Source organism: Podarcis muralis, chromosome 6 (assembly GCF_964188315.1).
Source record: "Podarcis muralis chromosome 6, rPodMur119.hap1.1, whole genome shotgun sequence".
NCBI lineage: Eukaryota > Metazoa > Chordata > Lepidosauria > Squamata > Lacertidae > Podarcis > Podarcis muralis.
The window spans coordinates 53,868,556-54,115,200 of record NC_135660.1 but is presented as its reverse complement, the minus strand read 5'-3'; the positions used below and the strand labels follow the sequence as shown (position 1 = coordinate 54,115,200).

At 41.5% G+C, this 246,645-nt stretch overlaps 1 protein-coding gene across 8 annotated transcripts; it reads left to right on the top strand.

The window, feature by feature from the left end:
• The first annotated feature begins 4,138 nt into the window (after window positions 1–4,138).
• Window positions 4,139–147,908, top strand: FGFR2 (fibroblast growth factor receptor 2). Of its 8 annotated transcripts, none has more exons than XM_077930292.1 (18): window positions 4,139–4,158; window positions 42,243–42,506; window positions 66,015–66,281; window positions 68,203–68,277; window positions 76,093–76,262; window positions 91,094–91,217; window positions 109,923–110,113; window positions 112,753–112,897; window positions 115,458–115,661; window positions 125,321–125,471; window positions 128,816–128,937; window positions 130,476–130,586; window positions 132,593–132,783; window positions 137,276–137,398; window positions 138,813–138,883; window positions 140,501–140,638; window positions 142,830–142,935; window positions 146,045–147,908. In XM_077930292.1, the coding sequence occupies exons 2-18, from the start codon at window positions 42,332–42,334 to the stop codon at window positions 146,207–146,209; spliced, it is 2,529 nt and encodes an 842-aa protein (XP_077786418.1). In that variant the 5' UTR covers window positions 4,139–4,158; window positions 42,243–42,331; the 3' UTR covers window positions 146,210–147,908. The 8 variants fall into 8 exon arrangements, with proteins under 8 accessions (XP_077786418.1, XP_077786416.1, XP_028585903.2 ...); XM_077930290.1 differs by lacking the exon at window positions 4,139–4,158 and adding an exon at window positions 33,711–34,348; XM_028730070.2 differs by lacking the exons at window positions 4,139–4,158; window positions 112,753–112,897 and adding exons at window positions 33,711–34,348; window positions 110,960–111,104 and having other exon boundaries at window positions 115,458–115,654; window positions 125,320–125,471.
• The last annotated feature ends 98,737 nt before the right edge of the window (window positions 147,909–246,645 follow it).

The window sequence follows — 246,645 nt, the reverse complement described above, 5'->3', positions numbered from 1 at the left end:
TTTGGAAGACAAACATCAGAACCTAGACAAAGAAAGAGCAACAAGATACTAGCAGAATTAATCATGATTGGCATCAGCACCTGCCATCCTTGGACAGCTACCAGAGCCCACCGCTGACATTACTCTCCCATTATTATTGTTTTTAAATAAAGGTTAAAATCTGGAGTGAATTTTCCACAATGCACCTGATGCAGTATCATTCCTGGACATTGAGTTGCTTCTTGTGTCATTGCTCAGAGCACAGCTACCTGCTACCAACCAGGTAAGCTGAAGGGGAATATGCCAACAGAAGAAAAGGCCCACCTGAAGCCCTACTTTGCCCAGGACTCCTTTAAACCTGAAACCAGCCTTGGGAAGAGAATTCCAAAGAGAATGGCTAATAGCAGAGAGGTGGTCAGCAGGAGGAAAAGCAGATGTGAATTGCACAAGAAGAATGGAAGTAAACATACAATTTCCAATTAATACAGGAGATGAGCAGGAGCTAATGAAGTTCATGACAAAAATGGAGTGCCATGTTCAAAAGAGATAACAACAGAAAATTAACAAGAAATTAACATTTTTAGAAAGCAGAGGTGAAGGGAATCCACCCAACAGATTCTCAGATTGAATGGGTGGGCCCCAAACTGGCCATGCTTATGGGCGTAGCTAAGATTTTTGTTGGGGGTGCAGGCCTTTTGTTGGGGGGGGGGCGTAAACAGAACCTCAGTTAGCTATGTATTTAATTGATTTTTATTGATGGGGGGGCAGCTGCCCCTCCCTCCCCCTACTTGGCTATACCCATGGCCATGCTTAGTGCAATTTTTTGGGGGGGGGGAGGTGTGAGGACTCCAAGACACTTCCATAAGTTTGAAGTCTCACTTTTGAAAATGCAAGGACCCCTCCAGACTGGTGGTTTTTTGGGTTTGTTTGTTTTTTGCAGGTGTATTCATACCATTGATGCACCAAAAGGACATTGGTAGTGGATTTATATTGGACCATCGGCACATCATTTCAGTTTATTATTTCTGTGATGCTTCCCCAATGTGATTGCTGTTTGAAGGAGCAGCCTTGCGCTATAGCACAACACGAGTAGGATGCAAAAAGGGCATTCACTGTATAAAAAGCTACAGAATTTTGGCAGGAAGCTACAGAACACGCACCAGTCGAAAACAAAGCTGCATGTCTGCCCTGAAAGTTGCAGGCACAAACAGTGCTGAAGGTGGGACCCCGTATAACTAACCCCATAGTATCATGAACACACATCATCATGAAGTAACAATAAAAAGGACATCTGGAGTGGGTAGAAAATGGCTGATGCCCTTTGTCTTGGTAATGTGACTGTGGTGAATTAATAATGTAGAGTGGGGTTCCTGGGAATTTTTCTGCTGGGCTCAAATCTTGCTCATATCTGACCATTTTTACACTTGACACTTTACAGAAGAATGCACTTTATTGCCACTTTCTTTGTGCTTTTTCAAAGCATGACGTGTAATGTTGGAAGCCACCTTCCCATATCCATCCCATCAGCCCCTTCCATATGCATTTCTCGGCTTTCCTGGTCAGCCCCTGAGCTCCAGTTGAGTAATGAGGCGCCACTGTCTTTGAGCCAATCTGGATAAGTACTACCCATGTTTTATTAGCGCTCCGAATAGCAGAGATAGTGAATGCAGAGAGGGAAGCCGTCTTCTCCTACCCTGAGATCCTCTGAACGTACACTTAAAAGAACAAAAGAACAATAAGAAGCATCCCAAGTTGCTGTCGGAGAAAGACGTCAGATTAATATTCTTTTCACGTGGCTGCAGGAAGAAAGAACAGAGACTCCTGAGAAAAGAACTGCCTGCAAATTCTTCCCCCCCTTTTTTTTGTTTAAAAGAATTTGCTCGAAGCCGCAATCCATTTTGGAAGGCAATGGGATAATATTTCAGTCTTGGAGTTCTGACACATGTTGTGACAGCCTGTGGCAGACATGCCAAGAGCTTCATTCCATAAATCACATATTGAAAAAAGGAGGCCTCTGTGCTCAGTAGTTGTTGTGGTAGTAGTAGTAGCACAGGCAGAAGCAGCCGTTGTTCCTTCTTTTTCTTGGCTGCCTCGCTTGGATGGGGTAGAGAGAGACTTAACCTTCAATCAGGAGGACCTACGGAAAAAGAACAGTGCATGTGAGAGCTCCAGCTCTTGCCTTGTTAAATGAAATGCAATCCATGTAAAGACCTCCACAATAGATACTGTACATATATTCTGGTAGCACTGGAAATGTGGGAGACGATGTGTTATTCTATTGTTTAGTTTTCTGGAATCTTTTTAAATGTTTTGTACCTCTCAGACCAAGCAAATCACTGAAGATGGAAATAACAATATAAAGGGGGGGGGCATGACAAGAGAGTATTTACTTACTAGGCTGTTTTAGCAGGTGGGCTTCTCTGCTTTGAGCTTTGTTTGTTTGTTTGTCTAGTATTTCTGCAAAATCTAGGATTCCCTAATGCAGCCTGTTGATACCTCCCTCTTGTGAGTAGCTGGTGCCACTAAATAAGCTGCTTCCTTTTAAAAAAAGTGAAATATAAAGAATCATATCTAATAGGAGTTTTTCTGGAAGTGTTTTATTAGATATGCAGATAATAATGTATTCATTGGTGTTTCTTTTCATGCTGAGTGATGTTACTCCCATTTAAAATATTTCGGACATTTCAATCGTTCTTCGATGGGCCAGAACTTTTTGTCTGTGTGGAAGGATTAAGTCTCTGACAAAACTCTTTTAAAGGAAGAGAAAATGGATAGGGTGGTCATTTGTGTATTGGCAGAAGAAAAGAAAAAGGAGGTAGATATGCATACAAACAAATAAATGAGGAGAAATGGGATAATTTAAGAAGCTATAAGCCATTTGATACATTTTGGAATGGCAACCTTCATGAGAAGATAGTCAATGAAATTTAACATTAGTAGAGTTAACGTCTAACTCAGCTGGCAAAATTTTGTTGAATTATTTTTATTTCCTTGGGTCTACAGTGTTAAGTGTAAGCAACAAAGGATATCACCCAGTGACATTACAAAAATAATGATTTGTGCATAGGGTTGTATTTTATGCATAATATATTTTAGACACGTGTGTGTGTGTGTGTGTGTGTGTGTGTGCGCGCGCGTGCGTTCTCTGGCCATGACAAATATTGTGGTGGCAAATAATGTGGCCAGTGTGGTAGGGCAGAGATGCAGAGCCCCCTGTGCACTTGCCAGCATCCCTGCCAGGGCAGGGGAGGAGCACAATTTGGGCTGTGTGGGTGGCCTGGAAGCAGCGCTAGTTGATCCGTGCATCCCCACCCATGCACTTGCCCTGTGCCTCACCCCCATTCAAGTAAGTTTTGGTGAAAGCAGTGTTGTGAGGCTGACTCCATAGCTCTGCCCCACTACACGGACTGCTACTCGAAATGCCAAATGTCAGAGAAGCTGTGCTCTGGCAGGGTGAGATCAGAGTTGCTATTCCCTTAATACCCACTTCATAATTTTCTTACAGTGGAGAGGAGCAGGTAAATGAAAAAATGAGTGAAATAAGTTTATCTGCATGGGTGGAAAATGGAGTTGCTGCTGTTGGTTTAAAAAGAACTGGGTCAGGTTTCCTCCACAAGTTTCATTCAGCAAGGGAACACCCAAAATCTAACACTTTCTTAAAACAAAACAAAACAGAAAGAATGTAGATAATGGCATGCCTGTCTTCAGGCAGTTTTCAATAGCTGCCAGTGACATTTGTACAAGTGCACAGCAATCACAACAGTGTTGCTGAGCAAGTTGTGCTTTCCGCAGTATTGTTTGTCGACTGCTTAGAAAATGCAACCTGCCTGCACCCGAAGCAGCCTCTTCTTTAGCGAAGGCGCCTGGATCCCACGCACAAAATAAGTAGCAATTGTGCAGTTGCTGTCAGCAAGAGAAGACTGTCTTGTTCTGTGACGTGCATTTGCTCTCTGCCTCTTAAGGCACCCAGTGAGTTAACTTGGCCTTGTGATATCATTTTTCAGAGTTGCAAAGTCTCTGCTTCTTTGTAAGAATGCCACCCACATGACAGAAGAGAGCTGTCAAGCTGCAACATGCAGGAGCTACTTCGACACACCTATTCAAGCACCACTTTGTCTGCCCTCGTAGTGCCTCGTGCTTCTCAAGCCTCTGCGTACTGAATGGAGAAACAGAGACCAGGTAAAGTGACATTTATTTTTGAACTGTACTTAAATGGGCTCTGGGCTGCCGTGTACTAAGGTCCCTAGGCAGAGCCTCTTGATGGCACATTTCTGTGCATTTTCTTCACGGCATTTGGAGGCGGGGAAATCGTATATGCATCAGGATGGAAACAGCTGCTGGCCACAGTACGCTGCTGCCTGCCTTTGTATTTTGACTCTGTTCTCGATGTAGAATTGCTTCTTCTGCTGCTTATTTGATTTTGTTTACTAAAGCGTGGGTCATGCAGGGACCATGTGGAGGTCTTACTGAGCTGGCTGGGCAGGATGCAGAGGAAACGATCTTGTGGTTGACTTACAGTGGTTTGGACTGAGAACCAGAGACTCCCTAGTTCTCATCATGCCTTGCTTTGTGCTTCTTCTTGAATATGTCATTCTTCTAAAACAGTGGTGAGCATCCCTTCTCATTCAGGCATCTCTCCCTATCCAGGCAAGCAAGAGGCAGCATTGCACTGGCAAAAAAAATCCAGATAGGCAAGGGGAACATTTGTTCTTCGAGCTGTTGCTGGACTACAACTCCCATCATCCCTCACCATTGGCCATGCTGGTTGGGGCTGTTGAGAGTTGGAACCCAATAACAGCTGGGCAGCTACAGATTCCCTATTCCTGCACTATGGCCTGCTTCTCTGTATCTCATAATGTTATGTGAGGAAATATGGATGGATATCCCAAGGGATTTGGGAAATTCTGCAAGGCAAAACCAGTTCAGGTAACATTAGGCGAGTGGTTGCCAACCTGTCATGCTCCGAAGGCTAGCCATCTAATTTGACTCAAGAGTCATGGAGTTGATTTGACCTTTTAAAGTCTTGGCTCACATAAATGTTTCCTTGCTGATGAGAATGTTAAGTGAAAATGAAACATGCTTCTTTTATGAGATGGTATTTCCTGCCTTGCAACTTATCATTTCTCACAGAGCTTATTACAGTGGGCTTGTTGTTCGCTGACTAGACCGAACACAGGTATAAGCTGTCTCTGTACATGTACAGGTGTTTGTGTGAAAGGCTGTCCATTGGTTGATTAGTACAGCTCAGTTGCCGTGTAAATAAGTGCACAGGTACATAGAGTGTACACTCACTGACTGTAACCTGCAGTGCTGTATCCATGTTTATGTTCAGGTTTTCCAAAAAATGGAACAGGTGTTAAAACACATGAATTGCATGGGGATGGTATTCCAGGGTTAACCACCAGCATCTGTAGTAGCAGAGCTTGGAGATATCTTTACCTGATACCAGTGCTTTTTTTCTGGGGGGATGCAGGGGGACACATACCCCTAAACATTTTGTGAATCGAATGGGAGAAAAAACTAAAAAAATAAAACATTTAGTTTCTTCTCTAGCACGGTGAATCGCCAGTTTCATTGCTATCCCTGATGGCGGCCTCATTTCCTGTCACGGTGTTTCCTGAGTCTCAGACGGAAGCGAGCGTTCAATGTGTGAAGCAGTGTGGCATGTGGATGTGTGGTGTTTTACTGATGAAACTTTGGCATCATTGAGGGGCAGTATTTCAATATGAGTAATGCATGTTCTTTGTACTTTTGTCCATTTACTGTATTTATTTTCCCCGATTTGAACTATAAAATGTTGATTTTCTTGAGTCAAAATGAGAGTACCCTTAAAAAAAATTTTAAGAAAAAAAACACTGCCTTATACCATGGGGACTTGTTTCCACTCTGAGGTGACTAAACTTGAATCATCTAAATCATCTAAGTACAACCAATATAATTAAGGCTCTGGTAACCTCTGGCTTTTGAGTACAGTGGTACCTCTGGTTACGAACTTAATTCATTCTGAAGGTCCGTTCTTAACTTGAAACCGTTCTTAACCTGAGGCACGCTTTTGCTAATGGGGCCTCCCGCTGCCGCTGCGCCTCAACTTTCGCTCACATCCCAGGGCAAAGTTTGCTACCAGGAGCACCTATTTCCGGCCTAGCAGAGTTCGTAACCCAAAGCGTGCATAAGGAGGACGGTATGTAACCCGAGGTTCCACTGTACTGTAGTGTATTGGTCGTGGGGTGGCCTTTGAAGACTGTTAGAAACTGTAGTTCAAAATACAGCTACCACGTTCTTGACTGAGATCTTGGTAGGAATATATCTTACCACTGGTTTCTGGTCCATATGTGAGCTTCATGAATGTTTAGGGAATAGGATTTGAACTCATATCACTCTTGCTCCAAACCGCTTCCTAATTGGTTTTCTATTGTGATCTGAAGGCCTTTGGTCTGATTTCTGTGTCCGTTTTTGTTTTCTCCTTCTGAAATACAGACCTTTTGTTTATTTGCCACCCAGTCTTTCCTATGAGCAGAAGTTCCAACATTTGGGGCTTTTCATTTCAAGAAAATGTGAATAATAAGTGACACGATAAAAGTGTATAGAAAGGATGACTGGCGTGGAAAAGTGGCTAGAGAAAGGGCTTTCCCCTCTTTCTCGTAACACTAGAGCTCATGGTCATCCAATGAATCTGAATGTTGGAAGGTTCAGGGCAGATAAAAGAAAGTACTTCTTCACACTGCGCATAATTATGGTATGGAAGTCACTCACACAAGAGACAGGGATGACCAGCAACTTGGATGGTTTTGAAAGAGGGTTGGACAAATAAGGCTATCCTTATCCTTAAGAGCCATAATGGCTAAGCTCTGCCTCCTTAGGTGGAGGCTGCATGCTTCTGAATATCAATTGCTGGAAACTGCAAGAGGAAAGAATGCTGTTCTGCTCAGATCCTGCTTGTGGGCAGAGTAGATGGGCCACTGGCCTGATCCAGCAGGCTCTTCCTAGGTTTATCTTACCGTGTTTTTTAATGGTTATGTTAATTATATGGTATGCTTTTATTTTAAGTTGCTGATGTTATCTGCCTGGAAAACTTCACTTTGGAATGGAGGGGTGGGGTGAAAAAATACTGAAAGAAATAGTGTGGCTGAGGTGATTAACAAGGCAGGCAGGGAAATCACGAGGCTTAGAGGTTCCCCCTCACAGGGCTGCAATTTCCAGCCCTCTTAAACTACGGTACCCAGGATTCCTTGGGAAGAAGTCACAGCCTTTAAATGTGTGTTGGATGCACTTTAAATATATGATGTGGATATACAGGGACTATATGCCTTGGAGAGAACTTCCCTCCAAGCATTTCACTTGAAGAAAAGACATCTTGGCCCACTGGTGACTGGAGAGCTCACCGTACCGAGCCAAGAACAGAAGGGTCAGATGGCTGAGGCAACCTTTAGCGAAGACTTGTAATGCATTGTTTCCTCTGAGACTCCCTGAGCCTTTATTGCTCCTTTAAAATGGAATTTGCAGCCCTGAAAGGCAGAGGGATTTATTTTATTGTGAACATACTTTCCTACTGAAAACGGTCCATATGTTTAAGTATTTGATGAATGCTGCAGTACTTAATAATACTATTTACTACAAATATAGATAGGGAGTAAGCAGGCAGTGTGTGTGTGTGTGTGTGTGTGTGTGTGTGTGTGTGTGTGTGTCATCCACACGCAAGCTTTCCAGTGTCCAGATGTTCATGCTCATTGTGATTCCTCCCATGTAAACATTTCCCCTGCAGACAAGCAACCTCTTAATGGTGACAGGAAGCAATGAATTGTTGCTGCTAATTGTGAACTTCATTGGTTCTTGGAGAAGATTTGAAGATTTGGGGTAGAGAATAAGGCTGAAACAAGGAAAGCCATTAAATGGACGCTTTTCTGATGGCAAAATCTATGATACAAATTACTTAGGAAAGTACTTTTGAGTGGGTTGTAATTCTGCCACCACCAGAGCCATGAGTGGGCAGTCAAAAGTCTGAGATGAAGCGTCATCTATTTCCTTTTGTCTAGTGATGGGTTTGCAGGGGGCAAGGGTCTCCTACCATTTCTGTGTGCTAGTATCCCCATAATTTATGAAATTAGGAAAAGGATTTAGCAAGGCCTAAAATTTTTTAAGTCAAGCCAGCTTCCTCAGGAGCTTGGTTAGAGAGGTGCTGTCAAAGAGCAAAGGCAGGTGATGACAAAGTAATTGCCCTGACAAAAGGTGAGACATTCAGCATCAGAAAAGAAAGAAGAAGGCTACCAGGATTACAGGGGGTGAGATGTCACTGCCTTTGAGACGAAGGTTGCCAGGGTGACAGGGGATGGATGCTGGAAGCAGAAGGGGAGGAGTTTTCTTGCAATGACTATTGGGAAGAAGCAGGTGGAAGTAGGCAGGGACTGAAGGCAGGAACTGAAGGGCAGCAGCCATGCTGGCTGGTTGGAGCAGGCTGTTACAGAGAGATGGGGCTTAGGATGCCTCTGAATCCAATGCTGGGCTGCTAGGAAAGGATGAGCCCCCCTTGGGATTTAAATGCTGTGAACTCTCTCTCCACTTAAACAGGTTGTAGATATGTGCTGTCAAAGAACAAAGGCAGGTGATGACAAAGTCATTATCCTGACAAACCATATCTGTCAATCATATTTACCCTGCTAAACCATATTTCATAAAGATGACAGTCTCCATTGTGTATTGATTTTCCAACAGAAACACAATCCTAGTTAAGTACCAAGACCACTGGAATTTTGCTACTGCTCACAGAGATTGGGCTGGCCTGTAACACCTTTACCCCATTCGGTAGAGTATGCCTTACTGAAAGGGTCCCTTCCGGACATTACCATACTGGCCAGGTCCACTGTACCAGTGTCTACAATGCCATCTTGCAGATTTCATTATCCTTAACCATATCTCCTATTGAACATCAGTTAGCTCTTTGCATGCGTGAGAGCCAGTGTGGTGTAGTGGTTAAGAGCAGTAGACTCGTAATCTGGGGAACCGGGTTCGCGTCCCCGCTCCTCCACATGCAGCTGCTGGGTGACGTTGGGCTAGTCACACTTCTTGAAGTCTCTCAGCCCCACTTACCTCACAGAGTGTTTGTTGTGGGGGAGGAAGGGAAAGGAGAATGTTAGCCGCTTTGAGACTCCTTAAAAGGGAGTGAAAGGCGGGATATCAAATCCAAACTACTACTACTCTTCTTCTTCTTCTTCTTCTTCTTCTTCTTCTTCTTCTTCTTCTTCTTCTTCTTCTTCTTCTAGGTTTCCTTGATGATTGCTGGTCTCCACATTTGCAAATCTGACATTGTTGCATTGAACTGGGAGCAACCCTTGGGGTGGGGAAGCATTTCATATAGATCCTGTTTCTAACTACTTATCAAGATAAATCATGCAGGGGAATGCCCTTCATAACAGATCAAGAATAGGGATCTTGCTCCCAGACCACTGCCTAAGGCAGATGATCCTGTCCATGAGTCCAACAGGATTGCTTCGAATACTGCCTTTAAACCACCAAGCCTCTTGGGCTTGCCAATTGTAATTATAGCAGTTTGAATCCATGTGATGGAGTGAGCTCCCGTTGCTCTGTCCCAGCTCCTGCCAACCTAGCAGTTCGAAAGCATACCAGTGCGAGTAGATAAATAGGTACCGCTGCGGTGGGAAGGTAAATGGAGTTTCTGTGCACTCTGGCTTCTGTCACGGTGTCCCATTGTGCCAGAAGCGGTTTAGTCTTGCTGGCCACATAACCCAGAAAGTTTTCTACGGACAAACACCTGCTCCTTCGGCCTGAAAGTGGAGATGAGCACCACACCCCATAGTCAAATTTGACTGGACTTAAACTTTACCTACTGTGAATAACTTTATTTAAGTTTGATATAAATGTTGTGCTCACCTCTATTTTGTACAACTATATTTTAGTACATTTATTTATGCATCAAGACTGACCATGAAAAGGAGGCAGTTGACAGAGGTGGAATCTACACACATATAAAAAACGTTCTGAAAATGTCTTTTTTAAAAAATATTGAATTTCCATAAATTCACTATAGCCATCTAGTGCCACATTGTATATTGCACTTAAAACACACTTAAAACATTTTATTTGCAGCGGTATAGCTTAGTCCTGAGTGAGTTGGCTGTTGCAGCTTTTATTAATGGTGGTACTGATTGAAAGCCCACCTGAGCCATAACTTGTCAAACTTAATTGGGCTATGTGTATAAAGTATAAAGTTGACTGCTTTATACCTAATTGGCAAATAAGTTGCTTTTTGCATTGTTAGTGTCGTTAGTGGCATTCCAGTTTCTCCCCCATTTCATTGCTTGTTTCATTAACCAGCAAAGAAATTGCCCCCCTAAATGCTAAATTCTCTAGCTCTCCTTCATTCCCGATGTGATTTAAATGAATTACCAAGTACATTATAGCTATTAATCCGTAAAGTTTTATAGGCATGAACATTAAAATTTTGGCTTATGATTTGTTTGAAGGAGAGCCAAAGTAGGAGTTGCCTATGGAACTATCCAAAAACAGTGTTCTGGATGACGACGATGACGATTTACTCACCCTTCAGCCTAAGGTCCCTGGGCAAGTTTCCACATTCAAACACAACATTAAAAACAGTTTTTTAAAAAAACTTACACTCACAAAAATAATGTTTGTCCTTAAAATATACACCTCAAGTGTCAAAAACCAGTGTAAAGAGATGTGTCTTCAACATTTGCCAGAAACAGTATAATGAAGGTGTCAGAAGTACCAGCGTGCTTTATGGAATTAAGACGATATGAATAAGAACATAAACATTTGATTTTTGAAAATCAAGACAGCATTCATTAAAAGCAGCAGAAAATTGAAATTAAGGGAGCAATTCTATGTTTTGGGGGGGCAGATTTGAGGCTATTGGATGCTGTGGGCTTCCTTCTCTGCTGGTGGCAAAGGAGGTTCATGGGATAAGCAGTAGAGACTGGTCCATGCAGGCATATGCCCCACCATTCTGTCCTCAGCCAGCACCTACCTGCCTGGCTTCTAACAACCAGCTGAGGTGGTAGCACTGGCTTCCTCTCCTCCTCCTCCTCCTAAGTATCAGTGTTGCCCTTGTAGAACCTGCAAGGAGGAGGATGGGGGACAAAACTAGAATCAGCTGACTTTGCCTGCCATTGGCCATCTACTGTTAGAAGCCTCCTGTTGCAGCAGCAGAAAGCTCCACCGCCATAGCTGAACCGCCAAATGTTCATCTCTGTTTTATATAGTTGAACATTTTAGCAAGTGAGGAATAAGTGGAGTGGCTCTGCCAGTTTCTTGGAAATATTGGATTAGCCTTTATTAGAGTGAGGATCAGTAAAGTTGTTTTGGAAATGTGCTGATGAGTGGACCCTTCTGGCTTTCCTGCTGAGAGGAATCTCAAAGGGGTTATTTATTTTACCCATGGCATGCATGGGATAGATTAAGTCACTTAATTCTATTGGAGAGCTGGCTTTACTCCAAAGACAAGGAAGATGTGGGTTTTATTAGTCTCTGGTTTGAGATTCTACTGTTTAAAAATGGTTTAGTGGATCTGATTTCTGTATCTTAGTATTATCAATGGCCATTGTTTGTCTGTGAAATAAGAGCACCCAAGTTTGCTCGGTGACATCAGGAGGCTTTCAGCACAGCCTAAATGTAAGGTGAGGCTGGGGAGAGGAAGCTAAAGATCTCTCTAAGGGATTTTCAATTGCTGGTCTGATCATGTACTCAGTTTGGTTTAAGCTCCATCAAACTCTTTGAGACAAAAGTGTGGCAAGCTGTACTTAGGAACTGCAACTCGGGTTTCTAACCCTTGAAATTGGTTTAAATCATTGGTAATTTAAGTACTTCTAAGGTAGCATTCATACAAGCGGGGCAGAATTTCAAGGGACCACTGTGAACAAAACATGCTGGAACATTTGGTTTGTGCATGGGTGTTCTTGCAGAACTCCCGTATCCTAAATGATTATTGGTACTAGCATGAGTGTAAGCTGGACCACGTTGAATTATATTGTGATGGCACACATTTAAATTCTGCAGCCTGCTCTATATGGTCCTCTCTTAGTTTTAATTAAGACTCAAACCACCAGATTCTGCTAACGTACGGCATATCTGCCATTTTGGATATGCTCCAATGCTATCTGGCTTGTGGTGTCTGCATAGGCTGCTCAGGCAGTTTCTGGCAAGATATGTGATGCAGACACCTTGTTGAAGCTAAGCAGGTCTGGGTCTGGACAGTGCCTGGAGGACAGACTACCAGGTGACTCTCCCCTCCCCGCCAGCAAACTCCCTTGAGTTCTATGATGGAAGAAAGGTGAGATATAAATATATTTTTTTTAAATCATTTAGAAATAGTGGGGAGTAGTAAACATGGTTTCAGAGCAGGAGTTATTTTCCTGCTACCGTCCCTGCCATGCAGCCCATTATCTGGCCTGATTGTTTGTGCATAATTTAACCATGATTGAGCTTCAATGTATCTTTGTCCTCACTTGAGGAGGGGTGTTAGATGCTCAGCCAGCCATTGCTGCTTCACCTGCGGGGCAGGAATCCTGGAACGAAATCAATGCAAATAACAAATGACTGAATGAGCTACACTTAACATGCAGCTCCTCCTTGGGCTTCCCTTCCATGCAGCTAGCTGCTGGCTACCCGGGGCAGCATGGAGAGAAAGTGGCGGTCCCACTGTGCAAGGGCAATAAGACTGACTAGCTTCTAGAGATTCTGATGTTTCCACAAAGAATATTTGATGTACCATCAAAAAATAGGTCTGAATGCCAGTGCCATGTTCTCTCTTCACTTCTCTCATGTTTTGAGGCTTAGGCAGGAACATACAGACCTGGATATGCTTGTGTGACAGGCAGCAAGGAACAGCGCTATTGCAGACATCAATGTGCTCATGCAGATGTTGCAAATTTGGGAATGTGTCGTTTCCCTCCCTCTTGAAAAATCATAGCAAGTCATTTTTGACTGGCGAGAATGTTGGCTGTTAATACCACCTAGAGCTGATTTTCCAAGTCAAATATTTCAAATAGACAATATAGAATCATAGAGTTGGAATAGACCACAAGGGCCATCGAGTCCAACCAATATGCAATCGGTTCGAATGCTTTCCTGTTTTCTACTTCCAGTTGCAAACTTGAACTAGCTTCAGAGTGACACTGAATAGTGAGTAATCACATTCTCTCCCCCCCCCCTTCTAGTAACATACATTACAATGGGTTTTGTTGATTTTTTTCCAGGATCAGAGCCTTCCTTGTTTAGTTTGGCTGAATAGAGCAAAACAATAGGTTAAATTCTCATTCAGCGTTCGAGCAATAAGTTAGCTTTTTGTCCACTTCTTTGCTTTGTGACCTGAAATGCCACTAACATAATGGAATGGAATTTGGTTCCCATGTTCATATCACAACTCTGGGTTACACCAGCTCTATCCTAACACTTCCATAGTATATGCCCATTCATAGCTGAGATGCCACTGGGCCATAAAATCTTTCCTACCTCCCCCCTATTTTCAAAGTTGTGAGAAAAATGCAACCCCTTACAATGTGTAAGTTTTGCACATTCAGTTTTGCACATTCTGCATTTCTAGCATAAACTCCAGAGACAGTCTCACCACCCACTTTCAGGGAAGGAATAACGCAAAGGCATTACGATGCAACATCCCATGAAGATTGAGAAATCGTGATAAAATGTTGCATGGTGTAATTCCTGTTTGAAGTTCAAACACTTGCTTAACCCCGTACACCGACCTTCTAATCTAAGGTGTCTCTACATATTATTTTACAATATTGAAATGTGTTACATGCCTCTGAGATAGATGGCGCAACCGGGGGAGGCACGTGGGATCTATCATCGGGATCGGGTGTGAGTTTTTTAAAACTCAAAAGAGCAGCCACTATGATGAGGAGATAGTTTTTGACCCATTTCCCCATGCTGCTTTCATGATCTAATTGGAACACCACCTGCCAAAGCTGCTATTTGTGATGGAGGCGGGGAAGGGGAAAAACACACAACAAACACAACCTACCAAACATTTGAAGCACATTTAAAGTATAGAGATTCTCCTAAAGAATCGTGGGAGTTCTCATTTGTTAAGGGTATTGGGAATTGTAGCTGTGTGTGGGTAAACTACCATTCCCAGGACTGGGGGGGGGGGAACATGTGGTTTTAATGTGGGGTGGATTTGACCACAGGTGCCATGTGGTACCTATATATTTTCTCCCATGAGACAAAAGGCAGGTAGTTTGGAGTTGAAACTGCTTTCTCCCAGTGCAGCCAGATGGAATTTCCCCCCTGCATTTCCCTGACCATTCTCCATACTTTTCTCAAATAATAAAAGAAATTGTGTTTGAAAAAAGATCAGAGAAATTCAAAGAAAAAGATCAGAGAAAATGCTATTGGGGGGGCACAGGTTTTTTTGTTGCACTTACCTTACCTTTGAGGTAGCCAAGGGGTGTTTGTGAATATTGTTTTGTTGGTTTTGTAAGTAATCCAGTGATTTGCCCTCTGCAACCCCATTGTCTGAGGTTTCCTGTAAGTGCAGGAAGGCAGCACGACTCCCTGACAGCTGCTCCTGCTTTTCAGAAATTTTAAAAATAAAAACAAATCCTTCCCTTAAAACACACCAACTTCAGGTGCTAGGAAGTAGTCCTTTTGGATTACAGCTCCCATCATCCTTCACCATCAGTGGGCTGGGGTCATTGAGGGTTATAGTCCATAAAACATGAAGGGATCCAGGTTGCGGAATAGGGCATATTTGATAAATGGCCTATAGGGAACCAGCACACTGTCTGCATCTTCGACTGGACTGTGCAACCATTGCATATGCCAACTCTTTTCGGTGCTTCTGTGGCGATTAGTGATTTGCTATACTAGCAGGCCAAAAGAATTTTTGTCCTTGTAGCTATCTGTGGCCTGATATTGGGAAAGGTGATATCATTTACCACCCAAGCGGTCCTTTGCCTCAGTGTTTGAGATGGAGTCAAATATCACACTTTGTCAAAATGTTTAATTGCGCATTCCTAACTCGTGCAGCCTTGGGCTCCCCCCAAGGCAAGGATGCTAATCTAATTGCTATCTAAACCACCACCATAAGATCCTCCCCCACACACTTGCTGCACGTTTGTTTCAGTCTGGTTTGGCAATCCCTTTGAAGCCTTAGAAGAGGTTATCTATGTTCTCTCCAGCAAACACAGGCAGGGTGTGTCACTGCGAAGGTGCATGTGATAGCAGAATGAGTTATACAGGAATTTCTCCCAGAGGCCATGGTTGCCTCTCTGTTTGGTCTAAGTGATCATTGGATAAGTATCCAAAATGCAATTACAGAAGTTTTGAGACAAGGGGCTGCCAATGACACAATTGAAAGCAAGCATTCTCCGGCTGCAATCTTAAGCACCCTTACAAAAGAGTAAAGCCCCACCAAACATTGTGGGACGTTTTTCAGACTAAACACATGTAAGATTGCACTGTCAGGCTTTTTGGTAAGTGTGAAGTGTGCATCTTCTCAGTCTTATCTTCCTTTGTACGCTCATGCTGAACTCCTCTATCTATAGGTATCTGCATAGAGGGAAGGCTTTGATGGCTCGCGCTTATGATTTGCAGGGAGGGGAAATCAACATACAGAATTTGTCTAAAAAGGGACCAGAAAGCGCTCCAAAAGGACCTCTCCAAACTGAGTGAATGGATGGTGAAATGGCAAATGCAATTCAATATAAACAAATGTCAACTGAAGCATGTCATGACAAAAATAAAATAAAATAAAATCTTAATTTCACATATACACTAAAGGGTTTGAAGTGGCGGGGACTAACCAGGAACGAGACCATGGGGTTGTAGTGGATAGCTCGATGAAGTTGTCAACCCAGTGTGTGGCAGCTGTGTAAAAAGCAAATTCCATGTTACGGATCATTAGAAAAGGAATTGATAATAAAAGTGCCGGTATCATACCGCCATTATACAAATCTATTGTGCATCCACATATGGAATACGATGTACAGTTCTGACCACCTCACCACAAAAAAATGATATTGTAGAGTTGGAATGGTTCAGAAACAAGCCACCGAAATGATCAAGGAGACAGAGCAACTCCCCACGAAGAAAGGTTGCACCGTTTAGGACTTTTTAGTTTACACAGAAAAGGTGAGTATGGAACAGCATTATCGAAGGTTACGCATGGCATAGAGAAAGTGGATAGAGAAAAGTTTTTCTTCTATCACACACATAACACTGGACCTTATAGACACCCAATGAATCTGAATGATGGAAGAGTCAGGGCAGACAGAAGAACTTCACACAGCGCATTGCTAAACTGTGGGTTTTGCTCCCCCAGGAGCCAGTGATGGTCCCCAACTTGGATGGTTTAAAAAAGGGAATGGACAAGTTCACAGAAAAGAAGGCTATCAATGGCTACTAGCTATGCCCTGCTTCCATGGTCTTATAGAAATGTATGTCTATAATTAGTAGCAGTTAATAATACTAATGTTCAGAGGCAGTAATGCTTCTGAATGCCAGTTGGTAGAAACCGCAGAAGGGCAGAGGGCTCTTATGCCCGGGTCCTGCTTACAGGTTTTCCATAGTCATCTGAATACCCACTGTCCATTGGCCTGATCCAGGAGACTTGGCATAAGTCCCGTGGTAAGCAGAAGGTGGTGGTGGCTGTCTCTCTAATGTTGTGGTATGCCACACCGCCATGTAATCCCACCCCCATGAAATTCATTTTTGAGACTGGCACCCCAGCCTGCTCTCAAAATTTTAAATGCACCCCCCACCCCACTCCAGGAATGTTGATGACTCGAGCTTACTGGAACCATGCGACCATGTTAGCTCCTAGAAGGATATTGCAGTGCCATTGCTCCTCCCTTGTCCTTTTAACACAGCATGGGATGAGAGCTAAGCAAATATTTGGCTTAGTAATATGTCATCAGAACCCAGGATCATTAGACCAATGATTCACCTATTGCCACTCTTCTTTGTAGCCTTTCCCATCCTAGTGTCTTGTGGACGTTGTTGCAATACAATTCCCATCAGCCCTGAACATTGGGTGTGCTGACCACAAGTGCATCAGTTTGGGAAAGGCTGGCATACTTGGTGAACGAGTCCTCTGAAACTATTGTTGAAAGTGTGTGTGTGTGTGTGTGTGTGTGTGTGTGTGTGTGTGTGTGTGTTGCTAGGAGGTTTGGAGTGGTCATGTTTGTGACAAACAATTCAGATGGTCCACAAAATGGGATGGGGGAAGATTGTAGCCCCATGAAAAATGGAGCCTTGAATTTCTGGCACAGCTGCCCTGTAGAGTTTTGCTTCATTGCATTTTCACACCATAGCATTGGAAGCTCAAGCTATCAGATGGACAGGAGAGAAAGATCCTGGGAAAGTGTTCAAAAGCTTTTAAACATGCCATTCATCCACTGGAAGTGAGGGAGGGAGAGTCAACAGCATTGGGAAGTTTTTTGGCAAACCACCTGCGGTCTGCAGATCACAGGGTGAGAACCAATAATTTAGAGCAAACAAATAAACAGATCAACCACAGGTTCACCACAGAAACCTCTCCCACATCCTCTGGAGGTAATCAAAATGTGTGTAGCTTTTTTTAAAAAAGAAATTTATTTCTGTGTTGTTGTTTTTAAAAAATACAATCCTACTGCAGTGACCCAAACAGCTTGCTATCATTCAATATCGTAATAGACCTACATAGAAACAAAAGAAAAAGAAAACGGAATCTTTTGGGTATGTTGAGATGACTAAAGTAGTGTAATTTCTGGGGATCATTGAAATTTTAAGAACATTTTTGTATCAAATAATTAAAAAGCAATGTGAAGTTATGGGAGGGGATAGGAATGTCCACAGCAATGTGACTAGAAGCTTGATTGTAGAGGAATCTTCCTGCCATGTGATCCTGGAGATAATCGCCATAGGAATTGTTATGTACTGAAGTTCTCACCCTGGGCCAGCAGGGGAATACTGTAGATAGTTTTTACTCAGGTCCGCATATGCAAATAAGGGATCGAAAGTGACGTTCAGTGATTGGATAGTTACAGAAAGTTGTTACAGTTACGTTGTACTGGAGCTCTATATAAGCAGGCTGACTGAACCCTTCAGTTCAGTTCTGTTCTGGCCTGTGAATAAACAAGAGCTGTTTGGAGAATCGCTGTGTCGTCTGATATGTTCACCCACAACTTAACAGGAATGATTTGTGAAAGTTCCATGGATTGACTTCTGATTGTCCAAGGGAGCTTCCCCTCCCTCTCCTCTCTCCGTTTGGCTTTTGAAACTGCTCCCTCGTCTGTTCTGGGGTTTCCTCCATCTACCTGGATCAGTTTTAGCGGAGGGGTGTTCCTGTAAGGAGGTGAGGGAGAGGAAGTTGTTGGATTCAATCAAATGTCATCATTTACATCTTTCTGGTTTAATACATGATAAAAAGGATTTCACCTGACCCCTTTTTCTCTGAGCTGGAGAGCCTTTCTCTTCACCGAACTTTATCACATAGTTCATCCACTTTAGCTTATGAAGAAGGCCAGACAACATTTGAATCAATAAACAGATTTTGTTGTAAGATTCACCCCTATGTGATGGTCATCTTCTAGATTATTCAAAATTCAAGTTAGGGGCTAAATTTTTATCTCTATACCTTTTATTTGGAAAGTAATCTCAGCTGCCTAAAATGACCTTTACGGTGATGACACTAAAACTTTGGGATTTCCTATGTTAGGGAGGTCCCAGCACCCCCCACCCCATCAGCAAGTGAAGACTTTTATCTTCTGGTCAAAATTTGACCTAGCAGGCTGTTCTGTTTTAATTCTTCTTAGCTTGCTAGCTTTGGGGAAATTATCCGCCATCATTTTGTATTGCTTTATTGTGTTATTGGTTGGTTTTTAATGTTTTAAGGATGTTGCAAGTAGCCTTGGGTATATTTCAAAGCCTTTATTGAATAGCATAGGAAGCAGCTGCAACAGTTATACATTACAAAGTGGATTCCATCTTTCTTTGCTTACCTGGCTGGATTTCTCTTCCCTGGCACCCTCACTTGTTGGCATGGTTGTTACATTTGGCTATTTGTGTCTGGAGTCCTCAGGTAAGGTATCTGTTAGGGATCTAGGCAGATACTGCTGGACTCCTACTCCTACCATACTTGACTATTGACCATGCTGGCTAGGGCTGATGGAGTTGAAGTCCAACAAGATCTGAAGAGCACCATTTTGGCTACCCCTGGGCATGGTTGCACCATGCTGCACAGCATACCATCTGAACTATGGTCTCCCTGTGTGAGGTTCATATCATCATGTGTTTTGGGGGTTAGTCTGGATTACATCTGAACAGGCCCTGATTAGTGGGTTGTGCCCAACTGGTTGCACCAGTAGAACTGCCAGAGACAATCACAGTGGCTCCGACTGCTTCCCTTGTTACAGAGATTACTCCCTACCTGGATTCCTTGGAGGGAGAATGGGAGAAGAGGGCTTAATCCTTTCTCTCCCCTTCCCTATAAGGAATGTGCTAATTTGGTCCTTATAAAATGAGAACAAAAGAGACTAGCTAAGAAGCTTCAGCTGTAAGACAAAATCAGAACTAAGCTAGGAGCACCTTTAGGGCACAGAGGAATCTTGAAGTCTTAACAGGTAAGAAGAAGAATCTGTTGGGAGTGTTAATACTGTGAACCTTCCACTTATGCTCAAGCCTCCTGAGACCACCTTTGAAAGGAAACTGAACTATGAATGAATGCTGTCCCAATCCCCACAGCTGGGCTGTGTTTGGGAGCTGTACCATTCTCCATCATGGTAATATGGGCGACGTAGAGGTGTCAAATTTTGTGAGGGAAATTCTGGGTATTGGGCCTGTGGCTGATGTAAAGCTATGCTGTCTATGGGGATGTGGCTGTCAACTGAAGTGGTATAGGATCTGGCATGAATGTATTCCTTGCTTGTGCCACCTACATCCTGCCCATTTAGCTTGTCTGCCTGTATAGCTTTGCTAGTGAAATGGCTCATTTATGAAAGCATTCCACCAGTGTATCTGAGGTGCTTCACTGGGGTGAATCTGTTATGATGGCAGTGGGACTATTTCAATGGTCTGTTGGGGCTTCCACCAGTTTCTAATAATGACTCTTGTTTGCCTGGATGGAAGCTACAGAAGAGTGTGTGAGTGTGTGGAGAAATTTGCCTACTGTACAATGATAAGATTTATATCCACTGCTCCCCCCACTCACTTTTGTCTCTGGCCTTGTCCACCAGTGGCTTGTGGTCCCTGGCAGGCTACCCAAAGGGGAATGTGGCCCTTGGGAGCAAAAGATTGCTCACTCCTTCTAGCTTCTGAATGCCCTACATAAAAATTACTGGTTGAGTTCTGTAAAGTCTGGCAATGCAAATTGATTTATCATATGATTTCCAAACTTCCACTTTAACCTTTGACAGTAATGGGATGATATGATCCTTATTTTGTGACAAGTGAACATGAAAAGAGATGGAGATGCTTAGGGGAGAAAAAGAACAGTTAAAACAAATCAAAGAATAAGCCAATTTTTTTTGTAAATACGGCCAGTAACTTGTGCAGTCTGAACCTAATATCCACTCTTGTCTAGATTTGTGCTCTGTTCAGGGGTGCTAGGGAAGCATTGCAGCATTATATGAAATACTTATCAAACAATTAACCTTTAGCTGATTACCCAGATATTGCTTAGTATTAATGACACTTTCGTTTGGGCAAAGGTTTTGTGACACCTTTGCATTGCTTGCGCCCCGTTACCTTCTCCCAACTTCATCAGGTTTAAACTTCTGAAGGATGGGGTGAGAATAGAAAGCTTTAGGTTCGTTCACAAAATACGGATCACACAGCCAGCTGCAAACTGCTTCCTCTCGCCCTTGCTGAAATAATTTAATTCTGACCTTCACTGGATAACTCTATCCATTTTCACAGCTGGGAGTCACAGTTGTCCATATTCCATAAACACATCTGAAAAGTCCACATGGATTGCTTATTGTTACGTTATTCTTGCCATTTCTTTTGCTTCTTTAGATTCCAGGTATAAAAAGAGAAAGGGCGTAGTCTTCTGTTTGGCTGACTCTCTGACTTGAGCCTTAACCATTCTGCTTGTCTCTTGACATTCCTCTTCTATTTTTCATTTTTCAATTATACCGTCCCTTTTAAGGAATTTGTCATCCTCATTCCTCCCTACTCGCTTGGAGAATGCAGCCATTTCTGTTCAAGATGTGTCAGCTTCTCTGTTTTCCAGAATGTAATTGGCAGCTTGTTTCTACATGCTGAGTAGGTGGGAAAACAGATTGCTGAATGTAAGGCTTTAGGGAATATAACTCACAAGCGAGAAATTGTCCTTTTCTGTGCTGCAGCTTTTTAAATTGCATAAATGGTTAGTGTGAACCTGCATATTCTTTTTTTCTCTGAAGAGCTAGATCGGTGAATAATGATATCGTGTGTGTACCAGCTTGGTGTTTATCATTTTTTGGTGCATTCCTATATTTTAAATTACATTCTTTAAATTTTTTATTTAAAAGGCATAGCAACTATTTTGGATCCTGCTGGCATTTTTATTATTGAGAAATGGCTTTAAGTTTATTGTGAATGTATTTTAAAACACTGCATGGTATTTAGAAATGACAAGCTATTTAGAAATGCAGTCATAGTTTTTCTAGCAGATTTGATATTTACTTACGGTCCAAGAGCTTCCCTCTTTATTGCTTTTCAGAGCAAAATATTTTGAAAACTAGTGCATTGCTTGAAATTGCCCTCTATCCCAACCTCAATCATTCATTACAACTTAACAATGAAATCATACCCTCCAGTGAAAATAAAGGTAAAGGTAAAGGTACCCCTGCCCGTTCGGGCCAGTCTTGCCAGACTCTAGGGTTGTGCGCTCATCTCACTCTAGAGGCCGGGGGCCAGCGCTGTCCGGAGACACTTCCGGGTCACGTGGCCAGCGTGACAAGCTGTATCTGGCAAGCCAGCGCAGCACACGGAATGCCGTTTACCTTCCCGCTGGTAAGCGGTCCCTATTTATCTACTTGCACCCGGAGGTGCTTTCGAACTGCTAGGTTGGCAGGCGCTGGGACCGAATGACGGGAGCGCACCCCGCCGCGGGGATTCGAACCGCCGACCTTGCGATCGGCAAGTCCTAGGCGCTGAGGTTTTACCCACAGCGCCACCCGCGTCCCATCCAGTGAAAATAGGTATGTCCTATTCCTTACCCTCCAACATTTCTCTGATGAAGATAGGGACGCCCTAAGGAAAAGCGGACATTCCGGGATTAAATCAGAAACTGGGATGGCTTCTGTAAATCTGGGACTGTCCGTGGAAAATAGGGACACTTGGAGGGTCTGTGAAGTAAATGCTCTGAGCGTAGAATTTACAGCACACAACAGCCATACATTTATTAGAGGTTATGGCTGCGTACGCACCATACATTGAAAGTGCATTGAAAACACAATGTTTTCCCCAATAAATCTTGAGAAATGTACTTTACCTTTCCCAGAATTACAATCCCCAGTACTCTTAACAAACTACATTTTCCCGGATTCTTTTTGTGCTTTAATTGCATGGTGTGAATGCAGCCTATGCCCAGAATCCCTGGGACTTTCCCCTTTCGTTTCTTTGAGTGGCAGATTGCCATGTCATGTTGCAAGGTACTTTGGGAAGATGTTATCTGTTCTGTATTCAGTGGTCTGCGTTTGCCTGAGCTTGAGTCTGGACTAAGAATTCTGAGCTCCTGTGTTCTGATTCAATACATGATATCCAATCATAGAACATTTCAGGATTTGGGCCTCTGCCATTGGCCCTTCAACTCTGAGTCATGATTCGCAGCTTGGAAGTTTAGACAGCCAATCACGTTGAGAGTGGGAGTGGCTCAGGCCTTCAGAGATGTATATAAGCAGTTGCTTTGCCACTGTTATTCAGTTCTGTAGTTCAATATAGGTTATTGCTGTTATCACTGTGCCTTGCCTTGTGGGAACCCACCTACACTTCATTCTCTATTCCAAAATAGAAGTGGTAAGTGGCATGAGGGGTTGTGGCATAAGAAATACTAGTCTAAAGTTCCTATAGGCATGTGGAACTAGGTGTGTGATTCTTTGGATCCAGGGCCACTAAAATTTCCACTATGTCTTAAAAATAAAAGGACAGGTAAGAAGAAATGAGTTCTACAATGTCCTATTTAAAGAGCTGGTATTCTATAGGTTACTGTTGGAAATTCCTTGGATTTATAATTTTATCCACAGTTTCAAACATCTGTATATATATTTTTTTATTCTGTAAAATTTAGGAGAAGAGTTTTTTCTTTCCCAAAAGGAAATCAACAGACCATTCTATTGTAGTATCGCTTGATGATGCATTGGCTTACCAAGATGGACAGCTTGTTGTGCATACTCCATAAAACCTTCTGAAGCCTGCCAGGTTTCTTTTTTCCCCTTTCAAAATATACATGCAGAACAAAAAAACTAAGCACAGCAAACAACAACACATTCTTGATCACTCAGGTTGTGATGGGGCGATGTTGTGATTTTTCAAAATGGATTGTAGGTTGCTTAGGAGCAGTGCTATTTTTCTAGAAAAAGAGAACACCCTTGTTCTCTTATAATGGCAATGGTGCCCACCTGAGAGGTGCCGGAACTGAGTTCTGGTGAGTTCCAACTGAAAAAGCCCTGCCTATGAGCAATATGAGGACTCTACCAGAAGACCTGCTCATATCACAGTATGTCATGGCTGATCCTGCTGTGGAGCCATTGTAGTGGTACACATCCAATCACAATGGGATGATATCCACCATAAGCAATCTTCAATTTGGGTGGTGGAGGAAATTTGGCTCACAATAATCACACTGTTGGGTGATTTGGCCTCTAACGCAGGCATGGGGAACCTCCAGATGTTCCTAGACTACAACTCCCATCGTTCCTGGCTATTAGCCATGCTGGCTGGGACTGATAGAAGTTGTGATGCTCCAGCTGTTGTTAGACTCCCAAGTTTCCCCTCCCTGTTTGTGCACTTATATTATGCAGAGCTTGGAAATTTAGTACTCTTGCCCACAATCTCCTTTTAATCCTCTCTTATTTCTGGCCAGTGGCAAAGATCCAAATAAACAGTTTCGCCATATTGATCACATTGATCTTATCCGTTGACTACTGTTGCTGGATTCAGTGCTGGGCATTTTGCCACCAGCAGCCAGTGGGAATGAAAAAAATGCATGTAAATTGATGTAAACGTTTTGCATGACCCACAAATCTATTGTACAATCAGCACTTGTCTCTTTCTTAGGACTTGGCAGGATTTTATATAGGTTACTGCTGGGAATTCCTTAGAGCTGACAGAGACTCTGAGGGGAAGAAACTATAGAAGTTGGATTGATTTCCAAAATTTACAGTACAAAGCATTTTCTTTCTTTTTGCTGATTAATATTACACACACACACACACACACACACACACACACGTATCTGAAAGACTTTCTTGCTTTGGTTACCATACACTTTGACTCTAAACAACGCTGTAGTCCTTCGATGGAGGCCTGGTGGTTACAGAAACTGTTTTCTGATAAACAGGTCAATAAATGTCTACACACATGAGCAGATCTGGCATATCCCTTCCACTAGAGGGCCATGTGAAGTGCTCTTATTAACAGATGGGTAGTGCAAAGACATGAACACATCCAACCATTTAATTCTGAGGCCAGTTAGTTTCTAGGCCCAGCACCAGGTTCGGGTGCTTAGCTTTAAACTCCTTCAAGGTCCGGGACCAACATCTATTAGAAACACGCCATCCCTATCTAAGCCCTTATGCCATGCGCATTCAGCACAGACAAGGCTGTGTCCATGAGCTTTACTCTGTGCAAAGGGAAAGCATCAGCCGCAAGGAGAAGATTCTTTCCTATAATTGCCCTGAGACTGTGGAATTCCAGCCCTAGTGAAGTTTGCACAGGGGTGTAGCGTGGGGAGGACTGATTGGAAGGGTGTGTGCTTGCCTATTGCATCCTCCGCATGTCATCCTTCCAACCTGCACTATATATGTTTGACTGGGACAACCCAGTCAGATGGGCAGGGTATGTATGTATGTATGTATGTATGTATGTATGTATGTATGTATATATGTATGTATGTAAAGGTAAAGGGACCCCTGACCGTTAGGTCCAGTCGCAGACGACTCTGGGGTTGCGGTGCTCATCTCGCTTTACTGGCCGAGGGAGCCGGTGTACAACATGCGGGTCATGTGGCCAGCATGACTAAGCCGCTTCTGGCGAACCAGAGCAGCGCACGGAAATGCTGTTTATCTTCCTGCTGGAGCAGTACCTATTTATCTACTTGCACTGCGTGCTTTTGAACTGCTAGGTTGGCAGGAGCAGGGACCAAGCAACAGGAGCTCACCCCATCACGGGGATTCGAACCGCCGACCTTCTGATCGGCAACCCCTAGGCTCTTTGGTTTAACCCACAGCGCCACCCATATCCCTATGTACGTACGTACAAACAAACAAACAAACAAATAAATATTGAATAGGATGGCCCTATTTTAATCAGAGAAAAGTTGGAGGGTATGTTTATGTATTAAATCTGATACATAAATAGTGACCAAATAGACAGACAGACTAACCATGGACAAAGTGAATCCATGGATCTGGAATGCCAGCTCCCTCCCCCTTTTTCATTTCTCTCTCCCCCCCGCATCCCTTTCTCACTTAGTCCATATGCTGAGAGGCAGCACTATTCCTTCTTTTGAAAGTTGTGGTGCAGAGGGGTAGTGGGGTCCTAATTTTCCTTATTCCCTCTTGATGTATCATTACCAGAATGAAAAAGGACGTCTCAAGAGCTTTTTTTAAACAGCGACTACTCGAGGCATTTTATAAAGGGGGAAGAAACAGCAAGATAATAGGGTTCGGTTGGGGGTAGCAAGTTTCTGAATGGGCGCCTTGTCTGCCTTTTCTTTGGCTTGAAACCTGGAGCTGTTGTTCCTATTTCAGTTCAAACTGTCACCTTTAGCTCTTGATGGCTTTACTGCCCTTGCTGCTGAACCTCGACAGATTGGGGCTTATTTACCTATTCACACTCCGCTGTGGAACCTCATTAATAGGCTTATTAGCCACACTATTCACGTGCAGCAGAATTGACAAAAAGGATTCTGGCCACTTTGAGAAGAAGAGGGGCATGGTGATGATAATAATAATATATAAAAAAAAAACCCGTAAAGAGATTATTCCTTCATTCAGCATCCTAACTAGTGTGAAAAGCTTCCTGGGCTTTCTGAGATCACTTGAAGCCTAAATATGATGACAGCATTGATTTTTTTTTTTAACTGCCAAACATGTTTCTGCCTTTCTTCAACTGAGAGGGTTGTTGTGACCAAGCTTGAAAATTGGCTCATTTAGATGAAGAGGGTGCTATTGATAAATTGTTGTCTTTTCATCACCCGAAAGAATAAATTCTGAAAACTGCTTCCAGACATAAAAATTAAGTGTCTATATGTTGTCATCTTTGGGGGAGCTTTTTCTTTTTTTAGAGGAAGCCAACTTATTGATGAATGGAGTAAAGCTATTGCTACTTCCTGTGCTTGCCGGTAATTTATGTGAGAATGTGTTAACAATGTTTTCAATGGGAGAGAGACACACTTGGAGCTGTGAAATCTGTACCATGCTTGTGACATGTTAATTTCTGAATTAGAAAACTCAAAACTTGTACCAAGACGTGTGGTGATTAAAAAATAAATAAAATAAAGGTGCAATTCAGCAAAAGCTTTTTGTGCAACAGGGGCATAAAGTTGCAGGAGTGGAATTCTGGAAATTTGTAAGGAAATTTGTGATATCTGCAAGAATGCAAGTATAGAGATGGAGGATCTTAGTCTTACTAAATTTAGTAGGAATCTGCATTGGCTTTATTTCAGTTGAGAGAACCAATAAAGTTGCAGTATAGATTTGGATTGCATACTAAGATTATTCCTGATGGAGCGTTTCTTTTTAGACAACTGTCTATCTTGGCTTAATAAGATATGCAATTTGTTTCTGGCATCGTAAATATTTTTGTTACTTCCCAAGATGTTTATAATTTATATTGGTGATGACATTATAATATATGCTATTATATACACTCATTTCTATCTCTTGACCAAAGTACAGTGTTTTAGAATGTTAGACCTGGTAAAGATACAGATTCCAGAGTCATGGGTCATAAGGACATAACTGTGGAGGTAGAACATAGCCATCATGGCTAATAGCCACTGATCAACGTCTTTGCCATGAATTTGTCTAATCCTCCAAAATGTTGACCATCACCTCATCTTCTGGGATCAGATACCATAGTTACGTATGCCCTGTTTAACCGAGTTGTTCAACACTGCTGAGCAGTTGTTAAGGATCCAGGACCTAAGGAGAACTAAGCCCTAAGCCCTGGCTTGCTTGTAGCCATTAGATAGTGGCCCTGTGATGAGGAGGTGTTGGGTTCAGTTGAGGAAGTCCCTTCACCTCCTGGGCACCACCTTGGCGTCCACTCTTAATATCACCTGTGGGTGCTGGGATGCTGCAGGCCAACTTGGTGACCGGTGGGGAACTTGGAAGCCTTGGCCAGTGGTGAGGGGGCTGCAGGCACCCGATCAACTTCAAAACATGGCTGGGATCAGTTGGCAGGCAAGGTGGGTGGGTGACAAATGGCTGAGTCAGGGAGAGACAGAAGAGGACAGGTGAACAAAACGAAAGGAGGAGAGAGAGAGAGAGCAGGAGGGACAGCCAGGGTGGATGGAGGTGAGGAAAGGGAAGCTTTCCACAGGATGGAAGGAAGAGCCACAGAGACAGGAAAGGGAAAGACAGCAGGAGGATTAGACAGCTGCAGTTTCCTGTAATTTAGTGTATACGATACGATACAATACGATAATCTTTGTTGTCATTGTCCCATACAGAACAACGAAATTGGGGGGGGGGGGGAATCTACATAAGACATTCAAAACCAACAAGCCTGCTATCCCAACCTGGTTAGCCCCATAAAAACTCTGATACCCCATTTTTAAAATACAGTATACTCCCATAGAGACTCCTTACACTGCGTTTAAACCAAAATCGCATTTGGATAGAAACTGTTCACATTACTGCTTACTCCACATCTAGTATTCCCCCATTCCATTTTTTGAAATTGCATTTGCACAACATTAGCCACAATACATATCAGCCCTTGACAAATGCTGCTGTTTGATCCCCACCCCTCATCAGACCAGCTTCAACCTGATTAGAAAACTGGATGTGGAGTAAGTGTTAATGTGAGCATATATAGCCTAACAGCCAGCACACAGATGAGCACCCAAGTGCAGATGATAGTTAGGTGGTGAAGGACTCTCCTCCATTGGAGGTTCTTGAACAGAGGCTGGCTGCCCATCTGTCAGAGTTTCTTCCGCTGTAATTCCTGCATTGCAAGATGACCCTTGGGATCCCATCCAGCCCTACAATTCAATCATTCTAATGAATAGTAGTTCTAGGTGGGTTTCAGGGGCTGGGAAACAAAAAAGGTCATGTGCGTCTGGTGAAGACATCCCTGCCTCCCTCGCTGATGTGAACAGCTCCGTGCAATACTGACTGCATGCAGATGGGGGCAAGAAGCTCACTGCATTTTAGATCCCTGGCACTGCTTAGTTCATCTTAGCGAAGTTGGCTCACTGTTGTTGTTTTTTGCTTATTTTTATATGCCTGAATTCATATCTCATTCTGTTTCCCCTGAATAAGTGTTCACCCTTTAAGGCAAATCTGGGGAACCAAATGCTTTTGAACTACAGCTCCTGTTATCTTGGACCATTGACCACACTGGCTGGGGCTGATGGAAGTTGGAGTCCAATAATGTCTAGAGAGCCACAGATTCACCATCTTTGCTTTAGGCTTAAGGCAAGCCAATTTTGTCATCAGTTACTCATCAGCTCTGCCCTGAACTCACCGCTGATGCCACCTGGATAATTTTCATAAAGTTTAGGGGATAGATAGTGGAATTGGAAAGCCTCTATTTGAGTTGAAAGAGGTAACACAGACTTTATAGAAACGTGATTCCTGTTTGCTTTAACCTGTTATCGTTAACTACAGTATCTGAACATAAATATGGGCCAAAGCAGTGCAAGTTATTCCGAGTCAACGTGAAAGCAGTTTAAGTTGCTTTTCCTCCCCTGTTATTGCAGAGCTGAGTCTGAATTTGAGAAGGTTGTTGGCTCTGTTAAAATGGTATGCACTTTTGTGACCGTGTTTTATAAAGAAGTAAGAACAGCAGAATATGATGGCTACCTTTAAATAATGTTGTAAGCACAAATGTCAAATCATTATTAGAAATATGTGTTGCTTTAATAGTGGGCTTCTGACTACCCAAGATAGCATTGCTGGTGAGGGTTTTAGAGGAAACTAATTCATATGTTATATCAATGCTGGGTATGTGCTTTTCCCCAATAAAGAAACTTATTGCCTTCCTTGTCTGGTATATTTATATGTGGAAGGCTATTTCTCTGCACACGGATGAGTGAATATTTCAGTCAAAATTAAATAGATTTATTTCAGAACAGTCCATCTTAAATGTTCACACTGGACTCTGATACTCTTCTTGTTGAATTATAATTCATGAGCATGTGTAAACTGACACGATCTAACAATGCAGTCTTATGGACTAACTCTCACATAAATGTGTGGCTAAACTTCTCCATTTTTGTATTTAAATCATGCCAAACACTTATCTGAAACTATAAGAATTAGATTTAAAAGAACAATTCTGAAATCCTCATGGTATCATTAAGGATTTGATCTAAAATTGAATATCCACCATTAACTCATGAAAGCAAACACTTTCTCAGGCTTTGTTTATCTTTTAGTGATGGTAATAAGGTTGTAGAAATAATTTAATTGAGATTGTTTAGTTAAAATCATTTCAAAATAGGTCATAAATAAAGAGGAGTTTAAAAATGAATAAAATGTGGTTTTGATTTGCTGTGGTATGGGCAGATTTTATTTTTCCTCCTTGAAAATGTGTTTTTGCCAACTGACTTCCAAAATGCACATGTTCTGCTTTGAAAAGAAAAGTGGCTAACAGTGAAAGAATATGTAAAGGTTGGAAATAAAGAAAGATTAAACCAAAATATTGAAAATAATTTAAAATGAAAAATTCTCCTCAAATGGCACAAAATAAACATCATTTTATTTATTTATTTATTAAATTCTCCACCTCAGCAATCATTTTTGTGCTGTTAAGTGACAAAAAATAAAATAAAAAACAATGGGGGACTGGCAATAAACTGTCTTATTTTGGCCCTGGCCTTTTCTTGCTGCACCTATTCCCTATATTTGAAAACAGGGTACTTTCTATCCAAGGTGAATGTTTGGATTGTCTCCCAAAGACAATGTATTGTTTTACTGGTGAATATTCTCTAAGAAATGCTGTCAGCAGTTCAACAGTGAAAAGATTTTGTAAAAATCTTGAGCATGTTACAAAAGGGACAGTGATCTTTCCATATCTAGTAACAATCATCCCTTTATTCACACTTAAAATATTCCCTGAGCAATATTGGCACATGTGTGTCAAATTGCCTCCATCAAAACTGATTATGCATTTGGCACTCTGGAGAGCTATTCTTGGTAAAAAAGAATTACCATCATCTCACTGTCATGTAGACATATTATATGTCCTTGCAATACTCTCAATAAACATACTGATGTGTCTAACATTCTTTCTTATTTCACTTTTTAAAAAATGCATCTGCATTTACCTTATTTGTTACCTCTACACACCCACACCCACACACCAATTTTGCTATGTTTTGTGCGTATTATATTTTCCTGCCATTTCAAAACATATATGTTTTCTGGGTGTAAGCAACCTACTGTTTTGCCCCAATTTATTGTACAAAGTTTCTATAACCTGATAAGTATGTAACACAAACCAAAAGCCACCTTGAATCCCAGACTGGGAGAAAGGTGGGATCTAAATAAACAAATAAAAAAATCCTAAATAAATAGATGTAATAGTAATAATAAATCATGGTTGAGCAAGAATGTGTGGATTCCAGAAGAAGAGATTAAGCTGCTTTGCTCTACCTCTGGTCCTGCTGCGGCTGCGCTGGGGTGAGGTAATCCATTGCTTAGCTCAGCATGGCACCCAAGTCCAGATGTATAGTTTGTTTTGCCCCAGATAAAGCATAAGCTGTAACCATGGTTTGTTCAGAGGACACCTTAAGACAAACCATGGCTTAGCACACAGCAGGAATAGTAGTAGTAAAGTGTTCAGGGGTTCACACACTTGCACTATGATAGTAATATCTACTTTGTGTGACAACAGTTTCAGTCTATTTGAGAAATGTTCCTTCTTCCTATTCTTGTTGCCTTTCAAGTACAGTGGTTTTATCAGTATGCAGTGTCATAATTTTGCTCTCCCTCTCTCTCTTCCTTCCCCTATGGATGGCCAACTATCTCCTATCAGTTTCCTCCTAAATTCTTTCTACTCAGTCTCAGAAATTGGCCTGTGGTCCCATGGGTAACCCTCATTTTCCCCACCTCTCTTTCTCCAACAGCTCTCCATTGTTAGCTGCATTTTTCAGACCAACTATCTTTTTCTACTGTATTTGTATTTCCCAGCTATCAATAGCCTCCCTCCCATCCTCTCCTTATCATCACTTCATGACAGTTTCTATCTTTTTGTCCCAAGGAAAGGAATTTGCTCATATATAGCCCTTGTTGTGGAGGTTCTTTGGGTGTCTCTCCCTCTCCCTCCCTCTGACACACACACACACACACACACACAGAGAGAGAGAGAGAGAGAGAGAGCGCGCAAATTCTCCATACCCTTGAATACGCATAAATCCCTGTGTTGTGGGTGGCTGCTTCATTGCCCTACTAGTGCCTGCTGAGCCACCAAGGTTGATATTAGAGGGACTGGAGACTGAGAGTTTGGGGCATGGTTACAACGTGATTAATGCTTTCATAATATAATAAAGAAAGTTAAGCAATTGTGCAAGTTCTCATGATGTACCCCTCAGGTTACTGGCTTACTCAGGAGTACTTGCAGTCTGCAGGATCATGGCAGCAATTCAATGTAGAGTTATAGACACTTAAGTCCATTGCTTTAAGTAGGTTTAAGCACACCTAATTCTGTGATGGATTGTGTTAGGTTTAATAGATGGTGACAATGAATGAATATGATATGGTCATTTAGTGTTGCAACTTGGATTTAGAAGTGTCTGTTTCCATATGTATTATTTGTCCCGTCCCCCCCAGTGTTTTCATGTAGGAAACCTAAAATCTAAACTAGTCTTTCTCCAACTTGGCACCCTCCAGATGTTTTACCCAACGAACCTCAGCCCTAACCATTGTCCTTGCTGGCTAGGGCGACTGGGAGTTGTAATCCAAAACATCTGGAGGGCACCAGCTTGGGGAAAGCTGATCTAAGGCTGTTCTGACTTCTGTGCAAAATCCATCTGGAAGTTTTCCTTTAAACATTGAGATTGAAATGAACAGAAACAGACTAATTTCAACAGACACATGAGAATTTTCCAATAGATTATGGACACATGGAACATACTGGGATAGCTCAGTCGGTGGAGCATGAGACTCTCATAATCTCAGGGCTGTGGGTTCAAGCCCCACATTGGTCAAAGATTCCTGCATCGCAAGGGGGTGGGCTAGATGACCCTCATGGTCCCTTCCAACTCTACGAATCTGTGGTCGGTGTGCCAATATTTTGGAAAAATTTGTTGGGGTGGGTGGGTGGGTGGGAGGCAGGGAGAGAGTTATCTTTTCAAATCTGATTTTTTCCTCTCCCCTGGGGAGCCCTTTCCCCCTGTTCTCTATTTTCTCCTTAACCTCCTCACATCTTGGCTTCTACAAGATGTTACAGTGATACCTCGGGTTATATATGCATCAGGTTACAGACGCTTCAGGTTACAGACTCCACTAACCCAGAAATAGTACCTCAGGTTAAGAACTTTGCTTCAGGATGAGAACAGAAATCGTGCTCCGGCGGCGCGGCAGCAGCGGGAGGCCCCATTAGCTAAAGTGGTGCTTCAGGTTAAGAACAGTTTCTGGTTAAGAACGGACCTCCGGAACGAATTAAGTACGTAACCAGAGGTACCACTGTACTAGCAGACTGCTGCATCCATTTCAGTTTTTGTTCTATGACCATTTATGCCCAGTGCTGCTTCAACAAGGAATTAATTATGGATTAGTCATCTTCCCAAAACGTTAAGATATGTCCCTGCGGACTGGACAAAAGTGATCTTTGCTGCCACACAAAACAGCTCTCTTTGGTCTTGATGTGCATGTGTTTGTGTGTTGACATCTTCAGCGGGTCATCCTGCGCCCACCAGGTGGTGGAGATTCCAGGGGCAAAAAGTGATCACTCAATTATCTGAAATCTCTTCTTTTTAAAGCATCTACAGCCCAGCATAAGATGCTGGGCTCCAACATCATTTCCAAACTCCAGTCAAGGCTGTGAATATCAGCAATACATCAGGAGGCTCTCTCTCTCTCTCTGTGTGTGTGCAGAGATGACATTTTATTTTACTTCTTTGCTTGCTGGTTTTGTGGTGCCGCTTGGAGGCGTTTTCCCCCTGAGTGCTTTCTATGAGGTTGCGGGAGAGAGAGGCAGAGAGAAAGAGAGAAAGAAAGAAAGAGAAAGAGAGCCCTATTCTCCTTAATGCATCTCCAGTGCGAGGGGAAGAGCCTACGGAGTTCAACTATTGCTGAACTGCTGTGATTGGCAGAGGAACTGTCCAGGAAATGGCTCAGGTTTCAACTTCGGGGGAGTGACCAGAGGAAGGAGGGGGAAGAAAGAGAGAGAGGGAGAGGGAGAGAGAGAAAGGGCTTGTAGACCTGATAAAGTTTTCGAGTTTGCTTGCAACAGGGATTCTGAATGGACTGGATCTGGACTTAAAGGCAGCTGTGCTTTTTCCTTTTACTGAGCAACGACAACTTTTGGGAAAGTTCTCCCTAAACCTGGATCTTTAGAGAAGTGGAGAAGAGCAACAGAAAAAGAAAAATCGCGACACACTGCTTGCCTCCTTTTTCTCAACCCTGTTAGTTTTTCCTTCTCTAAATAAAAAGAGCAAACGCAGCCCCGTTCTGCTGCTCCGTCCAGCTTTTTTTGATTTTTGGAGAGGTTTGGGGGCGCCGGAAAAGAAGGCAGCGTTTGGCTCGCCAGCGGTGATGGGGGCGACGGTGGCCCAGTCTCCCCGCGCGGGTCCGGGGCTTCGCAGCGACGGGTTGGAGCGGCTGCGCGCGGAGTAAAGGCGGAGAGGCGAGATCGTGGGGCTTTTATTTTATTTTTTTACGGAGAGGTGCTCCTCTCCTTCTCCTCCTCTCCCCGCTGCGGGGAAAAAGAAGGCTGCGGGCGCCGCCGGGCTTCATCCCGCACACACGCCTGCTGCAAAGGAAGAGCGGATCGCTTACGCGGAGCCTTTTCATACCAGGTAATTGGACCGGGCTTGGCTTGCAGTGGAGAGGAGAGGAGAGGGGGGCCGGGGAGGAAAGGAAAGGGGGGCGATCGGGGAAGTGTGAGAGAGGAATCCTCAGGATCTCCAGGAGTGAGGCTCCCTGGGCCACCTCCGTGCGATCGCTTTGTGCATTTGTGAAGCAACGTGTGTGCCGCTTGCGCGATCGAAATTCGCAAGAGCTTTCCCCCTGCAAAGCCGGGGCATCTCCCGGAGCCGCGACGTTGCGCAGCCTGGCATTTGGGATGTTTGCGCCGAGCGACCTGTGGCAACTGCCGAGGCGTAGTAAGCGCACGCCCTCCATATTTTGCGTGGGTCTGATCGGTGCCCCCCACAGGTGGCGTGGGGCCTGGCGCGGGTTTGGATCCACCCGAAGGGCTGGGAGCGCGGGAGCTCCTTTCCGAATGGGCGCCCGCAAGAATCCTTCCCGCTCCTCTTGCAGTTGACAGTTTGCACCCCTCTCTTCCTCCGTCGTCAGCCTCTACTTTTTAGCCCTTCGCGAGCGGCGCTTTTCGCTCAGAGGTCTTCCGTAGTGATGTGGTTTAGATGGCATGGCAGGCGAGGCTGCGGTTTAACACATGGATTTGGAAGTGCGTAAATTCCAAGGGTTCCTGGGGGCTTTGCGCCCAGGTGGAAGTGCTTAGGGTGGCAAAGGTGGTGACAAGGTTGTTGTTTCCTTTCAAGAAGCAGGCGAAGTTCAGAACCACTTCTCCTCTTCTTCTTCTCCACAGTAAAAAAAGGTTAAATAGTATTGTTATGCATATTTCATCCTCGTCTGGCGTGTTAGCCTATTGAGTTCAATAATCTGAGCAAAGGTGTACCAGCTTAAAAAACTGTTGCCAGGGCTTGGGACATTGGAAAGATGACAAGATGAACTATTGAGCATGTGCAGAGTGCCTCCCCATGCTGGCTGAGCTGCCATAAAGGACAGTTGTTCCTAGGTCAGAGGTTTTCACTTGGCAGCTGATTTTTTTAAGGCTCTAAACCCCCGCTGAGCCCCCATCCCTGTTTATATTTCCAGATAAGACGATATGCAGAATGTATTCCATAAAGAAAAGGAATCATTGTGGATTTTTTACGGTTGTAACAGGACCCAAATTGTAGAGCTATGATTTAATTGGCGTGGCATTAAAGGGCTTTTGTTTGAAGGGGGGGGGGGAATTGGGAGGGGATCTAGTTTATTCAGTTGCAGGAAGAAGGGGAACCGGGCTTTAGCGATGCTGAACACATCAAAACCTGTAGCCTGTGCAGATTCTTTCGCCTATAGTGCTGTGGAAGGACCTAGTTAGGGGGGGGGGAACCCTCACCCCCCCTCCCAAAAAACACCACATGGAATCCTTTAGTGACTGTTGCAACAATCTGTGCATATGGAGAGAAGTGATTTACATGGAGCTTAGTGGAAACGTGATGTACAAGTAACACAAACCAAAAGAACAGGAGGTCCTTTTCGTGGGGAGGTTGTGTGTGTGTGAGTGATGCGATCCATAATTTTCCTTCCTCTAAAAAAAGGGAAAAGACGAGACCCCATATATATATATATATATATATATATTCTGTGTATAAAAGTGCCTTTCAAACAGGGGCCCATTATGTGGCTGGTGTGAAGCGCCATCAACATTTCAAACCCCATTGTCTCTTTTGTACCAAATCCCTGTAAATCTTCTACTTGCCTTTACTCATTTTCATCTGAAAAGCCTGTTTGGTTTGAATAGACTGCAATAAGCGGCCTCTGGACCTCTGTGGAATGTCAATTAAAATGCAGATTTCCCCCTCTCTCTTTCTGATCCGTAGAAGACTTGGAGAAAAACAGGCTAGTCCCCAAGAAAAGTGAATGAAGGAAGTTCAGACAAAGCAAAACTATTGATGCTGCCAGGCTGTTTTCCCCGAATAACCGTCCAGAATTAATGTTTAATAGCCGATCCCTTTGAAGATGGCAGTGTGAAGGGGTTAGTGGGGCTTCACTCTCCTCCTGCGATCAGACCCAGTCTACTGTCACTTAATTGCTATACAGCTAATTTTCTATAAGCTGGTGGAGGACATTGATCCACACTTGCACAGATTTTTTTTTTTTTTTTTGGCTGTACTCTAAATGCCTAGGGAGGATACACAGGTCAGAGTATTGATTTGGATGACATACTCTCTGCAAATTACAACCTCCCTGGGGAGTGATAAACACTGCCCACATAACAATGGAGCTAGATTAAAATGAATACTTAGGCTTGGATTTAATTACTGCCTCTCTAGAACAAGCACAACTTGTTTGCGTGCGCATTAAAAAAAAAAAAGTAAATAAATGTGGCAGCTTGAAGGAATTTGGTAGGGCTCCAACCCCAGGCTGTTTTTTCCCATGCTTGTCAGTTTGGCAAAGACATTTGGGCAGGTATGTGACTGAGGTGAAAATTGACTTGATGAGCGGGTGGCCAGGCAAGCCATCAATCATGGGTGGCTGACAACTCCTTCCCCAGTATAGGGCAGTATAGAAGAGAGAAAAGAGTTCCCTTTCAAGGGGAAAAATAAACACTACGTGTGGCTTTCACTGAGCCTGAGACTCCAGGAGGGATTATGCTATTGTAGTCAGGAAGCCAGAATTGTGAAGGCCAAGAAGCATGCTGGGACTGTGTGCCAAACATTGAGATAGGTACATAATTACCCCAGGGTAGGAGGTCTCCCTATAAAACCATCTAGCAGCGACTATAGCAAGTAAGATAAGGGAAAGAACTGGAGTCTGGGTCCCCGCCCCTTCCACCTTCTAGAGAGGCCCATATGCTTGGAGAGGTGGAAGTGGGACTCCGTAATTGGGGAGACTAATGTTCCCTGTGGAAATGATGTAGTGAGAATTATGTAATTCAAAGGCTTGTTGACGTGTAAGGGCTATATTGCTTCCAATGTCTTATAGGGAAAGAGTGTTCCTTGCCTGGTAGTTTTGTTGAAGCTAAGTGTGTTGTAAGATGTTAGTCTCACTTTTGTTACAGCTTCATAGAATAAACTCTTCTGTCTCCTCTTCTCCCACTGCTCCCCCCCGAAAGCCTCATGTTATATCCCTTTTTAAAATTCTGACAGTCTATATTTCCATTAAGATAGAGTTATGGGTAACTTGTATACTCTTAGAGAGACTATGAATCCTGTAATAAGGCATCAGTAGTCTGGTGAGGGACTGATGAGTTTGAGAGAAGCACTTTACAGGGTTTGTAGGAGCAGAACAAATGGGTCTCCGTGGTTGGCTATAACCATTATGCAACTATAGAAATTAAATTTATTTAAAAGGATTGCATGCTTTTAAGCCTCCCATGCCCTTTATTGATAATATATTTCACCAGTTTCTTTAATATGTCATGTGAGGTTGACTCAGTCCCATTTTCTAGCTTTAAGTATCAAATCAACAGTGACCTTTCAAGAAAATATTGTGCACTGAAGGGTTTATTTCACCAAAGATCTTACTGGTAAAAGTTTTAAGGAATTGCATGTGCTGTTTCTGAAGCATGATGTACCTCGGGTTAAGAACTTAATTCGTTCTGGACGTCTGTTCTTAACCTGAAACTGTTCTTAACCTGAAGCACCACTTTAGCTAATGGGGCCTCCTGCTGCCGCCGCGCTGCTAGAGCACGATTTCTGTTCTCATCCTGAAGCAAAGTTCTTAACTCGAAGTAATATTTCTGGGTTAGCGGAGTCTGTAACCTGAAGCGTATGTAACCTGAAGCGTATGTAACCTGAAGCGTACCCGAGGTACCACTGTAATACGTTAGAAAACCTAGATTGCATTTTCTCTATTGGGCAGCATACATTGTCTCAATAATTGTCCAGTTTTGGCAATTTTATGTCAGATATTGAGCTGGAAGGATTTTGCCCATAATTACTTTTCCCTGATATACCTTGAGATAACTAGTGTGGGCAGCATGATAACATACTACTTCTAGATCTTTGAATGAGCAAAGCTCTTTACATTTGCATCTTACCCCTATAGAGTCACAGTATGTGATGTAGGTTAGGTTGAGAGAAAGAAAGAGCACAGGCTAAACAAAGAGTAGTAACTGGAATTTGGGTCTCCCGCATCCAAAGGGAACAAAGGTTCTTGAGTTATTGCTGTGCTCAGAGTGTAAGAGGGTAGCGCAGGAATGAGAGCAGAATAGGTAAAATGAGAATAGCTTTATCTATTGTTCTTTCACAGTTGACAGATAACCTCTGGAAATCCATCACTGACCATATCGCACAGAAGAGCATAATTGCCATGGCTGCTTGATTTATTTGCCTCCTAAAGTCTGGGTGCTGTGTTTGTGTGAGGGAACAAAAGAGGTTTTTGTTTGGTCCAGTTACTAAGGTGCTTCATAAATGTTGTTCTCATCCAGACCAACAGAGTTTTCGTGGGAGCTGTCGCCTTGGCTGAATTGTGTATCTCATTGGCCCTCTGATTTATCAGATTGCAGCTACTTCTCTCACACTCTGGTGCATTGAATGTGGGTGTGCACAACCCCTTCTCTTTCACAGCGCTTCTCCTTTCAAAGCACTTTGCATACGTTATCTCAATCAATCCTTACAAGGTCAGTTGGTTGGAGTGGGTGCTCCAAGGTCGCAGGTTCGATCCTTGAATGGCACAATTGCATATTCCTGCATTAAAGGGGCTTGGACTAGATGATTCTCAGGGTCACTTCTAACTCTGCAACTCTATGATTCTCTAAGTGTCCTGCTAAGTTGGTGGAGGTACACTGGTAGCGCTGTGGGTTAAACCACAAAGCCTAGGACTTTCCGATCAGAAGGTCGGTGGTTCGAATCCCCGCGACAGGGTGAGCTCCCGTTGCTCAGTCCCTTCTCCTGCCAACCTAGCAGTTCGAAAGCACACCAGTGCAAGTAGATAAATAGGTACCGCTCCGGTGGGAAGGTAAACAGTGTTTCCGTGTGCAGCTCTGGTTCGCCAGAAGTGGCTTAGTCATGCTGTTCACATGACCTGGAAGCTGTACGCCGGCTCCCTCGGCCAACAAAGCGAGATGAGCGCCGCAACCCCAGAGTCGGTCACGACTGGACCTAATGGTCAGGGGTCCCTTTACCTTTAAGTTGGTGGAAGCACTGTTATGTCCATACTGCAGGTAGGGGAGTGGGGATGAAAGCATGGTGAATTGCTTGAGACCAAGGACTGAGTTTCATGGGTGAGGTGCAGGTGCTCCAATAGATGCGAAAAGGAATCATGGGTAAAATTAACTCATGTTACCTGCTTCTCCTTTGGCACCTGGCTCTCCTTTACTCCATTTCCACAGCATCACTTCTTCCCGGCTTCCCCTTGCCTGGTTTAGCTTGCAAGCCTCCTGGACTGGGACTCTATCCCTTGTATGGTCTGCGCCATATGAGTGTTGAGCAATAACAGTAACAGATGTCAGCAAGATGAATCCAGAGTTCCCGATTTCAGGACAACTGCTTTTATAGACAAATGCGCATTTCAGCCCACAAATCACATACTCCAGAATGTTCAGTCTTGTAATCACTTGCTCCAGAACAGAATGCTCTGGAGTTGAATGTTTGGAAGATTTCAGACTTAATTGCATGAAAGGGCACTTTATTGTACACTTCCAAACCATGTAAGGCTAGCTCTCCCTGAACAGAGCTTCGAGTTGCTCTATCTTTATCTTGCATTGTCTGGCCGTGTGTACCTTGATAAAGAGAGAGAGAGAGAGTCTGCTCTAATTGATTCTTGGCCTTCTGCCATGCAAATTCATGGAAGGATTTGCACAGCGCAAAAATAGAATGTGGTAATTTTGTAAAACGAAACATGATGGGCCTGCACATGTATACAATTATGTTATTTGCTTAAAACAAACTTCATAGATATTTTTTGATTAAAGTAGCTCCCTTAAGCAATGTGCTGGCATCTGAAAACTCCTCAGCCCAAGAGCACGAAGAAATATTCATGTATCCTGAAGACATGGGTCCCATTAATACTTCTTTTCCTCCTCCCCAAAGGAGCAACTCCTTCCCTGTCTTTGCTGCTGCATCTCTCCAGGCAAGAGGGACAACCACACTGTTGCTTTTTCCTTCCTCTTCTTCTTAGAAACAGAGGGTGCTGCCTTCATGCTTCATAACAGATAGTCATACAACAGGTACATAGGCACATAGGAAGCTGCCTTTAACCCAGTGGCGTCCAAACTTTTTTTAAAGAGGGCCAGGTTTGATGAAGTGAAGGGCCAACCAAAGTTGTTGGTGGGCTGGATTAGGTCTCTGAAACAGACTTTATACTGTCTTTATACTGTTTAGGATAGGATGGTTATAAATAGCTTTTCTTAAGTTTTTTTTAAAAACTGGGATACAATGAACAAAACATGGAACTATGCAAATGTTCATGGAATGGCACAGTGCAATTACCTTCTGTGCTTTACTAGTTCAATAAAGCTGCAGACCTAAACACACTGAGGAATAAGCCCCATTCAGCATAGTGGGACTTACTTCCTAGCAAATGTGCAAGATTGCTTTGCATGTATAGAATGAGTATTTTCAAATGTCAGGTGTATCTGTTCAAAACTGAAAATGGGCTCCTTGTTTTAAATCCTAAAGAATATTGCATGGTTATTTGGGCCTTGAGCTGGTAATCTGCATTTTCAGGTTTAGAACTCTGCATTGTTGATGACTTAATACTGGAGGCAGTGACCATTTCACATGGGGTTCCATTCCTGGCTCCTGTGCTCCCCACCCGTGTTCCACCCCGTTCTGCTCCCGTTCTCCCGTGTTGGTGACTGGATGTCAGTTGGATACACCTAAAATGGTTACTGTCAGTACTTAATATTTGACTTTGGCTTTTAGAATGAAAACTGGAATATGTTATATAATTTAAGCAGGGGGAAAGTATACTAAGCCATAGTGTTAGGAGTGTTTGAAGGTTAGATTGGTAGTAGCGTATTGCTGTTCCTTCTTGCTTATATCATGTTAAGTGCACTTTATTTTGTTTTCCCTTTGGAACAACCCTGGAGGCAGGTTCACAGACTGAGACCTGAGGCTGAGCGAGAGATTTTAGTTTATTGTCTGTTGCTATGATATAAAAGAGGGAGAAACAAAAGCAATATGGCACATACGTAGTAAAACTCTTCCTTGATTATATCAGTTCAGGGTGCACGTGGTTGATTGCATGTTCTATCACTTCTAGGCAACACAACTATCTCCCTGAATACAGTAAACGAGCCCATCAGGGGAAAATGATGAAATGGTATTATTTTCAGTGGCACACACACTTTTCTGTGTGAGGGGAATTCTTTAGGTGTTGAAATATTCAGGCATGGAGGTCATCTGCCTGCAGTAAAGTAGTAACATCCAGTAAGGTGCAATGTGTTATTTCTGTAGCTTTAAATTGGCTCAGTGAGTCAGTAGATGTAGAACTTGAATACAAATGTTCCAGAGCCTACTGAAACTTATGTAGGCTTTGCCAAAAGAATGGTCTTAGTATTTGACCGCTATGACTATATTTCTTCAGCCTCAGATGATCCGTTTGAAAATGAAGCTAAAGCTTAATGATGTGCAATTTGTAGCAGTTTCTGATAGAGTGAAGGATTTCCAACAGAAGAGAAAGTTTGTCAGCAAACACCCAGGCAATCCTGCTCTGAGCTTCCTTGTAATCCTTTCTGTGCTTCTTTAGCCTTTTTGCATCACATAGGCTTGCACCCGGTTTCCTACCCAACCTGTTGCTTATGTTACTTCTCCCTCCAACTCAGTTCGGGAATCCAGGGAACCTCCTGTGTTGGAGTCCTCCAATAATAATAATAATAATAAATAAAAAATGGAGCAGGTCCTGGATTTGTCTGAACCATTGATGAAAACGGAGGCATGATTGGGGATTTTGCAATTTAAATGCAGAAATTCTGGTTTCCTTAACTCACCAAATGTCCTTCTTCTTTTCCCTTAGGAGAACCAGCAGCAATCGGGAGTAAGAAGGTACTTATTATCAAGGCTTAAGGTGCTCCTTTCAGCCCATGCTTGCGTAGAGGAGCTCAGATGGGAGTAAAGTCCACATGGAGGTATGGAAGAGGATCAGGGACTGGCATTGAGAAGATGGTCAGTTGGAATTCATGTTGCCTTATCTGCCTGGTGGTGATCACCATGGCTGGATTTTCGTTGGCTCGGCCATCATACAATTTAGTTGGTGAAGACACCACTTTGGAACCTGAAGGTGAGTCACTGTTGTTGTTGTTTGTTTGTTTGTTTTAAGTTTTTTTTTAAAATGGGGTCATTAATTTCCGAGGAAGTTCAGGCTCTGTATAAATAACCATGTACCACCAGCACCAAGGTGATCTCATCACTTGTGTGACTTGTGGAAACTCTTCCACACAGGAACTTAGTTTTCTGTCACCTGTGTTGTTACCATTGATACTGCTCTATTGGACCCAACAGAAGAATGATGCTGTGGCTAATTCCAGGTATGACTATTTTAGCTACAGTGCTAAGGGAGAAAATGTGGCTATGGACAAAATACAGGAGGATGTATTGGTAACATATATGTAACTACCATGTTGGTTATAGTGTGAGCCCCTAGAACAAGTATTTTCAAAGCTTTCCTCCTTAGAACTCTCAAGTAAGCTACTACTATTTTAAGAAAGTTAAGATTGCAATTCTGTACACATTTAACTGGGAGAAAAGCCACTGAAAACTGGGATTTACTGCTGAATAGACATTTATAGGTTTGCACTGTTTCTTGGTTGGTTAAGGAGATGTGTACATCTTTGCAAAATAGGGAGCTTAATTCATTGTTTGACAACTTAAGCCTACAAATAACGTCATGAATTTTGTTTGAGCTAAGCTTTGATTTCTGAAAGGTCATCATCTCCTGTACTAAGTCTTGAAACATGACATCAGTAACATGAAAAAAGACTGTAAGGGGCTCCCACTGGGGTATCCATCGTCAAATAAGGCTTTAGTCATTTCTCAAGAGGAATAAGGCCTTCTAAACCATAGTATTTAACAGCAGTCTGTTGGGATTCAGTCCAAAATTTCATGCTGAGCTATTTCAGAGCAAAAAAGGCAACATTGTGCATAAAGATTGCTTCTCTTGTTTGAAAAAACAACAATCCCTTTCTGTTTGTTCATTGTAATTTTGTCCACAGGTAGTCTATTGAAAAGAGATGCATAGCTCAAAAATGGCCACAAAAGCCATTTTATTACCACTTATCATTAATTGGGGGTGACCTTTAGCTGTCTCATGAACCACATGCAGCACAATTAATGTTTATATATCTTAATTTACTTGACAGAGCAATGCCATGTTTATTGGACTCATAGATGTCTACATCACTAGATTTGCATTAGCATTTATTACTATCTACGCACCTGCTAAGGATTTCTCTGTTGCATTTCCTTTCATCCCAAGTCCCCTATTCCAATTATTATTAGCTCATGAAGGTGTAGTACTGGCATCTTTTGTGTCATTGGGTGTGTGTGTGTGTGGAGAATCTGTGGATACCATCCCCATATAGATGCAGTGTCTAAAGGTAGGTTTTAGGGCTGTGGAGGTACTGCCAAAAGGTGCACCCCAGAATTTGGGAAGCTGTCCTAAAGACTTGTGAATATTCAAAGATGGCAACTCTTGGATAGCACCGAGTTGATAAATGGTGCATATGAAGGGAATCCTTGGTGGGCCCCGAAAACAGACATATGGAGCCACATTTAGTCCATGAGTAGCGTGTTGTGTTGGGCTGTTAATGGAAAAATGGACCCTTTTTTGTGGGTATGTTTGGTTCTTGCTAGCTTTCTAGCGAATTTTCCCCTTATTGTTTCTAAGCCGCAGAAAAATCCTGCGGTGCAAACGCTACAGGGGGTGTTCTGAAATCCAAACAAAATCTGCATGCCGGTGCATGCCAAAGAAAACACAGAAGAATGACAACACTTCAAATTGCTATTGTGTCTTGTACAAATGAGGGTTTTTGCAGCCGTAATCGTTTGGAACTCTCCTCTGGAGCTGATATTCGTTTAGGGACATCCAGACTCCCAAGTTCCTCAAACTGTGGTATTTTTGGAATTTTAAGATGATGTTTTTGATTACAGCGTATGTATTGGGAGTAAGAAAGTTTGCATTATGCTGAATGGAATAGAGGGGCCCTGTGCTCTATCCCCCCCACCTTCTGGGCCTCACAGTAAGGAGCCTAGTGCATTCTTAATATAGTTGCTGTTATCTTGTAATACAATGAGCTAACACATTTATATTAACTGAACTGTCAAAACAATCTCATCAGTCTAATGTTCATGAAACGTGTCCTCTCCCAGATGCTTTGTTGAGGCGATTTGGCCTCTGCATATCATATAAGACTAGGGCTTGCTTCCTCCCTCTCCCACCCCTCTCCTCCATCTGTTGGAATGCATAATTGATTCTGTTTCTTTTTGCTTACTCATTTGTATATGAAATTATGCCTTCCTAGAGATACCCAGAAATTGAGAATCAATTCATAGAGTTTATTTACATTGGTGATCCGGTTGAATTATGCATTTCTAGGAGAAAAAAAAATCTTAATGAAGTGTAGTGATAGTGCAGCCTGTCTTCAGCCGAGCCCACTAGAGATGGCTTTTTGGATTGGGTGAGATTAAAAGAGGCAGGACTCGTGACATGTTTAAGGCATGCACCTGCGGCTTGCTTGCTTGCTGCCTTGGGAATGCATCCAACTAAAGCCCTGCTGTTTTAAGGGCAGCTGAATATCTTATTGGTCCTCTATTCCCTCCACAGAGGCCTTCCAGACCTTGTTGGACTCCAACTCCCATCAGCCCCAGCATAATATGAAGAACAACTTATCCTGTGTCCTGATGTTACTATGCTGTTTATTTTCCCTCCTCCACTACAGGCATTCGCTGCTGCCATCAGTATAGACTAGAATAGCGGAGGGGGGAAAGTTGGAATGAAAAGGTGTCTAGCAATATTAAGAGGTCGTTTTGGGAGAAGGTGCTGGGAGGGTAGAAACAGGATGGAAAAACAATGCATTTTCCATCTTGCTTCTGATAAATCACCAACATGTGTTCAAGATTTTCTCTGCAACCATGAGGGCTAGCAGCCTGCTATACTTGTTTTCCAAAGAAAGTTTAAGGTTTTGTGTGCTTCTTGGTTTATGTTCAGTAATTTGCTTTGCTGGCTGTTTCCTATTCTAAGCCCCCTGATCATAGGCTTAAAGTAGCAGGGATGTTTCTACAGCACAGCGCAGAATGTTGTAGTAAAGGAAGAATCCACTCTTTGGTAGTGGTAGTTATTTGTTCATAGTAGTTATTTGTTCTTTCTAGGGGCAGGGGTTATCTTCTGATTAGCTCTTTGAAGGGAGTGTGCATTTTAAAAGCATCTTGCTTCTGGACTAGATATTCACTGTTCAGAATCTGGATCTTATCAGCATGTGGCATTATTGAAAAACAACCAGTGTTTTTTTCCTGCGGCAGAAATGTCGTTTACATATATGAAACAATTTCAGATGTGAGAACACTGGAGAATTACTAGCAGAGAGAAAACAGGCTTCCAAACCTAATGGCATAATAAGAACTTTCATGTGGCAGAAGAGATGCAGGAGTGTGGGATGATAATGGAATTCAAACGCCATAATTTGCTCAGCTCCTTTTGCAAACACTACTTTTTTACGCTGTTGTCGTTTTTTTCAATGGTACATTCTGCAGAGAAAAAAGCCATGCTTATTCTCTGGGGAGGTCTAAAGACCCCATAGCATCCCCCCTAAGCCTTACTACTTGAGTCAAGAATAGAATGTAAGACACTTCGTGTGACTGTAAAGGAATTATTTAGTGAATTGGGTTAACATCAGAATCCAGCACATACTTACTTAGAAGCAACTCCCACCGTGTAAAATGGGGCTTACTCCCAGGAAAGTTTGCCTGGGACTTCTTCTAAAAATGTGAGTGTAAGATTGGATTAAATTTGGATTAACCTCATCTAACAAAATTATTATAAAATGATTTTTAAACTACAAATAAATTGAACATATTATCTTATTTAAAGAGAAAGTTCTCAGAACACCACATAAATATTATAGCATCTTAATACTTAACTGGTGAGCACACAGTCATATCCTCTGAGCATCTCTACTCCAAAGTAAGACCCATTGAGTTCAGTGAGATGAGGCTTACTCCCAAGGAAGGGGGTATAGTAGCTTTTCTCCCCTTCGTTTACTACACTTGGGTCCCATCCATATCATACATTTAAAGCACATTTATACCACCCTAACAGCCAAAAGAATGCTGGGAACTGTAGTTTGTTACGGGTGCTGAGGGTTGTGAGGTTGTTAAGGGTGCTGAGAGTTGTTAGGGGACTCCTCACAGAGCTACAATTTCTAGGACCCTTAAAGAACTACAGTTCCCAGGATTCTTTCAGGGATGCCTGTACAGTGTGGTTGTGAATACAGTGCGCCTCATTTACAGAATATTTATGAAGTCCTAAAGCTATTACAACAATTGAACATTAACACATTTCAGGGACTCTTTGGTGTTTGTGGTACTACAGTACTCCTGGAAGAGCATCTTTGAGGTGCACCTTCATGTAGGCTGCCTTCTTATTTCAGATATTTCTCCTAAAATTCAAGGACAGACTTCTATGAACTTCCAAGCATGGATTTTTAAATGAAGCAACACCATTTATGAAAGAATATACCTAGCAGACTCTCGTGAGTCCCGTTGGGTCTTCCGTCTTGGCACATCTTCAGGGACGCTTGGCATTTAGAGTATCTGATTGAATATGTGCTTTCATTCAAGAATGATGAATTACTAACAATTCAGTTAATTTGATTAGTAAGGTAAAGGTAAAGGTACCCCTGCCCGTACGGGCCAGTCTTGACAGACTCTAGGGTTGTGCGCCCATCTCACTTAAGAGGCCGAGGGCCAGCGCTGTCCGGAGAACACTTCCGGGTCATGTGGCCAGCGTGACAAAGCTGCATCTGGCAAGCCAGCGCAGCACACGGAAACGCCGTTTACCTTCCCGCCAGTAAGCGGTCCCTATTTATCTACTTGCACCCGAGGGTGCTTTCGAACTGCTAGGTTGGCAGGCGCTGGGACCGAGCAACGGGAGCGCACCCCGCCGCGGGGATTCGAACTGCCGACCTTTCAATCGGCAAGCCCTAGGCACTGAGGCTTTTACCCACAGTGCCACCAAACCCACTATATGGCATTATTTTGATGGGAACATTTTCAAGGTGGTTAAGTAACTTTTACATGTGTCAATGATCAGTTCTTTGCTTGGCAGTGTCTCATAATGTTGTCTTAATTGCTGTTTGCATAGTAATGGATGAGACCCCAGTCTGGAGAGCAGCCTTCAGGCACTGCTGTTGTGCAAATAATAAACCATATTTGTACACCGGAATATGTTTGCTGTAAGCACGCCATTGCACCTTGTGGTATCAAGTTTGCTGCCAAGCATAGTCACGAAGACAACACAGTATTACCAGCGCAGCCCCAGATGACTAAAACAACTGCATTCTGTTGTGAAGTGCTGTAAAGTAGCATGAGTAACTGCAGAGCTAGGCTGCACGTAGTTAAGAAACACCAGCATGTAGCTCCCAGTTTTGGGGGCCTGTTATTAGAATCCCAAGCATCTAATCTCATCTAGATAATATTAAAAATTGCCATCTGTGCTAGAATTTCTTCCAGGTGTAACAAGGCATGGAATGCTATGGAATTTCTGTACGCGAACTGAGCAAATGCCATTGCTGGAAAATTTAGATGGGCAAAATGTATGCAAATTTAAAAATAATAATCCTGGCTCAACAACCCAAAAGTATGCCACTGTGGTCTTTGCTATTGTGCAAGCAGCCCATGGCTGAACACTGAGGGTCTTCTGGTAGATTGTAACTGGGCATAAGCTCTTCCTGGCCATTGCCTTCAAAATCCTAGCATCAGCTCTTTCTCCAACAGATGAGACTACAAAGTACCGTACTAACTGCTGTGTTGTATCCTGTGGTCCTGTCAGCTGATAAAGGTAAAGGTACCCCTGCCCGTACGGGCCAGTCTTGACAGACTCTGGGGTTGTGCGCCCATCTCACTCAAGAGGCCAGGGGCCAGCGCTGTCCGGAGACACTTCTGGGTCATGTGGCCAGCGTGACATCGCTGCTCTGGCAAGCCAGAGCCGCACACGGAAACGCCGTTTACCTTCCCGCTAGTAAGCGGTCCCTATTTATCTACTTGCACCCGGAGGTGCTTTCGAACTGCTAGGTTGGCAGGCGCTGGGACCGAGCAACGGGAGCGCACCCTGCCGCGGGGATTCGAACCGCCGACCTTTCGATCGGCAAGCCCTAGGCGCTGAGGCTTTTACCCACAGCGCCACCCGCGTCCCCCTGTCAGCTGATATAAGGCATTTTTCAGCAGAACAATGAGGGAAGCAATTTTGGTGATTCCCACAGCACTACCACAGCCCCTGCATCCTTCTTAAATCTGCTCTGGAGGGTCTCTGAACCCACTGGAGCATATTAGGAGTGGGGGCTGCAGGGGAGAGGGGACAAAGGGAAACAGCAGAAACCGCTCCTCCCCCCCATGATGGAAGCCTTATCCATCAGTAGGGTAACACTGTTAGATACAAACTAGCAGGGGTTCTTTTTATTTGATCTAAAACAGGCTTCCTCAACCTCAGCCCTTCAGATGTTTTGAGACTACAATTCCCATCATCCCTGACCACTGGTTCTGCTAGCTAGGGATCATGGGAGTTGTAGACCAAAAACATCTGAAGGGCCGAGGTTGAGGAAGCCTCATCTAAAACATAATTAATTCCCACCGCTTTTCCTTACAGCAACATGAGTTCTAATAATTGTTACTCTCGTGGTAGAATGCATACAACTGAACGCGTGGCACTTTTGCTGGGCTGGGAGATGGTGCTTGAATCAGAGGGGACAAGGTTTTTAATTTTTTAAAAATCCTAGACACAATCATGATTTCAGATTCTTATATGCAGTTGCTTTTTTGAGCACAGGTTTGGCACATGGAGGGTTTTCCCAAGCCCCATGTTTGCAGTATAGCCACATATTAAATACAGACAACTGACGATGTACTGGTGCTTTTCTTACATTGTACCCTTTTGTACACATGCATTGTGTCAATAAAAGGAAAGAGAGTAGGCTTAGCGAAATATTATTTATTTTCTTTATTTATTGCATTTGTATTCCACCTTTCCTCCAACGAGCTCAAGGTGGCGTTCATAGTTCCCTCCCCACCATATTATCTTAACAACAACCCTGTGAGGTAGGTTAGGCTGAGTGGGAAACCCAAGGTCACCCTTAGAGCTTCATGGCTAAGTAGTACCATTCTACTTCCCCCCATTTTCTTTTTATGACTTAGAATGGAAGCTAAGAGGTTAATTTTTTTGTATGTAAGTTTTCTTCTGCACAGATATTTTTGAACATCTGTAAAATTTTACTTTCTGGGAAATGCGGTAAATCTTGATCGGTCTACATGAGGCTGTATTCTAAGGAATCTCCAACATGTCAATCATAGGGTAAATCACCCTGGAGCGACTCTTCCTGATAAAAAGTGAGACTTGAGCTGCAGTTTGCCTCCTACAGTTGCTCTTTGCTAGTTCCTTTAAAGCAGGAAATCTGTATTAATTCTGCATTGTGTAAGTGGAATGCCTTGTGTCTTGAGAGAGGCTTTTAAACCTGATCAACATTCTTGTCACAGAGTGAACGCTAATGAAGTTAACCCTTAAGGATGGGAGGTTTGACCGCACATACTGGTTGAAAGACAACTTCGTTGAATTGAATAATTAGTTTAGACATGTATTTGATAAATAGCAAGCTCACTCTTGACCTTCTCTCACTCACGTTGTCTGTTGAGAAACCTGCTGGGCTAGTTAATTTGGTCTCTCTTTGGCATTTAAATCCCTTTTCAGCTGGTGTACAGACAAACTGTCACTGGGTTTTTAAATAAAACCATTGCTAAGTTAAACTTCTCTCTCATTTTTGAAAACAAAAGTATTTACAATCTTCCCAAGGTACAGTTTTTAAGCCAGGGACACCTTTTTGGCTCAAGGGCACCGCAAACTGTCATGGGGGCCTCAGAGGATCCATTTCACTGAAGAAAACTGGTGATGCTTAGAATTCCATCTTCAAACAAGCCCCGCCCCCAATAAAACAGATGCAAAAAAAAAAAAAAAAAGTAGATGGCATCTCCCTTACAAAACAGGCAAAGTGCCCCTACTAAGCAAAAAGAAAAACTGGGCAAAACACCCCAGTCTTAAAGAACAGACAAAAAACTTAAAAGCATGCAAAACCCACATCTATGCAGGGGCCAAAGGCTTTATTGGGAAAGAGAGGGTTAGGATTAGAGTTAGGGTTAAGGTGGAGTGTTTGGATGACTGCTTTTCATTCTAGCCACTTAGGACCACCCTTGGTAAAAGCTCAGGGTCTTTTTTCCATTAAAAATTAGGGGGTCTTCACAGATGCCATGGTAATGTGTATCTGCGGGCATTATGCCCCTATTGGTGCCACATCATGGACCCCAAGCTTAAGCTCCTGTCTTGGTTGCCTCCAAACTTCCATTTTGTTTTTCAAAGAGGTTTATACTGTGAGCATTCAGATGTTCACAGATTATGATCTTGTGAGTTTCCTCTCATGGATCTTACTAGGGAATGCTGTAGAAGTGAACAAGAGCAAAGGGCTTTTATTAATTGCCATATGTTAGAAGCAAAACTATTTGTGTGAAACCATTTTCTTTTCTTTTTTTTGAAATTTCAAAGTTTTGAACTTTACAATTCCTGCAGAGATTGGTAATTTTGGACCAAATTTCAGGATTTTGTGGAATGAGGTGTGCATGCATTCAGACCAGTGGCGTAGCGTGGGGGGTGCACGGGGGGCCGGCCGCACCGGGCGCAACATCTGGGGTTAGGGCAAATCCACAGGTTAGGGGGCGCAAATCCACGGGTTAGGGGGCGCAAATTACTTGCCTTGCCCCGGGTGCTGACAACCCACGCTACGCCACTGATTCAGACACCTGAGTTCCTGCATACAGCCCTAGATTTTAATATAAGCCTTGCATTTCAGATTGAGCAGTTGTGCTTTTCATTTAAAATTGTACGTTGAATTCAGGAACTTAGTTACATTTACTAATTTTGGAGAGATATATTTCAGATCTAACTCGCTGTCTCACTTTTAGAGAATATGTTTTGTATGCAGGAGTGATTAGATTCAATCTCTTGCATTTCTAAGTAGGCATGGAAAACATCCTTGTCTGAAAACTCAGAGTGTCGCTGTGAGTCAATATGGAGACGGTCCTGAGGTAGATGGACCAATGATTTTTGTCTGTAGAGGGCAACTTCTTCTGTTTAAGGGAAGATAACCACCTCCTGTAGGGGAGAGTTGGGATCCATGATGTGGGTTGTCTCCACCCACTGGCAGGAAGTCTTAAAAAAAGCTTTGAGGGATACTTCAGGGGAGAGACAACCCACTTGGTCCAGTTCCATTTCCTGCCTTTGCAGGTAGGAGTTTTCTTGCCTGCTCTAGGCATATCAAAAAGAAAAATTTGGTGCCTTCTAGAGGTTGCTGAACTCCCAGTATCCCCAGGCAGCATGGGCAATGGTTAGAGATAATAGGGAGCTAATGGGAAAAGGATGCGAGTGGTCTAAACCACTGAGCCTAGGGCTTGCCGATCAGAAGGTTGGCGGTTCAAATCCCCGCGACAGGGTGAGCTCCCGTTGCTCAGTCCCTGCTCCTGTCAACCTAGCAGTTCGAAAGCACGTCAAAGTGCAAGTAGATAAATAGATACTGCTCCGACGGGAAGGTAAACGGTGTTTCTGTGCACTGCTCTGATTCACCAGAAGCGGCTTAGTCATGCTGGCCACATGACCCGGAAGCTGGACGCCAGCTCCCTCAGCCAGTAAAGGGAGATGAGCGCTGCAACCCCAGAGTCGTTCACGACTGGTCCTAATGGTCAGGGGTCCCTTTACCTTTAGAGATAATGGGAAGGGCACCAGGTTGGGGAAGCTACTTCATGGAACCCACACATGGCATCCTACACCCAGCATCCTACATAGCCTCCTTAGAACCCTTCACTCTTAGTTATTTTCCATAGACCGATGATTAAAATGGGAAATGGCCAAATTTTAAAATAGTTTATTGTGGCCTGAGAATTTGTAATTACATTTTACAAGCGACAAGAGAGTTTACCATGAAAATGCTGACAGGACCAGAGTTCTTAAGGGAAGCCATGGTTTTATAATGGATGAGGCAACAAACAGTCAATCCGCGCCCGTAATAAGTGCAGCGTGACACTTAATATTTTGTAGATCCCCTTTTCCAACTTTGCTAGAAACATTTTAATCTCCTTACTTTTAGTACCTCATTTAACCAGATATTTAATTCCTGCTTAAAGTAAATATTTTATTTGGAAATAGATTTATAAAGAAAAGGACTGTGTAATTTAAGTACTGTATAGGTAATAGAGCAAGATATCTGGAAATTGCTGCTTTGAAAATGGTGAAGGCCGTAGGAAAGGTTTCTTTCTTTCTAAGTCTGAAACGATGCTGGAATACTGGCTGAGTGGCCAGAGAAAGTCAGCAAAATTATAACGAGGCCAGTGAATTAAAATCAGTTCATTGGAAGTGAGAGTTTCAAGTTACAGTACTTGAGAGAGCAATCCTATGTACACTTATGTGTGAGTAAACCCCATTGAACTTCCAAGTAAATACACATAGGATTGTACTGGACTAGTTCATGCTTCAACCCATTGTGTGTGTTTTTTTGCTCCCAAATGTGAGGTAGGCCACCTCAATAAGGAAGGGTGGCCTTGTTTAATTATGACAATGTCTTCTCTTTATAATACTTAGGCTACAATGCTCAGATCACTTTCTGTGTTGTTGACGTTACTAAGTGGTTTGCGGGCTGCAGGCTTAGTTTGAGTCACATACACCATTCACAGGCATACAGTCAACAGAGCCTACATAGTTTTTAAGCTTTTAAAAGACAAATGGCTCTAAAATGGTTTCCGGGGATGGAGGGAAAGCACAGTCCTGGGAAGGTTCCATTTCAACTTCCCTCACTTCAGCCTATGCTGCATTTTTAATTCCTTCTTGCTCTGTTCTTTGTAGGCACTCAGCAGCAACTGAACCTAAAACAAAAGGCTGCTCTTTTGTGACTAGTTTGGTCCTCAGCACAGAATATTAATCGGTTTTTAAAAGGCCAATAAAGGTTTTATGTTTTGCGTGGGTCCCACTGTGCAGCTAAGTTGTGATTAATGTTGTGTGCACACATTTTCAGGTTCTCTTGTCACAAAGCAGGCCAAGGCAGAGATGATACCTTTGGGTTTAAAAACACTCAAAGCCATGCACCTCCATGTCAGCTAATTATCTTTAAATAAAGAGGCAAGACACTATAGTCATGTCTCTGTCATTTAGCTTTATGATGCCCTTCAATCTCAGTGTGTGTGTGTGTGTGTAAGGTAATAGCTAGTCAGGCTCTCCTAATAGCAAGCGTGCTTAAGCAGTTTAAATGGCTAAGGTAGCTGAGTGTGTCTATCCTGGGGAAAATGAGAGACCTCATGGGTGCCTACCACTGATGGGGCAAATCTTGTCAAAATCGTAATGGAATAGTGAGTGATTAATAGGTGTGAGTGATTAGCTCTGACTTTTGTGGAGCAATTGTCCTGTCTGGCCACAACTTGCCACCCAAGTGCAATATTCTTTTCATATGACAGCATAGAAGAAAGTCATTGAAAGGCTTTAGTTCGGTTGAATGCGGGCTGCTTTTCACAATGTGAAAATACCGTGACTTGATACTCTTGAGTTAAGAGCAGTATGGTGCAGTATTGTTTTATTTTTATTGGAACTGGGCTTAGCTGGTTAAATTATTCAATGAAATTCACACCTTCTGAGTGAAATATTGTATTTTTCTATGCATGTTCATGCTTTGGCAACTAGGTTTGTTTCTGCTGCATCCATTTTGGCCCTGCAGTAAAGCTGGTGACAAGGTAATGGTAGACTTCCGCATGTTGGGGCCAAGATCATTGCCATATAGTCCTGTGGAGTAATTTCCTGCTACACTGCATTTTAGAACTGGGTCCTCTGTTTTGTCACTTTTTGTTCTTTGGATGGAATACTTGGATCTTGGTTGGTTTCTCTTGTTGATTCCCCTTGTTGGTTCCCTGGGGTGGGGGGTGGGGAGAGACTCCTGTCATACAGAGTTCATTTATTTATTTACTTAGCAGATTTATACCCTGCTTTTTGACTAGGTTTCTTAAAGTGGCTAACATCGTTTGTAAAACACAACAGATACACCAAGAACCACACACTCACAAAAGCAAACAACAGGCAAAGAAACAAGAGCCAACACCACATGTCCTTTCCTACAGGGCAGATGGTGCCAGCTGGCCCTGTAGTGAGGAGGGGACAGCCTGTCTGGAGCAGACCCTGGTGGTGTATTTGTTTGTTTTCCCTTCTCTCTTCATCCTTCACACAGGGCAGATGGTATCAGTATAAATGTCATACTTAGTATTCGTATGGCACTTTTGAATATTCAAAGCACTGAAGTGTGTGAGTAGTAGTGTAGTGTTTAGAGCAGGGCTTGCCAACCCTTTTAGGCCAGTGGACACATTTGGAATTTCAAGAAAGGGCAGTGAACATCAGTCAGAAAATGGCTACTGTGGTGGCATGGCACAAGACAACATGGCTGGCAGATTTAAATCAGGTGAAAAAGAGGTGGGATCCCAAAATCATGTAAGGCAGGCATATTCTTCCTCATCAGCTGCCCCATATACAGTGGTACCTCAGGTTACATACGCTTCAGGTTACAGACTCCGCTAACCCAGAAATAGTGCTTCAGGTTAAGAACTTTGCTTCAGGATAAGAACAGAAATTGTGCTCTGGTGGTGCAGCAGCAGCAGGAGGCCCCATTAGCTAAAGTGGTGCTTCAGGTTAAGAACAGACCTCTGGAACAAATTAAGTACTTAACCCGAGGTACCACTGTCTAGGAAAACACCTGTATTAGCTACCGCCACCCTTACTCACAATGAAGCTTTTCACATTTCTCCTCTGCCCAGAATGGAGGGTGGGTGTCTTGGCTTGGCATCCAGTAAAATGTGGGCATATCTAAGGGTAAGAGAGCCAAGCCAGTGCAGACATTTCCTGAGCAGGAAAGGCAATCGGTCTCTTGCACATTGTGCATGCTTGAACTATATTTACGGAGACCTTCCCTGGGCACAATAGTGCATGTTGGTTTAGAGTGCTGAAATAGGACCTTGGAGACTTCAGATCCCCTCGCTGAACTACAGTTCTGATGGTGGTTTAACCAGCAATCCGTCTTTCCAGGGAACTCTGGGAATTGCAGCTCTGTGAGGGGAATAGGGGGGCTCCTAACAACTCTCAGAGCACTAAGCAGCTCCCAGAATTCTTTGGGGGAAGCCTTGGCTGTTTAAAATGGTGTCATAATGCTTTAAATGTGTGATGTAAATGTGACCTAAGATGCAAGCACAGTTCATGCTGCAGTGAACTGTTACCCTGCTAGTTATATGGTTCGGAGTCTGAAACACAGGATCCCTCACCTATAGCAGAGTAGCGTGTCTGGTGAGGGAGCTCATTCCAGCTGACTCCAAAGGGGCCAGTTTCCCCTTTCCGGTCATGAGTAGTCAGTTCTGTTTTTCAGGCACACTATAACTTGAACCAGTTTTTACTGTGTTTGCTGCTTCGCATTATCTTTTTCCCTTCTGAAAACTCCTCAGCCATAACTTGAGCCTTGAAAGTCTGTGTGGCTGTAAATGGAAGCAGAGTCTCCATTTTCCCTTTTGCATTTATCTTAAATATCAGTAATAACGGAACAGCAGATTTCTTAAGTCTCAGTTTTGCATTTCCAGATTTAGGAGTCCTCCTATAAAAGTGTTGGAAAATGTGCTCTTTGTTTTGGATATATCTGCCTCAGAGTACAATGAGAGAAACAGCTCTCCGCCCCCCCCTCCCATGCACAAACAACAATCTCATATTTATCACACTTTCCTGCTTGTATATTATAATTAAAGTTCCCAGCGTATGAGTTTGGTAGTTTGTCAAAGAGTTCGAAAATTCAGCCAAATTCCTTTCCTTTGCATTGTTCTGCTACTGAAGTCTTTTTTTGTATTTAGAGGAGGGGGGGGGAGGACTCACTGCCTTTTTGTAGGGCTGTCCTTGGCAGAGGAGGACTTTCATCGTCCAAGAGGATGTTTATGATGGGCTTACTGAATATTCATCAGCACAGCTGGAAAAGTTGATAGTTGCACAGAAAACCCCACATATGGACAATGTGGTTTCAAAGCTTTTTAATGCTGAGACCAGTTTGCTGAGCGGTGCACAGAAGTTTAGCGGGGGGTGGGGAATTGTCCATGGCTGTTTTTGATTTGATGTAATTTATTATTTATGATTTTTTCATTATTTAAAAAATGGTTAATCACACTGAGATATTTTCATGGGAAGCAATCCATAAATTCAATAAATAATAAAAAAGGATAATAGTTATATAGTGGACGCTTGGGTTGCGAATGTGATCTGTGCGGGATGCACGTTCGCAACCTGCAGTATTCACAACCCGCAGTGGCGCATCTGCGCATGCATGGGTTGCGATTCGGCGCTTCTGAGCATGGACGACCCCCGAAACCCAGAAGTAACCCGTTCCAGTACTTCTGGGTTTCGGCGGGTCCGTAACCTGAAAAAACGCAACCTGAAGCGTCTGTAACCCAAGGTATGACTATATTTTAAACTTATAAAGGTATGTGTGCCTGTTCATACAGGGGGAAACCTCCAACTCCTCCTCCCATCATTCATGACCACTTGCTCTAGGTAAGGATGATGGGAGTTGTAGTCCAATAACAGCTGGGGACCCAAGTTTGAGAAGCACAGTGTCTAACTCCTGCCCTGTCTCTCCCTTACACCAGACTAGCCCACATGCTCTGTCTTCTTTCTCCTAGATCTGGTTGCACCCCATCATCTTGCCTGCTAATAGGACAGGCAGCTGTCTGAAGTCAACAAAAAAATATACTCCTCCTTCCCCTGCCCCCCAAAATCTGATCAACAGAATGTACTCTAGGCTGGCAGAAAACTGGGTTCATGGACGTTCTCTTTCATAATGTTGCTGCTTCATTTACTGCAGCATCGTTTTTTAATCTCTCTCTTCAACACAGTAAAATTCGGAATCTAAGGAATCCTGTGTTTCTCACCGATACCAAAAGAAAAAGTTGGTGCATGCACAGTGGCAAAGTTTCTATGGAACTCTGTGGTTTTATGCTAAGGTATAGGGACGCGGGTGGCGCTGTGGATAAATCCTCAGCGCCTAGGGCTTGCCGATCGCATGGTCGGCGGTTCGAATCCCCGCGGCAGGGTGAGCTCCCGTCTACGGTCCCAGCTCCTGCCCACCTAGCAGTTCGAAAGCACCCCTAAAGTGCAAGTAGATAAATAGGTACCGCTTTCTAGCGGGAAGGTAAACGGTGTTTCCGTGTGCTGCGCTGGTGCTGGCTCGCCAGAGCAGCTTCGTCACACTGGCCACATGACCCGGAAGTGTCTCCGGACAGCGCTGGCTCCCGGCCTCTAGAGTGAGATGGGCTGTCAAAACTGGCCCGTACGGGCAGGGGTACCTTTACCTATGGAATACTGACCATGGGGCATCTTTGCCTGAGTAACATGAATTTTAGCTCTGAGTAAGGGGGGAAGGGGCACAGGTAGAAGATAAAGGCACAGATAAGCGCTTAGGCAAGCTTAATGATTTGTGACTTGCACAGAAGTGGTTTGACCTATTCATTTATCAGGGCCGGTTCTACCATTAGGTAGAATGAAGCTGCCACCTCTGTCAGCTGATCTTGATGTCACAAAAAGGCAACAAATTGTTAGATTTACTGAATTTCTTATTGCTTTGATTTTACTCCTGGGCAGGTGGAAGAGACACTGGATTTTCTTTCTCAGGTGATAGAATAGCTTTGTAGGCCTTGGGAACTGTGCACTTTGCCTGAGGTGAGGTGAGTACCACCTGTTGCGCTTGCGCCTCAGGTAGGAAAATACCTTGGCTGGCCCTGACATTAATGTAAAAATCTGTGCTATTTTTCTTGTTGTTGCTCAAATTACTAACAGGACAACATGAGAACAATGGCATTTATTTATTAAAATAAAATACTCCCCCCCCCCCGTAACTCTGCTCAGCATATTAAGTGCAGTGTCTAGGTCCCAATCCATTATTTAAAAACAAGAACAAAACCAAAAGAAGATATGTTGATATCAAACCATAGAGCAACCTAAATGAATATTTTATTTATTTACTTCAAGAATTTTATAGGCTGCCCTCAAGAGTCATGCTCACTCCAGGTGACTTATACAAAATACAAATGATAATAGTGATACAATAAAATATAATAATTAATTTTCTGATTTCACAATAGTCTTTATGCTATTAAAATGTTGTAAGTCACTTGGAGACTAGTTATTCATCTAATAAATAGAATAAATAATTTTAAGATAATAAACATGAACAATATTTCACAACGTTGAAAAAATATTTTTTTAAAAATACATATCCCTCCTCTGCCCCCCTTCCAAACCAGCCAACCAACAATCTGGCAGGTAAATCCATACAAAAGAAGTTCAAGCTTGGTTTTCTCCTGCTCTGGAGAGTAGGACCCAAACCAATGGCTTCAAGTTATGAGAAAGGAGATTCCAACTAAACACAAGGAATAACTTTCTGAGGAATAACAGTGGAACGGACTCCCTCAGAAGGTGGCGGACTCTCCTTCACTGGTGGTTTCAAAGCACAGTTTGGACGGCTTTAGTTGAGATTCCTGCATTGCAGGGAGTTGGACTAGATGACCCTTAGGGTCCCTTCCACCTCTACAATTCTACAGTGCAGTATAGGAAATCCCTCTTGAGTAGACTACTGGAAACAAGCGGGCTTCAAAGCTTTCCCGAAGGAGGAGCGACCATTTAAAAATGTGTAGTACTTCATTATAGGGCTTTTGTTAGGCCTGCAGTGTTAATATTTGAAGGATGAGAAGTTGTCTAGTAGTATGTCAGTTGGCAGCAGCATCTATTCAGGGCCGATCTTTTATGGTTGCTGCTTCTGCATGCTCAAGCCAAGCCCCATGCCAAACCAATAAATGTTTGACATGGGGAGGCTCTATGGTTTGGGAGGCATGGGAGTCCTAGAGTGGGAGCAGTTCCCTCCCCTGAGTAACCATAATTCCTACCTTCTCAGCTTTCCTTGTTGTTTTTTAGCATTTGTAGAACCTGAGATGTGAGGCAACACGTACAGGCATTACATTTATCATGTGTGTGTGTGTGTGTGTGTGTGTGTGTGTGTGTGTGTGAGAGAGAGAGAGAGAGAGAGAGAGAGAGAGAGAGAGAGAAACAAGCCTGCTCACCACTTTGAGTGTTTTTACTTTGCCTCACTCTGCAACAAATGCCTGTAGATGCCCAACTTGGGAGAGCAGGATAAATGATTTCCCATGTCAGTGCCATTGGCTCTGGAAAGGTGTCCTTTGATGGATGTAGCCACTTCATCCACTCATCCTGCACAGCCTTCTCATTTCCCATGGTATCAGTACAGGGTAAGGCTCAGCTATGCCAGAGAAGCTAAGCAGGAACTGGCCATTACTTGATCCAAGATGGAGAGAGATAACTTCAGAGGTTTACAATCCACTTTGCACAAGGCTAAAAAGAGATACATTTTTAAAATGGGGAAGCATTTACCATACGTATAAGGCAAGAATGATACTTTAGGTGGGTTTTTTTTTAATTGATGGTGTTTGCCTAATATTTGTAGCCTGTGTTTACAAAACCCGTTTCGTTAGATTCCATGGATGGATGATAAATAAGGAAGCAGCTGTGAGCTAGTTGGGTGATTTTGTATTTTTATTATTATTTAAAAGGCAGTCAGTGGTAGACTATTTCTGAGGATGGTATTTTAATAGAAGCCATGTTCTTTGATCCAAAGCACTTGTGTAATTGTCTCTTAAAGCATGTTGCCGGGGTGGGGTGGGGTGGGCTTTTTATACTTTCTGTAGGACTTTTCGTATGACAAACACGGTTAAGTCTATACTTTGATTAGCAGCTCGTCTAAAGCTCAGCATCCTCTTAATTTTATTTTAGAGACATCTTGCAGTGGGAAACAATCTGTCTGTTGTAGGGTTGCCATATTTCAAACAGTGAAAATCCAGACAAAAAAGTTGTTGAGCTTTTTGGGCAAAAGCACAAAAATAAATGCCGCTTTTGAGCTATTTTTATGGGGAAAATGGCACTGCTGCCATGGGCTGCCATATGTCCGGATTTTCCTGGACATTTTCCGGATTTCCGCCCAGACACTACTGCCAACTGGAAAATCTGAATGTATGGCAACCCTAGTTGGTTACAACATTTGGGGGGCGGGCAATAGCACATTCTTAGACTGGTCCATGAGAATTTTGCAATAACAACCCAGAAGTTAGCTCCAATTTTCTTTTTTACTTCAGCCCCTTTTTATGGCACCAGTAAAAGACATGGGAAAGATCTGCAACATCCTGCTGAATTTATTTATTTTTTTGACCTTCAATACCTGCTTCTTAGAACAAGCATGTAATATTTCTTGGTTGTAAAAAACTGGAATATGTTTTCATATTTCCTTAAAGAGAAGAACAGACTTTGAAAAAGGGCCCAAGGTTTGATCAGGAAACTAGGTTTGTGCCTGTGTCACTGCTTTTTCATCCAAGTTTTGAATGGGATAAAGGGATAAATTATCTATAACGGGCAGCAGAACAAGCTTCCCATTGCTTCCAGGGTTCCACCTCCTCGGCAGAAAGAGATGAGCTCAGCCTCCTACAGTTCTAGGAGACACACTTGGCTACTTTTGAGTTTCTCCTACTGATGGGCAGTTCATATAGTAGAAAGAACTTAGTAAGCTGCATGTCTCTAGCCCTATTCAGGCGTTGAAATCCACATGCTCTTCATCAAGTGAAAGATTTGTGGGGATGTGTTCTTTGTGGCCACTGGCTCTCAACCTAGCTCTGCAGTGCTCCAGACAATGCAGTGTGACTGTTTGCAGAAGGGAGCCTTCTGTACTAGCTCAGGGGTTCTGAGTCATATGGAGAGCCTACACAAGGTTTTCCAAAATAAATTTCCCCTCCAGAAAAAATACCAGTGCCGTATTTTCCCGTGGAAATTTTTCCATTTCGTGAGTTCATTAGCAAAAAGTAAATGGATGCCAGTTGCAAATAAAATATCAGGCAAGCACGGCAACTTCAAGATGTTGGCCTTGCTATACAAGTAATATAAACATGTTATATCAGTTTGCTATACAAGTAATATAAACAGTTATATCACTTTCTAAGACATCAGAAAATTGCTTTTCATTAATTAAAAAATCAGTGGATGGGCTGTTTGGAATACTACAGAGGGGGCAGAGACATTGAGTTCATCTCCATGAAATGAACCTTAAACACCTGAGTAGGACTTCTCATATCCTGCTGAGGGAATTTTTTGCCAAATATTAGCATCTGATCAGAAATCTGGTGAGCTGCGGTCTGGCGATATTTATTTATCACAGCAATTGGCAAGGCATTGCAGGTAACCAGTTCACCAAACTTGTTATGCAGCAGATATAAAAAAAACCAAGAGGAACGAGTAGCTTCTCTTAGTTCTTTCTATTCCAGCCAGCTCTGAATAATTAGTTGCAGGTTAGACTGGGAAATTGAGGTTTAAAGGTAAAGGTAAAGGTACCCCTGCTCGTACGGGCCAGTCATGTCCGACTCTAGGGTTGCGTGCTCATCTCGCTCTAGAGGCCGTGAGCCGGCGCCGTCCGAAGACACTTCCGGGTCACGTGGCCAGCGTGACGAAGCTGCAGCTGGCGAGCCAGTACCAGCGCAGCACACGGAAACGCTGTTTACCTTCCCGCTATAAAGCGGTACCTATTTATCTACTTGCACTTAAGAGTGCTTTCGAACTGCTAGGTGGGCAGGAGCTGGGACCGAACGACGGGAGCTCACCCCGCCGCGGGGATTCGAACCGCCGACCATATGATCGGCAAGTCCTAGCACTGAGGTTTTACCGACAGCGCCACCTGCGTCCCAAATTGAGGCTTACTTTGCTGCTTAAGGAATAAAGATGTTATCTCCTTGGCTAGCACTAAGGGCCAAGCTATCTTGCTTGCTGTAGTGTTAAACTTGGAACAAGGGAGGCATCCCTTGGGAAGCAAGGTCTCTCTCCTTTAGGAGCTGGAGAATTGCACAGACTCCAATGGCAGCTGCCAGTCAAGTCATGTGATGGGCTGAAAGACCCTACGGGGGTCTGAACTTCCTTTCTTCAGTCTTCACCCATAGGACGCGTAAAGCAATGAGTTCAAAATTTTGTTGTAAGTCAGTGCAGGAGCTTATCTTTCATAGTTTTTTTGTGTGTTAAGCTCCATGTAAGTGTAATAAGTATTTTTACAAGCTTGGCGGAGAGCACTACAGTGGGAGATGGGTTAATTCTGCAGAGCAGAGCAGTTTCCATGTTGGCTGGAACTCCTTAAGTGCTTAAACCTGTAGGACTTTTCACATGAAAGAATTGGACAGCACAATGCTGTAGTATCCCACCTGTTCTCTGTTTGCTTTTGGGCACATCGTCAAAAACTGTGCTGGGAGAGTTTATAGGCAAACATTATAAAAAGTGACAGTCTTTAAGTGCTGTTAGATTTGAATTTGGCAGAACAAAAAGCTTACCTGAAATAGATATTGATTTCCAAACTAATTTATATGTCATGAGGATTCTTGATATCCTATGTTTGCCACGGCATTCTTAGTCACAGGAGGAGCATCAGTTCCTTTTAATTTTGAAGTTCAAGGATGATGCTCATGTAGTTCATGTAATGGCAGCACCACTCTGGGGTGGCGGCGGCATTCTCCAAGGTTAGCAGAAGTACAAACAAATCTTTAACGAAAAAGAACACCAAGGGGAGGAAACCTCAGCCCAATGTGGACTAAGCATGCTCAGTTGCCACAGAATTGGTTGGGCTGAAAAAGTGGAAAACTTGGTGGGAATAAGAATACTGTATTAAGGAGTATCCTGAAATTGCATTATACTGTAGATTATATGCCCAGTGCACATCCCAAGAGAACTTTTCTTTTTCTGAATCATTAGCAATTTCTTTCCTAACTATGGTCAAATTTAACTTTTACCATCTCTTGAAAGTGGACTCAGTGGATGCTTATTAAAAAACAAAGTAAAAAAGAGTGGGGTTTTTTAGCACGCAAGTGCTGCCAGAATAGTGGATGGAGACATTCAGGCCTTTTCAACTGAAATGTTCCCAGATTCTTTAATTATGGTTTAGGAAGCTGGGAATGAGAGCTGTGCCTGCTTATTCCTCACCTCTCCCTTCACACACTGCCTTGGGCGCCGCAGTCCTGATCTCTTTAGACTAACTTCCCATTTTGTCCAAACTAAGGAGCTCTGGTAGAATGGTTGTTTACTGACCAGGAAATTAAACCATGATTTGATCCTGGTTAGTAAATAAACATTAAGCCACAGTTTTATGTTTCAGTTCTAACATGGGGCTGTATTTTAAAGTAGCCTTCGCTAAATTGGTTCTCACCAGATGCTTTGGACTGCAGCTTCCATCAAATCCATTTCTAGTCCAAAACATCTGAAGAACATACGATCAGTGAAGGCTGCATCTGAATGGTCTAGGATCTCACAGTATGAAAGCTGGTGTGCAATGGGAGGCAGGAAACATGAAGACCCAATGCTTCTTCCTGGCTTTATAATCACTGGATTATTAAATGGGGAATTTAACATCAACCTGCCATGTTGTGGCTACATGTTCCATTTCTAGCCTTTTGGGGTGGGTTTTTTTTTTTTTAAAAAAAATAGTTGGTAAAGTCCCTCACTGGGTTATTTAGACACTGGACAAAATTGGTATCTTAATAAAGTGATCTACATAAAGTGGTACCTTGGGTTAAGAACCTAATTCGTTCTGGAGGTCGGTTCTTAACATGAAATTGTTCTTAACCTGAGGTACCACTTTAGCTAATGGGGCCTCCCGCTGCTGCTGTGCCACCACTGCACGATTTTTGTTCTCATCCTGAAGCAAAGTTCTTAACCCGAGGCACTATTTCTGGGTTAGTGGAGTCTGTAACCTGAAGCATCTGTAACCTGAAGCATCTGTAACTTGAGGTACCACTGTATATACACTCTTTTTGAAGGTCAATTTCAAAGACTCCTGGGAAATGCTGGCCACAACTAAGCTCAGTAAAACAAATTTACTACACCAGATAGAATGAGCTGCAGTGGTTACGGAGAACAGTGAATGCAATTCTATAAAGTAAACCAGTCTTGCTTGTTCTGAAGTGTCAGCAAACCTAAAATCAATCATTCGTTCTGTGACATTTTTGCTACATTTCTTGGATTTAACCTTTTACTGATATAAAATATATATGCAGAAAACAGCTCATTCTCCATCTGGATAATGACCCCGACCCCCCCGCTCTCCTAACAACCCTCGGTTGGTGCAAATTGTAACACCTGTATAATGGATTGATGGAATCCATAATTACCTCATCAAGTTTGTAAAAAAGAAGTGTAAAATTGTACGAGAGTTCATAGAATACTTGCTTGCCAAATAATTCGATCTGTTGAACATTTTGAGACCCAGTTGTAAAATCTAAACATGTAAAATGTTAACATTTGTATAAAAATATTGTTTAGGCCTCAGTTTCAGTATGTATAGCAGTCACACAATCTTATTCTGTGAAAATGAAGAATTGCTTTTCCTTGATGGTGCAAATTGGAGAAGAGGCTGTGAGGGGAACATTTTTTTATGTGGAAAAATAATCAGTGGTTCTGCAGAGCTAATTTACGGAAGGATTAGTCACTGTCCTCATGTGCGAAATTCTACCGACAGAGAAACAGGATGTAGCTCAAATCACACCTCTGATTTTGGTGAAGGTTACATGCTACTTAGCTTGTCCAGTTCAGGACATTGCAAGGACAATAAAAGTGTGAGAAGGCTACCTACCTTGCGCTTGGGTTTGTAAATTGCCAACACTTGCTCCCCCAAAGTGGGTATAAATTGTGAACACTGTTCCAAGAAATGAACATCTCTCACTTAAATGTATTCATAATTGTGTTGTATATGGCCTTCCCTCTAGAACAGAGTTGAGAACCTGTGACTCACTGGACTCTCAATTCACATCATCCTTGACTATTGGCCCTGCTGGCCAGGGCTGATGAATGCTGGGAGTCCCACAACATCTGAATGGCCACATGTTCCAAGTCCCTTTTCTAGAGCTAGAAGTGATTAGCTGTAATACTGAGAATTTGTTCATACACCCCTCTCCTTGCATGCACTCCACAGCATGGGAGGCTGTAAATTATTAGCAAAGAAGACAGAGTGTCACTTGGCACTTAAAAAAACTAATTTATTGCAACTTGAGCTTGCATAAGCTCTGGGCTTACTTCATCAGATGCGGTTATCAAGTTACTAGGATTCTTGTGTTGTAGCGTATAGTCAGACTGCACACTTCCCGGCCTAAGCATCGCCACCTTCCTCGAACTTGTGGTTTTCTTATCCAAAGCCATGCCTTCTACTTTTTATACTCTGTCCTGTAAGCTTGCAGCACATCGTGGATGAAGCTGCTTCATCAGTTTTGCTTGCCTTTCCCCAATTTTATGAAAAATTCACACATTTTCAAAGAGGGCCTTCACTGACAATTGTTGGAAATTTTCTCTCCCCACCCTTTGTCCCTTCTCCACCCTTCTTCTGTGCCCACCTACTTTCCACTTTTGCAGAGCCACCAACCAAATATCAAATCTCTCAGCCTGATGTATACTCTATACTTCCGGGAGACTCTTTGATGTTGCACTGTCAACTGAAAGATGCAATCAAGATCACTTGGACTAAAGATGGGGTCCATTTAATGCCCAGCAATCGAACAATCATGACTGGGGAATACTTGCGGATTAAAGATAGTTCGCCCAAAGATTCAGGCCTTTATGCTTGCACTGCTGTTAGGGCTGTAGACAGTGAGACCCTCTACTTCATTATAAATATTACAGGTGAGTTTGCTTTTTTACTACATGCAAATAGCTGTAACCTAAATTTATTATATGCGTATGTATAGCCAGTTTCTGCTCAAGCATTAAAGAGACATTCTGGTCGTATATAATATTCTTTATTTTGCCAGCTTGCTCATGCTCTTAGATCATTTCCCCTGTTGGATGGTAAAGTGGGTGGCATTTTTAGCTGTGGTACCCGGCAATTCACCCTCTCAGGTGGCTCTATTACCGTAGGTGCCAGGGGGAAAAGCTTGTTCTTCTTTCAAGCACCTAATGTGTGTGTGTGTGTGTGTGTGTGTGTGTGTGTGTGTGTGTGAGAGAGAGAGAGAGAGAGAGAGAGATGTGTGTGTGTGTGTGTGTGTGTGTGTGTGTGCGCACGCTATGGACTGCTATATATAAATGCTATGGACTGTTTAGCAAAGTTTTTAATGTTTGATGTGTCACTGTGTTTTTAATATTCTGTTGGGAGCCACCCAGAGTAGCTGGGAAACCCCAGCCAGATGGGTGGGGTAATAACAACAACAACAACAACAACAACAACAACAACAACAATAATAATAATAATGTGGAATATCTTATTTGTTGCTTTATGAAATATATATATTTAAATACATTTTTCAAACATTTTCACAATAACCTTCAAATCAAATAATTACATTGTTTCACTAGTTGACTTCCCACCCTCACCTCCACAATGTTTTTACTCATACTTTTTCTGCTGCATTATATCATTATCTATTGCAAAAAAGTTTCTCTATTACAATTATTTTATCACTTTTCTTCCTGCCCGTGATTTGACTATAATATTTTTTTTAATAGTCCACAGAAGTCCTCCATTCTATTAAAAAAATTCACCATTTCACTGTCAGTTTTGCCATTTCTGCATAGTCCCATTATTTTCAAAAGCCACCCCATGCATTTGTATTAATAAAGCCACCTTGGAGTCAGCTTTGATGAAGGGTGGTAGAATAATGTTTCAATGAAATAATATAAAAGAAGTTTATAGTGATGTCAGTTTAAGAAAACTTCTGTTTGATAGTTCTACCCTCCCACTCTGGTACATACAGCCACAAACTTTATACAGCAGGGATGGGGAACCTTTCTTCAGCTTAAGAGCTGCATTTCCTTCTGCATTTCCTTCCCCACCACTTGTATATAACCTAAAATCTGATTCATTGACAAAGAGATAATTTTTTTAAAAAACCTTAATTTGGTTCAAATGACTGGTAATTTATGTGGGCCTGTTTAGATGTATACTTGGGACTGGGGCAGAGTGTGTATGGATAATTAAGAGAACTGGGTAACGAATGTGGAGACAATACTTGGTTCTACTGCACAATCATGTTAGAAAATAACAACACCCATCATTTGAAATTGTTCTCCAAATCTTCTCCATGATCAACTATACCAGAACTTCATTTTTTTAAAGTATCGAAACCTTCAAAGACACACACACACACACACACACACACACACACACACACCCTGTAAACCACATGCACTTGTTCAGAAACAAGTAAATAATCTTTTCTTGTTGTCATTTTTTTGTGTTTAATTTTCAAAGGGAGAAAATAGCAGCAGCCCTTTAGAATAAGAAACTTTGCTTGGAAACATCTATGGCCATGACCCAACTAGACTATATGTACATGCAGGGATGAACGGTGCACTCAGTTGGAGGTTCCTTAGCAGCAGATACTTCAAAGAAGCCTCTGGCTGTGTACGCAGTTTTTGCCTACATAAACATATAGGTTCAGTGGATCATGGGCAATATATATATATATGCCATAAAGTGTGTGATGCTGCTTCTCTTAAAGAAGATCTGTTCCAGATGTGACATAAAAGAAACAACATGAGTCCAGAAAATAGGTGTGCTTGCTTGCAATGTGTAGTAGGTGAACAATGTTAAATTTTTAAACTTCAGATGTTCTTTCATCTGGAGATGATGAAGATGACAACGATGGCTCTGAGGATTTTGTGAATGACAACAACCAAATCAGTAAGTAACTCTCTGACTGCTGAAGGTGCCTGGCAGAATCCATATGGAAATATTTCCCCCACCTAATCTTCTGTACTCTCTTCAAGCACTTTCTTGGCTGTTAAACGCATGAGCAATCTATTTGCTGTAGATTTCAACTGGCTTGTTTCCTCTTTGTTTTTGTGTATTTCTGGTCTTCTGAAACATGGAAATAAACTATTATCATATTCTTGCCTGCTTGTTTATTCTTTCTTGTCTTAGTTGCCATTAACCTTTTAGCAATTCTTCTTTTTTAACTCAACATGTTCTGTACTGACACCTCCTCTTTCTTCATTTCTGGATCAGAGTTGTAATTTCCTGTAATGACAATATTCAAGTGATGGTTATGAAATTGAATTGTAATTAATTTTGTAGTGAAAAGAAAAATCTATGAAAAGAGAATGTAATGACCCTTTCCAACTTCAGGTTTCCTAATGATGGTATGGTCTAGTCCCAAAGAATATACTCTACAGTGGTGCCTCGCAAGACAAAATTAATTTGTTCCGCGAGTTTTGTTGTCTTGCGATTTTTTTCGTCTTGCGAAGCACGGTGCTGGGAAAGTTTTGGAAAAGCTTCAAAAATCACCAAAGTCTTTAAAAACCTCAAAAAAGGCTACCACACCGCGTTCTATGAGTTGCTCCTCGAAGTCAAGTCGCAACTGTATTAACGGTGTTAAGAAAAAGGAAACAAACTTGCAAGACGTTTCCGTCTTGCGAAGCAAGCCCATAGGGAAAATCGTCTTGCGAAGCAGCTCAAAAAACAAAAAACCCTTTCGCCTAGCAAGTTTTTTGTCTTGCGAGGCATTCGTCTTGTGAGGTACCACTGTACTTGGTTAGCTGTCTAGGCAGACGCTTATATGTTGTTCCTACATTAGTAATGTGGGTTCGAAGAATTTGAAACCAAATGTTTCCTTTAGCATTCTATACCTTAATATGTAGTTTTTATTAGGCCTACCAAATGTTTAAAACTGGTCTAGTTTTACACATGCAGCAGAAGGAGGTGAGAATTTCTGTAAGGGAAGGCTCATAGCTTGGTGGGTACAATACATGTTTTGCAAATAGAAAGTCTTAAGGTTCAAGGCCCAGCAAGCTCATTGACATGGTCCTAGGTAAGAATTCACAAATCCTCCAAAGTACTAGATCAGCATTTGGAGAAATAGTTTGATTCATCTCTGATCCTAACAGGAGCACCACCCACCCCAGGACCACTCACCCACAACAGTGTTGCTGCAATATATTTTGCCCAACATAGTATAAAATACTGTGGATTGAAGCTCAACGCTCAAAAGACCAGCTCAACTGCTCAGCAGCCCCCAACCAAGACATTTTTGCTGCTTGAAACAAAGGATGAGATCTTTCTGCCCCCTTCATTCCATATATTGAAAGATGGTGGGAAGGACAGCTGAATCTAATTTCAATCCTGGTATCTTCCACTGCTTTTGACCAGCAGGCAGGCTTAAGGGCTGCCGGGCAGGCTCTGTGGGGCAGCCACAGCCCTCTCCTCTAGCACCTCAACACCACACTCCTTCCCTCATCATCTGCCACATCGAGGCAGCTGCCCCACTCTGCTTAATGGTACTGCTGGCCCTGAATAGGTAGGGGATGGAACCTCTGCCTAGGTTGATGCTTCTGGAGGTTCTTTTTAAGAAACCAGAGTCCCATAGAGGCAAATACCTGCTGTGGCTAGAGTATTGAAAACGTTTTGTGGAAGGAAAAGTCAACGAGTGTTTGTAAAGAACCCTGGTTGTGAAGAAGCTTTAACTTGGGGACAATTCATTTCCAATAAGCCATGGTGTTAAATTATACAAAGTACCCTCTAGCCTGAACATTTAGAACAGTGGTTGCTTACCTGCGACCCTCCAGATGTAGGAGTGCCTCTCCCTGGAACACTGAGCATCAGCAATGCTGGCAGGTGTTGAGGCAAGTTGATGTTCAGCAACACCTGGATGTCCACAGGCTCCCCATCCCTGATTTAGAACCTTTCATCTCCAGATGCTGAATTATTATGAGTTTTCTGGGAGGGGTGAGTATATTTTCGGGTAATGCTAGTGTGGGCTTATGTGATTTGTAGGTGGGCTTATTTGACTTGCAAATTAGAGCCGTGTTTATTCACAGGCGTAGGTTGTTTATAGCTTTAGGGGCAAGCCCAGCTACGTGTGTGAGCTTTTAGATAGGCTTAGATGGCACTTCTTGTAATGATCAGTGATAACAGGAGTGTTAGATTTATAATGTGAAAAGTAAGGAAAAGCTTTGCAGCTTGTTGCTTTAGGAGGAGACTCTGAACTTTACGTATATGTGTGTGGGTCATTTTCATTTGTCATTTTATGCCATGTTTATTTCTACTGCAACTTTGTGATGGAGACACACACTTATTAATATATATTGTATATATAAATTCTTACCTCATCTGTGGGCAGATATCCTAACTGTGAGAAAACAATAGGTTAGATTAAATCCAAGCAGTATACTGAATGTGCTTTATATTACTTCCACCTATTGTTGGAATGTTATTTTTTTACCATGAGGGGCAAACATAGCAGCAGCAAAAAATGCAGATCTCTGGCCATAAAGCAGAGGAAAAAACTGATTAAATAGATAAATATTTTCTGGGTCAAGCTAGTGGCTCACCTAGTCCATCATGCTGTTAATACGTTAGTGAACCAGATGCTCATGGGAAGCCTGCAAGTAATATTACAATGCAACAAGCTGAATGGGAATGCTTGCTATAATAATAATAATAATAATAATAATAATAATAATAATAATAATATACCACTCTTCATCTGAAGATCCCAGGGCTATTAACAACAGAGAAATTCAAAACAAGAATACAAAACACAAAAATCTATACCAACACTACTAATTAGTGTTAATTTAAAGGAAGCGTTCTTTAAATCAACCTATCACGAAAACATATTCTTTTGGAGGTGTAAGTGGATCAGATCTGATTCTATGCATGTTTTTTGCAGCTGCGCGCACACACACACACACACACACACACACACACACAACCCCAATTTGTGGCCACAGTATTGGATATAAAACAGGAAATTGCTGAGTACGTATTATCCAGGAACTTGAAAACAATACTCCTGCATGTTACAATCAGAAGTGTAGTTCTGCAGTTGGAAACAGGCTTATTGACCGGTGCTAAACCTTGCATCGCTCAACACTGAAGAAATAAAAACACTCCGGCTGTAACAGACTAATGGGGTGGGGTAGGGGGACACTCTATCATTAGAATTAACATACAGTGGTGCCCCGCAAGACGAATGCCTCGCAAGACGAAAAACTCACTAGACGAAAGGGTTTTCCATTTTTTGAGTCGTTCCGCAAGACGAATTTCCCTATGGGCTTGCTTCGCAAGATGAAACGTCTTGCGAGTTCTTGCGAGTTTGTTTCCTTTTTCTTAAAGCCGCTAAGCCGCTAATAGCCGTGCTTCGCAAGACGAAAAAACCGCAAGACGAATAGACTCGCGGAACGGATTAATTTCGTCTTGCGAGGCACCACTGTACAAAAGGAAAGCTTCAAGCAGTAACCAGTAAAGTAGATTTAACAAGAGATGGCCCTTGACCATCCAATATTGGAATTCAAAAGCAACAGATAACCGTTCCCTATGAAACTCTTTCTCCTTAATATAGTACTCTATACCATGATGTAAATTTCCCTCTCCCACTTCATTTCCACACTTTCCCGTTATTATCCTGTTCCATTTCTTATTGTAAAAAGTATAAAAACATTAATAACCATTAATGTTACAGTATTACGTAGCTGCCAATGTAATGGATCCCGCAAGATCCAAGACTACAGAGAGGTTAATAGGGGTTTATGTAACACCTGGCCTAAAGGCACCTTTGTATGGTCCTTAAACGCTGTTGATGAATACAGCGTAATAAATAAATAGACCCAAGATTGGCTGTGTTTCATCGATCTGCAACCTAATAGCAATAATGAAACTATCAGAAAATGCTATCGAAACAGTGCAGCATACAAAATGTTTCAGATCATATTAGTAATATGTACAATAAACCAGAGAGTAGGTGACCATAGTAAAAAGGGAGTCTCACCCTGAGAGACATTGCTTTGCCCAGGGCCAGCTTATGTGCTTCTTACTCTGCTTGTTCTCAGATTTATAATCATCATGGTGGTGGGAAATGATGAGAAACCAAGATGGCAGTGTGATGGAAAGGCCCAGTAACTAGAAATCGGGTAACCATTGTGCTCTTGCCAAAGTGCTTGTCACTGATAACGGAGTTCACAGCACTGAAAGAATCATCGCATCTGTTGGGTTCTTGTGATTATAGCAGCGCCGGCTGACTCCTGTGCTCTTTAGCACCAATCTTGTTCATGTGCCGTTTGGATTAACTTTATCAGGAATTTGGGATTTGTTCCAGCAGGGTTATTTGTCTGATGAAAAGAAACTGCTTTGTGGAACGTGCTAGCACTAGAACAAAAAAAGAAAAATGTACTCATGTATCGGTACTTAATAACATTCATGTTAGATGAACCCCCTTTTTTGTTGTGATCCTCGACTTAACTGCTTTATTTCCACATTCCCCTGTAGTGTTGTTGCCATTTTGTATCTAACAAATCATTTTAATGGCGCTTTCTCCTATGTATCTTTTGGAATAATTAAAATTTTGTTGGTTGTGCAGTTTAATTTTAAATATTTATAACTTTCCTGGTGTTATGCTTGCAACTGCATGTTCCAAATATCCATTGATTTTTCCACTTAATTAAATTTTAAAGCTTCAGGCTAAAATGAAATAGTCAAGTATCATTTCTAGAATAATTTTAATGCTTAAATTTGAATATATTTTTTCAGTGAGGAGGCTTGTTAAGGACTGTTGCTGTATTCTTCTCCAGCTGTATTTTTATTTTGGTTTGTTGAGGGAAGTGGAGTGGAGGAATTCTATGTGTGCTGATTTCAAGAACTGCCATAAACGTTTGACGAACGGAAGGGTTTGTTTGTTATGGAGCGGTCGCTTGTAATAAAGGAAATGAATTAAGGCTGAGAGAGGAATGGTTATGTTTCTGGACCCCTCTGGTCCTAAAAATGTCCATAGTAAATGGATTTATTTCAGGAAGGATCTGTTGTAAAATAATTAAAAGTCCTTACCGTTAAATAGATTTCCATCCTTAATTTTTAAACAGGTAAATGAGTGAACTGAATTAAGCACAGTCATTATATAACTGTGCAGTTAATCAGATTTCTTGTTATCTGCAGTGGAGGGCTCAGGTCACTACTGTACAGCAGGAGAATTATGGATAGATACGGAAAACCTATTGTAGTAATTTCAGCTAAGCCAATGCAGTTCTTACGCTTTCAGATTTGTTTTCAGTTTTGTTAGTAATGATCCTGCTTTTGGGAGGAGGGGGCTTAGCTACGGTGCCCCTTTAAAAGCATTTATTTACCTTTGAAAATTCAGTCTTCTGCTGTTCATCACTGATGTGTTGACATCCAGTAACATCATTTTTTTGTCAAAATGTAACTTACCAGTGGGTGTTTTGTGGGGACTGCGGGTGGCGCTGTGGGTTAAACCACAGAGCCTAGGACTTGCCAATCAGTAGGTCGGCGGTTCGAATCCCTACGACGGGGTGAGCTCCCATTTCTCAGTCCCTGCTCCTGCCAACCTAGCAGTTCGAATGCACATCAAAGTGCAAGTAGATAAATAGGTACCTCTCCAGCGGGAAGGTAAACGGCGTTTCCGTGCGCTGCTCTGGTTCGCCAGAAACCGCTTAGTCATGCTGGCCACATGACCCGGAAGCTGTACTCCGGCTCCCTCGGCCAATAAAGCGAGATGAACACCGCAACCCCAGAGTCGGCCACGACTGGACCTAATGGTCAGGGGTCCCTTTACCTTTATTTTAACTTACCAGTGGGTGTTTTGTAGTGTCTATTGGCCAACAGAGATGTCCAGATGGCATATGTTATATAATGTGGCTCCGCCCAATGAGCTGGGGCTCATGGCTATGAGAAAGAGAGAGCCTTTTCAGTGGTGGTGCCACAGTTGTAGAACACCCTTCCCAGAGAGACTCTCTTGGCTCCCCCATTGTGATCCCTTTGGTGCCAGCTGAAGTCCTTGTTTATTTTTCCATTTAGTGGTTTACAGATCTTTGCTTATTCTTGGAGTTTAAAGATGTATCAGATCTGTGAGCTCTGTTTGTCTCATTTTCTGCTGTATTGCATTTTATAGTTTTAAGACAGGACTGGAGAACTTGTGGCTCTCCAGATGTCATTGGACTCTGAATCCCATCAGCTCCAGCCAGCATGGCCAATGGCCAAGGGTGATGGAAGTTGTAGTCCACAAACATCGAGAGGGGGACACAGGTTTACCAGTCATTTCTAAACAGCTTGTTTTGTATTTATTTTATTTTTTCTTGGAGACTACTGAGAGGATTTATTCTATTGGGGATAAACAAATATGTTATGTAACATTTGTTTTCTTCATAGTATCGGATTGGCTGCATAAACCCACATAATATTATTAATGGGCATCGTTACCAAACTCTGGATGTCAAAGGAGCTATGGGGGGGCCAAGATTGTTTAGGGTACTGCTTTGAAAAAATTCTGCACTCAGAAACGCCGATTTCAAAATGAAAATAAAACATTGCTAATGTTGGGGATGGTCATTTTGTAGGTTCTTAGCTAGGTGTTCTAATCCACCTGTTACAAGAATCTTCCTTGTTTTTTCCTTTGATTTTATACTTAGGCTGATTTTTCCTGGTATGTAAGATCAGTAAACATGGGACAGAGTTGATCACTTGGCGTGGATTAGTACAAATATCTGGAACAGGCACATCTGTCTTCATGCCATCGTTATCTGTATTAACCAAATCTACATATAACTTTCACAAAACTTTTTGGACAGGAGAGATTAGAAATAGTGTTCCTTTTCTATTGAAGTTAGCGCACTGTTTTGGTGGTGGTTTTTTGTTTTGTTTTATTTTTGGAGAGGGAACATCAGGAATATTCCCCTGGGTATGGAATAGCTTTTGAGTAGCTAGTTAGAGTGAGTGTCTGTTTTTCCTAGAATTAAACCATGGTGTTTTAACAAGCACTCTGGTCAGAGATTTGTTTGCTTCCCATCCAAACTCTGACATTGAATTTCATACCATGTTGTACTGCAAGTTGAGAGATCAGCAGCAGAGAGAGGACCTTGTTTTGCTGTTGGGTTGGGTTGGGTTGCGTTGGGGAAAATGCCAGATCCTTGTATGAAACAATTCCAGTGATTTTGTTCATTGTCATAGTTGTTCTCTCCTTTTTTAAAACAGCAGTTCTAAACACACACAGACACGCATGTTATCTGAAAGGCAGTCATTGATTATTATAGTCCAAGCCAAAGGAAAATAAGGCCAACATTTCAAATGAAGGCTCTGATTCTCTCTCACACAGGCAAACTTTCAAAGTTTCAAACATTCTGCATTTTAGTACAATTTTTATTTCTGCATTTTAAAATGGTTACCTCAAGCCTAAAGGCTATGGCAAGGTGACAGGTGTCATTTTATTTTTATTGCTCTCTCTTTCTTGAAATAACTTTTCCTTACTTGCTGTAAGGCATGAATCACAAGCAATAACTCTAGCTGAAGCAGGGTAGATCTTTGTCTTTAGGTACACACTGAAATTTCTAAGGTACTTGAGTGTCTTGTATGCTTTGCCAAAGGCGACATAAATCAACAACGTAGAACTTCAGTGCTCCCCCTAAAGTATGTTGTGTCATACTGGAAATCATGCAAATGACAAGTGATTACATTCTTCTTCTTCTCTCTCTTTCTCTCTTTCATTTTTGGAAACAGAAGGACCTAAATGGACACAAACTGATAAAATGGAAAAGCGGTTACATGCAGTTCCAGCAGCTAACACTGTCAAGTTCCGTTGTCCAGCTACAGGAAACCCCCTACCAACCATGAGGTGGCTAAAAAATGGCAAAGAATTTAAGCAAGAGCATCGCATTGGTGGATACAAGGTAAGACACACCTTCCTTCCTCCACATGCCAAGTGGAGTTGGTGTATTATATGTAGGAATGCCAATAAGATTTAGATGCAGCATGCCCTTATATCATGCTCATAACAGCCATGTAAAGCAATATGTGGCATCCCATATGTTGTTGGACTACAACTCCCATCAGCCCCAGTCAGCATGGCCAGTGCTTGGGAGTGGCAGCAGTTGTAGTCTAATCAATGTCTGGAGGGCCACATGTTCCCCATGACTGTTGCAGAGGTATCACAGGATGTGGCTATTCTATAGGAAAGTTATATTTCCATGTCATGTTGGTTTATGTCAGTAGTTTATTTTCTCCAACCTATTGAGTAACATGTGAATAGGGATTTTTTGAGGGATGGGGAGCCTGAAACTTCAGTCAGTATGGAGAATACAGAGCTAGATGGACCAGTGGTCTGGCTTTGTACAATGTGGGTTCCTATGTTCCTATTCACTGTGTTTATAATTAAACTCAGATTTGAAGCTCTGATATGCCCAGAAGCCTGCCTCTGCTGGACAATGCTGGCCCTAACTATAGTAAATTTCTGTAGAGTTTTGAGTAAATGGTAAAAGCACATGCAGTACCTTTAAAGGATTCTGGTTCTGGCTCTCTTCATCTTCCCTAGAGCTTTTTTTCCTTTTTCTTATTTTCTGTTTGTAAGGTCAAGTTATCAAAAGATCAGACATTGTGAATAGAGCTCTTACGGAGTAAGGGGTTAGTGGTGAAACAACAAGGGGGAAAAACACTCTACGAAAACATTGTTTGTAGAAGTGTTCTTAACAGTCTGTGCTTTTGTGCTACGACAGCCTAGAATATTCCAACTTGCAGACATATAGTAAAACAAAGCAAAACAAAAATCTTATGGCTTGGTGACTGCACACTTAATGAGCAGGAAGACTATTTTTATGGATTTTATGGTCTGTGAAATAGATGCAGAAAGCAGTGTTTTGAGGGCAAGTAATTGCAATTACTTAAAATGGTTTGCTTGAATTGAAAGTAGCATCGGATTAGTTGTTTCCATTCAAACTGTGAGTTACTGATTAGAAAGGACATCTAGAGAGGTTAGCTAGAGTGCCAAGTTAGAGTTAATATTAAACCTTTAGGTACCTACTGGGGTCAGGGAGGGAAAAAACACTAGGATTTGATAATTTTGCTTTTATTTGGTTATTTAAGCTGACACATCTTTATGTATGTAAAAACAAAACAAAACACCTCCACAAAATAACCCTCATCAACTACGAAAAACAAAAACCCTCACACGAAAAGAGTCATCATTAAAGAAACCTTTACTGTGAATAAAATATGCACAAAATCTAGTTGGACTTTTATGTACACCATTAGGCATGTTGAACTCTCCAAAAAAACACTGTCCCCTGCTTGTGGCAGCTCAGCCAATGGGAAAAGTGTAAGTGGCAGGAAATGTATGCTGGGCACCATGCATGATGGGGTGAGAAGGATACAAAGTGCAAATGGTTCCCGCCTTTTGTATTTTGCAAAACGGGCAATTAGTGTTAGAAGTGGGACTTGCTACAAAATGTTGCAGATGCGCTCATGAGGGTGTAATTTTGATAATGCACCTACAAATATCATAGCAGCTTTGTAGACCTGGAGAGGGAGCTTCAAATTGAGCCATGAAACTCAAGCTCTCATAAGTATGGATGCAGTTTGTATATGCAAAAAAGAAGAAAGTGGCCTGGAAAATAAAAAAGGGACCAATCATGTCTAACTGGCCTAATCAGAGGAAACCGGGTGTGCTTTGAGATGAAATTATAATGGGGCAGATGAAGACTTAGCTGTGGCAGCTACATGGGTCTCAGGGGATGCCAAGGTGCCCTCAAGGATGGTTGGTGAGGGCTATAGCATTAATACCCCTTAATGGCCTGTAAGGACTTTCTTAAAGCATCCAGTTAAGTGGTTTTTCATTATATGAATTCTGCAAATATGAATTCATATATTTGTTCAAGGGCGCAAATGCCTAACTTAAGTTTGTAAATCTACAATGGCCAATTTGTTCCAGCCCTTTACTGCTCTCCATGGTTTTCTTACCAGGATAGGTTATAAGTTTTACCACAATGTGTGAATAACCTCTGAAAATATGCCCGCTGCAAATGCTAAAGAAGACAGGCTTTAAAATCTTTTCCCCCCCCCCCTATTCTAGCCAGATTTCCTATAGAAAGTGTCAGTTTTTCCAGAGATGGAGGCATGCTAATGTTCCAGATGAACATTAATTAATGAAGTAGACTTTTCTAACTACATTTGCTTACCTCATAAAATATAAAGGTGCACCTGGCAACACCTCCTTGCTTTTCGTAATACCAAAACGCATAAATGAATTGGCTACCATTCAACGTTACACACTTGTCTTGGGGATGATAGAGTGAAATGAAGCCAATTAAGAAAGTCAGTCTAGTCTTGGAGCACAAGAGAAACTTTGTTCCAATCCTAATGAGTGTTCTGCCTTTTAGGGGGAAAAGGTGTGCAGCTGTTTGTTTCAAAGAATAACAAACACATAAAACTGTAAGCTGATGTTCACTGATTAGAGTCACTTAGCCTACTTCTAAAATGGAGGGCACTTGGAAAGCAGTCTGAAGAGCAGATGCTCCCACTCCCTGCAATATTGCAAGGGGGGGGAAATCCCACTTGGCTTGCCCAAGAAAAGTGTGCACGTACCTGTAGTAGTGCTCTCTGGATTGTGGCCATTCACTAGCAGAAAGTCACAGGCTTATGCAATTCTTTGACTTGGGTCACCACTGTAGAGCATTTCCAGATTCAAGATTTTGGTAGGAAGGCAATGGACCTCCAAAATAGCTTTTCTAATGCCAGAATGGTCTAGGACAAACAACCGCTAAAGAGCTAAAATAATAAAAAATAAGCCTCCAGACTTTACCTAGAGTCTTTAACTGGGTTGGTTTGCAGGTGTGAAACTGACAAGGGGCTACTTCAGAGGTTGCCAGTTCATCTTGGCAGCAAGCCCCACCAGAAGAAGGTAGCTATTGGAGGAGGTTGTCGGCTGGTCTTGTCATCAAGGTGAACATGCAAGCCGTTTCTCCAGAATTTGCCTTGAGAATGTCTCACCTTGATCAAGAGAGCACAGCCTCAGCAATTATAAAAATTAGAAATTGAGCAACTCTGTTTCCCCTGCCAACACATACATGGTAGTGGGAGAGAGAGAGAATGTCATACCTGGGATAAGGACAACACATTTCAGTAGCAAAAGACTGGAGTAAATGTTGAGAAAATGTGACACCCCCTTACCAGAAGCACACGCTTGAAGGGTCCGTGTGTGAATTGTCTGCCATAAATTAGAAGCAGGGGTATATTTGTTTGCTTTATGCAAAGTGTGTGTGTGTGTGGGGGGGGTTAGATAATATATTTACCAAATTTAACGAGTACAGTCCACAGACATCCATTAGGTGTAGCAAAAGGTTCTCCTGTTTCTCACTGCACTTCTATCATTTTAAATGGTCATTTTTGTGAGCCTTTAAATGTGCATATACAGCCTCTTCGGTTGTCACTGGACTCTCACCAACCCCAGCCAAATAGCTAGCCAGGGTTTATAGGAGTTGTAGTTCAACAGCATCTGGAGGGTATCGGGTTGGGGAAGCCTAAACTGCAGAGCCCCCAAATGGCATGCTAAAAGTTCCATGAGTTTTTTCTCCCCATAATTATTACATGAGACCAATGGGTTTCATGGTTACCATTCCTTTCTGTTAAACTCTTCTGACCTCCATGGGTTGCTGTAGCAGAATAATGATAAAAAAAACTGAACAGGTCTGGGGTTTATTAGAGTCATTATAGGATCAGAACCAGTTATTTCAGGGAACCACTGTGAAGTCAATGGTTTTGCTTTAGCAGAATTATGAAGTCGGGGGAGGGGGAAGACCCCTTGGTATTGGCTAATCTGTGCTTTAGGTTCCTCATGCTATCTCTCTGTATGGATAGGCATAAAAAAAAAAGGTAAACCATTGAGCTGCATTCAGCAAAACATGCCAAAGGATTAGGTTTTTGTAAATCAGATTTGTAGGAAATGGCTCTGATTTTATAGGTATAATATTTCCAACAGACATATTCATAATCCAGATCACCACTAGAAGATAGAAGACACTTTGTGTTACAGTGGAATATTGATATCTGCAACTGCAGTTGACCTCACATACACAGACTTTTGCATTATTGGGGGATGGAAATACAGCTTCTTTTTCTAGACGAAGGAAAACCTGACATTCCTTATGGCTCCTTGGTTCATCTTAGGGCTTATCCACACTGCTGTTTGCCCAACACTTCCCCCTGGGGAAACCCGATCTTTCGCACTGAATCAGAACAAGAAGCAAGTAGGTTTTCTGTAGATTGCAGTTTGTTCCGATTTAGCGCTAAGGAGCAGGTTTTCAATGGGCAAAGGCATAACCGCTTGGATCCATGCCCAGAAGACTCAAATCAAGTGAATAACTGCTGAGACCTTTGCTTTCTAGGCACTGGACAAGCAGAAGAGTGTGGACAAGCCCTTTGTTATCATTTTCCTTGTTGAACAGAAAGTGTGATACCCTTTAAAATAAACACACACCCCCAATGGCCGTGTGTTTAGCAGTTTGTCCTTTTGTTCGATGAATGTACCATTTCACTTTTTTATTCAGGATGGAAGTGCACAAATGTTACCAGTTCTCTAGGAAACTACAACTCAGAAGTTGATTCTTCTGTTGTGAGTGACTCTGTTTTTCAAACATTTGGAAACACTTGGGTTTTCCAAGATACACAGAGGTCATATTTCAAAGAGCTGTTGGCTTCTTGTGTGTGGTTCTTCCAACTACCATCACCATCTCCTCCTCACACACATGGCTGTGGGTCTTTGGAAGAATCCCTGTATAATCTCCCCCTCCCCAAATGGGGAGCCTGTATGGACCGTAGCAAGATAGTGCATGCCAATAAGAATGAACAAGGCTCTTTACTTTCTTTTTCACCTCCCAGAAAGTAAATCGAGTCCTATCAGTTTTTACTGCTTTAAGTATTAAAAGGGGTGTTTGTTTCCACAGCTGTGTTTTGATAAGCTACGTTTACCACGGCCCTTTTTACACACTGTAGCTCAGCTTGGGTAAATATATGATAGTTTTCAATATATGGATGCAAATCTATAGGAGCCACGTAACCATTTGCCTTGTTTTGTGGAGATTGTGCAGAGTGCTGCACTTCATTCCTTTCTTTGCTGCTCAATTCATGATTTCAGTTTCTGATAACAGAACAGAAATCCATTGTGATTCAGAGGAGTTAAGAGGTATACAAAGTGTTGCCATCCTATAGCCATTTTTTATTGTGAAAACACAAGAAGAGAATCATAGAACTGTGGAGTAGGAAGGTACCACAAAGGTCATCTAGTCCAAGCTCATGTAATGCAGATATCTTTCGCCCAACATGGGGCTCGAACCCACAGCCCTGAGATTAAGAGTCTCATGCTCTGCCAACTGAGCTATTCCCACTGTGTACAGAAAATAATTAATACTAAGTGGTGGAGGGAGAGATTACCGTGCATCTCATTGAACTCACTGAGATGTATCCTGGCAAGGGGAAGGGGAAGAAATGGAGGCAGTGAGAGATTTTGCTTTCTTGGGTTCCATGATCACTGCAGATGGTGACAGCAGCCACGAAATTAAAAGACGCCTGCTCCTTGGGAGAAAGGTGATGGCAAACCTAGACAGCATCTTAAAAAGCAGAGACATCACCTTGCCAACAAAGGTCCATATAGTTAAAGCCATGGTTTTCCCAGTAGTGATGTATGGAAGTGAGAGCTGGACCATAAAGAAGGCTGATTGCTGAAGAATTGATGCTTTTGAATTATGGTGCTGGAGGAGACTCTTGAGAGTCCCATGGACTGCAAGAAGATCAAACCTCTCCATTCTTAAAGAAATCAGCCCTGAGTGCTTTCTGGAAGGACAGGTCGTGAAGCTGAGGCTCCAATACGTTGGTCACTTCATGAGAAGACTCCTTGGAAAAGACCCTGATGTTGGGAAAGATGGAGGGCACAAGGAGAAGGGGACGATGGAGGATGAGGTGGTTGGACAATGTTCTTGAAGCATGAGTTTGACCAAACTGCAGGAGGCAGTGGAAGACAGGAGTGCCTGGCGTGCTCTGGTCCATGGGGTCCTGAAGAGCCGGACATGACTAAACAAGAACAAGTGGTGGAGGGAAACATGGATAGGATCAGGCTGTGAATATGTAGCAGTATTGTGTTCCCTGTTATAGCATGGCTGAGAACATCTCTTTGTGTAGGTTGGATGTGTCAGCCCTATCCTGTGTGTATTCTATCCCAGAGATCAAAATGCAGTTACTTCTTTTCTGTCACATAGAGAAGGTTAGTGACTCTCTTCCTCATTTGCATGCCTGGAGGAACTCGTGGAGATTTCACCATTACTATGGGGACTATGGTACCAAACTGGAAAAGGAAATGCCATGGATACCTCCATACTGGCATCATAAATTGGCTCCCACTGTTGTTTCTATATGCTGTAACAGAGGAAGATCTCAGAACAAGTCAGCTGAAGACAGGTGGGATTCAAAGCAACTGATCACTGCTTAAAAACCTGTTCACGTACTAGATCAGCAAGGCAAGTGAAAGGTGGCAGCTTGCATGTGACAGCCTGTTTTCCTAACTGTCACTGCATTTAAAAAAACTTACTTTGGAGGCTCAAAGCTCTCGAAACATATGATCAGCAAAATCTATAGCTATAGCCATTGGCCTGGATCCTTAAAAAAGCTAACTAACAAACAAAAACCCGTCTAACAAAATGGAGTACAAAAGTTCTAGTGTATATTGACTCTTTTTGTTCTTTTTTTTTAAATAAGGAAGCTAAATAACATGAAATGCACTCATCTAGAAGCATTCTGATTGGCTGTTACTATCCATTAGTTGGGTCATGAGTTTTCCCCGAGACAAATGAAGGCAAGTAAGATACAATAAATCTAGGAGGAGATATCAAAAGACTCTGTTTCAAATGCAGAACCCATTGTAACAGTTGGCAGCGCAGATATTGTCTGCAAGTTGGGGGATGCGGAATCCATTAGCTGAGGTTTCTAGTTCTCGAACAACCTTGCTCAGTGAATTGTCATTTTTAGCCCTGAGAAGGATGGTGTTTGTCAAAGCTTGTCAAAGCCTGCTTAGAGAAGCCAGGGTATTTTTTCCCCTACCCTTGCTTCTTTTTAATTAGAACAACATTTGTCTGTTATCCCAGTCTGGCAGGCATAGGCCAAATGTCATGCTTCAGAACCATACGAAGGTTGGCTTTGTAAATAGGTTAATTGTGCTGTCCCTGCTCATGGTCTTCTTCCCGTCCACTCATGCTCGTCACCCAGTCTAAAATTTAAGAGATTCCTCTTATTTCTTTGGAGCCCAGTAGCTTCGCTTTCCTGGTACTTAGTTTTGCTCCAGCACACAGCTTTCTGGGACTATTCTTACTGTATTCCAGCAAGTGGATTCTCAAGGTTCCTCAGGCGGAACTGGTGCCCCTCGCTGAAGAAGCTTGAATGTCTACCAAGCATAATTGTGCATATTTGATATGGCACTCTCTGAACTTCCATTAGACGGGTTTGGCGAAGGTAGGATGTTGGAGTCCAAAACAGGATGCCTATAAAGCCAGCAGTTGGGTTGTTTATGCGATACTTCAAAGGGCTGTACCGGGATCTTTTTGTTAGTGGTTTTGCATAGTAAACATAACTGAACTCTAGTGACTTCTAAAAGCACAATTTCCATCTTTTTTGGCTGTCTCTTATGTGGAATAACATTCTGTGACAGAACATAGGTTTTCATATTATGGTATGTGCTGATACATAAATGGCTTGCCTAATGTAAAGAAGAGGTTGCCCACATGTCTTATCTGAGGACTGTTTATTCCACTAGAAAGTCTCAGCTTCAGCCAGTTGTGTTCATACTTTGCATGAGCTAAATCTTCATTGAGTAGTGCAGAAGACTTACAAAATTTTGCTCCTCAGAACTAGTTTCACAAAGAGGAGAGAGGGACTCTAAAAAAAGAAATACGTGCTGTCTACCTTAACAGTCTGCCCAGACTTTGTGAACTGATGAGGATTGATTAGCTGGTTAACAGCTTGATTCAGTAATCTCCCAACAGCCAACAGCCTCTTCAGCAAAGAAAAAGATAGATCTTGTTAGGTTTTTGCCTTGTCAACAAGATGAATAACTTGAGCCATTATAAATGTAGTTTCTTGACACGGTGTCATAAACACTTTGTGCAACTAAAGTGATTATTTGGTATGACGTAGGTAGGCTTAAAAGTTGTGGGCTTAAAAGTAGACACAGTATCAATCTCACTTAGAATATTAGATGAATATTGTCAGTGTAGCAGGTTCTCCCCCCAGCCCTACCCACAAACCTGGCAATATCTTCATGTTCATATTATATGCAATGTAACTGATGGTGTTATCTTCCCAAATTAGACATTGGAATGGCTGTAGTCTCAGACAGTCTGCTTTTCATATTTTCAAACCAGATAGGGTAAAGAGAGCAGGTTTATGTTGGCTAACTATAAAAAAATTGTGTGTGCACTCATATGTGTGTGCATGCGCACGCACACACACCCTTACAAAAAGCAGAGCATATGAAGGTATTTCTCTTTTGTTGTAAAATGATGATGAGGAACTAGGTGTGTAAAATGTGAAGCAGCTGAGATGCAGGGGAATGTCATTCCTAAAACATTTTTGGACCTGGTTCCAAGCTTCTACTTGGGCAAATCTGAGGAGAATCTCTGCTTAGTCTAAGGAAAATAATTGACTGTGTTTGTATGATCATATCTCTGCTTAATAAGCCAAGATATAAGTGAGCCTTTTCACTCAGCATACAGGACATCTAAAAGATTGTCTCACCCATTATAATATGCAGCTGATCACAGCATTCTGCCAGATGGGGTCTCCTAAAGGTACCATCTCGTCAAGAGGTCTGTTCCATATGATGTAGGAATTGGGACTTTAGTGGGAACAGTTAACCTTTGGAATTCCTTCCTGTTGTGTATCAGACAGGTGCTGTCTTTATTTTATTCTCCATGTCTGTTGAAGACCATCCTCTTTCAACGAGGCTTATAAGTGGAAATCTTTGCCCCAATCTGTATCCCTCTTGGATTTGAAATTGTTTTTATGTTGTTGTTTTTTAAATTGTTAAATCACTTCATGATTTAACAGATTACAAGTCCACCGCTCTTAACCACTACACCACACTGGCTCTATTAATTTGAATTAATTTGAAATTTCCTGGTTAGTTTGCCCGCTTATCTGAAGGAAGAAGCAAAGGAGCTGTGCATGTCACCAAAGGTCTCATTCATATATTATCTAATATTCATATATTATTTATTAAGCTGAGATAATCTGGACTCACCCAGGACTCTTTCACGAGAGACTAGCGAAAGGGTAAGCACAAGTAAGGCTGCACTCCTAGGCTTGCATACTTGGGAGTATACGCCACAGAGCTCAGTGGGACTTCCTTCTGGGTTAACAAACATAGGATTATACCACAAGTCATATTTTTGCTTTGAAATGCAAAGAGGAACATCATACCTTCATCATGTGTGAGAGATGCATGGGATCCAGATGTGGATCAGCTCATGCACATCCCACAGTTTACACAATATTATTTTTTTTACCACTTTCAGAAATACGAAAGAACCTTCATCTTCAATTCTTCATTAGTAAATGAGGGAAATAATAGGGGTTCTACATTAGAGTGATTGTAAGGACATGTGAGATAAAGCCTTTAAGTACATTGTAGATTAACAGTGCTATAGTAATTACTTCTATTGGTTACAATTACAGAATCATATTTTTTTAATCTTTAGCTGCAGATATTGTAAAAGCTATTTACACACAGAGAGAAACAGAGTGCTTGCAAAAGTGTGAAATATGGTAAAGCAGTTCATAGCTATATAATAAATCAGTGCAAGAAGGAAAATATCTCTGATAAAGACATGGGGCATGCCTGTTAATTCCCATAAGGTAGCACACACTCTGTTTGCAAGTTGAAGAGTCCTGCAGCGGAGCTTAGAATGAAGAGGTCATTAAGGAATCTTCCATGGAAAGAAGTAGATATTCTACATTACTTTAAATTGTATGAGTTTGAGATCAGCCTATAGCTAGGGATTGAGAAGACTTAAATATAAAGGTAAGGACATTGGAGCTTGATAGGTGGAGTGCTGTGGAAATTGTACAGAGTTTTGGAAAGAAGTGATAAGATGGTGCTGGTAGGATTTTAGCAGACGCTGTCCAGATTCAATGAATGCCACTGAACTATAATGTAAGTGTTTTCTGTGTGCTGGAGAACTGAATGAATTATCTGTGTTAGCTAATTCACTTAATCAGATTGATGTGTTGTGGGCTTTGGGTTGAAATGGTCTTTGCCATGTGCAAAACGTTCACTGAAACAGTAATGATTGTTTCAGAAGGTGCCCAGCTTACAACTCAGCCTTCATGCACCACACAAAGGGGCTGAAAGTGAGTCAAGCAATAGCACAATATGTGGATGATGATGATGATGATAATAGTAATAATAATAATAATAATAATAATAATAATAATAATAATAATAATTTATTTATACCCCGTCCATCTGGCTGAGTTTTCCCCAGCCACTCTGGACGGCTCCCAATCAAGAGTTAAAAACAATACAGCATTAAATATTAAAAGCTTCCCTGAACAGGGCTGCGTTCAGATGTATTTTAAATTAAATGTATTTTAATTTTTGGGCATTGAATTACAAGAGGATCTGTCCTGGAGTGTCAACACAAGGGGGCTTTTGAAGAAGGCGCAGCAGAGACTGTACTTTTTGAGAATTCTAAGGAAAAACCATCTTCCGCAGAAACTGCTGCTTGCCTTCTATCACTGTGCCATTGAGAGCGTGCTCACTTATGGCTTATGTGTGTGGTACGGAAGCTGTACTACCCAGGACAGGATGGGGTTGTGCAGAGTTGTTAAGGCAGCAGAGAGCATTGTTGGCTGCCCACTCTCCACCTTAGAGCAGATTTATGCCACAAGGTGCCATAGGAAGGCACTGGACATAGTAAAAGATCCATCGCATCCTGGTCACTGTCTCTTCGAGCTCCTGCCGTCGGGACGGAGATACAGGACGATGAAGACAAGAACAAGCCGTCTTAAGAACAGCTTCTTCTCCAGAGCGATCTCGGCCCTGAATGGGAAGCCTGGACTTTGAAAGTCATCTAATCTTCCTTGCTGTATTATACTGTATTGTTTTAATTAGTGTTTTTATAGTGTTTTTATAGTGTTTTGATTTTGTGTGGAGTGCCCTACCTGGGTGGATGGAGCAGCCAAGTAATTTCGTTGTCCCCGAGAGGGGGCAATGACAATAAAGATATTATTATTATTATTATTATTATTATTATTATTATTATTATTATTATTATTAAAGATAGGATAGCTGCTTATTTCCTTCACATCTGAAGGGAGGGTGTTCCACAGGGTGGGTGCCACTACCGAGAAGGCCCTCTGCCTGGTTCCCTGTAACCTCACTTCTCGTAATGAGGGAACTGCCAGAAGACCCTCGGCGCTGGATCTCAGTGTCCAGGCTGAATGATGGGGGTGGAGACGCTCCTTCAGGTGACTGAGTGCTTGTCAAATTCATTAAAAAAACCTGCTTCATTCAGTGCTGACTGCTGCATGCACCTATGCCATCCACATTCACAACCCACTAAGTTTAATCGGGAGAACTGCTCCAAACAGTTGCTGTGTAGGATGTGGGAACTGCTTTGGTTTCAAGTTCCTGCAGGGGCAAAGATGTATGCATTTTGGGTTCCCAGTATACATCAGTAAACATCTTTTATCCTTTCAGTTGCACCCTATAGTTAGCCCTCTTTTATATAACTGCTCTTTATAATTCTCTACCTATGTTGAGCTACTCCAGCCTGAGTCACAGTGTGGACGGGGAATGGGACATTGCAGGAGCAGGGATTGTTAAGACCGAAACTTTGGCTCCTCGCAGACTGTTTCCTGGTGTGTAATAGCTAACTGAATGTACAAAGCACACCCAAATTTTCATTCTGGAATTGATGCTTATCTTATATCACATTCCTGACCAGGAGGTCAGCATTGGGCTCATAAATGTGAAAAAGCAAGAGTTGAAAAGGGAAAAAAAATGCAGGCACAGAAAATCTTTTTTCTGATGCTTTAAAGTTCAAAGCCTGCATTCATAACATAGCAGTACCGGTGCCTTGCTGCCTAATGAGACTCTTAGGAAATAAAAGAGATTTTATGTTAACTATGGCCAGTAACCAAATAAGGGCACAAAAGTGCATTACTTGTGTGCGGCAGGATCTTTGCTGAGCTGAGAAGCTGCTCTTTTCAAAAGTGGGGATATCCCTTTGGTGATGAAAGTTACTGCAGTGGAAATGGAAAGCTGCAACTGAAGTTCAGTACACGGTTCTCTCCTGAACGTTTTTGTCCTGACCTAAGTACTACGGACTTTGTGTACTTGAAAGAGAACCATGACAGTGGTGACTTTGCCTTAGTATAAGGCGTTTCTGTTCTTTCAAGCCAGGACACCCATCCATTTATTTATTTATTTATTTATTTATACATACATACATACATACATACATACATACATACATACATACCAATCTCTCCTATCCATGAAAAGCCTCCCCTCCCGAAGCTGATTCAGAGGTCTGGAGGGTGAGGATCCTGCTGATCAGAGTTGGAAATGGTTTTAGGCATTCCTGCATGGGGGGGGGGGGGGCGGGGAATGGGCAAAAATTCTGTGCCCTGACTTGTGCAAGCAGAAGCATTTCCCCCTAAGAGTCACCGCTGAATAAAAGCCCATCACTTTTCACAAACAGCAGATGTGGAGGAACACCTGTTTCTAGGTGACATCATGCGTACCTGCAGGCTGAAACACACACAATGAAGTATTCCTCTGTCGAAACCACAGCAAAATGCTAAAATCCTGTACATAGATAACCCAGTGTTGGGGCCACCCCTTTGCCTGACATGCTGGTTTTCTCTGTACAAAGCTGTTGAGTAGTTGTTTTTGTATAAAGGAGCATATAATCTATCTGATCTTCACCCTTTACATTCCTCCTCACAACATAATAAGAACAGAATTCATTATGATGTAATTACAGTCCATAGAACTACAATCTATGAAACACTAAAATATCTTTTTTTTTTATTATACCAGCAACAACTGAAACAGGATCAGCAGGGCATAAAATGAGGCAGCTAAAAAATGGAAAGGTTAAAAAAGCAGCAGCAGTTAAATATGAAGCACTAAAATGCTAATTAAAAGCTGCTTGGATATATAAGAATGAATGTTTAATTATTAAGATACAAAAATACAACCTCAATAATAAAGTTAGAAATTAACAACAAGGAAGTCACACACGAGTGGAGGGAAGACACATGGCAAGAAATAAGAAATCGATAATTTTTGGTACATAATGAAATGTGAAAATGTGAATTTACAAATTAATGTATATGTATTATTATGTAAAGATTTCATATATGTATTGTAACATTAATAAAAAATAAAATAAAAGCTGCTTGGAATAGAAAAGTCTTCAGTGCCTTTAAGGCTGACAGTATACTGGCCACACATGCCTTCTTAAGAAGAAAGTTCATGAACATGGAGCTACCACCCAAAAGGCCTTGCTTATGATTCCTTCCCCTTTAATATTTCTCATGATATTTCCCCTTTAATATTTCTCATGAGCAGAGCCTCAGAGGCTGTTCTTAAGGATTGGTCAGGTTTATGCAGAGGTAGGCACTCCTTACCATAACTAGGTCCCAAGCTTAAAAGGGCAGCCACCAGCACTTATGACACAAAGCTCTGCGGATGTTAAACATCTGTTGTTGTTTTAGGAACTCTGTCCCCACAGATAGTGTTCACATATTGTAGTCAATTAAAAGAATGAAAAAAGTTCCTAGCCTCTCTTCCACATCTCTATATAAAATCTCTGGTGTGCTATCAGGGATTTGCCAGAGAACAGACTATGTTGTTGTCCTTGAAATGGGAAAGGATCTGTGTGAATTTCAATGTGTAGCATTTCTTAGCACTAAAGAATATGGACTAGGACTAGGTCATGTTTATTCAGAACTCCATGATCTATGTAGGGCTTTGGATTGCAGCTGTACCTCTTAAAATCTCAATAAACAACGGGAGCCATAGGTAGAGCGTTTAGTCATCTGGAAGTATGTCCTCTGTGCTCATCACTGCTCTCCATCTCCTGTGACTTTTCATAACTCTTGTGAGCCAGTGTGGTGTAGTGGTTAGAGTATTGGCTGGAATCAGTGCCCTCACTTTGCCACAAAACCCACTGGGCAACCTGGGCTCACAGGGTGATCCACCCCACAGGGTTGTGAAGGTAAAATGCAGATGGGGAAAATCATGTATGCCTCCTTGAGGTGCTTGAAAGAAAGTGTGACATAGATCAATAAAAAGTAACTAAATAAATACCTCAATTTCTGTTCTGTTCTTTCAGTTCAGAAAACCACAGATGTCGGCACTTAGAATGAATTTGACTAGATAATTACATCCATGCAGAATTGCTAATTTTGTATCATTTGGGTTTTTGTTCCTGCTGTATTTGGAGTTTTGTGACGCTTCCACCACAGTGTTATGTCTGCCTTGCTGACATAGTGATGTGGGTTATTCCGCTATGGGTTTCTGAGCATCTGACTACTTTTCAGGGGTACCACAGCCATTGTGGTCAGTTAGAGTAGAAAAACAATGAATTATTTGAAGGGTTAAAATGCATCATCTTTGTGAGCCCATGATGAGGGTTGGTGTCAGCTACTTAAAACACTTTTGAAATTCTCTTAGGTCCGAAATCAGCATTGGAGTCTTATAATGGAGAGCGTGGTCCCATCGGACAAAGGAAATTATACCTGTATTGTGGAGAATATTCATGGATCCATCAACCACACATACCACCTTGATGTTGTTGGTGAGTAAACTCTCAGTGGCTAAATGTTTTTTCTTTCTTTCTTTAAGTGATGACTTAGATTTATTTTCCTCCTAATTATCTTTTTTTAAAAAAGGTGAAAATAACTAAACGTAAAACTTAAAATGGACTTAGAATGGAGCGTACATGAAGCAGAATAGGCCATACCATGAAGCAGTGACCATTAGTTGCTTCAGATCAGGCCCTGTTTTTCTGTTAGTTTGAATTCCTGTTTTTATATTCTTTTCTGTTACTGTTGTGTTTTTGTTTTAATGATCATTATTGTTCCTGCTTAGAGATTTTAAAATACTAAATTGTTTATAAGTGCTTTTAAGTACAGTAAATTAACAAATGGAATGATGGGTTTTTTAAATTTAAAAATTTAAAAAGGTCCTTGACATAATTCAGGGTTAATCTTAATCACTTTGATAGGTTTAATTTGTGGTGTGTGGCCTGATTCCTTAAGACCCAAAGAAACTTAGGAAACTTGGAGAACTATATATATCTCTCTTCCCCCTCCCCACAGCAAAATCTCCTTATTCAGCTGAGGTGAACTAACCTGGAGACTAAACCATTTTTTTTGTTTGAACACTTGTTTAAACAATGTTTATTGAAGGTGCAGCTCCAACGGCTGCCAGGAATGGTAGTAAATTGCGTTCCACATGACTCCATCCTGTACAGACCAGCTGCTGAAAGGGTGCAGCTGAATTATGTTCCCTCACCAGGGAGTGGGTGTGTCCACAATATCTAGCAAAGGAGGAAACCAAGGGAATATATGCACTTCTCTCCTAAGAGTATTTTCTCCTTTCCTGGACAGTACTTCAAAGAATTATGTTGCAGAAAAGAAGTAGGGGAGTCTAGAAGGAAAAAACTTCTTTTAAAATACCAGGAATGAAGCTTTCTGAAAAGGACACTGTCTTGAAATCCCCACAGTGTGTGCAGTTTTACTTTTTTGGGAAATTTTCTTTTGTTTTCTGAAAGTTAGGCAAATATTTCTCAGAAGCCCCTAGCCTCTTCTTCCTCTTTAAGCTTTTCAATGCCTTACATTCAAGAATATTCTGCAGTTTATTTTTCCTGGCAGAAAATATTGGTGACTTGCATGAATGAATGGAATGGTAATGAGAGTTATGTCATTTATTGCTATGTCTGCTACTTTCATAGAGAGAATCATAAAAGTAAACAGTAAGGCCAAGATTTTCCATCGTGATTAGGGGTTTCTGAATGTGCTCAGTTGCCATCATGGGGTCTCGTTTCTTCTTCTGAGGGTCTAGAAATGCACTTTTTCTGAAAGCATGTACCTCCCTTTCTTAAAGGAAATCTATAGTATTTACAAACCCATTTTGGAAAATGTAGTGTTTGTCTGTTAATTCTCTTTATTTGGCAATGGCATGTTAGAATTTGGTTACATTTTTAAACATTTGGTGCTGTTTTCAGTACTTGTTGGTCTCAGCTGCAACCATGGTAAGCTCTGTTTCACCGGGTTTGGGAAATGATCCAGAATTTGAAATTTAGCGCAGAGTAAGAGGAAGCAGCACTGGTAATGATGGGAAAGGAACCCCGGGTTTCTTTATCCTTTGGTTTCTAACCTGCAGAAGTAAGAGGATTTTTCTGAGCTCAACACATTTAGGACTGTCCTATTTAGGGCTGGCATCAGTACCTAGCATATTTGGGAAGCTGCCTGGGCCTTCCTTTAAATGTCCCTTCCCCACCACCCCAGTTCAGTGCTCTTGCAGTTCTGGTTGGCTGGGTCTAGCCGCCATTTTGTTTTCTCACAATACGCCATAGTGATGCGGTATCAGAAGCATTGTGGAAAATAAAAATGGTAGCTAGATTCAGGTGCCCAGTGCTGAAGTGTTAGACTCCACAGGGGACTCTTCCACTTGACTGTTTGGGTTTCAGTTTCTCCCACAGAGGTGGTTCTTTGGTCACTAGTCATATTCCATTCATCTGTAAGAGCCAGAAAGGTACACTGTGAAGATTCTTGTCCCTTTAGTTAGGTGATTGCTGTAGCATAGAGTTGAATTATGTGGTAATGCAGAATATAATTTAGAAACCTGCAATAGCTATTTCCCTTGAATTCCCTAGTGTGTGGGTCTCTTCCTTCCCAAGATAAATAATATAGGTGAATAATATTTTAAAAAGTTTCCTTCTGTTACCCCAACACTGTATTCCTCATACTTCCCATTGCTAAACACAGCTCAGAATGGAACTGATTTGGTGCTACATTCGTTAACCAAACAGAGCAATCACATACTTAGATGGTGGTTAGATGACAGATCCAGGAAAAAGTGTGTAGAACTCTGCAGAGCAATGTCCCTTCATATTTAATACACAACTGACCACAGTCGGTTGCCCTGTGGTGAACCCATTTTGCTAAAACACATTGGCCCTCAATTAAATTTGAAACAATTGAGTAAATTGTGGAATAGAAACCAGATTTAAATTGGGCAGTATAAAATGAATTTCTCTTTGCTTGTTTTAGTTGTTTGCCCTTCTACATAAACTAATCTGCTGGGATTTATGTTTATTATTATTATTATTATTACTACTACTATTACTATTATTTTTACTCTTTTCTTCACCGATGAGAGATTAACAGATTTTGAGTCAGGATTTTAGTTTGATGTGAAGCTCATATTAATGATCATTTTACCACACATCGTACCATAGATTTGCACATTATGTGTAGTAAAATCTTCCTTAATACTTGGCTAGGATAATGCAGAGGACCAATCTTTTATAGAGCTGGAGAGTAATTTACCCAATGGTAATTTGACCAGGGAGGAGGAGAAGGAAAGAGTAGCAGAGGCAAATTATGAAGCATGTCTCTTACTGCTCCAGCCCTGGTGAAGCTGATGCCTAACATGAAATACATAGAGAAGATGAATTGGGTGTAGGAAAGAGAAGTAGAAGTAATCAGGAAAGTTAATTAAATCTTCAAAAAAAAAAATATGTTCATGAATAATCCAGTTACAGTGTGTGGATTTGTGATAAAAGTTCAGAGCATTAACCCAGAAATCTAAACTCTTTCCCCTTTATTACTCTTTCATCTCTTCTTGTACTTGCTCTTTTTATGTTCCAGGGATGAAGAGGAGGAAAAGCAGTATTAATAGTTGAGCTTCATGTGATACACAGGCATAGATTAGTGTAGGGAAGGAAGCCTCTCAGACATTATTCGTTCCTTGTGCTTTCAGCTAAGCTAACCTGTGGGCTCCCTTCTTTTCTCTCTCTTTTCCATGGGTTCAGCTGATTTCAGAGCAGACCTGTTTGATATTAATGGTAATGAATAGTGTTAAAACATGGCAGTACATTATACTAATGTGTCTGTGTGACACGTTGTAGTGTAACCTCTTATTACCTCACAGATTTTGGAGTTTTCTCAGCAAGCCTGTTGCCAAATGGTGACACAATGCTAAATTGGGAATAGCCATTATTAACTCGCCTGTAATAACTTTTGAAAGCCTGAATCTTTCGCCGTGCATGCACTAATAGCTAGCAGAATGTGAAGGGTTTCATTTGAAGTGCATATGCTAAATATTCTCAGCTGTTAGCTCAGATTTGTGAACGTAGGAAGTACATCACCATCTGATATTTTGCTGCAAATGTGAGAAGAACATTCAGCTGTAAGCAGAATTTTCTTAGTAGTCCAGTTAGCTTCTGGCTGCGCAATAGAACTTGTCTGGAGACTCGGAAGTAAAACAGACACTGCCTTAGGTGGACATTTTGATGATTGGTAATGTTCTCTACTTTTCGTGTTTCTTGTACTGAAATTATGACTTTGATTATTTGCAACAGAATGCTGTGTGCTTGTGTATGTGTCTGGTTTCCACACTGAGGAGCCAGAAAAGCTATAGAAGGGTGAAGTGATCCAAACTGGAAATAAGCCTATTCCTTCCCTGGCATCCTGATAGCGCACTCTTACCTTGCTCATGTTATGCGCTTGGCATGACCCTGTAGAGCGGCAACTGCTGCAAACCCTAGATAGGAACATTGTTGATAGCAGAGAAAATGGAATAGAATTTGGGTACTAATCGGAAAGGCAGTCGTACAGTTTGGGGGCTGCAGATTACGGGGAAAGGCAGAGAACATTTTATTCTATTTTTTAGAGGGTAGAAATGTAAGATCCTTCTAGCTCAGCATCTTGGCTTCAGTGGTACATATATGGCTTTGATGAAATCAGCAATTAAATAAGCTGCAAGTATTTTTCACTCTTGAGTTGTAAGTTACTGAAGGCTACCACATGCATTAAGGGTTTCTGCCTTGGCTATTTTAGCAATAGATGCTGAGCTCTACTGAAAATGACTGGCTCTGTCTAAACTCAGTAACTCTGTTGCCCATCATGTTCTTTTCAGTTCAACAGCATAATGTTGTGTAAAAAAACAAAACCTGGTCTGTTTAAAGTCTCACTTGATCTTAATATGTCAGATAGCTACAGTTCTGGTGCTGTGAAAAAGGACAAACAACTGTTCCCTATTTACTTTTGCCAGTTCATTACATGTTTTATGTATCTGTTATTCAGCAAATGTCCTTGGCGTTGTCCCGTTTTCAAGATGGGGCTCTTGCTTAGTAGCTACGACATGCCAGTGTTTACATTTCGGCTTGTATAGTCTCTACTGAAGGAGAGAAGATGACATGTTTTTAAAGCATCTATAGTACAGTTTGCCACTTCTGTTTTTCTCTGAGTACATCTTCATCCCCCATATAAATTGGCAACTTGACCAGTAATGACCTGCCTGCTCCGCATTCATGTAAGCCTCTCCCAACCCCTTTCTTTTAATTAGAATTTCAGGAATTTCAATATTGGTCAATTTTTTAAATGATCATATTCCAGGTATAAGATTATTGCCTTAATGCATATCCTTAAAACAGGGCCATAGTGGGTGTAATGTGGTTGGGAACCTAAAAGGGTGAGCAGACTCTGAGTAATATGTGTCTGTATTTTATGATTATGGCAATAAAAACATGAGTCTTAGCCTGTGGAAATAATCCTTTCCCCACAAGAATTGAACCATATAAACTAAGCTTGTTGTTCAGACCTTATATCGGGAGACGTTTGTCACGCTTATTATAAACTAGTACCTTACAAAAGAGTTATGGACCATTTCACTCAACATGAATTTTCTGTATGATATCACTTCTGAGTTTGGTACTGTGAATGCCATCATGTGCAGTGAAGAGAAGTAGTTATTTTACTGAATCCCCTGCATGCTTCTTGCTGTGCATAAGTTTGTTACATGCAACATTGCATGCATGCATTGGGAGTAACTGATTTCATAAATGGTAGTGACATATGCGTAGGAAACTGATCGTGTGTGAAGAGTAGAAAACAGGCTCCATCAATCTAACGCCCTGTAGATGTTTTGGGCTACAATTACAGGCAGCATGGCAAGTGGTAAAGAATGATGGGAGTTGTAGTCTAATGACTACACATTAAGCAAGTCTGGTCTACAGCCATGTACAGTGGTACCTCAGGTTAAGTACTTAATTCGTTCCAGAGGTCCGTACTTAACCTGAAACTGTTCTTAACCCGAAGCACCACTTTAGCTCATGGGGCCTCCTGCTGCCGCCGCACCGCTGGAGCCCGATTTCTGTTCTCATCCTGAAGCAAAGTTCTTAACCTGAAGCACTATTTCTGGGTTACTGGAGTCTGTAACCTGAAGCATATGTAACCTGAGGTACCACTGTATTAATTTGGATAAGACACTCATACTAGGTGTGTGACTCATACTAGGTGTCGAGGCCAAACTATGGTTTGGGTGTTGGGAACATGCTGTACACTTTGCACATGTAGATTCTGTCCCGCATGTCCCACTGAGTGTAAGTTTGTGAAAGGATTGAACAGAGAGTGAAAATGAGTCACTTATTTGGCCTTTGACATAAAGTATGGTTGATGATAGCCATAATTTAAAATGTTATGGTGTTACAACCAAGCAACAGGGTTTGTGTGTAATTATTGCAGCAGTCAGAGGAAGGGTAAGTTACAAGTCTGCAATGGTGAGCCTATGTCAGTCTGGAAGAAGCACCGTGAACTTGTGCATTATAGCTCAATTGAGTCTATGTATGGCTGTTCTGAGGCAGAATGGAATTTATGAACATAGGGAACAGCAGCCATATATTATGTCTGCGTAATAAATGGGTATTTGCAGTGGGCTTATGTAAGATTATTGTTGGGTAGGTTGTACTGCTGGAGTCCAAACACAAAACACAATAAAGGGTGTGAGAGTAATTGTCATGTACCTATCTGCAGGTATTAGCAGAACTCTTTCTGCAAAGCAGTAGTGAGATATTACTAAAAATAAAACATAATAAAACATTTCATTTGTTTTCAGGAATTAATTAAGGGTAGCCTTCAGGCCTTCCCAAATGACTGTTCAAGCTCATGTTGATCTTTGTACAATATTCCACAACACCTTTGACAATAGTGTTATATCCTTTGTGTAGTTGATGAGGGTGTAGGGAGAGCCTTTTTATCACAGGGGATATTCAAGTTGGTGTCCTTACAAGGTTTAGTTGAACCTTATTCTGCCACAGCAGTAGAGAAAACTCCATCCTTAATACAAACGTTCAAGTGCTGCTTAATTAATTTCCAGCAAGAGTTAAATGTATATAGTCTACCCAAGTCACAACTTGCTTTCTGGCAGCGAGGTTTGCAGTTGTTGACTAACTCTTTACAGGAGCAAGGATAAGCCTGACATACTTACCTGAGCACTTGAGGGCTGGGACGTGCTGAGACAGGGGCAGAGGCAGGCAGGAATCTACACTGGTGCTTGCCTCTAGGTATTTGGATAAACTAAGAAGGAAGAAACTTTCTTTCAAAGCAAGAGAAAAGCCTGACTGTGGACTTTACACCTGGCATGGGCTTTTGGCAACACTTGAGCAACTAGCTCAGAGAGGGGGAGAGGAAAGAAACCCTACACAAATTGTTTAGAGCTAGAGGCTGTGTGCTTTGCTCTTAGCGAATGTCATAGCTTATCAAAGGGTTTAAGAAAAAATATCCAGGTGCTGTTACTCACTGGATCTGTCATACTTGCATTGCGCCTTTTGGATCACACAGCCCTCACTTAACTTACTTCCTTGCCACTACATGCCCATATGCTCACCATCTATTTGCTCTGTCCTTCTTAATGCTGTGCCAAAAATATATTATGCAATTTTGATAACCATTCTTCATGAATTAATGAGAAAATAAATTCTTATCAAAGTGGAGAGAAAATTTTCATGTAATTCTCATGAGTGGGGTGCAGGATATTCAGGGAGGCTGCAGAACTTTGGAGAAATGGAAAGAAAAGCACAGAGCTCTTTTGCAGGGGAAGAACATTTTTAAGGAAAATCGAGAACAGGTTTCAGAGTATAGAACTACCCCTTTACTACCCCTTTTCTACCAGAGTATAGAACTACCCCTTTTCTACCAGTTCTTACATATGCAATGCAGGGCACATACACACCTACACACACCTTTTGTTTCTCTCTCAAGTCCAAAGTTGATGAGAACTCTGGAGTAGAATTCTTGCACTTTAAAGAATATCATCATTTTTAAATTTTGTAACCTTTCTCTAGGGCTGGAAACCAAATTGAGACATTTCTGGAGCAGGCAGCCTTCTAGCCCTGTGTTTTATTGAAAGGTCAATTGCTTTGTAATCAACATTACTAATTAGGACATATTGACATCTCATACTGCAGAGAAGCACTGTTGATCAGTGGAGGCTGCATGGTTGGCATGCAAAAGGTCCCTGGTCAATCCCTGCCAGGTACAACCGACAGAGATCTGTATCTGAAACTCTGGAGAGCTTCTGCCACTCTGTACATGCAATACTGATCTAGATGCACTCAGGCTCTGGCTGCTTTTGACTTAAGTCAGGTTCCTATGTTCTTATCCTGTAGCAATGAAACAACATTCAGCTGCATTCTCTCTCCCTACAAAGTGTGTAGTTCATTACCATGCTTTCCTAGTGATGCTTTTAGTTGTATGTGCATTACAGTGGTAAGGACACGACATAAAAATGACTATGGCTTATACTCAGACAGCACTTCATTCCATTTCCCTGATGTTTCCTTACCTGATAATTTCTGCATGATACACACTCTTTCACATGACATAAAAGCCCCTTTTGCAAACCAAGTGGAATCAACCAGAAGTTTGGTGTTCATTTCTGTGTTAAATGCTTCCAGAAAAAAAATCTGTTTGCAACCCTGTTAACTCAGAGAACTGCAGGAATTTTGTGCTGTACTTTCCCAACCCTTTTCATGGATGCCAGAATTTGGGAAGGTAATCTTTATTCCATTTTCTTGGGTGAAAACAAGCATTCATGTGCATAAAGGATGGCAACATGTCCAATGACATCTGCACTTGTGTCACAACATGGCTGCTGGTGTAAATGAAATTTAGCACGACATAGTGTTATATCAATAACCCCCCCCCCAATAGTTATAACACAATTGGTAATTCAGTGTAAAAGGAATGTTGGAAACAGGGGCAGAATGTTAGCATTACAGCCAGGAAAACGAATGCAATAATCCCAACATCTGAATGTACCCAGTGAACCAACCATTTATGTATCATATCCTGGATGGAATGTGGCTGGGGCCATAATGATAGCACAGTCCACCTACCCTTCCCTTTTACTCTGTATCAAATTTGGCATTTCAGTGTTATATTTCCAACCCCAATTACCAACCTCATGCAGCAGTACCATCGCAAGGCTGTATTGTGATGGGGCTGACATAAATGATTTTCATCTCCAAGCATTCCTAACTGCTATCGAGCTCCAAAAAAATCTGATGATATATTGCCAAGAGATTCTAGAAGTGTCTCCCATTTGGCTGGTTCTATGTTTCAGCCATGTGGGGGAGAAATTACGTCTTGCATTTCACATTCCAGAGTAGTTCTGCTTTATTCTTTTCCAATCCAAAAATGTTTTTTTATATATATAACAAAGTAAAAAAAAAACAAAAATCCTTCAGTCACACTATTTCATTGTTATGCTTTCCATATTTTCCCTCACCCAAGCAAAGCTGTTCTTGGTAGTTCAGATGTTCTAAAGCTCTGGCTTTTGCCTGGTTAACTCCAAGATTAGCAGGGTAGACACGACAGCCTCTTCCTCTGGGGAATCCTAACAATGGGTTTCTCCGCATGAAGAGCGGACTGGTATTAAGACCATTAGCCAGCGATGACAACTGAACATTTTAAAACAAGAACATTCATGTTGCGCACTGCAATTTCTGAGTGGCTGGTGGTGCATTGTATCACTTAAACCTTTGTAACGGATACATTTTCAAAGAGCATAGTTTGATTCTCGTGTGGTAAAACTGGGTGCATAATTAGCAGAGAACATAAAGGAGAGAAAAAATGGTTCTTCCTTACCCATTAAGATATTGGGTGAGGATGGCTAAGTGAAGCTACTTTGTCTGACACACACACACCCAATAGCTTTACCAAATTAGAATTATGTTTGTTGAAAACTCTGCTCAGTTTCCCCTGTAAGGAAAAGAAACAGCAGCATCTGTTGCCTTGACATCCATTGCTTTGACTTCCTACCAGCTGAGTGCACATGTTCAGTATTTGTGAAGCCTTTATTGCCAAGTGATGCCAGGTTTCCTATGGAGAATATGTGGGGAACCTTTGGTTCTTCAGATGTTGCTGAAGTACAACTCCCATCAGCCCAAAGAAGCATGGATGTTAGGGGTTGTTGTTCAGAAACATCTGGGGAACCAGAAGTTCCCCACACCTCCTAATGAGTCTGACCATCCACGAAGATATCTGGAGAATCTTGTCTGCAGTTTCAAGAACTGTGGTATCTGGAGCTGCATGGATGTGTGCCTAATTGAAATCATGAGTTCAAAAAAATCAGTTTGGAGGGGTTCTGTAGTAGCAACTGTTGAGAACAGAAAATTAAAAACATTGTAGTAGGCATAAGGATCATACATGGACCTCTGGATCACAGCCATAGTCAACATACCTGAGAGTTTTGCAAAGATACAGATTCCTGAACACTGCTAAGGATTAAATCAGTGATGAAAACATAGACAGAGGTACGAGTTGAACTTGGCAGCAAATTTCTTTAAAGATTAAACAATGCTGTCTTTTTTCAGACTGTCCTAGATAAGAATACTTTGATGTTGAGGAACCAGGCTTCAGATAGGCGAAGGAATAAAAATTGTAAATGTTTTATTGTGCACATACACAACACTACATGTACTTCTGAACTGTGGCTCATCTGATTATTGTTGAATCTGCCAATGAATCTGCCAATGTTTCTTTATGATTCTAAAACTGGCTATTATCTAGTAATCTCTTTCTGCAGCATTTCAACAATACATTGTTTCCCTAATAGTATTGTTTCACTGTTTCTTGTAAGTGCACATGACTGCTAATTTGTAAAGGAGCTTAAACAGTGAGAATACCTTTTGTCTACTGATTATTCAGTCAAATATGCTCCTAGTTGCAGTGAATAATCTAGGGTCTACAGTAACTGCCCTCACACTAACTCCAGCCACTGAAAGTCTTATTGGAATTGTACCATTAGGTGTCCCTGTTCACAAAAAGAGCCGAAATGCAGAACAGTATGTGCTTCATTTCCATATAGGATTTGAAGCACATCTAAATGTGGATTTTTTTTTTGCAGTTAATGGCCACAATCCTCTTGCCATTTGCGCAAAGTCCATGGATATTGTTGGGGATTTTCCAGAGACTCATGCCGGAAAGGGGGAGGGGAGCAACCCTCTCCTATCAGAAATTCACACTGTAAGAAAGCTAATGGTCCACTGTGGGTCAGTGCACACTTGCACTTTGCCTCGATAAGAACATAGAAAAGCCCCCATGCATGAAAATCCATCCACAGTCTTGTAGCCAACATATAGCTCATTTTATCCTTTCTCATGGCAGCCTGCAAGTGAAAGAGGTGTGGTATGAAGAGATGTGAATCTTGCTCTATAAATCATTTTGCTCTTGAGCTTCATCTCACATATAAAACAGCTATGTAGCAATGTTCCTCACAGTTACAGCAGTATCTTGAGTGAATGCTTAAACACATGAGCCAAGTGTTGGAACTAGGCTGACCCCAGATAACATTCATTCAACACTTTCCACGTTCTTTATCTGGCCTTGCCCACAGCCAAAGATGCTGTACTTGATGTCTCAATAGATGAAATTATTGGATCATGAGCGTTCTTGTAGATGACGTGCTGAGTCACCTGATACTCTGGTATGTCAGCTGTCCATCACAGAGATTTTATCTAAAATTTCTTAACTTTCCAAGAATTTTTCGTAACTTCCCTATAAACTTTGAACTCTAGTGATAGTGGAACTGTTTTACTTGCCTGTGTAGCAAGGGCAGTGTTTTAAGGATGTACATTGACTGTGTGGTTAATGTAGCATTTTTACTTTGTCCGCAAACTCACTACATGACCTTAGGCAAACCACTGTTCTCTTGGTCTGCTTATTCGATGAACATACTGACCTCCCATACAAGGATTTTATAAGGATTACAGCGGTACCTCGGGTTAAGTACTTAATTCGTTCCGGAGGTCCATTCTTAACCTGAAACTGTTCTTAACCTGAAGCACCACTTTAGCTAATGGGGCCTCCTGCTGCCGCCACGCCGCCAGAGCACGATTTCTGTTCTTATCCTGAAGCAACGTTCTTAACCCGAGGTACTATTTCTGGGTTAGCGGAGTCTGTAACCTGAAGCGTATGTAGCCTGAAGCGTATGTAACCCGAGATACCACTGTACTAGAATAATGTTTGCAGATTTTCAGAACTTGAATTGCACCATGTCTTATTAAACACATTTTAGAAGGTGACTTCTTTGCAATTTGCAACCAGATCAGAAACATTCACTTGCTTATTTTCCAGACACTGATACAGCTATTTTCTAGGTGAAGCGATACCTACCACCCTTTGCTTACAGTTCCCCTCCCCCATGGAATTGTTGGCATGAATTGCATTACTAGGAGTAATTTCCCCCATTGAATCCTGAACTGAACTCAGGGTAACCGAACTCCATAGGATTTTGTTTAATATATATGAGTGCATATTTATTCTTTGAAAGATTATCAGTGACACTGTAGATTGAAGTGTCCAGGAACTTCCCCCCTTGTATGTAAAGGCCCCTTAAATAAAAATTACAGGAATAGGTGTTGGCATGCTTTATACAACCCAACCATCTACATGTTCAAAATGGATACTTTTGAAGTTTCAATTAGCAAAGATTTATTTCCCATGTGCCTATTTGACCTTTTTGTGCATGAGTAAATAAGAGAATACATATACTGAATACTGATGGATTTATAGCACTGGGAAAGCAAAGGCTCTGAAGTTGTGTGTGTGTGTTTTAAAATTTAACATTTATAGTTTGGAATGAAGAATTAATAAAGTTTTACTTTAACTGTTTTCAGATGTAGAACAAAATATAATTGGTCTCCAAAAGGCCAATATATTTATTTAGCATACTTTAGCAGTACTTTGTATTTTAGAGCTAGCCTTTGTCTTTAAGATATTTTCATAAACACAGCTTTTATTCTTCTTCAGGAATGTGTCATAGTCTCTTATCGCCCCTGCTACTTGCCCATATACCAACAGCTGCCTAACAATGTAATGTTTAATGTTTTAAATTACCATATTTAGTCAGAATGCACAGGCACGATCTGGATACCTGACAAACGAACTGCAGCAGATTTTATGTTTTAATACACTGCTTCATGCAGGCGTGGTGAAAAGGCTTTGGTAAAAAAAAACACCACAGAGCTATCAAATTAAAAGAGAACAATATGGTAACATTTGCCCACTTTTCCTCTCACCCTTATTTTGTCGCAATTGTGCATACTTTGCATATAATGATTATTAAATGCACCACTTCCCCAGCTCCAGCCAGCATGGCCAATGGTAAGGAATGATGGGAATTGTGGTCCAAAACATCTGGAAAACATGTAAGGCTGAGCTTAGTAAATAGCTGGAGCCGCTCCATCAGTGGTGAGACTGCAGAGTCACTTAAATGAAAGAGAGAACAAGGAAAGGGAACCTGATATAAATTTGGGTCATACTACAGGTGTGGAATGCCAGCTTCTCACGTAAAGCAGTCATTCCCCATGTATGTCTATCAAATATTTCATATTGCTTGGGAACAGGGTCACAGTTTAAAGCCACTAGACTTGCATTAGATAGACTTACAGCATATCTAAAAACATAAAACATCAAGCGTTGAAAACTTCCCGATTCAGGGCTGCCTTCAGTGTCTTCTAAAAGTTGTGCAGTTCTTTATCTCGTTGATAACTGAAGGAAGGGTGTTCCACAGGGAGGGTGCCACTACCAAGAAGGACCTCTGCCTGGTTCCCTGTAACTTCACTTCTTGCAGTGAGGGAACCAGCAGAAGACCCTCAGTGGAGGACCTCAGTGTCTGGGCTGAGCGATGGGGGTGGAGATGCTCCTTCAGGTATACAGGGCCATGGCTGTTTAGGGCTTTAAAGGTCAGCACCAGCGCTTTGAATTGTGCTCAGAAATGTACTGGGAGCCAGTGAAGATCCTTTAGAACTGGTGTTGTATGGTCCTGATGGCCACTCCCAGTCACCAGTCTAGCTGCCACATTCTGGGTTAGTTGTAGTTTCTAAGTCACCTCAAAGGTAGCCCCGCATAGAGTGCAGTGTGTGTGTGTGTTTGTGTGATATCACTGAAAATTCAGCAGTTTCTAAGGCAGAGCTTTCTAAACTGTGTGTCGCGACATGTTAGTGTGTCGGCTGCAGTGTTTAGGTGTGTCGTGCAAATGCTCCATGCGCTTCTCCTGGGCTGGAAAGGGGTTAGTTTAACATCCAGTTTTCTAGTAAAACTGAATTACTGTGCCGCGAAATGATGCAAAACTGAATTACTGTTTTGCGAAATGACACATGTCTAAAAAATGTGTCACCAACATGAAGAGTTTGGAAAGCTCTGTTCTAAGGCAGTTAGATAGATGCCTGGATCTCTTTAGGCCAGATTACATGCTTGCTTTGTTACCTTGAAACAGCATCCTTCACTGTACCATTGTTGCTACCAGCCAGCATACTCTGTATGATTGGTAACCTGTATGTGACAGCTTTATGCAGAATGCCGGATTCTTTCAGTGACAGTTGCTGCACTCAATTGGATTGCAATGGGCAGCAATCAAGTTCAAGATTTAATGTTGCAGTCAATGAAAGTCATTTATTATTAGATGAAGTACCTGAAGAAGCCAATTGCTTCGATATGCAGTGCTTTACTAAAATGCCTCAAACTTTGATAACATTTTCTACTCTTAATCATCCACACCCATTGCCTTACGTAAACACTTTTACACATCCCCTAAAATGTTAGAGCTAAAGATTCCAACCTCAGTAAAGCTACATGTATTTAAGGCAAGCTAGAACATGCAGCTAAAAGTTTAAAAGTTTCAAGTGAAATAAACAAAACACATTGTGTGTTAATGTTAGTGGTGATTTCCCCCCCCCCCAGCAATGGTATTGGGGACTCCCCACCCCCATTTAAGGGCAAGAAGTAAGGTCGTGAAGGAAATCAAACCCTGATGTGGATAAATGAAACATGAGGCCTACTGACTTTCTAAAAACATTTTAAATAATATTCTCTAAGGTTTCATTTTATACTGAAGGCGATTGTAATATGTTTTGGAAGATGGTGTAAGGTTTCCATTAAAGCGAGATCATACTTGTTTTTTCTTTTTCTTTTCGTACCCAAACATGGGCAGGGGAGATGGAGTTGGAGCTTATTTAGTAAAGGGTGGAAAGCTTTATAAGTTTTCTCCAGGACTATAAAAATATTAACTGCTACATTAAACCACAATTTGCATTTCACTTTTTCTTTTAAAAAAAAGTATACCATTCCTACATCTGACAAGGCAACACACAGAGAGTGGCTTGTGCAAATATAAGAAGGTTGATGGAGTTGCGCTGTCTTGCATTTGTTCAGATCCTTCACTTCCAAAGAGCTCCATGAGCTCTCCCTGATTTGCTTATGCATTTCTCCATGAGGGAATTGTTGGAGTCCCACTTTGGAACTGTTTGTTCAGCTTAGCCTTCCCTGACGTTTAAAGCTTTGTGGATGTGATCCCTCCCACGCTGCCCTTACGTTGTTCATTTTTCCTGGTGATTTGTATTTTCTGTCACTGGAAACCAATTTGTGAGATCATTGTCCTAAAAGAAGAAGTAAAACTTTTAAAGAATGAAATAAGAAATACCTATACATTAGGAATATGTATCAATACAAAAGGTAAAATTCCCTCATCCTTGTAGTCTCTTCACCGAGTCTTGGTTAGACTACTGCAGTGCATTGTATGTGGAGCTACCTTTGAAGATTGGTCAGAAACTGCAGTTTGGTCCAAAATGCAGCTGCTAGAATACGAATTTAGACTGGGCATTGGAAACACAACTCACCAGTGCTAAAAGAACTGTACTGCCCCATGGTCCATTACTGAGTGCTGTTCAGAATTAGTACTTAAAGCTCTGCATTGCTTGGGACTTGAAGGCCCACTTTCCCCATACAGTATTAACCTGCCCACACATCTTCTGCAGGGCTTCCACTGGGTGCCCCTGCCATCTTAAGTAAGGTGAGAAGAGGGCCTTCTCAGTCATGACACCCTGTTTATGAAATTCTTTCCCAGAGAAGCCTTTTAGGTGCTTAAATAGATGTTGTTTTGTCACCAGATGAAGGGCTTTTATGTTCCCTTAACTATAGCAGATCTTTTATGTTGGATGAATTCAAGTCATACTCACCGTCCAACATACAGCCATGAAGTAATTTAAAAGCTACAAGTTAAATAAGGCTTCTGCTTTGTAGTATGTTGCCAGCGCTGCCTCAGTAAGTAAATTCCCCATAGGCATTTGAAGAGTGCCAAATATATGGCCTTTATTAAAGATCCTATTGTTTGGCAGTGTCATTATTTGCTGTTACACCCCAGTGTTGTGCTTTTCAGACAATTTTTTTTTTTTTTTTAGCCAACATGTTAAAGGCTGCAGTCCTATACAAACGTACCAGAGCTTAATCCCATTGTACTCAGTGAGCCTTACTTCTGAGCAGACATGTATAGGATTGCACTGCATGGCAGACAATATGCTATTTGGAATTTGGGTGGTTTTTAATGTTTCCTCAAATCACTATAATTTAGTTTTAATAATTAATGTATCTCTGAAAAGGTAGAGGACCCCTGACAGTTAAGTCCAGTCATGAACGACTCTGCGGTTGCAGCGCTCATCTCGCTTTACTGGCCGAGGGAGCCGGCGTTTGTCCGCAAACAGTTTTTCCAGATCATATGGCCATCATGACTAAGCTGCTTCTGGTGAACCAGAGCAGCGCACGGAAACACTGTTAACCTTCCCGCCGGAGCGGTATCTATTTATCTACTTGCACTTAGATGTGCTTTCAAATTGCTAGGTTGGCAGGAGCTGGGACCAAACAATGGGAGCTCACCCCGTTGCGGGGATTGGAACCGCTGACCTTCTGATCGGCATTGGGTATGCTGACTGGAGCTGATGGAAGTTGTATTCCACTACATCAGGAAGGCGAAAAGTTCCCAACCCCAGTGGGTTCTTTAAAAGAAATGAAGAGTCCAAAATAAATTGTGTCTAATTTGTTTACACTTACAAAAAATAAAGCACTTAATAAGTTTTTCATTTCAGGTGTCTAATTGTTTGATTTATTTTCCTGTTTATTATAATTTGCCCTGAGATGAGAGGCAAAATAATATCAGATAAATAAACAAACATGTAATGAAACAGAACAAGAACAAAAAAGATTGCATTTCTTGACATGTGAGATACTCTTGAGTTCCAAATACCGTCAAAGAAAATCATTAGCTTCTAATCCCTTAATGGTGTTTTCTTCCCAATGGCATAAAATTACTGCTGAGTCTTAATACTTCAAGATTGCTGTGAAATAATTCAAGCTGATGAATAAGAACATACAGATTTTGCCAAGAAGCCAATTCAGTATTCTCTCCGATGACCATCTTGGAAAAAGACCATTGTGCATCATTTCATGATGATGGATGATGGAACTTAATAAGCTGACCCTTTTATGTTTGGTACCAAGTCTTTCAAAGGCCCAAACCACAGAATGATCTCATGAGTTCAGAGCTTTGGAAAGCCCTTTGGAAAGCCCATTATTAAAAGAAATAATAGAAGTTGTTTTTTAGAACAGTAGTTGCCAGTTGTGATCATTACGCAGAAGGCCACACAGTGAGCTCTGGGCATACAGTGTGGCTTCTGAAGCACATCTTCTAAAAGCAGTTCCCTAAAGCTGAGAGTTTCAAGAGCTACTACCTACAAACCCGGGTATGAATATGAAGTAGTAGTTGTTGCTGGTGAAAAACCACTGGTACTCTGGTTCATGTGAGGTAATGGTCCTATGCACTGATGGTACCCTTTGGGACAGACCCAATAGGCCTAATTGTGGAAAATCTATAATGGTTCCTTGACTGAGGTTGTTACATAACCAACATGTATATGAGATGATGCCATATATGTTATGCAGTAATGTTATTATCAGTACTATTAATAGTTCATGATTATAGTTCACAATTAGTGAATGCCTCCTATAATAATATATATTAATTGATGCTCATTTTAGTCTTTTAGTCTTTTTTTTAAAAAAAATACTTGCTTTTGGTAGCATTTTTGTTTGGTCTTTGCTTCTCTTTTCCCCTTCTATGTTTATATTTTTGCCTAATTACACAATTTCCAGTTACAATATACCTCAGTAAACCCTCACCGAAAGGATTTGGCAATACAGTGGTACCTCGGGTTAAGAACATAATTCGTTCTGGAGGTCCATTCTTAACCTGAAACTGTTCTTAACCTGAAGCACCACTTTAGCTAATGGGGCCTTCTGCTGCCGCTGCACGATTTCTGTTCTCATCCTGAAGCAAAGTTCTTAACCCGAGGTAATATTTCTGGGTTAGCGGAGTCTGTAACCTGAAGCGTATGTAACCTGAAGCGTATATAACCCGAGGTACCACTGTAGATTTCACTTCAGATTAGGACACACTTAATTCTTTTTTATTAAGTCAGTGAATCATAATATTGTTTTCTAGTTTGACATTAATTAAAATCAATTACCTTACAACTGAAAACGATAGATGATAGATAGATAGATGATAGATAGATAGATAGATAGATAGATAGATAGATAGATAGATATAGAGAGATAGATAGATAGATGATAGATGATAGATGATAGAGATAGATGATGGATAGATGATAGATAGATAGATAGATAGATAGATAGATAGATAGATAGATAGATGATAGATAGATGATAGATAGATAGATAGATGATAGATTTCCCTCACCCCATATAGTAGGGAACAACCCCAGAGAGTGGTGCTCTCATGTTTGATACCACATAAATAGAAGTTTCTGTGATTTTAAAAAAGTATCCTTAGTTAATTGTGCCCTATTTTCCCTTCCCCCACTTCATACAGTCTTCTGCTCTGTGCCATTTTTTTTCTTTTTCTTCTAAAAGGCTAGTCTTTAGACAGCACTCCAACTGGAGTATTCAAGCACCTCCTTTGAAGTGCAGTTTTTGTTCTACGTTTTGGTTACAGCGTTATTTCAGTGAAGTCAGCCAACAGGCTTACAGGGCTTTTTGGCTCATGTTCACGAACAGTTTTCTTGGCAGTGGTGCGTAATTCTGCTTCTTTACTCGTTTCTCTCTCTCTCTTCTCCCCCCGCCCCATCTTTGCTTCCTGACAGAGCGATCGCCTCACAGGCCTATCCTACAAGCTGGCCTACCAGCAAATACTTCCACAGTTGTTGGGGGTGATGCAGAGTTTGTCTGCAAAGTCTACAGTGATGCTCAGCCTCATATCCAGTGGATAAAACACACAGAAAAGAATGGAAGTAAATATGGGCCAGATGGATTGCCGTACCTGAAAGTTTTAAAGGTGAGCTTTCCCCCCCCCCCTTATTTTCTTTTGAACAATAAGCAATTTTTTTTAGAATGTTATAAAGCTTTTTGAACAAGGTCAAGGGATAGATTTTTTAAAATTGACTTTTATCCTTGCCAGCACACATAAATACAGTGGAATACTGAGTTGTTGGTATAAACAAAAGCAAAAATTCATTCCGCATTTCACCTTCCTTAAAGTCTTTTATCCATCAGCATGATTGTTTGCTTATTTTTCAGACATCATGGTTGTTTACTAAAAGAATTGCAGTGCCGTTATCTTGGCATCACTTGAGATTTGTGCATTGGCAAAGAGTATCCAAAATAAATCAAAGGAAATATATTAAGAGGCTTGGACAACATTATAGGCCCTTTTGTAATGACCATATTTGTTGCCAAAGGATGTTGTCAGTGCTCATTTTCCTTATGATAAAGATACTGAGTGTGTCCCCCTTCCCCAAGTGTGAACTATTGACTGGGCAATCATTTTAGGGGTAGCAGCCATTTTGAAAATATGTCATTTTTGCCTGGCTTTGCTCCTAAGGAACAGCTAATTTTATAGTAGTGATTTCCCATGAAGCTTAGCAGTAGAGCCAGAAATTAATGATTTTGCACAGTGAAGAAGCAAAAAAGGTAGTTTATCTGGGCAGAAGCTTTCCTGCCCCAATATTGTAAGAAATCTTTCTTGCTGCTGTTGCTGTTGTTGTTTTAAAGTGCAATATTTCAATGCTAGCCTTTGTAGTAACTGGAAGACTCCTTCAAGTGTTTTGGTGGCGGGACCATGGTGGTGTCTACATTTGGGGCAGTAGTTACATTGTTCTCCTGTGTTATTGGTCTGTTCTAGCATTCGGGGATAAATAGTTCCAATGCTGAAGTGCTGAAACTGTACAATGTGACAGAGGCGGATGCTGGAGAATATATTTGTAAGGTCTCCAATTATATAGGGGAGGCCAACCAGTCTGCCTGGCTTACGGTTCTGCTAAAAAAAGGTAACGACGTCTGTTAAAGAAAGCTGGATGTAGAAGCTGGAAAAAATTGGTGCTTTGGGACTCTGCAGGCAGCTTGTAGGATAACTCCATGACCTTGGTGTATTTATAATCCTCTCTTGGAGATGCAACTGGTATTACTCCAGTAGCCATGGAAAAATTCCCACAAATACTGTTTTAGTTACCTCTTCTGAAACCTTTTGTCTTTTCTGTTTTTTCTTTGATGTATCATTTGTCTTCGTATATATTTTCCCCCAGCAGAATCTGAAAGATTCTGATCTGACCACTCTGAGTCTTCCTTTTGCACTGTTGCCTTCTACTTCTTTGTATTATATATTGATCACTGTTCTGGAAATCATAGCTAGTCATTGAGGTTGGATCAAGTGATGAGGTGTTGCACATACCAGATTACCTCCAACGCCACGTGTCTCAGTCTGGTAGAAGACTGAACATGAATTCATTGAGACCTATCCTCTTGACGAGCCAGCATTTTATATCATTGTTTCCACCTTTACACAAGTGCTGTATAGCCATGTGATGGGTCTCATTTGGAGCTTTTTAATAGTGTGGTATGCACTTTAGCTTTGCAAAAAAGCTTCATGCTCTTTTAAAAATGCAAATATGTTAAATCGTAATATTTGAATAGAACTAATTCTCTTCCATGGTCATTCGGCATACATATAGAGGTCTTGATTCCTTTTGTTTACTTCAAGACAGTGCAGCAATACTTACCATCTTGTTAAGCAGGGATTGTTGAATTTTACATTCCCGTATTTGTAAATCCTATTGTATGCCTTATCAGCACACCTATTTCTCACCACATTGGGTGGCCCAAATTTTTCCCCCTAGATAAGGTGAACTGTTCAGACCACCTTGTTTCCAGACTTTGGGTCATCATAATAGACCCAAATGTAAGCAAGTAAGCACATCTAGAAAATCCATTATCCATACATTTTATTTCTATGATCACTTGAAGCACTAGTGGCCTGTTTACTTCTAGCACCAACTGTTTGTCTGGGCGTTCCTACCTGTGACAAACCTGCGTTTGGGTTCATGATGGATTCCTAAACTGCTCCATTATAGTTAAATCTCAGGTTTGACTTAAGTTATTATTTGAGGCGGTGATAGCCTGAGTTCTCCCTCAGCCCTTTGGTTACAAGGAACTCTTGGGGCTATATTTAACACAGGTTGTAATGAAAACACCTCTTTTTGAAGTCTTTTTGTCTCTTTATTTTCAGCCCTTCCCTGTATGTCTCTGAAATGTATGTCTTCATTAATCTGAAGGACATTTTAAGTGACATTACAGAATGTCCTGTCCCCTGTTCTTCTGTCTGTTTCATCTTTCTTTGTGTTTATGTCATTTTCTCCTCCAAACATTTTGTGGACAATTTTTTCCATGTTCTTTGATTGCATGCCTTCTTAGGTGGTGAGAGTAGGTTTGGTGAAGGGTGTTGATGATTCATTCCTCTCTGAGGTGAGCTGGGATCTGTTGGTAATTGCCTTTTGGTTGAGGGCTTTGTGGATGGGATCTCCCCCCACGGCTGTGCACCGGTCGTTTCTTCTGAAGTGCCAAGCTCCCCGTGGTTCCACTTCCCATCCACAAGAATTCCTAAAATGTCTAGCTTTTCTCTTGCTTCCCTTTTTTTTCTAGGCTGCCGGTGTTAACACCACGGACAAAGAGATTGAGGTTCTCTATTTACGGAATGTAACTTTTGAGGATGCTGGGGAGTATACATGCTTGGCGGGTAATTCTATTGGGATATCCTTTCACTCTGCATGGTTGACAGTTCTGCCAGGTATATTACTGCTATCTTTCAGTGGTTCCCCTACCCTTCCCCCTGCTTCATTGTTGATTGCTGCAAAATTAGCACAGCTTCTGTCTCAGAAGTGGACTTTTGGTTTCCTTTAAAATGTTCTCCGCCGCAGCAAAAGGCTGCACTTCAACTTAAAAAGATGAATTGTAATTTTTTCAAACTTCATTTAAACAGCTCCTCCCCCCAACTACCTTAATGTTCATTATAAATTTGGAAAAAAGAGGCTTTCTTTGACACTTGATTAATAACCAAAAGTCAACAATCATAAACTTCTCCCTGAGAGAAACTCAAAAATCCTCTCCTGTGAAGTTTTTAAAGGGAAATTTTAAAGTCATATTTAATGAAATGCCACAACCCAGTCAAATTGCCTGGGTTTACACGTGTATATATGAGAATTGGCTGTGCTGAAATGTGATTACAGAAGCGGTGTTTTTACATATCTTTGGAATCAACTTGGTGTATCTTTAAATGTTGCATGTTCTAAGCAAATGACGAGCTAATTTGCTTTTTCTGCAAAGCATGTATTGCCATGCTTGGATTGATGTTGTTTCTGTTTTTAGCAGAAACACACATTAATGCGCTTCATTGCCTGAAATTGGTTGTCTGTCGGAAAATATAGTTTTAGATGTCTGCACTAATTAAACTTTCTTGCTTTATAACTGTTGAATGCAGAGCAACTGCCGAATTACTTGCACAGTTAATAATTTGCTGGTCAATATATATATATATTAAGTCTTAATGTTTTTAAAATATAGGTTTGGTAACTGCATGTGTTCATTAAGTACTGTGCTGCTATATGAGTTGTTCTCAAGGTTTCTATGTTATTTCTTCTCTTTTTATGTAAGAGATAGCTTACATTACTACCATCTTTAACTATTAACCTTTGTGGCTTCCGAGGTGCATTCACCACTAAACAGGTAGTCAGTGCTTAAAGTTGCAGTTGCTTCTGCTTGCAGTGTTCTTTCCATATTTGCAAGCGCTTAAGCACCACTTCTTAATCAGTTTGAGTGAATGCTTGTATTAATACAGAATGAGACAGAAGAACATGTTGCAATGTGCATTGCTTGCATAATGACCAGATATTGCTGCAGAATGCTGATGGTGATGATTCAGAGTAATAAAGTAAAAGGATTAGGAACAGATTATAATAATAATAATTACAAATATCTTGACAAGTGCTTTGTCACAATTCTTATTTGCTGTCAAACCCCACATAATAAACTAAAGTGTCATCATTGCAATGTAAAAAATGGGAATGCTTTCTTAATTAGTTAAATCATGACTGAAAAATAAATTCTGTGCAATTACTTAATGAAGAGAATAACTGTAAAACTAGCATTGCCATTTGATGCCATTCACAGACTAGGTGCTGTTAAGATCTGAGTGTGATCTTGCATCCGTAGACTTACCTATATATGTGAATATATACCAATATATGTAATTTTTTTTTATTATTATTTTTAAAAATGCATTCTCTTTTTGGTTCTGGAACTTAGTGAGCTACCAATGCTACCAATGAGTAGAATCTCATACTGTTCTCCTGCTATGGGACAGCCCAGTTTGAAGAATTCTTGAAGAATTTTGAAGAAAGCTGGATGAGTTTCTTTTTGAAGGGGGCAGGGAATATGCTGATACCTAAATCTGGTACTTGAGAACTGGCGTGGACCTAGTTAAGAGAAAGTGGTCACGGAGATCCACAGCAGTCTGCTGTTTTCAGAGTATCCAAAGATTAGTTTGGATACTCAATTCCTATGGACTTTTACAGCCCAAATCCTGTGCCTATTAACTCAGAAGTAAATCCCACTATGTTCAATGGGCTTACTCCCAAGTAAGTGTGCATAGAGAGGTGCTGTTGATACAAATTCGCTGTCCAATACATTTCAACACTTTTTGTGAATCCTGATTTTCAGTAGAAGTATTTGGATACCTAAACCAGGCCAGTTCATGCCTGAGCTTTGTTATGCTTCGGCGTCCCATAAGCCTTGCTTTTCAGCTAGCTAATTCAGTGCTTGTTTGCCTTTCATTGTGTGTTCAGGTGGCCACAGAGTTAAACACAATGCTCTTGAAAAATTATTTTACTAAACCTGTCATTTGCTTCAGGCCAGAGATTGGGAGATTGGGATAAATATTGATTCATCTGGAGTGAATTATGTGCCCACTTCCCTGTCTCAAGCAGCTTGGCTAAAAAGAAAAATAGAATGAGAAGAAAAGGTGATCACAGGCATAATTTAAGCATCTAGCCTTTCGTTGTAAAGTTAAATAAGATCAGCTATTCATACCAAAGTGATTTTGTCCAGAAGTTCCTCACTAAGCTCGCTTAGCGGGGTAGCAGCCAGCTTAAGCCGACACTTTGAAAAATGGCTGCGTGGAGACTCTCAGTGTAGCTGTTTCCACGCTGTGGAAATCAGCAGTGTTCTTTTATCTTGTGTAGTTCATTGCAAACCTGGTGCGGGACCACTTGGTTTGATGTGTACTGCCGATTTGTTTTCGCTACCTTGTAATTCTTCCTCATGACTCTTCCTCCTTCGTGCTTGCACTCTAGGCCCTGTAGAAGACAAACCGTTTCCAACATCGCCAGACTACCTGGAGATAGCCATTTACTGTGTAGGGGTCTTCCTGATTGTCTGCATGGTGGTGACAGTCATTCTGTGCCACATGAGATCCTCCACCAAGAAGCCGGACTTCAGTAGCCAGCCAGCCGTGCACAAGCTGACTAAGCGCATTCCTCTGCGCAGACAGGTAACAGAAAGTAGATAAAGAGTTTAAAAAACCTATTATCCTATAAACAAAACAAGCCAGCAGATCGTTTTTCATAAAACACGTGGGACTGAAGTGGCACTTGATTGCTAAGAAGAGAGGCTGTAGCACTCCATTCTGCTTTGAATCCATAACTCCCTGTCTCAAGCTTGGTGTCTCAAAGAATCCTGTAGTGGTTGAGTGGAGACGCAAGGGCTCTCTGCTTAAGCTCAGAGGCACCCTGCTCTTCCACCAGGTCTGAAGCTAGGGAGCACAGCTGTTACAGTTAATGTTGGATCAAGGTGATTTCACTTGTGCGGTTCCAGAACCTGTCTTGTGTTCCTGAATCTCGTACTGGGTTCTGACATCAATAAACCACTAGGCCAAATAAAGCAGGGCTGCTGAAAATTATTTAATCTCAGAGCAGGAACTTTGATGCTGTAAAGTTGAGGAAGCGTGATTAAATCTCCAGTGGAAAATGAAAGGGAAAAAAAGCTTTTTGAGGATGTGGTAAATGTGAACACTTTTAAGAAACACAAGAGGTAAAATAGTATATGTTCAGGTGTGTCTTCCATTTGAGCTACTTATCAGATTAGCTGGTGCCACAGGCAGTGGAATAAAGGGGGAGTCACATGTTTTGCTAAAGCATCTAAACACAGGAACGCATCACTGGGAGGGAGTTGTGCTTCCCCCCCACTCCTCAATGTTTTCTCCCTTCCTTCCCTTCAAGTATTCCTGTGCAGAGACATTTCACATGATATATTTTTATAATATATGTTTGTTTCTAGAGAGGAATCGTATTTTTAAAAATAATGAGCAGGTCACAAGTGTTGTTATCCAGCAAGGTTGTAAATTTGGACATGGATATATATCACTTCAACTGAGCTGAACATTTGGTTGTAAAATATATTCTATTGTTTCCTTTGTAAGAAGGCAGCTTTTCCAAAAGTATGTGTATTCAACGCAAATAGGACTTTCAGGAGTTGAATGCTTTGTTTATATTCAGTTAGTGGATATAGTGATTTCTGAACATGTTGAAGTGGGGGGGGGCAGGGGGAGCTCGAAATATTTCAGGAATTTTTTTGTGCAATGATTTAGGCCTGCAGAAGGAAGCAGTGTTAAGAAAGAAAAACTGAATATTTTTTTGAAAAAATGTATTTTTTAAAAAAATTCAGGTTATTTCCCATCAATAAGAGTACCTGTTATTTCCTGTGTTTAATCAGATATCAGTGAAAGTGGATTGTGTACAATGATATGTTTTTGCTGAGTATAATTAACAAGTGCACATTTGGAGCTTTATTGAATCATGTGTCCTCTCCATGAGTCCTATTTCATGTCCTATTTCAATCTCATTTATATTAATGCTTGCCCGTCAAATGGGTTTTGTTGTTTCAGCTACTGCAAGTGGGAGGTATGTAGAAAAAGACCAACTTAACTGCAAGTGTCGTGAATTTGACCAATGAGGCTTTGTTGAAGCCTTATTTGGATTCTCTGCTCAGCCTCTTCCCCTTTCTCTAAGGCTTCAGGGACTGCACCACAGGATATAAAATGCCTGCTCCAATATTTTCTGGGAGCTATTGGAAAACTCAGGGTTTGGGTTTTGCTCATTCGGAAGATCTAACTTACTGCTATGTGTGAGCCAAAGAGAATTTACTATCAGACCGACTGGTCTTTTTCTACAGGTCTTTTTCAGCTGTCAGCTCCTCCATATTTGCAGCACACTGCTGCCTAGGTAGAATGGTTTGATCAGGGAAACAAAAACTGCTGGCCATGCCATGTAGTAGTAGGCTAGACTGAATGGACCTGTTTCCTTCTATGACTGATTCCTCAACCCAGCTGAGAAAAAGAGATACGTATTGGTTATAGTTTAGATATACGTAAATGCTAAGGCTTGCATGCCGTTGCAGTTTTGCACTAGTGGAAATTTCTGATCACGCAAGGTGACTTTCCTGTTTTGTGCTGATCTCTCCTACTTATTACAGCTCTCTGTGCCATATGCCATGCTGTGTTTACTGCTAACTATAGTTTACTGAAGCAAGCCAGGATCGTTTACCAGTAAAATTGGCTTGTTTCAATAAACTACAGTTAACACTAATCACAGTTCTCAACTGGAAGCGAACAACAAACTATGGTTAGGTGAAAATGGAAGCAGGTGCTTCTGTGTTCCTTGTGGCCAGAGAGGAACAGAAAAGGGAGTTCATGAACCTAAGGTTCATGTACTTTATATGTGAACCAGGCCAATGTGTATCTGCCCCTGGAAAGTTGCCCAATTAATTTGCACCCACCAGGTGTCACTTGAAATCCCATGGCATAGGACAATTATTCTCTGACTTAATTCTGCTTAAATTAAGAGTCTTAGAATTTAGACTCAAAGGCTTCCCAGTTGCCTCTATGTAGCTGGCAGTGTGGCCAAAGTCTTGCAGGGAGCCGACTTAATCCACTCGTAGAATTAAAATGCTTTAAGGAATTGTACGAGAGACACTTATTTCATCTACTCTTATGGAGTACTAAACTTTGTATGTGGGTGCCATGTACACGTGCATGCATTTGCACAATCAACGTATGCCAGGAAAATTTGAATGTTGTATTCTCTACTAAAGAGAGCTTTCAGTCTAAGCCCACTTAGAATAGGCTATTTGTATCAGCTCTGGAATAAAAGGAGATTATTGGGCTGTGACTGGAATGAAAGCAGCAAGATGACCTGATCATGTGGTGATGACAGAGAAAATACCATTGGTATATAATCCATCTGTCAGTGGTCAGACCATGGATTGTCATAAACTCACCATTTTCCAAAGGGCAGTTATCCCAGTCTGTTGGTTTGTTAAATACTCTTTCATCATTTGTCTCTTCCTTCGCCAACAGCAGACTTCACTGCCATCATTTGTCATGCAGTTGCACAATGAAACTCCTCTATTAACCACCTTTAAAACATTGTATTCTGCACGCTTATGGTAAACTTGATGCACTGTTGTTCATGTTCTGGTTTTGTTGAGTAGCTGACATTTCAGTTTTCTTACCTTTTTACCCATGTAAAGGAAATACTCCCCAACTGAATACTTTTCTGGTATCAACTGGTAGTTTTAGAAATGCTTCTGCATGTTGTTCCAAGTTTATTCCATTCCATGTTTTCAGGTGCAGCCACTGCTAAACTTTGGATTGTGAAAGTATCTGCTGTAAGCATTGCAAGGAAATGTGTTTCTATTTTCATAGTTCTCAATACATTTTTGCGCTGAAGTAATGCTCTCTGCCAACAGCAGCAGTTAGAGAAATCATGGTTTCCAGAGGCAAAGACTAATGTACTTAGATTTTCAGAAGTAACTGTTTATTTTCTGTACATTAAAGGTTAGGGTTTCATACATTTGCTGTAAATCTGAAGGAGTTAGAAAAACAGAGGGTGTTTTGTTTAACAGGCGTGTGTTCCTGGATTAGTTGAATAGGCCTATTTTTTTGTTGCAATGCACTGAGTCCCCAATGCCTTGGTTGTATTTTTGAGACTTGTTTCTTTTCCTTTTTAAAAACCTTTAAGAGAGTTGGAAGTAACCTATATATCAGTTCAGTCAAATAAAAAGTTGCAGAGGGTGTTCTTCCATACTTTTGTGCTCTGTAGCATTAGGAGTAAATAACCTGATTACCTTTGAACAGGATTTACGGATCAGTTAGTTTAGGTGACTTGAAAGTTGTAGAGGAGGTTGATGGCACTCTTACTTTTTAAAGCTGAGAAGCAGAGTCCCAAAGGAGATTATTTGTGTACACTTGGGGGCTTGCAAGAAGTGATGCCATAACACAGAGAGATCACCTTTCAGGTTTCTCAAAAGGATATAAGTCACAGTCCTATGCCTACTTACCTGGAAATACGTTCATGGGATGTAGCATTAGTTGTCAGTAAACATGTATAGGATTAAGCCTCAAACTTTCCAAAATCACAGTTTGTGGTATGGGAATTTCTGGTACACTGAGTGTCATAAGGCATCCTCCATAAGGCTGAGGCTAACGGGAGTTGTGATCCAAAACAGCTTCAAGACACCAGGCTGGCAAAGGCAACCATGGGCTTTGTGGGCCTCACTGAAGTTGAAACGTCATATTAAAAGAAATCAGTCTTCCAACGGATTAGTAATTTATTTATTTTTTTACAGATTTGAGTACAGTACTTAAGTAAGTACTTAATTCATTCTGGAGGTCCATTCGTAACCTGAAACTGTTCTTAACCTGAAGCACCACTTTAGCTAATGGGGCCTCCTGCTGCCACTGCGCCGCCGGAGCACGATTTCTGTTCTCATCCTGAAGCAAAGTTCTTAACCCGAGGTACTATTTCTGGGTTAGTGGAGTCTGTAACCTGAAGCGTATGTGACCTGAAGCGTATGTAACCCGAGGTACCACTGTAGTGATGTTGTCATTTTAACTTTATTAGAACAGTTATAGAAATGTGCAGCTCTGCCTGAAAATGTATAATTGCAACATAACATCCTAAAACTACAGTGGTACCTCGGGTTACATACACTTCAGGTTACAGACTTCGCTAACCCAGAAATAGTATCTTGGGTTAAAAACTTTGCTTCAGGATGAGAACAGAAATCGCACGGCGGCAGCGCGGTGGCAGCAAGTGGCCCCATTAGCTAACGTGGTGCTTCAGGTTAAGAACAGTTTCAGGTTAAGAACGGACCTCCAGAAGGAATTAAGTACTCAACCTGAGGTACCACTGTATATAACTGTGTGTGTGTGTGTGTTTCTGTGTGTGTCTGTGTCTGGAAACAACATCTCCTAAGAATGTGAGGTGAATATCTCTGAAATATGGTGGTTTTGTTTAAGGAGCCATGGGGTTGTTCCTTCTGCTTGAATGGCTGAAGGCCCTGAGCACGGTGTTGTAGGTTTTGTATGTATGAGGTTTGTACAAAAATCCCTGTGTGCTTTTCCTTCATTTTACTTTCCCTAGCTTTCACATTCCCCCACATCCCTTTTGCCATGTACTCTGATGTGGAGAGATTTAAATAATGGAGGAATCAGGAAGGAAGATCTGATACTGCTAGTCTGATATTAAACATTGATGTTCAACTTGGGGCTGTAGACATGTTTTTCCTCCTTTAAATATTCTTATTTCAATCCAGAGGCCTGAAATGATCTGAAGGAGCACCTTCTAGTGAGAAATTTCACCCTAGCCCCATCCTCCACTGAGTCCTGCAGAAGGTTGGCTTTGAGGGAGTGTAACTCTAACTTGAGTTGAAAAAAGGCTCTAAGAAGCAAATCTGTGTAAAATGAAATAACCTATAGAAAGTGAAAATGCCCAGGCATTTTTCTTTTTTATTTCTCAGTGGAAGAACAAGGCTTTTAAAAGTGTGGGCTGGTCCCAGAAGGCCTTCCTAGACCCTGGGCCAACTTGTGCTGCTATACTCTTCTTTTTCCAATGGACAATTTTTTTTAATAGTCCTTCAGCTTCCATAATACCATGCTCTGCTCCAATGAATCAATCAAAAATACATTACCTTTGAGACTGGCCCGATCCTTTTTTAAAAAAATAGCTCATGCTAAATATTCCTTCTAGAATGGAGTCATTTTTTTGTACGCAGTCTTGGTATTTACGCTGAGGACTTGTTTGATGTTACACTTACTGGTGAGTTTGCTCCCCTCCCTGCAAACATAGACTGAATTGGCAAAGTGTTCCTTCAAGCTTTTCCTGTAACGTCATCATGTGCAACACAGTGTAGCTATGGATTTAAAGTTTAAACAGGCTTTCCCCAGCAAAACTGCACACCACTCTTCTCTGTCTAGGAAAACAAATGATATGACCTTTGAGATAAATGTTGGTGAATTGATGTGAGTGGTGAAATGAGCAGATTTCAGATCATTTTCCACTATGTATGAGGTACCATGTAAGGAATCTATATTTACTTTAAAACAGTCATAGTTCAGTACTCTGAAAAACAGTGTCTGGCTTTGGGCAGGCTGTCTAACATCATTCTGTAGTAGTCCAGATTGCCTATTCTCTCACTCAACATAGAGTTGGGTTGGACTGATTTTGGCCAAGTTAGTGCTATACTGAATTTCTGCCAGGTTTGGATTCACATAAAAAAATTCCCAAGCAATTTTGTAGTGTCGTAAGGGCAACAACTACAGTTTGGCACAGTTTTCCACATCACATAGTATATTAAAAAAACTGGTTTAATGTGGATGAGAAGTGTGTTGACATGTTGTTAGATAAATTATGGAAGGGATGGTTTTAAAAGATGGTTTTGAAATAAGATTAGGGAAATGCATCAGAGATTGAGACTGCCAATTCATGGAGGATCAGTGGCTGCCAGTCATCATGGGTGCGAACTGTCGCCATTGTTGGAAGCCATATGCCTTTAAATACCAGTTGCTAGGAAGCAGAGGTGGGAACAGTGCTGTTGCATTCAGTTCCTACTTGTGGACTTCCCATTGGTTTATGGTCGGCCACTGTGAGTATAGGATGTTGGTGTAGGCTGGCCTGATCCAGCAGGGCCTTTCTTACACTGCCCCAAAGTTTACGCAATGCTCCTCCTATAGTCCTGTTGCTGCCACACTGCAGACAAAACATGTCAGAGTGTGACTTGTCATGTAGTCCAAGCTCAGGTTCTTGGCTTGTTTTTCGTGCAAACAAATCATAAGCAGTAAGCCCAGAACCAACCTTGAATTGTTCACATTAAATAATAGTTTGTTTTAAGCTATGGTTTAGCATGGCGTGCAAACCAGTCCTTTCCACCATGCTCAGTGCTCTCCTTTCTCATAAGAGTTTACACCGAAGTTATGTATCTATTTGCATTTCCCTACCAATTTCTCTCATAATCTGCCCTTTCTCTTGAAACTTCATGGTGAGATCTCAATACAGTTCAAGACAAAATGAAATTAAAATAAATGGAAAGATTTCAGAAAATAAAAAATGTGGAGCTACTGCTTGGAGCCAGTTAGCCATCCTGTCCATTGTAGCATGTTAAGTAAGCATGTTTACATTGTTTACTTAAGCTGTAGATGTTTGAATTCAGGCTAGATTGGTTTTTGGCGTGTCATTGCAGCCATTCAGAAAGCTATGTTGTACCAGGTCAGCAGGTTCTAAGTCACAGTGAATAGAAGATTCCAAAAATATATAGGAGGTGATATTTTCCTTGAAAATAACTTCATTTGTTACTCTGGTGTTTGGAGCAAGTTTGAAACCTTTCAAGGTGCATTTAAAACATGTAAAAATTGATAAAATAGCTTGCATGCAAAGTCTTCATAAAATGTTATATCATGATTAAGGTCAGGTATCTTGTGTTAAAAGATGTGCAGTTTCTAGTCTGGGTTGGGACATTGTAATCACCTGCTCTTCAAGTACTTCTTGTCAAGTGATAAAGAAAACGTTTGGCACGAGAACGTCCATCTATCCTTCTAACAAGATAGTAGGCTATGGGCTGCAAAACATTTCAACATCCATCTGGAAGGAAGAGGTAGAGGAGGAAAAAGCCTATTCATTTCAGAATTATCAACCACCAGATTGTGTTGCATGGAATGGCACTTCCATGTATTAAGTGGCATCATTGCTTGGTCTTATTCCAACAGTGTTTATGAAAACAAAGTTCCTTTGTCCAGTTTTGTTAAGTGGTAAGTATTGTGAAGCCACTTCAGTTTCGGAACTGCATTGCACATTCAGTGTGTTCTTTTGCTAAATGACCGCAGTAGGTGTAGGTAACCCAGCTGAAACTGCACCCAGACAAATATTGAAGCAGTGATCGGCAACTGAAGGCTTACAAGTGTTTGGGGGGGGGGGGGAGTAGAGACACCAGGATAGCAAACGATTAGCCTCCCTGGCGCCCTTTTTCTAGTTTCAGATTTGAGGCGTTCCTGAACCTATTGCAAATGGAATTGCATGTTGCAACAGAGAGCAGGGAAATGTTTGTTTCGTCTTTCTGCAACTAATGGGGAGGTTGTGATGACCTCATACAGGTTCAGGCATGCTGACTGTTGTTTGTGCCTCTTAGAGTGTGCTGCATGTGCCCTGTACTGGAACACTCTCTGTAGGCTTGCATATTTCTGGTGTGTGTATCATTATGGCCAAATCCATATGTTATGTCATCGGGATGAATGTTACCCACAAGGCTTTCAGATGGCTGGTGTGCCGCCAGCCCTATGGAGATTGATGGGATTGCATTGTAAGTCTCTACATCTGCCTCCATGCCTGGGGCTGGTTGGACACTGAACTGTGCTGTCCTGCTGATCCTTGGGAAAAACCTATTATATAATAGCATCCAGGAATCTTGACCCTATGGAATTGTTTTGTTTCTGCAAACACCCTGCCAGTTTCATGTTTGAATCAGACATGAGCAGTCTTCATCCATGCAGTATTTTCTTTTAGCCCTCTGGACACAATTCATACTGGAGTTTTTAATCCGGCTGTGAAGATCTGAACTATTTGGATGCAAGAAACCATAGAAACATTTCTCCTCTTCTGATACTTTGCAAACAGTGACCATATTCCAACAGTCAGATCTCGGCTTAATCAGCTGATATATGCATGAGCTTCATGCACTAGCATACAGCCCCCTTTGTTCCTGTTTCACTCTTCCTTTCACAGAAGTGGTGAAACAAGGCAGGAAGCCAGAGCTGATATGAACTTCCTGACTTCTTGGAATCTATTAACCATAGTTGCCTTTTTGGATGTAAGCAGAAGCTTACTGTGGCTTCCTTGGTCACTCAGATAAATGGGGAAGCAAAGGAACTGCCTGCAGGTGCATAGCTCTCAGGCATATCTCAGCTTACTAAGGGGAGTTGCGATCATTCAAAAGTGGCTGCTGTTTACTCACTTCAAACACACCTATCTTTAAGATTGACCAAGAACACTCTTATCAGTACTATTGGTGATATAGAAAAAGATATTGGTGTCCATCACTAGAGAGTCCAATAGTTCCTAAGGAACTTCCAAAAATTATGTGAGAACTTCGTATTCATATTGGCCTGTTGTCATTTTGATCTGTAGAGTAGTGGAGATTTAAATTTTGTTAGGATTTGACAGACTATTATTATTCAAGTAGTAGTATTGGAGAGGTGCTATAACTTTCCCTGACTGTGTGGATTAAAAGTTTACTAAGTAGATGCATCAAGATCTGAACAGATATTTTGTTTGCTGTTAAATAGGAAAATAATATTTGGATACCTAGGATAATTCAAGTGTTTTTTAGCAACACAGTAACAACACTTTTTTGGCTGAGTCACTTGGTACTATAAACCCAAGGCGTGACAAGTTCCTTGTATGTACTGATGAACATAATAAGGTTGCTTCAAATTTTAAAAAACACATATGGATGGAAAACCACTAGTTGTGCTTAATTTTTTAAGAGAAAAGTTACCATAAAGAGAGAGCAAGAGAGAAAGAGCGCTCTCTTAAAAAAATATTCACTTGCAGAGTGAGAGAGGAAGATGGTTACAAACAGTGACAGTAATGCAGTTATCCAATTATATCAGAATATTAAAAGTTTGGGTTTGTAGCCATAACTCATCTTAATATGTAGCCAGTTAGCAGAAGTAAGGCAAAACTGATCGGAACCCTGAAGTCATGTTCAAGTGCAGTGCCTTAGTAGCCGAGTGCCATTTATGACCTGGCTTGGTTGCTCTCTATTGCCAGTTTGCAGTAATTGGACCAAGATTACATCTTCGTTTTGCATCTTGTATTCTCATAACAGGTGTCTGCAGACTCTAGCTCCTCCATGAACTCCAACACACCATTGGTGAGAATAACCACTCGTCTCTCCTCCAATGCTGATGCTCCAATGTTGGCAGGAGTCTCAGAGTATGAACTGCCAGAAGATCCAAAATGGGAGTTCCCAAGAGATAAGTAAGTGAAATTTTGCCATTTATGGTATTTCAATAGCTCTGATAACTGTGGAGCAAGGAGACCTCAGTCCATGCTTCCCATGCTCTTTTCATTTACAGTTCTTCCACTTATGTCATTTGCGTTTGCCGATGCTATGGTACTATGCAAACCATAGTAGTGGGGCCTAGGCAAATTATAGATATTTAAATTTAAGACTTTCCTCTAAAGAACGTAGTATTCCTTGAGGAGATACTCTCTTTATTATCAGCTTCCTGCCTGCACATGCGTATAAAACAGCCAAAAAAATGAGAATGACCTTAATGGAGAAGTATATATATTTCTTCTTGTTTGAATGCTAGCTCCATTATTTATTGTTCGACAAAATGTTGTTCGGTTGAAAAATGGACAAAGAAACATTAAATTAATTCCCAGAAATCAGTGGACACAATTTGCGGCCCATCATATTGATTTCCTTCCCCCCCCCCCCCCAGACTGGTACTTCCAGCAGCCATGACAAACTAAAAAAAAAATTCTTTTTTAAATAATACAAACTGATATTTTGTGGATTCTCTTATGCATCCTATGTGTCATGTGCTACCTTTTGCTTTTGGAATGCCATCTGTGATGCATCAATAGGACTAACACGATGGTGCATCAAGAGGGCTAAGGGGCTTTCAAGCAACATGAGCAAAGCTTTCCCCACTGCCACCATGAGCTGATATGGAGTTGGATTCAACAGTAGCGCTCAGTTGACAGTACAGTTTCTGTCCAAAGAATGTATAGCAGGCATAGGCAAACTCAGCCCTCCAGATGTGTTGAGACTACAGTTCCCATCATCCCTGACCACTGGTCCTTTTAGCTAGGGATGATGGGAGTTGTAGTCCCAAAACATCTGGAGGGCCGAGTTTGCCTATGCCTGATGTAGAGGGAAGCCATTTCCAGTAATTCCCCATTTCCCTTTCAGCCTTCTGTAAATCAGTTCCACAGGCCTTTGGGGCACCCTCCAGAATGTATTTGGAGGGATACTGGGGGCCGTAGGGGAGAGGAAGAATCACTGAAAACTACTCCCCTGGACAAGCTTACTGTCAGCTGAACAACACTGTTGGATACAACCTACGCTCTTTAGTGCCTGGTGTATGCTAAGCTTATAATATTGAAATGAAACAGGACACACATTAAAACTAGGAATAATTTTAATTAGTGTTGAATTTATAGGAAAAAATAGAAACATTTTAGAAACTGTGCTACAGTTTGAAAACTTAAAACCACTTTTTTGAAATTTTACCTTTTATTTTATTTTTGAAAAAATAGGGAAAAAATTATTTTATGTTTATTTATGGAAATAGGCTTAATTATGTGGATGAAAGATGGTGCCATGCATTTGACTTGCCACCTGCAAGATTCTAGTCAAGAGTGGGGGTCTGTCTATATAATTCTGTCAGCCCTTTCCCTTAGGGGAAACATTAATGCGGAAAATCTTAGAGCATTAAACGTTTGAAAACAGCATTCAGCATAAATGTGGGTGGAGAGGGTTTGTAATGAAAGAAGGCTCTTTAAGAGCAGTTTATTAGATTGGGGTCCGCAGAAACACAATGACAGAATTGTTGTGTTCATATTAGAAGCACAAGAGCACATAAATTAACCATTTTCCAATGCAAATGTTTGCTTTCTGCCAAGATCTTAAATTCAATTTTGGTTTGGGGAGGGGGGGGGGAGAATGCAGCATGATCTCAGCACAAAACATACAACTCTTTGGTCTTTGTGTATTGTCAAAGTAGCATGCGATTTTCATAACAGATATAGCCCAGTGTATACATTCACATTAGCATGATTAAACTGAGAGCTTTTTTCAATTAAAAGCCCCCCATTTAAACTCATCCCATTTGATTTTTAATCATGGCATTTTGCCAAGCCCACTTAATTTTCTCCAGGAGAGAATACTGTGGACTCCTCTTGCACCAGACACATTGCTAGAACTAGTGGAAGAGGTAGGCAGTAGATAATAATAATAATAATAATAATAATAATAATAATAACAACAACAACAACAACAACAACAACAACAACAACAACAACAACAACAACAACAACAACAATAATAGTAATTTATTATTTGTACCCCGCCCATCTGGCTGGGTTTCCCTAGCCACTCTGGGCGGCTTCCATAGAAACCAAAAAACACTAAAATATCATACATTAAAAACTTCCCTGAACAGGGCTGCCTTAAGATGTCTCTGTAGAGACTCTGTTGTTAGTTTAACATATGGTCTGTGCTTAATTTCTAATTGGAGATTTTTAACAACAATAATTTCTATCTGTCTGCTGTGGAAAACTGAAAAAACAATAGTCAAAAACACAAAGCAAATAGCAAAGAAAACAAACAAAGCTGCATATGAAAAACAGGATCACTTATCCCCGATTCATTTCAAGATAAATTCTTGCTCCAGGAAGGGCGCCTTTTACAATGAAGTAAAGCAGTTGGATCACCTTTGCAACGTTGACAAACAAATACCTTCCTCTCAGAAATCTCTCTGAATTCACAGTGGTAAAATGTACGTCACAAATAATGATTCACTGTATAAAGGTTTTCTGCCTTCATTCATACAGGAAGTTCTTTGGCCATTAGTATCAAGAGGGTGAGGAGATTCTAGTACCATTGTTGTAAAGTTTACAACACTTTGTGTCTAGATATGTTGGGAATAATGAATTGGCCTTATTTTCTTACACAGCCAGGGAAGCCCTTCTGTCTGGTTGCCGATGCAAATGCAGGGGCTAGTTGTGATTACTTAGTAGTGAAGAAAAAGATACTCTTCTCATGCTCTGTGGTGGTTCATATGAAGCACTCCCCAAAGTTGGTAGAAAAGAGAAGCCTCTCTAATTAAGCTTCCTTGTCACTTTGTGTCCTTTCTGGAAAAGGAAGGAGGGGGGAATTAAACAAGGCCACATCCACACCGTACAAATCGTACCATGTTAACAATCAGGGCTTCCCACAAAGTATCCTGTGAAGGTGCTGAGAATTGTTAGGAGATCTCCTATTCCCCTCAGAGCTACAGTTCCCAGAGTTCCCTGGAAAGACAGATTGATTGCTAAACTACTCTCGGAATTGCAGCTCCTCTTTCTGCAAGTACATGAAGAAGGTCTGTCATGTAAGTGGTAAGTGCACACACAGAATTTGTTCCTCAGAAAACTCGCTAGAGGCGCGTGCACAAGCCCTGAAATCTAGTAAGACCCTTGTTAGTTCTTTACAACAAATGCTCTGGTCAAAAGTGGTCTGCTGAAAGATTATTTTATTTTTCGCTCTTGAGTTTCACCGACTTCATCTCCTCATCAGATGCCAGGCGCTAATCCTCTGTTTACATCCCTAGGTTGACGCTAGGGAAACCCCTTGGGGAAGGATGCTTTGGTCAAGTTGTTATGGCGGAAGCGGTGGGAATCGACAAAGACAGGCCGAAAGAAGCCGTTACTGTTGCAGTGAAAATGCTGAAAGGTAATATGGGGTGAAAGGGAGTATTGAGCGAGGTGGCAGGTTCTGTGAATAATGTTTCTTTTGTGGCGTCCAAACTCTCTAACTGTAGAAGGCCAAAGTTCATTTTGTTCACCTCAGGCTTCAGCAGTTTTCGGTATAAATCAGTGCCTTTGACAGCCTATTTATCTTTAGCAGCAGGTATTTACAAGCAAGTCAAAGTCTTGGTACAATTGTTTATTCCTCAACTCTTGATTTGATCCACAGGGAAGTCTACATGCTTTCGTTTGGTTGGCTAAAAGTTACTGAAAGGCAACTGTAGCATAAATGCCTTAGGTAAACAAATGACAGGACTTGACCTAGTCTCTTTTAACACATTTAAAAATGTGCATGTGTGAGAGAGAGTGCAAACATTTGTAAAAGGCAATATATAGAAATATGATGGTGATGATGATATTTATTCTGGGATCTAGTATATGTTTATGTGTATGGGATTTTATACAATTGTGGGCTTTTAAATTTTGTAATTTTATCTTGATACTGGTCATTGACCGTAATAAAACAAATATAGTATACTTAGTCTGGGATCTTAATTTTAAAAATACATATTTATACTTATGCCTGAATAATGTCTGACATTGTAAACAAAATAGGTAATTCTTCAAATGCCTTTTGCCCAAACAAAAGCCTCCAGCATGAGAGGGAATGCATATAAATAAAGAAAAAGACCATTTAGGATAACTTCTGAGTGACATATGCATCACTAATTATGGAGCTAATCCATTATTTGGTGTGCTATCAGTGATCTTGTATAAGTAATCTAAACCATTGTATGTTTATTATATTAATATAATAATATTTTTTTTAACTACTGAACACTGGAAAAAATAAAAATATTTCACATGAAAGTCTTGCCAGTAATTCTCTGATATGTTGTTTGCAACTGGGATATCTGCATTAAAGGTGCAGAGATGGGCAATTAAGGAGGTCTTAATTTAAAGTGTTACTGTTTTATATGTTCTGATATGACACAAGGCATATCCATCTCCTTATGGTTTTAAGTTTTATGGAGCTGGAGAACCACAGTAGGATATTAAAGCTTATATAAAATGGTTTCTGAAGTTGCTTGAACTGGTAGAATTCCCAGACAAGAGACTGATAGGCATCACATTGAAATCGTAACATTTGGACCACATCATACAGTAGGACTTTTTGATGGTATATAATTTTCTGAAAATTATTTGTGATACAGTTTCCCTTCATACTGTATGTGTGTGTTTTCCTAATTTTTGTTATATGTTCTTTTGTTTTCATGGAGGTTTGCTCAATGAGAAGCAGAGCCCACAGCTTAAACAACAAAGGACCAGTGGTTTACTTTGTTGCTGGCCTTGGGAACCAGAGTTGCAGGGAAACAGTGTTACTATATCTGTAACTTAATGGCCTGTAAAGTACATCAAGCTAGTTGGATAGCCTGCAAGGAAACATTGTAGCAGGAAAAAAAAAACTATTGTGCTGGTCCGCTAGTTTAAAACTGCTGGTGGAACTCATTTTGTCTTGTGCAGATGATGCTACGGAAAAAGACCTTTCTGACCTAGTATCCGAGATGGAGATGATGAAAATGATTGGGAAGCACAAAAATATCATCAATCTTCTTGGGGCCTGCACTCAGGACGGTGAGTGTCGTTTTGGTTTTACAAACCAAAGGTGGTGATATAGTGCAGTTTTTATTAAGTGACATACTCTTGTCTGTTAATTCTGTGCAAGTGTAACAAAAATGATACTGTGGGAGAGTGGAGTGGATAGCTGGATGCCATATTAAATTTGTTTTGAAAAGCTGCAGGAACTTGCATCTCTGGCTAAAAGGAGAGGAATATAGAAGCAATATTTGTCAACTATTTTTACACAGTACTTTTCTCCAATTCAAATGCTGGGTGGATTAATTTATGTATTTATTTAATTATTTTTCAGCCCGCCCATCTGATTGCTAGGGCACGTTACAATAACAACATTAATTAAGTTCATTCTAGGGGTGGGCAGACTTCAGGCGTTTGGGATCTACTTTGTTTTTTCACTGGAGCCAGGTGCAGAACACTGGCTAGGGAAAAGACAACACTCTCTCAGAATTAAGGAACAGGGCACCTTTAAGGGGATGCTCAGTGCAGCAATGTCTATAGCCCTGCCACTTCAAAATCCACAATCCACTCCTGATTCCCTCCACCCCAGCTTTCATCATCACAGCAGCCTTCCTTAGTTAGAAGGGAAACAAATATTTTTGTTGTTGCTATTGTTCAGCAACTTGGAGCCAGAAACCTTGCTGATCTACTGCAACTCTTGCACAGCTCAACCGACAGAATGTGATCTGCATTCCTACTTTATTACAGCCTATTCTAACTCTTTGGTAACTGAAAGCTAGTGTTGTGCTGAACACTAGTTTCACAGTCGTTTTTGTTCCTGTTCATTTGATGGAACAATGAAGAGCAAATAAGATTCCAAAAAGTAGTCGGGAATGAGTGGGTGGAACTTCATGATGAAATCCATGTGCACAAGTTAGCTCTTCAGTGGACCTTCTGCATTTCCTTGACATGAAATACATGAGATGACTTTCACATGGTCAGAAATGGAGAGGAATAAAAAGTACAAGGCATGTTAAACTTCCTGCTCCTTTTGTTTTACCTAAACATCTCGTGCCAATCTCAATAGCCCTGTTCATATGCTCTTTGCTTTCCACCCCCTCAGTTATTGTCACATGAAAGGGAGAGCAAGGGTGAACTCGTTTGGCTCACCACCTCCCTCACATCTCTGCCAGCATTGCTGCAAACCCCATATGTTGGTGCTGAACATTTGCAGCTGGGAGCCTGCTGTTCAGTAGAATCCCTGTCTGATTTAGAAACCCTTTCTTCAAGTTTACTAGACTTCTGCATGGAGCCTACTTGGGTAGAAAAAGTTCCCTGCTGCAGACATTCAGACCCCAATATTTGTGGGACTGTACAAATGCTGAGAGAGATGGTGCATGTGAGGGGGTCAAGCCCATGGGTTCATCTCCTCTCCCACCCCCAATGGAGGAGAGACCTGAACCTGGTTATTGAGCTTAAAGAATACAAAGCAGAAACTGCTTCACCTCCCTTCTGCTTTTGGTAAGACTGGAAGGGAGTTCTTATGATGAAGGCAAAATGTGGCAAGTGTGCATACTCTGCTTTGTGATTTTGTGTATGTTCACCTGGAGTAGGTGGATTGGTAGGTATGGCGTCATGGGGGGGGGGAGAGAATGTGAATGTTTGAAGGCAACTGATTTGAACTGAATGTATTAAAGAGTTGGGTGTGTTTCATACTCCAGTAACTTTTATTTTGTGAGAATCACCTCTTTTATTGAATTTATACTATTCTGCTCTATTTGGAAATAGTTCTATTTGTTTTATCATTGCAATGGTTTTATCTCTTTTTTATAATTGTATATTATATTGTTGCAACCTGTGAAGGGCAGGTGAGAAGTCTAATTAAAAAATAAACATGCTACTTGTACTACAGATAGAACATGGCAGCAGCATTTTGAGAAAAATCATCCAATGAATCGGAAAAGATGCATGCTACTATACTTTTATGGGTCTTTAGAATGGAATATATATATATTTGCTCCTGGTTTTCATTCATTCATATACTGTCTTATCTGCTCACTTTGAAGGACCACTCTACGTGCTGGTTGAATACGCTTCGAAAGGGAATTTGCGGGAGTACCTGCGAGCACGGCGGCCACCAGGGATGGAATATTCATTTGATATTAACCGGGTTCCTGAAGAGCAGATGACATTCAAAGATTTAGTCTCATGTACATACCAGTTGGCAAGAGGCATGGAATACTTAGCATCACAAAAAGTAAGCGACTTATTGAAAGATGGCAGCTTTGTGTTACCACATGAGCTTGCTCCTTCCTTCCTTCCTTCCTTCCTTCCTTCCTTCCTTCCTTCCTTTCATCTACAAATTGCATTTTTGAAGAAACAGATCTGAAACATGAGATTGGCATCCTGAATGTCATAACACATTCTGAGTTTTATACTCATCTGCCTGTCCCAGTGTTACATCAAGCTTATGGGCATTGCTCAGGCCCAGAGACAATAGCAGTGCTCTTAACTATTTGGGCAAATGGGTATTACATTCTAAATTCCAGTGATGATTCCTCTGGTAGAAGGTGAGGGAGTCAACTCTGGAAATCTAGGGGAAATCCTGTTCCAGATGATGCAGGAAAAGTGGGACTGTAGGGGAATAGGAGGAGAAACCTCTCGTGGAATTGCAGAGTATTTCCAAATGCAGTTGGCAACAGTCATAGAATATTTTGCAAATTAGGTTGATCAGGGCTGCAAAATTAATAAATAAAAGCAAGTAACCCTTAGTGCTAAATAACTTGTCTACTCCTTCCTTTTCAAGTTTTTCAGTTTGATCCATTTGAAGGGCAGCTTCAGCTATTTTAATATTAATAGGCATTTTTACTAGCAGAATTGTTCATAGAGGCTCCAGTAAAGAGCTGCATTTAATTTGGAAGCAAATGTATGCGTAAGTAATCAAATGCCAGGTTATGCCGGCTAAGGTTTCTTTTAAAGACAGAACAAAGAAATCATTATTCGGCAAACAATATCAGAAAATGAACTTAGATATTCATGAATTCCAATATTGATGTGGATAAACTGTGAGCTGTTTAGCCAGGCAACAAAAGCATAACCTTGAAATTTGCCTTATTAAAGTTTACTAACTTACTGAATATGAAAGAGAGCGCCATTCATTTCCCAAGAGGTTTCAAGGGAATTCCATCTGCCGGCATTGGCTAATTGGTGAAAAGAAGCAGCAGCAATCCTGTGAGCAAATTAGTCATTTGTCTTCACTTAAAATATTTGCCTGCTGAGAAAACTAACTGCATTTTGATATTCAGTCCTTGGAGATCCCTATTGGCAGATTCCTCCACAGCTAAACCTTAAATTTTCCTGTGCCTGTAAATACAGTGCAGTCCTCTGCTTAATAGACTAAATAAGGACGATGGTGGAGGTGCAAGGCCAGCTTTCTTAGTAACTGAGTCAGACAGAACATAATTGGCTTTGTTGTTGACTACAGTGTACTAGCACATGCTAATCAACGTTCCTTTATGTGAGTTGCTTGTTACACCAGAAGTAGTATTTTCTAAATATTTTAGTCAGTATTTAAATTTTGCAGGCAGACATTCCATTTTTTGGATGCTGTGCTTGTGCACATAGTGCCAAACCACGGTTTAGCATCGTGTGGGAACATGGTCATTGTCTTTTTGGCATGCAAGCCAACTTCAGCTGTTTAAATAGAGAAATGCAGTTGCTAAGGGTGCACAAATCTTCTGCCCTAGAGAAGGAGAAATCGCATCCTTGAATGAATGCCAACCCCCCAAAAGAACTGAAATGGACCAGCAGAACGGAAGGTTCTGCAAGGCATTAAACAAGATAGTAGTCACATCTGAGAAACTAAACAAAAGGGAATACATTCTGATTCTTCAAACAGCTTAATATTGACATTTCACCAGCTTCCCCATACCCTTACTTGCTCCTTAGGGCAGAAATAATAAGAATTTATATTTTCAGGATGTTCTTACCATCCAGGAACAGAAATACACTGAGAAATTCAGCGTGTCATCTTTATAACATGACATTAAATTTAAAAAATGCAAATGCAACAGATTTTACCAGGCAGTTAAACTTGTAATGAAATAATGTTTATTTCTTTATATTATCACGCAGCCTTGTGGGACTGGTAAGCGAAAGAAAAGTCCCTCTTCCTCCCCTTTAATACTCCTTTGGCTTGACTGTGGTGGATAGATAGAAATCATTGAAAAATGCTTCCTAGAATTGAAAAAAACTGTAAGGTTTAAAAGGGTCTTACTGCTTCTGTGAGTCATGTAATGTGCTGCACCAGCAAGACTGTGCAATCCAGAGGTGGATTTAGGGGAGCATGGCTGGTTTGATTGCACTGGACCCATGGGGGAGGGGGATGCCACAACTATGATTTAGAATGGAGCATGAGGGGCAAGGAGATGCTGATTTTGGCGCTGCCCAGGGCGCCACTGAAATTTGAGACCCCGAGATCTTGATCTGCCACTGTCATTTTGAAAAGGATTTGTAGAATGAAAGAAAGGCCCATTCACAGTCTTGGCCACCTCAAAAGTAAGGTGACATAAACCCTCTGCACCCCACCATGTGAATTTCATTGACGTTTTCTCTCCCCTTTTGATAGTTTTTGAATGCAGGGGAAAATGCCTGGCACAGCACTAGTTCTGACTTGACACTCGGCCAAGGTTCATAGTTTGTTCCTTCCCTGTGAGATTAAGGGGGAGCAAAACATTACCATAATGTGCAAACTGGACCACTGTTTTTGTTGTGATATAACTATTCTTCTGGAATTTAATGGCATTCCAATAATTTCTAATATAGATCTTGATGTTGCTGGAACGTTTTATTTTATGGGTTTTTTTATTTTAGTGGATCAAAGCCAGATCTGCACCTTGTGATTCGGATTTGGTTAAAAGAAATAACATGACAAAGAATACTTTCTGTTTAAAAAGTCCATCAATAAGAGCATGTAGTGTTGCGCTGTGGAAGTATGATATCCTGGACCAAAAGGAGGAGAGAAAAAATCCAGTAGAAAGTTTCACAACATGTTTCTCCTGCTGCCTCTTATTACTAATGACAGAAAAGCTTAAAGCAAGCTATGGTTTCCATCAGCAGGCAGAACTTCCTTTCTGAGTCAAGAAAGGTCAATTGTACATTTTCAAAAAGGTGCTGACGTGAAGGGAGGAAAGAAGGTTAAGGGTGTAGGAGACCACTTTCAAATTTCATTATTTACGTTTTCTACAAAATGTTAGTTTTTCAAAATTCGGTAACTTGGTTTCAAAATGCCAGTCAGCTAGTATGCTGGATATCTCAGGAGGGCACAAATGTGCTACATTTCAGCCTTTTTTGGGGGGGGGGGGTTAGAGAATATAGTTGTTTTTATTTTTATATACTTCTGCAAAAAGTAGCCACTCTGACTCCACATGTTAACTTGAAATCCTGTTCTAATGTAACTTAGAAGTTGTTAAGTCCATACAAATGGGGTTTATAGTGGAAGTCATTGAGAAGCTATTTCAGGAGCCGTATGATACAATTTAATGTACAGTTTTAAACGTTTGATTCAGTGGAAGGATGGTCTCCCTTCGCAGCATAAAACGGAGTTGTGAGTTTTCAAATGCATTTTCTTAGAGATTTCTCTAGTAGTCACTAAGGGAAAGATTTGATTGCTATCTTGCAGTATTTTAAACGCTCTCATAAAAGCAGTGGAAAATAATTACTTGGTATCACTGTATACTATTGCAGAGCTGTGCTTTAATGGTGAAAGATAAAATCAGCAGGTTTTAAGTGGCAGGAGACTTTAGACTGGTTTCTTAGGAAAAATGACAGTATTTCTGGAGCCTTTGGTACATGTTGCTTGACTATTTTTAGGGAGGTTGAAACCATCTTCCCAGAAAGCTTTAACATGAGTGAATTGTCTTCTGACAAATGTGTTTCAGGTATAGAAAGTTGGCCAATGGGAATTGTTTTCTATGCTTTAAAACAAAACCTGCCTTCAAGTGGTTGCCACATGTCATTTAGTTTCCACCTGCATTCCCTACCTCCTCGCCCTTTCTGAAGTCTCCCAGCAATGTTTTTTCCCCAGGTGCAGAAAGACAGCTGAGAGAAATAGTGGGGAGGGTCAGATTATAGCAGCAGGAATCGGATGGCCACAAAATTATGTTGTTCTGTACTTCCTTCCACTCCCAATCCTTTGAGGCATAGTCCAGAGGATAGAAACAGATCCATCAACTATGCCAAGTGAAGGAAGATCACAATGGCAGTGCCCTCCAAGAGGCAGAAATGCGTCTTGCTCTTGCATTTTTGAGTTGTGTACTCTCAGTGACTTGCTTGTCTGTTTGTACTCAGGACTTGCTTGTCCGCAGCATAAACAAATTGTAGTGATCTGTGCATAATTTAATACAAAAGTATTTGTGTTACACCATTTTAGTTTTGAGGGACTAAATATACGAACTCTTTGTCTCCTTTTGGTCATCATTTTAAAAGAAAACGTTTCATAATCCAAAAATGTTTTACATTTTTTGGGGGGTGGAGAGAAGTGCTTTTTAAAAACGGGGGGGGGGGGGCTCCTACTTTTTCTGGAATGATTCCATTTTTCTCTGAGCCTTCACATCTGTCCCTGACTGTGTGTACCTGAATGAAGCAGTGTGAATTCTGATGGCTGAAGGTTTATCAAGTTGGGAATCGGGTTGCAGGTGGGATGCGTGTACTCACTTCTGTGAATTCATATTTTAAATTTTATTTTCCAGTGCATCCATCGAGATTTAGCAGCAAGAAACGTTTTGGTAACTGAAAATAACGTCATGAAAATAGCTGACTTCGGGTTGGCCAGAGACATCAACAATATAGATTATTATAAAAAGACTACTAATGTAAGTGGATGGCAGTCTTATCACTTGATCCGGTATCTTTTTTCCTTGGTGCATTTAAGTATGGCAAATGTATTCCTAATGGACTTCTTGTACAGCAGCCTAACTTTTAATCAAAGAAATGAAAATAATAGGCAAGTGTGTTAGGATTCCTAACCCCTTTTTACTAGGAAAGGAAGGTTATCTGCTTACACCGGCTGGGAGAGTACGTGTTACATGATGCTTTCTAAAGGATAAGCTTTAGCCTTTTTCGTTTTATGGCCTCCATGAAACTTGCAGCACATTCTTTGACTCTTAGCTAGATACTGAATATGAATATAAATTTGGCTTTTTGTAATCAATGGATAATTTTGTGGAATGTATCCATTATGAAATTACTAACATTTGGTTTTAGTTTTGTAGAAGTCTTTTACTACCCACATTTCAGCAGAAGCTTATGACATTCTTGGCAATCCGCTGGTTAAATAACAAGCACTCCCCATTTAAATGGCATGCCCTCACTGTGGATAGCAGCTTATTCTGTTGTGTTTTTTTTTAAAAAAGCAACAGGATCTCTTAGCATACAAAGTAGTGATTAAATCTATATAGAAAAGGCCTAACATGCGGGGCTTCTCTTGCACATTATACTAGATGCCCCTGCGTGGTCATTCACCTGAATCATATTTCTGGGTCAGCTGTCATTTTAGTTAACTTATTTATTTAGTACATTTATATTGCATCTTCTTTCCAGCACAGAAATCAGGGTTCTTTACATCTGTGGTCTCCCATTTAGGCATTGACCAGATCCAGTCTGTGGGCATGTGACACTGAGAAGGACTATTTGACTTTGGTTGGGGAGAGGAACTGCTAAACAGGCGGCGACCATTTTGTGTTTGTCCAACTGACACACAATCACTGATGCCCGGGTCCTTTTGGACCTAGCAGAGGGCAGAACAGGGGCAGGCTAATGCAGTGGGGGGGGGGGAGGAATTGGAATCTCCATGCAAAATGGTTGCTGCCTGCACAAGGGCATATTCCAACATTTTGGTTTTTATTTTTTTTTTACCCCTGAGTATGCTTGAATACAGCAAAGTAAAGCGTTCCCTGTATTATACAGGTTCTGCAGAGTGCTGCTGATTGGGGGAACGATGCCTTGGTGGGGTGGAAGCTGTGGCAGAGCTTGACTTTCTGATTCTTTCAATTCTGAATAAGACGTTTTAAAATTCTCATTCTATAGAAGTTAATGAGAATCACAGCTATGTTAATGAGCCAGGAGACTAAGGAAAGAGGGGTTGTGTTTTCTAATGTTTCATGGAACTGTTAATTTGCTTTAGCAAAATTTAGTATTGCAGTTTGACTTAATCTTTGCCAGATTCATTGCTGAAATTGACTAATGATCAGTAGATAACCAGTTGCTGCTTTTCTATTTTATGTCCAGGGTCGGCTGCCTGTGAAGTGGATGGCACCAGAAGCTCTATTTGACAGGGTTTACACACATCAAAGTGATGTGTAAGTAACTTTATCTCAGAACCTTACTTTTATCTTTTTATTCATTTATAGCTTCTTCCAGTGTACTTGAATTACATGTAATAGAAATATATATGCAACAGATTAAAATATGTCTCTCAACCTTTGATCCACCAAGGTAAATTAATTTACTGCAAGCCAGACACCTTTATTCTGGCAGGTTAAAAAGCTGGAAAGAAAAGCTTTTTGTGCTTTGTTTTTTCGCAAAGGCTTTTTTGTTTTTTAAAAAATTACCATGGAAAACTTCAGAACCAAAGAAAACAATGGATATTTTCAATCTCATTGCTGCCTCATGGACTCATTCTTTCAGCAATATTGTTGACCTCACTTTGGTAGATTTTATATTATTTTCCCCTCCTTTACTTCCTGAGACCTGTGGCTGCTGTTTTATTCCCCAGTAAGTGGTAGCCTTAGAAAGTGAGGATTTTCTGGAAGACTGCAGACCAGTGCTCTGTTACTAATCTGGCTGGCTTCAAAGCACATGAAAGGTAGAAAACACTGGCTTCCTCTTGCCAGTGCGGAAGTTTACTTCCCCTGAACCTTCTTTACAGATGTGCAGCTCTGAAGCATTGTTTTAAATGGTTTGGTTGGAGCATTTTCTGAACCAAAGCGTGGAGACGCTAAGGCTTGAGTTGCTGTTAATTGTTCGTAAATCTGTGACTGCAAGGGCTTCCTCAGAATTGCAGGTACATTTGGACAAGAAGCAAAATAGTCAAAACAGTCCGTTTCCCATGCTAGTCCTTGTCTGTTTCAGAATCCCATGCAAATGTCTGGTGCACATATTTGTTGTACTCATGCCACCTTTGGGCTGATCAGACTTATATAATGGATGCACATCAGCCTCTGATAGCAGATCACACACAAATGCCATTGCCTTACGCAGTCCTGCCTTTACGGATTGTCGAGACATATCTGCAAGCAAATATGGTTTGGATTGTAAGCATGGAACAGGTTGCTTATATTTGGATCAGATTCAGCCAGACCCTACTTACATCCCATGATTCCGTGGTTCTGGTTGTGTCTCTTTGTCTCTCTCCTATGTGTGTGTTATTATGGGGCAGTCAACGTGGTTCCCTCCATATGTTGTTGGACTACTACTTCCATCATTCCTGCCCATTGGCCACATTGGCTGGGGCTGATGGGAGTTGTACTTCCAACTGGAGGGTACCACATTGGCTAGCCCTGCCATACTCTTCGCCCAAGGCACTCAAAGCAGTTTCTGCATGATTCCCAGAGGTTTTACCATCCAGGTTTGCAGAAGCAGATCTGCTTAATTTTTAGCAATAGAACTGAGTCACCCCCAACATTTCTCTGTTTTTCTTTGTTTGTTTTCAACATGAAGTACTTCCTCAAACAAAATGATTTTTATATTTGGAGAGGGGGTAGATTATTGGTTTCTGTAGGATTGGTAAAAAATGGCAAGGTAGATGGATAGCTATCATTATTCATCTGCCGCCAGAAAGAGGAAAACAAGCAAGGAAAGTAGTGTTAAACAACTTTGCTGCTCAGATCATAAGGTAGGTAGCTAAAAGTAGATGTCTCTATGCTGTCTTTAGTAAATCTGACTCAGCCCCATTCTTATTCCCTTTCTTGTTTTAGATGGTCATTTGGTGTGCTAATGTGGGAGATCTTCACTTTAGGAGGGTCACCGTATCCAGGAATTCCAGTGGAAGAGCTCTTCAAGTTGCTGAAAGAAGGACACAGAATGGACAAACCTGCCAATTGCACCAGTGAACTGTAAGAACTCTTTCTTGCTGGGCCATGGGCTGAAAAGGGATGTGCTGATATAATTGACAATATTTATATGATACAATGGGAGCGCTATAACGTTAAATGCATGTGCACACAGGGCAGGTTCAAAAATGAGTATTAAAAGAGATGAAACGAATCAGTCACAGGAAGAGGGAGGGTCCTGAAAATACACATCTCAGCTGGATAAACATTGCATGTCTGATATTGCATATTTTTAGCAATGTGAACAGGAAGTGTATGATTTGGGAAAGTTTTAATTATGCAGTCAGTTGTGGACCTGCCAAAGGTACACCTCAATAAGTTGATCTTTTTGTTTGAGTTGCACTTAGACCAGGTCCAGCTGCAGACTTCAGGGGCCCTCAGCACAGTGCTGCAGATGCCCTCTCAACACTCATGCTCTACACATACCCAGGGTGGTCAACCATTTTCCTTCTGTGGCCTCCTTGTTGGGCCCTCAGATGGCTTTTTAGCAGGAATGATTAATGATTCATTAGAGTGGGGGTGGCACCATTTGTTTTAAGAAGACCTGACTTAGACAGTGCCCTAAGCACAGGGACATGAAATAGATACCCTCAATCATCAATTTGCGTTTTGCTCAACCTTAGCTGGGCAAATGTATTCCACCACATTTATGTAGCACTTTACAGTTAAGTACATGCTTGTCCTTTCCTAAGTTGGAACTCCTCAGCCTAGTGATCTTTTTTCACCCACCTCTAGCCAGAGAACCATCAACAGCAGGCCTTCTACCCACTATCTGACTTGAATCATGCAAGAATATATCTTGTCTAAAGTATTGTACGGGGTCTGAAAATCCTACCGGCTTCTTTTTTAAAAAAGTATTTACTTTACTCATGCACCTGTCTCATACATCCCAATGTTGCTTTCCAGACCCGTTTTAAGCATAGCATATGGTTCACAGATTCATCAAGTAACCAGCAGTGGAACTCATGATTTCTGCTCACATATATGCTGTGGCCCAATATGTGGGGCCTTCCAGTCAATTATAGCGACATGTTTCATCTTTAGTGCTATGCATGAAATAGCCCCAGTCTAATGCCAGTAATGTCCTAGCTCATCCCCATATAATGTATTTGAAAGAGTGTGGATAGTGATACTATAATTCTCAAGCCTGGGGCTGGAAATAGAGCTGTATGATTGTCACTGGAACAGGCTATACAACTGGCAAGAGAGAAGAGTATAGGGGATGGAGAAGCCTCACCACTTTTTTTTTTTTTTTTTTTAGAAACTTAAGGTGGCATTCCACTATGTTTTATTCAGAGTAGACCCATAGAAATTAATAGACTTAACTTAGTCATGAAGACAGGAGTGCCTGGCATGCTCTGGTCCATAGGGTCACGAAGAGTCGGACAGGACTAAACAACTAAACAACAACAACAACAACTTAGTCATGGTGATAATTCAGTTGAAGAGCCACCTATTTCAAAATCACTAATCCCAGCCGATACTGGGTTTGGATTGCTCTCTTAGAGTTATATGAATGCTCCAGCACTATGGTTCAAATACAGATTCACAAATTGCCTGAGCCTGGGGTGGGGTGGGAGGAGTTGCGTCGCTTAACAATGCTCCGAAAGATACCCCTTGGCCAATCCCTCAGGCTTTTAGATATCAGCATGAAGAATTTGTTTTTAGGCAAATGGTTTGTTTGTTTATTCTAAAATAATCCTAAAGCAAGATACAATACCACTGAAATGCAATAAATTTGTATATTAAATTGATCAACAGTAAAACTGCTGAGAGTGCAGACACTGTCAAACAAATGAACTTTTGTATTTACAAATAGTGAAAGAATTTCCACAAGAACCATTCTCGGTTTGCCTAGTGTATGCTTCACATAATGGTTACTCAAATTCTCCCCTGTGAGCTGCCTTGAGCTTCATTTCAAAAGAGAGAACATAGGCTGCTAAGGATAATAATAAAATAATAATAATAATAATAATAATAATAATAATAATAATAATAATAATAAATGTAGAATACAAATAAGCATCAATGGGAATCACCATCGTTCATAATGCATGCATCTTAAATACTCCAGACTGTAACATGTGAACACACCCTGACTTTAACTGAACAGCCCTGAAGTATTGTGAATATGGAAGATACCTGATATAGACACATTGAGTTAATTAACCCAGTGAAATTCTGCCTTCCACAGCTACATGATGATGAGAGATTGCTGGCATGCTGTGCCTTCCCAGAGACCTACTTTTAAGCAGCTTGTGGAGGACTTGGATCGGATCCTCACTCTCACAACTAATGAGGTGAGTAAGGCGCTTGCTTTTTAAACTTCTGAAAGAACAAGCAAAATGCTTCCATTGTTATAAGGAGTATCTTAAATGAGAGCATGCCTATTGCAAGATATGTTAAGGAGAGTTTGTGCGTTTCAAGGCCCCTGGCAATGAAGGGCACTTGCACAAGTTATGCACAATACACATTGCACACATACCCTGGTATAATCCCTGTTCACAGAGTACAAAGCACTGAGCACTGGTTTTGCCCACACTACAACCGTGTCCAAGTATCTGAAAAACAACCATTAATTTCTATGGATAAACTAAAAGAGGTGCATTCAGTGTATTAATCTCTTCCTATAATCCCAGCCAGTGAGAATTACCCCATTCCATCCTGAGTTCTTTTTCAGTGTTAAAGTGCACTGCAGTTTGATTCTGATTTCTATATATGTAGATATAGTAGAAATAGAAGTCTGAACACAGCACCAAGATCAGTTAAGTATTGTGGATGAGAAACAGTATTGGAGATTCTGTTGAACCCACAAATTATAAAATTTCTTAGGCTTGCATTTTAATTTGAAATGGAGTTTCTTCCCAGGTTGGTATTTTTTTTTGAAGTAGTACGCCCTTGAATACCAGCTATCATGGATTGTCTTCCATGGTAAATTGTGAGCTGCATGGACTTCCCCACATCTAGAGAGTCATACTATAGCAGCATATTGAAGCTAACAACCAAGTAAGGATTATCACATAAATTCGTCATCTGAACCATCCTTCAGTGAATATATGGATCTGTTGAATATGTGTGAATCACATGGATAAAGTCTTTCACTGGGTATCTCAATAGCTTTCTCCTTCCATTTGTGGTAGAAATTTCCCGCTCCATATTTTTCCTAAAAGCTGTCATGCTAATTTATATTGAGGAAATGACAACTTCTTTTGAAGTCAATGGGCTATTTGCCATTGATGGTAGAGGCGCCACAATTTTAGCCTGTGCATACCGATAGATTCATATTGTCTCTAAATAGACACGGAGATCACAGGGACCAGACATGAAAGAGTACTTACAAGATATGGAAGTAACATCAGATCAAAAGTGTACTATGAACTTTTTTTTTTTTTTGCTGTGTGCCATGCTCCTGTGTATTTTACATTTAATTAACCATCACTGTCTTAATAGGAAAACATTCACTGTTGGTTTTTTAAAAAAAGGAAAATCACATAATTTGTTAAAAACACACACACACACGCACGCAACCCAGCTTTTAAAAATTGATTTTTCACATCTTAGAATCGTAACTTGTGGTTTAGCAAATGAAGAGATTGGTATTTAAATGAATACAGCTGCTCTGCAGAAGTTGAAAGAGAAGCAGCATTTCAAGGAGAAAAAATAACTTTATTCTCCTGCCAAGACTGTTGTTTCAAGAACTTCTATAGCCCTGGCTTCAGATTCAGCTGACACTGTAGCTCTTTTTCTCCTCTTCCTCTTCTTTTTAAAGATTTATTTTATTTTCATTAAACATTTACAAATGACAAATAAAACGACACAGAAATGTAGCTGTTACAAGACTGTACAAAGCGAAGCACGATACAGTAGCAAGGAAAGTATCCACCAATGTAACATTGTGAGCACTCTGCTCCCATGGACTTGGAAATTTATCTTAAGGGAAGGATCCTATGCCTTATATCCTATGCCCCACTTTCAGAAGGCCTTTCCATATAGGAGCTGGATAGACTGGGGGATACAAAGTATGCTTTTCCTTATATATGAAAGGGAAATAGAAAAACCAAACTTTCTCAAACCTATCCCTTTTTGACATACCACACCCCTGATGGTCCTCTTCTGCTGGGTAAGACAATCCAGATGGCTATGTCACAGACATAATTAATCCAGGTCTCCATTGGTGGCTCTGGTTCAGCTTTCCAGTGACAAGAAGAGTTGGTCACTCTGCCGTCAACAAGAAGAATCCTAGGTCCCTATGCTTAATCACTGGGTTTTATTCCCCCCCCCCCCCAGCTATGAAAATGTAGGACACAAGCGACTAGGAAGGTTTTCTGTGTTAGACTCATTGAATGAAAGTGCCATGCTCCCTCTGATTTCACTGGGGCTTGCTCAAAATCATTGCTAAGTTTATTGAGTTCCACAAATGCTGGTGGAAGCAACTACAGTGAGCAAAGAAATATATTTAGAGTACCGTATTGCAGTGACTTGGGTATTACTTGCTTGAGCACATGTAAATTGAAATATGATATTATAAAATGCAAAATAGCCAGCTTACCAAATGGATATTGGAAAGAAAGGATCGTTCTCTCTGCAAATTGTTTCCATGTGCTGGGGGGAAAAATAGTTCTGTGTAGGGTGAAATTTTGTTTTTTATCATCGTAAGCAAAATGTTTGCTTTTGATGTGGCTACAGTATATGTCTCGACTGGTGTGGTTAAAGTTGATGTTGTTGGAACTGACACATCTGCCTCAGAATTCCCTTTTTTGTTGGTTTGGGTCCCCCGCTCCTTTTTCACACTCCTCTGGTGACTTCTAGTTTTATGAGTAGCTATTACCCTCCCCCCGCTCCGTCTAAAGAGCTTAAGGCCTTCTTTTATCCTCACATCTACTATATAAAGTTGAGTTAGCTGAGAAATGAAGCCAGCAACCCAGAAGAAAGCATCATGGATGGGTAGGGATTGAACCCGAGTTTCTACAGTCTTAGTTCTGACACTGGCCCTGTGTGTACATCTTGAGTAAACTGTAGTTTGTACCATGCTTGCTCCTTCATGCTTGAATACAGATGAACTGACCCACAATATATAGCTTTGCATTCCATCCAAACCCAAGTATCATGGTTTGTTTTGCTTCCAGCAAATCACAATCGGTAAGCCAAGAAAAACCCTTTGGGTGTACAGAGCACCAGTGAGATCAGGAAAAGTGACAGAGCCTTCTTATGCATGTTTACAGTAAGCTATTAACCATGGTTTACTGTGATATGTGAACTGGGTCAAGAAAGCTACTTTTGATTGTTGAATGGTGTCAGCCTGTTTTTTGTTTGTGTTTCTATATGAATGTGATATTATTTACACACACACACACCACAAAAGTAAATGTGTACACTCCTAGTAAATACTTGTATGCATTGTTCTTACAGGAGTACCTAGATCTTAGTGGACCACTGGAACAGTATTCACCTAGCTACCAAGACACAAGGAGTTCCTGTTCTTCAGGTGATGACTCTGTTTTTTCTGCCGATCCGATGCCTTATGAACCTTGCCTCCCTAAGTACCAGCACATAAACGGCAGTGTCAAAACATGAAAAGAACCCTTATTTTATTCCTCAAAGGAGTAAGAAAACAAGAATGTCTACCTATCATGTGAAAAAAAAAAAGAACCTTCCTTCAGACACACAGGATTTTTGTTTGTACATATGAATTGTAGGGACCAAAACAAAAGCAAAAAAAATTGGCAAAAGGTGTTATGATCACACCGGGGGGAAAGTGGTGTACTTTGGAATGCCAAACAATTTTCAGAAGAAGAATTTTATGGGCCATATTTGGATGCCAGTTGACAGACAGGTCTGGATGCCGCAACACATTTTCTACATTCAGTGGACCAGTTGGACTTGAGGCAAATGTTGGGTCAGCCTTCCTTGTTTATTTTGTAATATTTGGAGAAAATATATGTTGGCACACACTTACAGAGCACAAATGCAGTATATAGGTGCTGGATGTATGTAAATATAATCAAATATGTATAAATATATATTATATATATTTACAATGAATTATTTTTTGTATTGATTTGAAAATGGATGTCTCACTTCACCAAGCAAAATTAGCCTTTTTTTTTTTAAAGAAACAGCTACCTGTAATTGCTGTTCATACATAAAACTTTTCTTTTTTAAAATATCACCACCTAAAGGTGAAAAATACTTTGCTTTCAGGGAAAATTGTTATCTCATTAATTTATTAATTAATTGGTAATGTACAAAACAATTAATCTTTTATAGGGTTGTGTTATTTTGTAATTTAAATGGCATTTCTATGCAGACAGCACAGAGAACTAGTAGATATATTGCTCAAACTTTACTAGTTGTCAGATCTTTTTTTAAAAAAAAGAGAGAAATATTTACGGTATATAACTAATTTTGGGAATTAAGGTTTTAATTAATTTGGGTTGTTTTTTTAACAGTGACATGCTATACATGTCTACCCTTTGAGTTCAGCAGGTATAGGATTTGCAGCCTAAAGTTACATGAGAGGTTATTGCTGTAACAAACCAAAACTCTCAGAAATAAAAAAAAGTGTCCTTTAATGAGAAAGTATTTTGCTCCCTGTATTTCCAGGTGTGTAGCTGTTTTGGTTGTCACACTTTACAACTCCTCAAGTGCAAAAATTTAATTAAATTGCTCAGTAGAATGACCCAGAATTCTGAGACTTATTCCATAGTCTACTGAAATAAGGACCTATTCTAGCTTGTCTAAACTTCTACAATTTTTAAACGCCCTAAACCTCAATTCTTAGCTTTCTGTACATGCTTCAGATTAGCAACTATGTTTGCTGAACGTCCAATAATGCTTTTGGATATTTTGATCAAACACACGCTTTTGAGGCTCCTCTTGTACTACAAGAGCACCGAGGTTGTCATCATGGCAATTACAGAAATTCGTGTTGGAATCTGACCATCTTTCTGAGGGGTTATTTTATTCTTGCTCCATTACAGCTTTCCAAACCATCCTGCTGCACCAGGTGTCAGCCCTGGTGCCTGGCCAAAAATATTACTGCATTTCTATAACTTGTCTTTCAGAATTTAAAGCATTATGTTTTCACATTCAAATCACCTTTCACACTGGTGTAGCCATGCAATATGAATGCAATCCATACCGACTTTACATGTTTTTTAAAATGGGGGGGAGGGGGTAAAAAGTATTAAAATCTGTTAATTTTTGTACTGACAATAAAAATCTTTCTACGGATATTAATGTTAACATTACAAAATAAATGTCATGCATCTTATTTTTTTAAATCATTTGTGTCTTACAAAATGGCTTTGGGTTTTCTACGATAATATAGCCAGAAATGGAATGAACATCCATTAGTTTGTGTTAGTTATCGTTAACGTATGACCGTTTACATTCAGCACAATCCATTACATGTTATTTCCAGACCATTCCCAATTTATTTCAGTACAGTGGTACCTCGGGTTACATACGCTTCAGGTTACAGACTCCGCTATCCCAGAAATAGCACCTCAGATTAAGAACTTTGCTTCAGAATGAGAACAGAAATCGTGCGGCAGCAGCAGCGGGAGGCCCCATTAGCTAAAGTGGTGCTTCAGGTTAAGAACAGTTTCAGGTTAAGAAGGAACCTCCAGAACGAATTAAGTTCTTAACCCGAGGTACCACTATACTTGGAAAAGGGCAACCAAGTAGACTTAATAATAAAGGTAAAGGTAAAGGTACCCCTGCCCAAAGGCCAGTCGTGTCCGTCTCTAGGGTTGTGCGCCCATCTCGCTTAAGAGGCCGGGGGCCAGCGCTGTCCGGAGACACTTCCGGGTCACGTGGCCAGCGTGACAAAGCTGCTCTGGCGAGCCAGCACCAGCGCAGCACACGGAAACACCGTTTACCGTCCCACTATAAAGCGGTACCTATTTATCTACTTGCACTTTAGGGGTGCTTTCGAACTGCTAGGTGGGCAGGAGCTGGGACCGCAGACGGGAGCTCACCCCGCCACGGGGATTCGAACCGCCGACCATGCGATCGGCAAGCCCTAGGCGCTAGGGATTTACCCACAGCGCCACCCGCGTCCCTGATAATAATAATAATGCTAGTAGTAAGCAAAAAGACAAGCAAAGTTTGTTCCCATACAAAACCCCCAAACTGCAAAAGATAATAAAGCTGCATTGTACCAATGATGCTGCAATGGAGTGTTTTACACGGGGCTTTAAGAATTCATATTTTTTTTTGTTCTATCGGGAACAGAAAGGGTCATGAAGGGGTCATGGAAGGGCTAGAAGATTGCTAAGTGCAGCACAAACTCCTTCACATGCCCCCTTTTTAGAGAATTCAATGGCATAATCTGTTCAAACAAGAAAAAGTGAGAATTTATGGAAAAACCCATCCTGCCAAGAACCCCGTTTCAAAGAGGGTTGTGGCCAAGATACAATATTTCGTCTAGACATTTCTCTCTGGCCCAGTTTATTTAATTTTTTTATTTTGTCAAAGGTCTATATTCAGTAGAATATAGTGCTTCCTTCTGCCCCAAATTCTGTTGCCACAGAGATGTACAAACTGAAAACTAAATACTGAGCTATGGACACTTACAAAAACAATAGCATCAATGTCACAATTCTATGTCATTACGTCCCAGAGTCAGTGTGTTCAAGGAAACGTCAAACATTTGCTAGAGAGTCATCTTATGTTGGGAATCAATATGGCATGTTGCCTTTAAGCCAAATATGAAGCTATTGATTCACACAAAAGGTTTGCCACTGGGATCTATAACATGAAAATGTCCTCTCTCCCTTTCATTAACTCATGTGTGTGCATGCTTGCATAGAGTGTTAAAGCCTTCAAAGTTACTAGTAGCATTTATTTTGATGCTAACTTACAGGCAGATAGTATCCCTGTTCAAGGTACCCATTGAACTTCATGAATGACATAGATTCTAATTTTTGCATGGTCACTATCAGTCTAACCTACCTCTCTTGGTTGTTGTGAAGAACTTGACATGTACACAGCATTGAATTCACTGCAGTAAGTGCAACATAGACATTTAAATGCACTTTATGAGTTATTCTATGAATTACTTAATGTAATTTGACAACTGAATAGTATTTTTTGCAACATGAATGGCTATAGCTGCAATGGTTGTAAAATCAGAAAAACAAAACAAGTGATTTTTGCAAATTAGATTTAGTTTAAAAATAAAATAAAATAACAAGACGTCCTTCCAGCATCTTAGAATACATTCTTTTTGGAGGGCTTTAGCAAAAAGATCAGAGGCTTTTGAGCTATGTCTAATCTGACTTCTGACAAGTTCATGCAGGCTGCTCCCATACATAACTTAGAAATAAGTTCCAGTAAGTTCAGTGGGACTAACTCCTTCATATGTAGGCATAGAACTGTAGCTTTTAAAAGTCACAGTAGTTTGTTTCGTTTTGAGTGTTAGCTGCGATAACCTTTTGCCTATCACTCACAACCACACCAAGGGATGGTGAACTCATACATTCCAGGCCTCCTTAAAAGTCAATAAACTTAGTTCTCACCCATGCATGCCCTCTTACAATACTTTGTATCCCAGATACAAAGCTCTCAAACACTTGACTGATTAAAATAGCCCTGCCTAATGATGCAAAAGAACAACAACTTTTGGATCATTTAAGGGAGTTTGCAATGTGTGCTTAGAAGAGTTTGTTCCGAAAGTGATGCACCAAATAATTTTTGGGCCAAATCATTCTGAAATGAGCCAAGAAATTTCACCTCAATGGAAGACATTTGTTTTAGGATCATTACATAGTTTTTTCCCATAGTGGGATCAGGTAGCATTTTATTATTTGTAGCCTGCTAGCTTCACCAAATGGTCCCAGGGTATTGTGGAAAGAGCTATGGGTTCAAGATTCAATGCCATCTGGATATCCTGCTATATAATAACAATAACAATTATTATTATTATTTATTATTTGTACCCGCCCATCTGGCTGTGTTTCCCCAGCCACTCTGGGCGGCTTCCATAGAAACCAAAAATACACTAAAATATCACACATTAAAAGCTTCCCTGAACAGGGCTGCCTTAAGATGTCTTCTGAATGTCAGGTAGTTGTTTATCGCTTTGACATCTGATGGGAGGGCATTCCACAGGGCGGGCGCCACTACATGAAGGGAAAGGATAGTAGAAGTCTCGTCAGTTACAACTGAGAGCAAAGCCAGAGAAGACCATTTGGGAGGGAGCGAATTCAGTGCAATAGTGGCTTACTGTTGAAATTTTTATGATAAATTTAATGATTAATTAAATTTAATGATAAATTAATTTTTTAATGAAAATTATGGAGAAAGTGGTAGAGAGTTTTTCTCATAATAGCAGAACCGGACATCCAGTGAAACTAAGGTACTTCAGACAGCACATAAACTATGGAAGTTGCTCCAACAGGAAGCTATGATGACCACCAATTTATATGATTTTTAAAGCAGATTGGAGAAATTCGTAGAGGTCAAGGCTATTAATGGCTACTAGCCCTGATGGCTATGCTCTGCCTCAATGGTCACAGGTAGTAATGCTTATGAATGCCAGTTGCGGGAAACCACAGTGCAGAAGAGCACTTGTGCTCAGGTCCTGTTTACGCGTTTCCCACAGGCAACTGGTTGACAACAGAACAGGACACTGGTCTCAATTGGCCATTGGCCTGATCCTGCAGACTCATCTTTTCTTATATCTTAAAATTGGTGCTCGTGGCAAGTCACATTCTCCTTCCTAATGTCAGAGTCAACCCCAACCTCATCTTCCCATTCAGAATTCGTCTACTACACTTCATTTTTAATTATTGGTAGTGATTTTTGTGCTTAAAGTGGGTGAGAGACTTGATCAAACTACACACATATGGCTCACATAGTTTACAAAATCTTCAAAACATACTTGGCATCAAGTAGTATGGGAAACAGCCTTATTAGAAAAACTAACCAATAAATTGAAACTGACATGGGGACAAATAGAAGACGCCTTCACCCCGGTATGGTTCCCCTTTGCCACATACACAGCCCAACAAGACAACAACAAGAATCTGCCAACAACATATGAATCAATCTGGCTAACCTGATCCGAAAACACACACGCACCCCACTCACACACAAAAACAAATCTCATTACAGCCAACCAAAGACAAGAAAGACAACCAACCGTACCCTAAGCCACCACCAACCTCTCTCACCCCCAAAGAAATACAAGTGAATAGTAAGAGAACCCACACAAGTGACGCTGACACAATACCCCACACATACATTAAGTAGAAGAATAGAAACTTTGCCAGCCAACCCCACATCACTCTTCCCCCTCCCCCTCTTCCCCTCTTTCCTTCCTAACCTAACACACTATGTAACACTAATGTCTCACAACTAATGAAACTGATCTGTAGAAAATGAAACTTGAAAAAAGAGACAATGCTCATATTTTTGTAAACTAAGAAATCATATTCATACACACACACACACACACACACACACACGTATACTTGGCTATCAGGTTTTGAATTGATTTCAGTACCAGTCACAACATATTCTTTCTTATTTATGGCTAATAATCTGTCACTGCCCAAAAGCTATAGAGCCATGAGTGAAGAGTGGATCTTCCTGGCCAGTGTCTCCTTTAACAGGAGAACAAGGGGGATGAAATAAGCCAGGGTTTAAGTTTTCTGCCTGGTGCCTAAGCTTTAACGATAATTTGTTAGCTATTGTTGACATAGCTATGGTTAATGTTAACCATGACTCAGCATTGTGTGCAAACCAGTACACTGAATGCTTCTCATGACTTTCTACAGTATATGAAGGACGAGAAATGCATTATGTTTGCTATCTACTATATCTGCTCTCAGGGCCCTTCCTCCTTCCAAACCTGCTGGCCCCAAGAGTCTCCTTGCCCTAGCACGAAGCACCAGTCGTTCGAACACATGTGTCCTCAAAGGCTTCCATATCGTCAAGATTTCTTTGTAACTCTAACTGCACACAGCCGCGGCCCCCATTAATCACCCTGTTCTCCATGACAATCAGTAGATTTACGGTATAGCATTTATGAAACACAGAATGCAATTAAGTGCCATCAGTCAGCTTGGCTATAGTTTCCAGATCCTCTTGAATCCATTTCAGACTTCAGGGTGGTTTGGTCAAAGTGGGGCTACACAGGAGATGAGCTTTGCAAAAGGCTTTAACTTTCAGCTATTCCAGATGCAAAGCAAAGATCGATTCAAGATAATGAGGCTCATGCTTAAGAGTCACTGTGGAGTTCCTCACATGCATCATTCTGTTTCCATGAGTATGGAGAACTGTGAAATGACACAGAGCAAGATCTCCAGCTCTGCAGCAACAGGAGTAGATTTGATGCTGCCTTTTCAGTTTGAATGAAGCAGCTATTAATACAATATTCTGTCTTGGAAGAAGGCAGATTTCTGTTAATTCAGGCCAAGAAAGTGATATTTCGCAAGTTCTGCAAAGCCACATGGCTACATAAGTAAACAATTTTGTGCACCCTCTTTTTAGAAAGACACGTCTTTTGTTATTTTGATTGCAACAGCACTTCCCTCCTTCCCTCTATGGAAATGTATGTGTTTATATATGTGTGTGCCTGTGTTAGGCAAAAGGAATAGATAACTGCTTTGTCTGACATCTGAAGCAACACAGGGATATGCAACATCTGGCTACAGAAGGAATTGATATTGGCTGAGGGACTCCTAGTAATATTGCAAGACTTCTCCCCTCCCCCCCCAACCCTTCAACTATCACCATTTTTGGAAAGGCAAGTTCAGAAAGAATACAAAAAATAATAAGGGAATTCAAAAACTTGTGAGGTTTTTTCCATGGGAGTACAGTGGTACCTCGGGTTACAGATGCTTCAGGTTACAGATGCTTCAGGTTACAGACTCCGCTAGCCCAGAAATTGTACCGCGAGTTAAGAACTTTGATTCAGGATGAGAACAGAAATCGTGCGGCGGCAGCGGGAGGCCCCATTAGCTCAAGTGGTGCTTCAGGTTAAGAACAGTTTCAGGTTAAGAACGGACATCCAGAAGAAATTAAGCTCTTAACCTGAGGTACCACTGTATTCAACTAAGGCTTGTTTAGAGTAAACCCACTGAAATAAATGGATGGACTAAGGTCCATTATTTTAAGCAAGTCTACTTTGCGTAAAACTTAGTTGAATTCAGTCACCTGCCTCCCACTGCAGTGTCTCTACCAAATGGTTTCTTAGTGTGATTCCTCCTCCTTTTAGAGAGCTAGGCATGTGCAGCCCCAGCTGCTGAATCAGACCAATGATTCATGCACACAGAACCTGTTTGCACATCCATGATTTTTGCTAGGGACAGCTAGAGAGCAGAAACCTGAGGTTAGTGCTTGTCAACCTTGTTTTCTTAAAAAAACAAAAAACAGAGATAAAAATCCTAACATACAAATCTCACAGCCCACTTCAAACCTGGCTCCCCTAATTATTTTACTTGGATTTCCAAAAGGATTGAAACATGACTTTTAACAAGCTTTACAACAAAAGCAAAGCACTGGTCATTTTAAAAGAAATTTTCAGATTTTCAAAAAAAATTAGCATGAAATTTTAAATTAGGATTCAGCTTTAATTATTAGCATTGATGCTGCATGCTTGTCATAAGCTTTTGGATTCTGGGCACATCCTAGGTCCTTTTCAACATCCAGCCTGTTGTGCTCCTTTGCTTTAATTGCCATAAGAACATAGGAACCAGCTTTGGGCGAAATCAGAATAATGATGTGCAGGCCCTGATTTCCTGTTTTGGGGGTACACAGGGAGAAACTTCAGCCAAAACATTTCAGAAGTGAATTGTTCAAAATCATCTTTGGCATGTTGATTCAAACATCAATTTCAAAAATGCTTCTTGGAGGACTGAATGCCAGCAATTAAAAGGGTTCCTTGTAAGCTTCCATGCTAATGGACATGAGATAATTTCAAACTACTGTTCATCCTTGATGACATACAGATCACATACTAAGTTGTGTACAGTCTTGTCACCTTCCAAACATAACATTTCACACTACTATAGTAAAATATTGTCTGTTATGTACTTATATTGTATATCTTTTTCGGAACACAAGGTCATTATACACCCCACTGGTTGAGAAACAGCCCTGGCCTACCTGGTAGGAAAAATAGTCCAGGGTCAATCCAAGTAGGCCAAGTCTGAAGTCCAGCAGTCAGCATACAGTCCAGAGTTGAACCCAAAGCACAGTCCCTTAGAGGTCCAGGAGTATTCAAGGCAAGGTCCCTCAACATGGGCAGTTAAGCAGACACAGCACCTCTGCTCTGCTACTCTGCATGCTGATTGCAGCACCTGGCTTTGATGAGGCATGAGACCCTCACCTGCTCCAAACCTACTTCAGCTGAAGAATCACACACCTCCTCCCAGAGCTAGCGAGCCCCACCTGGCCAGCTAGGAATCTGGGCTGTGGGCCCTTGCCTGCCTCTGCCTCCTAGTGCATTCCTCCTGCTGCTCCCTATGCCTCAGAGCCTGCCATGTTTGGGGCGAGAGGGGCCCTTCTGGCTCTGGCAGTGGGTCCTGCTTCTCTGGTTCCTGAGCACTGGCCCCCATCTCCTCGCCATCCTCCGTCACCCTGTGAGCACTACGTGAATCAGGACAAAAACTTTATTTCCTTACTGAAGTGAAAGTCACAAGAAGCTGTGCCTGAAAGAGAACATTTTCTTCTTCTTCTTCCTTCTTTTAGCCAGTCGGTCTGCAAAGTGCATTGCTTTTGTCATATCTGACCCTTAGACATTACCAGATTCAGCACTGTTCATATGACATCACTGCAGTTTATTTACAGATGGAGTGACAGTGCACCCTTCTTTCCTGGATGCGCAGAGCCTCACTCTGTTTGGCTAGGATGAGAAAAGAGTTCTAATCTGTGGGGGATTGTCATCACGCACTCATATACCACAAGAAGCATGAGCATTTGGCTACAGTAACTTTTTGTGTATGTGGTTTAGTCTCAGACAAAAGCTGTGCATTGACCTTCTTAATTGCTCATCCACCCCAATGAAAACACAGCTCTAACAGCTGCATGGCTGAGGGCTGGGATTGAAGCAGGTGTGCCAATTATGGCTTAAGTGTAGCACAAATGACAGTTGAGGTAACACAAGGGGCTGGGCAGACAAGACTGTGTGTTATCCCCTCCTCCACTCCCCAGTTACAGACATGAGGCTGGATTGGCAGGGAAAGGCCTGGTTTGTTTCTAAATCCGTGGCATGTTAAGAATTCAAATCTGAAGGCATTTGAAAGGTCAGGGAATTGGTACAGTTGTTGTCATGTGGAAAAGCGTGGAATGAGGAACCAATTGCAGCCCAAGGGCCAGATTCAAACCAGGCCAGGCCTCTTATGGTAGGCAGGCCCAGAGGAGAAAATGGGGTGGGCCCAAGTGGGCATGGCCAAAGCAAGAAGAAGTGACAAGAAGAAAGCTGCTAAGCAAGTTAGGGGTTAAAAATATATGCATGTACTTTACATAATTTAATGTATTCCATGTCTTGGGGAAATTGTATATGAAATACAGTATGTAAAATGTTTACAAAATGTGTAAGGTATGTAAAATTGTAAGTCTCCCCTTGGGAACGCCACAGAAAATATCAGGGCAGATTGAAATGATTTAAAAGTGATGTCAAATGATACTACATGATTAGTAAATGGGTGAAGTTTGCCAGTAACAGCCCCTTGGGCCATATTGGGTCCATGGGCTGAATTTATGTGGCCAGGTGATCAGCTTTTTCATTGGCCCAGTCTCTCATTGGTCAGGAGGGAAGGCAATCTCTTTGCCTGAGCCCCCATGGCATTTCTGCTGGTTTGATAGAGAACCTGGCTCTATTTGGCTTGATTACAAGTCATGTAAGAGGTTGGCTTTGCTGCTTAAACTGCTTCCCAGTTGGATGGAAGAGGTGATTGACAAACCAGCTTGCAGGCTCTCCAAGTGTCCCTATTTTCCAGGGACAGTCCCAAATTTACAGAAGCCATCCCAGTTTCTGATTTGACCTTGGAATGTCCCATTTTTTTCTGTAGAACGTCCCTATTTTCATCAGAGAACTATTGGAGGGTATGGTATTATGTGATCTCCGAGCCAAAGACGTAAGTAACTATACAACCTTTAGAAGACAGTTGAGGGCAGCCCTGTATGGGGAAGTTTCTTTAAAAATGTTTAATGTTTCATTATGTTTTTATATATGTTGGAAGCTGTCCAGAGTTGCTGGGGCAACCTAGTGAGAGGGGCAGGGTATAAATAATAAAATTATTATTATTACTACTACTACAATTGAATACCACATCCCTATTTTCATCAGAGAAATGTTGGAGGGTATGAGCTTGAAGTACCTCACTCTCTATTCACAGGAGTAAGAGTTGTCCTGAGTCCTTGGGACACAAAAAACACGCCTGGAACAACAACAAAATGTGTACATTCCTTTTACCCCAAACACTGTGGGTGGAACAAAGCACTGAAACCCTGAAAATTTATGTGTGGAAATTACTAACTTCATATGACCATGAAAACACAAACTTAAGGTTTTAAGGCTATGATTCTGGTTCAACTGGTTTTTATTTTAAATGCCGTGTTTGAAGCCACTAATGATCTCTTACAAGGAAGATGAAAGAAAGAGCCAGAACTAATGTCATATATAAGGCAGATGATTCCATATTAATTCATCACCCTTTCTTGAATTGGCAAAGCGTTCTTCTGAAGAATGATATGGGTAATCCAAAATCTATGTTTCATACTGTGCTTCAGATGTAATGTCAACAGGCACCATGCCTGCTGTTAAGCCAAGAAACTTGGGGCCTTGATGGATGATTCATGTGCAAAATGTTTATAGTGGGTAGGGCTCTAAGGAGATTGTTTAAACTGACCCTGTGGCAAAATGAACAATGAAGAATATCTGTACATGCTGCAGATATTCCTAATGCCTATTCTGGATGGCACTTTATTGACAATATGGGCAGAATGGTGCACTGTAACATTTGTTGTCCCTAGGCATGACTTTTAACACCTAGCATTCCCAACAAGTGGTAGATGCCAGCGTAGTATGAAAAAATATTGGCTTATTTCTGTGGAAACACCATAAAATGCTTGTGTGCATTGATCCCAGAATTAAGATATGAGAATTCCAATATCAGAATCTGCATGCTTTAAAAATGTTCACACATAACATCTACCATGAACTGAGAAGTGTTTCCAAGTTGATGGCCAAGAATTTGAACACTTACTGTAATTTACCCCCTCGGCATGTGATTCTTAGACCACCCTGTATATATGGTCCTTATTAGTACCAGGTTTTTCAGTGGTTGCAACCATGTCCAAATAAAACAATCTGGTATTGTGAAGATGTTTTCTATGCCAATTTCTATAGGCATTAAGTTCATTCACTTAATAGAAGTACGTAATAAGCACTCGAGGCACAAGCATTTGGACTCCGATTCCAGGGTCATCATTGCCAAAAGCTTTACTATTGTTGTTGTTGTTAAAATTTCTAGGGGAAGAAGCACATGTTAGGTCTAATTTTGTTTCCTTCACTCTGCCACTGTCTTTTCAATTAAGAGCAGAGTGATTCTGGTCTATTTCCATGGCCTCCCTGCAATGCATATGTCCCATTGCTGGCCCTCCTGCCATCATAGCACATCACCAGAACTTTCTGCCATCACACCATGGAGACTTCCAATTGCACACATCCCTCTGGTGGTAGACATCCCTCTCCATCAGGAGGAGGGAGGTCTGCAGAATCCTTTGACCTTTCAGCTGCCCTCCCAGGAAATCCAGGAGATCTCCAGTGGTGGTCAGTTCAAACCTTTGTCCTTAAGCCTATGTATTTTTAACAAAAGCTATATTTCTTGCCATCAGTCTTCACCATCTGCAACAGACTCACTCTCACAATGATTACTGAGATAGTATAAGGTAAAGGTAAAGGTACCCCTGCCCATACGGGCCAGTCTTGACAGACTCTAGGGTTGTGCGCTCATCTCACTCTAGAGGCCGGGAGCTGGCGCCGTCCACAGACACTTCTGGTTCACGTGGCCAGTGTGACATCGCTGCTCTGGCGAGCCAGCGCAGCACACGGAACGCCGTTTACCTTTCCGCTATAAAGCGGTCCCTATTTATCTACTTGCACTTAAGGGTGCTTTCGAACTGCTAGGTGGGCAGGAGCTGGGACCGAAAGACAGGAGCTCACCCCGCCACGGGGATTCGAACCGCCGACCATACGATCGGCAAGTCCTAGGCACTGTGGTTTTACCCACAGCGCCACCCGCGTCCCTACTGAGATAGTATAGTATTATTAGGTTATTTGGGTATGTATTAATGTAAAAGCATATTTTACTCAACATTGTTCTTCTATATTGTGCCAGTGTATATTTTAATTTTAATTTTAATTCTGTGATTGATATGACCATGATAGTCAAAATAGCAACAATAAACAAATCTTTGATTACTGAGATAATGTACATACAATGTACAAAATAATGTACAAAATACAAAATGAGTGCTCAAAAAGCATTATGCAAATACTACATATTACTACTCCTATCGTTTCTGTTATTAATGACAACAAAATTGTTTGCCCAGAGTGTAACAACAGTTTATTTATAATTTATCATCATAATTGGTGATTCTTTACTGCTTCTATAATTATTGCAAACACAAAGAACAGCAGTATATTGCTGTTATGCATCCAAAGGGTTGGAGTATATTTGACCGCACGGACAACTACCACTGAAGGAATTGTTTTCACTTTTAACCAATGAGAAAGACCGTTTACCATTCCTAAGCAAGCATATAAACTTACAGATAAAATGTTATTTTGGAGATGAAGTAGCTGCTGTGAGACGGGGGGAAGCTGAGACCCCACATATAGTATGCAAAGTTCACTTTCTCCAACGTTTTCATGAAACCAGAATCACACAGTCACGTCATTTGCACTTATGTCCCTTGGGAATCTTGGGGATTTAAGTTTAGCTTACAAGTTTAATTGGTTATGTATAACTTTCCATGTTAATCGTTTCTCTCAAATGGGTCTCATTTATCACATGTTTGCACTGGCCTGATTTAAGCGGATGGAAGAGGGTAGTCTCTAAGCGCTTTTATCTCTCACGCTGCTGTGTGTCCAAATGAGATAAAGCAAAACATTTGCTAAGCTAACTTCTTTGCATCATTAAAATGGATCAGATTTGTTATATTGTCACACTGCTCCCTGTATTAGCCGAGGTAAGTATAGAATGATAGACTGCTGCGGATCAAATTCTTTCTCTTCATTTTGTTATTTCCAGACAGCAGATACAACACAGAATATAAACCATGGTGCCTACCCAGTGAAAGGGTTTATAATCTAATAATGACACACACATATAAAAGAAGCACGTCAAAGTGCAAGTAGATAAATAGGTACCGCTCTGGTGGGAAAGTAAACGGCATTTCTGTGCACTGCTCTGGTTCGCCAGAAGTGGCTTAGTCATGCTGGCCACATGACCCGGAAGCTGTATGCCAGCTCCCTTGGCCAATAAAGCGAGATGAGAGCCGCAACCCCAGAGTCGGCCACGACTGGACCTAATGGTCAGGGGTCCCTTTACCTTTACCTTTTTGATACCACCTGCTTCCTTTTCCCACACCAGGCATTGCCCAAGGTACCTACTCAATACTGGATGCAAGTGAGCTGACTGGAACTCTCTCCAGAGAAGGCTGAAATCATCTTTATTGTTTACAACAGGAGTGTGGAACCTCAGGCCCCAGGGGAGAATGAGGTCCTCCAAGTTTCCCAGTCTGGCCCTTGGTACTCTCCCTAGGTGATGCTCCTCCCCAAGTCACAGCCTCTCTTCACTGGGCCCATTTCCACACACCCCACAAGTGCTTTTGCCTCTTCTTCATTTGGGATAATTCCTTCAGGACGGAGGATGGAAAGGGATGGGTGGGTCTAGAAACCTGACATTTGTGTAGCTGGAATGTAGTGTTCTGTACACAAGTAAGAGCCACATCCATTGCTCCACCCACTTTTGCCTCTGGCCCTGCTCACTCCTCGTATGTGGCCCTTGGAAGGTTGTGTGTCAGGCTGAAAAATGTTCCCCCATCCCTGGTTTACAGTAAATGTACTTTGAGGCAGTGATGGTGATTTTCCTGCTTGATACAGTTTGATTAATCTGGATACGATATTAAAATTAAACTTCTTCTTCTTCTTCTTTTGAGGAAAGGATGCCTGAATGCTCTTCTCCTCTCACTTCCAGAGTACTGTAAAAAAGATTTGGTAGTCATTATAGCTATTACTTGCAGGCATGAAACTACAAGTAATGGTGTGCTATAAACGTGATTTCCTATTTCAGTTGCTGCTTCTCAAACTCTGCATTCTCAGAAAAATCTTCCAGAAAAACAATAATATTTTGGATGGAAAGATATATTTTGCTTTACTTTGAACCCTACTGAGCATTGTGGACTCAAAGAGCAGCCTTCATGGTTCCCAAATTCGCATTTTGCCAATAAAATAAAATAAAAATAAAAATTCCTGACTACAAGGCCTTCTTGTTGGTGGAGTGGTGTCCCACAGGCAGAGGTAAAATCACCCTTGTGTGAGTCATTTTCAAAGTGGCACAAACAAAGAATGTGGAAAAGTGTGTTTCAAAGACAAATCTGGTATCAACGGTGCCTTTTTGCCATTTATGATTCCATGAGCAACCTACTGTGAGATGCGTCTTGGAACTGACTGATTATAAGAACATTTTCCAGGGATTGGTTCCAGAACTCAGGACCAAAAGTCAGCATGGGTCAAATGACTTGTGGAGCAAGCTGTTGATTCAGGAGATGGAGCTGTCTGTCATGTCGTAATATTTGGTCATCTTCCTTTGAAGTATCTGCCTTTGCCTGTTGTTATGGAACACACCCAAAATAACTGTTGCATTACATACTATACCAAGTGATTAATACTTTCTTCCATTTTATAAATGTAAAGGTCTGCCTTGTTTGCATAGGCTTATTTATTGTATAAAAAGGGGTAAATTGCATTGTAAAGTAGGGGTGGCTAAACTGTTGGACACAAACTCCCTATCAGTCCAAGCCAGCATGGCCGATAGCCAGGGTTGATAGGTGTCCAAAACATCTGGAAGGCCCCAGATTGGGGATTACTGTTTTCAGACATGCGTGGTAAAATCAGGGTCTCCATGTGCTGTAAAATCTGTGGAATCCTGGTTTTGACTTAGGACACGAGAATCTCAGTTTTGCCATGCATCTGTTTTAAATAGTCAGGCTTCCTAAATACCTACCCTTCTGCTCTTAAACTTGGGTATGCAGTGGGTCTTGAACTGTTAATATAAGAGATATCAAATGAGAATTCAGCCTCTGAGCTGAATCACTCATGGTGATGTCATCTGCATAGTGATTGGCTTCAGCAGCAAGAAAGGACGAGTGACTGACAGTTTTGGTTTCTCTCAGTTTCTCATTTTTCCAGTATTTAGTCCTTCTCCGCATCTCCACATCAGTTTTCTTTTTAAAAAGAAGTCCTCAAGGAAATTCATTAACATTCTAATGAGAATTTCTGCTAACAGACACGTTTTAGTATGCAATTTTGCCTAATACACATTTTTCCTGGATATAATGCCTTTCCGTATGTCATTTTTTCTGGTGTATGCTTTTCTATGCACACTTTGTCTAGTAAATGCATTTGGAGAAATGAACTGCAAAATTTGAGGAAGTGCGAATTTCAAAGATTTGGTTGCCTTTCAGTTTGCCTGTTGTTTTGAAAAGTGATATTTAGGTAGGGTCACCTTAAATGGAAACTGAACTGCATTCCCCCCCCCCCCCCATCCCTACCAGCAAGGAATCCTCCTTGCAGCAACAGGCCCAATCAGGTTAGGCGATATACCTTGACCTCTATAGCAAAGGGTGAGCCTTTGTTCACTGGCCATAGCAACTCAAGACACTTGGATCTTGCTCCCGGTGACCACTGCCTCTCTGCCTAAAACAGCAGTAAGTTCCTCAGGAGCCTGGCCAGGCAGAAAAGCAAAGCATGGAAATATAGGCTGTTAGACACAGCCTTCCCAATCTGCACCAGCTGCAAATCTGATCCTCAGAACAGAATTTGATGGCAGTGCAGGTAGTACGCAAGGGAGAGTGAAGAAGGGAAGGTTCTGTTGAGTGAGAGGAAGTCATTCCACTCACACAATGACTTTCTTGGATACAACCCAATGATTACATTTAAGAACACATTGTTAATCTTGTTTATTGAAATAGCCTACAAGACAATTTGGCTACTCAGTATGTTTGTCGTGTTCTTTCTATAATCGGATGTTTAAATAAATTGAAATACGGTCTCCACAATTATTAGGCACCTGGTAGATTCTGTACTCTCGTTGATGTCAAGAAATGATCAGCACATTATCATGTAGGTAATGTCTGTTTATTGATTTACTTCTAGCCATGAAATGGAAAGCTTATTCTGAGTTCCAGAATGCATTGCAACAAGCCCAGATAACTAGCTGAAATAAAAATGAAGTGAGTAATAGCGGTTAAATTTACCGTTCATGCCAAGTTCATTTGCGGTTCACATATTTCAGTCACCTTAGGTGGACAGTGTCTTAACAAGCCTTTAGTACACCAAACAAAAAGGAACAATGACTCAAACAGCAGAGAATGTTACACATAGAAACACAGATAGTGTCTGAAAGAGCGACAGACATTCCATTCTGCTGGCAAGGCCCTGGGTGGAGAAAACAAGATGGATTTGGAACATTTGCATTGATTCATAGTGTGATTAAGATTTCAGGTAAGCAACCTGATCTTATGCATGTCTGTCCAGACGTAAAATCTCCACTGAAATCTCACTAAATGGGAATTGTTTCCAAATGAGTAGGCATTGCCTTGCAACCTAAGAGCATGACCTGAAGCATTTTCACCTGGAAGTCAAGCTAATTGAAATAAATGGGGCTTACTTACATGTTTTATGTTTATTTTTTCCCAGGGTGGGCCATAATGTGCTTACCTATCTGAGTAAACATGATTAAGGCCAAGATGCCAGCATTTTAAAAACTGAATATTGGATAAACGCTACTTCCTCATTTAGCAACTTTGCTCCAAGCTCAGAGCTGTATATTTTCTATGTCTAATACATGTCAGTGTAGCACCAAAGCTGAGTAAGAACTTACTCATGCTTGTAACTTGGCAAAAAATGTTTATTCAGTTTTGATTGGTTTGCCCTTTTCCAATGCCCCTTCAAGGCTAATTAAAGTGTTTTTATTTTGTTTTACAAGTCTGGAAACCAGAGTAGTCTCTAGCTGAGGTGTCTATAGGTTTTTAAACCAAGCAATATAAATTCTGCAAGCAAACATATTTTCAGTGCTGCAGCCTAATATGACTAAGATCCCCTCTGAACGCTGGGACATCAGCTAGGATTGTAGAACAGTTTATGTGTCCCATAAGGCAATAAATGTTAGTTTTCAAATATGCATTTAATTTATTTTTTAAACCAAAAAATATTGCTATAAAACATTAAGCAAGCACCAATCTGCTCTTCTTTAGTATTCCCTAAAACTGATTGCCTTGCAGCCTGCAGATTTCACCATCTTTTCATTTCATTAGCGCTTGATGTTTTTACAAGTTTATACCTGAAACTGTGCCCTGCTCCAGGTGGGGGGGGGGGGAGATTGCTACTCTTCTGTTTTCTGAGTTTAAGAACTCGAAAGGCATTAATCAGCTCAATGCCATTGCTACAGGCTGATGTTATGCAAGCTCTTTTAGTATACAGTTGCAAAGCAATAAACAAATCACAGCATTTCTTCCCCCTTTCTGCCTCTTAAATATGCATAGTATGCACTTTTCTTTCAATTTAATTTGCAGCATAATCCTAACCATGTTAACTCAGAAGTATTTGCCACCCACCCTCAATTTCAGCGAGACACAAGCAAATAAGTTTAGGGTTTGCAGTCTTAGTGGTCAGGTTCTCACTGTGAGTTACAGGTGAAAATGCACCTGCATATATCTCCACCCCAACCCTTTGGAGCTGATTTGAGAAGGGTGTAGTGCCAGAGACACCAACTTCTGCTGCAGATGGTGTGCGTGTGCATGTTTGACTACATCCCATCATTCTGCCCGGATGCTGAGGTCCAGCGCCGAGGGCCTTCTGGCAGTTCCCTCACTGCGAGAGGCCAAGTTACAGGGAACCAGGCAGAGGGCCTTCTCGGTAGTGGCGCCCGCCTTGTGGAACGCCCTCCCTTCAGATGTCAAAGAGATAAACAACTACCTGACATTCAGAAGACATCTGAAGGCAGCCCTGTTCAGGGAAGTTTTTAATGTGTGACATTTTAATGTATTTTTAATCTTTGTTGGAAGCTGCCCAGAGTGGCTGGGGAAACCCAGCCAGATGGGCGGGGTACAAATAATAAATTATTATTATTATTATTATTATTATTATTATTATTATTATTCACACGTGTGATGTCATGTTGCAATGTCAGGAGCAGCTGGGGGCTCTTTCCACAGCAGCAGCAGGAGTAGCCACCCACAGAAGCCATGACACCCTCAGAGAGCCAGTGTGGTATAGTGGTTAAGAGCAGTGGACTTGTAATCTGGTGAACCGGGTTCGCTTCCCCGCTCCTCCACATGCAGCTGCTGTGTGACCATGGGCTAGTCACACTTCTCTGAAGTCTCTCAGCTTCACTCACCTCACAGAGTGTTTGTTGTGGGGGAGGAAGGGAAAGGAGAATGTTAGCCGCTTTGAGACTCCTTAAGGGGAGTGAAAGGCAGGATATCAAATCCAAACTTTTCTTCTTCTTCTTCCTCAGTTCTGCGTTTTCCTCTGCACTCAGCCTCCACTGCCCTCTGATCATTAGGGCTTCTTCCCTCCCAAAAATATTGGGAGTGGGGATATAGCCATAGGTCCATTGCACAAGTGTACAGGGAACTCAGCAGCCATTGCTTTCTTCTCCATCACCTCTACTGTGTAGCATTTTGCTTTATAAAACAATTCCCTTCTCCAGGTTTTCACGAGATCCCAGTTCACAGCACAGAGCAGGCAGAAAAAAACTGTTACAACATATCTCTTCTGCTGTATTCTCAGGCTTTTAAAAGAGTGGATCTTTCAAATGAACTTTGGTGTTTCCCTCCAGCAAAGGTGAGTCACAAACCACCACCAGCATCCAGATGCAAGTCATCACTCTGCCTTCTTAACTCCACATGACTACAGCTGGTTTAAATTTCTCCACCAGAATAAAAGTAGCCTGGTCCTATCCCATTAAAAAACCCAATTGAAGCACCAGTTCTGGCTTACTTTTCTGCACTCATCTGGCAAGTTTTAGTTGTGAACACATATGCAAAGAAAACTTCCAGCGTAGAGTGGTATTCAGTCTGATCTCATAAATGTTTATTCATAAAACTTACTGACTTTAGTAGTACTTATTCCTAACTAAGGCCCCATCTGCACTATATGTGTAATGTAGCACCATACCAGTTTAAACCGTCATGGCTTCCCCCAAAGAAACCTGGGAACTGTAATTTATTAAGGGTGTTGAGAGTTGTTAGGAGACCACCATCTTCCTTGCAGAGCTATGGCTTTCATAGTGGTTCAACAATGAGACCCTCTTCCGAGGGAACTCTGGGAACTGTAGTTCTATCAAGGGAATAGCTCTCTGAACCCTTAACAAACTACAGTCCTCATGATTGCTTGGGAGCCATCTACTGTCTAAAGTGGTACAATACTATTTTAAAATTATAGTGCAGATTAAGCCTGTGTGTAAGATAGCAGCTTACATCTGCTACTGAGGAATCTATCAATATCATACATATAGCAATTACTTTCACACAGGGCCATATTATGCCCTCTTGAGAGAAAAACAAGATGCCCCGTCGCATTACAATTGGGAACGAGATAGAATCCTGCACACTTGAGAGCAGCAAACTGGATTCGGAAGCACATGGCAGGCCATGTGGACAGACTGCGTCCTCCAACCCGGAAGATGAGGCTATCAATGACTACCAGTCACAATGGCTGTATATAACTCAGTATCAGAGGCAGTGTGCTTCTGAGTACCAGATGCTGGGGAACATGAGTGGGAAGAGTGTTCGTGCTGTGCTCAAGTCCAGCTTGTGGGTTTCTCAGAAGAATCTGGTTGGCCACAGATTACTGAACAAGTGGGGCTTTTGATTTGATCCAGCAGGGCTCTCCTCGTGTTCTAAGAGGGGAATGGTCTGGAGGGAACTCAGGAAACAACATGGTAGAGCTGGCTCTGTTTCCACAAGTAATAGTTTGAGAAACATTCCATTGGAACTGACCCCAGATTAATGGGGTTTAGAGTGGGCCCATGACAAAGCAAACACTTTACACACAGGACGGTTCTGACTTTTCAAGACAGTTCAAAATGGCCTTTCCAATATTTCTTCTTGGGGTTGAGTCTTCATGAAGTAAAGCATCTGTTTAAATAACCTGAATAGCTTTTTAGTTTTAATGTTGTTAGGTAAAGGTAAAGGGACCCCTGACTGTTAAGTCCAGTTGCGGACGACTCTGGGGTTGCGGCGCTCATCTCGCTTTACTGGCCAAGGGAGCCAGTGTTTGTCCACAGACAGCTTCCGGGTCATGTGGCCAGCATGACTAAGCCGCTTCTGGTGAACCAGAGCAGTGCACGGAAACACTGTTTACCTTCCTGCCGGAGCGGTACCTATTTATCTACTTGTACTTTCGAACTGCTAGGTTGGCAGGAGCAGGGACCGAGCAACGGGAGCTCACCCCGTCGCAGGGATTTGAACCGCCAACCTTCTGATCGGCAAGCCCTAGGCTCTGTGGTTTAGACCACAGCGCCACCACGTCCCCTTAATATTGTTAGCTTGATGCTATAATCCTGTTGCTAGGCTGATTATAACAGAGTTGTTTTTATTTAGATGTAAGGTTGTTTTGCTGGTGGATTGTGTTTTGAAATATTATGTGTCACTTTTCCACCACAGTGCTCAGCAGTTTTAAAAGCCAAGGCATGTCAAATTCACTTTGTAAACTCATCCTGTTTGTGCAAATCTTTCTGTAACATAGTATACAACTTAGACTGAAATAAAAAATAAGAATACATGGCCCTTTTGACTTCACAGCTGCATTGCATAAATGGAATCAAAGATTTCTTTCATACAAATATGCATTCAGTGTTTTTTTAAAAGAAATTATTCTGTGAAGAAACAGTGGTCATATAGAGTAAATGCACTGTGTTTGTGATGGCGATTGATACCCTGAAACAACCAGAGTGAATGAATCTTTTTGAAACTTCAAAATATGTTTTATTATGACTAGACTAGAAGACTGTGTGAAATAAATCCCCTTTCTTTCTTTCTTTCTTTCTTTCTTTCTTTCTTTCTTTCTTTCTTTCTTAAAATAATAATCTAAGTATGGTGCACTTTTAACTGTTGCTGGGCTGATGATCATAGATGCTTGGTGTGTGGAGCTGACCTAATACTATGGAATTAAAACTAGAGCTCTTTGAAAATATATTCTTTAAATCTGGGCCAAAATAGATGAGGTCCAGGAGTCTTGTGAATAGTTTCCTGGCAGGGTCCCCCCCCCTTAAAACAAAACACAAAAAACCCTGAAAAAGAGGTTGTGAATTCGATTGGAGTAGCAGCAGAGGGCAAGGGTTGCTGAACTATTTCCCTGGAAGCCACTATTAAAATCAAGATTATACACAGTCCCTCTCTGCACACAATCTGCGTTGGAGGGAGAACCCTTTCGAATGAAGATCAAATGGATGCTCTTTGGGGAGCCTGGTGGCAGTGTGCGGAGCTATGATATGCAAGGAGCTAGCATGATTCTATAACCCGGGTGGCGCTGTGGGTTAAACCACAGAGCCTAGGGCTTGCCGATCAGAAGGTCGGCGGTTTGAATCCCTGCAACAGGGTGAGCTCCCGTTGCTCAGTCCCTGCTCCTGCCAACCTAGCAGTTCGAAAGCACGTCAAAGTGCAAGTAGATAAATAGGTACCAATCCGGCAGGAAGGTAAACGGCGTTTCCGTGCGCTGCTCTGGTTCGCCAGAAGCTGCTTAGTCATGCTGGCTATATGACTCGGAAGCTCCCTCAGCCAATAAAGCAAGATGAGTGCTGCAACCTCAGAGTTGGTCACGATTGGAGCTAATGGTCAGGGGTCCCTTTACCTTTACCTTTAAACATAGTTACCTGGAAGCAATGCCCTTTAATTCCACCAGAAAATGGTTTGGGGTAGAATCTTAAGCATTTGAAAGATCTGCATGTGGGGTAGGGCCTCCAGATGTTATTAGACCCCAAATTTCAAGAGTTTCAGCCAGCATGACCAATGGTCAGGGCCAGTGAGAATTGTAGCCAATTATTATCTGGAGGGTCACTGGTTCTACACACCTAATCTACATTTGTAAATTCTTCTTTCAAAGCTTTATTTCCTGGGCCTACCATGATTTTTTCATACCTAGAAAGTAAACCTTTCCAATTGTTCCACTGTTTTCCAGGTCATTCTGGAAGCAAATCCCCAGCTTCTTTTCAGCCCAGCACTGTCAAATGGTTGATGTGTTACTTCACTTTGGTACCCAAAAAATGTCAGATCCTGTGGATGCAAATATTAGCACTGTATTGACAATAAATCAGGCAATGAATTCTGTATCTGTATATTTAATCTAAATTTGTTAGCACTGGCAAGGGAGAGGTCATTTTGAATCCATGCTGGCTCCTGAAACTGGGACGCTGTTCAGAAATTCTGGGTTTCTGTATCCAGCTGGGTACATATGTTCTATTATCTAACACTTAATTGTGAAGAAAACAGGACCTGGCAGAATGTCTACTATACTGTGTCAATATTTAAATGGAACGATTATGTGGGGGCTCAGATGTGTTCATTATGATATGTAAGGAGAAAAGTCTTTGCTCTGGTTATTAAAATGTAGCTTAAATCCTGTGTATGCCTTCTTGGAAGGAAGCCCAACTGAACCCAATGGCTAGAACAGTGGATAGGATTGCATAGCATGCCTAGGCATTTGTGGAAATCTCAACAAGAAACCATCTTGCTCTGTGGAATCAGCTGTGACTACAGGGCTTGGGTGAGTGTGTCTGCTGTCTCTCTCCATAGGCTCTCAACTGCATGGAGAGAAACATCTCATTGGTGGTAGGGGTTTTACTACGCCAACTGCTTTCAATGCTGAATTCATGGAAAGTGCCTTTTCATTGTCTCAGCTTCCTCCACCCTCCGTCTGAACCAGGATCATTACATATGCAATTAGCTCCGTGAGTCAGGGTTGAATTTTCACAAACCCGACCTTTCCCAAAAGGCTTAAGCGCATTTTGCTTTACGTAGTTCCCATGCCATCTACTCATCCTTTCCCTATACTTAAGAAAGTTAAATGTGGAGAACGACTGCATGATATAGCCAGATAATATAGCTGGTGTACGATATCCTTGTCCTCTCCCATAGCTGCTGGAAAACTTTCATGAATTCCAATAGCCAAGTGAAGCGTGACTCTCCCTGTTAAGAAATCCTTCTGGTTTTCTCTAATCAAGCTTTTCAAAGTGGGCTCTCCCATTTCACCCCTTAAAATAGTCCCAAAGACTTTTATCCTATAACTGATGGAAATCTAACTGTCTTCGTTTTCCAGCATACCCTTTCGGCACTTCTGAAATCGACTCCTTTCACAGTCCCTAGATATCTGTTTCCTACACAGGAGCAGTTTGTTGCTAGATGGAAGCCTGTGCTGAAGCTACCTCTTAAATTCTTTCCAAATGTTCCTTGAAACGTTTGTGAGCATCAAACCGCTTGATGGCTGCTTATGGCTTTAATTGTTAAACAGCTCTTGCCACACCTGCTGTTACACTTTAGCCACACCCACTTCAACATTTTGACCACACCCAAGTTGCCATGTTTCCCCCAGAGAGTTCACCATGAGTTAATGTGGCCCTTAGCCCCTAAAAGCTTAGCCACCCCTGTTCTGCCAGAGCCTAACTCTAGCTTTGCAGGATAAAATCTATGCCAGGATTGATTCTAATGTGATTGATTCAACATGTCTACATACCCGAAAAAGTGTCCCAATCCATTTGGTGCTGCCCATTTCTTATTTTCCTACAGTACTCTGAATTTATAGAAAAGGGGGCTTTGCCTGCTGCACATTACGAATGTCAGATATCCAGATATGGAAGCTAAGAATCTGATATTGTGACTGGAAAATGTAAAAAGATTTTTGGCTTCAAGTCAGGCGCTCCATCCTTGTGGTCATTCCTGATTTTTTCGCAAGTGCTTTCACTGTAGATTCTTCTCCTGCTTTTTCCTACCAACATGCTCCCTCAGCCTTTCAACATCCCTGGCTTTTGCTCTCAGTCAGGTTTTTCTCTGCCCAGCGCAATTCACATTCAATTAGTTGCAAAGAATTGCGAGCCTATTAGCTCCATTCTCTGACCAAAATCGGCTCGAGCACAGCATGGTACTAACATAAATCAGGAAACAAGACATTTGTCATAAATATCCAGAGCTGTTTTCCCATTCAGATGCTTGAAATCGCAGGCAGCAGCTATGCCAGCTCGTTATAAAGTGTGCTTTGTTTGCTGCTTGGCTTATCTCAAAGCACAATAGTATCTTAAGGCAACACACCCACCCTTTTCAGGTTTTTCTGGGTAGCCACCAGTACCATGTGCTATAGAGCGTTTATGAGTTTACATGTAAAACTGAACAGTATATTATAAAGGCTGGGGGTGGCAGTCAAAATTATATTTAGACTGAGCTTTAATGGGCATGGGAGCCAGATTGCAAGCTGAGTTATAGCTTTTTTTTTGTTTTTTTTCTTCAAATTGTATAGTGGCAGTTTCAGGCTACACCTAGGTAATGGGAAAGTTATGTGTTGCCTTTATTTGATGAATGTCTTTCTAAGGCTGGGTACACCTTCAATTGCAAATAAATGGAGCCATTTAAAACTTCACCAGCAAGGAAATGCTGCAAATGTATCTCTCTCATTGTGATCAAAGGGCGCTGGTGGCCCAGAATCAGAAAGAAAACATACAATGGGCTGATAGGTGCACAGAGCTGAGATGTGTCTTTTCCCAAAGAAGCAACAAAAATGCCGCTTTTTAAATGTGGGGGAAGTTTAAAATCCCCTCATGAGAACTGGGGGCTTCAGGGCAGTGAAAAGGTGAAGAACTGCTAGGAGGAAGAATTCAGAAAATAACTAAATATTGGTAGCATAAGATACAAACTTGGCAGTAGCCTATTTGTTACCATGATTTTGTGTCTAACAGCAAAGCTGAATCATATATGTGTCACATTTATATACTGTTTACTCAACCAAGTTCTCTGGACAATAAAATAGTAAATATAATTTGCAATTAAAAACAACTGCATTTTTAAAAGTCACAAAACAGAAGGAACTGGCATAACACCTGAACAAGGTTTTTCTCGCTGAGAAAACTGTGATAGGATTCTATGGGGTCCCAGACTTCCTAAGAACACAGTCTGAAAAGCATCACTTTACCCAGGTAAGTGCAATTCCTTCCCCACTTTCCTGGGAGTAAGCCCCATTCAACTCAGTGGGACTCACCTGTGAGGAGATATGTATAGGGTTGCACTGTTAGGGTCCAATCCAAAATATACTGACCAGGTAGTAAATCCCATTGGGCACAATGGGACTTACTTTCTCTTACGAAACATGCATCGGGTCACACTGTCAAGGCTGCCATCAGAGCAGTGCTATGAGATTCAGGAGTGGGGAAGAACAGAGTTTTCCTAATTTTCATAGAGAAATAAACCTGAGATGTCTGGCGGAAAACACACACATGTGTGAAAACACACTTTTAATTTTTTTTAAAAAGTTATATTTATAGATTTTTTAAAAAACAAAACAAACAAACACTATAAATTCCTTCACAATTTCTCATGGGGGGCAGAAGATGGTTAATATGCATCATAGCTGTTGCAGGGTTAAGTGGAAAATGACAAAAATATTCAGTATATAGTTTGTAGCTAACAAACTGACAGATCTGAAAGGAGTCCCACAGGAACACCTGCCTCCCCAATTTTCTTGAATAGTTAAGTATGCCAGGAGGCTCAAAATATTGCTGCGGATGGGGTGGGGGGGATGAAATTCACAGAGCAGAGAGAGAAACCACTCCATTGCATTATGGCAGGTATTTATCTCTTTCACACACATCATGGTGACAGGTATTACACTGCTAGCACTGGACCCTGACTAATACTAGTCAGCACAGAAATGATGGCTGCCATAGACAACCCTTTCCATTGTGGAACAGAGACAAAGCATAAACATACATGTTGACCAATCTTTCCCACATTCTTTCCAGCACTGGAATAAAAACCCGGTGCATATCTCATTCAGCAAACACCAAACAAGCATATGAAATAAATAGGGATATTGACTTTAATTTTTTGTTGGCAAATGGCGGTGTTCATGGATGAGGTCAATTAACTGCTAAATGCATGTGGTATGAACAGTTCTTTCCATCAGTCTGTGAACTGCTTGACTGGATCCAAGCAGCATCCACTGGCTTTCCGGCACAGTTCTGCAGTAATGTCACTTTAATTGGTGGTTTTTCTGGGGGCCGGGGAACAGAAGGAAGCTGGTCCTTTTCCAAAATTGTGTTCCTTTCACTCAGATTGTTTTCTTTCCTACTCTTTTTACTGTGTGCTCTAAAGTTTTGAGAAAGACATACAGTACACTCTCAGTCCTCTAAGAAATGTATAATAGATGACTATCTGTTAAATTAAATAGACTGCGGGACGGCCTTGTCTGGCTCTTGAATTTCTTAACAGCATGAAACACACCCTTTCAAATCGTCTGAGACTTGTCATTCCTTAGTCTTAATCTAGGCATTGATTAGTGCTTAATGAACCTTGAAAAGCGCCTTTATTTTTTGCAGCCATGGTTTGCTGTTGTCTAGATAGCAACCTCCAGTTTTCTATTTCGTCTCCAGATGATAGACATCATAATGGGGGGCAAATCTGGAAGCCGCACTACATATAAGCTATGCCCCACCTTAAATTCATTTGTGAATGAAGTTGCATGCATTCAGTTCCTCTTAAATACTCAAAATCATCAATTTGCTTAAATCACAACACTACTGCAATCCCGCATTCTGTATGTATGCTGCAAAGCATCGACAAGTGCCCAGACTTGCACAAAAGGCTTGTTCACACATTATACTGAACACAGGTACAAGGTGTCTCTTCACGTTTACAAGTGTTTGTGTGAAAGGGGGTACACTGGTTGATTTTTGCTGCTCAGCTATTGTGTTAAATGTCATATGTGAACACACTTATTGTGAGACAAGTGGCTCCCCAGTGGTTCCCTGAAATACTACGGGGCAGACAACTTGGCATATTATTTGTCAATCTAGATGTCTCGATATGTATTTATCACTCTACCTAGATGATAGAATCATGGAACTGTAGGAACGGAACATGAGGGTCATGATATCCAACCCCCTGCAATGCAGGAATCCTTTGCCCAACGTGGAGTTTGAACCCACAGCCCTGAGATTAAGAGTCTCTTGCTGCACCTGCTGAGCTAGGCTCATTGGCTATTACCTGGGTTGCTCTCTGCGTCACCTAGAATGAGGAACTATTGATAAAGGCCTCAGGGCCAAATTAGACATAAGTCACAGTTCAGTTACAATATTGTAGAAAGGTACCAGGTGTATAAGAGGGAAAGTAAATGGAAGAGAAGGAGAGCCAAGAGAGCAAGAGATTTTAAGAGGAAAAGGGTCCCGGGTGAAGGAGATGGAAACTTCTGTATGCTTGCACTTCCCCTCTGCAAAGGTTCCTTGCTTCACTTTTTTAAAACTCTCAGGCTGACTTTATTTATTTAATTATATTTGTAGCCCAACGAGGGGTGTATGGGATGTTAGGGGAGCAGCAGTACCTCTGGCTGGGGAAATGTCATGCTCCTTCTGGGGTAGTTTGTGCACCTTTGGCGCCCACCCTTCTCCCAGCTCTCACCTGGGGCTCCTAGAAGCTGTCAGCATGTGACAGCGGCCACACCCCAGGAATGGCTTCAGCTGGCCAGCTAAACCAGGTGGGGGTAGCCAGTGGGTCTTGAACCCTTGGTGAGACTTCCCCTGGATGCAAAGACAGGCTCTGGTGGATTGAGCAGATGAGACCAATAGTGGGCCCAGCAGACCAAAAGGCAGTTTCAACTCTGATCCTAAACTGCTGCTGCTGCAGTTTAGGACTAAACCCTACACAAATCCAGAGTGCAGCCCCTAAGACGGTTAGATAGCGCCTTGTACACCTCCTTCCAGCCATTCCTGCAACCAAGCTGGTGCCAAACGTATTGCTCTGCTTTCCTCTGGACCACATCAGTGAGGCTGAGAGGGGGATCTTATTGTCTGGGCAGCCCAGGACCTCCATACACACTGCCCAGGTCTGCGCTCCAGAGAGGTCACTACGGTGCTGCTAACACAGTGGTTTGACTTCACTCCTGGAGGCACATTCCACTGTTTCTCAAGACAGACAGATGCCAACAACAGTGAATCCCACTCCCGCCCCCAATCAAAGGATCTCAAGGTGGCATACATAGTTCCCCTCTTCCCCATTTCACCACCACAACACCTTTGTGAAGTATGTCAGGCTGAGAGTGAGTGACTGGCCCAAGGTTACCCAGAGAATGGGGATTTGAACACTGCTCTCCCAGGTTCTAGTCTGACACTCTAACCACTACACTACACTGCCTCTCACTGGTACGCTGGTGCCCCTTCTGCTCCATTAACAGGGGTGTCATCTCCACACCCACAATACTTTCTGCTGGGTTTAAACCTGCAGATTTACTGCTACCTTATTCAGTTTGTTGAGGAGTTAAAGGGACTAATGTTAGGCTGCTTTACTCTCCTGAGTTTGTACAGATCTGCGCTTGTTGTTTCTTGTCACTGTTTTCAGTATTTACTAGTTATATTGACAGGGAAATCTATGTATCATTGGACAAAATTCGCTACAGAAATAGTAGAGTGTTTCTGACGTTTGTAAAAGCCTCGCCCCTTTCCCTCACTCTGTGTGGCCAAGAAATACAAAGAAATGTCATGTCTTTGTGGAAGAAGCTACATCATTTGTACAGGATTTCCTGGATGAATGGGGATCAAGGAACATACTATTGGAAAAAAAGTACATGCATTTGAGAAAAATTCAGTGGAATAGCTCTGAATGTGATGAACTGGACATTTTGCCTGGCTATCTAATATTTCATGTTGAAATATTACATTTTGAGAATGCATTTTTTGAAAACAACATCTTCATGTTGTGGCATTCAAATGGGCAATTTTTAATACAACATTTGTTTTCCCTTACTTGTTTTATTTCAAAAAGCAAAACCCATAACAAAGGTGAGCAATTAGATCTGGCTGGTGGGTTTGCAGGTCTGGGGGGTTTGCAGTCTGTTTGGAGATTAGGCTTGGATTCAGACCTGTACCTGCCAACAGACATTTTTTTCCTTTGCAGGCAGTGGGAGAATGAGGTTTGGTTCTGAGAGGAGTCCCAAGAAGTCTAGAGACATGAGGCTCTGGGATATGCCTCACATCTCCTTTAGTGCAAACATTTCTTAGGATGGAGGCTGCTTTCTGTTCATTCTAATCTAGAGGTGAAACACATTTCCACAAAGGTACCACAAAACTTCCAAGGGGGCAGCAAATTAAATCCTAAGGAAGCTATTGGAAGGACAGTTTGTGGGTCGTGAACTTGTAGTAAACACAGGACAACCACATGGGACTTAAACAGGCCACAATGTTATTGATTACAGATGTCAGCAGGTTTTGGTGCAGGCATTGGGTGTGTAGTCTGAATCAACTAACCTCTTCTGCTGGTTGATTATTTGGCAGGATTAACCAAGGGTATGAATTGCTTTATGATGTACATCAAACTAGGGCAACCCCCTCCTCTGAAATCACCATTTTGTGGGTGCTATGGCTCATTAGTCCCTATCTGGGCACCTCCCCCTGAATTCTTTTAATGGGGTACCCTGATTCCATGGACCAGGAGTAGGAGGAAGGTTCCTATCCCACTTTTCTACATTAAGAAAAAGGAATTTATCTAAATAATAAAAAATTAAAACAGAAGCAATATAATAAGAAAATAATAATGAAAGATAAGATGGCACAAGAGCCGTTCAAATAGTTTAAAAACTCCAGTAATGAATGTCTGTCCTCATAGGCCATCTGGAAGTAGGAAGAGTAGAATCTGTTAGATTTTCTCACAGAGGATATTTCAGAGTTGTGGTACTGACTCTAAGGAGCCACGAGGCATGTCTACTCCCAATGAACCAAAGAGCAGGCCCACCATGGCCAGTTTTAAGGGTTGGGCTGGTCCAGACAGGTGAAGGTAATTCTTGAGGTATCATGGTCTCAGACTATAGAAAACATTAAAGGTCAATATTGGCTCCTTAGCCAATCCAGTTCATACAGATCTGGTGTTAGTTGCTCATTAAATTTAAAGTAATGGAATGCCAAGTATCCCACCTTCATGCCATGGGCATGTGCTGAATCCTTCACAGACTAAACCCCAGTGATGTGCTGACAGATTGTTCCCCATATACAGTCACAAGGTCACACATGATGTCTAGCTCATCATTTCTTGCTGAAAGATCATCAAAGCTGAAAGGTAAAACGCCTCCCCGCATGCTTGCATTCCTCACCACTGGCAATTTCCAGCACAATCACATTGCTTTTGGTGAGCAAAGCAGAAGCTCTTCGGATACTAATCAGTTCTAGACACTTAACAGTGTGCCATGTCATGCTTTCGTAGCAAAGCAAGGAGCCCTCAGAACAGCCGCTCGTCTCCTTGGTGCCAAATTGAAAGCTCTCATCGTATCCAGGCAGAGGTGCAGAATCTGGGCAGCACAAGAGAGCTGTGTTAATAATAACATTAGCCCACTGAAAATGAAACACTAGCACAGGGTGGTGAAAGAGCTTGATTTTTATTTTGTTTTCACACATTAGGTTTTGCTCCGAGCAGACAAGTACCAGGGAGAGAGCATTCTGAAAAGAGGCTTTGTATAGGAGCTGGAGTTCTATCCATCAGATTTGTCATTTCAGGAATGCAGCCAGATGTATTGACTTACTAGCAATTGCACTGGTGCCATTTGGCCTGCTGGAGGCTGTATTAAAGATGGAAAAAATGGAACAGAAGAAATGAAATTTGTTCATCATGCCATTGCCCTCACTGCTTATTTTAAAGAGAGGAAAAAATGTAACTTCTTGGCAGGGGGCATGCTATTTGAAAATAAAAAAAAGAGTATAAGGTTTGGAGGAACAAACGTTCCAAAACCCCAAATCGAGCAATTATGTTTATACATAGGCTTGAGAGCTGGCCTCTGCTGTTGTCATTCTGTATACTTTTCATTATGAAAGGCTTTTAGCTCCTACCGTTCTGAGCAGCAGAAGAAAAATAGTTTCCCCCTTTCCCCACAAGCCACCACACACTGAATCATTCTGGATTCATTGCAACCAGATATTTAGTTCAGCGTTCTTCCTGCAGTAGTGATCCTCTCTCCAGCCCATAGGCGGCTAACCTGTGGTCCTTCAGATGCTGACAAACTACAGCTCCCATCAACCTTGGTCCATGAGGCCGATGGTCAGGGGGGATTGGAGTCCGACAGCAGCTGGAGGGGGGCAAGTTACCCATCCCTGCTCTCCTGCTTGTTACAGTGCCTTCGGCATTTTGCTGTGTGATCATGAGCGTAGCTGTACATTTAACCCAAATGCATTTTAATATGCTGTTCCAAAAACTGGTTTGTGGGGATGAATTGGCACCCCCGCCCCACAAGAAGGGACGGCATTTGTTTCATGAAAACAGGACATATTTGCAGATTCTGGAGAATGCTTGTCAATTGTCTAGAAACGGAGGGCCTGACCAATAAATTGTGGAGTTTCCTACCTTAACAGTCGAATCAGAGGCAGTAAGTATAAATAATGCTCCTATGCAGCAAACAGGTTTATTACACAATAGTATTATTTTGAAGATGCTGTCGTGCCTAAGATGGAGGGGGCCCAGCATGCATTGCATGGGTATGACATCAGATAATGTCTCTAGAACACACAACATTATGTAAAATGCAATTTTCCAGCATTTTTTGCCTCACTGTATTTATTGATTTATTTTTTGCTTTGGCAACCTTTGACCCCAGCCACTTTTGCCTGTCCCCTTTTGCCTCTTGCCCCTGAAGGTTGGCCAGGTTTGAATCTGGCCTCAGACTTAAAAGTGTTTCCTATCCCTGCTCTACACCATCCCCAACCCGCACAATTCCATAAAAACACAGGATCAGTTCCGTGACTGACAGATGCAGTGGCCTGTAGGAGAGTTAACTAATTTCCATGCTTCCTTCAGTCAGCATGAGCCTCCAGCAGGATCCTACAAGGGAGAGTGAGGCCACTGCCTCAGGCAGCAAGGCACTATGTGTATGTGTGCATGTGAGGAAGTCAAGACCATTCTGCTTGAGCTTCTCTCCCTTTGTAGCAGTACAGACCTGTCTGTACCTGGTGATCCACCCTCCTCCACCCTTTCAGCTACCTTGCCACCCCTTGGTCCTATTGCCAGTGCTGGAGGTTCAAACTGGCAATCTGACAGGTTTCTGTATTTGAAATGGGCGATATACCATCTTATCCACTCAGCCCAGGCAGCAAAATGTAGTGGGTTACCCTTGCCTTCAATAAGCAAAGAGGTGCTTTGCCTTGCTTTCAGCTTCAAAGCAAAGGCAAGCTAATAGAAGGCTACTGAGCTCCAGAAAGCTTGTAACTGGTCATTTTGGCTTTGCAATGAGTATATCCAATTGCCATGGCTTCTCTTGTGGGCAGCTTTGGATCTGAGACTGAAAACAGCTGGGTTCAGACTGATTTGGATATTTTCTGAAGAAGCATGCCTAGACCCAGAATATAATGAGTATTTATATTGTTCTACTTTCTTGTACCCTGCCTTAGACAGTGCTCTGTCTTGAGCATGATAAATGAGTTTTATTCAATGTATGAATGATAAATAACACCTCTGCCCCGCAGTCAAAGTGCATGATATCCTAGGCTGGTCAAATTGTTCTGGTGCCTGAGACAGAAAATCTAACAAATACCTTCACCCTCCTGGGGAGTAAAAATATAATTAAATAACAATTAGCTAGCCTTTCATGACACCCCAAATCAGCCACCCCACTCTTCCTAATAATAGGGCTGGCCCTGAATGGAATTACTACAGAACAGCATGTGTTTGTAGCCATGCTCTTGTGCAGCTCCTATTCATTTCAACAGAGAGGCATGCAGGAGAACTTACTTTTGCCCAGTCTTCCCCCCACCCCAATGAGTTGAGAAAGAATAACATTCCATTCCTTTACTTTAAATTCCATTCCCATTTAAATGCCATTTGGGCTGTTTGCTGTCATTAGAATGAAGCGGTTTCAGTTACAAATTGCATCCCACTGTTGCACTGGCATGAGTGGTACAGCATGAGATGATGCATGGGTTAGACCAGCAGTATAAATAATTTAACTCTTTCTTTCTTTTTCTTTCTTTCTTTCTTTCTTTCTTTCTTTCTTTCTTTCTTTCTTTCTTTCTTAGAACAAAATGTACAAATCACAATTATGGAATCTGCAAAAAGAAAGCAACAACGCTATGCAACTTTCTTTTAAAGATAAAAGGTGTCAGCTAAAGAACACCAAATGTTCTGTCCCATGCGCAACCCTATCTGTCATGCTTATCAGAGGGATGACAGCAACCAAACTTTAAATCAGGCTCAGTTTGGCAAGCAGTGACCAAGGCCTGAACTGACCCAGCATGGGCTCTCTTCAGCTATTTTGTCCCATTATCCAGAGCCAGTAACAGAGGTCCACATACAGAAGCAGGCTTTCTCATAAGAGAGAAAGAGGCGAGCGCTCAGTTTGCTGGTGGTGGGGGGAAAGAATATGACCCGCTTCTGGGGTCATCTATAGATTGAACTTCAAAAAAAGGCCACAACTTTAGACCCCTTCATCTGCCAGATTCTCCCCTTCACAAAGGGGAGGGCAACCAGTGACAGAAGACAGAGGGCCTCACCACTGGCTGGCACAACCACCTCCAGAGGTTAAAGTGACACTTCTGAGCATGATCTGAAATATTATCTAAAAATCTGGAGTCTCAGGAACCAGACACTTGCTCCTTCTGTTGCCTTACCTCCCCACCCCCATGTTCAATGGAAGGGAGGAGGAGTCCATCACCTGGGCTTTGCAGTTGCAATCATTCCTTATGAGTATTCATAAAACTTCTTGAGTTTCTTGCTGATTGCATGATCACAAAAATGAAGATGGTTTCCGAGGAGAAGAGGGAAGGTCTTGCCCTACCTTTAGCCACAGGCGATCTTGTTTCCTATATCAGATGCAGATATACATCTGCATTGACATGTGTATCCAGATTAATAGTACTTCATGCGATCTCAGTGGTACAAGGCATGGTCATATCCATCTCTCCTACAATGTAGTTGTGCACCTGTATTTGTTTGCTGCACAACATCTTATTACCCAGGGCAAGTCCCGGGGTACTGGGAAACAGTGCTATTTATCTAGAAAAAGCAGTGTCAGAACTGACAATGAACACCTCCCTTGTTCTCTTATAATGGCAATGGTGCCCACCTGAGAGGTGCCAGAACAGAGTTCTGGCTGGAAAATAGCCCTGCTGGGAAGTGTAGTTTTGTGAGGTCAGCGGCACCCTTGATAAGTACCTTTTAGAAACTACAATTCCCAGGATTCTCCATGACTGTTCAAGTGGTATAATAAGTGCTGAATGGTGTGGATGCTGCAATTGTGTTGGACACAAATTGATCCAGGGTTGGGCCAAACTGAGTCACACACCATCCAAACTGAAGTCCTGTGACATCAATGTCTTAGACAATAGTGTTAATGTGATTACTGCATTTTTTTGTATGTTTACTGTTTGTACAACATCACAGTGTGAAGCTGAATTAATTCTACAGTAGCTAAACCTTTGGGGCAACCCAGTTAGATGATTGGGGTACAATTATTATTATTATTATTATTATTATTATTATTATTATTATTATTATTAGCCAATTTGAACCCAGGGATTTCCCTGGGCCTTGAAAGGGATGAACAAACAATTGGGACCTGTTTTGTTTAATACAACTAGGAACTTAAGGAATTTAAGGAATTTGTATTCGGGTTTACAGCCCTATTAAATGGTTCCCATCACTTTTAATAGTACTATTTCTAGTTCAGCTGAAGTGACCAGTTACTTGGATAAGTTCACTTTGCAGGAGGCCTGAAACACATTTTATCCAAAATTTCATCTTCTCAACAGAGCACAGCATCTCTATATACTTGGGTAAAATTAGGAATGTACTTTCTAATAGGAAACGTCTGTGAGATATGGTGTCTTTTTCAGTGTCCTTTAAACAAAAGCACTCATTGATACCTGAAATGCTTGCTGGACCTTTTGGCAGGCCAAATGTGTGCATCATATACCTTTCTGTTCTTAAAAGGATCTGCAAAATTAGAGTTCAGAAAAGGGAGTAGATATTATTGGCGTCTTCCTTGGTACGGATATCCTAGCTTGCGTGAAATCAGTTAAGTGGAAGATAAAAGAGTATGAAGTTGACTCATAGCTGTTATGCTTAAGAAACTTCTCTAATCCTGATAGTCAAGGAATAATCACCCCTACATTTTGCATTAAATAGTACAGTAAACTCACATAAAGGATGCTTGCATTCACCTGCAAGGGAAAAGCACACTCAAGCACTCTGTGGCAGCCTGCATTTAACTTACTGCTCCATCAATAATTCTTATGTTACAAACACTACAGTCTATATCCAGTTACCCCCCGGTAGGTGATAATAACTCTGCATTTTAGTAAACATGATACAGGAAAGCAATTTTAGTAAACATGATACCTGAAAGCAATTTCCAAGCTATTTCCTGGTATTTGGAAGCATAATAATCCAAATGGCTAGATTATTCTTATTTTAATCTACTTTTCAGTTTCTTCTTTTGGTATTGACTCTGCGGATTCCATTACGTCAGCTGCTACAATTCTGCACCAAGCACACGGCTGTAAACTAACCAAGATGTCTGTTAATCCTGAGCTGTTTTATATCCAGTGTTCGCAGTGTGTGTAGTCGGCCAGAGGGCCTTCGGTTCAAACAAGTTCCCTTCCTATGTTACAGAAGACAGTCGTCGGTTCAGAGGGCTGTCAGAGGACAGTTGTCTGTTTGAAGGATCCTGTGCCAGGTTAAAGACAAAGAACTACAAGAAGGGAGAACAAAAGTCTTGAAGATGCCCATCAACAGTTATTTCTTTAGCACTCGGACAGCAGACACAGATCACATGGCCACAGTCTTCCACACTATAGTGAGATGTCTCATATAATTATTTATAAATTTGCATGCATATATTATGGTTGCCATATGTCTGGACATGTCCTCTTTGGGGGGGGCAGTATGCCCATCTAGGTGGATTTTTGCATTTTATACAAATGTCTGGGGTTTGGGAGCATTTCTAATTTATTTAAAAAGGGGGGGGGGGTTGGGAGGTACACGCATGCTCCGGAGAGCATGCTTGGAAGGGCACTGTGTCTCAGAAGTAGAAGCATTGCAGAGGGGTCTGGAGTGATGCCTGCAGCATGCATTGGCACTGGCATTGCTGCCGCCACCAAGGAATTCTGGGAATTGTGGTTTGTGCTGAGAATTGTAGCTCTGTTAGGGGCAAACTACAGTTACCACAATCCTTTGGGGGAAGTCATATACTTTAAATGTATAGTGTGTACACAGCCATATTTTTGAGCTGTTATTCTGAAGCATTTACCTGCACCTATTCATTAGGTTCTGTTCTGGCTCAGGTTCAGCACACTTGCAACTAATTGCTCATACTCTGTTCCAGTTCAAGAAGAAAATAAATACATATTTAGCCCAGATTTCAGGACTGGTTCAGTTTTGACTCCCTCAGTGGGAGGTAGGAGCCCAAGAATATTGACAAGGGACGCGCAGATAAACGGCATTGTTTCCCGTCTCCAAATGTCTTCTTCAGTGCTTGTAAGAAAAGCCTGCTCTTTCATTTTAGAAATTGCTACTATATCAGACAGTCAGAGAAGAAAGCGATATTTGTATCATTCTAAAAAAGGCACATTTATATGCTCCTGACATAAGGACCTAAGACTATCAAACCCCCTTTCTTTACCTCTGCCAGGAAAATAATTGAAAGCATATTGAGCTGTAGGAACATGGAAAACTAGAGGCATTCCTTGAGCCCTTGTGGTTAGTTAAAGACAAATACTGAGAGACATTGAAACCAGAGTTTGTATGAGGCAAATGCTCATGTCACTGAAATAGGAGCGAATACCTTTCACCGTGGTATCCTTTTGAAAAACAAGGTTCGAGGTTGTTTGGAATTACTCTTGTGTGGAAAAGGGTGGGCTTTTGGCCACACTGGTAATCTTTTCTGCAGGGAAGCCTGTTTGGAGAATTTTTTTAAAATATTGGTTCCTTTTCTCTTCTGACCCTACACTGAAATAATTCTCAGCAATTTTTCCTGCTTGGTAAACGCTTCTATCCAAAAACAGGGCTTCTCCAAGTGTTGCGACTGATGTGCATTTTCCATTTAGATCAAAGACATCAGCTGCATGTTATCACCTTAAAAATACCAGACAGATGTTAAGGTAGCTGTCAGCAGCAGTAACTCCGAAGGCCTAATTTACTGAAGCTGGAGGAGACAGCTGCCTATCAGTCTTCAAGCTTTTCCATTACCTAAAATTCTTCTCTGGTTTTGAATAGCTTCACTTCAGACTCTTAGCGTTCTTTCTGCTTGCCTTAAATCATGCCCAAACGTTATACTGTCACACTAGAGGTGGGAAGTTCCTTCAGCAGGAACAGCCACACTTGTGTTAAAAGGAAGATGGTTTGTTGTACAGTGGTACCTCAGGTTACATACACTTCAGGTTACATACGCTTCAGGTTACAGACTCCGCTAACCCAGAAATAGTGCTTCAGGTTAAGAACTTTGCTCCAGGATGAGAACAGAAATTATGCTCCGGCGGCGCGGCGGCAGCAGGAGGCCCCATTAGCTAAAGTGGTGCTTCAGGTTAAGAACGGACCTCCGGAACGAATTAAGTACTTAACCCGAGGTACCACTGTATATGGTTTCACAAACATAGTCACTGCCTAGTCCAGAGCAAGGTATTATTTTGAAATGGTTAATCCCACACACATGAGAGAAACTGACTGAAAATCTCAAAAGTCTTCAGCTGTGAGATTAGAAGCCATTTTTAAAAACTGCAATGATTTATTTGGAGCAGGGCTAGGCGACTGCTTATAGGCCATGATGGTTTCAAACATGTCTTTGAGCTTTTTGGATTCTCCACACATTTCCTTCCTGCTGCCTCCCCGCCCCCCTTTCTGAGGGGAAAATAACTGTACTGCAAAATGCTTTCACACTACTGGGCATTTTCGTGGAGCACCTGCTTTACTATTAATATCAACTGCATGAAGGAAAACCCCTGAATCAAGGCTTGGATGCAAAACACCTTTGATGTTTCAAAAATGCTTCAGAGGAATCAGTTCAGCAAAGTATGCTCCAAACTGTTTACAGCTGTGGTCTTATGAACAACAGTGATAGATTTGAAATTGCTAAAACAACAAAGTCTTGTGGCACCCTAAAGACTACCAGATTTATTATGGCATTTATTTATTTATTTAACCATTTCTGTCCCACTTTCTCCTATATGTCTTTTAAAAAGGCTGAAGGCCTTTTACTATATATTTATTATATGTTAAATAGAATAAAACAGAATCACAAAACTCCGAGAAGCAGCAGCGTACCTTCCCCCTTCCTCAAAAAAACAAAATACAAAGCAGCCATTAAAGCAATTGGCTGTCTTCCAACAGAAAAAGCCGGTCAATTTAGAAAGTTAAAACAGATCAGTACAGGAGCTTCAAAAGCAGCCATTGCCCCCAAGCCCTGCTAATCAGGAAGGTGTGGAGCACCGGTAGAAAGATGTTAAGAAACCTTAGAAACCAGGGTGGCACTGCAACTGTTTGTTCAGTGGCTCACACAGTTAATAATCCTGCTGACTACACATCTGGGGGCTTATTCTCTGCCAGCCATGCATGTACTTAGTAGCAGCTAGATACAAATTTCCCTCTGCATACGACACACCTTTCCCCAACATGTCCTTGCATGCATGGAAACACAAGCATGCCAACAGGTTCAGTCAGTGGCGTGTGGTGAATTTTCTTTTGGGGAACAGGGCTGTATGTAGAGTTGGGGACCCCAAGGGTCCTCTAGTCCAACCGCCTGCAAGACAGAAATCTCCACTCAAGCATCTCTGGCAGATACCTAAAAGCCTTCAATGGAGGAGAGTCCACAGCCTCCCAAGGAAGTCCATTCCCCAGCTGGTCAATTTGCCAGTTCCAAGCAGCTTGCAAAAAGAAGAAAAGTTTGGCTTTGCTTTGTTTGTTTTTTAAAAAGACAACCCCAGGTGGAAGCGTGGACCCCCCCTCCTTTAAAAAAAAAACACATTTTTAACACACACCCTTTCTTCACCACCTCCCTTTCTATGATCATGTTGTTGGTGGTTGTTGCATGTTGCTGTTGATCCTTCAGGTTCTGGCAGATTGGGGCTGGGGGTTTATGTTATTAAAACACCACACTTTCAAAACACACACACAGTGGCTGTTCCACCCCTACCCCATAGGCACTTCAGGCTTTCTGACTGCTCTTCCTTAAAAACTGAAGATGGGGCTGCAGTTCTGCTTCAAGCAGCCACTTCCTACTCATGCGTGCGTGTTTTTATGATTACAGAGGTAATGAGAGAAAGAAAGAGAGAGAGATGTGCATGCACAAATACAAGGAGCCTGGAGACACTGGCTAAGCAGGTGATATTATTATTATTATTATTATTATTATTATTATTATTATTATTATCAACAACAACAATAAAAATAATAATAAATTTTATTTATACCCCGCCCTCCCCAGCCAAGACCAGGCTCAGGTATAACACCAGATATAAAACAATTGATTGAAATACAACTTAAAAAACAAGATTAAAATACAACATTAAAATGCAGCCTCATTTCAGCAGAAACTCAAAAACTTTTTTGGGGAGGAAAACATCAAGTCTTCACCAAGGCTAACTATCCAAACTGCTCCTACGTGGGCCAGAAAAAAGCCAGGGAAGTCCCCAAGCAGGAGTTCCATCACAGAAGGTACACGGAAAGGTCCCGCTGGGAACATTAAGGGGACTAGGCTAGTCCCACTAGTCCATGGACCGCACACCATTGAGTTCTGTATAGTTTGTTTCCCCTCTCCTTTGCACCTGCCTATTGGATCTATAATGGTACACTAAGGATCAGCATTCCAAATGGTAACAGGGTCATTGCCCAAGTTATATAGTAAAACATCATTCAAAGTGGCACGGTTAGTTTTGAGGCATGTGTAGGGAACCCCTTGGCCTTCCAGATGTCGTTGGACTCCAACTCCCAGCAGCCCCAGCCCACGTGGTGAGTGGTCAGGGATGATGCAAGTTGTAGTTCAACAACATCTGGAAGGCTGAAGGTGCCCCACCCCTATTCTAGAGAGTTGATAGGCCTCAGCAGGGCTACAGAGTCCAGACAAGCAAACAGTCAGGTTTCAGGAAGGTCAGCAGCTAGTGTGAGAATGAAGGGTGTCAAGAGGAATGAAGGGTGTCAAGAGGAAGCTCAAATCGGCAGGAGCTTCTTAAACAGCCAAGGCTAAAAAGGAAGCGCTGGTTGTTGAGCCATGGCGGACATGTAATGACTGGTTTCCTAAGACTAGGTTCGGCGTAGATTATTATACTGGTTTGCTAACCAGCTGTTGGCCTAAGAAAGAAATGACCAGCTAGCAGCAATAAAAGCATGATGATGATGATGCCACCATCTGACTAGGTTGCCCCAGACTAGGTTCTGGGCAGCTTCCAACGAAATATGATAACATTAAGTTCCATGCTTGCTGTATTAGGTATAGGGCACAATGGGTAACGTTAACATAATTCAGATTAGGTTTGCTTTAATATATAATTGTGTACTGGGTTTGATCTCCTCTGAGGCACTTTGCATAACCACTTTCAGATACATTTCTCTTTTCCTGTAGTGCAGAAGCCTGATACGTACGACTTCACCATCACACTTAAATTTACTGAACTTTTAAAATATTTCAGTAAAAGTTCTGTTTCTCTGCTTATAGATAAATCAGTACAAAAGTGAGCATTGTGTTTAAATCAGCAGCTGATTTGGGATGCCTTGAAAGGGAATTCACAACAGCTACAATAGCAGTTGGCCATAAGTGGAAACAGAAAGAACCGCCATCACTGAAAGAGAAGATTAGTAGGATCTGGGATGTGATATACATGTTGAAACTTACAGACATTATTAAATAGAGAGAATACAGAAAGGGAAATAAAAGTTTCATTGAAAAATGGTCAATGTTTATTATGTACTGCACTACAACAATAAGGTACGAGATGATGTTCAACCATATAACTTATTAGAAGCTTTGTAATAGGGACAGCTTGTTTTCTTTCCCCCCAATTGGAAATATATGAAATCAAAAGTTTATTCTCTGCTTAGTGTAATTGTATGCATAGATACACACACACCTTTTTCTTTTGTGCATTTATGTGCTTGTAGATAAAATTTCTTAGCAATAAAAAGGATTGAAACATTTTGTGGTTTTTTTGTGTAAAATATATGATATATATTACCTAGGGAAGGACAAATTGTTAATTTTGGTTACCCTCAGTTTCTCATTTTTTCCACTCTTCATTTCAGTTTGTCATATTTTTCACATCAGTTCGCATTAAAAAAAAAACAACCAAAGAACATTTAGCGCATTTTTCTCCTAATATACACATTTTTGTATGAAATTTTGCCAAATGTACAGCTATTTTACAAACAATTTCCCCTAACATGAGGCATTTTTTGTATGTTTATTACTACTGCTATATGCATTTTTTACAGGCACGTCCCCCTATTATATGGATTTTGGTACACCTTGCTTGTTTAGAAAATGGCATCACAAAGTGTGGAGAAGCTGGGATTTTCAGACATTTCAGTTTAGTTCAGTTGTTCTGGAAAGTGCAAATTAGGCAGGCACAACCAAAGTGGAACCCCCCCGCCCCAATGCTACTACAGCTTGAAGGGAGAAGGCCATATGGATTTTCTGGCTGAGGCACCAAAATATAGTTGGCTGCTGCTGTTCTTAGGCACTGGTTTGCCTTTCAATGGGGCTCATCTGGAGATATTTTTTTTAAGGAACACAGTCTGCAGCAAGTCACTGGAGGGATTTGCAGGGATCTGTCAAGCAAATGTCATACTGAAAGACTCTAATTGTACGGTAACAGGGTTAAGCACTTATCTCCTCTTGCATGTATAAATGTAAGAGTCTTTGCTGTTTTTGGCAACAGGTATGCATTAAAAACGATGTTTCTGAGTGTTTAAAGATAATGGCACAATGAGAAATGAAGAAGTGTTTTGTCTGAGGAAGTCAAAGAAGAAGTATGAAGCTGATAGTATTTATAAAATCCTGTTCATGGTGGAGTGTGTGCTAGAATGTAAAGAGGATTGGAAGTGATAAGTGATCTCAGGGGACCATTAAAAAGGTGTTTTAAGAGAATGCCTAGTGCCAGCCATTTGTTGTTAAGAGAGATAAAATTTCAAATTTTCCCTAATCCCCGTATTTCACAGAAATTTGTTGAGAGAAAAAACCTAGGTGGCTTTGATAACCACACCAATAGTTGAATCTGGGCTCTTTCTGTGGGTCTAATATAATGCATGCACCTTATGCTTACATATCTCAAATAGTTAAAATATGTATAAGGGCAGGGCTGTGGAAGTTCATTGCTTTTATCGGATGTTTGTACAATCACTTAATTTACCTGAGAAGTTCGCGAAGAAACACAGCCAGTTTCCCCATTTTATTCTCATCAGGTAGATTGAAAGATAGAGACAAGTGTAAGGTCATCCAGTGAGATTCATAGCTGAGCCGTTCTCTTGGTCTAAGTCCACCCATATGCTTTAGGGGGTTGCATAGGTTTCAATTTGCATTGACGTGTTCTGTAAATCTCATTCTCTTTCTGAGTTGCTGTATGTTCTCTGCACTTCAGTGTGTATTCTGTATCTCAAGTTGCTCTGCATAAAATGAAGCTCTGTGGTTTACATTCACTATAATGGAAAAATTTAAAAATGGTTCTGACCTTTTTTCCTTTTGGCCAAAGTGGATGGAATTAACTGGCACATGAGCCTCTCCAGAGTAGAATAGGCATGCCAACTTGTAGACATATAGGGGATTCACTTTTCTCAATAATTTTTTATTTATGAGGGCAGGGCAGAATGGAGACTTCTCTTTTTCTTACCTTAAGGTCATTAAGACATGGCCAAGTAGTGCATATTATTGCTTCTCTCTCCCTCTCTCCCTCCCCCCCCCCCCCCCGTGTCCTCCAATGGGACATAACATATGAGGCTGTCTAGAATGGTGCCTGCAGAATTTGAAAACTTTTTGTTTCTTTCTTTTATTAAGTAGATCTGCATAGGATTTTAACTTAAAAGAAAAATAATCCTCTGCTGCTGTGCTTTAACAGAATTCTTCAGTGTTCCACAGGCAACATTTTGCATAGTCTCTTGTCTTCCAGGTTGAAGGTAGTCAAGAATTAATATATGAAAACTGTATTGTACATTCAGAACAATTATTTTAAAGAAGCAAGACAAGGCGACAGGACTTTGGACCTGTTGGCCTGCCAGACTGCACGCTAGCAACTCCCATAGCATCGTGCACTCCAGCAAGCTGCCAGGACTTTAAATTTTAAAAAGGAGATAGCACCGTGATGAATCTCCTCTGGACATTGTTTTATTGAATGCCACATAACAGACTGGAACAGGAGTGAAAGGAGCCTGTCAATTACTATAGCAGCAAGAAAACCCTTGTTCCCTACCATAGTGCAGAATTGCAGTTCTTTGAACAGCAGCGGCAGCAATGGCCAAAGGATCTATTGATGTTCTGTGCAGGTCTGGCACTGAATGGAATCTAAGATGGTCCCTTATGTCACTATTTGAATTTTTGTAAATGGTGCCCAGAAGACATGTTGGTTGAAAGAAATGCTAGTTGGAATGCTTATTTTAAATGGGCCTGAAATGAAGGTCTCTGATGACTTCATAGTCATACTTGTGTGCTAAGACTAAACATTTTCTTTCATTTAGGCTGGCAGTGGAAATGTTTGTCATATCTAATACAGTGCTCTATTTGTAGATATTAATATTGCATTGGCTGGCTGCCAGTTTGTATGTTTCTTTTATTAGGTGTCCTCTGCATTAAGCCTGCCCCCTTTCAATTTATGTGCATTCTGACCTGTGCATTAGTAACTTATTTCCATTACTCTGTATTAAGCTTTCACAGGCCATCTATCATGTAAATTACAGTACTGATTTAAAAGGTATTTGATTCCTCCCCACCTTCGTTCTGTGACCATGTTGTATACATCGCTGGCTTAACTGTTCAACATGAAGATGTTTATATTTTCATCTCTGTTTTGTCCAGCTGAAAGTAATACGGAAGGGTTCGAAAAGAAATAGGCAAGATAAGAGGTGGGATCCAAAAATACTTTGTGAGAAAAGGGACTTCTGCTGATGGAAGTGCTATTGTACAACTCTTTCTAGAGCTTGTGCAACCTCTTACAGAAGTAGAAGCACAGGAACTGCTCTCACACCTGCCTTTTATTGTATTGTACAAACTATTGCATGAGACGACAGAGCGAAGGCTACCTGATGATTTATTCTTCTCTGAATTGAACGCATAGTGAGCTACTGCAGATTCATGCAATATAATCTAGCTCCTCCCCTTAACTATACAGCCATTTCTTGTGGCTGTGCAATGTCATCATAGCTTCAGACTGCCTGTGCTTTCAGCTGGTGCAACAGGGAGCTCTGCAATGGCAGAGCTGGGTGGAGGGACACCCTCACCACATCCTAATCCCTTCCAGCTCAGCGGATCAGGGGTTAGGGTTCTTCTGTTAATCAGATTTAAATACAATCTGGATGCTGGATTATTCTCAAGATTAATCTATTTGGAGACAATCCTATGAAATAAAGCTGCTAGTGGGTGGTTGAATATATCCCCAAACTCTTTGTAAGGAAATACCATTACTTCATGGGCTTCTAGTATTAATTTGAAATCTCTTCCTTGTAACTTTCCTAAACCCATGCTCTTCCTTGTAGAATGTGGATATAAGAGATATAAGAGTCATTTTGGAAGTGTGTAATAGAGAGTAAAGGGACACGGGTGGCACTGTGGGTTAAACCACCGAGCCTAGGACTTGCCAATCAGAAGGTCGGTGGTTCGAATCCCTGTGACGAGGTGAGCTCCCGTTGCTTAGTCCCTGCTCCTGCCAACCTAGCAGTTTGAAAGCATGTCAAAGTGCAAGTAGATAAATAGGTACCACTCCGGCAGGAAGGTAAATTTCCGTGTGCTGCTCTGGTTCGCCAGAAGCGGCTTAGTCATGCTGGCCACATGAACCGGAAGCTGTACTCCCTCGGCCAATAAAGTGAGATGAGCGCCACAACCCCAGAGTCGGCCACGACTGGACCTAATGGTCAGGGGTCCCTTTACCTTTAATGGAGAGTAATAATCTGTAAAAGCATCACAGATCCTCTTATTCTCAGTTATAAATGAACCTTTCCACTGCTTTATCACTGTTACTGTTGGAGAGTTTAATTTACAGGGTAGCCTTCTCACCAAGAGTCTCCTACTTGCTTTTCCACCCCTCTCTCGGTAGCAGTTAGACCAAGACTGGAGAGACCCACATTGTCATGAAGCTCACTGGCTGAGCTTAGATTAGTCACACTCTCTTGGCCTGACCTACCTTGCAGAGGAAAGGTGGGATATCTGTGTAATAAATAGATATGGAGTTAGTAAACCTTCTACCATATCCCTTTCCAGACTTTTGATAAAGTGTTATAGGACATCCAAGCATGATCTGGCCACACACACACATGATCCTGTCTCCTAATCCTGAAGTATAGGCCCTCCTAGGAGGGTACTGTTCTTTGCACACATTATTCAGCGCACAACACTCAAAGAGATCCTATAGTTGAGTCTTCTTCCAAAGCTTTGACAAAATGTGAAGTTTTGACTGTATTTATATGAGCATTTACCACACAATTAAATCCCCTCAAATAATCCAATTTTCTGGGCAGAAGTTAGGGCAAGCTGTCAGAGAAAAGTCTGAAAGAATCCATTTTACAAATATGTACATACCTCCCTTTTGGATCTATGGTAACAAAAGAGTGTTGTTTTTTTTTAAGACTACAGCAACGTGGCTCTCCTTGCTTTTGATAAGCCAGCAGTAACAGATTGATACAGGAGTCAATTAGATTTTAAAAGAGGGCTCTGACCATTTTTCGTATATGTTTCCTGGAGCAAAACAGCTGAGTTTTATTTTTAAAATGAAGCAAGCAAGCAAACAAAGAATAGCACCGAGAACTATGAGGAGATTCGGCAAAGAGGAAACAGTAGGTGGGGAAAATTGTGACTGGCCAGTTAGGCGAAAAGAAAATTACTTCTAATATTAGGTAAAATTGGAATATAGGTCCCTATAGGCTCCCAGCCAAAAGAAATTCAGCCCAGTTTTTGTCAAAGTGGTACACATAACTTGGAAGTGGTGGCATGTCAAAGTTCACAATGGGTCACTTTAGCTCCAAATAAAATATTATCTGACATGGTTGGCTTTAGTTTTCATGCACCAGTCAGTGCAACAGAGCTGGTCTAATTTGTGTTGTGAATCCAGTTTTTCATACAGTGCTTTCTTTATTGAAATCTATATAAAGCTTTCTTTAAGCAGCGTTTTTCACTGGAAAGCAACAAAGGGGTGTTTATACAGGACAATAGGAGAACCTTCATTTACTTTGTGGAGTTGGTTTTTTGGCTTATGCAATGAACACAAAAGGAAGTGAACACCCTCATGCAGTCTACCTTTTTGTTCCGTGTGTAGGAAGTGTGGAGATTTGTTATTATAAAGTCTGAAACTCCATATGAGCTTAAGTTTTTAGTTTAGCGAACCACCAACTATATAACATCTACTGTGAACACAGGGATAATGATTTCCTTGTGTGTTGTTAAGATTAAAGTGAATGAATGCAGAGCAAGTCAATTGCCACCTTTGCTTGAAAACTGTCTTGCAGTGAAAGAAACCTTGAACAGTGATTCATTGTTGCACAACACTCAAACTTCCTTGGTCTTGGGAGATGCAATGGACCACCTCACATATAACCAAATACCTCACCGTACTGGATCAGCAAGGAGTCTCTTCAGTTATGGTATGATCTCTTACGTTCGCATGTTGACACAGAAACTGGCTAGGCCAAGGGTGAGGAACTTTTAGCCCTCCAGTTCAAGTTGTTGGACTCCAGTTCCCATCAGTCCCAGTGAGCATGGCCAATGTCAGAGATGGTGAGAGTTGTAGGCCAGTAATATCTAGGGGACCACAGTTTCCTTATACCTGGTTTAGGCCCTAGGTTGCTCCACCTGCTTGCAAAAGTAACCTCTAGCAGCCTCAATTTAATTATAGCAGGGATTCCCTACCTGCGGTCCAGGGGGCTTCATTCTGGTGGTCTGCGGCGTGCCTGTAAAATACAATAATAATAAAAACATTCAGCATCTGGAACAGTGCTGAATGGGCAGAAAAATCATTAAGTGGTCCACTGAGACCATCAGCAATTTTTAGTTGGTCTGTGGAGATAAAAGTTTGGGAACCACTGATATATAGATATCAAATCCTCCTGTAAGGATCTGCCTTGGATTTTCCCTGTTCCTGCTTCTCATCATATTCCTAACAAACTCCTCATCACAGTTTTTGAATTCGTGGTGCAGGTGCCAGGAATACAGGAAGCTGTCATTCATTAGGTCTACTGATGGCAACAAGGTTTCAGGCAGAGTTCTTTTCCATCACCTGCCCCTTTTAGCTTGCGACCCTCATGCAAAAACATGTGCTCCACCACTGCTCATTGATCTCTTTCTTGATTAAGATTACCACAGTTGTTTTTGAGTTGTCTTGTGCTGAGGAAGAAGGATGTAACACCAGATCAGGAAGTTCAGGTGGCCCAGCACCCGCAGTAGGAATCATTTGCAAAATCTCTAGACCAGGCTATAAAATTTTAGCCCAAGCTACTTTATCAGAACGTTAACATGGTATAGTTCAAGGGAAGCCTAGAACATTATGGTTCTTTCCCACCCATTTTAGATTTCCTGAAATGTTCCATTTCCTTTACCAAAGTTGCCACAATCATCACCATTACACAAAGCCTTTAAAGCTGGTGTGTCTGCTATAATTGGAGTGTAAGACAGATGTAATTGTAGTCTAAGACAGGTGTTCTTGGGACTCCAACTTCCATCATCCCTGACCATTGCCTATGCTGCCTGGGGATGATGGAAGTAGTAGCTCAACACCACATGGAAGGCCACCCAGTTGCCCACTCCTGGAAGACGTCAAGAAAAACTGTTGGGCTTTCTGCTCTTAGAATTGCTCATTAGTCCAGCACTGCCTTTTCAGCTGTTCTCCACCCCTCAGTCCCATATCCAGGGAAAGTGAAAATAATTTTATACTTAGCCAGGAGTAGATTGAAAGTTTCATTTTGAGGACTTCAAACAGAATATAAATCTAGATAGCGTAGTGATAAAAATGTTTGGCTGAAGTCTCCTATTGGCTTTTCAACATGAAATATAGACATGAGGGATTTTTTTATAGGCACAAATGTTATTTTTCACTGGCTGTCAGAAGAGGCCTATTATGGCTCCTTCTACAATTCTCTATTGTGATATGCTAGCAAGTTTATTCTTTGTTTCCATTAGACTGAATAAACATTGGGATTTGGTTCATCTTCTAATCCATTATATAGGATTTTCATTGTGAGGCACGTTTTTATTTTTTTGCCTGACAAATTCTTAAAATATAGCATTTGAAAACATTTTTTTAAGTAAAGGCATCCACCACTCATTTGGTTTACAGTTACTGGCACATTTTCAATGTGAGAGGTCCTGGTTGATTTTTTAAAAGCAGGGAAGAGTACTCAAATACCCCTATGACAATTGAGACCAGCTCTGCAGAACAAGTTTATAAATATTTATACATTTAAACGACGAGCGTCTATAAGCCCCAATGTGGTGGAAAGGAATATATCTAATTCAGAGATCTTCACAGTGTTATAATGGAATTGCAGAACCAGTAATGTCATTTGACTGAATGCCACTGTTCTTCTCAACAGAATGAAAACATAACACAATGTACGCAAAATCAGCAAAGCATCATGATTTGGAGTTGGGGGGAGAGAATGAATAAATTCACAGGAAAGAACATCTTTACTATAAACAAGGAAAAAGTTCAACTTTTCCATCTGGCTCAGTGTGATGGCTTGTGAATGCTCTTCTCAATAAGTACCTCTGCTCACTCAGAGATATATACAGTTCTTTATTTTACACATGTACAGACAGCGCATTACAATTGTGCATCTGAATCCTCCGGTTCGGATTCTGGGCATGGCCTACGCCGGCTTCTCCTCCAACAGAAAAGGCGGGGAAGTTTCATGTGATGCCTCTCCCCCTTCCTCTTTAACTCCCTCCTCTCCCTGGCAGATGGAATAGGCATTGCCTAACTATTGGTGCCAGAACTTCCTGTGCGGTGCTGAGGCTCTGCTTCAACTTCCGAGAGCCTTCCCGCCTCCTGGCTTTCCCTTCTTTCCTCAATCACCACTTCCTGCCCACCTCCCTCTGCCTGTTCCTGCTCCTCCGTGGCATTCTCTGGCAGGACCATGACACTCAGCTTCTATCATTTCCAGGGAGAATTCTTCCTGCAATTCCTGTCTTCTTGGGCCTTAGTGACATGTGACATCAACAATTGTGTGTTTTTGAAAATTAAATATCAGGTGCCAGGCACCATAGTTATCAAGATTAAAGCATGCAGAGAGACTGGCAGGTCAGGCAAGTGAAGGGCCGGGTGCTTCCCCACCCTCTCCTGCTCCACTTTCCCCCAGAACCAGGAGAGAATTGAGGCATCAAGAACAGAGGCAGCTTCCACGCAGATATCGGGGGATTATACATTAGATGGTGGAGGAGGCATGGCCCCTGTTGCTGCAACTGCTCCGTAGAATACAGACCTGGGAATAGCTGCCTAGACGCTAAATTGGTGTGCATGGTATTCAGAGCCATGGAAACTGCTGTGTTAGCTTTGGCAATAAAGAGTGAAGTATCTGCCGTGTGCATTCCTTTGCTGGGGAGCACCCCTGACACTACCCCTCCCAGTTTTGTGTCATCTGAAAATCTGATGAGCATCCCATCAATTCTTTCCTCAAAGTCTTTTATAAAGGCATTGAATAACAACAGGCCCAGCGACATTTCACTTGTCACTTTTTCCCAGGACGATGAAACATTAATGAACCCTTTTTGGATTGGGTTAGTCAACCAGCTACAAATCCACCTAACAGTTATGTTGTTCTTATGTAGCTACATCAGTTTCTTCACATGCCTCCCACTTTTCTTTTTCGTTGGAATCGGCTGCTTTTCTGCCTTCAATATTCGACCTTTAAGAAATTCCCATCCAACTTGGACTCCCCTTCTGTCTGAGTATTTCTGACCAGGGGATCTCACCCAGAAGTTCCTTAAGCTTTTCGAAACCAGTCTTCTTCAAGTCCAGAGTGGAAGTCCGACTACACTCAGATTTCCAATGTGTCTTCCTTTGCAATTTCCCCTTGCTCTTGTGTTCGGACTGATTAAATCAAATTTCAAAATAATGATATTTTGACAATAATGATTTTAATTACTGTTCTACAAAAATCTCTAGTGCCATATTTGATTTTGGTTTCCTTTACTCTGGAGTTCTTGGAATACACTCTGCGACTAATTGCCTGAGCAGACTACCCAGTATAGTGAGTTTGCTGAGCCCCTAAGCAAGTTACAGATATTAAAGGTCTGTTTACTGGGAGCAGCCATGGACGTAAGATGTCCTCTTGGTGGCAAGGTTGAGGGCCAAGAGAAGGGTGGCTGGGTTTACTGGTTGGTGTGTCTCTCCTCCCTCTCAAAGTGCAGGCTACATCTTGTGCCATTACACGTATGTAATGTTCACACCATTTTCACACCTAGTATTAAAGTTTCTTTTTCCACTCTGTTGTCTGGACTACCTTAAGCCGGCACTTGGCTATCAAATCCACAGACTTAGGAACATGGAAGAAAGTCTATTGAACTCTCCTACTGCTGATCATGCCTGAACGGGCTAAATATATGCAGCAAAAATATCTAGTGAGCCAAAGCAAATATTTAGATTCCCCTGAACTCATTAAGGAGGGAAATTCAGTTGAGCAGAATTCAGGTCCTTACATCCATCAAAAAGATGTAAAAAAAATCTAATTTTCATAGTGAATGATAGATTAAATAGCAGTGTATTTGCATTCTTCTACCTCTATAGGTGGGGGACAGGGAGGGTCACAGATTATATGAATTAAGTGTTGTGAACCTTGCAGAAAATAAGGGAAATTCATTAGCAAGCTCTTATTTTACACCGAAGCAGGAGTGGTGGTAGCTATTCACTCTGCACAGCAGTAAGAGTCACAGGCAGCATGTAGAAAGTCAGGTAACTTCTCAAGTTTCAGGTTAAACCTAAAGGAAACTCTGAAGGCCCTCCCTCCCCTCCCTCCCAGTACATTTCTTTTCATTTTATGTGGAGTTAGCAGCATTCAGTGTCAATTAAGCTGCCAGGATCTTGAGATAATAACAGCAGGAAATTCTCTCTCAAGATAAATTCAAGATGGTAGCTACAACTTGTCTTTACTGAATGAGACCATATTCTGAAGTGTATATATAAACCCAAAGTAAAATGTATTCAGCATTTATATTGAAACAGCAAAATATCTCATTTCACTACCCTGCCATAGCTAATATATATATATTGCCTCGAACATATTCTGTTTATAGTCTGCAAAGGACAAGGTTTATTTGGATGGGGTGTGTTTTGAGTTCATGTGGGTTTTCTTCCTTGAACTGGAACATATATATATATATATATATATATATATATATATATATATATATATCAGTGTCTTGTGTCATTCTGCCCAGCTTTTCTGTCTGTAGCCTTGCCAAAGTTTATCACTGCTCACTTCTGGATAGTGTTAATGATGCGGTCACTTCCTGTCTGCAAAAGAATGGTAACATTCACCAGATTTCCCTGCATACTCCAGAGAAGCTAGGGAGCACTATCTGAATGGTAAAAGAAAAGAAAAGAAAAATGATAACAGTATATGTAGAGAAATTTGGATTATAATATACTGAACACACTTTGTCAAATGGATGAGAAGGGAAGTCTTTTCTGCATGAATCTTTTGCCTGCTAAATGCGTTTTCTTCCACCCTGTTGTGATTTCTGAATTTGTCATGGAAATAAGCTTCTCGTTTTCATCACTTCACGCAACATATTGTGAATATTAGTGGGAAGTGGAAACCAGAAGAAAGAGAAGAAGTGATGAGAAGCAACGAAGGGGGTGCTGGCAATAAGTTATCCTTACTCACCTTTGTGACTACGCAAAGCCCAAAATTAGAACAGACATTGTTTTCAGTGGAACATATGCTTCAAAGTCCTGCTTTTTCCAATACACAGAAAAGAAGGGGGTTGCTTAGAAAAACAGGGTAATAAAACACAGCACTCAAGCTACCAGTGCAAATATAGGAAATGTGTTTAGATGAAGTCACTGTGCCTAAGTAATTCTGGGTATGCCATTTCCCCTCTATTTCCAGTGTTCAGGCTGCGAGCACCATTTCAAAAAGAATGCTCAGTAGCCATAGACTATTGTTACATGCCACACTAATCTCTACAGCAGTGTGAGATTAAGGGGTTCCAGGTATGCTTACCCAGGGTCTGTGATTCCTTTTGGGAAAATGAGGCACAGCAGACCCGGTAGTGTCTTTATGATATATGGTTTATACAGCCTACAATGTCTACAATGAAGGGGTGCAAAGCATTCATACCCCAAGAGCTTCTTGCTTCTTCCATAGTTACAGAAGCATTTAACTCCTTACTTCACAACATTTCAATAAATGTAAGATTTTGGGTATATCAATGTGAACAAGAGGAAAACTGTACTTTTCCTGGTAGTTATATTGCTTCTCTTTTCATTCTAACAAATGTTAGTTACATATGGAGCTCTTAAAGGTAAAGGTAAAGGACTGGACCATTAGGTCCAGTCGTGACCAACTCTGGGGTTGCAGCGCTCATCTCGCTTTATTGGCCGAGGTCGCCGGCGTGCAGCTTCTGGGTCTTATGGAACTCTTATTTTTCTTCAATGTTGTCATATTTTGGAGATCTTCAAATGGAGTGATGGATATCTCCAACAAGATTCATTCCACAGCTTCCACTCTGTGCTGGTAGAGCACTGTTAATCCTCTCTATGTCAAAAATATGCACTCTTAGTTATTGCTTCTCTTTGTCTGAAATTTGGTGCCATCAAATTAAACTCCAAAAGGGTCAGGTTTTAATATATTTTAACATTGGCAAACTTCAAGATGATTTAAACACATTCAGGTTATATCTTTAAACTTTGTTCAGTAATATGCATGACCTAAACACGAGGCAGAACCAGCCCAAGACTTTAGACTGCCTGAGGCAAAGGACAAGATGTTCCTGTCCTCACCCAACATACAAAACCTGATCAAATTGGCAGTCAAATCTTACTTTAACACTGGCAATGGACAATGTCCATTAAGTGGGGCAGGGCAGAACACTCGGCACACCCAGCTCTGTCCTTCAGCACCACTCTACCACTTCCTGCTCATCAGCATATTCTGCCTGAGTGTTAGTCTCTTCACATTGCCTAATAATAGGGTCAGCTCTGGCAGGATGGGCTCTGTTTTTATTGTATCAGATATCTGCATGGACTTCACCGATAGATTTTGTGGAATGCTTCTTTGCCATTCGAAAGATAAATTCTGTGTACAAGTTGATACATTCAACACATCTAATTCAGCATGTATCTGATGTTCTTTGTATTTTCTTTGCTGTTAGCGTGAAATAAGTCAGTCCTTTTATACAAGTATCAAATGTTTGAGAGTGGACTCTGGAGGAGGAGGAGGAATTGGATGGTGTGGATGAGAAAGTTAAGGGAAGCAAAGGGGGACCTTCCAATGATTTGCCCAAGATCCTTACAATTATCACTTTAAATCTCTCTCTCTCTGTCTCTCCCTGCCTTATCCAGAGGCAAATCACAAGCCTCAGATTTCATTCACAATGTTCTGTTAGCATGTTCCTGGCACTTGAAAAAGTAGATAAGTTGCTGCAGGCAGATGCTTGAAGAAGGTGTGTGCTAGTTGGCTTCAGAGAGGGGAAATGCTCATCGTTAATTTATATTATTTTTAGTAGAGCACATTATATCATCCATGTGAGTGAACATTCAGACATCCATATGAAGCCCCAGGCAATGTTTGTTCTTTTTTTGGAAAAGATTCCCTCCTCCATTTCTTGCATAACTTGTTTATTCACAATTTGTTTTTGTTTTTTTTAAAATGCAATAAAAACAACTTGTTTTAGGAAGGTTGTGGTTTAGTAGTGAGAGGCTGAATGGTAGGATTTTGAGTAGGAGTTTGAAGGTTACCCCTTAACTGGGATTCCTGAATGTATTCAGTAATGTAAATATCAAATGGGTACCTCACTTACAGTGAAAACATGAAGAGATGGCCAGAAAAGCCAAACTCTCTCAAGTGATCAGTGGGAAATAGATATCTGAGGCTAAGTGGCAAGAAAAAATTGGAGGAAGTTTCAACAAGGGGCTGGTTTTAATCTTCACTTCTTGGGACCAGGTACCTGAGAGCACTTTCTCCCTCTACGGGAACTTGCTGGGATCTTATAATCTGCTGAAAGGTGCTTATTCAGGTCTCCTTGCCATCTAAGATGAGGTGGATGATGACTGACAATAAGGAGTGGTATCCAACTAACATGTTCCATCAATGCAAGGATTTTTGCTTGTGCAACACGGCTTTCTTCCCTCTCCTCTTCCTATGCATGTCCCAGGCCCATGCCAAGCTTACCCGAGGCCTAGGCCGGGAGTCTTGTTGCAATAAGATTTTTGGCACAAAAGTGCAAGTCCACCCAGCTTAGCCCTCTGAGGCCCAGGGCAAGTTTACCCAGCTGCCCCTCCCTCTGCTCAGGCCATCCCCAAATCTGCTCTGGAGGGTTGGGGTAACCCCAGAATAGGGTGGGTGGGGGGAAGAGGGGGGATGTTCTGTGAAGCAGGGTTAATTCCTTGCACTGAGGGAACACATTACTTAGCCCAACATCAAATACAATCGGGGCTTTCTTTGTTGTGGTGCCCTGACCGTCCCATTTTCTCCTCTCGAGGTTTAATGGACACAAGTTTGTTTTCCTTTTGGCACAAAGTAAGAAGCTTTTTGCTTTGGATTTAAAAATTTGTTTTTAATGCTGGCTCATTGCTAATTGATTTCTATCGGTTCGGCTTTCCCTCCCTGCTTTTGTTGATTTGTTATTATTTTTATTGATTTTATGTAAGCTCGCCCAGGAATCTTGTCAGCTGAAGAGTGGAGTAAAATGCCTCTGATATACACATAAAAATAAATCTGTGGAATGGCTGCCTGCCATGCTGAAGACATGTGTGTTTTGCCAGAAAGAAAAGAGGCACATGAGCTCTGTGAGGCTGTCTTAGGTTGGTTTTATTTCATCCAGTGACACCACTTTTGGTTATTCAAATAAAATCAACCTTTTACAATTCTGATATGAGTGCAAATCTGCAAATGTAACTTTTCTACTACCTTTTTCTGTCTCCTTAGAAATGAAACTACTTTTGACACCTTTTTGGTATGTGTATCAATTGCAATGCAGTGACAAATGGCAGCGACTCAGGCAGCACTGTCAGGTCTACTGTCATCTTGAGATGAAATGCATTTTTAGGCATGCACTATGTGCTTGTTACAGCATGCAGAGGAGGAGGAGGTAGGGCAAGAGAGCAGTGGAGGAGCTGGAGTTGGAATAGCATCTCTCCCACACCATTAGGGCTTTTCCAAAGTATTGACGGCATATTTGTGTTACAATCTGTCAGCCTATTCTCAAATCTTTTTTTTTTAGGGGTGCCTATAAAATTCTCCTGCTGATCGCCAAAGAATTGATGCTTTTGAATTATGGTGCTGGAGGAGACTCTTGAGAGTCCCATGGACAGCAAGAAGATCAAACCTCTCCATTCTTAAGGAAATCAGCCCTGAGTGCTCACTGGAAGGACAGATCGTGAAGCTGAGGCTCCAATACTTTGGCCACCTCATGAGAAGAGAAGACTCCCTGGAAAAGACCCTGATGTTGGGAAAGATGGAGGGCACAAGAAGAAGGGGACGACAGAGGACAAGATTTATATATAAAATGTTTAGGGGTACTCTCATTTTGACTCAGACTCCGTCTGAGACTCAGGAAATACTGTGACATGAAATGAGGCCATCGTGCCAGATTCACAAAATGTTTAGGGGTACACGTATCCCTGCGTCCCCCCAGAAAAAGAGCACTGGTGCTATCTCCTGCTTGGAGGGTCCTCTTGTTAGTGGCACCCTCCCTGTGGAACGCCCTCCCTTCAGATGTCAAGGAGATAAAGAATTATACAACACGAACCCACCAACAGCATACAATTCAAAATGGCTAACTTAACTCAACAACCCCCCCCCCCCCACAAACGAACAAATCTCACTCCAGCCAACCAAAGACAAATCAACCACACCCTAGGCCACCCCAACCTCTTTCACCACCAAGGAAACATAACAAGTGAATAGAAAGAGAGCCTACCCAAGTGATGCTGATACAAAAACCCCAGGAAAACACTAAGCTGCCCAGAGTGGCTGGGTAAACCCAGCCAGATGAGTGGGGTATAAATAATAAAATTATTATTTATAACTTTATCATCATCATCATCATCATCATCATCATCAGTGCACATCATCATTTATCATCATCATCATCATCATCATCATCATCATCAGTGCACAAGTGCAGCACAATGGGTGGGAGGGGGGAGATGTAAATGAACTTAAGGAGCCAAAACCTGTAGCAAGTGCCACATGCTCAGCTGTAGAATTAACGTTAAAACTTCAATTGGTAAAACTGGAACTCAGGAGGATTGGAATGCCAGGTGGGTGGAAGAAAACACTCTTAAGCAAGAAAACCAAGGGATACACAATCATTCATGTGGGCAATTTCACAGGAGATATTCACCATGTGAAACACATCAGTACCATCACATCATCATCATCATCATCATCATCATCATCATCATCACCACCACATGTGAATTGGTCCCAAATCCATAACACCCACACCACACATTTAATGAATACTTGGCTTCCCCAAAGAATCCTGGGAAGTGTAGTTTGCCAAGGGTGCCAGGAATGGTAGCTTTGCAAAGGGTAGACTACAGTTCCCAGGATTCTTTGGAAGAAGAAACATGCTTTAAATGCATGGTGTGGATGTAGGAAACATGCTCAGTAGGTCTTGAACCGGGGAATTCTTTGCTTCCTCAGTGGGTCGTCGTCCCCTTCCCTACGTAGACCTGTTGCATTCCTTGTGCTCTGGGAGCAATGCCAAAATGACGGAACTGAATATATGGGATGAATGGTAAATGTCCACTGAGAATGAGAAAAAACAATGACCAACCTCTTTTTAAAGTTTATTTATTTCATTCATGATCCATTCAGAATTCCTTGTGAAAACAGGATGCAGCAAAAGCCCTTTATATCAACAGTGGTTCTCCTTCTAAGGCTGGGAAGGTGGGGAAAAAATGTAAAGTATAAACCCCATGGTGAATGTCACAGATGGAAAGGGTCGGGGTAGAAGAAGACATAGCAAATGCGTACAGTTGCTTTCTTTCTTGACAGGGATATGACAGCTTCAAGAAATATGAGTGAAGAAATAAATCTTTTCATGAACGGGGCTGCATCTCAAGGATCACCCTGGTGTCTGCACAACCTCAGCAACAGGAAGCTGAATTGCCAGCTAGGTTAATATCCTGTGTCTGATCAGTGTGTCATAATCAGTCTCTCAAGAGTAAAGATCCATTGTGTCAAGAGGCCACATTTACACCAAACTAGCTTGCTAAGCGTCTTTAATGCTTTCAGGCAGTGCAGGGGTGGAGGAGATAGAAAGCAGGCAAGAAATATGATTGCAAGTGGATAGCCTCCTTCAGGATTGTCCTCCCTTTTGTTATGTTGCTGTATCGGCTGCACAGCTAAGATTAAGATTCCATAATAAAGCTCATTTTCCTAGGATGTCTATTAGTCACCCATAACAATTTGCCGAAGGTTGAAGCTTGGCAGAGCAGGAATTCATTTTGGTAACACTTTATCATAAGTGTTCTTTAATTAATGTTAAATGAAAATGAAATTCCAAAGAAATTACACACGGCCGTCAAGATCGGCACGCCGATTTCATCATGATTAATGGCAGCTGAAATGAATATCAAGAGTAGAACTAATCAGGATTGGCCTTTCGTTAGAAAGTGTTGCCAGAAGCGTTTTGCCAGGGCTGGTGGTGAGACTATATTTAAAGAGACGCTGTCAGGTACGAGAATGAAGTGCTGAAAAGTTAAAAATAAAAATGAGAATGTAAAGGATTATTACTCAAACATACACAGCAGAAGCCCCAATACACGAACCCATTGTAGACAAGAATGTTTTGTCTTCACAGGAGACAATCCCCTGTAGCTCTGTCAGTGGAATACGGGTATGCTAACAACTCTCACCTAACAACTACATTTCCCAGGATTCTCTGGAGGAAGCCATGACGGTTTCAAATAGTATGATACTACATTAAATGTATAGTGCACGTGTCCCTATATGTCTTTTCCTCAATCTTCCCTTTTCAGCCACTCTATTTCATTCCCCTTCTACCTGGTTTTCATTTCCCCCCCTTTCGACAATCTGTCAGCATTACATGGGCATTAAGTGTGCTCAGTTCTCACTGGATTGTGTTTGGGGGTCCCCCTACTTTAGGGTTTTCCCCCCTGAATATTTTTTTGTGGTTTTGCAGATCTCCATATTCCCCCAAGTCTGCTGATAACCTCCTCTCTGTGTTACTATTGCTGTTTTTGGCAACATAAGCAATGGCATTCAGAGAACTTAAATTCAAATTAGATTATGAAATGGGACATTTTTGAATAGTGCCTACACACACACACACACACACACACACACACACACACACCAGCTTAATAGCCTGCCTCCTGTACTAAGTATTAATGAAAAGTCTTGACTATCTGAATACAAATTTTGTCCTAGATCATAGCAGTGGTTTCTTAACTATTCATATACACCCCTGTATCCCCATTTGCTATTATTTTCTTCAGCAGCGCCACAGGGCCCAATTTCCTCCCTGCAGACAAAAATGTGATAATTACTTTAAGCAACTTTTCAAATCTGGCAAAGAGATATAAAGTTAAACACAGACATACTGGTGCCAAAACAGAACAAGGAAGAAGAAGGGGTGGGAGGGAATCAGTGGATGGTTTGCAGGCATCACACTTGTACAGTACAGTTTCTTGTAGCTTAGCTATGTGGGGAAAACAACTTTTTCCCCCTAGTATGATTTATTTGTTTAAACCACATGTAGAAGAATCTAAAGCAATTTGATGCAGATGCAGAATCTGATTTTTTTTGGGGGGGAGGGGGAGGTAAAAACAATTAACATGGAAAGAACCAAACAATATCCAGAACAAAAAAGGGGGAAATCTGACCCTCTTCCACTCAGCCACCTACATGTATGTGTTGGAAACTGAACCTGGGGACCAACAACCCTCAGGACCTCTGCCTGGTGATGGCAGGGATGGGGAAGTGTGCTCACCTCTTCTTCCTCCTTCACCCGATGTTAATCGTGTGCAGAGACAAATATCCAAATACGGATAATGGAGCGGATCAAATTGGAACAGAGAAAGGTATTAGATCTTTGGGAGCAACAATGAAAGCAGGCTACTGGGTAAAGCAAGAATTCAAAAAACCCCAAGAATTCAAAAAACCCGGGTTTCAGAACTTTTTATTAAGAAGTGTTATACCTCAGCTTATTAGTTGAGCTCTGTGGGCAGCTGCTATGAGTATGGGACCTTCAAAACAATCCTAAAACAAATTCTAAAAGCAGGTTAAGGATTCCATTCAATGTGAAGACCGTTTGAGAAACAACACATCAAATTGTAGTATGTGGTAACAAAGTACAGGATACATATCCATTTTTGGATAACATGGATTGAAATTTAAAAAAAAGAAAATAAAACAGAAACAGCAATATGATAGGATGCATTCCTAAATGATCTGCACTTTTCAGAAATGACTGAAGATTTTTTTTTGTTTTGTTCTGACACACTTTCCTAGTTGAATGAATAGGTTTCTGCCATGGATGTTTTAAAATGTATCTGCTGTTGTTGTCTGTGTTGCTTTTAACTTTTTTTAGATTTTAAAAATTGCATTTAGTACCTTGTCTTGAAGAGTGTGTGCGGAAGGTGATTAGCAAACAAACAAAAACGAAACAAAACACACTTACTTGGAAGTAAGTACTGCGGTGTATAGCGGTCTTACTTCTGAGTAAAAATAGCTTAATTGAAAGATTTATTTTAATAAAATATTCTAATAAGATATTATTCTAAGTAAAGTATTTTAAGGGGGTATTGTATGAGATGCTAAAGCATTACTAAAGAGTAGAACGTTTGAAATATGTTTTTCAGAGAAAGTTAGCTGAGCAATGAAATCAACTGATCAAATTAGTTGTGTCTCACAAAAATCCTATTAATTTCAAGGGGACTTGTGTGTGGCTTTCTCTGAATTGGATCCGAATGGGGAGGAATTGTATTTCCTAAAATGGAAAACACAGTGGCTTATCTCAAAAATTATCCCAAGAAAAGAAAGAAATTAGATCTGTTTGTTCCTTGGTGGAGATCTCCGAAATGCCCCAGTTCTTTTTCCTTTTCATGGAAAAAGGAAACAGTATCCTAGTGAGACTTGTCATTATAATTTATTTTCTGGAACAGCCAACATCATCTAACGTCCATATTCTCTTTACCACAGTACCGCATTGCTGTATCTAATGTTCTATGGTGTGGAAAAAAGAGGATGAATGAGGATGTGCAAAGAATAAAGGAAGTAAAAAAATAAATACAGACCAATGTCCCGTCTTATATTGCATGTAAGAGTGCCAAGAAGACCAGCAGGAATGAAAGAGGATGCTGGAGAAGCGGAGGCTGGTAGGAGAGAGGGGGAAAGCATAGCATTGAGGGCTATAAGCTTCGCAGGAAGTAGGATCTGGGAAGTAGGCACATCTGGCATAAGAAAAGAAAGGAAAGAAAGTGCTGCTGAGCTCAGCTCCTGCTCGCAGGCTTCCCACAAGTATTTGGTTGGCCAATGTGAGAACAGGAAGCTTGACTTGATGGGGCATTGACTTGATCTAGTAGGCTTCTTCTTATGTTCTTAGATGTTTTGGCCAACAACTCCCATTCATTCCAGTCAACAACTCAAATAGGTGGGAGATATCTAGATAAATGATGGTGGACGTTTTCACCCCAAGCTTCTAGAATGTACCAGGTGGGGGAAGACAGCTGCAGAGAGTGGTAGACTGACAAGACAAAGAGTGAAGGAAGGCCATTGTTTGTTGAAGGGGTGGAGAATGTTATCTGTGTAGGTATTTATCCACACAAACCTTGATGGCAGGCCTCTAGTTCAATCTTTTAAAACCAACAATGTGTCACACCAGATCAACTTTTTTTCAGACTTTTATGTTCTGCAGTATCCCATGTGCCCTGGAAAAACGTCTTGTAATTAAAACAAGTGATATCAATGAATTTGGGAGGATTTATACCTAGTCTGCAGAAGTGTCAAGATAACTCCGCTACAGCTTGAACCCTGAATCTAGATCTTGATGCATAGCAGCTTATAGGTTTGGGCAGGGATGGGGAACCTCCCAGATATTGTTGGACTTCAGTTCCCATCAGCCCCAACCAGCATGGCCAGTGGTCAGCATGATGAGAGTTGTAGTCCAGCAACCTTGGGGCAGGACTCCCCAGTATATTTTTCCCATTTACTCAATGAGATTTGCTTCTGAGTTGACATACATAGGATTGCACTACAGTGGTACCTCGGGATGTGAATGGATCCGTTCCAGAGCCCCATTCGCATCCTGAACAGAACGTAAGACGCAATGGTGCGCCTGCATGGGTCGCATTTTGCCGCTTCCGTGCATGCACGTGACATAATTTTGAGCGTCTGCGCATGCGCAAGCAGCGAAACCTGGAAGTAACGTGCTCCATTACTTCCGGGTTGCCGCAGAGCGCAACCCAAAAGCACTCAACCTGAAGCACATTCAACCCGAGGTATGACTGTATTAATTTAGTGCCTTTCCAAGGCCACATGCTTGCAACTTCCATAAGTACAATTCTAGAGAATTATCTCACATTTCACCTCGAAGTAGGGCTTGCCATAACTTATAGAAGCAGTGGATTAAATATAATCATATTGAACAAGGAGTCCTTTTCCCCTGAAGGTCCAGAGGCTATAAGCCAAGTTATCAGTCATTTATTTATTTCCTTCTTTGCTGTTTTCAGAATAGCAAAGCATAACAAATTTGGAGACTCTGTCATCATTTTAGGAAGCATTGGGCCAAGGGGCTGCAAACACTTCTAAGGCTTTCAGTTTGCTTGCCAAAATAGTTCCATTTTTCTTCTTTCTTTACAAGTAGATTATTATTTGGGTTCCAAACGATAGGAAACATGAAAGGTAACAGCAATTATCACACGTCCCTGGATGCATCAAAACTGTGTTTCTCCCTCAATGCCGATATTATATAACACTGAATGACATCACAGTGCTGTTTCCCATTCATTCTTCCCTTACAAGGGCAATATTGTATGTTCAACAAGCTGTCAAAGATGCTAAAAATGGCCAGGGAGTAATTCTAACTGTAAGGTAGGTTCACCGTCCTGACTTGTCATAGGGGCTCAGCTGTTGGAAAGCAGCCTAAAAAAATAGCAATTTAAAAGGAGGCCGGGGGGGGGGGGGATGAGGACCTCAGGCTTTTGGTGAGGGCAGACATTAGCTCCATTTAGGATTTAAAGCACCTCACACTTAATTGTAGGCTTGCTGCATTTGCTTGTAGGAGTAGTAAAAGCATGTAATTTGACCTAATCAGATCGGCACAGGAACTGGATGCTTAGTGCCAAGCAAGGCTGTGGAACCAAATAACAAATGTGGTTGGGGGTGGGGTGGGGTGGGGGAGAGAAAATGTGGATTTCATTGCTGAAAAGCACAGGGTTCAAATCAAATCTAAAACTGGACAGTTCTGAAAATGCAGACAGCTAAGTGCGCCTAGAAAAATATTCCAGACATTTTGAAGGGTGGAAGAATCCACAGACACGCGCTGATTCAAAATCCGGCAAATTTGCTGCATTTGTGGAAGCTATTGATTTTCACCGAGAACACTCTATAGTGGTTATACTTTAAGGAATTGTTGTAATGTTCACAAACAATGTTATGTGAACAATTTTGATCAGCACATAGTAAAAGTGTTATATTAACCCAAACTTGCTCACATGATGCCGTCCAGATGTTGAACTACAACTCCCATCATCCCCAGCCAGTTTAGCCAATGATCAGGGATGATGGCAGATGTTGTCCACCAACATCAGGAGGGCACCTCACTGGTTATACCTGTACTGAGTCTACATCCTAAACACACTTAATAGGGAGTAAGTCCTATTAGACAGAGTGAAACTTACTTCTGAGTGCAGATGCACAGGACTGTGATGCAAGCAGAATTTATTATTGTTGCTGCCATGTCTTGGCCCATGTTTACTGAACATATACATATGCGAAATATACTCCACAGTCTGGAATTTGTTCAATGTTGGGTCACTTTCCTGATCCGTGGAAATATACAAAGGAGAAAATGTGTTTCTGTGTGATCATGCTGTATTTTTCAAGACTCCCTTACTGGAACAAGTATAATTAACCATTCAACTATACTCTCTTCTGGGATTGACACTAGAACAGGCTCTGATTGTCCCAGTGCATGAAATGTGAACAGATTAAGCACCCTATTAGAGAGAGAGGAGGTTTATCTGACAAAAAAACAATAATGCTGTTTGTATAAGCAATGAATGCACTATAGCTGAACTACAAATTTGTTAAGTCTCAGTAGTTGTATAAACATTTGGCATCCTTTCTCGGTGGATTTAAAATGGAACTCTGCACCCCTCCAACCTGTAATTCTTTTTAAAGCTTCAGCGAAGCAAGCCATAAAAGAAGCAGAATGACTTGATTGGCCCTGTCACTGATCAAGCAGATAACGACAGCAGTATGTCAAAAGTGAATACAGATTAATCATATCGTCTTGGCAGCAGTCCCCAAAGGGCTCACTCTAAAGTAGCCTGGTTATGAAAACCTATCAAATAATAAATCCCTCTTTTGTTTGGTTTCATGGAACTTAAATGGTTTTGGATCAGGCTAGCCAAATGGCTCCCTCCTCCAACATGAATCTGCTTGCCCCACTTCCTGTCTTCTTCTTCTGAGGTGTGGCTGGTGGCCATGAGAGAAGGGGCGGGGTTCTTAGTGATGAGTTAAACACAGAGATCCCTGCCCTGGGAAATCAGGTTGACTCCTGCATTGTCTGCTTTTAGGTATCAGGGAGGAAATTACTAGCCATGCATATTGGTACTGTGCCTTCTCTTCAAAAGGGCTAGCCTAAGTGGGAGAGCATCTAAGGTCCCATCTCTCACTAGCGCAGGCATCTCTCAGTAGGGCTGGGGGAAGACTTGTACAGTGGTACCTCGGGTTACATACGCTTCAGGTTACAGACTTTGCTTCAGGTTAAGAACTTTGCTTCAGGATGAGAACAGAAATCGTGCTCCGGCGGTGCGGCAGCAGCAGGAGGCCCCATTAGCTAAAGTGGTGCTTCAGGTTAAGAACAGTTTCAGGTTAAGAACGGACCTCTGGAATGAATTAAGTACTTAACCTGAGGTACCACTGTATATGAAACTCTCGAAAGCTGCTGCCACAGTGTAGACCATACTGAGCTAAATGAACTACAGTGGTACCTCGGGTAGGTAGGTAACATAATCGTAAGTAAGTTCCACAGTGGTGAACATCTTACCTTCAACAACTCCATCTCAACCATCAAGAAATGGTGATAGAAAGGAATAGTTCCAGGCTAGCAATATTTCAAAGGCCAAGAGAACTTGATGGCCTGATTCATCATAGTAAGGCATGTTGGTCTCAATAACACCTTTTGTTAAATAATGTAAGTAATGTTTGACTTATATTACATTTATTAGCTGAAGGCGCACATATAAAAGACTATTATCCTAGTAAAAGAAACACACTGGATTTCACTGTAATGTTTTGTTTTTGTTGGCTTACAACTTTCCAGACCCACCACACTTTCCCTCCAAAGAGGAATGGAAAAGTAGTTCAGAAAACTCTCAACTTTTTTGTAATATCGTTGCAACATTTTTCAATTGCTTGGGAGTTCCATTGTCAAACCAGTTGAGCCCAGGCTACTTAAACTTAAATGGCCCGAATGTGTAAGCTGCTTTCCATAAAGATCCAGATTCAGAGTTCTAGGTGTAGTGGAGTTATTCTTACACTTCTATCTGCTATAGAATCAGGAGTCTGGTAGCAGACAAGAGCTACTTTAAGGGCTTCTACAGTGGCGTCTAGCAGGATTTGCATTGGGGCATAGTTCAAAAGAGTGCCTGTTGTGGAAAGCCCTAGCCTCCTTGTCATCTCTTTCTTCCTCTTCAAGTTTAGATTTTCTTCCTCTTCCAGTTTAGTGCTTAAGTGCTAAATCAGCCATGGGCAAAGCTGCCATCTGGACACAGCCTTTATTTCCATACACTAATTTCTTCCAGGTGTAATATAGGAATTACATCAAAACTCATAACCCATCTCTGAACGATCAATTTATTTCTGTAGGATTAAGTTCAATAGGACCTACTCCCAAGTAGGTGTATATAGTAGTGCAGCCTTACAGAAGGTTCACCTGTCTGTTTTTGCTCACAAGCAAGTCCCACTAAACTCTGTAGGCTTTACTTGCATGGGGTTTTGGACATTAGATCATTGAAGTGGTCCATGAACAAAACTTTGCTTTGAAGTTTTTGGTTAGCTAACTGGCACACATGAGAATGTTAGAATAAAGTCATTCGCACACATTAACTAGAAATGTCAGAGAATTCTGGCGAAAACAAAAACAGGAGCAGAAATTGCTGATTTGTTCCATGTCCAGGATGGAAATTAGTGTGGTGAATACAATTATTGTTTGCTCTGGTTTGCCAGAAGTGGCTTAGTCATGCTGGCGACATGACCCGGAAGCTGTACGCCGGCTCCCTCGGCCAATAAAGCGAGATGAGCGCAGCAACGCCAGAGTCGGCCATGACTAGACCTAATGGTCAGGGGTCCCTTTACCCTTTACCTTTATGTAGCTTTCACAATCAATATGTAATTGATTATGTTTTCCGCCATTTGCATGGTTTCCATAGCTTTGAGATGAATGGGGCAGAATAATGAATTACAATGTAGTTTACATAATTAATTACATAGGTACATAAGTTACGTAACCGGCCACAATAGCCAGCATTTTGGGTGGAAGGCAAACTGAATAGTGGAATAGAAACAGTGATGCATGCAACAAATACAGAGTAGATCAGAAAGTGATGCTTTCTTACATCCCCACTCTTAAGCTCATTAAAGGTGAGCATGTATTTGGAATCCATTTTTCATTGGGTAGGCTTTATTGTGGGCCAGACATGTGACAGTAAAAGACTTGCCTTTAAATGTGGCTCTGATTTCACTTGAGGGTACTGAAGACTGTCTGGTCCAGTGAAAGAGAAAATAGGATAGCCCATCTAAAGATTCAGCCTATTCAGCATGACCAGGCATTAAGGTTTGCAGTGGGGATTTGTTCAATAGACATAGGGCAGTGCTGCCTGGCCCTGAAAATGTGCAGAAAGGACAGCTTTAGATTTCATTTGTAGGAGCAAAGTTCCTTCTCAGAGAGAATGGCAATACAACGTATATGACAGACATGTGGTGTCAATTAAGAGCACCCACCTCCCTATCACTTTTAGTTTTATTATTCCTTTTTATGGGCTCTTATAAGGATAGGGAAATGGGTACTCACAGAACAAATGATTGCCATATGGATAATATAAAGCACCACAGAGTGTCATATCTTACCTTATATATCATTCAAAAGCCACCATGAAACCATACTATAAAGCTCCCAGAGTTTCTTAGGATTAACTGTCGTATAGCATCCTCTCTATAATTCTAATTTAATGAAAATTATCTTATTTTTAGAAACTGATTTCCTGTGCAGCAGACCTATAATGCATAAAGGCACAGGAGTGTAGAACAGCTAGAAAGATAATTAATTTAAGGCTTTCTTCCTTCTTTAAAGGACTCCTTTCTGGATAAAACTTCAGTGCTATTATATGTGATTTATAACTAACAACCCCAGCCTATTAATGTGGTTTAGCTGCATAGCTCAAGCAATAGGCTGTCCTGCTGTGGACAGAGGGGGATGTTTTGCCTGGCAACCTGTTCACCCTGCTCCTTGCCACGTTAGAGCACTGAAGAAAGCCAGTCATAGAAATACCCTTTTATTTATTTGAATGCCACACACGGGGGTTATCCATAGTCTACTCACTCATACACTTCACTGCTATTAGCACAAGCAAGCAAGCCTAAGTCACAGTTGGCCTGAGGTGAAGAACAAGAAGTCCTCCTGCTACACATACAGAAACACATACAGGAGCCCTCTCACCTGATGACTCAACACTGGCCATGGGATAGCATCTTCCACCATTCCTATGAGGAGTGAAGAGCCTAACTAGCATAAGGTGGCCAATGTGGAGCCCTCCAGATGCGGTGGACTACAGCTCCCATCATTCGTGGCCAATGGCCATGCTGCTTGGGGCTGATGGGAGTTGGAGTTCATCAACCTCAGGAGGGCACCTCGTTCCCTACCCTTGAAAGCTGTGGAACAAATGATCTAAAATCAACAGATGCATTCAAGCCAAAGAGAAAATCTCCAAACATAAATCATTCTCTACACCCGTTTCTTCAAACAAACAAATATAAATTCTGCGCCTGGCTTTGGCTGTGACAAAGTCATCATGAATGATGCCATTGTGATTCAGCGATCAGAGGATTTGCCTGTCATTGTTCCAGAGGGATAAAGCAGTGAAATGTTCTTGATTTATAGTGGATCAAGGCCCTTCTGGTGCTTTTAGAAGGAATGTTCGCCACTGTTAGTGATTATCAGGGGCAAATACTGCCTCAGGGCAGTTTCAAAATTTGGAAAATATCCATTTGCCTGAATGGCCATAGTTAAGAGGGGGCAAGGACAAACACACATGCAAGCTCCACCTTCTCCCTCTCCCTCTCTCCATCCCTATGTCCATGTGCACCTTACCATCCCCTGCTGAGCAAAGAAGGTCTTCTGGGTAGGAGTGGATCTACTATGAAACCTACTGAAACTTAAGCTGCAGGGCCTCTAATCCAGGAGGAGCCCCAGAAGTGATTTTAGTCCACATGTCTTAATTTTTTTGGATCTAGTAGACCCAGTTTTGAGTCACACAACTCAAATTGATTATTATTTTTTGTATATATTCCAACAACCCTAAAGTTTAAAAATCAGGAGCTCAGATGTTGTCAAGGTATGGTGAGCTTCTTCTTCTTCATCATCATCATTATTGGTCATAAACGTATTAGTGACTTGTCACCCAAAGGGTCCCCAAGTGACTTAATATATGCAGTGTATGTATATGCATAAATACCCAGTGCTTTTTTTTCTAAAAAATGTTTAGGGGTACAGTGGTACCTCGGGTTACAAACGCTTCGGGTTACAAACTCCGCTAACCCGGAAGTAGTTGCCTTGGGTTGTGAACTTTGCCCCAGGATGAGAACGAAAATTGTGCGGTGGCGGCGGGAAGCCCCATTAGCGTAAGTGCACCTCAGTAAGAACAGTTTCGGGTTAAGAACGGACCTCTGGAACGAATTAAGTTCGTAACCCGAGGTACCACTGTTCTCTCATTTTGACTCAAGAAAATCACCATTTTATATTTCAAATAGGGAAAAAGAAATACATTAAATGGACAAAAGTACAAAGATTCACAAAATGTTTAGAGGTATGCGTACCTCTGCATCCCCCTAGGAAAAAAGCATTATATCATAGAAAAGAAGGGGGACTCGTATAGTATATTAATATTCCATACAACATATAGGGGAAGCAAAACATACACATACCACTCTTACTTTGATGTAGACATAGGCTTAGGGGGTAAAAATAACCTACTTGCAGCGCTGAACGAATGTCATGAATGCCCTTGAAACCTTATAGAGAATGACTGAACTCTAAAGGTACCCCTGCCCATACGGGCCAGTCTTGTCAGACTCTAGGGTTGTGCGCTCATCTCACTTAAGAGGCCGGGAGCCAGTGCTGTCCGAAGACACTTCTGGGTCACGTGGCCAGCGTGATGAAGCTGCTCTGGCGAGCCGGCACCAGCGCAGCACACGGAAACGCCATTTACCTTCCCGCTATAAAGCGGTACCTATTTATCTACTTGCACTTTAGGGGTGCTTTCGAACTGCTAGGTGGGAAGGAGCTGGGACCGAAAGACGAGAGCTCACCCTGCCGCGGGGATTCGAACCGCTGACCATGCGATCAGCAAGTCCTAGGCGCTGAGGTTTTACCCACAGCGCCACCCGCGTCGACTGAACTCTACAGATAGTTTAATTCTGCAAAGTCTGTGGGCCCACCTCTATTGAAGGAAGAGCCCATGAAGGAGCAGAGCTCTTCGTGCATCTGCCAGAATCTCATTCAAGCAAGCCCTTTCCCTTAAGCCTCTGTGAATCCTTACGGACGGCATTTGGATTTGCCTTGCATTTATCTTTCTGTGAAGAATTCTCTGGCTGGTTGTTTATAAAAGGGGCTGTGGTGACACATGACGTAAACAGACATACATTTTCCAGGACAGGAAGACGAAATACTGAAGGAAATCAGAATCACACCAGAGCACCACAAATCATTTTAAGAAGTTATATGCCTTAAGGTGGATATATCTGGAGACTCCTTCCTAGACAAGCTTTTATTTGTGAGCTTAACTATACATTTCCTATTGGGAAGACTCCAACGAAGAGCCAAATTGCATGTGATGCAGGAAACCTGTGATGGGAGCACCTCTTGTTTTTATTGCACTTTAAAGCAGCTACAGGGGGCTCTGAATTTATTGTAGCATTGCCCCTGAAGGAGGAAGGGGTTTACTCTTTTCACTGTGCCATTTTCCTGATCTAGATCCTCCAATGTCGGTATCAGCCCTGGGGAGTGGGCTATAGATATACAGATACCACTCTTTTTGTGATGCAGACAAAACTCCTGCCCCCAGCAGCTGGTACCTTGCAGAGGCATCTCATTTGCCATTGTGAGAACAGGATGAAAAACTAAAAGGTAAAGGAAAAGGACCCCTGGATGGTTAAGTCCAGTCAAAGGCGACTATGGGGTACGGCACTCATCTTGCTTCAGGCCAAGGGATTCAGCGTTTGTCCACAGACAGCTTTCCAGGTCATGTGGCCATCATTACGAAACCAATGGGACACCGTGACGAGTGCCAGAGCACACAGAAACGCCGTTTACCTTCCCGCTGCAGCGGTACCTATTTATCTACTTGTACTGGTGTGCTTTCAAACTGCTAGGTTCACAGAAGCTGGGACAGAGCAACAGGAACTCACCACTGTTGCATGGATTTGAATTGCCAACCTTCTGATCGGCAAGCTCAAGAAGCTCAGTGGTTAGGCCACAGCGCTGTTGGCCATTGTGAGAACAGGGTGAAGGAGCGAGGCTCTTCTTATGTGCCTTTCTTCTATCATGGAATTTTAGGTGACATATTCTTGAACCCCCAAAGAGGTCTCACTGCAATAATTCTAGGCTGTCTGACTCAGAAGTCCTGGCTTTAACTATCTTTCTTCCGTACTCCTCCAGGTAAAGCCTTACTGTGGCCAAGGAAAGCTTGCTTCTACCTCCTTTTCGAATTTACCCTGATTTTAAGGATCCCATAGCCTCAATTTCAGGTTATTATGAGCTACAAAGAGGTCACCACAACAAATGTCTTTTCTTTCTTTCTTTCTTTCTTTCTTTCTTTCTTTCTTTCTTTCTTTCTTTCTTTCTTCATAAAGTCTTGAATACATCCATTAACAGGCCTTTAACCCTTCCCCACGAATTAGTGAATACCGCCCCCCCCCCCCGTGAAAAAACCCCTGAAAGGGTATCCTCTCTCTCTCTCTCTATATATATATATATATAGAATTGGTTAGAACTATCTAAGCATATATATGTGCGTAGGTCATGATTTTCTTTTTTAGAAATGACACTGTATGTAATTTTTTCCTTAGCTCTTAGCAGATTCCTGACAACTTTATTTTTGTAGCCGACTTTCAGCAGATTCAATGCACTGCAGTCTCCCTAAGTGTCAGGCTGTGGGTGGTCTGCTTCATTTTGAGTATCTCTAGCCAAATGTGAATAGAAAACAGCTTTTTGTTCCACAGACTTTTGGACTTTAACCTTCACTACTTACCAGGATATAATCACCCGCACATTCCCTATTGCCAGTACATAAGCTATTAGGCTGCCCAGTCTTGGAGTTGGAAAGAAGCAAGTCTCTCCCTGGTGGCTAATTTAATCGGCAACATCAGAGCACAAAGGTAGCTCATCATTTTTTTATTCTGATGATGACTTGCATCTTTCGCATGGATAGAACAGCCACAGATTGTTTCTTTTACTGCAATGAGATTGTTATAGGAAGAGTCATTTCCGTGTAGCTAGAAGGCCAACTCTTCTTCCGTTTTACAGAGCATTAAGCAAACAGAAAATAGTTTAATGGGTTTAGCACGGGCGTATTATGAAACTTTTGCATATTATGGGAGTGTTTAGAAAACACAAAGAGGAAGACTGAATCCTGAAAGCACTCCTTCTGGACCTGAAGATTTGAGAGATAGGAAGATTCTGGTTTAGGCAGTTCTGGGGTTTTTTCGATTAAAAATGAGGTGCCGGTGATCATATATTGATAAAAGTGTCATAAAGGTAAAGGTACCCCTGCCCGTACGGGCCAGTCTTGACAGACTCTAGGGTTGTGCGCCCATCTCACTTAAGAGGCCGGGGGCCAGCGCTGTCCGGAGACACTTCCGGGTCACGTGGCCAGCGTGACAAAGCTGCATTTGGCGAGCCAGCGCAGCACACGGAAACGCCGTTTACCTTCCCGCCAGTAAGCAGGCCCTATTTATCTACTTGCACCCGGGGGTGCTTTCGAACTGCTAGGTTGGCAGGCGCTGGGACCGAACAACGGGAGCGCACCCCGCCGCGGGGATTCGAACCGCCGACCTGAAGATCGGTAAGCCCTAGGCGCTGAGGCTTTTACCCACAGCGCCACCCGCGTCCCTTTTAAAAGTGTCATAGATGCCAGCAAAATATGGCTGCCATGGACAGCAAAAGAGAGGCACCAGTACTCTGTACTGATGAGCACGGTCACATAATGCAAAAGCCCTGGTTTATGAAGAAGTGGGACCAAGAGCAGAGGCACCTGGTGCCTCTCAAAAGAACTAAAATGTTCTGACCCCATGGTTGTTCCAAGCTCCAGCCCTGTGTCTCTTGCATTCCCTTTCACTTGCTCTGCCTCCCATTCTGGCCACTCAAGCTTCTGTAGTAATTCAAGGGGACTGTGGAACTGCCCCATATGGACATTTCCCAACATTTCCCAACAGATTTCTTCTCTTCTCATTCAAAGTTGATTTATGGGGGCAGGGGCCCCAGGATGATTCCATGCTCTGTTGTTCTGATTTTACAATTTGTTCTACAAATGAATCTGGGTTATGGTGTCTCAATCATTTTGCAGTTCCATCCTCTGTTCTACAATGTGATGAGATTCAGCCAGTCGTAACCTCACACATTGCCAGAGAATAATGAATATATAACGTCTACCTCTTTTTGTAATGTATTGGGAACTAGAATATGCTAAACATGGATTTATTTATTTTTACAAATTCCCCCAAAGGTGATCAAAATGAGTGTTAACATTTTCCTGTCCTAAAAAGGCAATCCGTTTGTATGTTAAAAAGAACAAGAGGATGAAAATCAATTTTACCATTGCGGTATTGATGGTTTTCTTGACTGAGCCTCCAAGTCAATGAAATAACAAAAAAATCTAACTTGGCTAAATGATACGAACGTCTCCCATTTGATATTTGTGTTCCCCTGTGGTGTACCCTGTTTGTAGTACACCAGGGTACTCAGTTTCTCATAATTACATAGATGCAATTTGTAGCTCCTCAAGGAGCTCTGAGAAGGAGATGAAGGGCACTGGGTTAAATCCTGTTTTACTAGGCAACCTGGTTTCTGTTATAAAGAATTGGGGCAAATGAGATTTGGATAGAAGCTGGCCTAGTACCTAGGGCAAGAGGCTTGGCATTAAAAAGCCTCCAGCTTCTACTTTGCTTTGTAACAGACGCACTGTAGCTCCTGTTTCCCCTGTCTGTTTCAGCCCTCTTTGTTTTCAGAGACCAAGAGAAATGACATTTGTAGTGCGATCTCATGCAGGTTTACTTGGAAATAGGTTTATTAGGTTTCTAGGGTGACCAGCCGGGGGGGGGGGGGGGGGAGTAGCATTGGATTCTGCATGGAGGGAAAGGCCAGGTATTTTGTGTTTCCTTTACAGCTCTATTCCCAAGACTAGCTAGTTTGTTTTTTCTCTTTCACACATGCTGATGACTAGGGGAGAAGATATGCTCCTTTCTGTTCACCTTCCCAAAGATTCTTTAGGTCTGATGGCAACATATCATTTGTACTTCGTGATCTCTTTATTATTGTTGTTGTTGTTTATTTATTAAATTTGTATACTACCTTTCATCCATAGATCGCAGGGCAGTTCGCAACATAAAATTACAAAATGAAAAAAGAACAAAAACTAACCAATGATCCTCCCTCCCACAAGACACATTTAAAAGCACATTGACTGTCAATCAGCCCAAGGCCTGGTTGAAGAGGAATGTTTTTGCCTTGTGCCTAAAGGTGTATAATGAAGGTGCCAGGCAAACCTCTCTGGGGAGAGCATTCCACAAATGGGGAACCACTGCATAAAAGACCCAGTCTTGTGTTGCCACCCTCCGGATCTCCCATGGAAGAGACACATGAAGAAGGACCTCAGAGGATGATCTCAGAGTCTGGGTAGTTTCATAGGCAGAGAGGCAGTCCTTGAGGTATATCAGTACTAATGCGTTTCAGGCTTTATTAGCCAAAACAGCACTTTGAATTGGGCCCAGAAACTAGTTGGCAGCTGGTACAGTCAGACCAGATCAGTGTAATATGCTTAAACTGTCTTGCCCCAATGAGCAACCTGGCCACTGAATTCTGCACTAGCTGAAGTTTATGAACCATCTTCTTCAGCAGCCCTATATTATGCAAAGTCCCAAAGAAGCAGAATCTGCCCCAAGCTAAATTTCCTACCTAGTTTGACCACTTCATCAATCCCTTTAATTTTTACAGAATCCACTCTTACAGCTATAAAATCACAGAATTGAAAGCAACCCCCAAAACTCATTTAGCCTAACCACAAACTTATCACAATACCTTTTAGATCAATGACAAATTATTGCATATGAACAGCATTTTTATGGTTGGATCAATTCTAAAATGTTGGCTTTTATCTTTTAGGACACTTTGAGTAACATCTTTGTGGAAGGGGAGAGTGGGGTGATTTAAATACACACACACACACACACACACACACACATCATGGGTTGGTTCATCTGTTGACAAAACCAGCATGGCTGCAACTGTTAAACCAAATTTTCACTCTCATGTTCAGCAAGAACATTAGGAGAGGCATTCTGAGCATCTTTGTCATCTGGTTCCAAATTTTAGAAACCTTTCGAGAAATCTTGCATTTTAAGAGGGATAATTCACACCTTGTTGAAATGAACAACTTTGGCGGCCTCTGAATAAGCCCTACCCTGTGTGCATGCTGGAGAAATGGAAACATTTTGTAAAGGCAGATATTTTGCCATTCATAACAACCTTCTGTTTCCAGTTTAATTAAAGTGGTGGGGCAGCACCAGAAACATACATAACCCACATGCAAGATGACGCATAACTGCGTGTTCTGCGTCCAGGAATCAAGTGTGCATTCTTCAAGGCCCTGCATCACACAGAGCCATAAAGTATGTTTTCCTTTCGCTCTCATATCTGAATGTTGTTAAGGGCAGGAAAGCCAAATAGCCATCTATGGAGTTAGTAACATAAACCTCCAATCTGGAAATTAGAAAGCAATTTCTCAAGGAGGGCGCCTGGGAGGGACTATATTTCATAGGCACAGCTTGGGCTCTTTTGAACTGTCCCATTGTCTGGGCAAAGCAGTACTGGAAAGTGTCACTCACAACAGCGTAAATCACTTCTGGATAACTCCGCTCCTAGTTGGGTTAAGAAAGCTGTTTATTGTTTTCTAGGGAATGCTTTGGGGACCTACCGTAGCTAAATCAAAGGAAATGTATGGCGTTCAGTTCAATGTTATCGTTAAACAAAAATTCTGTTTAAAGCAAAACTATAAATTTGTAACTGCTTTGCAAGAGGTCGACATTTACACTTGTGGCCTTAGAGCACTTAAAAACAATTTCAAGGTTAGCTTACAGAGGCAGGGAAAAGAGACTGTGTCTATATGCCTGTTCGGGTCTCATCTGTCCCTCATCTGGGTCTGTTTTCAAAACTATCCTGCCATTCGTTTTTGGCTTTGAAAAATTCCATCTGGTTGTGGCTTTCCTTCCCTCATGAAAAGGCTTAGTTGAGACTGTGACTTAAACTTGGACTCAGCCCTGGATCAGGGAGAGCTGCCGACTCCACCCCTCCGTCTAGAAGAAGTCTCTGCAGAAGAAGAGCAACGCTTTATGTCCTGAGCAGAGCCTGTTTCTGAGCAGTGAGCTGACCTGCCAACAATAAGCCCCAGAGTAATTTGCACAATGATCAATATCCACAGTGATAGATATGTTACTACACTGTAAAAGGTTTGCGGAAATCAGACACACACAGGCAGAACTGCAACTGGTATCCCCAGTGACAGATACATTGCAACATAAATGAGTTGGTTTGCAAGGCCACTAGGATCCCCTCAGACTATACCGTCAAAGTACAGGAGGTGCATGATGTCAGTGGCATTAAGGCTGATGAAGTTTTTAGTCGATATAAGTGGTCTTGCATTTAATCAGCTTACTAGCCAATTAAAAAGAAAGAAAGAAATTAAGTTAAGTTAAGTAAGTAATCCTGTCTTTATACAAATAATGGCTTCTTGGAGATGCGGAACCAGTAAATTTATAGGCATCCCCCATTAGATTGTTTATTTATTTGCACCCCAAAGTTTTCTTTTGACAAACTGGTTTTATAGATTTTTGAAGTGCTTCCGTCTGTAGTCCAGAAATGCTGAAACAAGCACTCAAAGCATGACTTGATATTAATATTGAAGGGTGAGGTATAACTTCAAAAAACAAACTAGTATCTCCTATTTTCCATTACATTTATTTCAATTAGCAAGCTACAAGGTCAGGAGTCAATGCTACAGAAGCAGTAGGGGGGAAATTCCTCATTTTGCTCCCGATAAAATAATTGTCTCTGTGTATACTTTTGACGTATCCATTCTTAAGGAAATCAGCCCTGAGTGCTCACTGGAAGGACAGATCGTGAAGCTGAGGCTCCAATACTTTGGCCACCTCATGAGAAGAGAAGACTCCCTGGAAAAGACCCTGATGTTGGGAAAGATGGAGGGCACAAGGAGAAGGGGATGACAGAGGACGAGATGGTTGGACAGTGTTCTCGAAGCTACAAACATGAGTCTGACCAAACTGCGGGAGGCAGTGGAAGACAGGAGTGCCTGGCGTGCTCTGGTCCATGGGGTCACGAAGAGTCGGACACGACTAAACGACTAAACAACAACATACTTTTGACATATATATTTTTACTTCTCCCACCCCTTTTGTGGTGTCTTTTTAAAAAATTCATAACCCTGCAGTTCCTTCATTACTCTAATTACTTCATTACTCTAATTAATTACTCCCTAGTTTTCCTCTAGTTTTCCCAGTAGTGATGTATGGAAGTGAGCTGGACCATAAAGAAGGCTGATCGCCGAAGAATTTATGCTTTTGAATTATGGTGCTGGAGGAGACTCTTGAGAGTCCCATGGACTGCAAGAAGATCAAACCTATCCATTCTGAAGGAAATCAGCCCTGAGTGCTCAGTGGAAGGACAGATTGTGAAGCTGAGGCTCCAATACTTTGGCCACCTCATGAGAAGAGAAGACTCCCTGGAAAAGACCCTGATGTTGGGAAAGATGGAGGGCACAAGGAGAAGGGGATGACAGAGGATGAGATGATTGGGCAGTGTTCTCGAATCTACCAACATGAGTTTGACCAAACTGCGGGAGGCAGTGGAAGACAGGAGTGCCTGGCGTGCTCTGGTCCATGGGGTCACAAAGAGTCAGACACGACTAAATGACTAAACAACATCAACAGTTTTCCTCTAACATTTATTTTAACTGCTTGGTTTTAAGTTAATCCTGCTAATGAACTTATATGTGTACAAAAACATTTCAAATAGTCCACACATTTTGCCCAGTCTTTGATAAAGTCGTCCCCCCCCCCCCCCGTCTTGGTTTCTTATTGCTCCTGTAAGTTTTGTCATTTCAGCATAGTCCATCAATTTAGTCTGCCTCGCCTCCTTGGCTGGTGCAGAATCTTCTTTCCAGATTCTGAATAAATTCCAGAATAATAAATAAATTTCTGCCTTTCTCTAATATATATATATATATATAGTGGAAGTGAATATTTACAGAGACCTCCTGATGTATACAGTACTCCCACATTAAGAGATATTGTATTTATTTGTGCTTTTACCATGTAACATTCATACAGAGCAACAAAGTATTAAATTAGAAATTAGGTTCCATCACTTGGGGAAGTGGAGTAGCAGCACATTGCAGGACCTTCTCATTGGTGGCCCCCTCTCTGAAAAAACCTCCTCTCTGGTGTGCCTCCAGTGTCATCAATGTCATTGGAAGTTGAAGACTCTTTAACTCAGCCTTTGGGAGGTGAGTGAGGTTTTATGAGCTATTTGGGTAGGTTTATATATCGCCTGTATAGTGTTTTTGTTGCACATTTTTCTGAAATGTTGGGTTTATTGTATTTAAAAAAAACAACAACAACTAATGCTTTCTCACCCTGGGAATATTAGGTATATAAAGGTAAAGGTACCCCTGCCCGTACGGGCCAGTCTTGACAGACTCTAGGGTTGTGCGCTCATCTCACTCTAGAGGCCGGGAGCCAGCGCTGTCCGCAGACACTTCCAGGTCACATGGCCAGCGTGACAAGCTGCATCTGGCGAGCCAGCGCAGCACACGGAACGCCGTTTACCTTCCCGCTAGTAAGCGGTCCCTATTTATCTACTTGCACCCGGGGGTGCTTTTGAACTGCTAGGTTGGCAGGCGCTGGGACCGAGCAATGGGAGCGCACCCCGCCGCGGGGATTCGAACCGCCGACCTTTCGATCGGCAAGTCCTAGGCGCTGAGGCTTTTACCCACAGTGTCACCCGCGTCCCTATTAGGTATATAGCAAACTATAAATATGACAAATGAATCAAATAAGTACAAAGCTATGAGGAAGCTTGTTCACACCTTACGTTGAAAGCAGGCCTGTGTGGATGCTTATCAATTTATGGGCTGCAAGACCAGAGGTGGCTGATTGGGAATTGGTCTGAATTTGGTGAATGGGGAATAAATGCCTCTCCACTTAAGGATACGTAACAGCTGGGCAGCATGAAACTCATCTGTACCCACTGCTGCAGCCCGAGAGGGGAGGAAGGCTTGTATTCTGCCAAGTCAACAAACTGCCTCCCCCACCTTTCCCTGCAAGCTGCATTGCACCCAGGGATAGGGAGGGAAATTAATTTTGTTTGAATTTTTAACAGGAAACTACACTTCTTGAGCAAATGCACAGCTCTAGCTCCAACTGTTCTCCACAGTTCACACTTTTAGTGGTGCAGTTCTCCAACCAAATTGTGTGTACAAAAGTGCACATATTAGGGGACGTGTGCATCAAAATGTCTATATTCATGAAAATGACATATAAAAAAGCATTGCATTATGGGGACAGGGCTTGCATAAATGTTAATCAGAACTGCATGGGAAAAATGTGTTTATAAGGAGAAATTCATACTAAATGCTGATGAATTATCATGAGGGTTTGTGGGGATGGGGTTGTGGAGAGAATCACAAATTGCAGCAGAAATGTGGAGAACTGAATATTAGAGAAATGAGAAATTGAGAGGGATGGAAATTGACAGGTGGTTCCAACTCCAGTTGCACCTGCTATAGCTCACTCCTTATTACAGATCACAGAGGAACCCCCCCTTTGTTCTTTTCACAGGACTATGAACACTTAGTTAAGATCTATCATTGTTTTGCAGCCCCAGTTACATGCCTCTCATGTAATAAGGCGAAGTAGGAGGTTGAGACTGTCCAGCCTGTTCATTCTGTTGTGTCCTCCCTGTTGCCATCCACATATTGGGTGCAGAACGTCTTCAGGGGATACTCGTTCCATACACATGGAATCAGAGTTCTAAATCTGCATGATCAGTGTTCTATGTTGCACGGGGAGCCTGCACAAGAAGAGAAAACCCCCTGATGTGAACATTCAGCACCCTACATGCGGATAGTGAAAGGAGACAAGACCATTGGACCACTAATGGTAACTAATGGTAATCTGTGAATTAAGGTAATCTGTGAATTAAGGTAATAATAGTAATTTATATATTAATTTTTGTTCAAAAGTGCAGTGATAGAAATCTGTATTCAACTATGAAACTTCCAGTCTTGTCTTACCCTCCCTCATACCACACATTTTGATTCCTGAGCTTGTAAGAATGACAGTGAGGACGGCGAGAATTAGGAGCTTATAAATTCATTACAAGCAATAGCATATTCAATCCCATAAGGCTCTTCCAGCAATGAAAGGAATAAAGTTGTTCCACAAATTCAGAATCAAATATGCTAACAGAGAAGACCCGGCACAGTTTAATTACAGTTGTTAAGAAAACCGCAAATCAATAATGCACTGGAAGGTATATGAAATATTTTTCTCTCATCCCACATGAGAAGCAGAGATGACAAGACTGTACAGGCCTACCAAAGGCATTACATTTTATATGCATCAGAAATGAAAGGGCTTAAAACATTTTTTAAAAATATTACCTACTCCTTTTGAAAAAAAGGAGGCAGAGCAATAAAAGGGTTTGTCCAAACAAGCTTTGAATAATGAGATACTGCTCCAAAAATCTTTCATCAGCCCTGTAATGTGAATGAAAATATGAAGCACTTTGGAGCAAAGCGCAAGCTGAAAACTGAGCCACAAACACGAGAATTCTAATATCGCAAGAATGTGTGTGCATGGGTGAAATGGATCAGGAACGAAAAATGGTCTTGAATCAGCTGAAATGACAGTTCTGGAAACATCGCATAATGTTCCCTGGGAATAAGTCCCACTTGAACTCAATGGGGCTTACTTCTATGTAGACATGGGCAGGACTGCATTGCATGTGGGTTCCCTCCATGTCACCCATCTTGCTGTAAAATGACCACATGGAGGAAGTACATCCATACCTGCAGATCCTTCTGCTTTTTTGGTGAGCGAAGTTGAACAGTGAGATTCTTTCTTAAGAAAGAAGGCACCACGTGGAACCTTGACTCTGGAGGAAGGTCAAAGAAGAGTAGTCCTGCCAGCTTTTCAACCAACCATTGAGGAAGGTGATATTGTTTATTTCTATTGTGTAAAAAGCATCCAAACTCTTGTAAAATGTGCCAAGAGCAGGGTGAACCACTTGCTTCCGTCTGTTGGCAACCTTAGCAGGCAGATGTGTAAAGGGTGGTGCAGTGGAAATCCTGCCAAGGCTGCAGAAGCATCTCCTCAAAGTTTCATGCAGTAATTGCTTTCACTGCTTCCAGCTTGGGACACAAGCCAGAGTCCTAACTCACTTGATATCTCCAGACATCAAGATCATAACAGATATCCTACCACATTCTCCTGGAATACGAATTTGGGTTTCACTTGTTGCAAGGTCAGTTCTAGGTTTCATTATCTGTGGGCCCTAATGGGCTTACCTAGCAGAGCTGGTAGTGCTTCCAGTGGATTTGGGTGTCCGGGGCTACAGCAACAACATACATTTAAAGCACTATTTATGCCACAAAGAATCCTGGGAGCTGTCATTTGTTAAGTGTGCTGAGAGTATTTGGGAGATCTCTATCCCCGCCCCCAAAAAGAGTTAGAATCCCCAAAGTTCCCTCAGAAGAGGGACTGATTGTTAAACCACTCTCAGAACTTTAACAGTGAAGGAACTAGGTATCTAATTACTCTTAGCACCCATAACAAACAACATTTCCCAGGATTCATTAGGGGGAAGCCATGACTGTTGAAGTAGTATAACTGAGTACAACTGAGTTGGATATAAACTGAAATGTTTAGGGATTAAAGGGCTGCCTTGTGTTAAAAGAGAGAGAGAGTCCATCTTATTTTTTAGAAAAATGACAAAGGACCCGTTGTTTGTACAATCTGTGTGGATTCCAAAGCTTAGAATATAATTTTTAGAAACATGGTCATTTCCAGTGGTTAATGACCTGCTAGTCTGCGAACCATCAGGAGGGGAAGCCAAAGGTTGTTAACACTTTAGGAAGCACAGCCGTTGCTAATAACTGTAATGAGCCATATCTAAAGCTTGCTATTGCCAAACCGTAGATAAGGGCAACACAGTGAGACCATTTGACCCAGGGTGGACAATTAAAATGGACTCAAGAAAAAGTACTGAGGAGGGCCACAACCATTTCAGGAATGGTGTCCATGCCTCACATGCTGCAGATAAGCCAACCTTCATGGCAATGTTCAACACTTAGAAAACAAAGAAAAATGCTGGGGAAGCAGAACAGAATAATACACACAATCTGAGAAGGAAAAATGAGCTGACACTGACTGCAGTATATGGACATTTGGAACAGGGACAACCAACTTTTGTATTGTTCTCCAAGCAGTGCTCTGGAAATGTATATACTTTGGCACTGAAACTGGCCATGTGGTCAAGCCCGATAAAAAAGCCATTGCTGTCTGCCAGGCAGGGCTTCCCAACTGTGGAGCATGTGTGCATTTACGCATTTCCGACAAAGTAAAAAAGAGAGTTCAAGATTAAAAGTGTGAAATTTCTCTAGTTTGTGCCATTTTCCCTTAGAATGAAACTGTGGTCACACTGCTTATCATACAATGATTACAAGATAGAAGAGTAATGCCAAGTAAATATCTCTTGATTTACCACATCGGGACTGTGGTTTGGGTGTTTCCAGACCCAAAAACTCATGATGAAAAAAACCAATTATATTACTGTGTATACGTCCTCTTTTCACATTCTTTGAGTACTGTATCTGTCTCCATTCCCTTCCTATTTAATTGAAGCCCAGTTTTTGACTTTTCTCCCTTGTGCACCTCTTCTATAATTGTGTGTATATTAATGTTTGTGTGTTTTTAAATGTGATTGCACCTGTGAACCTATTCATGAAACCACTGAGCTTCTTCGAATGCAGTCACCAGCTGCGTGAGGGAAATGGAATCACACTCCTTGGCCGCACCCCTGGACACAAATGCAGTTGCTGACTACATTCCTAGTGGCAAAACACACAGACCCAGTTTGGTCTGAAGAGGCATTATCCATAGATAAGTGCTAACAAGGGACCCTAACTGGCCAAAACGACCTCTCCATTTGAATTTCTATGTGTGCACATTTGTCACTAGGAGCATGACTAGTGGACACAATCCCATTCTCCCCCATAGGTTCCGTGAATATTGCGGGGGGCGTTTTCAGGATGCCAGCCGTGTTAATTTCATCAGCAAATTAGTTTTGGTGGAAGCTAATCTTAGCTCATCCATAATCCTGGCACTATCTCCTCTATTTCATGCCACCACTGCTTTACATAAAGAGCCTCTATGTAGCTATTGTGGGAAAGCATGAATGGTTGCATGGTCCCACCACATTTACAGCTTAGATGTGTCACAGCGGTTAAAAAATAAGTGGGTAAGGCTATGCTTGGAGCCATGCCACAATGTACAGTGGTACCTCAGGTTAAGTACTTAATTCGTTCCGGAGGTCCGTACTTAACCTGAAACTGTTCTTAACCTGAAGCACCACTTTAACTAATGGGGCTTCCTGCTGCTGCTGCTGCGCTGCCGGAGCACAATTTCTGTTCTCATCCTGAAGCAAAGTTCTTATCCTGAAGCACTATTTCTGGGTTAGCGGAGTCTGTAACCTGAAGCATCTGTCACCTGAAGCGTATGTAACCCAAGGTACCACTGTATTGTGTCGTTGTGGTGGAGTATGCCAGCATTCATTTTCTCCACCCTTATATAGAGGGTGCCATATTAAAGTGTGTGAAGTAGCATTTCTCTAATAAACTCTTGTCAAGTTGCATTTCCTAATGGATGATGTTATCAAATTTACAGGGATATTCATGCATAGAAGTGCCCAGGTGCAACTTCTCAGATTCAGCACGGATGAATTAAAAACGCTAAACTTGGAGACTACAAGGAACCAGCACAAAAACAACAATCACAAAGATTAGCCCAAGGACAGTGGGAGACAAAAGTTAAACTAAATGCAAGGCAAATGTGTGTCCCTCATGTTTAGGTGGGGAACACTTTGATTAATTGCATGGAATGGCTAAGCAGCTTGGTGCCTCCTTTGTTCCTACAAATGATAGCTATTCCAGAGGTCATGGTTGTCTAATTACCAAGTGTTTTGTTGAGAAAAAGAATATATTTTTAAGCACCAAGAAACGCCATCCAGCCTTCCACTGCCATATTGTTGTTATCTACAGGGTTTTTTGTTGACTGTCACCAAATGGTCTCTTTTGTCTTGCCCCCCCCCATGCCCAAACATGACTATGCTCTTCACTAACTCCTGATGATTTTCACTCCGTGATCATCTAGTGCACATGAATTAAAAGAGCCCATAAATGCTCACTGATTAAAATCAATACAATCTGCTTCCTCATGTTCAAACTGCACCCCACTTTTTATCTTATGTTGACACACCTACCTTTTCACCCCTAGATTTCCACCTCTCCACCCTCCTTTTAACTTCTGCAGGGACGCGGGTGGCGCTGTGGTCTAAACCACTGAGCCTCTTGGGCTTGCTGATCGGAAGGTTGGCGGTTCAAATCCCCACGACCGGGTGAGCTCCTGTTGCTCATTCCCAGCTCCTGCCAACCTAGCAGTTTGAAAGCACGCCAGTGCAAGTAGATAAATAGGTACTGTGGCGGTGGGAAGGTACTGTATTTTTCGCTCCATAAGGCGCACCTAACCATAAGGCGCACCTACTTTTTTTGGGGGGGGGAATTCAAGAAAAAAAAATTATTTAAAGGGAGCGCTGAGCAGAGCCTGTATGCATCCCAGGCTCTGCTCAGCACTCCCTTTAAAGAGCTGCGTGGAGTGTGTGTGTGGCTCTTGGGGACTTTTACACGAGGAGTGAGAAGGGCAGCCCGTCACTGACAGCAAACAGCAGCGCAGCTTTCCCACTGCTCCCAGAGCTTGTCAGGGCTGGCGGGGGAAGCTCCACCCCCAGCCCCAGGGACCACACATTCGCTCCATAAGACGCACAGACATTTCCCCTTAGATTTTAAGAGGGAAAAGTGCATCTTATGGAGCGAAAAATATGGTAATCGGCATTTCCGTGCGCTCTGGTTTCCGTCACGGTGTTTTGTTGCACCAGAAGCAGTTTAGTCATGCTGGCCACATGACCTGGAAAGCTGCCTGTGGACAAACGCCGGCTCCCTCAACCTGAAAGTGAGATGAGCGCTGCAACCCCATAGTCGCCTTTAACTGGACTTAACCGTCCAGGGGTCCTTTACCTTTACGTTTTACCTGAACCCCTTCACCTCCCCCAAATCCACTTTGGAGTGCACAGGGGAAGGAAAGAGAAGACTGTTCCCCCCCGGCAAGTAGTAATGCTTAGGCTGATGGAACTCTCTTCTTAGCACTGCGTGAAATTCCACCCTGAATATTTACTATTGCTCTGCTTTTTGTTTTCTGTGTTTTGCAACTTGAATGGCTCTCTTTTCTTTTCTTTTCTTTTCTTTTCTTTTTTAATTTAGAGACAGCCCAGAGCAAAGTTCTGTGGGGTTGGGAATAAATTTCTTTTTCTACCCCCCCCCCTTTTGCTTTAAAGGGCAATCAGACTTTGTGCATTGTTTTAATTTCAGAACTACTCTTCAGCAAATGGAAAATAGATGCTCTTGACTGTATAGAAATAGAACCAACATTTTAAAAGACAGGATGCCAAAAAGAGTTTTTCAGTTTAAAACTGACAATTGGTGACTATAAATATAGCTTTTAAAAAATAAGGGAAGAGATAATTTTATATAGTTATTTTTTAAAAAATGTTTACTACATTGAGCTGAAAAACAAACACTTTGTTGTTGATGATGCAGAAAGCAACATTCAGCATTTAGATGAAAATAAAGCATATTTTTCCCCTGACTGTGCATCTTTGAGGTTTGTATAACTACACATTCCTGCATTTTTCATTCTTTTATTGTGTGGAAAGTTACAACTCCAGACATGGAAAAAGCAACAATATTTAGAGCTTTCGGAACTTGTTCCAGCTTTATTGCTTCAGCTTTTGTCGTAATAGGATTATGCACCATATAAAAACAAAATAAAGAACAGATTACTGAATATAATACAAAGAGATAGTATTATATTAATAAGCATTATATGGCATCCTATTATCCCACAAGATGCATGCATTCACTGCTCAACGAAGCAAGCATGGAACCAATGGGAACTCAGCAAACATCATAATAAGACGTTTATTATCCAATATTATCTGGCATCAGAATCCAGAAATGCTACTGAAATGTCCAAAGTGTGTTTTCCTCATACAGAATTTATCAAGCCTACTGACAATGTGAAATAGAGGTTACAAGATGGCTTATTTTTGCTCTCCCTGCCCACCATCCCCCCTACCCCCGCAACAACCACAACTTTGTATAAGTCCACAGGAAAGTTTCAGGTCTTGTATTGTGGAACATTACTTTATTTGAAATGAAGCAAAACCTTATAAATCCCATGCACCCCATTTTATGCTTCTATCCAGTACTCCATACTGTTGAGTACTCCAATACACCTTGTGACAATACTCACCAGTATGGAATATTGTCACCTCATTTTGTGTGTGTGTGCCCATGGCAGCCATTTTGTGCTGCCACCCAGAGCACATTTACCAATATATTAATATCAGCACTTCTTCTTCTTCCTCTTCTTCTTCCCAAAACTGGAACTGTTCAAATCTTCAATGCAGCATTGATTCTGCCACTTCTGATTCTACACCCCATCCTCCTCTCATTGCCTCAGTGCTATCATTGATCTCAGGTATGCAACTACTTACAACCACTCTAATCCACTTTGCTTGACAAGATAGAATTACCAAGCATATTGAAATCAATGCTTGCTGAACAAGACCAACATGGTTTCTGCAAGGGTAAGTCCTGTCTCACTAACCGCATAGAGTTCTTGAAGATTGTCACAGGTGATCCAGCTGACATTATGTAAAGCCTTTTGACAAAGTAGCTCACCGGAGTCTCTTGAGCACTCTTGAAATAAGAGGAGAGGTCCTCTTATTGATCAGTAACTAGTTAAGGAACTGGAGGCAAAGCAAAGAGATAAATTGGCAATTCTCCTAACGGAGGGATGTAGACAGTAGAGTCTCTCCCAATGATCAGTATTGAGACCAGTGCTTTCTGACTTGTTCAGAAATGACCTAGAATTAAAGGTGAACACTGAGGTAGCCAAGGTTGCAGGTGATTGTTCAATGTGGTGAAAACAAAAAGGGCTTCTGAGGAGCACCAAAATGTTCTAACCCAACTGGGTGAACAGGCAGTAAAATAACAAATGCATAATGCAAGGACTTGGGTTCATTCAGGAAATATATGAGCATGGACTACAGTTCCTCAGTGGTGCATCCTTGACATGATGTTGAGGTTTGATAAGGCTCAGAGGAATCTCACAAACTGGATTTGAGTGTGAGTTGGCTTGGTTCCCCATACATCCTAAAATTAAGGCTGATACAAGTGAGAGACATTCACATGGTTGGAGAGATGGATGGCTTAGTGCAAACACACACACACACACACACACACACACACACACACACACCCAACAGATACCCAAACCAATGGTCATCTTGGCTAGCTAGTACGTCAAGGTTATGTCGCTTCAGAAGCTCTCCACTGGAATTTTTTGAAAGGGACGTAGGAAGGAAAATGTGTTCAATGAAGAACACCATCAGAAATGTTGTGGAGATTAAAACTCAAGAGTTGTTTTTTTGGGGGGAAATGAGTTCAGCATGATCCATATGGAGCTGTTCAGGCTAACCATATTGGAAATGATCTTCCACATTAATGTTTGTCTGTCATCGCAAACAGTGGGGGGTTCCAGCTTTCCGTTAAAAGCCCCTCTATGCTTTCCAAAGGAGCACCCAAGTGCTTAGAGTTTTATTAATGTGATTCCAAATGTGGCGTGAAAGCTGAGTCTGAATGTCTGAAATAAGTTGCTTCATTAGGTTTCATGGCTTCTCTCTCTCTCTCTCTCTCTCTCTCTCTCTCTCTCTCTCTCTCTGTGTGTGTGTGTGTGTGTGTTTCTGTTGAGATTTAACAATTCTAATGCAGGACTGAAATTATATTCGGGTTATACAAGATTCCAGAATTAGTTCCACGGCACATCATGTGTTATTAAAAAAGAAAAAGAAGAAAGAACGAGAGAGAGAATATGCACTATGCTGCACGCGTTTGCTTGGAAACCAAGACGAGCCAAATGAATTTGCGTTACAGTCATTATGCCTGCAATTTCATTCTTTTCCCTCCTGTTTTTGTGTTTTCTGCCAGGCTGTCTGAGACATTTTCAGGCTGATTGGTCCCTCAAAATAATAATCCATAAAACACTAGGAGGTAGCCTGTGAACATACCCAGCAAACTCAATATTATGAGAGAAGGTCAGTCTTTCATATGGTAACCTGAAGCATTCTTTGTCTGAAGCTGTGTCACGGACGTTACGGCCTCAGCTCCAGCATTTTCTGGTTATGACCTTCAAGTTAGTTTAAATTTATTGCTCACTAGGAGCAGTTAATACAATGCTGTTGTAGTTCTGACTTGCGGCTGCTTATGCAGCCGACTTTTTTAAGAAGCAGAAAAGCCCAACTCCTCCTCCCCAACAACTCCCATGCTTAGCTTAACTGCCTCCTTTATCCTTGCAAGCGTTTGGGGAGTTTTATAAGGACAAAGGCAAATGTCAACAGTGTAAAGTTACTTTAATAAAAACTGACCAAGATTGAGTTTCCTCCTTGGCTGCCTGCCACTGGCCATCCCTTTGTCAGTGCTGTAAAATTTCCTGCGACAAATAGAACTCCTTTTATTTCTCCCTCTTTCTCTCATTGAGCGCAGTTTAATTAAAAGGTGAAGAGTGTGATAGCAAATGCTGAAATCCACAAGCCACACATTGCAGGGGGCAACAGTCACAGGGGCTGGGAGAGGCCTTTTGTAAGAGGAGGGAGTTTGTGAATTGAAGCTGCATTTATCTTAACAGGGGAAAAAGCCCTAGGGAGGGCGGCACTGCACACCTGCCTTTTGAACTCTGCCCAAAGCCTTGGACCTCATCATTTATTTCAATGTCGTTGGCATTTAAAGGCAACCCTCCCTAATCTGCACTTTCCCAAACAATACGCGAAGCAAAACACAGCCAGCTTTTGAAATACCGTACACACTTCTCTGAATTTTGCAGTGTATTTCTCCAGCCAAGTAATGTGTGTAAAAAATACCTATACTGAGTTAAAGTGTACATAAATCACAGTTTGTAAACAGACATGGAAATGTGGAGAACTGTATTTAATACTGGAAAAATGATGAACTGAGGGAAACCAAAAAGAACATATCTGCCTATCGCTAAGTGAAGGTTTAAAGAACCTCACTGATACTTCCTGTGTGAAACATGAAGAAAAAATACTTTTGTTGACAAGTTAGGTAATTTTAGTGACAGAGCTCTCAAAGACAAGTATTACATTTGAAGGCCACTGTAACCAAAATTGCCTAATTTGGAAGTAATAGTTTTAAATCTAGGTGTATCGGGAACCTTTTGAATAAATGGTTTCAGGAGTTCAATCTATCCTCACCTCTTATATTAGTATAAACAGATGTGATTGTCTCTCTCTCTCTCTCTCTCTCACACACACACACACTTACTATCTATCTATCTATGTATCTATCTATCTAGCTGTGGTCATAAGATGAAAAAGTATAGTAACGCTGAACGTTAGAACACAATGAATTGATTAAACAAATGAAAAGAACGCAGTATAGCTGCAACAAAAATAGAAACATTGTGAGTGTCCTGGCTCCAGCTAATGCTAACTTTGCTCTATTATGTGAACATAAAAAGAACAAGGAAGTAAGAACGTGAAGCCTAAAAAACCATATTTAAGGGCTGTTGCTTTTTGGTTAAAAAAATGTACACTTCTGGAGGCAATCCAGAATAACTTTTTGGTTGCTTCTAGACAGAGGGTTCAATAGTGTAGTCAATAGTGTAAACAGATCACTGAGATACCAAAAATGGGTAATGGGCAACAGATTTTTATAATTTACTGGGAAGGGTCAATCCAGATTAATCTAGTGTGTATGTGATACAGTCTGGCATTTAGATAACAATGTGGGTGTTGCAAGAAAGCTCGCATGTGTAAAGAGCACCAGTCCCACAATAAACACCCCTCTGGCAGAACCTTCTGCCTCTGGAAGCTCTATTTCGCACCATCCCACTGCAACGTGTATCCAAAACCCATTGGAATTCCTCGCCGCAAACTAATGCATATTTGCCACTGTATCTCTAGCCAGACATTCTGTCCAACAGCCTTGGAATCTCCAGCCAAATTTCAAACTTCATCACAAACATTCTACTCAATTTTAGGCAGCTTTGATATGTAATTACTGTGCCAAAGTTTATCCAACTGAACTTCCTAGTCATTTCTGGTAATACATGATTCTTTATTGGAGTTGTTGACTAACCCTCATCAGAAGGATGTCAGTGTGGGATACAATAACTCTGCAGCAAGTACTGTGGTCACATATAAAATATGATTGACTATAATCCTAAAAATACAACATCAAAATTGAACATTGAATATTTTTGCAGCAGCTCAAAAAAGGGTCTAATTGATTTTGTTACTTCCAAATGGTTTCATATTAGAGAAACAAGTTTTCAGACAGTGGCAAGAACCACTCAGTAAGAGGACTCGGGGGGGGGGGGGCGTATGGCATGCATAAAAGTGGTGTTCCATTTGTGCAAAATGGACTATACGTAAAATGCCCTTGAAATACAGAGAAAAGTTTTTTTGTTCTTATTTTTAAGAAACCATGTGTTGGTATCTTTACTATGAAGCTTTCATCATTCTACTGAAACAAACTGGAGCTATTTCATCCATCCCATATTAATGCTGGCTATTTGCCATAATAATAAACATTGATTGATTGATTGATCCATCTATCCCACATTGAATGCTACCTTTATTTGAATACATGGTGCTTTGCTTCGCACCAAACATACAAATGACGACACGAAAAACAAGAACTGGCTGCCAATTTGCTCTGAGCCAAGTGTAAGGTTCTGTATTAGCTTCTAAGTCCCTAAGCAAGTTGTGGCAAGGTTATCTAAGAAAACACCTTTTCCCATACAGATCTGCCCATCAGTAAATATCATCTACAGAGGCCATTCTGGTGAGCTGTACAGTCTGCAGGCATCCATCTGGCATTAACCAGTGGGAAGGCCTTCTCTGTGGTGGCACCTGCTCTACGGAATAGTTTCCCCCTAGATACAAGGTATGAACCAACAGTGATGCAATTCCAGCACATGCTGCAAACATTTTGGTATACCGTGGCTTTTTCTGGCTATTGATGCCAGCTGTTAAGATAATCTTATATTCTTACTGTGTGCCTGATTTTACAGTATTACATCGTTAGTATATTCATGCTGGGTGGTATTCAGCAATGTTTTGCTCACAGTAGACCTATTGAAATTAATGGACCTAACTTAACTCATAGTCATTAAGTTCAATTAGTCTACTCTGAGTAATACTTAGTTGAATACCATATATTTTCTCATACACAGCTTTGATATGCCTGCATAACAGGTGGCATATTTGTGTGTGTGTGTCTAAAGAAAGAATAGCCTCTCAAGCACTTAACATGCATGGTCTTGTCATCCTTAACAACAACCTTATAATCTATATTTTATTAATATCCCGCTCTAATCCAGAGAGAGGATGGACAATGGTTTGCCTAAGTCTACCAATGGGGTTTGTGGCAGGTGTGAGATTTGAAGGGCCATCTCAACACATGTTGCTGTTGTTTGAGGCACAGACCAAATGGCACTCCCTACCCCAGTTATTATATATTATATTATTATATTATAAATTATAATTATTCTATTTATGCCACAATTTCCCAGGTCCGCCTCAAGGTACATGGTCTCTAAGCTGAACCCTTGGGCACCTAAGACAGAAAATTCCTGTGGTGCCTCTTCCCCTCTGTGGAAGCAAAAAGACAACAATAAGAAACTAAAAATACGGTAACTAACAATTTGCTGCCCTTTCACAACACCCCAAGCTAGCTGCCTGAGGTAGACGCCTCATTACGGTAGGGCTGGTCCTGTTTTCTGACTTATAGTTCATTCTTTTAGCCACTGCTCTAGATGTTCAGAGAGCTACTTGAGATACAATGGGCAATGGTGCCAGATCAACAACAAACAAGAGTGCAGTGGCTTTTTAATAACATGCATACATCTTGCCTGAAGTGACCTTTTGGGCGTGCACCTATACAAGAGCAAAATAATTGGCATTTAACATGGCAGAGGTGCAAGCAAACCCGTCATCTCAGCATGAAAGCCCCCAGTGTTTCCCTTCTTGCAGTTGCCTAAAATAAGTGCGCTCAAAGCTGGTTGGGCACATCACTATTTTCATTTGACCAGCATTCACTGATGACCTGCCAAAGAAACATCATTTGCTAAGTATTTATTTTGTCTGGGCTGTGTTTTGACAATTTTTTCCCCTTGGCCCCAGGCAGCTAATGCCCTCCTGTCACTTCTAGATGCTTTACTAAGACATCTGTTCAGTTATTCCACTTTGTATGTTTCACATAGCAAATTTGAGCCTTCTTGTTGTATGCTTGGAGGGAAAAGCAGTCATCGTAATTGGTGGAACCCCGCCGTGAAGTGCCTCTAATGTTCACTACAAGGAAGTCAATGTGGCTCCTACTTGGACTTTCCTGACACATAAGCAGATATATAATGCATGGTCACTGGCTGAATACAAAGCCATAATTCTACTGAAAAGTGCTTTCTCTGGTGTTTTGAACAGTAGGGAGGCCGTCTGAATAGCTAGTAATATAAACCATCCATTCACTTATCTGTTTCCAACACCAAGTACTATTAGAGCTTACGCATTATCAGCTACAATAAATATACATGCTACAAATATGTGGAGCTCTGTTTAGTTAGCTATTTCTGAGCTTCACAGTTTCTTAGAGTTGCTGTTTAATTCTCATGTCACAATTTCCCGATTCCCACATATAATGGTATAGAGAGAAGCATGCACTGATTTTAGTACACGAGAATACTAGCCCTTTATTATTAATATATTAGTTTCTGGCCTGATGGAGAGAAATCACAATGTAAGCTTTAACTCTAAAGGAGTTTTCCTCTTCCTTTAATTTCCAGACAGTAAAAATCATGGCTAACACATATACATGATCATGCACACAGACCACTATCAAATCAAATCAAATCAAATCATGTCAGTGTCATGCCACTGATGAGACACACAGATATGTGTTCTTCACACATGACAACAGCTTTCTTCATGGCACCAACATAGATATATCTATGAACACATGGAAGAGGGGGCAAGGTCCGTCTGTTTTCTGTTCTGCACATAGCATTTGCACATGCTGCACACAGTCAGGTTCTGTGCCAAACAGCTGATGATTGTGTGGATGTCAGAGGTACTGCCAGCCACCACAATTCTCTTTCCTGCTCCATAAATTCAGTATACACACATTGGTCATGGAAGCATCCTGATGTGCTTTTTACTATTTTTTTTGGGGGGGGAGGGGGGCAATCTCTTATCTCTGGAGTTGACCAACATCACAAATTAACCAACACAAAACAGCATGCATGTGAACACATAGGCTACATTTGGATGTAATGCTGATCCAGCGCTGTAGAAGCAATCTTGGGCAAGCCTTAGGCTCACGAGTTTCCCTTTACTTCTCTTGAGTAGCCATGAATCAGAAACCTTTACTTCTATTATCAGCTAAGAACAGCTGATTGGTCTGAACTGAGAGCCATGGTTAACACTACCGATGGTTTAGGCAAACAAGCCAGGATTGTAAACCATGGTTTGAAGATGGTTCGTTTCCCTCAACCATTATTAAGACTAATCATAGTTTGTTAGATTGTAGAAATGGCAGTTAGTTCGAAATAGAAGTGAAAACTCATGTCCATGCCAAAAGATGAGAGGGGAAATGGGAACATGTGAGCCCAAAGGCTCATGCATGTCACAGTGAACCATAAATTTACATCTGTAGCTGACCACACACTCATGGAACTTCACTGTTTGACCAAATGTTTCTTCTTTTATGTAAATTGGGTAGCTTTATGTTTCATATTCATAATGGATGGTTTATGATAAACCACTGGAACCATTTTTGGTTGGTTTCACCCATTTGTCCTCAGTGTAATTTATTTTTAAGTTGCCCTCTTATTTGTAGCAATATGTACAGAACTCTTGAATTCAGCATTGACATAGAGCTCAAGCCTGATCTACACAATCAGAAGCAGACCTTGATCTGGGAAACCAAATGACCAGCAAACAGCTGCAAAATGACAGCTAGGGGAATGTGCAACATGTCATTTGCATCAAAGGAGCTCATTATTTTATCTATGCACCACCACCACCCCGTCTCCCAGGGGATTCTGCTACAGCCAATCTTCTTGAATTGAACTGGAACCTTTTGTCAATTTCACTTCTTTTGGTTTCTCACTTTTCCAAAGTTAAACTCAGTTCTCTGCATTGTGCAGCAGTTTGTTTAAAAAAGAATCCTCATGAAAATTAATCAACATTTTAGTGCAAATTTCTGCTAATAAACACATTTTTATATGTAGTTTTCACACACGCACACGCACACGAAAGCAATTCCCTAATATGGTGCATTTTGGTATATTTTCACTTATAGCTTCATTTTTAAGCACATACTTTACCTAATATGTGAATTTTTGTAAATACCGTTTGGTTGGAGAACTGCATTGCTAAATCTGGTTAAGTGCAAATTTGGGAGGATAGCTGTGTTTTGGTTTGCATATTGATTTGGAAAGTGAGATTTTGAATTGAATTTCTCCTCTATCCCTACTGCTCTATCACGACAAAGGGTCACCAGGGGAAAAGCAATTAGTAGGAGGGAAAGTTGACAAAGGAAATATATGCACCTGAAAAGCAGAAGATCACAGATCCTACTTCATTTTCTATTAGCATCTACATTTTGATTTACTTGTCATTCAATAAATTATTATTTCTTACTGTTGGGTCATTCTTCCTCTGAAGTATTGCACAATTCAAAGATATGGAACATTTTCCTGAGTACTTGACTGTTCTGTAATAATGAGCTGATAATATTTCCCCAACGTATTCTTTAGGGAAACTGGGCATCTACAGAAATAAATACATCTACAACTATGCTGTAAGTCATTATCTTTATTCTATAGTTGCTTTTGATTTCCCTCGAGCACAGCACTAATATGTGTTAAAAATAGACAGTTGACTGGGGATTTCATTAGGAAAGAATCGCACAGCATTTTAATCTTAATGAAACCACCTCCCCACAATAAGTTTTGCCTTTGCTCTAACAGACAAGGAAGAAGTTGTTGAGCAGTGAGCAGTATTCCTCCACATCAACTGGGAGCAGGAAATGAGAAAGACGGTTGTGCATTTAATCATAACTTTAAAAAGTACTAAGCTGGGCAAAAGTTGCTTTCCCAGCCTGGAAAATAACCAAAATGCAAATTAACACCATTGATCCTGTGAGGCGCAGCCTAAGAGCAGACATTTTTCCATTCTCTTTCCACTTATGGCCGTAAATGGTGGTGAGGTATCCCAACTCAATCAAGGCAACATGCTTCCATATACCAATAAATTGCCAGGCCATTGGTTTGATACAAGTTCAGAGGCAAGACTGTGGCCACACGCTGGTCCAACACTCTCAGATACTAGTGACTTGTCCAAGTGCGTGATGCCTGTTACGCTTTATATCCAAACACAGGATCATATAACAGCTTAGCAAAACCTATTGTTGGGAACGGCTTTAGCATAGGATGGAAATATTTCCAACCTCTGGGTTTGGTGTAAGAAACATACCAGCCAGAAAAAGCCAATATTCAGTTTTGGTCTGGATGGGATAAACTGAAATCTCAACACCTGCCTGAACATTTGGAATAATAATCACCATGTCAAAAATACCCAGATGCCCAGCTGAATTATGTAGGAGAGGCCAGTGGAACAATGGGGGCAACCCTTCCATCCGTTCCTCACCCAGATGATGTAATAGGCAGTTGCATGGAATCCCTGCTTGCATAGATTTCCTCCTGCCAACCTACATTTATCTGCCCAACGGAACTGCTCTGCATGACTGGGTGTTGGATGGAGGGCTCAGCTCTTGCACTGCATCCTTTGTATGCTAGAGGAGAGGTGGTGCCCCCACTTTTCCATCACACGAATATGAGCACTGCCCTAAGTTATGTAGGAACTGTATCACAAACAGATTAAATATGACCCTATGAAAAGAGTGGCTGAAACTCAAACGTATAAGGACTTTCACACCAGCAAGCACTTAAATTGTCAGACAGATACCAGAATCAGGAGGTGTCTTTATAAAATAGGAGGTCGTAAAAACAGAATATGCTGTGTGCTGTCTCCACTCGCCTGTCGCCTAAGTTTTTGATCACAGTCTCAGAACTCCCCTTATTAAAGCTTAAGCTTCAAATATATCAGCCTTATGTACTGATTTTTGGCTTAAAACACATTAGTGGCTTAAAATGCAGTGGTTGTTTATATTTTAAAATGCAATTAAAATGCAGAGGTTGTTTGCATTTTTACTTTGCTGTACATTCCAGAGAAGGGACTCAGGTGGTGCTGTGGTCTAAACCACAGAGCCAAGGGCTTGCCGATCAGAAGGTTGGCCGCTCGAATCCCCACGACGGGGTAAGCTCCTGTTGCTCGGTCCCTGCTCCTGCCCACCTAGCAGTTCGAAAGCACGTCAAAATGCAAGTAGATAAATAGGTACTGCTCCGGTGGGAAGGTAAACGGCGTTTCTGTGCGCAGCTCTGGTTCACCAGAAGCGGCTTAGTCATGCTGGCCACATGACCTAGAAACTGTACGCCAGCTCCCTAGGCCAATAAAGCAAGATGAGTACCGCAACCCCAGAGTCATCCGCGACCCCTAATGGTCAGGGGTCCCTTTACCTTTACATACCAGAGAAGAGGCTTTAGCTGAAGCATATTACCTGATTTTTTTGCCCATTCCTCTAACCTCCTGTATGTCCTGAAGTTATCACTGAGAGGGGAAAACATCAAACAAGAAAACTACAGGTTACATTATGTGTACTTAGCCTCAAACACCAGCAGCAGGAGTGCATTGGAGCTGAAGGTAATGTGCACACAGTCTCTCTCATACTTTGAAGCTAATGTGATTTAGGGCGTGAGATAGATCTGGCTTCAAATTTCCCAAAAGTTATAAACTCGTTGTATGAACTTGGCTAAGCAATTTTCTCTCATGCTCTATCTATCTATCATCTATCTATCTATCTATCTATCTATCTATCTATCTATCTATCTATCATCTATCCTTAACATTGACTCTTGCTGGCACTTGTAATTCAAGACAGAGCTTGCAATATTTCTGTTGAAACAGGATATTTGTTGCTATTAAAGTAGTTAGGAAGTGGTAAGACTGAACATCCAAGAAAGTGGTTTTGAAGCAAAGTTTGGACCTGTATCTAAATTTTATTGGTTTTGGGGTGGCCTTGAATCATATATTCCAATAAAAAGTGTCAATGTAAAATAAGTTAATGCCCCTCAAATATAAATCGAAATTCCATGGCATGGAATAAGCTAGGGTACAATGTTTGAAGCTGAAAGTAGAGTGAGTGACTTTAGCATGACGGGGAGAGGAGGGCATTCTCTTTAATCCAAGGTACAAAAAATTATTGTAAATGTGCTAAAAATTAGGAGTAATATTTTGCTACAAAATGAAATCTGTATGTGAATGTCTTATTTGCCAGATGCTGTGTTTAATAAAGTCCACACAGAAAGTCCTTTTATTTTTCCTATTAGAGGTTAGTGGTTAAATGTCTACCCAGAATGTGGAATTGAAGTGTTGCAGCACGCAGGACTGTTGCTGGTGTTTAATTTAAAGGATGACCCAATTGATCAGTTCTCTATGCAAGGTTAAAGATGATCAATTGATGTCCCAGGATCTATTAAGGCCATTCCAATCAAGATCATTAAGGTCACTTTATGTGCCAGCTTGTTTTCAATAAACATTCACATTTTAAAAATGAAATCTTTATAGCTAAATAGTTTGCATGGAAATAAGAGAATAACGGTGTGCTATTTCTAATTTCCACTAGGCTTGGGCCAAAAATACTCATACTTTATCAAGAACATTTCCAGAAGTACCTAAAAAGGCCTTTCCTTTTCAACATCTTTGTCTTTTATGATTACTGTTCATTGACATTGCCCTCTCTTGCTCTTGTTCTAACTCTCAAATTGCTCCATTTCGGCTCCACTTGACATTATCAGATAGTCAAATATGTCTGGCCTTATAATGTCATGACATCAATCTGTTCATTGTAAGATCCACGATTGGCTGGGATCACACATATATTTAAGTCAGGAACTAGTGTCCATGTTAGGTGTTGTTGTGACATCATCCCATTCACTAAATGATCCCTGATTGGTTGTGACCAACTCAGGAATGATTAAGAAGTTGAAGCCAAGGGGGAAATGATTCTCAAGCTGCCACAACCATGAAAAAAGTGAATAGCCACACAAACTAATTGGGGTGGTGGTGTTGGGGAAACATTCCCACTCTGCCAAAACCCACTATTTATGACCAGAATATTCACTAAAAACCCTGATTGGTTAGGACTAAGACAGGAATCAGAAACGGTGAGTGCAGATAGGAGGTGGTTCCCAAACTACAACAGCCAAAAGAAAAAGATAAAAACTCACACAAAACATTTTAGGGAAAATATTTCTACCCTACCAAAATCAGCATCTGTTACCTGAAAACTGAACCTGGAGAATGTTTGGCACAGCCTAGTTTATACTAAGGTAGAGTCATTTGAGGCTTTACCTTAAGCAACCCCTAGAAAATAGTTATGTGAAGGTGCTAAGAATTCCCTGTTAAAAACCCATTAAATCCCATGCTATGCTACATAAAGTTAAGCTTGCTGGAGTTTTCATTTGGGCCAAAACTCCACTTGTAGCAATTCTTTTTTATGAATTCAGGAGGCCTCACAACCCCAGAACTCAGTCCACTGAATTGGGAATAAGTGAATGGCAAGTTTCTTCTGAGAGAGATCTATGCTTGGATAATTAAAAAGTGCTCTCTTCTTGTAGATCTGTGTTTGCTTAGCAGCTGTCACAGAATAGTTGGTGTTATCACATAATCCCATAACATTTCTCATAACACTAGAACTCATGGATGTCCAGTGAAACTGGATGTTCAAAGATTTAAGGCAGATAAAAGAAAGTACTTCTTCATGCAGCATACAGTCAGACTATGGAACTCACTCTGCCCGGAAGCAGTGATGGCCACTTGGATGGCTTTAAAAGATGATTAGGCAAATTCCTGGAGGAGAGACCTATCAATAGCTACAAGCCATGATGGGCATGCCCTATCTCCACAGTTGGAGGCAGCAGTGCTTCTGAATACCATTTGCTGGAAACCACAGAAAGGGAGAGTGTTTTGTTCTCATGCTCTGCTCACTAGTTGTCAGGTGGCAGAGGAACCAACCCCCACTGCAGGTTGCCAGGAACAGATCAGGAACAGATCAGACAAGGCCGACTCTGGGGTTGCAGCGCTCATCTCGCTTTATTGGCCGAGGGAGTCGGTGTACAGCTCCCAGGTCATGTGGCCAGCATGACTAAGCCGCTTCTGGCAAACCAGAGCAGCACACGGAAACACCGTTTATCTTCCCGCTGGAGTGGTACCTATTTATCTACTTGCACTTTTATGTGCTTTCGAACTGCTAGGTTGGCAGGAGCAACGGGAGCTCACCCCGTCACGGGGATTCGAACCGCCGACCCTCTGATCGGCAAGTCCTAGGCTCTGTGGTTTAACCCACAGCGCCATCCGCATCCCTTACATTTCATATACTGCTTGCTTAAAAGAAAACTTCATAGGGAGGAATGCACGAGTTGCTTCTTTTGGTCATCTGTTAACATCAAGGGGGGGGAGAGAGATGGATTTGCTGAGGAGATTGTGGAAAGGAGAAGGAGAATGATTGTTTGTATCTCTAGTAATAATTTATCTTGCAGAGAGAGGAAACAGGCGACTTCTACCCTAAACCCCATTCATTCATTACACCTTGTCTTTCTAAAGTCAACAGTGCTCACTTATTTCAGAGGGGTCTGTATTTATAGAAACAGGTGTCCGCTAATACAAAAATTCCTTAATGTTTCAGAGCTTGTGTCATTGGCTTGTTTCTTATATTCTGTGAAATTGTGATGCTTGGAAACCTACAACAGAGTCATGTTCAAAAATATAGTAGGTGTCTCTCTTAAACAACCACCACAAAACTCTTTTTTTTTTTTTTGCCATAAAATGCAGTGTTGTGTATGCGAAT

Bases quoted from the DNA above. Each gene is read 5' to 3' on its own strand.
- FGFR2 (XM_077930292.1), top strand. From the start codon at position 42,332: ATGGGAGTAAAGTCCACATGGAGGTATGGAAGAGGATCAGGGACTGGC. The intron at 128,938-130,475 runs GTAATATGGGGT...TGTCTTGTGCAG, and splicing joins TGCAGTGAAAATGCTGAAAG to ATGATGCTACGGAAAAAGAC. The intron at 137,399-138,812 runs GTAAGTGGATGG...TTTTATGTCCAG, and splicing joins ATTATAAAAAGACTACTAAT to GGTCGGCTGCCTGTGAAGTG.